General features: G+C 40.4%; 1 protein-coding gene across 2 annotated transcripts; it reads right to left on the bottom strand.

Annotated features, from left to right (window-relative positions):
* Positions 1-26,895: 26,895 nt before the first annotated feature.
* FSHR (follicle stimulating hormone receptor) lies at positions 26,896-191,577 on the bottom strand. Of its 2 annotated transcripts, XM_068564188.1 has the most exons (10): positions 191,426-191,577; positions 118,779-118,850; positions 76,929-77,003; positions 74,389-74,463; positions 51,026-51,097; positions 49,740-49,817; positions 44,325-44,393; positions 44,141-44,215; positions 32,390-32,575; positions 26,896-28,129 (listed from the first exon to the last, which is right to left on the bottom strand). In XM_068564188.1, the coding sequence occupies exons 1-10, from the start codon at positions 191,575-191,577 to the stop codon at positions 26,896-26,898; spliced, it is 2,088 nt and encodes a 695-aa protein (XP_068420289.1). The 2 variants fall into 2 exon arrangements, with proteins under 2 accessions (XP_068420289.1, XP_068420290.1); XM_068564189.1 differs by lacking the exon at positions 49,740-49,817.
* Between the last annotated feature and the right edge of the window lie 96,781 nt (positions 191,578-288,358).

Below are 288,358 nucleotides of genomic sequence, written 5' to 3' on the forward strand. Positions count from 1 at the left end.
AAACCTATGGGGTGCAGCAAAAGCAGTTCTAAGAGGGAAGTTGATAGCAATACAAGCCTACCTCAAGAAACAAGAAAAATCTCTAATAAACAATCTAACCTTACATCTAAAGGAACTAGAGAAAGAAGAACAAACAAAACCCAAAATTAGTAGAAGGAAAGAAATCATAAAGATGAGAGCAGAAATAAATGAAATAGAAATAAAGAAAGCAATAGCAAAGATCAACAAAACTAAAAGCTGGTTCTTTGAGAAGATAAACAAAATTGATAAACCTTTAGCCAGCCTCATCAAGAAAAAGAGGGAGAGGATTCAAATCAATAAAATTAGAAATGAAAAAGGAGAAGTTACAACGGACACTGCAGAAATACAGAGCATCCTAAGAGACTACTACAGGCAACTCTATGCCAATAAAATGGACAGCCTGGAAGAAATGGACAAATTCTTAGAAACGTATAACCTTCCAAGACTGAACCAGGAAGAAATAGAAAATATGAACAGACCAATCACAGGTAATGAAATTTAACCTGTGATTAAAAATCTTCCAACAAACAAAAGTCCAGGACCAGATGGCTTCACAGGTGAATTTTATCAAACATTTAGAGAAGAGCTAATACCCATCCTTCTCAAACTCTTCCAAAAAATTGCAGAGGAAGGAACACTCCCAAATTCATTCTACGAGGCCACCATCACCCTGATAACAAAACCAGCCAAAGATACTACAAAAAAAGAACATTACCAACGAATATCACTGATGAATATAGATGCAAAAGTCCTCAACAAAATACTAGCCAACAGAATCCAACAACACATTAAAAGGATCATACACCATGATCAAGTGGGATTTATCCCAGGGATGCAAGGGTCCTTCAATATATGCAAATCAATGTGATACACCATATTAACAAATTGAAGAATAAAAACCATATGATCATCTCAATAGATGCAGAAAAAGCTTTTGACAAAATTCAACACCCGTTTATGATAAAAACTCTCCAGAAAGTAGGCATAGAGGGAACCTACCTCAACATAAGAGAGGCCAAATACGACAAACCCACAGCAAACATCATTCTCAATGGTGAAAAATTGAAAGCATTTCCTCTAAGATCAGGAAAAAGACAAGGATGTCCACTCTCACCACTATTATTCAACATAGTTTTGGAAGTCCTAGCCATGGCAGTCAGAGAAGAAAAAGAAATAAAAGGAATACAAATTGGAAAAGAAGAAGTAAAACTGTCACTGTTTGCAGATGACATGATACTATACATAGAGAATCCTAAAGATGCTACCAGAAAACTCCTAGAGCTAATCAATGAATTTGGTAAAGTAGCAGGATACAAAATCAATGCACAGAAATCTCTTGCATTCCTATGCATTAATGATGAAAAATCTGAAAGAGAAATTAAGGAAACACTCCCATTTACCATTGTAAAAAAAGAATAAAATACCTAGGAATAAACCTACCTACGGAGACAAAAGACCTGTATACAGAAAACAATAAGACACTGATGAAAGAAATTAAAGTTGATACAAACAGATGGAGAGATATACCATGTTCTTGGATTGGAAGAATCAACATTGTGAAAATGGCTATACTACCCAATGCAATCTACAGATTCAATGCAATCCCTGTCAAACTACCAATGGCCTTTTTCACAGAACTGGAACAAAAAATTTCACAATTTATATGGAAACACAAAAGACCCTGAATAGCCAAAGCAATCTTGAAAAAAGAAAATGGAGCTGGAGGAATCAGGCTCCCAGACTTCAGACTATACTACAAAGCTACAGTAATCAAGACAGTATAGTACTGGCACAGAAACAGAAATATAGATGAATGGAACAGGATAGAAAGCCCAGGGATCAACCCACACACCTATGGTCAACTAATCTATGACATAGGAGGCAAGGATATACAGTGGAGAAAAGACAGCCTCTTCAGTAAGTGGTGCTGGGAAAACTGGACAGCTACATGTAAAAGAATGAAATTAGAACACTCCCTAACACCATACACAAAAATAAACTCAAAATGGATTAAAGACCTAAATGTAAGGCCAAACAGTATAAAACTCTTAGAGGAAAACATAGGCAGAACACTCTATGACATAAATCACAGCAAGATCCTTTTTGACCCACCTCGTAGAGAAATGGAAATAAAAACAAAAATAAACAAATGGGACCTAATGAAACTTCAAAGCTTTTGCACAGCAAAGGAAACTACAAACAAGACGAAAAGACAACCCTCAGAATGGGAGAAAATATTTGCAAACGAATCAATGGACAAAGGATTACTCTACAAAATATATCAACAGCTCATGCAACTCAATATTACAGAAACAACGCAATCAAAAAATGGGCAGAAGACCTAAGTAGACATTTCTCCAAAGAAGATATACAGATTACCAACAAACACATGAAAGGGTGCTCAACATCACTAACCATTAGAGAAATGCAAATCAAAACTACAATGAGGTATCACCTCACACTGGTCAGAATGGCCATCATCAAAAAATCTACAAACAATAAATGCTGGAGAGGATGTGGAGAAAAGGGAACCCTCTTGCACTGTTGGTGGGAATGTAAATTGATACAGCCACTATGGAGAACAGTATGGAGGTTCCTTAAAAAACTAAAAATAGAGTGACCATTTGACCCAGCAATCCCACTACTAGGCATATACCCTGAGAAAACCATAATTCAAAAAGAGTCATGTACCACAATGTTCATTGCAGCTCTATGTACAATAGCTAGGACATGGAAGCAAGCTAAGTGTCCATCAACAGACAAATGGATAAAGAAGATGTGGCACATATATACAATGGCATATTACTCAGCCATAAAAAGAAATGAAATTGAGTTATTTGTAGTGAAGTGAATGGACCTAGAGTCTGTCATACAGAGTGAAGTAAGTCAGAAAGAGAAAAACAAATACCATATGCTAACACATATATATGGAATCTAAAAAAAAAAAAAAAGTTGTGAAGAACCTAGGGGCAGGGCAGGAATAAAGACACAGACATAGAGAATGAACTTGACGACAGGGGGATGGGGAAGGGTAAGCTGGGACGAAGTGAGAGAGTGGCATGTACATATATACACTATCAAATGTAAAATAGACAGCTAGTGGGAAGCAGCCACATAGCACAGGGAGATCAGCTCGGTGCTTTGTGACCACCTAGAGGGATGGGATAGGGACGGTGGGAGGGAGACGCAAGAGGGAGGAGCTATGGGGATATATGTGTATGTAAAGCTGATTCACTTTGTTATACAGCAGAAACTAACACAGCATTGTAAAGTAATTATACTCCAGTAAAGATGTTAAAAAATAAATATGCTAAAAAAAAAAAAATACAGTGCCGCAGAGAGGAGGCTTGTGCCAAATTGCCACTGTTTCTGTCCCCTGTCCGAGTTCCATTCACTTGGGACCTCTCTAGATTTTGACTATTAACTGGTTCCCGGCTAAGGCAGTGGCTGGTGACTACTGATGATATTACCTCTCTCAGAAAAAATTGTGTCACAATAGCAGAGGCTTGGGCATAAACACACTGCCCTGATGCTAAGGAATCAGTGGGGCCTTTCACAGGCTCTTTCTTTCCTACTGGCTCAAACCAAGCTCTGTGAATGGAAAACCTACACCCTCTCTCCCCCACATACACATACAGATACTGCTCTACTGACAGAAGCTCCTTGCAACTGTATGATAAGCTTCCTAATAAATGCTCTTAATAAATGCACGCCCACCCACTCCATTCCCCAGTCACACTTAAACTTCAGCTCAAGTGGCTCCCTCTTTCTCTGGACTTCCATTTCATCAGAGAATGAATTAGTCACTCCAATAGCAAACCTGATGAGTGAGCTATCCCTAGAATCCAACACTGTTAAAACATTGAGCAGATTATGTCACTTCTCTGCCTAAAACCCTTCAAAGCCTTCCCATTTCCAATGGAATAAAAGCTCCTTAACCTGTGCTCGGGGCCTTGCCTGCTGTGCGCTGCCCACTTCTCCATTCTCCTCTCCTATAGGCTCCTGTTTGCAATGGCACCTTTCAATTCCAGGAACTGAAAGCTGGTCCTGTCTCAGGGATTTTACACACAGTATTCCTCTGCTGGGAGCACTGTTCCCTTTTCATTTGACTAGTCTCTTACATTGCAGCTCAAATGTCACTTCCTCAGAATAGCTGTCTATAGCAGATTCTAAATTAAGCTGCTTTTGTTAGGCTACATAACACAGTCTTGTTTGTGTTTTTGCTGATTTAATATTTTTCTCTCCACGTAGACAGTCAGCTCCACGAAGAGAAGGACCACAATTCATTACTAAATACCTAAGCCTACCATCATGATCATACCTGGCACATGAAGTGCACCCAATAAATATTGGCTAAATATGTTTTCCTAGTTGTTTCTTATCTATCTATCTATCTATCTATCTATCTATCTATCTATCTATCTATCTATCTCTAATTTTTCCTCTCTCCCCATCATGCAAACTCTTGAGGACCAAGATTTCTGCTTCTCCTGTTTCTACCACAGCACCTAGTACAGGGTCCAGTCAATAACTGTTCACCTGAAGCACAGTTTTCAATACATACAGAAGGGACCTTGGGGAATCATGCCTTCATGAGAGGCTATTTCTTTAATTTTATAGTTTTCTTATATAGGATATAATGTAGTTTTTAAAAATAGACTTTATTTTTTAGGGCAGTTTTTTCGAGCAGCTACATCACAGCAAAACTGAGCAGAAAGTACAGAGAGTTTCCCCATATACCCCCTGACTCTGCACATACATAGCCTTTCATACCATCAACACCTCCCATCAGAGAGGTACACTTGTTACAATGGGTGAACCTGCACTGACACATCATTATCACTCAAAGGCTGTAGTTTGTGTTAGGGTTCATTCTTGGTGTTATAATTCCATGGGTTTGGACTAACGTATAATGACACGTATCCACCATTACAGTATCATACAAGATAGTTTCGCCACCCTAAAAATCCTCTGTGCTCTGCCTATTCATTGCTCCCTACCCCGTAGGCCCCTGAAAACCACTGATCTTTATGGTCCCCGTAGTTTTGCCTTCTCCAGAGCATCATATAATTGGAATCAAATAGTATGTGGCCTTATCAGATCGGCTTCTTTCACTTAGTTGCATTTAAGGTTCTTAATATAGGTTTTTTTTTTTTTAAGCTATAATAGTATTTAACTCGATGTATGTTTCATGGTCCCTGCACCTCTAGATGAAAAAGTGGTCCGTGGTCAGTTAGGTTGGAAAGCCTGAGTACCCTCTCTTTCTTAGGGAGGGTCAAGTTCACATTGCATTATTAGCATTGCTAACCCACTGTTTGCCTCAGAGACTTTTCCAGTGAGAGCTATTAATTCTTTGCCACGGGATGTGGACCGTGAAACCTTTTTGGAACCCAGTCCCTTGTCTTACTCCCTCTTCTTCTGTTTTGGTTCCTCCTCAGAGACAGTGGCTCATTATATTCTCTTTAACTCTTCTGGTGGAAATAATACCAGAAAGTACTTCATAAAGCAATATTTTAGCAGTACCACATGTTCTGTGTCCACCTGTTGCTGTGGTAACAACAAAAACAGCCAGACACTAGATAACACAAACCAGCAGGCAGAACTAAATTTTCTTTTAATAAATTCATGGTTGCCTTGGGAAACCTGGGCACGTTGATGATATGTTAATTTAAGTTCTTGGAAGAATTGTGATATGACTAAAGGCAGAGTCAGTGGCTGAAAGTTTCTATCCATATAGCATGGTCAAGGTCATTTGAGTACATGTCAAGCAAGCTAATGTCAGAAACTGGCTAACATCTGCCAATTTTGTGCAAGTATGACAATGTATTGACATTTCTGTTCAAGTTTGATAACTGGTTTATTCCCCCTCTGTTATCTAAAGTTGGGACTCTTATGTCAGGTATTGGCAGTTGCCCCAGTGGATATTCTATTGTGTCACACCCCTGAGTACATCTTTTTCCTTCTCTCTGCAATACCCTTCCCCATCTCAACTGAAAAACTCTCATCTCTCAAGACCCAACCTAAGTTGTCTTTTTTTGGTGAGGCTTTGCTTGACTCCTAACCATCCTCTTCCCACAGAACTTTGAGTTTTGTTATAACTCTCACCTCTCTCACTGTTTCACAAAAATTCTTGTCATGCTAGACTGTGAATTTCTTGAGGATAGTCACAATGTCATATTTCTCTACCCCAGAAACCAGTCCCATGTCTGGCAAGTAATAAGCATTCTAAAGCATTCTGTAATAAATGTTTGTTAAACGAAAGAAAGAATAAATGAATAAATCAATCACTCAAGTATATAAGGCCTTAAAAATCAGAAGTTAATACTGAGGATATGAACAAACGCAAATCTTGTTGGTTGCTTTTTAGGCTTAATTAGCATCGGTTGATGGGATAATACCTTTTAGTAAGGACAATAAACATAATTTAGACTTTCAGGTTTCCAACTAAATGATCAAAACAGGCACACAATACTAACTTTGCCTCCAAGTAACAAAAGTTGTTCGTTTCACACTTTTTGCTATGGCAAAGCACATGTACAATTTTTTGCCTAATTAACTCTCAAAAGTTTAGAAGTTGTTTCTTAATTTATGAAAGTGATTTTAAAGTTAAGCAAGAGTTTAACATTTAGGGAAACAATTGGCTTTTGCTTTTCCGCTTTTTGCCATCAACTATGCAAAAATTGGAATTTCTCTGAGTTTCATTACAGGTCACCTATAAAAGGTAGAGCAGAATAACTAAGAAACTAAAGGTTCAAGATGATGATGGAGATTTTGTCCTGTTGAATCAAGGAGACAAGGATGAGAATGTTGAAGTTTTTCTTTGTGCCTTTCCTCATTTCTTATATTTGTTTGTTTTCTCTTTCTCGACAGTAACAAATAAAACCCATCAGAGCAAGTCTCCTATCTCATTTGGTCCCTGCTCTATTCCCAGTGCCTGGTAAATGCCTAGTATGTGATAGGTTCTCAGCAAATATACATAGAACAAATAATAGTTGAAAAATTGTGGTCAGAGTGGAAGGGAATGAGAGCCTGAATCAGAGTAGTGGCCTTGGGGAGAGAAGGGAGAAAGGGATGGTGAGAGATCAATGCAGATACAGACCTGACTGCCCCTGGAGATGGTTAGATGAGAGTGCATTGGGAAAAGAAGGAGTTAAAGGGGCAGCAAAGTATGGAGACTGATGGATTGAAATGGTGAATAAAGGGAAGTGGAGTTGGAGGGGAAGTTGCTGCTCTCTGATTTAGGCATGTTGAGTTTGAAATTCCAGTGGGGAGCTATCCAGTAGGCAGTTAAAAATGTGACACTAGAGCTTAAAAGAAAAGTCAGGAATGGAGATATCGACATGATAGTTGAAGTCACACATGTGATGGATTGTCAGGATAAAGTGAAAAGAATAAAAGGAGTCCCAAGCTAGATCTTTGGGGGATAGATCCATAGCTTCAGAGGCATGGTGGGGGGGGGGTACTAAAACTAGAGGTGTGATCCGAGAGGTGTGCATATCATCAAGAGAGTATATAGGTCAAGGAATTAAAGGTAGAGAGTTTGAGGAAGAGCCCTTGGTCAAGGGTGCTAAAAGCTGCAGAGAAGCTCATGTTTAGGACCTAAAAAAGATGACAGCATTTAGCACTTAAAAATATTTGTTTAATAGGAAGACAGCGGATTCTATGAAATAGTGAATGGTGTGCAAAAGCAGGCTTGCTAGAGGACTGTTCAATACTTACCTAACATATTCATGTTATTTTTTTAAGCCTATAGCATGTGTTCAAAAAATACTTGATGTTTGAGCGTAGAATCAGAATTCATGTTATTTTTAGAAGTAGCTTGTTTTGCTTGAGTAGTGCTTGCTCAATTTTCAGGAAGTTGCTAAGATGGTTTGAGGTCCTTTAGTGAAGTAGAGCACTTATCCTGAGCTTACCCCGAGTTGTGGTCATCTATAATGATCTGCCATGTGGTTCGTATCTAGTCTTCTCTTGATGCTTCTTTGCATGTCAAGCTCTAGGCTAAGAACAGTCCACTGGCAGGGTAGATCATTACCTATACATGAGTCTAAGTGTATTGACTTAGTAAATGCCTAAATCTTAAAATAATTGAAAAATTACTCTGTTTTATATAGTTAAAAATTCCTTATTTCCTCTGTAAATTATTTCTGTATGTTTGATGGAAATAATGGCGGGGTGAGAGGTGGGCGTGGGAAGAGGGCAAAAGGGGTGCAAAGATCTGCTAAGATGTGCTGTGTAGCCTGTAGTTAGTAGCTCTTACCACTAGATGGTGACCTTGCATTGGTCTGGAGATTGCCTGTTAACAAAGGGTGGCAGAAAGTCAACTGCAGGGGGTTGAAACCCACCACGGTGAAATAGAGAAGCTTTTTTGAGGTTGTGAAATAAAATGGTTGATGAGATTTGAAGTAATAAAAGTCGAGAAATACCATTGTCCTCCCAACTCTGCACAGGCTATGATGCATTGAGAATACTTGAGCATCTGGTTAAAAACCTACAGTGTTGGGCGATGGGGAGAAGACTGTTTTAAGAAGTACAAAAGCTGCATTCTAGTTCACCCGTTGCCACTTGCTTGTGGTATATTTGGCAAGTTGTTTTACTTCTAGGAGCCTCAGCTGCTTCATCTGTAAAATGGGAGATGATGATACCTAACTTGTCAGAGGCTGGGCCAGTTTTCCCCAAGACCTTCTCCTGCTTTATCAGTGAAGGGAAAAAGAGGTTGAGGTTCAGTGTCTCTTTGAAAGGAGAAGGAAGGGACTAAAGAATCTTGGTTGGTCATTATCTACTTTTCTCAATTTTTAACTTTCTATTTTTGGTCAGGTGGATGGAGTCTTAGTAGATATTTCTCTCATTGGGAGAACCATATGTATGAGTTCTGGCTACAGGTTGGGAACAGAGAAGGAAATAAAGGCAAAGGCTGAGAGGGGAAAACATTCTGTAATGGTGTTGTGGGTGTGTGTGGGTGTGTGTGTGTGTGTGTGTCTGTCTGTGTCTGCCTGCGTGTGGGTCTACTTAGGTCTTGAACCAGAGGAGGAGAAATCAGAAATGCTCATTATCGCTGGGAATTGTATTGTTATTGACCTGTAATGATGGTCTCGTGTCCCTGTTTTACAGTAGAGGGACTTGGGGGAAGTCTTGTAATGTTCAATGTGTTAAAGATTTACTTTCAATCTCACCATTAATATAATTCATAATGACAGCATTTTTATTTCATGCTTATTCAAAGGGCTTTGTATGAGGAACACTTTAACTGTTTATCCAGAAGTGATTTGGCTTTTAAATTGATATTATTTCATTAGGTGAAAATAACGTCTCTAGCAGGGCAAATTCCCAGGAGTCTCAAGTCATGGCCGCCTTTCTCAGTTTTCCATGGGATACTGTGCAGATACTGAGTTGACTTTGGCAGAATAAGGGAGCTTGATTCTGTCCTCTGTAATCCAGAATTTCTGTAATTGAGCCATGGGAGTGTCTTGCTCAACCTCAGAGTAATTAGTGTTTACCCAGAATTCATTGAAGGAACCAGATTGTAGCCTTTCTGATATGAGAACCCATGAAACCCTGAAGGACTCTTTGTCCCAGCCATTGTTCATATTTTTTCATTGGAACAGAATAAATAAAATTAGAATAGATGAGTATTTGATATCAGAGAGGGAAAGGAACAGAGAGCTATGAAAATTTGAAAAGATATGTTAAAAGTAAAGGTGAATTAAATGAGGTCACAGACTATGCCCTATAGGATATATTTCTGTGAGTGTGTATTCATTCCTCTCAGGAGTTATTGCCTTTGGGCAATCGTTGAAAGTAGTCAAATGTTCTCTCTCTAGTGCCCTTGGTGAGCTTTGATTAAATTAAATTGATTCTAAAGTTCTCTCTTTGGTTTGAGGATGGTCAGGAAAGTTGTGCAGCCTGAGCTGGGAGCTGGCATGTAATCTAGCTCTGTACTCAGTCATCAATACCTTTGTCTTAGTGCATTTTTAAAAAATTTCTCTTGACAAAGTTTTTATTGTATAGCCTAAATAAACCTGGGGTCCCTTATCACTCAGTATTTGCATGGTGTTGGCTTTCTTCTCTGAACCCAACAATGGAGATATCACAGGAAAAAAAGATGGGTGGATCTCAGCCATTTTCATTAACTAATGCAAAAACTGTGAGAACCCCAGGGAGATGAATGTTTTGTTGCCAGACTGGAGAGGAGGAAGGCCAGGGACATCTGAGGGATTGGCTGGCAGAGACTTTGAGTGTGTCCTTTCTCTTCCCCACATTACTCTGCTGATGCATTTCCTGCCTTCTTTGTGGACGGGAAAGCAGTGGCACTAGGCAGAAGTGGCAGGGTAGTGCCAGGGCAACCCCAGAGCCAAAGTGAGAAGCCAGTAGCCACAATACCTGTGTGCCCCCTGAGCACTCCCTTATCGTGCCTTCTCCTTCCATCCTGTGGGCTAGGCAGTGATACGAGAGACTATCTGTGCTTATAAGAACATGCCTGGTGATGAGATGTCCCCTAGGCCGGGTTGGTGGTGGTGGTCAGAAAATGACTGAATTCAGACTGCAAACTTTGAGAAATTTTTCCTTGAAGATCATCTTCCTTTAACTCACTTGGAAAACAAGCCAAGCCTAAGCTTTTACATCTCTCTCAGGTATTAGCAAAACAGTTGATAGTCCTAAAGGAATAAAAGATGAGCTTTTAAGGAAAAATGGTGAGATATGTGAGGAGTAAATGTTCTATGAAGAAATTTAACAAAGAAGATAAACCAGAGGAAATAGAATGAACAATAATTTAAAAATTAAGCATAGTAATTATCCTTAGAGATAAAGGAGACTATTGAAAAAAATAAAGCAAGGAGAAGCAAATAGGAAGAGAAACCAGTTGGAAATATTGGGTACCTAAATATAATTGTTGAAACAAAGAACTCAGTGGATGGGCTGCACATGGGAATGGATACAGCCAAAGAACACTTTAGTAGGCGGAAATACTGGAATGAGGAGTTTTCTCAGAATGCATTGGAAAAGGATGAAGAGATGGCAGTTTGATAGAGATGAAGGATTGAAGTAGAAGTGGAAATTTGCATCAACAGAATCACAGAAGATCCTGAACTGACAGGACGCAGTGTGTGGAAGAGGAGAGGTGACCTCACACAGAAACATTCCACAGTGACAGTAAAGAATATAAAGAAAAAGAGAAAATTCTGCAAGATTTCAAAAATAGAAAAGCACATTACCCAAAAGGAGCAAGAGAATCAGATTATGATCAGACTTTGTATGATTATACTTATATACCTTGTATGACCATATGTATAATCAGCAGCTACACCAGATATGGGAAAGCAGTGAATTAATATCTTCACAATGTTGAAGAAAAGACAATAAAACTAGAGTTTTATAATGAGCAAAATTATTATTTAAATGTGAGGTTGGAATACAGATATTTGGGGCATACATTTTCTCATAGTAATTACTACCAAGGGTTTACTTTGAAAGAAGTGAAGGATGTATTCCAGCTAGAAATGAAGTGAATCTGGGAGGAAGCAGTTAAATCCAGGAAGAAAGGTAAATAAGTAATGAACAAACACAGAATACACATCAGTTTGAGTAAAAAAGATTACTTAAAAAAATTGGCCATGAAACTAAGCCACAAAGGATTTATCATTAAATTCTAAAGAATCAACTTCATTCAGACCAGTTCACCAATACGAAGAAATAGTTCAGCAGTAATTAAAAGCAACTTATGTGTTTATTGGTGTTTTTAAAAGAATGGTGCAGTGATCATTTTTGTACGTCTTTTTGTGCATAAGGATAAGACTTTTCCTTGGAACATATTCTAGAAGTCAAAATTCTAAGTTTCATGATATGTGCATCTTTACTTGATACAGCCAAGTTGATTTCTAAAGTTCCATGAATCTCTACCTGTGAACTAAAGCTGGGAATTGCATTGAATTTATACAGTCATTTGGGGGGAGGGGATAATATCTTTACAATATTAAAAGTTCACATTGGTGAACATTATTTTATCTTCACTTAGGTCTATTCTCAATAAGTTTTATAATTTTCTTTGTGAAAGTCTTACACTTCTTTTCTTATATTTACTCCTTTGCTTTTTTATAGGTTTCATTGCTATCATGAGGGTTTTTTTTTCCCCCTCCTCTGCTATGTTTTCTTTTTTTTTTTTTTAATTTTTATTTATTTATTTATGGCTGTGTTGGGTCTTCGTTTCTCTGCGAGGGCTTTCTCTAGTTGCGGCGAGCGGGGGCCACTCTTCATCGCGGTGCGCAGGCCTCTCACTATCGCGGCCTCTCTTGTTGCAGAGCACAGGCTCCAGACGCGCAGGCTCAGCAATTGTGGCTCACAGGCCCACTTGCTCCGCGGCATGTGGGATCTTCCCAGACCAGGGCTCGAACCCGTGTCCCCTGCATTGGCAGGCAGATTCTCAACCACTGCACCACCAGGGAAGCCCTGCTATGTTTTCTGATTGCTACTACAGGAACACTATCAGACTTCTTTTGTGGATTGTCAAAAAATTGAGGTATAATTTACACACAATAAAATGTACAGATCTTAAGGGTTCAGTTTGGTAGGTTTGATAATTGCTTACATCTGTGTAACCACCACACAAACCGTAGGCTATGTCCATCACCATAGAATGTTCCCCTTTCCAGTCAAGGCCTCATCCCAAGACAATCACTTTGGACTTCTGTCACCACAGGTTAGTCTTGCCTGTTCTTGAACTTTATAAAAATGGAATCATACAGTATTTACTCCTTTGTGCCTGGCTTCATTCATTTCACGTAATGTTTTTGAGATTTACCAGTGTGCGGTATGTATCAGTAGTTTATTCATTTTTATTGCTGAATAATATTCCATTGTTTAAATATACCAAAGTTTATATATCCATTCACCTTTTGATGGACATTTGGGTTTGGAAACGTTTTTGGTTTTACGAATAAGGGTGCTATGTACATATCTTTTTTTGAAGTATTTTAAACGAATTTGTGTAAATATCTAAGAATGGAGTTGTTGGGGCAGATGGTAGATGTGTTTGTCATCCTCTTATTTCTTAGATTATCTTTTTATTGTTCATTTGTAGTTTTTAATGTACAATCCTTTGTCAGATATATATTTTGAGAGTATTTTTTTCTCAGCCTTTGGCTTGCGTTTTAATTTTCTTAATGTGTCTTAATTTTGATCAAATCCAAATGATCATTTTTTTTTAATAATTAGCACTTTTAGGGTTCTAAGAAATCTTGGCTGACTTTTAAGGTCATGAAGATAATTTTCTATGTTTTATTTAAAAGCTTTATAGTTTTAGCTTTTACAAGCTAAAAGTTATATTGCCATTTTTATTTTGTTGTGTTTCCATTAAGTGATTATCCTTTTATTTTAAGCATACATTTTTTTTCTTTTTGTGGCAAAATATTTTATTGCTGCCATCCCCACGGTGGACCACTGGGGGTTATGAGGATTGAAATTGCTAAGCATACATTGTTTACTAAATTTTTTTCTCCATCTGAAGTTATTTTCTTTCTTTCCTTATCCAAAACATAAGGAGTTAATAATCTATACAGTTTGAACTTCTTGATATTGATTTTTAAGCAATGAAAAAACAGTTGTTCTTAAAAGACTCAATAGTGGATGACATTGACTCATATATGTTGTTTCTGTGCTTACCACTACTTCTTATACCCCCTATTTCCCTGTGGATTTACTTCTTCTCACGGGTTTAAGGTGGTCAACTCTCACAGTCATTGTAGTCTGGAAAGTCTGCTTTGCCCTCATACTTGAGCAATGTTGGCAGAAAGAGTACAGAGTTGTGCATTTTGAAGCTATAGCCGAGTTTTACTAAGTATTGATTTCTGTTGATAATCCTGCCTTCCTGGTTGGTCCTCTGTGACTGACTCTCCCACTAGGGCCCATGCTGGGCTCTCGCTGTCTTCTGGGCTGTGCCCTGGCAATGGAGGAGTCTGAGTCATGTGACATGGACTGGGTTGTTCTTCAACACTCCTTCATTTCCTTCCAGCTGTTTCTTCTCAAGGATGTCTTGAGTTTGCATAACTCACTGAGGACGTATGAAGGCCTTGAGTTTGGTTAATTCACTCTCTCCAAAGTTCTCATGCTGCCCATCTGGCTGCTCAATAAGCTCTCATTTTACATGCATCTACCCTGTCTCCCCAGCACCCTGACTCTCCTTCCTCTATCAGACAAGCCCTTGTGTGCCCTGTTCTCTAAGAGTAAAGCAGTAAGAGGCAGCAGGAGCTCAGTTAATTAAATCGCTCTGAGTTAGACACTTTTCCCAAGAAACTTTTACATTTCAACTGGGCCAACATTCATGATGTTTGGGTGGTTTTCAACGTTCTTTCATGCATTCTAAATCATACATTCTTTCCAGAAATAGGATATTTCCCCTTATTTATAGTTGCAGAAACTGAGACTCCTAGACAGAAATTGAGAATCCTAGTGACTTCCTTAAGGTCACAAAACCAGTGAAAGGTTTAAACTTCAAACTAGGTCTTTGGGCATGTTGTTCCTTGCTCTTTCCACCATAATGCATCTGATTGATAGGGTGGGGATTTCAGGTATTGCAGAACACTGGTAGGGATGGGACTCTGGATTTGGTGGGGGAGAGGGTGGTGGTGATGAGGGAAAGAGGCGAGTAAGCTTTACTTTCCTTCAGATCACATCATGTGGGGGACACTCCCACCACACATGCAGCCTGCAGATCATAGTGTCCTAACTAATTATCCATAATCAGCAAAGCATACACTAATAATTTTCTTATGATCCTTCATCTTTGGTCATGCATGGATACAGGCACAGATCTCCTTTTTATTCTGTTGAGGGTGAGAAGCATTTTATGAATTCTGCAACATCTTAGGAAAAGACTCCGAGAGTCAGTGGCAATGGTAAGGTTTGCAAATATTTGCTAGACCTAGAGTTAGTTGTTGAACATGTGGAATGAAAGTGGGCTGTCACATAAACTGCAGAGGCACACTGGAGGGATGGAAGGGGTCATGGAAAGAGCTGTGCTTTGCAACTGGACAGATCCTTTATCATCCTGTCTCAGCATACATCCCCTTCCCAGATCCTCCTGATTATATCCCTCTGTTCATTTATGTATAGCACTGTACCTATCTGTCTTTGTGTTGCTTCTTTCTTGACTTAGTTGTTCATTATCTGCCTTCCCTGGCAGAAGGCGATCTTCATCTGGGCAGTGGCCACCTTGGCTATTGTGTTTATGTCTGTATCCAGGGAGTCTGGCATAATACCCATCACATACTAGGAGCTCAATAACCATTGAAGGAACGGAAAGAGGGAGGGAGGAAGGGAGGGATGAATCAATCCTGGCTCTGCCACTTGCCAGCCATGTAATGTTGGATAACTTTTTTCCCTTTTCCTCCCAGCTTTATTGAGATAAAATTGACATTATAAATTTAAGGTATACAACGTAATGATTTGGTATATGTATTTATTGAGAAATGATTACCATACTGTTTTAATTACTATAGCTTTGTAATATAGATTGAAATCAGGAAGTGTGATGCCTCCACCTTTGTTCTTTCTCAGGATTGCTTTGACTATTCATGGTTTTTTGTGGTTCCATATGAATTTTAAGATTTTTTTTTTTCTATTTCTGTAAAAAAATGCTATTGGAATCTTGATAGAGATTGCATTGAATCTATAGATGGCTTTGGGTAGTGTGGAAATTTTAACAATGTTAATTCTAATCCATGAACAATCTTTCTGTTTGTGTCTTCAGTTTTTTTCATACCTGTCTTACAGTTTTCTTTGTACAGATCATTCACCTCCTTGGTTAAATTTATTCCTAAGTATTCTATTGTTTTTGATGCTATTGTAAATGGGATTGTTTTCTTTTTCAGATAATATATTGTTAGTATATAGAAGTGCACCTGATTTTTGTATGTTGATTTTTGTATCTTGTAGTTTCACTGAATTCACTGATTAGATCTAACAGGCTTTTGGTGGAGTCTTTAGGATTTTCTATATACAAAATCATGTCATCTGCACACAGAGATAATTTTACTTCCTGTTTTCCAGTTCTGAATCCTTTTATTTCTTTTTCTTGCCTGATTTCTCTGGCTTAAGACTTCCAGTACATGTTGAATGGAAGTGTTGAGAGTAGGCACTCTTGTCTTGTTCCTTATCTTAGAGGAAAAGCTTTCAACCTTTCACCATTGAGTATGATGTTAGCTGTGGGCTTGTCATATATAACCTTTATTATGTTGACGTATGTTCCTTCTATACTCAATTTGTTGAGCATTTTTATCATGAATGGATGTTCAGTTCTGTTAAATGCATCTATTGAGATGATCATGAGTTTTATTCTTCAATCTATTCATATTATGTACTACATTTATTGATTTATGTATGTTGAACCATCCTTGCATCCCAGGGATGAGTACCACTTGATCATGGTATATGATCCTTTTAATATGCTGTTGAATTCAGTTTGTTAGAATTTTACTAAGAATTTTTGCATCTACATTCATAAAGGATATTAGAATTTTACTAAGAATTTTTGCATCTACATTCATAAAGGATATTGGTCTTTAGTTTTTGTTTCTTGTAGTGTCACTATCTGGCTTTGTATCAGACTAATGCTGGCCTCATAAGATGAGTTTGGGAGTGTTCAGCTTTTTGGAAGAGTTTGAGAAGTATGGTAATGATTCTTCTTTAAACGTTTGGTATAATTCACCAGTAAAACCATCTGGTTCTGGGCTTCTCTTTGTTGAGATGTTTTTGATTACTGATTCAATCTTCTTATTGGTCTGTTCAGATTTTTTATTTCATCATGATTCAGTCTGGTGGTTGTATGTTTTTAGTAATTTAATCTATTTCTTCTGGGTTGTCCTATTTGTTGATGTATAATTGTTCATAATAGTCTCATTTCCTTTGTCTTTCTGTGGTATCAATTGTAATGTCTCCTCTTTCAGTTGTAATTTTATTTATTTGGGTCCTCTTTTTTTTTTTTTTTTTTTTGGTTGCTTAGTCTAGCTAAAGGTTTGTCAATTTTCAAAGAGCCAACTTTTAGTTTTGTTTATCTTTTCTATTATTTTCCTGTTCTGTCTTTCACTTATCTGCTCTGGTCTTTAGTTCCTTCCTTCTGCTAACTTTGGGTTAGTTCTTCCTTTTTCAGTTCCTTGAGGTATAAAGTTAGGTTGTTTGAGAGCTTTCTTTTTTCATAATGTAGGCATTTATCACTATAAACTTTCCTTTCGTAACTGCTTTTGCTGCATCTCATAAGTGTTGGTATGTTGAATTTCCATTTTCATTTGCCTCAAGATATTTCTTTATTTCCCTTTTGATTTCTTCTTTAATCCATTGGATGTTCAGGAGCATTTTTGTTTAACTTCAATGTATTTGTGAACTTTCTAGCTTTTCTCCTGTTACTGATTTCTAGTTTCATACAATTGTGGTCAGCAAATATATTTGATAAAATTTCTATCTTGAATTTGTTGCAACTTTTTTTGTGGATTGATTTTACGCTTGATCTGCCCTCACAGATGTGAGACCTCAGGCTCTCACAGGCCACAGAGTGATTGTAGGCAAAGGAAGTAGTAGGGATGCTGAAAACCTTCCTTCCCTTTGCCGAGATTCCCATTACACCCCATCCCTCCATTACTACGTGGAAGCTGTTGTGATTGTAGTTTGTATATTAAAGAATTTTTGTATTAAAATACTTGTCTAAAAGTAAAAAATATTTTATCTAGGGGGAAAAAAAGCCTTGAAAACCTTCAGTAGTTTTCTCAGTAGTAGGGATGGGGGACATCAGTCCATCTCCATTTCTTCATGCAGACCCATCATTAACATCTGCAGTATTCAGGTAAGGGTGCCAATGGAGGTATTGGCCCCTAGCTCCTCCCTTCTCCTCCCATCCTGATTCCATCCAGCCTGGGGTCACCCCAGCCTGTGCCTCTGAGCTCCATCAACACCCTGTGAACTGTGATCCTCAGGCCTTGTGGTATGCACACTGGGGGTGTGGTTCACCAATTTGGGCAGGAGGTTTGGGGGCCCTAAGTATCAGCACATTCAGTGTAGGCTTGGGTGGTCATGTTCCCTTGACCTTGTGGACTCCTAGACTCCTTGGCTGTGGGTGGGGCCTGACTGCAGGAGGCCAGAGTGGTGTCCAGGGCAGGGACCTAGTTGCCCAGATCTAAGGACACTTCTGTCCTCATATTGCTTTGTTGTGAAATGACTGATTGTGGCAAAGAAAAGGGCCCAGGCCATAGAATGGTCTTATTCTCTTTAAACAATGGCTCTTTTAGGGATGAACAAAAATACACTTAAAGTAAAGATTATTCCCTTCTTGAGGAAATAATTTAGTTTTCAAATTCCTTCTTAACTACCGCGGCCCACAGCCAAGTTTGGCCCATGAGTTAGGGCTCTCCTGGGTTAGAGTACACTTCATGGACTTCATTGTTTTTCCTTCTGGCTTTTGCTGAGCTCAGCTGCCTGCCAGTCAGGGGGGTCCTGTGCTTGGGGTCAGGAGGAGAAATGTTGTACAGGGAATTACTAAAAATCCTACTTGAGTGCTGGGCTTTGCTTTGTGATTCTATTTTCCTTGTTCATTGGATTAAATTCACACCATCAAGGCTTCACTGTGACCTGTGAACACCAGCTGTGAGAGAACGTGGTCGCTGGTTAGCTGTTGGTCCGGTCCTGCCGCAGGAAGTGTCTGATTTAGGCTACTGCCCTTCATTTCATGCTGAGACTGGTGTTTCCAATATCTCTACTTTTAAGTAATTCTAGGAAGGGGAGAGCAGGAGACTGGAATTCTAGTCTTACTCTGCCTTCCCTTAGTATGTCCAAACCTCTGAATGGTGATTTCTTCTTTTTATAACAAAAGAATACTTCCTACCTCACAGAAATGTTTTGAGGATCTAATGAGCCAATGAAAGTCAATGTCTTCTAGAATGTGTAAAACTTACTGAAATTTAAGAGAGTATTATCACTGTGATGTGAACCATTTATCATCTCCTTTACAAAATGACAGCTCTGCAGGAGAGCAGCTTTGTAGCAGGGAGGATGGAGAGACAGTAGTGGAGGATGTAAAGTGTGGGCTGGGGAAACCAGAAGGATGGGGGCCCAAGGAGGATGAGGTGGAGCAAGCTGTTAAAGGAAATGAAAGTGGCTGAATTCAAGATCTCCTAGTGTTCAAGGAAGGCTAGGCCAGGCCATCCACGCACAACAGCTCAATAAATACTTACTACAACCTTTCCAGTACTTTTCTGCCACTTCACCTTCACCTTTTCAGGAGTAAATCTATCACAATGACCTGGCTCCCTGTATTTTTTGTCCTTGTCCCTCACTACTCTCTCCCACCCCCTTTTCTCTGCTCCAGCCACACTGACCTTATTTTTCTAAAACTCAACGAGCTTATCCTAGCTGGAGGGCTTTTGTGCTTGCTCTTCCCTCTGCCTGGACTAACCTTCCCTCAATATTCACATGTCTCACTTTCCACTTCCTTCCTGTTTTTAGTCAAAAGTCACCTTTTCAGGGAGGCCTTTAATTATTCCCTGACAGTTTATATCATATCCTGCTTCCTTGATTGGTGCTTTGTCCTGGGCACTTACCACTGTCCAGCATTCAGTACATTTTACTTATTTAGCTTGTATGCCCTCTGTTCCCTCTCCTAGAATGTAAACTCCATGAGGGCAGAATTTTTGTTTGATTATTTACCACTGTTCTTCCAGTGACTGGAAAATTCTGGCTTACACTAGGCACTCAGTAAATATTCTTTGAATGAATGAATGAATGAATGGAAAACAACTGTGTGGGCTTCTTCAGAGTTTTTGACTTCTGGAGGTAGCCACCAGTGATGTAATTTATCCCAACAGCAAATATTTACACAATTCCAAATGCTAACCATTATGTCTTTTGATTAGATTCCCTCCCACAAGTAAATTGGCTCTTGAATTTTGATCTAAAGCTGTTCACTGAAATACATAGCAAACTAAGCTGCCTTAAGCACTCCAGACGTCCTAGGAAAGAGGGATTAACACACCAGCCTGACTGATCCACAGCCAATGTTCTGTTAGCTTAAGGTGGATGGGGCTCTTCCAGGGCTGTTTCCTGGAAGCAGTACCTTGGACTGTGGCATTGGGGAGCCTGGGCTGGAAGCAGCTCATGCTATATTTGGAATAAATGGAGAGGAGAATTTTGTCAGGATTTCTGCAGGGATGTGGCCTATGAAGGATTCCCATCACTTTGTAGACAGAGACAGTGTATTCTTATTGGTATTTTTCAAGTTTTCTTCCTTCCTCTCCTTCCTTCTCTTCCTCTTCCTCTCCCCCACCTAAAGGAAAACAGAAACATATAACCCCATTTGGTAGATTGATTTTTGGGAGACAGGAACCCTGTGGTACAGCTTATGCTGTTTATGAAACAATTTAAAACCTTCTTTACCCAAGCCTCATCTTTATGCACCTCATTAATGCATGGAAGTTTAAATGACCCTAGCTAATGATACATGGGGGGAAAATTGCCTGAAAGTTCTCTAAATGCAGAGCCAAAAATGCTCTTTGCATCTTATTATGTGGAAAATATCACTAAAAAGAAGATGATTTTTATGATATTCTCTTTTTGTATTTGTTTATGAAGAATGCGTCAAGATTCAAGGAACCCTGTGTTGTAAAGAAAATAGAAGAAAAGGAAGCAAGAGCACACAAATAGTGCTCTTACAGACTTTGGGATTTAGTGCATTTTTGAGACTTTCCTATCCCAGAACAGAACACTCAGAGGCTGTGGGTAATGCTATTGGAGAGAATAGAATATTATGAAGACCTGGGGTCCTGAAGAAGATCAAGCTGTCCTTATACTGATGTCTGAAGTGAGGAGGCCTTGAAGACCTTCAGCAATATTTTTCCATTACTAATCCTTTAAACCAGGCCTTGGGGATCCAGATCAGGCTACATAGAGCCCTGGGAAGTCTAAACACCATGGCGTGACTAGTGGGCCTTTCTACTGGGATCTAAGACTGAGGCCATTCAGTGTTTTGAGTTGAGGAAGTCTAAACACCATGGTATGACTAGTGAGCCTTTCTACTGGGATCTAAGACTGAGGCCATTCAGTGTTTTGAGTTGAACACTTTGCAACAAGTTGAAAGCGTTTTAAACCCGAGATGGGCAAGTTCTAGCCCAAAGAGACACAGTCTGGGCGTGGCTCCCTTCCACAGTGCTCCTTTGTTTAACTTGTCCTGCCCTTTTCTCTCTCCTCCTCCTCATGTCTTCCTTCTTCCTACCCTAGTGCGTTTCTTTTCTTTTCTTTTTTTTTTTTTTAAAGGGATGTCTTTCTTTTTTCTTCTTTATTTATTTTTATTTATGGCTGTGCTGGGTCTTCATTTCTGTGTGAGGGCTTTCTCCAGTTGCGGCAAGTGGGGGCCACTCTTCATCGCGGTGCGCGGGCCTCTCACTATCGCGGCCTCTCTTGTTGCGGAGCACAGGCTCCAGACGCGCAGGCTCAGTAGTTGTGGCTCACGGGCGTAGTTGCTCTGCGGCATGTGGGATCTTCCCAGACCGGGGCTCGAACCCGTGTCCCCTGCATTGGCAGGCAGACTCTCAACCACTGCACCACCAGGGAAGCCCTAGTGCGTTTCTTTTGTTACTTTTTTTTCTTTAATCTATTCTCCTTTTTCTTTTCTACATCTTGCCTCAAACAGGGCATCTCTTGGGCAATGTCTGACTCTAGCGGTTGCTTTCAGATCTGAGAAACTTTTAAAGTTTGTTCCAGGGAGGAGTAGAAGAGACTAACGTGGGGAGGAGGAGCGGGACTCGGGGGAGGGAGAGAGGAGAGAGGGATGAGGACACAGAATGTGAGGGGTCAATGTGCCATACGCATCTGACCTTGAGCCTCACGGTCTTCATCCCACGGGAGGGGATCTGAATTGACTCAGGGTGGAGGATGAGATTGCCATCATTCCTCCCGCTGTAGCTCCTCCTCTGCCGCCCTGGCTGGCAGAGCCATCCTGCTGCCCTAGAGGCTAAATATGGCAGAGCTTCCTTGTCCCACCTCCCTTACAGCCAGGCTAGTAATCTTCAGGAATGGGTAGGAAGGAATGTTTGCTGAGGGTCTTTGGGGAGAAATTTTCTCCCCTTGAAAAGAAAGGTGCATGGAGGAAAGACCTCTCTTCTTTGTTTCTGGATTTGTTCATGCCTACCTGTGGTGTCTGGAACTGCTACAGCAACCTTGCTACCATGAGGGAAGCGTGGCCGAACACTCCAAGGATGGCGGGGCAAAAACATGGATAGGTCCTAGGTCCTTGAGACCATTAAGCTGCCCATCTAAGTCTGGAGCATCTTATATAATTGGCCTCATTACTTAAGGTATTTTTAGTTGGAATTTCTGCTGCTTGCAGCTGAATGAATACATTTTGATGAGAACCAGAAAGCATGACCTCATGGTTGGGCTTTATTTTGTGCTGACTTTTAGTTAGTTTCTTTAATGTTATATATTAAACAGACACAACTTTCTATGTATTTGTCCTCTTTATCTAATGCTCTCTTCCCTCTCTATCTGGATTGCTATCCAGAATCGGAAACTTCATTCTTTGCTTGTCTCTATAAATTTTCCTAATAAAATGAAATACTTCATAAACCCAAAGCTTGCAGCTATCACACTAGAATAAAAAAATCAGTTTCAGTGATGTTCTTTTGATTTTCTCATGAATGCTAAATGATGCTGGCCTAAATAAGGCAGAGTATCACTTCTGGTATGATCTGTTATATCTTGCTGATGCAAGCACAAGAAGGGCTTTTCCTCTTGTTTTATTCCGCCCTCCGTGTATCCCTTCCAGAAACAGGGTCTGAAGAGTACCTTATATTTAACACATGGAGCCCTGTGGTGAAATACAGTCTCCAGTGCCATTACCCCTCCTCCCATTATTGCTTCTGAATGTGGCAAGATAAAAATTGTTTATTACTCTGTGTACCCAGTTCATCATTTCACTCTGTTCCCTAAGAGCTTCTGGATTTACTCATTCAGTTTCTTTGCTCTGACCCCTCCAAGGAGGATCCTGTACTGTCTGATAGCTTCTTGGGATTCAGTGAAGGAGAATCGGGAGGAAGGGGGCGTTGAGGAGAAAGGTGATATGAGAGGCTGGCCAGGATGGGACTGAAGGAGTTTATGGTGGGTTAAAGTTTGAGGAAAGATACATGGGAGCAGGTCCAGGTTGAGGTTGGGGGGTGGGAGGTAAACATGCAGGGCTGGCATTCACCCAGTTTGTATCAGGATGGCCCAATGGATTGCTCACAGTCAGGGTTCATTCTGAGATCAGTACCTGGGTTGTGCCAGTTGTTAATACTTTGAATATCACCTCTGGAGACGTGTACTTTAAGAAATCTCTGGGAGATATTGGCCTTCTTTATGATGTTCAGGATTATAAATAAAAGTTTTAGAAGAAGAACAATTTGGGATAACATTTTGACATTTCTTTTGGTTGTGTTTCTTTTCTTTTTATTTTTTTTTCTTTTTCTGTTCCTTTTCCTTCCCCTTTCCCCCTTCCCCATCCCCCTTTCTCCATTTTCCCTTCCCTCTTTCCCCTTTCCCCCTTCCTTTTTCTTTTATTTTCCTGGGTCACCACTTACACTGAAGCATCACTCTGGGAGGTGCAGACTAGAGGTGTTACCTGTATAGTTACTGTTTAGGGGGAAGAGTAACTGATACACTGGACTCCAGTTGTTTTTCATTCAAATACAGGAAACAGAGAAAGTGTTTTTCCCTTAGGACTTGTCTGAAGGGTTTAGAAACACTGAATTTAGCTACCTATAAATATATTTGCTTACTTGAGAAAAGTCTTCTCTCTTACCAGGAAGTGTAGTGACAGAGTAATGCAACAAAAGTCTTCTGAGCTTCTCTTGGTGTAAGTTTATCTTTGAACATATTCTTGACTCTCAGAACCACTGTCTGTTAAACCACTGGCTCATCAACAGCTATGTTATGAAATAATTAACACTGTATCCTGTTTTTCGTTTAACTGCTACTTGCTTTTGAGTCCAAATTCAGAAATATATTCCCTCTGGCCACAAACAAGGAAGAAAAATGATTGCACACGGAGTTGGGAGAGCCCAACAGTGCGGCAGTGTGGCCTGGGGACCTGGGGAGGAAAAAGCTAAATGAAAATGCTTCATTTTCACATAGCTCTAGACCTGTGCTCTCCAATAGACATATAACATGAGCCACAAACATGATCCACTTAGGTAATTTTATTTTATTCATTTATTTATTTATTTTCACTGGAGTATAATTGCTTTACAATGGTGTGTTAGTTTCTGCTTTATAACAAAGTGAGTCAGCTATACATATACATACATCCCCATATCTCCTCTCTCTTGCGTCTCCCTCCCACCCCCCCATCCCACCCCTCTAGGTGGTCACAAAACACCAAGCTGATCTCCCTGTGCTATGCGGCTGCTTCCCACTAGCTATCTATTTTACATTTGGTAGTATATATAAGTCCATGCCACTCTCTCACTTCATCCCAGCGTACCTTTCCCCATCCCCATGTCCTCAAGTCCATTCTCTAGGTCTGCGTCTTTATTCCTGTCCTGCCCATAGGTTCTTCATAACCTTTTTTTTTTTTTTAGATTCCATATATATGTGTTAGCATACGGTATTTGTTTTTCTCTTTCTGGCTTACTTCACTCTGTATGACAGACTCTAGGTCCATCCACCTCACTACAAATAACTCAGTTTCGTTTCTTTTTATGGCTGAGTAATATTCCATTGTATATATGTGCCACATCTTCTTTATCCATTCAGTATGGAGGTTCCTTAAAAAACTAAAAATAGAACTACCCTACGACCCAGCAATCCCACTACTGGGCACTTAGGTAATTTTAAATATTCTAGTAGCCTCATTAAAAGATATTAAAAAAATAGATGAAATTAATTTTTAAATATATTTGTCTCAGTATGTCCAAAATAATATTGTTCCAAGATGTAATCAATATCAAAATTTTTGAGATGCTGTAATTCTTTTTTCTTTGCACTAAGTATTTGAAAGCCAGTGTGTCTTTTACTTATAGCGTGTCTCAGTTCAGCCTTGCCAGATTTCAAGTGCTCAATAGCCACATGTGGCTAATGGCTACTGTACTGACCAGCTCAGCTCTGTACTATTTCTACGATACTTATTCCATTTTTCACTAATGCTCATAGTAGATCAAGATGGTGCCAGGTCACATCAGCAGAGATGATTGCTTTTTCTTCAGCCCTCTAAGGACTCCCCTGTTAATGCATTTGGGACCAACTTTTGAAATGGGGCAAGAGAAGGAAGGATTGGCTTTGACATGGAAAGAGGATACTCTCCGAGGAGACTCGGAGCTTTGTGGGCTGGTCATGGTACAGTGCTTGATGGGGATTTGTGGTTGGTATCTATGATCCAGATTATCCAGATGGAGTCAAAAGTGAAAATAGATAGGGGAAGTATAGTTATTTATCAGGAGTAATATGATGTGATGGAATGAGTTCTAGATCATGGTCGGGAGAACTAGTCACTACTCCAGGCATTGATCTGGGAGGAAAGAAGTAAACTGACATTCAACAAGCCTATTACAGCATCAGGCACTTTACACCCATTTTCTTTTCCAATTCTTATAGTAAGCCCAATAGTTAGATATTATAATCAACTCCCATTTACAGAGGAAGACACTGAGCCTAGGGAGGAGGAGTCCTGGCTTATCATGGAGTAAGAATAAAATCTCAGCTCCGATTCCAAAGCTGCTATGTTTTTAGCATAATCCATGTGCACTCCATATAGGTTGTATCTTCTATCAGGGTTTGACTGAAGAAGCAAAAGCAGTCATGCATGCATGTAGGTATATATGGGGTAAATATTTGTTACAGGGAATTAGCTTACATGATTGTGGGGATTGGTTAAGTGGTCTCTGTAAGGATGTTGTCTCTACATCTGATGCTAGAGCTTGAAGTCCATAGGGCAGACAGTCATAAAGGGAAGATCATGAGCATGATTGAAGCCAAGCCACGAGCATGAGACGGAACCCCACAAGGCCAAACTGAGCTCCATTTCTGTTATTGTGGCTTCTGACCTTGGTGATAAAAGTGTTCTGCAGAAGTTTGGGTTCTTCATCATGGAGCTAAACACATATACTTGGCTTAGGAGGCAGAGAACCTGAAGAAGATTTCAGGGGATGGTGGAGCCATTGCAGGCCAGCTGTTGCATCACAGCAGTGAGCTGAACCAGCAGATGAGCAACAAAGTGTGAGTGAGAAAATGGCTGCAGCTTCCCTTCCACCCTCCTATTTTCCTGAGAACCATCCCTGTGGCCCACATGGGAAACATATAAGAAAGGGAATTCTGGCAAGTGTAGTTCAGCCTACTCAAGTTGACACATTACAAAGCCATCACATTGGTGCTTAATAGATATTCGTTGAGTGAATGAATGAATGAATGAATGAACATTGTGCTGCCTCTCTTGGAAGTTCCCTGGGAGTCAGAACATTTAATTTTGGCTCTGCCTCTTGTAAGCCAAGCAATTTTGAACAAGTCACTTAACCCTTTGAGTCTTGGTTTCCTCATCTATAAAACTCCAAGGATAATTCCTGTTCTACCTGTTTAATAGGACTTTTATAGGGATCGACTGAGATGACCTGAACAAAAGCACTTTGAACATTTATAAAGGATAAAACAAATGTGATGTAGCATTACATTATTTTAATTATTAATGTTGTTATTAATACTTCAGCTTCCTAATGAATCACATGGAGTTAATAGTTTCTGACTAATTTACCTTATGGATGTGCCAGGAAGATTAAATTAGATGAAGTGCGTAGAAGTGCTCTATCAGCTATGCCATGGCATATTCTTCAAAGACAAGACTTAATTGTCATTCAACACTCAGAAACATCTGCACAGTGTGTTTTAGTTCTGGGCTAAATGGCTTAGGGGGATAAGTGTGTAATTGGAACCATTGGTAACCCTGGGAGCTGGAGGGCAGTGGCCATTCCTTGGATGAAAGTTGTGGGCAGTGGATGAGGTTTCTGTCCTATAGGTCTGGGCTTGCATTTCATAGCAGCCAAACTTGCTCAGCAGAATGAAGAAATCCCTGCGGAAGTTCTTGGTGAAGATGGCATAGAGGAAGGGGTTGGCACAGGAGTTGATGGGGTAGAACAGGACCAGGAGGATCTTTGACTTGGACACAGTGATGAGGGGCACCTTGAGGGAGGCAGAGATGGCAAAGAAGGAGATGGGCGCCATGCAGAGGAAGTCGGTGAAGATGAGCATGGCCATGCGCTTGGCGATCTTGGTGTCACTAGAGGAGGACGTAATGTTGGGGTTTCTCACCGTGAGGTAGATGTGAGTGTAGCAGCCACAGATGACCACAAAGGCCAGGACATTGAGCACAAGGAGGGACATAACATACAGTTGTGACAAGGGGCTGTCAATATCCACAGGCAGGCAGATGCTCACCTTCACGTAGCTGCTGATGCCAAAGATGGGAAAGAGGGCGACTGCAAAAGCAAAGATCCAGCCCACCAGCATGACGCTGGTAGCATGGCGGAGCTGTACTTTGCGTTCTAGCTGCATGGCATGGGTGATGGTGTGCCATCTTTCCAGCGTGATGGCTGTCAGAGTGTAGACTGAGAGCTCACTGGCAAAGACAGTGAAAAAGCCGGCAGCATCACAGCCTGCTCCAGTTTGCCAGTCAATGGCGTAGTTGTGGTACTGGCTCTTGGTGTGGATATCAACTGATGCTATGAGCAGCAGGTAGATTCCAATGCAGAGGTCGGCAAAGGCCAAATTGCACATAAGGAACCGGGGGACTGTGAGTTTGTATTGGCTGGTGATCAGGACCACGAGCACTAGGGTGTTCCCAGTGATGGCCAGGATGCTGATGAACCATATCAAGACTCTGAGGATATCATACCCCATGATATCTTCACATGGATTGAATGCATCTGGCTCGGGGGAGCAAGTCACGTCCACCACTTCATTGCATACGTCATAGTCAAATTCACTGTACATCATGTCAAATCCTTTGGCGTAGCTGGACTCATCGTCTTCTGCCAAAGAGACTCTCTGACCCCTAGCCTGAGTCGTATCATCAACTTCTTGCCTTAAGATAGATTTGTTGCAAATTGGATGAAGGTCAGAGCTAGAAAAATACAAAAAGGAATAGAGTCAGTATGTTGGATCCAGAATGGCAGATATATCACTGTCTTTACACGGGGTAGAGAATGGGGTTTCTTCCTGAGAGTTTTTTTTTTTTTTTTTTTTCTTCTAACAATTTGTTTGCCCTTGAGGCTAAACTCAAGGGTTAATGCTGCTTACTGTAAATGAACGGAACAACTCGTGCATATATTCCTAGAGTTGGATGGCCCAGTGGGGAAACCATCTGGCCACAACCTGAATGTGGAGAGGAAGGGGCCTGGGACTAGCTAAGCTTTGCTGTTAAGTGCAAATAATTTACAGACCTGATATCAACTCTACCCTCACCCTTCCGCATCTCCATTCAGCTCTCTCTTCATATGCTGAGTAGGGTATACCCCCTTTCCTCTACTCTAAACTCCAGTCCTGGAAGCTCTGGACTGTTCTCTGACTCAAATAAGAGTTTCTTTTATCTACATCAATTAGGAGGTCAGAGTCTGTAGTTGGTTCCCAGCCAGCCCTGTCCCTGGCTCTTTGGTACTCAGGCTACCAGGAGGTCTGCTAATTTGCCTGAAATGTTACTGAGGGGCCTATTCTTTATTATTTCACTCCCCAGGGGCCACAACAAGCCTCAGGCATGTATTCGTCTGCAGGGTAATCCTGGCTCTCTCACATTAAGTAGTTTGCTAGTGAGTGCCCAGAAGGGCAAATGCAGGTGCAAGGGGGCCTAATTTATTCCAAGATTGTAGCTCATTCCCTGAGGAACTGGCTCTTCTTGGGCTCACATTTCTGTCTTAGCTTTCCCTTTAAACCCCAATGTACAAGAGGCCTCATCAACACGATAGAGGCACTTCCAGAAGGGATTTGAATGAAAGCCAGATGATAAATATTCTATCCAGACAAGCGGATAGTGCCTGTAGAGCCAGAGGATAATAATTCTGTTTTGAAGCAAAAGCTTAAGGAATGGGAATGTTTCACATTGGGTCTTCTTTTGGATGGAAATGCATGTGTACACACACACACACAGTCCATTCCCTTCCTCCCTCCCTGAGGGGCAAGCTCACAGCAATGGTAAGTTACTGCATTTCTCTTGGGCCTTAACATAATCTCTTGAGTGAGCGGGCAGGTGAGTGTTAAAGCTCTTCAAAGACCCCCCTCCCCAATAAGACGGATAGAGTGACTGGGGCGTGGAGGAGGTAAAGATTCCATTAGGTACTAAAGGATGAGGGCTGGCCAAGTGTGCCAGCAGACACGGACTGAACTTTTCCGCATCAACCTCTAGGAGAAGGGGCTGTTAGTGAGAACCCTCTCCTTTCTTTCGCCTCCAGAAAATGAACTGAATTTCCAGAAAGTCATTTTCCCTTGGATCAAGGGACTCTTTTTTTTTTTTTTCCTCCTGGATGATGTGTCATTTGTTGTTTTAGAGACTGATAGAGCTTCTCACATCAGTCACAGTTTACACTAAGGAGGTTAAACAGTTAACATACGTGTAATTGAAAATGTGCAGAAAATCTTTTGGTTTAGTCAGAGATCTTACAAGAAAGGTGAGGCAAGTTCAGAGATGGGCAAAGAGGGGACAAGAGAATCACTTTGTTTCTTATTCTAACTCCCAACTCCTAAACCCTGTCATTGGTTTAGCGGCAGCCCAGTTCTAGGAACAGGAAGTAAGTAACCTGGTGCCAACAGACTGTGATTCGGTTCACTGAAACGGATCCGACTAACCATCTAGACGGACACAGCCTTCACTTCCCGGGACTTATGTTGGCTTCGGTGAAGATGCTTATTTTTGATACTGCTACGAACATATTTTAAATATAGATGCTTCCCTTTCCTGAAACAGAAGTGACCCAATGACATGAGTGGGGGAAAGGTAAACAATGTATGTCTCTTAGAGAAGAATAGAAAGAAAAATGGAAGCAGGGAAAATAAAGTCATGCCTCTGCAGTACCTCGGCAAAGTATTATAAAGAGTTGGGAATTCAGTTTGGGGTGAGGTTAAAAAGTAGTACTCTTGGATGCCAATAAATCAATGAACAGATACTTGGGAAATGCATGGCAGAGTGGCCGAGAGCCTGAGCTTTGGAGACAGACAGACAGACCAGAGATTTTGGATCTGAGTTTGTTTGGTGTTTGTCAAGTTATTTACTGTCTCTGAGCCTCAGTTTCTGCCTTTGTGAGAAGGGAATAAAAATGGTGTTTTTACCTTTGTGAAAATTAAATGAGATAAAGCTGCAAAGTATTACAGTGCCTGGCAGTGAGTACTTGACAGGTATCAGCAATATGAAGAGAGAGGATGTGGTTACTTACTGAGTTCATGTCGAGGTCTAGGCCCTATGTGAGTACTTAATGAATATGCCACAGTGCATCAGTTTAAAATCTAGCCGGGAAGAAAAGGCCTAAATACAATACATAAAAAAACTAGGGCAAAATATCAATGCAAGCTGAGTATGGACATAACTGGTTAAATGACAGATGAGGGGCATGGTTCATAAGGTCTTTCCATGAAAGTCCACGAGGTCCATTGGCCAAAATGTCACAGTTACAAGGGCCTAACCTTTACACTTCAGGCATTATTTCCAAACAGGGATTGGAGGAACAATTTCATCACACAACTTTAAACTCAAATTTCATTACCTAACCACACCTACAGTTGTCTTCTGAATAGCAGAACCATATTGTTTTGGGTTTGTGAATTTGTTAAACGTAAAGACTAAACACCATTGCTATTTTTGTCACTCCGTTTTGGCATGTCTTCCTAGAAGAGGCGTGGGCCTCTCCTTCGCCGTACCTGACAAGCCCTGTTGTAAGTTACAATAGGGACCTAGAGAGGGTGAGAGCCCGGTGGTCTGGAGGGATCAGGGAAGCCTTCACGTCACGGTACAATGTAAGGCAGACGCGGAGATTTCTAGTCGGGAGAGCCCTGAGGCCACATCTACACTACGAAGGGGGGTCTAAGCAACAGAGAAAGAGGATATGTTTCTCTGGTGTGCGGGCGCTGAGGCCGACAGCGCATGATGGACAGCTCCTTCAGTGGTCTTAACGTCCTCTGAGAGTTCTCCTGCGGGGTATTTAGTTCCAGGGTTTTGGCAGTGAAATGGGTATCTTTCTTGCCCTGGCTGGAGTATCTCTTCCTGGAATATAAAAGAGGTGGGCCTTGCTGCCTTAGCCCAAGCCCTTAAGAATTCTAGTCATTAGGAAGAAATCCCCTGGCCCTTGAGCTAATCTGTGAGGAGTGTCTGATTCTGGAGAGTTCCCCAATGATGCATGCTAATTCTGAAGAGCAGCCCCTTTTCTGCAGATCCTTTAAATGGGTCTGAGTGTGGACTGCTAGTTAATTTAGGGTGTGTACTGTTTGGTTGTTTCACTTTGCTTTACAGTAGGGGACACGTCTGCATGTTAAGGTTGAATAATAGAGACTGCGTTAAGCAGTGAAAGAGTATCCCAGAAGCTATATTCGTGCTGGGCTGCTGTACAAGAGTGGGAATGAGGCGTCATCTGATTGAGTGCCACTGTGTGGTGTGAATCTTATCAGTGAGTTTACGAGAGGTAGAAAGCTTTGAGAACTCCTGATACCCAATAAACTATATCTCCAGTGGATCCTTTAAATACCTGAACATGTAATCTCTAAAGGAGTCCCTCTCCACTCTCTCCAGAACCTCAACTTTTTAACCAGTTACCCACTAGGACTTGGCTCTGTTTGGATTACCCTCTGTAATCTGGGGTTCCTGGAACCTGAGCAGCCTGGAAAGCCAGCGTGAACAGATGTCACAGTCTTAGTCCTGCCTCTGAGGTGCTAAGCTCCGAAGATGGGTTAGCGAGGTTTCCAGTTGCTGGGATGTGTTGCGGGCGTGTGCGTCAGTCTCTGCTATGGCATTTATGCTTCTCCCTTCCAAGGCTGACTTTGATGGTCCCTGGCACACTTATGGGGTGCAGAGTTTGGAACTCGAAGGATAAATCCATGTCGGGACAAAGGGAAAAGGGAACAAGTATTTATTAAGCATCAGCTGCGAGTCAGGCTTGCTTGGTGTTTTTCATGTTAGCTCATTTAATATTTGGTAGGTAGCCTACCATGTGGGTAGCCCTCTCCTGTGAGCCCATTTTCAGAGAGAACACTAAAGCTTTGATCTAGACTATGCCTAAGGGATTTCATCGTGGACGCCTCTGCCAGGGGATCCTCTTCATGCCACACAGGTGTAGAAGTTGTGGACCAAGGTCTGCGTTGGAGAAATGCCCGAGTGGGGCTCAGGGGCGGACACGAGAAGACTCACATCTGCCGCCTCCAGTTGGCAAAGATGCAGCAGTGGCTGGGGTAGGTGAGGCTGGCCTCCATGATTGTGACAAAAGCTTCCAGACTGGGGAGCTTTTTTAGGTTGTAAGTTGACTTGGCCCGCAGCTTCTTAAGATTTCCTAAGCCATAGCTAGGCAGGGAATGGATCCTGGTTCTTGAAATATCTCTGTAAGGAGAAAAGGTAAACATAACCTGATTACTGTGGGCCTAACATTTTCTGCTTTGTTAGCCATCAACATAGCAGCCACAGTAGTGATACTTTTACATGGGTGAGGAGGGAGACTCCAATTCATCCAGCACGCCTTGGTCAGATCAATATTTGGCTAAAGGGACGTTTGGCCCCTATATTTGTGGTAGGAGGACATAGATAACATGCCACTCTGTGTCCTGGATGTACTTGCGTCCTGGCTGATCTGGGGCTTAAATGTATCTCTTTCCCCTTCCACAGTCTATCTATAGAATAGATACCCACGAATTTACATAGGACCGAGGAAGTGAGATCATTTCCTCCTCACCATAAAACTAGATGTAAAAATATATCCAGTGAGCTGGGGTGGCATCTGTGGCCATATTTCAGAAAAGGATGCAAAGAGAACACACCATAAGGGGAAAAGGTATCAGTGGGCAACACAGGTACCCTCAGCACAAAGTCAAAGTGGCAGTAGAGAGTGGTGGTGGTGAGCGTGGCATCCACAGCCAGACTTGCCTCCTCGTGTACCCTGCCCCTCTATCTATTAGACTGGTGACCTTGGTCAAGTTATCTCACTTCTCCATGTGTCAGTTTCCTCAGCTATAAAACAGGAATAATAATCGTACCTACCTCAGAGGGTTGTTGTGAGAATTAAATGAGCTAAAGTACATAGAGAACTTCCTGACCAACAGACAGCACTTGATGACTGGCAGCTGTTATCAGAAAACATCTCACACACACACATACACACACACACACCCACACACGCAGTTGTTCTTGCTTTGTCGGAGAGTCTCTGCCTTGGTGAATCAGGAGGTCTATGTGGAAACCAGTGTAAATGGTCATTTTAACGAGGTCTCTGTCACTGGAGGGTTCCAGAGTCCCATCCTTTCTGGCAGCAACACCAGTAACATGGGCCATTTTCTGGCAGCACCGTTGGCAGCTGAAACCCTCAAAACAACCTGACCAGTGGGGTGGGAGTGAAGAGATTTAAATGGCATCGGCTTAGACCCGTTGGGGCCAGAAGGTTGGCCGTAAATGAGTGCTTCTGATGGGAGTGGTAGCAAGTGATGACCAGGATGGATTCATTTCAAGCATCCTTGGATATACTTGGTGAAGGAGAATCTTCTAATGTCTGTATTTCCTGTCAGTCAAAGCATTGGGCACTAGGACCAATGAAACTTGGGGGTGTGAATATATGTCTGCTACCCCATATGTTCTCCCAGTCTGGCGAAAATTACTTTCTCAAAGCCTTGTTTTCATTGTGTCATTCATTCTCTTGCTCAAAAGTTTATAATGCTTCCTGTTGTTCAATGAAACCTACTCGTAGCTGCTGCCCTTTCCCAATCAAACTTCTTATATTAGTTGTCCATACTTGAGGTCACCATTTCCTCATTTCCCAATCCAACTCAGTTTCTTCCCAGTCCCTAGAGAAACAGTACACCCTAAGGTAACTATGATGACCAGCACATCATATCCAGCGCTTTGTACTTCATTAGAAGTTCTAACCTTAGTTCTTCATTGGAAGTTCCTCTTAGTTCTAACCTTCTTGATTTCTCAATTACATTTCACCCGTAAAACACTCCTCCTTCCTGAGACAGTCTTTTTCTTGGCATCACATTCTTTTCAATTTCTTCTGACATCTACTTTGACTTATTTCTGATTTTTTTCTTTCTCCTTTATCTATTGGAGTCCCTCTAAACTCAGGCCCCTTTCTGACTGTACATAATCTTCCCAGGTGATCTTACCCACTTCCTTGGTTTCAGATACCAGGTATATGCTGATGGCTTCCCAATGTACATCCCAGCTCAGATACTACTTCTGAACTCCAAGCCCATAATCCAATGGATAATCCATTGTCCATCAGATCCCACCCTTTTGATAACTTGCAAATATCAAAACTGAATTTACCATCTTCCTTGTAAATATGTTCGTCCTTTTGCTTTTCTCATCTTAGCAAATGACTCCTCCATCTCCCCCTGTTGTTCAGGATAGAAGCCTGGGGGTCATCCTTGACCCCTCCCCCTCCCTCCCTCGGACTCAGTTTTCTTCTCACAAGCCTAACTTTTACATTTGTTTCAAATCGGTCCACTTTTTTTGCCACAGCTTTAGTCTAAGTCACCATAATCTCTGCCTAGAGAGAAAGGCAACAGTCTCATAACTGTTCTTCTCATGACCATTGTATTAAGGGTCTTCAGAGAAACAGAACCAATAGGATATATAGAGGTATATAAGAGGAGATTTATTATGGAATTTGGCTCATGTGATTTCGGAGGCCGAGAAGTCTCATGATATGCCATCTACAGACCGGAGAACCGGGGAAGTTTGTGGTATAATTCAGTCAGAGACAAAGGCCTGAGAACCAGGACAGCCACTGGTTTAAGTCTCAGAGTCTGAAGGCCCAAGAACCAGGACCCCTGATGCACAAGGCCAGGAGAAGATGGATGTTCCAGCTCAGGAAGAAAAGAAGCACATTTGCCCTTCCTCTGCCTTTTTGTTCTTTTAGGGCCCTCAACTGATTAGATGATGCCCACCCACACGGGGAGGATGAATCTTCTTTACTCAGTCTATTGATTCCAATGCTAATCTCTTCTGAAAACACTCTCATAGGCACACTCAGAAATACTATTTTACCAGCTATCTGGGCATCCCATGGCCCAGTCAACTTGACACATAAAATTAATCATCGTGGCCATCTAGCTCTCTCTCTAACGCAATCTTTACACTGCAGATTGGGTGATATTTTAAAAATGCCAATTAATTGTGACTTCCTGCTTATAACTAGTCAATTGTTCCCCATTACACTTCCAATGAAGTACAAAGCACTGGACATGATGTGCTGGTCTTGCCTCACTTCTCTCACATCCGTTCTGTGCCCTTTTCTGTGTTCTGCTCTGTATTGCAGGAGAGGTGGCCTCCAAGGGTTCCATTTCGCAGGTACCACCTTGTCAATCAACTTTCAGTTGGGTTCAGCAAATGGCACTGGTGGGACGGGAGGGGGGGGCGGAAGGGTGAACATAGGCATTTCTCATCTCTTCTTTACCTCAGGCAGCAGCTCCTCTGTGATTCCAGCTGTCATCAAACAGATCTGCTGAGGATCCAGCAGCTACCAGTCGTCCCAGTTCCCACATCCTCACTGGGTGCTCAAGTCCTAGGACTAGTAGCAATAATCTCAGGGCTGCTAAAGCCCTGCTTGATATTTAGACAAATTTACATGATCAGAGTTAAGGATTACCATTTCTGTAAAACCTATGTATATTTTACTTCGTTCCCCTCCTTGTTAGATGCCAAATAGATCAAATTTGTCAATGCTATTGTTCAGATACTTCGGTGTGCTTGCTGATTTTTTCGCTTGCTTGTTCTATCACTCCTGAGAAAAGTGCACTAAAATCTCCGACTATGATTTTGGATTGGTATACTACTACTTTAAGTTTTCTCAATTTTTGCTTTACATATTTTTGAGGATAATTTTTTAGGTACATATAAATATAGAATTTTTACATCTTCCTGGTGACTTTCTTTATATCTAGTTATATTTGTCTCCTGACTCTTTGGATGTTTCTTTGCTGGTTCCTTCCTGAACTCCAACTTTTAGGCCCATGGGCTCAGAGCCTAGCCTTCTTTTCTCCATTTTCACTTACCCTGTAGGTGAACTCCTCTAGTCTTACGACTTAAACACCATTTATATGCTGATGTTCTCCCCCGCTCCCAATTTTTATCTGGAGGCTGCTTTTCTCTCCTAAATTCCAGACTCATATTTCAGCTACCTTCTTATAATCTCTACTTGGATGTCGAATAAGAAGGTGAAGCTTTAGATATTAAAAATTGAGCTCCTGATATTTCCCCAAAACCTGCTCTACTTACAGCCTTTCCAGTTGTTCATGCAAAAACTTGGAAGTCATCCTTGACTCCTCTTTCTCTCACACCCCACATGCAAACCCTCAGCAAAATAACTTGGCTTTACCTTCCACATAGATCTGGAATTTAACTACTTCTTGCAACATTCATTGCTATCATCATGAGGTAAAAGTTCTTGGTGTTCCAAGGTCTCTTTTCTAGTTCTTGCTTACGTATCCTAATTCTTCATAGCTGGGGTCCCTGGAGATAAGTGTCTGATCCATGAACCTTTGTCCTTGTGATGAGTCTTCGCTCTCTGCTGCTGAAAGATCCAGCTGTCCTGGCCTGTTCTCCACTTAGCCTTTCCATTGCTCCAGAGCTTCTCAACTTTATTCTCTGCCCTAAAAAAATCTTTCTAGTTTCTCTCTTCAGGCAATTGCTCCTCTGACCAGTTCTGCTGTTGATACTCTGGTCCCGGTGACCAAGTTCTTGTTTTGCCTGGTCTATGGGGTCTTCTTTTTTCCCCTCAAATATGGAAGGGAGCAAAGATTGCCTGTTTTGTCTAAAACAGTTCAAGGCTTCCTCCAAGGAATGAGTTGAAGGTATAAACAAAGTGCTTCAGGAATAATTTAAACCAGGGCAATCATTTATTACCTGCCATCAACATTTTTCATATTTCTAAAATCAAGTGATACAGAACAGAAGACTATTTTTTCTTAGTTATGCCTTCCCCCCTTGATTTTAAAATATACAAAAATCACAGTAATTGAATATTTCCAAAAATAAACAGATTTTTGTATTCTGTGCAATGCCATGGTATTCTCTCATTGACTCTGTAGTCGATTAAAGATGACTGTAAATTCTTTATACTCTTCCATAGAGGGTCTGTTTGCCCTTCCCTTGAATCCAGGCTGAACTGTGAGGTCTTTGGCCTATAGTAGAGTATGATGAAAGTGTTGCTGTACAAGTTCTGGACCTTGCCTTTCAGAGCACAGATAGCTTCTAAATTGGTCTTATAGAGCCCTAAGCTGTAGTGAAAGAACTCTGATGCCCTGAGAATGCCATGCTGGAAAAAGTCTAAGCCATGCACAGAGGGTTCTGGAGGACGAGATGCCGTGTGTGTGTGTGTGTGTGTGTATGTGTGTGTCTGTGTGTCTGTAGAGAGGTACCAAGGAGCACAGATGCACCAGATATATGAGTGAAGGGGACAGCTTGGAGTAGACCCCCCAGACCCAGCCACCTGAGCTGACATCACATGGATCAGAGACAAGCCACCCAAACTTCTAAAACATAAAACTGTGGGGAAAATGGAATGACTGTTTTAAGCCACTGAGTTTAAGGATAGCTTTTATGCAGAAATAGAGTACCCAAACAGACTCGCATTGAAGTCTCTGAGATTCTATCATCCCCATCATTTTTAACAGCTGTAGATGTATTTTTCCTTGAATGCCATTAAGAGTGCAATAGCACTATAGTCTGTATACTTTCTGCCTCTCTCACTTACCATCTTTTGCTTTATACACTAGCTCTTTGTATTTGCATTTTCTCTCTCCTGGAGGGCAGAGGGCTCCTTGCATTCTCAGCAGTGCCTTTCACATAGTAAGCACCCAGAAAATTGTTGCTTTGTTCAAAGATAGGCTGGGGAATGGCACTGATGGAGGATTGGGAAAGGAACTAGATAGATCACCCCAGCCAGCTGTGATGTCTTCTGACCTCTAGCACTTACAGAGACTCTAGTACCTTGTATTATCTCTTCTGTTGTTTCATACTATTCAGCTTTTCATGTATATTTGTTTTGTCTCCTCAGCCAGGTTTCAGATGCTCTGAGAGCAGGGATTACTAAGATACTTTTGTGTTCTACATGGTATTAATATTTGGCACAGAGCTGGGTTCATGAAATCTCAGTGGATACTTGTCTGATTAGCAGAGATGCCTCAGCATCATAAAAAAAATGAGAAGTTGAAGCAAGTCTTACAGAAGAGCAATTCTAAAGGGAGAAAGATGCAAGGCAGACTGAGAGGAAATCTGGATTTAAAGGGGGCTCAGCAAAACGGTGCTTCTGCAGCAGGCAATTATATGTGACTGAGAGTATCAAAGGAATCAAGGAAGAGAGCATCCTTGTGCAAGGTTTACAAGGAGATAGACACAGATTGAAGAATAAATAGACTAATGCGTGTGTGGGTTGACCTGCATGCAATCCAGTGACTAGGTATTGGATGGGGAAGCCTGCTCGGGAAGCGATGGTGCCTTTTTGTCTGCTGAGTGTTCTGGAGTTAGCTTGTATTTCGGGTTCCTCCTCATCACAGCTGCAAAATATGTGAGCTGCTGTCATTTTCACTAGGTGGCTTTGCTTCTGGGGGACTATGGCATCTTGTCAGTGTCCTGGGATCCCGAGCTTCCGCTGGTGGATATTGAAAGGAGGGAGTGGTTGGTAGGAGAGAGATGCAGAGTCATTTAGAGTTTGGTAAAGCAAAAGTCTTTAGCAGAAGTGGTTCCTGGGTGATAGGGAAATAAAAGTGTTTGTAGAAGTGTTTACTTCAAGCTTACTGCATACTTGCTGGGGTGAGCAAACATGGAAACTATCATAAGACTTCCATATTTTGGACTGGCAGAAAAATGTTTCTCTGGTATCTCCACGGATTAAGAAAAGTCCATAGACATTTATATCAGCAGGGGAAGGGGTAATCATGGGCTGGTGTTTTTAATCCTTGTCTTTCAGGCTGGTCTCATGCCGACAGCCTTTCTTTTTAAGGTGCCACTTTGGTTAACATTTCAGCACATGCTACATTCTGGCTGGTTTTGAGAATTTAAATCCTGAAACGTAGTACCAACAGGAGACTCATAAGACAATGGCTGAAGAGATTTAGTAATCCTGAACTGTTTCAACCTTGTTAGGATTCTTGATTTTGAGATACAAAGTAGAAAGGGAAACAGCAGTCAGTAATAAGACACTGAGTCAGGAGAGTTAAACTGTGCTCTGTGCCCCATTTAATAAAGTGTGTTATAGCCAGTGCCACAAATTTGATTTGAACAATTTCTATTTTTCCCAGCAAAGATATTGTTACAAAGATATTGTAACATCTTTGTTACAAAGATATTGTTACAAAGGTCAATCATTTCCGTAAGTGAGAGCACATTTCTGGTGTATACTACACTGACAGATGGCTAGAAGACCTCTCTTTCATGATCCCAGGCGGAATAAAAAGGCAATTTGCTATCTATAGGACTGTGGGTACACTGGTAGTGGAAGAGAATCATTCTTATACAAACACCTCAGTGTTTGAATCTGAACTATCAAATGAATCTGAGCTATAGCCAAATCAATTTGATAAACCATCAGAATATGATTGTACTGGCTTCAGCCTGCAAAGGCAATGCATTAAATTTTCCCCACAGGAAATGTTTTCCCAAGGAAACAGCAATTGCTTGATTGCTTAAAAAAAAAGAAAAAGAAAGAAAGAAGGAAGGAAAGGAAGGAAGGAAGGAAAAGAAAACTTGAGCGAGTTCAGAATATCAGGTGAAAACTCAGATGGCTACTGATGTTCAAGGTCAAGACTCACGAGGGGGAAGTCAGGATGCTAGACTGCTCCTCGGAAACTCAATGGAGCTTGTCTGTGTGCCCCTAGCTTTCTCTGCATCTATTTCTCTTTGCAGTGGAACATCTTATCCTTGCACCCTCAGGTGTTCAGAGGCTCCCTGTTTTGCACTCAACTAAAATTTTTGCCTTCAGGAAAGGAGTTATGTTTGGTTTGGGTGCCCTCCCCTTAACTCTTTTAGAATTCCTTGCATATATCTACTGGGGATAAAACACTGAGCCTGTTGGGGAGGGAGATTCACCACAGTTAGCTCTTGGAGGAGATATTCTGGAGACCCGGCCGGGCTTCCCCGTTCCCAGCACTGGTTCTAGGGCAGTGATTCTTAGTGTGCTTTCTGTACCAGCAACGTCAGCTTCACCTGCAAAGTTGTTAGAGGTGCAGGTTCTCAGGCCCACCCCTGACCTGCTGAATCAAAAATTCTGGGGGTGGGGATCAGCCATCTAGGGTTTTAAAGCATGCCGGGTGATTCTGATGCAAGGTCAGATTTAGAACCATGGTTTGAGGGCAGCTGAGGACCACTCACCGCTGAGGTGGCCTATAGCCGAGTTCTGCTCTGGGATTTGCCCTCGCCTGACTCGCCCAAGACTTGGCTCCTCCTCAGGGCCAGTCTGCACCCAATGACTGTTGATGAAAAGGCCCGGCCCCTTGCCTTAATTCAGTCAATTTTGAAGGGCCGTCTTACGCCAGAGCTCCCCATAGGATTAGCGGAAGCTTCTGTTGCAAATGAATTGTAGTTCAACTTCCCTGTTAGCCTGATTCTGCGTCCATCAAGCACCCCCCCCCACCCCCCCCCCCGCCAGACTCCAAGAGCACTCTCCAGTAAACCTTTTGCATGCAAATATCCGCATCACAGTCTGATTTTCTGGGAGGGGAATCTGACCCAAGCCACGGTCACAGCCCTAACCTGAGCTGCAACTACTGTGGGCTGAGTGGTCTACACACACTCCTTCTCCAACCCATGAACCCACAGCACCAGCGTGGGCTGGTCCTCTGCACACACTAAACAGGCAGCTCTCAGGCCAGGGTTTAGCGGGGGCTGGCGCATCAGGTTGCAGAAGTAGGCGATGGGATAGGCCCTAGAGTCCCAGGTTAGCAGCCAGAGAGGCTGGTAAGACATCTGCGGGCTAACCTGAAAGCCCCCCAAAAAGGAGGCTTGTTGTTAAGCTGATCAACCCTCTTGCCCCTAAGGGGAGGAGAAGGAGACCAGCAGTTACAGGCTGGGCTTTCGGCCAGGATATTGCACGTATATCCTCATGCATTGAAATGAAAAGATGTAGGAATGTATTATCACTCTCTACCTTTTTAAGTCATGGCAAGTGCTTCATAATTCCTTTGAATTTTCTATAAATTTTATTCACTGTTTCTGTGGTAAAAGGGTGGAAAATGGGCCTGTAACTCGAGGACCCTGCAGAACTGCTGGTGATCACGGCATCCCTTCTTGCTGGCATTCATGGCAGGGCTGGCTGTGGGTTCATGTTTGTGTTTTCCACTGAACACTGATCAGACACACTGCACAGTGCCTCAGCCTGGGACCTGCTTGTCAACTGCAGAGGACGTTCTTTTGTGCTGTGTGTGTGTGTGTGTGTGTGTGTCACTTACTGGTGTTCTTGGGCTCAGGGGTCCGGCATTTATAGTTATCTTCCCCCCTATTTTAGTTCACAGTTAATTTTAGGGGCCCTTTTAGATGTTTGATTGGACATGTTTATGTACTTTTGGTGACATGGTATGTTGGGACTACATGGCATGTAAGGCAAGAGACCTAGTTTCTGGTTTAAGCTCTGCCACTTAATGGCGGCGGTGTGATCGTTAGCAGGTCACTTCGCATTTCTGTCTCTGGCTTCCTCAGCTGGGTAATGAGCTAGTTGGGGATCCTGTCCAACTTGAGTGTTCTCAGTAGCAGACCGTGGTTAAGGTGCTGTGATTTTATAGTGTACCTGGTACAGGTCACATATGAAAGCCTACCCCATCACAGGTATGTTCTTACATAACAGATAGAGGTGCCTATTTAGGCACATTCAAAACCCTCAGGACTGTTAGCTAAGTGAAATTGACACACTGCTATTCTGCTGGTCAAAGGCATCAAAAGCACTTTCTCTAAGTCTGTTTGTCTCCCAGGTGCACTAAGAATAAGAAACATTGACTAAGCATTACAAGTTCTGAAGACTCTGTATATTGGAACGCAGGGACTCTATGCCTGGCGCTTCCCGTTTGTTACACCCGTGTCCTACTTGGTGCCTCATAGGGCACATCATGACCTGATATATTAAGTTGCATATTTAGTTCTATTGTCTGACTCCCCCTTAGACAAATGTAAGCTTTCTGTGAGGAAAAATTTTGTTCCTTGCACTATATACAGTGCATAGCACATGGCTGGTGCCTAACATCTATCTGTGAGTGAATCAATGAGTGAATATATAAATATAAATATATATATACACACACACATATATAATATTATTAAGCTTCAAACAGTATTAGGAAATAGGTATTATTGTTTCTGCCATTTTTTAGGTGAGGAAACCGAGGTTTAGAGAGGTGAAAGAACTGGTTTTAAACCTAGGTAGTCTGCTCTGGCATCTGTGCTTTAATCACGTGGACACTCCCTTCGTTTGTATATATTGCCTATCTGAAACCAGGCATTCTGGAATAATCTTTGAACTTCTTCAAAGAGACAGAGTCCCGTATAAGGTCACAACATATCCTTTTTCACCAGTAATAACCATTTATGGAGTTTCTGCTCTACCATACAGGATCTCATTCCAGAGATGCATGGGTTCCAGCCTGAAGGAGAATACAGTCGCCCCTTGGTGTCTGTTGGGGATTGGTTCCAGGACCCACCGCAGATACCAAAATCCACGGATGCCCAAGTTTCATAGCCCTGTCCTCCTTATCCATGATTCCACATCGAGGATTCAACCAACCACAGATAGTATATATTTATTGAAAAATATCCACATGTAAGTGGACTCACGCAGTTCAAACCTGTGTTGTTCAGGGGTCAACTAGATAAGCTCTTTGGTGAAAATGAAGTGATGTTGATAGATGGTATGTAGATAGGTAGATAATATATATACTGACTGCCAAGTAAGAGGTGCTGGCTAGTGGCTCCCAAATGCCCCAGCTGGCCTTAGGCAGGCTATATGAGGATCATCTAGCAAACCTTTACATCTAGTCACATGTTTATTTCTTTGCTCACTATTTCTTCTTGCATCTGACTCCTTCCTTCCAGATTCCTTTCTTATTCCTACAGTACATTTGTCAATAGATGTAGTGGGTCTTGCTTGGAGCCTAGGAAAACACATTTTTAAAAAGCTCTTGCAGATTTGGGCCCCTGCAACCATGAAGACTATGGGAATCACAGGAGGAGGCATTCACTGTTGGCCGAGATTGTCAGGGAAGAGGTGGGTGACCCTTGTGGAAGGGCAGGGGCTGATGAGAAGAGAATAGGGGAAAGTCACTCTTGGGGGGAGAAATGGAGATGAGGAAGCAATAATAGGAGGAGAGGTGCTGATGCAAGGCTGTGAGGCACTGGATGCATCCCAAGAGATCTGGAATCGAGACAGAGAGGATCCAAAAATAAATGTGTGTGTATATCTCACTGGTTTGAGGGAAACTCCTGGACATTGAGAGTGAGGAAGGAGAACTGTGCTTTCCCTTTCAGGGAAGAGATGTACAGCAGAGTGGTTAAGAGTGTACTATGAGTTAGACCAGTTTGGTGTGGAATCTGTGCTCTAAAATTTCTGTGACGTTGGATGAATTGACCCCTCCAGGGAAGCCCGTTTTTTCTTCTCTAAAATGGAACTAATAGCTCCTACCACAGAGGTTATTGTAAGGATTAAATTAGAAAATTCATCTTAAGTTTTTAAAACACTGGCTGGGACTTGGTAAGTGCTCATTAAATGTTAGTTGTTGTTGTTATTGTTGCGACTTTACTGAAATTTAGAATGTGGATCAGCCCTAAATTGTCCGATAAATCTTTGCAGATGACACAAATCAGATTTGATCTTAATTGCCAGCCCTGCGTTATAAGCTTCCCTGAATTGGAGAAAGTTGACTTCTAACATAAGATGCTGATCTCTTGCACACGGAAGTGGGGGAAGCTACTCACAGAATGACTGGTCCAGAGGCTCCCTGGAAAACATCCTTAGGCAATTCTTCCAAATTATTGTTATCACTTAGATTCCTGGGGATGGAGTTGAGGAAAGAAGAAGGGAAACACAAAGCCGTGTAAACATTACTGTTGTAAGAGCCGTTCCTCTAAATGGCCTGGAAGAATAGTCAGGGCTACTTACAGCTCATCTAGTTGGGTTCCATTGAATGCACCGTTGTGTATTTGTTGAATCCCATTCTTACTCAGCCATCTGAAATAAAAGACCCATTAAAAAACCAATACTGTCGGATGCAAACAATACATGGGTTTCATAATTGGAAGCACTGGGGCAGGGTCAGACAGCGCAGGTCAGTGGCATAAATAAAGTACCACGCTTAAAGCTTGGGGATGGGGTGGAAGGGAGACTGATTTATCACTGTATAACCTTTTGTAACACTGGAAGTTTGCATTATGTGCATGTATTACTTATTCAGAGAAATAAATGAAATTTAATTTTGAGAAGGCACACTTAGGCATAGCAGCCTGGATCCCATAAGGTCTTTGCACACATCAGCTGTGTGCAGAGGCAATGCCATGGGGAGAGCAGACCAAGATCTGTCCCGTCCTGAAGGACAGAAATCATACAGTTATCGAACAAGTGTTTATAAGACGGAGAAAGAACATATTGTATCACCTTTCTCTAGGGCCTTAAGCCTCTCACTCATGCTCATTCACAGCAGCAGGCCTGGCTGTCATCAGAAAGTGATCTAATTAAGCTGTCAGACAACCTGCACATCTCCCGTGACCTACAGGGACTTGGTTATTGGAGGTTTGTGGAGGTGACTCTGGGTTAAGCCAGAAAGGAAGAGAAATCAGTGATAGAGACTGTGGGCCGTGGCGGGGTGAGGTGGTGTGAGTGGGTGCGGGGGGAGGCTCTGGGGGAGGGGTGCTGGATGTGGAACTGTCATCCTGATTGTGCCAAGAAGATCAGTGAGCAGGTTTGCCTGGACAGGGGAGCCCAAGGACACCTTGGGCTGACAGCTCTGCATTGCTGTGCCCCTACGTGGATCTGAAAACAAAAGCAGAAATCCAAGGTCGGGAGAGCTTAGCCTGAAGAGCCTCTGATCCGTTGCTCTTGATTTGCTGTCCGGTCCTTTCCCTTGTCGGGCTCAGTAGGTGTACAAATCACACTGTTCCAAAAGCTGACCCAGAGAAGTTTCCGTGTGTTCAGGACATCGATGGTTTCCAGTGCTGCAATGGGTAGCTCAACACGCTTAAAACCACAGGAGGACAACTGCGTGTGTTTTTCTTCCTCCTGAAAGCCAGTTAGCTGAAAATCCACACAGGAGCAATGCAAGTCTTTCAAAACATTAGCAACCAATTGGTGGCTTCCGATGGCCAAGAAGTGTCTGTGCATCCCAAGTCCTGCCTGCCCCACGCCTACCCAAGTGTCCCCAGCACATCCAGCCTCCTGACTGATTTGTCAGCCTATTCCCGGGGTGGGGGGGGGGGGTGTGACAGTCGCTGGAGCAGCTGCCCCTAACCTGTGGGAGGTGGATCCTGGGGGTTTTGGATCAAACAAAGCGGTCAGCAAACTTTTTCTATAGGAGGCCCAATAATAAATTTTAGGTTCTGTGCGGCTAAGAGGCAAAATGAGAGTATTATTGCTACATAGGTACTTTATATAGGTACTTATAAAACAATTGCCACAAAATTTTTATTGACCACACTTAAAGTATAATAGTAATAATTGAGCACAATATTTTTTTGTAGTATAGGTCTACTATTGAAAAGAATGAATTTTTTTCTTTTGTTGGGGGTAACGTTTTGCTTCATTTAGGTTTAGTGTTTGTGTTCCCTACCATCGAAATCTTCACTTATAAAAGCTAGTCCTAGATCAGGGACCAGATTTGCCCCATTGGGTGTAGTTGGCTGACCCTTAATCCAACAAAAGCAGTGTGCAAATCCATATGCGCTCTACCTATCTTTTTTTCTATAGACTAGATAATTAACATTTTCTGCATGTATATGTCATGCAAATAGATGTTGCTATGATTAAATAAAGTGCAGACTAATTTAAAAGAATTATTGTATTTAAAGTAGCCCTTTGTCTTTATGGATTTTCTTAATTAATAGATGCCATCACATGGGGAGCGAGTGGCATTTTTTGACGTCAACAACAGATCAGCACACAAAAAACATATTATGTAGAGAATTCTTGCCCTGGGTTTACATTAGGCTGTAAGACTCTCAAACTACTACCAGAGAAGCTGATATTTATCACCTATATACCTAGTTTCTTAAGAGAGGTAGTGCTGGTTTTAAAACCCACCTCATGATGATGGTGACGACAAACAGGGCAGAGCGTCAGCTAAGGAATAACTGAATCATGCTTTCCTCAGTCTTTTTGTTTTGTCCCTTCCCTAGTGTGTTCACTCAGTGTAGGCTCAGAAGGCTCCAGAAGCAGAGTCTGCCCTCATCCTAAAGAATGAAGGTGCTGGGGGACCTGGCCCATGAAATCTCCTTGAGGGGCAGGCAAGTGAGATGGAAGCCAGTTGAGGAAGGGAGGAAACGCACAGGAAGTGAGCAGTTCCTGTGGCCGGGCTGTGCCGGGAGATGGCACACATGTAACCTCATTTTATCTCTTCTGAATTAGTCCATTCTGCTGGTCGGCCATAGCTAGGTACTTCCCTGTTCAGAGTTTCTGGTTGCAGGGCAGAGTAGGGGTGACTGCTAGCCGAGTGTCTGATAATCCTTCATTGTTGGGCTGTTTTTTAAAATAACATGTATTTATATATATAGAACAGGGCTTCACGATTTTGAAAGATGCCAATGTATAGAAAGCTTTTCCAGTCATCAGAGCCGTTTTGCCAGGCTTTTTAAATTTTTCCTGAGTACCCTTGGATGTCCCTAGGAGGAGAAAGTGCCCCTGCATCCAGACATAGCGCCAGGACTAGGAACAACTGGAGACTTAAATTGTGATGAGTGTGGATCTTCTGATTCTGTTATCTATGGATTAAAGGCCATCTGAGGTTAAAAAAAAAAGAAAAGAAAAAGATGCTTTTCTCACAAATGTGAATTTATCCTTTAGAGACATGTCTGAGAAGTGCTGACTCTTAAGAAAGCTGTCCTCGCTAGGAGAGTATGCTCTCAATTCTGGGGAACCACACGGTATCTGTGGACAGGAGTCAGTGAAGAGTGGCTATGATCTCTATGCTTCGTTTGTAGTTTTGGGCTTGTGGGACTCTCTCCAAAGTTCTTATTTCCTCAAATTCTTTTCCTCCACTTGGGAAATGTTAAGACTAGGCAGATCAGGACAGATTGCCTTCTGTCTTATGTTCTGGACAAAAAGGATGTGTGTCCGTATGCAAAACTGTGAGAACGTTATTAGTACAAACGGACTTTTTTAAAAAATTGAGATAATTGACATCTAACATTATATTAATTTCAGGTTACTACTTATATATTTTCTATAAAAATACTCTGTGAGTTCCCTGGTGGTCTAGTGTCAGGACTCTGTGCTTTCACTGCCGAGGCCTGGGTTCAATCCCAGGTCAGGGAACTAAGATCTCACAAGCCGTGTGCCATGGCCAAAAAAAAAAACTCTGTTAATAAACTTGCCACATTAACTAATTTTGAATCACTATATTTAAAAATGACACATATGTTTAGAGCAACATTTAAAGAAGCACAAGCATCCAGGTACAACTGATTACATTTATTACTAATCTCCTCCCTCCATTATGTAGCCAAGGAGTCCTTTTGCTGCAACACACCAGGCCGGTATTACTCAGGTACTCACTATTTTCCAAAAGTTCCTTTTTAGCTTTTTTTCTTTTTTTTTTAACCTCCTTGGCCTTGAAGATTCTGTTTCCTCTGCTCGTCCTTTGCCAATGCTGTGGCTAAATCCCACTTGTCTTTTTTTTTCTTTTTTAATTTATTTATGTATTTTTGGCTGTGTTGGGTCTTTGTTTCTGGCGAGGGCTTTCTCTAGTTGCGGCGAGCGGCGCCACTCTTCATCACGGTGCACGGGCCTGTCACTATCGCGGCCTCTCTTGTTGCGGAGCACGGGCTCCAGACGCGCAGGCTCAGTAGTTGTGGCTCACGGGCCTAGTTGCTCCGCGGCATGTGGGATCTTCCCAGACCAGGGCTCGAACCCGTGTCCCCTGCACTGGCAGGCAGATTCTCAACCACTGCGCCACCAGGGAAGCCCCCCCACTCGTCTTTTAAGGGCCATCTTCGACCCAACATCCTTTCTTAGCCACCTTCCTTCCCTCATTGAACTCTTCCTTTAAGCCTTGCATCAAATCACATTATACCTTCTTTATGCTTAGAACAATTGCTTTTATTTTGCACATATTTCATGCTGCTTTTTTCTTTTGCTTTCCCTTTCTCTCATACTTCTCACACCCCATCAACTCTTTCCAACACACACACACACACACACACACACACACACACACACACACACACAGATTCCAAATATCATGAGTGTATTAAGTGAAAGGATTAGGTATTACCTACAGTTTTGTCCTACTACTATGTACTCTGAATACAGGCCTTTGATTTTATTTTTTCATTCATACATCCTATTTCTCTGCTAATCTCTTTCAAACATTTTCTGTTGTTCTCTGTAATAAATTTACATCAAATACTGTGCTTAGCTTTATTCTTCAATATGTTCTCATTTCTGCCTACTATTTCTCTCTGACCCCCTCCGCAACCTTGCTCCTTTTTTTTGCTTTTTTTGTTTTTTTGGTATAGATGGGTCTCTAAATCGTATTGTTGTTTTGAAAAAGACTAAAATTCTTTCTGGACTAGAACTTACCTTTTGTACATGTCAGCATATTGAAACACATGTATATTTTTAAAAGAACACAACAATTTGTGAAATATAAAGAGAAAATACTTTTCTTACAGATGTAATTGCAATTACCAGTTCCCCAAATGTCATTCTATGCATCTAACTTCCATGGATCCCACAAACACTTGGGTAACCCCTAGCGCCCTATTTCCTGGCCATCTCGGGAAGTGGGTAAACTGCCACACAGGCTACTGGCACAAACAATTAGAAGGTAGTCCATTAACAATGCAGAGTGCATTTAAAAACTTTCCCAAAAGTCAGGGAGATTAACTCAAGCTCATTAAAAAACGTGATTGTTCCAAGAAAATGAGAAGTCATCTTATATGCTCAGCGTGGGGCTGAACAGAAGCTGCTTGGCATGGTTATGAGGGACTATCCATGTCTTCTTGATTCAGACTCCTTCTTGGTCTTTTTCTTTGGGCAACAAAAGCCTTGCCAGGCAATAACTAGCTTTATTGATGTGTGAGTTATTCTGGCCCTCAGAACAGATGTTGCATCACAGGAGACCATCATTCAAAGAGCAATTTTAAATACTTGAATTGCACCACAGAATCATAAATTATTAACATGTCTCCATGTTGTGATTTGGAAATGTAAAGATGGGAAATGAGAGAAAAACACAGAACCAGAGAGAAACTGGAATGGTGAAATGCCAAAGTTACCCAAACAAAAAAAAGAGCATACCATTATGAGAAAGAAATCATTACATGAAAAACCAAATGTTCCTCCATTGGAGTTTTTTCCTTTACTTACAGAATCATACTTTCAAAACTTAGCCCCACGAAAGAATTTCTTTCAACTGTGTGGATGTTTATATTATCTTGAATGTCTCTAGAAGAAAGTACAGACAAATTAGGTATTTATGTCAGCTCCACTCCATGTCACCTCCCCACAAGTAGTCTACTTGGCATGGTGTAGTCTTTAGCTGAGGTAATGTTTGAATAGCTATTGTTCTGAAGGATGATGAGTTCAGTGTTTGGGAAGTGAATGGCATCTCATTTACCTTTAGTATATCAGTTCTTCTTAACAATGGAATTGCAGACATGCAGTCTCTTCCCTCTCTGAAAGTTTTCTTAGCTAATTCAACTGTGTTGAGGTTCTAACAGACTCATTTATTATCCTTGCCTCCACAGTTGGTACCTGATCAATAGGACAAAGTCACTTAAGCTGACCTTTCATCTCCATACCAAACTTCTCCATTCACCTTACTTGGGCCTTCATCTTCCTCCATCTCAATCCCCTTCTCAAAGCTAGTTTCCTTCCTCTGTTCTCCTTGGGTCACAGAAGTGTTTATCATTGGTTTTTCTCCTCCTGACTGAAAGGATGAAGAAAGTCTCAGTTTTCTGTTTGTTCCCCTCATCCTCTGGAACTTCCCTGTTGGGTCTGATCTAACATGTAAATGTAAAAGGAGTAAATTGCTTGGAACAATTTGAGAAATGGGGGATATTCTCTAGTTTTCCCTCTCCCTCCCTCTCTCCTTCCTTCCTTAGCTCATTGCATCTCTTCCCTACCTCTTCCTTTTGGGTCTGTCCAGATTCTTACAATTTCACTATTGAAAATAAACTTGCTATTATACATTGCCTTTTCTCTTGCTCTTTCAAAATACAGATACATTTCTCTTGCTCTTTCAAAATACATCATCATTAACACTTCAGTGTGAGTTTGTCAGGTGGTTTCTTTATGCTTAGGGCAGCATGGGAATTCTGGAGGGAAGAGGAGAGGATGGTGGAAGACAAAGGGGAGTTACAGGAGGGAGGTACGTAAGGTACTAAATAGTGAAGAAAGGGGAGACTTCCTGATTTGCTACAAGCTGGCTCTGTTGACAACTGTCTTACCGAGGAGCCTGCTGACTTTCTCCAAACTGAGATTAGCTGGTCTTAAGGTAAAACCGAGGACACTTGCTGTTTGCCTTCCTACCTCTGCTCACCCAGAGCAACATGTTTGGAGGATGTAGACTACACAATGCATATTACAGGCCCAGAGGCTGTTGGGCAGGACAGCTGTAGAGTAAAGTGTTGGTAACCGCTCTTCAAACTTACAGTAAAACCTTTTGGAGAGATTGAATCTTGTGAACAGCTGGCAAGTGCTTAATACCTGTGTTGGATATTAACCTAGAAAGAGACAAACTGAGAGTGAGTGAAAAATGAAGCTGGCTATTTTAACAATTGCTAGAGTCTGAGCTTTCCAAATACAAAATATCAATTTTGAGCTTTTGGAAAAACCTACCAGAAAATCCCATAATACACCTGAATCATGCTAATGTTTTCTATTTTAAGGCTCTAACCAGGGTCTAGGAAGCTACTGATACCTTAGAGAAAGGAAACTTACACTTCAGGCACAAAGATGTGCTAGTATGCCACAAGGCACACCTTTTTTTCTTTTTTTTTTTTTAGAAAGATAAATTAACATGATCCAAAAGCAACTTGCAACTAGACAACAGAATTTTCCTAGATCATCCCCTGTTTCCAATCTCCACATACTCTTTGAAGAACTGCCTCTTCTCCAAGTGATTCTGTTGAGATTAGGGCATGAGTTCCATATCCTTTGACCCCAGAGTATGTATGTGACCTAAGCTGGGCCCACCAGACTCTCTCCTGGGAAGAAGTTGAAGGTGGGTTATAGCTGAGTCCACTGATACCATCACTCTCAAGAGATAGTCCACATATTTCTACAGCTGAGATTTCCAGAGCTATATTGGATCATTCCCAAGGCCTGTGTGTCTTGACCTGGGTTCCCCAGGAAGCAGAGCCTGAGATAAAGGCTGGCTTGCAGTTAGTATATTTGATAATATGAGTTCAGAGAGTTTGGGACAGGTGGAATGAAACAGAGATGGAAGAAAGATCATCAGTACAAGAATGAGTTATTGTACTGTATTGAGTTGTCCACCACTACTAGTGACTGGTCTTTAATGCCAAGGACTTGACTTAGGAGATTTTCAAAATGGGTATCAGAACTATTGCTCTGAATGGGGGAAAAGGGGAGGCATTTATCCACAGACTACTATTTCCTGTTGGTGGAAGGTATCCCCATGGTGTTAACTCCACTCTGACTTGCACACTTGTGGGTACCCAGCGAGTTCCTACTGGGCATCACTCACAGTGGTGTAGAAGAAGCCCCAGGACTAGAAATGAGAGATATGCAAGGCCAGAGTAGCTGCTATACAGTTGAAATTAAGCTGCATTAAGCTGGTTGAAATTTGGGTGGAACTGGCTTCCACAGCAGTGGTGAAAAAGATTTTCAAGTTGCCCCATGAGAGTTGTCTGACACACTGTTCTTCAGCATCTCCCGGGCTCCTGTGGGTTACTCAGGATCCTTCCAGTTCCTTCCCACTCCCATTTCCCTTTTCTCTGTGTGCCTTACCTAAGACAAAGTTGGTCTTGGTTGCCTGCAAGCTGAGGAACCTTCACTGGTGCACTCATCATTGTGAAAGGTCGTGTGTCTTTTGGGTTTATGATTCTAGAGTAGACTTTAGTGTCTTGTTCTCTGCTTCTGTCTTCAGAAAGCCAGTGCATTCTCCCTACAGGTTCCCTGTAATGGTTCTCAGATGTTTTGCTGCTTCTTGGTTCCCAGTGATCCACACAGAACCCATCTTGGTCAATTCTTCCTTTGAGTATTTCAACAGCCCTTGAGATGGTCTCCCTTTGTTTTTCATTTGTGGGAAAGAGCTGTTAACATGCTTTTGTTAAGAATTTGTTGTGTTATTTACTTTAAAAATTTTCACACTGAAAAATAAATTGTTTTGTGTAGAGACCTGAGTGAACACAAGCATATACAGCTATTTAAATACTGGCACACTCAAGATACAGCCAAGTTCCAGAACCCTCCAAGTTATGTTGTGTTGCCCTTTGTAGTTACCTCTCCTTCTACTTCCTATTCCTACCAACCAATGATCAGTTTCTATTTCTATAATTTTGCCTTTTCCAAAATGTCATATCAGTGCAACCATATGTTATGGAACTTCTTTCATACAGTATAATGTATTTGAGATTCTTCCATGTTATTGTATGTATCAGTAGTTCACTGTTGTTGTTTTTATTAATATTTATTTATTTAATTTATTTAGGCTGCTCTGGGTCTTAGTTGTGGCATGCGTGTGGGATATAGTTCCCCGACCAGGGATCGAACCTGGGCCCGCTGCATTGGAAGCGTGGTATCTTACCCGGTGGACCACCAGGGAAGTCCCAGTAGTTCGCTGTTTTTTATTGCAGATTAGTCTTCCATTGTATGGATATACCACAGTTTGTTTATTCATTCGTAGGTTGAAGGACACATAGGTTGTTTCCAGTTTTTGTGATTATAAAAAAGCTGCTTTAAACATTTGTGTATAGTGTGTGTGTGTGTGTGTGTGTGTGTGTGTGTGTGTCTGGGTGAGAGAGGGAGAGACAGAGAGACAGAGACAGAGACTGAGACTGACAGAGGGAGGGAGGGAGGGAACATTTCTACTTTTCTTGGGTAAATACCTATGAGTGGGATTACTGGGTCGATGGTAAGTGTATGTTTAACTTTATTAGAAACTGCCAAACTGTTTTCCAAAGTGGCTGTACCATTTTGCACTCTCACTAGCAATGTATGAGAGTTCTAGTGGCTCAACATCCTTTGGTTATTTTAAAAAGTATATTCTTTGAATATAAAAGTAATACATATGTATTGTGAAACTTATGGAAAATATGGAAACATCTACAGCAGACAGTAAAAATCACTTCTAGTTTCACTACCCAGAGATAGCTTCTGTTAACATTTCAAGTTTGAAGTTTCTAACCAAAACAAATAACTTTCATGATTGCTCTCCATCACCTCTGAGATTCTACTCAGAGAAGTTCCAACAGAAACATTGCCATAACTAAATATCTGCTAGCTTGACACAAACTTATTCTACATTTTTTATATAATCATATCCAGCCTTCTACTATTTTTAGATCTCTTCTCATGGGTCTATGCAGTATTCTTTTAATGAGACATCAAAGCAAGGACCATACTTAATATTCTTTGACAATCTATACTACTGGTGCAGATTGGGAATACAGTATGTGCTCATAAAATATTAGGTTAATTGGTTGTTGGTTCTAAAACATTTCTTGCTTCTGTCACCAAGAATGTATTAAAACCCTTATTCAGTTAATTTACTTGTCAGGTATCACGGCTACTTGGAGTAATTAATCTTAAACAGAGGCAAGGAGGTCTGGAGGCCAGGAATCAGGAGAATGTACATGCCAGCTCTGGCATGAACTAGACGCAAGCCATTTCATCTTTCCAGACTGGAAAGGATGTGGAGTGTGTGAATATCAAGGTAGATATTATATCAGACACCGCTGAGCCCTGCTTCACATCCTCTTGCTCCATCTTTTACTCTAGTGGTTACCACAGCAACCAGCTACATACGGATTTAACTTAGCAGACACTGACCCTCAGTTGTACTGGGTATCTCTCATTCTGTATCCTCGGCTCCTCTACCACCTCTGAGTGGGACGCTTATAGGAATCTGCTCAACTATTTTGAGGCATGGGGCAGATTGGGAGGTACAAGGGAGTTAGCACCCCATAGGGCAACTCTTCTAGTGGTGAACTCTTCCACTCCTTGGGTGAACAACTCTTAATGTATTCTAAATGACAGCTTAGATGGGCTCTAGCGTAATTGGGCCTTGATTTCCTGGTGGCAGTCAGCCGATAATACATTCTTGAGTTGCCTTTCCCTCATTCCTTCTTTTCTTCTTAGTCATCTTCTCTCTTTTTTCCAGTTTGAATGTAAAATAAAATACTCACTTGTTAAGTCCCTGCTCAGACATATTTTGGATCACCTAGACTAAGACAGATACTAACTTGTACTGCATTTCACATTTTACATAGACTCACTGACGGTTGCCATTTGCCTTTGCTCCAAATCTGTCTCCACTTGCAGCCCAGCCTTGTTTCTCTTCCTTCTTTTACAGTAAAGTCTCTACAAGAGTTGTCTGTGTATGCTATCTTCATTTTCTCATGTTCTGTTCCTCTTTAATTCGTTGAGGATGCTCCAATTTGTTTTCATTCTATCCTCTCCACTGAAACTACTTTTGTCATGCCCCAAATCTACCAACCCATAAACAATGAATGTAATGAACAATTTAAATTCTCATTTTTTAGACCTTTCAGGAGAATTCAGTACTCTCTGCCAGTCTCTCTCTTCTAATAGTTTCTGTCCAATCACACTTTTCTGTTATTCCACCTCTTTCTTTGTTACTCCTTTTAAGTTTTTAAGCCCCCTCCTCTAGACGTACTCAGAGCCTTCTGCCTTTTTTCTCTATAGTCTTGCTGGGAAGGTCTCATTTCCCATGGCTTCAAGTAGTATCAATATGATGACGACTCCTAGATTTATACTTGACTTCTGACCTCTCTAGTTTATCCTAATTAAAGTTTACTTCACATACCCTCTTCTGAATGTCTCATTGACATAGCAAACTGAACTAGTTCCCCCCATCACTTTCACAGAACTGCTCCTTCTCAATTCTTCCTCATAAACAGCACTCCCATCTATCAATTATTTGTTAGAAATGTGACATTAAACTTGGCTTCGTCACCCTCATTCCCCAACATCCAGTCCATCTCAACATCCTCTTAGATTCCATTTCCATACAATTTCTTCCATCTCGACTGACACCATTCTAGAACAAGCCACCATCACCTTTCCTCTAGATTTCTGTGATAGTCTCCTCCTTTCCACACATTTATTTATTTATTTATTTTTAATTTATGGCTATGTTGGGTCTTCGTTTCTGTGCGAGGGCTTTCACTAGTTGTGGCAAGTGGGGGCCGCTCTTCATCGCTGTGTGCGGGCCTCTCACTATCGCGGCCTCTCTTGTTGCGGAGCACAGGCTCCAGACACGCAGGCTCAGTAATTGTGGCTCACGGGCCCAGCCGCTCCGCGGCATGTGGGATCCTCCCAGACCAGGGCTCGAACCCGTGTTCCCTGCATTAGCAGGCAGATTCTCAACCACTGCGCCACCAGGGAAGCCCCTTTCCACACATTTAATCTTGTCCTTTTCAAACCCATTCTCCATACAGCACACAGAGCATTCTTTTAAAAAACGTAAATAAGATGGCATTAGTCCTCTGCTTTTCTTTAGTTGTTTCCTATAGTAAAATTTATACTCCTTCCTACTTACACTTGAACCCTCAACTCATGCCATTCACCCAATTCATTTCAGCACCAGTGGCTTTCCGTCAATTCTTCAGATGCGCTAAGTTCTTCCCTGTTTCCAGGCATTTGCACATGCTCTATCTGGAGGGCTCACCACCCACACTTCACCTGGCCAACCTCAACTTATCCTTCAGGGTTCAGTTACAAATGTCATTTCTTCAGAGAAGAGCTCCCTGATTGCCCATCTAAATTAAGGTTCCGATTTATTCCCAGTATAATCATATTCCTTTTTAGCGCTTTTCCCTTATTAGCACTCATCAAGATTCTCAACTGTATATTATCTTGTGTTCTTGTGTCTGTTCAACGTCTGTCTCTTCAACCAGATTGTGAACGACATGATGATGGAAATCATGTTTCTTCTGAAAACTCAATGCTTTCACAGCGGTTGGTGCATGTAAAATGCTTGATGTGTATCAGGCCAGGCAGTGTGTTATGTGCTGTCAAGAGATGAGCACAAAAAAGGGATCATTCACTAGCTGTGTTCATCACACCTAACTGATTTGACATTATATGGATAACAACTTGGCTCTCTTTCTCTTAGTGAATGAGTAAGAATTTTATATAATTGAAGGAGGGAAGAATTTATGATTGTCAATGAGAAGGGTACAAGTACATTATTTAATATCAGTAGTATAAGCTCCCAAAGCCACTATACTTGTGGGACATCTATAAGTGTCTATAGATGCACACTGAAATTTTTGGTCTTTATAGAAAAGAAAACACGGCAAAAATGGCTAAGATTATTCCAGTAGTTCTGAGTTTAAGGCACTTAAAAAGACCTAGTGACCATCTAGTGAGATGGATTATTGGTGATAACTCTATAGCTGAAACTCTCCACAACCCCAAGGTAACTCAGGAAATGGAGTTCGGATGAACACTTAGTCTTCAATTCATTTTTCCCCTTTGATCAATAAATTCATGTCTGATGGAGGCTGGAAGTGGGTAATCAGCTAGGAGCTCTATGTCTCAATGGGTTTGCTTTGGTCGGATGACTGTTTGCTGTGAAATTATTTTGATTCACTCAACCGCAGTTTATCTTCAAGAACAGGTAAAGGCCTGAGGGCCAAATGTCAGCAAATTTAAGTTCTGCAAATGGATCTTCTAAAGAAAGATAACTGGCTTACAGTCCTCTCTAGTCAACAGCCGGCTTTACATTCTGAGCTGGTGTTAACACCTTTCATGCCTAACTGTCGCCAATCTTGAGGTTACAGTGATGAAAATGGGTGCTTCGCCTGACAGGATGAACTTAGTGAGGTCCCTTCAATTGATGGGAACCAGTCCCACTATGTCCTGCCCCCTAACTAGATAATATACTTGCTTTCATGAACAGTTGACCCCAAAGCTCTAAGGCTCATTGTCCTAAACATCATTAGTGCTTTCATGAATCTTCAACAGTGCTGGTAGGTTGTGTTTTCTTAAATTTATAGTGTATGTGTGCTCACTTGTTTTGCATTGGGCTGTACATCTTCTCTTCATACAACCTACACCCCATCCAAGAGAGGACACCAAAGACCATGCCCAAACCACCAAAGACCCATGTCTTCAGGGTTTGCAGGTGAATTGAGGAGTTAAGACTAGTATAGTGGAAATACTCAGACAGGTCTAGTGCTAAAATCTATGTTACTGACTGTGAGTGTCTTAAGAGTTCAGGGAAGGGGAGAGCAATATGGGTTGGATTAGTCAAACCAGATTTCTGAGAGAATATAAAGCTTACTGGCCTGAACTAGGGAAGTGAGCGTGTGTAGCTTAGACCACAGGAGGTTTGTAGGAGGTGGGACACAGAGGAAAAGAGGATGGAAAGGGAAGGAGGAGGCAGTATCTCAAGAACCTTTAAGACCAGGTAAAGAAGTGTGGACTTGATGCCTAAGTGTTTAGAAGCCACTCTGAGGTGCTGTAATGGGAAGTAAGAAGACTTGGGGACTCCCTGAGCAGAGGTGGCCCATATTTTCACCATCCCATAACCCTGACTTCACAGTAGTGGTCAGGACAAACCAATGGGTAGTTATTGAGAACCTACTGCATAACCCACTGAACTGAGAAAAGTCAGGTAGAACAGCACATCACTCTCCATCACACATGCTAACCAAGAATGCAATTCTTTATCTCTATTCCACTCAGAATCCACTGTGGCAAGGAATGCTGAATTCTGAGACGGTGAGAACCAGTTTTCTTTTAGTTTGTGAGCTGAGGCAGAAACAGATTCCATACCATGGCCTTAATGGCCCACTGAGATATTTTAGGCAAATTTGATTTAAGAGTGGGATGCTGCCAGTTGTATGTCTAGGTTAGGGGTTTATTATTTTTGCCAAAGCACATTTCCTAGAAACCAAGACTGAGGGTTTGAACTTGAACTCCTTTTTCCATCTTCTAATTGGTTTCTCGTGATATAAGCTTTGTTTGCACCTAATTTAAGTCTTTGTCTTCCTTATTTTTTTACATTTTTAATTACATTTTTCTGTCTCTTAGATAAAATGTACTTCTTCCTCCTGACCACTCTGGGAGAAGTTAGTTATCCAATGATACATAAGAAGGAGAAGAGTGGACTACACTTAATATAGGAGAAGCCACCTTACCTTTTGAGGCTCACTGATATTGAGTTTTCTATTAACTGTAGATCCTTATTGACTGGGAATTTGCATCTCTACATACACCATTAGAAAAGATGCTAACATATACTTTCCAAATCATTAAATAAAGATTTGATTAGGTGGAAAATCATGTAAACTTGGAGTTAGATGGGAGTGTGTGTAATAAGCTGTAGTCCAATGAAAAGGGCCTTAGACTTAAGATGAGGGACCCTGGATTTAAGTGCTTTCTCTCTCACTAGTTGGATGGTGCTGAGCAGTTCACTTACCTTTTCAGAGCCTCGGTTTCTCTTTTCTGTAAAATGATCTTGGGTAAGGAATTACCTGAGACAGTGGGAGAGCCTTGTTTCCTGCCTCCCCAGTCTCATGTCTTCAAAGCTGGAAATATTTAACTCACATTCAGATCAAACTTGCCTCAGTCTCCATGGAAACCAGACTCCTTAGCAATCAGGGCAATGAGCCCGAAGGCAGGATTTTGAAGATCTCAGCCTTATTAGCCTGGCTGCAGATTCTGTTTTGACCTAATATTCTGGTTAAACAGTCGGGCTCTGGTCCTATTCTCAGATAGGACGAGTAGCATAGCTTTAAACTAGCAGCTCTGTTGCTAGAGGATCTGGGTTCAAGTCCTGGCTGTACCACTTTTTAAGCTGTACGGCCTTAAGGAGTTAGTTGAAGTCTCTAGGACTCAGATCCTTTATCTTTTACCCGGGGAAGTAAGATTTACCTAACAGGAAACCTTAGCACTGTGTCCAGGCACTGTTATTGGTCATGATTCAGTCACATTCCATTGCTATAAGTGAGACCTTGTCTGATTTCCTGGTTTCCCTAGAACCTGGGCCATGCCTTGCTTTCCCCCAGTTCTCTTGGGCACTGAGATGCTGTTTCTGTGTCTGGGTCCTTGTTGTCCTTGTGGGACCTCCATGATGCCTGGGCAGGCTGGTCTGTTATCTGCTGCCGGAGGCTCTGTGTGCCCTGTTGCAACCACTGGAAGCCGCAGCTGAATTTCCCAGATTCCTCCTGCCCCCGTTCTCTAATTTCCTCCTCCTTCTTTGGACAAACCTGCCTGGATAAACCTTCTTGCCTGTCTGATTCTGTTTAGTGCCGGGGTCCTGATCATACTGTTACCTAGAGGCTTGTTGGTCATCTCGAGGAAAATTACTACAAGGAGTTGACAAAATGGAAGATGACTTACAAATTAAAAGAAAATACAAGTGTTCCAATTGGCTGAGTTTTTCTGTGATGACAAATGACTATCAGAAATAATGTTACAAAGCAGATATTTTCAAATTAGACATTTGATTTATCTCTTTAAGGGAAAGGTGATGTATTAATAATGAGGAAGAATACAACAGCATTTCAAAGGGAAACGTTTGGGGAAAAATGGAAATTAATTTATTGCTGAAAATGATGCATGTCATCAGTTATGAAAACTCTCATATTGCATATTTTAAAAACAAGGATATGCAATTTTCTAACTTATTTATATTTTTTTCACTGGGTTTTGAACACTTTGATTAGAAACATAAAAATACAACATCTTTCAGGTTTGTAAGAACATCTGATTGGCATTAGGGAAGAAAATTTACTAGCTGAATGTCATAAAAATATTTGCATGAAAGAGTAGGATTGAACATGGAGTCTGGGTGACTCAGAGTACAGCTATAGGCTGCTCTTCCATTAGACCTGTTTGTTTTAGTGAGGTTTTGTTCTCAGCTTTGACAGCCATTGAAATCTATTATTGAAATGACCTGTGAATTGCTTTTCTGAGTGTTAAACTAAGGATTAAAAAATAATGAAACACATCCTATGGTATTGCTTTCTCTAAAATACTGTTATTGTAATTAGTGAGAGCAAACTAGGCTTATTGTGCCATATAAAATGGTATATAATAAGGCAAGGTGTACATGTAAAACATATAATTTATTCACCTTTATTTCATACTTTAAAATATCATTTTTGTGTATATTTTGTAATGCACACAAACATTAATACTGCATTATATATGTATCTACTTTATAAATAAACTGATTTTGGGATATAGGTTTTTTGTTGTTGTTTTTTGGTGTTTTTTTAGCTGATGGGGTGAAGAATCAAGGCCGTATTGTTCACTATGTAGGATGTTTTGATTGGGAAGAGAAGCCTGTGATTCTGAAGAGCTTCCAGGTGGAAATAGTAATAGGTTTGTGCTGTGTTGCTTGGGCAAGTAGGTATAGGATTAATAATAATCATGGTCAACATTTATTGAACACTTCCTATGTACCAGGTACCACACCAAGCACTTAACATTGATTATTTTATTTATTCCTCTCCTCTACCTTAGGAGATGGGTATCATTACCATCCTCATATCAGAGTGGAGGAGGCTTAGCCGAGAGGTCCAGTCACTTTCACAAAGCCGCACATAAGCGGGCAGAGCTAGAGGTTGAATCCGCATCTTTCTGACTCTAAAGTTTGTGCTCCTACCGTGATCAGACAGAAGAATGAATTGTACCGCAAAGCACTTGGTTCCCTACCTCTGGAAATGTGTCTGTGTGGCTAGGTTTCTTCATGAGGGGTGTGATATTGTTATTTATGATACAAAATATATATTTGGTCTCCATTCCCCTTCCTGGCATAGACCTTCTGGGTGGGGAGCATGGTGGGCTTGGAGAAGGCATGGAAGCTCTGAATCCTTTCCCCATACCTTGCCCTGTGCATGTCTTCCATTTGGCTGTTCCTAAGTTGTATCCTTTTATAATAAGCTGGTAATCTAGTAAGCAAAATGTTTCCCTGAGTTCTGTGAGCCTCTCTAGCAAATTAACCAAACTCAAAGCGGGGTCATTGGAACCTCCAATCTATAGCTGTCTGGTCAGGATCACAGGTGACAACCTGGACTTACAGTTGGTGCCTGAAGGGGGACAGTCTTGTAGGACTGAGCCTTAAATCTGTGGGAGCTAATGCTGTATCCAGGTAGATAGTGTCACAATTGAGTTGAATTGTAGGGCACCCAGCTGGTGTCTGAGAATTGCTTGGATGTGTGAGGGGAAACCCCACACATTGGAACTGGGTGTAGAATTGGAAAGGGGAGTTGAACTCTGTGACCTCTAAGGTGACTTCCAACTTAGAAACTTTGAGCATTTCTCCATAAGTGCTGTTTCCAAAGGTTATACATGCTTTGCTTACAAATGAAAGGCCACAGTCATCAAATAAGTCTAGGAAGTACTGGATTAATAAGGTTAAACAGTTTCTTTCCTGCAGGATTCTCAGAGCCTTTACCACAATATTACTCATTGTAAATGCCCAAGAGGAGGAAGTAGTGTGCTGGCTTTCCCCAAACATATTGACCCTGGATTCTTCCTTTATTGTACAGTATCTCCTGAGTTTGGTGTTTCCTAGTTCAACCTTGGAAGCCCTGCTAGAAGCTAGAGTATTTATGCTGATTTATGCTAATTCTCCAAAAATGCTGTTACCATTTAGGACCTGGTTGGCAAACTCTCTCTTAGACAGAGTGTTCTATTAGTCAGCCCCCTGTATTCCTCCACCATGATATAAATCAGAAAGTTTACAGAACCACATTGGTGAAAAGGCATACTCTGTCAAATGAACTTTGATCCAATTTCTCCCGGCATTTCAGGCATTTTAGGATGGGCCCCTTTAGGGTACAACCTAAAGAGGGAAGGTAAGAGACTCTGAATAACTCCCCTGCAGCTGTACAGGGTCTATCAGTCACAGGATCAGATTCCTTCTCCTAGCCCAACAATTAACCTCTCTACTACACACCCTGTCTGGGTAAGAAGAAATCATGTTCTCTGATGGCAAAATGAATCAAAGGAGGACTAAACTGAAGAGAAATCTTTGACAAAATGGGCCTGAATGTAGAAAAAAATAAAGTTTGTGTTGGGTTACTGAGCAGCTCTCACTTTGTTGTTATTTGTCCTTTCAATCTGGAGCCTGCTATACGATGCCTTCGTGGCTAGGGCAGGTCTCAGTGTAACAGGATGTCAGAGTCGGAGTTTTTCCTGAGATGCCGAGGTATGAGACATGCTATAGTCCAGGTTTCTAGAAACCAGTTACACAACTCTTAACCTCTCGTGCGCAGTGGGCATGAAAACAGTGTAGGAACCTTGTGAGAAGGGTTCCTGGAGACGCCTGAGAATCTGCCCTTCCCAGCCCCCCACCCTGGGGAAGGGTGGGAGCTGCTGTTGTGTCACTTAGGTTGAGAGAAGGACTTTAAGAAAACCGCGTGGCAACTTTCATCACTGTCTCCTCCTGCTTGGGGACACAGTGACCAGTGTCTGACTTGGGCCCGGGTGAGAGGCTGCCTAAAGTGTCAATAGACCAGAGGACTGGTATTTGGGAAGTAACTGAAGTCCTAGGAACTGATTACACAGGTCACAGTTCTGACCCAGACTTCTAGGAAGAAAAGACTGGAAAATCGCTTTATCTTATATTTGTGTAGCTCAAGTGACTGACAGAGTTATTTCATATTACCTCATCTGACTTTACTGTGAGTTTCTAAGGTGAATATAATTATGATTCCCATCTTACAGATAAGGGAGGCAACACTCATAGAGGGTAAATGAATCACCCAAATTTCTAAGCTCAAACCAGAAAGAATCATAGTTAATACTTTCCAATTACCTTACCACATGTAAGGCACCATCATACAGGTCTTGCCTGTACAGAGTCACTTATTCCTGCCCACAACTCCATGAAGAAGATACTATTATTAGCTGCATTTTCTAGATAAGGAAACTGAGGCTTAGAGAGTTTCAGTTAACTTGTTTGCTAGCAAGTGGAAGAAATGGGATCGGAACCTGGGCCCTCGGGCTCCCATGCCTCTTGGTGATCTTCTTTCCATGATACCACATTGGCCACATAAGGACTTTTAAAACTTAAAGATCTCTCCAAGTTAGATTCACTGCTAACAGAGTGTTGCTAAGAGGTAATCTTTTGGGACCTTCTGGGATGCCGATGTACGAATAACTTTAATCAGACTACCAATCTGTGGCAAGCAGTTACTTTTAAATTACATAGGGGAGTTGCAAAAGAGTTAATATTTTAAACAGTTTGCACACCCTTCCCCACAACTCATTTCAAGCATTAATTATTTAGAAAGCTATTTCTTAGGTACACTTCAACATAGCTGCGTAGATGATCACAAGTTCCAAACAGCAAACAGGAATCAGGTGTCACTCTTGCGCTCAGAACACTGGGTACGTTGACATTGGCTTCACCCACACTCCGCACCTTCCCAGCCGCGGAGCCCCGGAAAGCGGGGAGAACCGGGATGGAGTCAGACACTTCTGGCCTCAGATCTCAGTTCTGCCAACTACAGGATCTCTGAGTTTCAAATTCCTCATTTATAAGTTGGGCAAAATACACACCTCACTGTTTTGGAAGGTTGGAAGATGAGTTGTGAGAACAAAATACCTAGTTTAGGGTCTGCCATCTAGCAGATGTTCAGTTAGTATCAGTTTCCCTGTCTCTCCTGCTCCAAGATCCTTTCTTAATCCCATTTTGGGAATTAGGGCAATTCATTCAGCATCTCTGAACCTCAAGTTTCCCATCTGTGAAATGGAACCATCAGCAAATGTCTCAGAGGGCTTTTGTAAGACTATGTAAATTAACATAAAGTGAAAGTGCTTTCTGACTTGTGATTTCTGTGTCCCAACCCATATCCGCCAGCAGTGCCCTGTCCAATCAGCAGTGCTTGCACTTGTTTGCCATTTTGAACTTTCAAAGCGTCCCCGCACCCTGACTCATCTTCTCCCTTCCTTTCTCTTCCTTACACCTTTTGAAGGAGATGGGGCTGCCCTTTCCTCTCCATCTTACATGAGGCCCGGAGAGGTCTCGTTACTTGCTTACACAAGCTGGACCACGGCTGGAGCCTAAGCATGCGGCTCTCCCGTAAAGAGAAGAGCTTTTCCTTGGTGTCCAGGCAGCTCCTGTGGTTTGGCCCTTGTCCAGAGAGACTGTGCTGGGTGAGCTTTGTGAGGGAGGCTGCCTAATTTTATCTTTGAATCCCAACTGGTGGGAGAGGAGCTCAGCCCCTCTTGAACTAGACATTATTTGTGGGGTGTTTGCTGTGGGTGACCTCATGATTAAACCGCAGCAGAACATTTTTGTAATGTCTGCTGGGGATGAAAATATTCTTCCTTAGACCATTTGTCACTGCACTGTTCACACTCTGTAATGCCCCAAGATATTTCTCTAAAAACAGCAGCTGCTTCCCTTCCACTACCCAAACAGAAAGATTCAAATCCAGGCCCACATTTTCATTAAGGACCTACTGTGTGCAGACCCTTCTGTAGAAGCTCAGAGATGAGCTAGATGCAGCCTTTGCTCTGGACTGGAGGTCAGTTGAGTCAGGTGATGCCCTCTCCTGCCACTTCACTGCTCCCCAGTCTTGAGCCAGCTGATCTGGCTGGCCGAGGAGCCCCCTGGAATGCCTTCCTCCTATAGCCATGCCCACGGGAAGACAGCATCTTCCCAGATGGACAGGCCAAGGGTTTGGGAGCAGCGGGGCCATTTGGCTAGAAGATGCCTGTGTTCTTGGCTTACAACCTAAGAGCACACACTGTGAAAGATAAAGCAGATGAGATGAATGAGGGCAGCAAGGAACGAATGGGTCCCTCAACAAGCATGACAGAGTGAGGCGAGAACCAGGTGCACAAGAGGTCTGGCGTGAGAGATCACAGCCAGTGTTCTCTAAAAAGAGAAATAAATAGCTGAACGCCTTTTTTTGTGCCACGCACTGGGGGTATGGCCGTGAAGACAGCCTGGTCCCCATCCTGGAGGAGCACACAATCTGGTAACCAGAGTTGACTGCATGATGCCCTCCCTCTCTCACTGTCCTGCCCACCCCCTGTTGCCCACGGTGATGCCCAACCTCCTCTGGCCCATCTCTGCTTCCAGGGGCTGCCCCATCCCTACAGAGACGGTAGCTGACAGTTCTTGTGTTAGCTCCAGTATCTTAATATGTGGCCTCTCCCAGGGATAACTGCAAATCTAAAAGGGTCAGAAAGGACCCAAATACCCTTGAAACCTTCCTATATTGAGGCTGCAGTGGTGGAAGAAGAGACAGCAGTTTATTTTCCACGGAGGTGGGGCTTCACTTGATGCCCTTCAGATTCTCGCCAGCTAAGCTGTCTCTCCTTCTGCCTGTGCCTGGGGCCAGCCCTGCCAGGGATTTGCCCTCCCAGGCCAGCTCCAATGGCTGCTGGGTGTTGTCTGCCTCTTAAGCCTGATGCCACATCCAGTACCTCTCAGGCTCCACTAAGGCTGCCTGTGCTCATTTGTAAGGGGCCGAAGTGGCAGAGCTCATTCCGTGAGTCCCCTTTAGCTTAAGAAGCAGAGCTTCTGCTGTGCTTTATTTAAGAGTAATTTACAGCTGGTTTAAGTGTTTGATGCCTCTGAAGGATCTCAGCATTTAAAGGGTCTCCTTGAATCCTGGGGAAGAGGAGCCTGATCTGGGAAGTAGAGTGGTCTGCAGGAGGCCGGATTTTCCTGTCTTATAGAGGGACTTTCTCCTTCCCTACAGGGCCCTTTGTGCTGGATCTGAATATGCTGAACTCAGGACAAGACAGTCACTCTGGGATCCCCAGATTTGTGAAGAACACAATTTAGACACCAAGCACCTGAGGGCTAGAAGAGATCTAAGAGGATGTAGAGTCCCTTTTCCTCTTTCATTAGCCTCTTGAAGCATATTTTATGATTTCCATTTTGTAGATGAAGAAACCGAGACTTGAAGAGATCAGCCCATCACTGTCTGGGGGGAAGTGGAGGTGATATTAGCAATGAGGAAGAGGGCAGGGCTGAGCTTCATGCACATAATCGGAGACTTGTTTCTCTCTGAACCCTCACTAGGCTTGTCTTTACATCTGATTTCTGGTGATGACAGAGACAGGTCTTATTTCAGAATTAACGAGGGGAGGATATACCTACCTCATAAGAGGTATATCCTGTGAAAATATAATCCAGAGACTGCAAGTGGCTGGAGTAGGTGGTCACCTACATGCTATTTGAGTGGATCCTGTTGGACTTTCTTTCCCTCTCAGAAGCCCCACGTCTGGGAGTCTATCATGATCAATTCTTGGGTTTCACATTGCCTTTTCCAGACTCCTTTTTAAAAATATACCACTTCCCTTGGGAAGAAGAATATCAAGATCTGAACATACTGATGTGAATTGATAGATGCAGTAATTGTCTTGCTGATGGAGAAGGCCTGAACGTCTTGGTGGAGAAAGCACTGAACAGGTCAGAGGATTGAGGAGCGGAGGTTAGCAGCATGAAAATGCCACCGTTGTTACAAGCAGACCCCAAGACAAGAGGAAGCTCTTGCTCTCCTGGGGCTGACATGCTCGGGCTGAAATCTCATGCTGAACTTCAGTGTTCCACAAGGAAAATCTGGCTCTCTTTTCCTGGAGTTGACAATGGCAGGCAAAGTTGGCTCTGCTAGACAGATTACTGATAAAAGAAGCAATTGTATAATTTCCATTGTGCCCAGACATCCTTGTAGTCATGACAACATCCTTAGACATTTACAACACTGACAGCCAGGGAGATGGCTAATAATTTCTTCCCAATACTCTCAGCCACTGTGTAAGATGACTTCTGGCCCAGACTGAATTCTTGATGAGTGCTGTCTGCAGGGTGATTCTGTGTGGGAGTCACTAGGGGGAAGGGAGGCTTTGGGGGTTACTAGAGGTGAGTGGGCAAAAATCACTGCATTCACTTGGGTCGTCCGACCTAGAGGGAAATCATATGCCAGTGGTTCAGTTTTGGAAATGTGTCCCCCATTGAACCATGCCTTTCTATTCCTCCAGGTGCCACCATTACTGTACTCCTGCATTATGGCAGCTGGCCCTTAGCAGGTCTCCCTTGAGTATAGTCTATACCCTGTTACCTGTCAATCTACAGTCCAAATCATTGTCATCCTGTCACTCTGCTGCTTAAGAAGCTCTTTTTCTAAAAAAAAAATTGAAGTATAGTTGATTTAGTAAATGTTGTGTTAGTTTCAGGTGTACAGCAAAGTGATTCAGTTATACACATATGTATCTATTCTTTTTCAAATTCTTTTCCCTTATAGGTCATTACAAAATATTGAGTATAGTTCCCTGTGCTATACAGTAGGTCCTTGTTGGTAAGACTCTCTTATAGCTTATTCTCTGCTACTAAACTCCTTGCTTAAATTTAGTTTTCCAATCTCACCAAACCCAGTCCATCCTGATATAGTCAAACTCCTTCTCAATGTACACCTTCTTTTTATTGAGACTCAGTATCTCGTCATCCTCTGCCTATTCCATGGCCCTTTTATGTTCTATGCATTTACTCACCTCTTTCTTTCACAGATAAATTCCTTCTTTTCTGTCTTTCTAAATTTTATTCATCCCCCAAGTTGCAGCTAAATTCTCCCTACCTCGAAAGAAGCTTTCCTTGACTAGTCCAGACCAAGGCATTGGATCAGTCCTCTTATCTATGGCCAATGCCACACAGCTTGAAGGATGTATTATATTCAGGGGTTAATGAATGATAGTCTTTTCTCCCCAAAAGACTGAGCTCCTTGTTTTGGGAGCTCTCCGTAGATGGCTCTTCTATCTCTCACAAGGCCATCCCCTCTATCCTTTCTCGACCACCCTTTTTAAACCGTCACTCTACTTTCCCCGCTTTATTTTTCTTCATATCACTATCACCACCTGACATTATACAACATCATTTGTCTCTTCAATTAGAATGTAAGTTCCATAAGGGCAGAGGCTTCATGTGTCTTGTCATCTTTTGTACACCCAAGAAACATCACAGTAAAGCCTGGGATATAGTATGGCCTCAATAAATGATTGGCTGAATGAATGAGTCCTTACTGACTGGCTACTTCACATCCAAAATGATGGAGGAGAAATGGGAAGGCACCGATCCTTTCTACTGTGCGCATGGCTGCAGTAACTTTGAAAAATGAACCCTAGCATGGCTCTTTCCCCACCACTACAGAGAACCAAATGTTGCTGAACATCAAAAGTATCGGAACGGTCCACAGGGACATTGCACATTCCTGTCCGAAGAGCTCTGTGACCAGGGAGTACAGGCATGGATGGCCAGCTGGCTTCTGTAATTGCTTATACTTTTACTGCCATGCTTACTCCTTGGATTGTTGTGAGGTTCAAATGCAGTGAAGTATGATAAAAAGAGTTAAATTGTAAATCAACGTAAAAATAGGAAGCATTATCCAACCAGTTGGTTGATGGGGATGGCATGAGGTATTGTGGACCACTAGTGTTGAAAATGAGCAAAAGGAGGGGTTAGGATTATGCAGGATTATGTAATTTCTCTTGTTTGGAGGGACCTTTCTGGATTTGTCAGGAGTTTGGTAAGAAGGATGCCTTTTTCTTTTGAGAAACGCAAATGATATATTTTCATGTTTGAATGCTGATCAGTGGGTTCTGTCCAAAAGAAACAGGGGCTTCAAAACCTTAGAAATATTGGAAGGGGAAAGAGATACCACCACCACCAACACATCATCATCGTCGTCATCAAATTAATCCTTACAAGACTCTCAGAGATAGGTATTCTTTTTTCTTTCTTTCTTTCTTTTTCATTTTTTTTGCAGAGGAGAGAACTGAGATACATAGAGATGCAGTCCCTTACACAGGCTCCCTTAGCTAGTAAATGATAGCGTCAGGAATTCAATAAGAATTGCTAACATTTGTTGAGAATTTTTAAAATGTCAGTCATTCTTTTCAGTACTTCATTTAATACAATGCAAAGATGCAGGCAATGTTATTCCTCATTTATAGAAAGGAAAACTGAAACCTAGAGAAGTTAAGCCAGTTACCCAACGTCACACAGCTAAGAAGGGCAGGAACCGAGACCTGAGCCCAGCCAGATGGCCCTGGAGCCTCTGTGCTTCCTTGTTATTCTGTGCCGCCTCCTGAATCCCTGCCCTCTGTCCCTTTTGCCATGTGATGCCCAACCAATGGCTTAACTTTTAAAACCAAAGAAGCTACTTTCATCACTCCTACCAAAACAAATGAAAGAGAGGAATGCAGAAAAGCGAGAGAGGGACTTAGGGGGAGGGGTGGGGGAAGAAACAGCCAGAACTGCTGAGGGAGTCCCAATGAAGACTCTGCTGGAATCATCCCTGGCTGGAGAAAGCAGATGGCGTGGCTGCCACGAACAGCCCCCTAAGAAGCTCTAAGAGTCCCCCACGTGAGAGGAAGATAGATGTCAGTTGAGGGTGCGGGCACACCCAGCTGTGTGAAGGGTTTGCTAAGATGGAATTACGGTTTATTGAGTAGCAAAGAGCAACATCCAGCTGCCTAAGAACTACGCTGACAGGATGCAAAGGCAAGAGAATATTGTGTAAACCTTATTTACAGATCAATAGATAATCTTTCATACACAAAAGGTCAGCTCCAGGAAGGCAGAGTGGTAAAGAAAGAAATACTGCTTGCAAATACAATATTGACTTGAAAAACTCCACCCAGATGAATCCTTTGATGTATATTCTTCTGGTCAAAGTACATTTCTTTATTCATGAGGTTTTTTTTTTTTCCTCCCACTAACCATTTCAGGTTCCTCAGTGAAGGATGAAGGGAATAATGAAGAACGCTGATTTCTAGTTGTCTTGAATTTGTGCCATCAAATGATCAGCATGAAATGGAATCAAGGCTGAGAAGTTCAGAATAACATTTCTAAGTGTGTGTGTGTACGCAGCGCTTAGGCTTCTCAAGTCAAATGACAACTCACCCCTACCCCCTGTAATTTCCTGCTCTGCTGGCTGTGGTGATAAACATTTAACCTGGTTTAAGGAAATAAACAACTACTCCATCCTACCGGTCCCCTCTGGATTCCTTCATCCATTTTGTGTTTCTCCTTTGCCTTGAAGCAAGTAGTTCATCATTCCCAAGAATATCTGAAACCGTTGCCACCCACCTCTACCTGGCTGCTGGATTGTGAAGCTGTTCATGACCGCTGCTCAGACACAAATAAGAATGGAAAAAGAAGGAAGCTTAACTGGGCTTTTTTTTTCCACGGAATCATCTTTTAGGTTAGAGGACCGACTCTGAATTTAGGTGATTCCTCTTAGCAGTTTGGAAAACACTTCAAAGGACCACGGTCTGAGAAACCTGAATAGATGTCTTGCTGGTAGAGTGTTTTTGGAGTGCAAAGTTGCTCTAGTTCCCAGGGTCAGCCTGTGCTGCATCCCGGGAGGAGTGTGCAGCTGGGAAAAGTCCACCCTGGGCAATAAGTCCAAAGGCTTAAGATGGACGGCTCTTCGTCCCAACTTCCTGATGGAGACCAGCATGGCAGTGGATGTGAAAGGACTTCGTACTCTGTAGGATTATGTAAGTATATATATTTTTCAGAGCCAGGGAGGAGGATCATTTAACAGTGACACAATTCCTCTAAACCGCTTACAAGTTCTTTTCTTTCTCCAGTTAGAAAGCATGTTTCAGATACTCTGAGAATGATAACCTCCTCTTAGGAACAGATGTGGCTGGAAGTGGTCACCTCCAGCTTTGTCTGGACTTGATGGGGGAGCCAGGTGTGCCTGAGGATTACTGAACACCTCAAAATGAGAAAAGGACACAAAGGGGAGGCTGGACTTGATGACAGATGACAGATTTCCAGAGTCAAAGTCGGAGCTTTGTCCCCTCTGTTCTGCCAGAGTTCCCCCTTCAGTCCAGGGCTGTGCCTTCCATGCCCACATCCTCCCAAGTTCCTCCCCAGCCCTCATCCCCTAGAGGGAGGGCTGAGGGTCCTTATTAATAAGAACAAATGGTGCTGGCCACAAGGTGCAGGCTAATAATAGGGTCAAATGCTGGAGCTCTTGATTTCAAACTTTGCAACGATTCCCTATCCCTTGGTCACCTGCTCCCAGCCCCCCATTCTCAGACCTGCTGTTATCATCATAGCTATGGAATGTGTGAGTGAGGGGGTCCCTTTCTTCTTGAATCTCTCCTCTGCAGGAGCGCTTCTCATGAGCCACATGTGACAGTTTGTGAATAGGGGTGTCCCTTTGCATGTCCTAATGTGCTTTTGTTCTGCTATTGAAGGCTCTGTGGCCACCCCTATTCCACTCAGACTTTTTCTAAGAGGAAGGGGAGAGGAGGAGGAAGGGAAGGATGGCCATTGGGAGGGAAAGAAGAAAAGAAGAAGGGATGAAGGAAACCACCTGGGTAATAGGTAGTTTTAATAATTTTATGTTTATATAGTTCTTTATGGTTTATACACTAAAAATAACTTGCAAAATGTTTCTACAGGCATAATCTTATTTAGTTTTTACAACCACCCAATTTACAGATAGGGAGGCTTAGAGAAGGTAATGGTTATCTAGCTAATGAATAAATAACAGCATCCCATCTGGAATCCAGTCCTTCTGACATCATATATAGTTTTTTCTTTTTCTTTTCTATACTGCTCCATTAAATGTAAACGCATGTCCCAAAGTCCTTTTTTTTTTTTTTTTTTTTTTTTTTTAACTCATGCCAAACACTCTGGGTGAAAGCTGAAGGTCTTAGTGGCCACCATAACTCTGTGTTAAACCCTTATTGGACTTTTTCTGAGAGTGGACTTGTAGACTTTGACTGGTTGGCCAGAGAGAGTATCCTACAAATACTTAGTACATTTATTAATGTTTTTGAGCAGTTTGTAGTTTACAGTATATTTTCACATGTAAACCTCACTTGAGAGTCCTATAAGCTATGCACCTCTCAGAAATCCAGTGATTGGCCCAAGAGTAAATGGTGGCGTCAGGATGAGGTCCCAGATTTTTTTTTTTTTTAATCCTAAGGCCCATGCCTTTTCTGTTACCTCAGATTTCCTCCACTGCTATGTACCTAACCCAGGTTAGATTCCGCAGAGAGTATAGCAAAGTCCATCTAGAGAGCCACGGCTCCTGAGTCAGTCATAACCCTGACCTCTGAGCATGAGTGGCTACATAATTTGTGAGGTGCAGTGCAAAATGAAAATGCAGGGCTCCTCATTCAAAGCTGTTTAAGTGTTTCAAGATGGCGACAGCAGATTATTATACCTGGGGCGAGGCCCTCTGAGTGTGGGTGCCTTTTGAGCATGGAGCCCCGTGAGACTGCCCTGGTTGCGTGCCAGTGAAGCTGGTCCTGCCTCTGACATGAACTCAGGAGTGCAAGACCTTGTTTCTCTCTCAGATCCTTTCTGGGGCTCCTATCAGACAGCAGAAGTTCCAGGTCATAGGGACTTTGTTCTGTTGAATCTTTTATTCCCTCAGTCAGCCTCCATTCAGTGAGCTAAACCACAATGGCCCCGTGTTCCTTATTTTACTTGCTAACTCCAGGTCTCCTGGATCAAAAGTTAGGGACAGAGTCATAATATCACTAGTAGCTAATCTTTATTGCGCATTTACTATGATGTCACAGGAACTGTGCAAAACTTTTTACATGCTTTAAATTGATTGCAAAGATGGCCTCAATTCCCTATCCTTCCCTGTATCCACACACCTTGGCTTGTGACTTTGCAGCTTTTTCCATCAAGCAGTGGAGTCTGGTTCTCCACCTCTTGAACCTCGGCTGGTCCCATGAATTGCTTTGGCTAATAAAATTCAACAGAAGAAATGGTGTGCGAATTCCGGGTTTAGGTCTCAAGAGGCTTGCAAGCTTACTCTCTCTCTTGGAACCCCAGGACAGCCATGTGAACAAGCCTGTGTGAGTTGGCTAGAAACGAACACCGCTTGGTGGAGAGCTGTCATCCCAAACCGAGACCACCCAGAGCGGCCAGCACCCACTTCACCTGCCAACTAACCTCAAATACATGAGTGAGCTTAGCTGCGGTCAGGCCAACAGAGTCCAGCTCCACAGAACCATTCCACTGATCAACTCACAGACAGGTAAAAATGATACATTGTTGTTGCTTAAAAACTGTCTTTTGGGAGTAAGTGGTTATGCGTTATTATAATGTTAATAGATAACAGACACACATCCATCATGATTTCCATTCTCCTGACAAGGAAACAGGCTTTAAGAGGTTAAATTCTTGCCTGTGATCCGTAGCTCATAAATGGGTCCAGAAAGTTTGACTCCATAGGTCAAATTCTTATCTGTTATTTTGTGGGGCCCCATCACAGCACTCAGGGCTCTGACAAGCCCTCAGCTAATCTGAAAGCTGTTTGAGTGGAAGGAGCAGTGTTTTTGCAAATGGAGGCAGGCCCAAGGGATAAAGCTCAAACACCAGGAATCTCTCTGCTGATAAAAATACCATGTCTATTATTAACCAAAACTTTTAATGTAAAACACTGTAATCTATCATAGAAAAAAATGCTTAAATGCAGAACAAGAGAGACGATGTCTTTGAGGTCAAGGTCACAAGCTAATAAATGCTAGCGGAAATTTTGGCTGTATCTCATTAACACTAAATTATGACTGAGTTCTGCAAGAGGTCCTTGTGACAATCCCATTAATGCAAATGGCATTCCTTATGATGTCTGTTTTTGTAAATGAAAACAAAATGCAATTATGTCAGTGGAATTCACTCATTAAACTAAACTAAAATCCACCAGCAAGTGTCTCCCCACTTCCACTTCTGCCCCACATTTTTGATTAAAAGCAGTTGTTCCCCAGAGTTGCAAATGGATATTTTGCTAAAATATGAGTGCACAATTTGATCATGGAGCGGGCACCAGAATACAGGAGTTCTTACAGATATCGGAGGTTGGGAAGGTTCTGGAAGGCATCAGGGTCGATGTATAGCAGGTTGTTGGCCTTTTCAATTCTACTGTAAAAGAGGAAAGAACATGCACGTGACCTCAACAGTAAGGAATGCTATGGTGTTTTTCACATTATGCAAAGAGTATGTTAATGTCATTCACCCATCCATCCATCTATTCATCCAGCCATCGTTTCAACAAAAATTGAGCATACATGCGGTGTCTTTTACTATACTAAACTGTGCAAACAAAATATTAACCCTGTCCCATGTAACTCTCACCACTGAAGTCTTCCTGGAACGTATTCATCAGAGACAAACAAAGCGCTGACTGGGTGAGTCATTTTCACTGAGCACAGTTGAGTCTTGAACCAGTAAGGATCTCCCAGGGTCTGAGGAGGCTAAGGGGGTAGGGACAAGACTAATGGGGGAAACGAGCTTTTGTCTGGTTGGGAGACAAGAGAGAAGGGCATGGAAAACAACAAAAGAGGGTGGGAAGGAAAAAGGCTGAAGAGCCAAAGGAGATTAGAGAAAAGGAGAGTGAAGGGGCAAAGGAAAACAAAGACGGGGGTGGGGGGGGGCGGGGGGGGGACCAGTGGGCGTCTCTGGCTTTCACTGTGCAGCCCCAGCAGACAGCAGCTGGGAATGTGCCAGTGAGTCCCCTCACGCTGCAAACTGAGGCTGCTCTCTCACAGCTCATGGGAGGTGATGGCTTCTGCCCCAGGTTGACCTGCACTGTGTCCTGATCTGGACACAGTGCAGGTCTGGAGGTGGGCATGTTCACATTTGGATTCCGACAGAGAGAGGCTGCCTTTTCCCCATCTTGCTAGATCAATGTATATTTGCAGAGATGCTCTGTGTTAATTACTTCCTCCCTGTTTCATTAGCTTTAATGTTGCAGTAACCTGTAGCTACCCAGATCCAAGTACCAGGTAATTAATCATTTTAAGTACAGTCAGTGCTACATGGGGGTGAGCACCTCTCCATGCAGGGAAGAGATGAAAGAGCCATCCCATTAGCTCCACTGCCCGTTGAACAGCATAGAGGGACGCCTGCTTGACCTTGCCCAGAGGGCCAGCTGCCCTTTGGTTCACTTCTCTGATATTCTCTGTGGGTTCTGAGACCCTGGTCAGATCTCTTTTCCCAACTAGGGTAAGGAAAGGCCAAGCAGAGTGAGAAGGAAGGAAGGAGCAGGGGGGCGATGAGGGGAGGGAGGCAAGGCGTCAGTTGCAGAGGCTTAATGACAACGAGGAAGAATGAGAGTGGGAGGCGGAGTGAGTAGAAGAAAAGGGAAGGAGGTCTGCCAAAATGGACAGACTGTCATTCCTAAACAAATTCATATGGATGTATGTATGCATATATGAATTATGCATGCGTGTGTGGGTATGTATATATGCTTGACAAGCGCTAAAAAGTTTTCAAAAAGATACGAAACAGTCAGGAGATTTATGTTCAAGTCCTTATCCTGCTGCGGATTTGTCTGGGTGACCAGACAAGCCTCACAACTTCTCTCTGTCTTTCGTTCCTCACCTGTAAAATTAGGAAAGTGGGTCACTGGCTTTCCTAACTGTGCTCCATGAGAATTTTGTGAGATATTAATCAATGCTTCACAGAGAAACCGTTCCAGTGACATTAGCTGAGAAACTCTTAATACGATATCCTTCTTGGAGATTCCAAGTGTATATTCGCATATTACAGGCTCTGAGTTTTCCCATAGTAAGTGCATCTGTCCAACTTAACCTTATTTGACCATAGACTTTTTTTCCTTTTTTGGAGCACTTAATAATTTTCCAAGTGTTTAATGATTCACAGAATATACTTTGGAAAATTTTGCACCAGATTGTCTGTGAAGTCTCTTCTGGCTTTGATAACCTATGGTAATTAGAGACTGGTATGAAACAGAGGTGGATCTGTGTGAGTACTGGCATGTATGTAAAACTAGAATGTCAACAAGAGGAAGTAAATTTGGTTGGAGTAGTAAAGAGGCCAAGGATTGTTATGATCTTACTGTATGCTGGTTGATGTGTTAGATCTATTTAACATTTATCATCTCATTTATTCATCACAGTGATCCTGTGAGGCATGCAATTTTATTATTCTCACTTAGAGATAAGAAAACTAAGTCTTAGCATGATTTTGTACCTTGGCCAAGGTTTCATGGTGCGTATATGGAGTCAAACTAAGACTGCCCATCTTCAGCTACGTCATGGGGGATTTATTTTGGGCTTTGACTGTGGAATAAATTTGAATGAGAGGATGAGGTGGACGTACTTGCAGTCACAGAGCTAGATTCTTGAGTCTACTACGCAAGAAATTCTGGGAGGGAAGAAGCAGGGTAAGACCAAGCTCTGGAATGGGACCTGGATCACCAGGCAGAGACACATGACAGTGCCTTTCGGACTGACTTTGACATCTTAAAATGAAATTCTAGGGGTCTGAGGGCAGAGCAGAGCCAGGGCCTCCCAGGAATATAAGTGAACTTTAAAGCTATGGCCGAGAACAGCCATGAGCAAACCCCACAGGTTCTTGCTTACATTTCATGTAGTTTGGGCAGGTTGGAGAACACATTTGCCTCTATCACTTCCAAGACATCATTCTGCGAGATCTCTCTGCAAAGAAAGAAATATAATTCAAGTCCGTTCAGTCACACTCCAGATGTGGATTTAGAGCTCAGCGTAGAGCCTTGTGCCTACAATGATTCATGAGACACACAAAACTCTGTTGCTGCTCACAAAGAAGTCAGCTGTAATGATGAGGCAAAGCTAACAAATAAGATGGTAATACTTACAGAACAATGAGAGAATAAACCCAAGGCAATGATTCAGGTCAGAGGTTATTCAGTCTACAAATGTAGCAACTGAGGCCCAGAGAGGGAAAGAGACTTGATTAAAGATATTTAGGGACTATGCGGGATGAGAACAAACTTTAAATTCCCTAGACCAGGGGTCAGCAAACTTCTTCTACAGGACCGGGCAGTAAATTTTTTTTTCTTTTTTGGCTTTGTGGATCATTTGGTCTCTGTTGCAACCACTCAGTTGATATTGTTGTGTAAAAGTGGTCATGGATATCATGTAAATCAATGAGCATGCCTCTTTTCGAGTAAAACTTTATTCATAAAAACAGGCGGCAGGCTGGATTTTGTGTCATGGGCCGTAGTAGTTCAGTGACCCTGCCTTAGACCATGGAGGCAAGTTCTTCATTCTGCTAATCTGGCTTTGGGAGATGAGAACCTCAGTTCAGTCTCATTTAAAGAAACATTCATGCCATTACCCAAGCGGCGGTTGTTATTCCAAGACCTTTGGCATTAATGTTGTCTTGGCCTAAAATCCCCAGAAAAGATCCTTCAGATCCCAGCTTATTTCCTCCTGGAGTAATCTGAGGGGAGTAGAGGATGAAGTCCCCTCTGCAGAAGCCCAGAGCTTATGAGGAGAGAAGGGTGGCTTAATCAGTTAATGTTTATGAAGGGGCTCAAAGGTGAAACACGATATTATTAGGCCTCCTGAGGAAGACTCTCATGCAGTTTCAACGTGGCAGCTGAGAGAGTCTCAGAAAATCTCACGGGCAGCGTGCATTCAAATTGGCTGAGGTAAAGCGCTGTCTGCTGGCCTGGGATTTAGCTGAGAAGCTCTAGAAAGGCTCTTGATCAAGGGAAAGGCCTGGAGGGCAGGGCAGGGCAGGGAGAGGGCCTGTTGAGGGAGGAGATGTATGATTGTGAATTCGGTCAGCTCAGGGAGGGGAGCTGGCAACATCCGGGGCCTGTCAACTCAGAGGTTGGCAGGGTCGTTTCTCACACTCCCCCATGAGTGCGGAGACATTTTGTGAGAGAAAAGCACCTCTTATTCTAGGGTAGCTTCCTTCGTGATTCATTTGGTAAGGTGAATTGGTCTTCACAGTTTTCATAGTTGAACATAGATGAGGGTGGTGTGTACATGTGTGTATTTAATAGGACATGTTGGCCATTGGGCATTTATTTTGCTCCTCCGTCCTTCACGTGGAAAGAGTACTGGGAGGTGCAGAAATGAGAAGGAGTAGGAAAGGAGTGGTAGACCTTGAAAAATGAGACATTTATTTGAACACTTAAAGGAGTCAAGTGAAAGAGCTGCACAGGTAGGAAATAAGCATGGAGGAAAGCACTAGATGACAGAGAGTTTAAATGCAAATAGGCCCATATTGTCCAAAAGCTATTTCCAGGTTCACTTACAGGTCCTGGTAGGTTTGGTCGCCCCCTTGCGGTAATATCTCAGCCTAATACTGCCTAAAAGGTGGGCATTTCGCCTTAACTGAATTCATGTACCAAGCGTTCCCTTATATGGATTTTTTTTTTTTTTTTTTTGCCAAAGAGAACTAAAAATGATTAAAACAAACTAGCCAAGAAACACTTCTAAATTAATTATTTCAGAAGGCAGTTCATATTTTATGGCCTCAGCTTCAAGGACAGGAGAGGGTACTGGGGTTGGATGGAGGCCGAGGGAACCTTTGGCTGGAGGAGGCCTGGGGGGAGGTGAACAGCGTGCAGTGGTGGAAACAAACCTCACTGGAAAATTCAGGGATCTTTCTCCAGTTCAACCCAGTTCTGCTTCTAGTTATTTCTACTGTCATTGACTAGGTATCTACTGTTTACCAGCCACTCTACATACATTGTCTCCGATCCCTTTAGCATGCCTGTGAAGTCAGTATTTTAATCTCCATGTTAATAAGCAGCGCCATCTGTATGCAGAACCAGCTGTGGCTGGCTGCCGGGCTGGAACACTTTCTTCTACATGCCCTGCCTCCCAGGGCCACGCTGGGCCTAATATTTCCACTGCTGTATATTTACTCAAAAGAAATAAAAATGCATGCCCTCCCCAAGACTTGTACACAGATGTCCATAGCAACTTTATTTGTAATAGCCCCAAACTGGGACCAACCCAATGGATGAACTGTGGAATATCCATACAGTGGGATATTACTCATCCATAAAGTGGAACAAACTGCCGATCCAACAGAGTTGAATCTTTAAAAAATTATGCTGAGTGAAAGAATGCAGACAGGAAAGAAAGCATACCGTCTGATTCCATTTATCTGAGGGTCTAGAAGAAGAAAAACTAATATGCAATGATAGAAATCAGAGTAATTGTCACCTGGGGCCTGGGATGGAGGTTGCTGGCAGGGAAGAGGCAGAGAGAGCTTTCTGGGATGATGGAAATGTTCTATATCAAGATTGGGGAGGTCGGAACATGAGTTTGTCTAACTTATTGAACTTTTTGGTTTTTTTTAAGTTATTTATTTTTGGCTGCATTGGGTCTTTGTTGCTGTGTACGGGCTTTCTCTAGTTGCGGCCAGCTTGGCTACTCTTCATTGCGGTGCGTGGGCTTCTCGTCACGGAGCACAGGCTCAAGGCGCGTGGGCTCAGTAGTTGTGACGCACGGGCTTAGTTGCTCCGCGGCATGTGGGATCTTCCCGGAGCAGGGCTCGAACCCGTGTCCCCTGCATTGGCAGGCGGATTCTTAACCACTGTGCCACCAGGGAAGTCCTAACTTATTGAACTTTAAAATGAATGCATATATTTTATTGTATATGAAACATACCTTAATACAGTTATTTAAACAGTGTCTTTCATTCAAAGGAAGGAGAGTAAATTCCGTTTTGTTTGTGTTTTGAGAACTCTGAATTAAGAGAACTAATGGAAGAATGTTGGTTATATTGTCTGGCCAGAAGGTGGTGTTCAAATCCTAGCTCTATCCTGGAGATTCTAGATAAGGTTCCTTCCCCTCCTGGCTGTTCTCCCCGCAACCTCCCATTCCCTCTCCACAATCTATAAAGTGCATAGCTGAACTAGGTCAGAGGATCAGAGTTTCTCAACTCTGGATGCACGTTAGAATCTTCTGGTGGACCTTTAAAAAACTTCCGAAGCCTGGGTTCACGTCGGAGAGTCGGATTTATTTAGCCTGGGGTGAAACTCTGGTGTTATTTTATTCATTTATTTTTTGCCCTTTAATTCTCCAAGCAGTGGTGATTCTAATGTGCATGAAGGATTGAGAACTACTGGTCTAGATGATATTAAGGTCCCTTTTAGATCTATGCTTTCTGTCTTAAATAAAGTTTGCTTCAGGAGCAAGGCCAAATTTCCCTGGGCTGCTAAGACAATAAACTGGAGCAATAAGGTTCTTGGAGCCCAAGAGGAAATAAAAATGAGACAAAATAGTAGCAAGAGAAACCTGGAGATAGAACATGGAAGCAGGCGTAAAATAGAGGAGGTACTAGTTAGGTCTGGTTTTTCATACGTATGAAAATTTAATCAGAAAGTCAACATTTTAAATGTTAAGTCTGTAACAAGAGGTATTGTGGAAAATATGTAAAAACACCTTACATTTGGTTAGTATTGATAATTGACGAAGTTTTTTTTTTTTTTTTCCATGCATAGCTTCTCTTCATTTTCAGTGTACTTATGTAAATTAGAGTTAGTGCAGCCAGTACTAACTGCAGTGAGGTCAACAGAGGTAACCTGGCTTGGTTAAGATAATATGCAACTGTGAGGATCACCCAACTGGTCTTGGAAAGGAGCACGTGGAATCTTTACATCCGAAGAATTTACACAGTTAAGAAACCTTTCTCTAAAGATTCAATTTAGACTTTTCTTTACGATTGTGACAAGTCACAGCAACTGGCATAATTCGGGGTATGATAGTGCTTGCTTAGAGTCAACAGGCAAAGTGTTTATGAAAGAGGAGAGTTCTAGGGATGGGATAGATCAGTGGCTCTCAGAGTGTGGTCTGGTGGTCTCTGTGGTCAAAACTATTTTCATAATCATGCTAAAATATAATTTTTTCACTCATTCTATGAGCATACAGTGGAGCCCAGGAGCTAGTTGATGTGTGGATGCAGAAGTAGATACAAGAATCCATCTGTCTTCTATTAAACAAGATGTTAAAATGTTTTGAAAATATGTAAAAAACTATGGTACTCTTCTCCCTAATATTTTTTTGAACATGGTTATTTTGCATAACAAATGTTATTTATGTTATTATGTAGAGATTTATTATTGTTTTAAGATGGACTAGCAAAATATTTCCCAGTTTGAATTTCTAGAATCGTAAGTGTCAGTAATTATAAGCCACATAAGAAAATCTGTTCAGTGTCTTTAATAACTTTTAAGATGTAAAGAGATCCTGAGCCCAGAAAGTCTGGGAACTGTCCAATGTAGGCATTGAATGCTGTCCTTTTTGGGTGAGGGATCCTGATTCTGTGGAAAGCTTATTTCCAGAGATGAGGCTCTCATCTCAGACGATGCTTCTCAGTTGTTCATGCATCTATGAATCACCTGGGGATCGTGTTGAAATGCAGATTCTCAATGGGAAGATCTTGAGTGGGGTCTGAGGTTCTGCCTTTTTAATGCCTCAGGGTGATAGGGATGGTGCTAGTCTTGAGATCACACTTTGGATTGCAAGGTTCTTTAGAAGAATGGTAGTAACACCCTAACAGGCCTTTCTCCCCAACACACAGCCAGTGGTGTGTAGGAAAAGCAAGAGGAGGAGTGGAGTGAAGTACTTGATTTTAAAAACCCTTTATCCCCTCTGGAAACCCTTCCCTTACTCTCTTATTGAAGTTTTTCTGTCCTCTAGATTCTCACAAGACTTCTTTCATTTCTCAGTTAAAACAATTACCATGTTGTTTTGTCATTGCTATTTTTTTGGGGGGTGGTGCTCATTGTCTAATTTCCTAACCTGACTTTGAGTTCCTGGGTGGTATCTTATCCATCTGTCTTTCTATCTCTGGCATCTAGTGGTACGTTGGCATGTGATAGGTACTCAATAAATGCTTAGTGGGTGGATGTGTAGATGGAGAAAAAGTAGTCTTCAGGTCCAGAAACAGCATCTGAAAAGCTGCAAAGGAGATGAAGTTTGTCTTCTGTAGTCTTTCACCCCCCTTTCTGTAGCCAACATGCCCAAGTATGGTATGTGACGGCCAAGCCTAGCTTGTCTGTGAGTTAGAGTTTTGTCCCAAGGATCTTTCTACATTTAATACACAGCATGCAAGGGACACATACATGGATTTGGTCTATGTATGGATGACTAATAGAGTCTGGATGCTTTTAGCTCTACCCCTACGGGTCATAGCATTTCCCAGCTCCTCTCTGGCTCACAGATGAGGTCCTTGAATTGACAAAACACCCATAGAGGAGAAAACGGGAGAGATGACTGGTGTGCCTGTAGGAGTTCTTGAAGCATTTGATTGGGTGTTAGATCTCTTCTGTGCATGGAATTCCACGTTTCTTTGAAGGAAGAGGAGATGTGCTTGCATGAGGTGCTGGAGGTTATCAGGACGTTCCCTCTGGAGTGAGTTTCAGAGCCACAGTCAAATTCTACTCCAGATTTGCATTGTTCTGGCCAATGAAGTGGTATTCATATACAAGTACACTTGGGGGTGGGGGTCGGGTCAGTAGGAGGGACTTTAGGGAGAGAATGAGCATGTAGCATTCAGCTGGGTCCAGCATGAAATGTCAACCTATCCTAGAGTGATATTCATTTGTCCACCATTTCACCTGACACTCATTTGCCAAATGCTGGGACTGTTTCATTCAGAGCAGAGATCCTACAGGTTTGTAGGATTAGGAAAAACTGAAGAACTGTTACCAGCAATTCAGGACCTCCCTAGAGTTTCAACGACATCTAAGAATTGGAGAGCAGGATGTAATAAGAAATCAAACACTCACAGAAACATCGTCTTTGCTTTTTTTCTGATATAGGAGATATTCTCCAACCAGGTTTCCCCCGTTTTTTCCCTCCTCCCCTGACCTTCCATAGCGCATTTTCCTTCAGTAAATCTGACATATCCCTCCCTAACTGGGCATTCAACTGCATTAAAATCTTTTTAATACTCACTGAATCAGATTTCTTTCTTTTGTCTTTAATAATCTCAGACTAAATTTTGTTGACTGCTTCTCTCCCCTGAGTCCCCTGTGGGACCCCCCTCACACACTCTGTCATAGCCCTCACAGACCGCGCTGGGTTTGCGTTCTGGTTTGTCTCCTTCACCAGGTAAAGAACTCCTGGAGGACGGTGACATTGCCTTTCATCTTAGTATTTCTGCTCCCAGCCAAGTGTTTGCTGAATGAGTGAATTATCTTTGAAAGATTATAAAAGATTTTCCACCTTTGCTCTTGCACAATAAAGCTGTGTTCTTGAAAATTTGCAGTAAACAGAGTATTTGCAAATCAAAATGTGTACTAACACAAGAAGGAAGCTTCTGGTTTTGCAGAGCCTAGGAGTGAATTTTTAAAAGAGTGAAGAACTAATCCAACCAATGTTCAACAAGTTTTGATTAAGCAGCTTTTGTATTTCAGGTACTAGGCTTCGCGTTGGGGCTCTAAAGATGAATAAAATGGGTTCTGGGTTTTATCAATTGTCTTTAACTCAGCGAGTTTGGTATTCTAGGCTTTCCTTAACTGGGTACTATCTTTATTTGATGGTCTACATCTGAGTTATTAGAAAAAATAAAATGGATTGTTGATATGTTGCATTTAAATATAACTACAGATATATAAATAATATACTTTCATATATAGTATATATAATACATAATTATATATGTATTATACATTGTGTTATATACATGATTATATATTATACACACACATAAGTGTGTGTGTGTATATATATATAATATATGTTATATATAATATATATATTATGTATATATATATATGTATTTCTACCATATGTCTACTCCCTTAATTCTTCTGGAAATATGCCAAATAACTTAAGTAAATACAGAACAGGGTGGGTGAAAATGTCCATGAAAATACATTCCAGTAAATTTCATAAATCTCTCCAAACATATACTCCCACCCTTATTTAGAATTCCCTTAAGATCAGATCTGGAGACTTTACAATAGAGACCTGAGTTTGAATCCTGCCTCCATTTCTTACTAGCTGTACAACTGTGGCAAGTTACAGCAGAGTCTCTCTGAGCTTCAGTTTCCTTGTCTGTAAAATGGGAATAATTGCTACATCACAAGGATGTCAAAGGTATTAAATAAGATGGTATGTGTGAAAGCACAACGCTTCTCACGTGGTAAACTCAAATATCGCTGTGCCTGCCTCCGTCTCTCTGTGGAGTTTAGGACTGAAGTCCTCTGCATCTGGGAAATACTGGGCTCGCTGATCACTGAACTGGGGAAAACGGTGTGAGCAAGTGTTCTAGGAATGCTTCTCTTAATCCTGCCTACACATCATATAAATTCTTAAGCCAGGCCATGGCATTATCCCAAACACCATCCTGAGTCTTAACCACAGTGAGACCTGCCATCTGGTCTGTTGGCCAACAAAGGAAATCAGGCAGAGCACGTAGGTGCCCCAACAAGCATGTCTCCACCACTGAAGTCCTAATCTAAAAAGGAAGCTGGTCCCTTTGGGAGAGGGTCAGTACAGAGTGTGGGACATGTTGTCAGGGTGGGGTAAGGACATTGCCAATAGGCTCCTCTCACTTCCCCAGGTGGCAGCAGGTAGGTGCCTTCCTTTCCTGACATGTCCCATCTGCTTCCTTCTCCCTGGGCAAAGTGCGTCTCTGCTAAAGATGCTCTAAAGATGTCCCCAAATGAAACCGAAATTAAAGCACCCTCAGTGACTCGAATTCAACTCCTTCACTTTTAAATTCATCAACAACAAACTTGTGTCCATTTTTAGTTTTGTCTTAATTTAAAATGTTAAGTAATAATCTATATTTTGGAATATTTCCCTTGCTTTGCTCAGCAGATGAGGAAAGGAACTAAAACTCACAGACATAATAGCTAACGTTTATTATGCACTTCTTATGTGCCAAGCAATTTTTCTGCACTTTACATTTGTTAAATTGCTTAATCCTCACAACAGCCCTTTGAGGGAAGTACCATCCTTGACCCCTTTACAGAAGAGGAAAATGAGGCATACAGAGGTTAAGTAATTTCCCCAGTGCCACAGAGCCAGTGAGTGAAGTCGACCTAGGGTATGAACTCACCATTCATGGGGCCTCAAAACGATGGCAGAAATCAGATAGGCCATATTTCCAGTGACCCGGAAAACTATTTCCACTTCAGAAGATCTTGTTGTTATCGTTTTAATTTCCAATAGAGTATAAAATTTTGGCTCAGCAATACGCCTATAAAACAACTAAATACTGCCCCCTTCCTCCATGCTGCATGGTACTTGAGTTCTGACGAGGCAAAATATGTCAACATGCAAATTCACCTTCTACAGATAAATCAAAGTCCCAAGCAGTGACTCATAGGGTAAGTGCTTTTTTAGGGCATTCTCTATGCAAGGGCAAAACATGTAAGACAATAAAAAGCAGTGCCCCTGCCTTCCAAGAGTCTGCACTTTAGTTGGGTAGAAGCAACATGCATGGGAAGTTGGGCGTGCAAAGTCAGTAGAAGTGGAAGAAAATATGAGAGGCATGTCCAACACAGAGCAGGGTAGACAGTGGGCATTCAACACCTTTTATTTTCCCTCTCACACCCTCGCTAAATGTCAGCATTTCTCAAGCTCTGTCTTAGTATCCCTTTAGATTTCCCTGTTAGAACCTCTCTGTTGATGCCTCACATGTCATCAGAACAAGTTTCCCTCTTAGACTAGAGACCCATGTCTGCAATGGCCAAAGCCATGTTCTGCTACATGTTCTGCATACCCTTGATGGACAACTAGTCTGGAGCAGGCTTACTATTTTCCTCTCCCAATTCTCCACCACATCCCCCCACCCAGGCGCAACCCCAGACACCAGCTGCATTGTCATTCCTATTGGTTCATTGGACCAACCCAAGCTTTAAATCTTGGGGTCATCTCTGACTCCTTTTCAACATTTAACAGATTCTAAATCTTCTCAATTACTTTTTTTTTTTTTTAGTATTTCTTGCAAATATCCCTTCATTTCCCAACATCATTATCATAATTATGGCTCTTTGCAATTTCCGCTGGACCAGCGGTTCTTAACAGTCATGTGATGACTCAGGATTTGGGTCTGATGTGGGTCGTGAATCACATTTTTTCAAACAAATTAAATGTCCCAATGGCCAATGATTTACTCAAAAATTTGGAGTAGATTCAAGGATGTGTGTGTGTGTGTGTGTGTGTGTATATATATATATATATATATATATATTTTTTTTTTTTTTTTTTTAACAAGAAAGTGGAGTGGCTAGTGGGGAAAAGAGTGGAGTAGAAAGTGAGGATCTGAGGCTTCCCTGGTGGCGCAGTGGTTAAGAATCCGCCTGCCAATGCAGGGGACACAGGTTCAAGCCCTGGTCCGGGAAGATCCCACACTGTGGAGCAACTAAGCCCGTGCACCACAACTACTGAGCCTGCACTCTAGAGCCTGCAGGCCATAACTACTGAGCCCGCACTGCCACAACTACTGAAGCCTGTGCGCCTAGAGCCCATGCTCTGCAACAAGAGAAGCCACTGCAATGAGAAGCCCGCGCACCACAACGAAGAGTAGCCCCCGCTCGCTGCAACTAGAGAAAAGCCCGCGTGCAGCAACGAAGACCCAATGCAGCCAAAGATTAAAAAAAAAAAAAAAAAGTGAAGGCCTGGAGTTTACTCTGCCTGGATACAGGAGTGTAGCGAATATTTATGCTTGGGAGCCATGAGTAGGGAAGGTAAAATGAATTAAAAGAGGATGATAAAAAGGGAAGGAGGGAGAAAGAGCAGCGGTAAAGGGAAAGAGGTTTTCTGGAGGTAGAATGACATTAGAAGTTAGAAAAGGTAGATAATTTCTTTATTACTCCGTATTCCTGTCAGAAATTATTTAAACAGGAATTCATTAAATTCTAAGTGATGGGAGATAAGGGGTTGGGCAGGTAAAAAGCGAGGGGACGTTGATTGGGTCACTTGGCTTCAGTGCGGGCTGCCAGCTTTAGCAGAGGACAAAGAAGGGGAGGTGGGAAGGCTGGAGGGGGTCTCTGACCCACAAGGATGGGTAAATTGTCTGCAGGTTCGGGACCCCGGCAAGTTTGAGCTGTGTAACTCAAGGCTGCAGGAATAATGATGACGGTGATAATTAACCTTTATTAGACAGTTACTGTGAGGCGGGCATAGTGCTAAATGTTCTACATGGGTAATCTCACTAATGGCCTTGTCTTATCTGCTGACTTGTGTGTCTTAGTTCATATGCACGTGTTAGTGGCAGCATGAACCTGGAAGCCAGATAGGCCTGGATTCAAATTCTAGCTTTATCATTGCCTAGTTGTGTGACCTTAGCTAACCTCCATGAGGTTTATTTCAATGGGGGTAATTATAGCTACCTTTTAGGGTTTTATGAGAATTATGGATATAACATATGGCACGGAAGAGGTTTCTAGCTGCCCACCACAGTCTATTTCCCCCTCTTATTTCTGGGGGCACAGCTCGACTATGTTTCCTGGCAATCTTGCTGTTAGGTATAGCCTTGAGGGGTGAAGGCTTCTCCCAAGGAATGGGAGCGGAAGTGACGCGTGCTGTGCCAGGCTTGCGTGTAACCCCTCTCCTGTGCTCCTCTGTGCTCTGTCTCCCATCCAACCTGGCTGTAGGTGCCGGGACAACCTTGGGGGCCAGGATTGAAAAGGGAGAAGCTGCTGGTAGCTCGGGGTCCTAAATCAAGTGCTGGGGAGCAGCGCCCGGACTGCTAGGTGAGAAAGAAAGAAACTTGTTCTTAAGGTCCCTGACATTGTGGCGTTTGTGGTTGCCATCTAACCACTCTGATACCTAAGGTAGGAGTCTGGCATCCAGCATCCTGTCTGTATTTGCTCAACAAATGCTCCTCCCATCAGGGCAGGGATGAGTTTTGCATCTACCGTCTGCTGAAAAATGGGTATATACAGTAGGTGTTGAGTACATTTTTGTTGGCTGGCTAGTTAGGAGTCATGTAGAAGTGTCGCTTGGCCAAACTGGGAGGAAACAAACAACAACCAAAAAAATCCCTCCTCAAAACTGTCTATCTGTGACCTCGTTTAGCCAGAGACCTCTGTTCCTTGGTGACACAGTATTTACTCCCTGTGATTGAATTGCTCGGCCTCTTGCGGGGAACACACCAGCTGGCTTCTCCTTATTGAATTATGGGCCCTTGGCTTTTTTTTCTCTCTTTTTCACTTATTTCGTGAAAAAAACATGCCAGAAAGAACAACTTTTTAACAATGGGGACTACTAAATCCATTAGCACACAGACCCTGGGAGGGTGCTCAGGTTAAGAAATTTGAACCCTCAGCTCTGTAATCTCCAGCAACGCGGAGCTGCATGAGGTGAGGTCTCCCCAGTGGGCAAAAGCAAGTCCTTCATCACTTTGGCAAATCACAGGAGCTCCCTGAGATCCATTTTCCTCTGTAAGATGTTGCTAAGGCCCTCTGTCCCTCAGTACATTTTATACTCGATCCTTTGTAGTTGGCAGGGCTATTGAAGATCACATGAATAATGCATGTCACGCCGGAAGAAAAAAGCACATAGTGTTATGCAAAGGTCATGCTGCTTACCGTTGTTTTTATTACTTCACTGGAGTCAGGAGACCTCAGTTCTAGTCCTGACTCTGCCACTAATTAACCACTTTCCTTGAGTCAAATCAGTTACCTTCTCTGGGCCTTTGTTCCTCATCTATAAAACAACACTGTTGATCCAGATGATCTCGTGGGTCCCTTCTAGCCCTAAAATGCAGTGATTTTAATTATATCTATGATTCTGTTATTAAAAGGCAGCCAACCACATTGTTGGCAGTCCTCCATGACAGCCAGCTTCCATTTCTAAAAAGCCGGGCTGAGGGCAAGGGAGCCATGAAGCATCCTGATTAAGGAACTGCACCTGTTCCCTTACGAGCAGGTCTGTGGGCAGACCCAGGAGGGAGCAACAGGAGGGTAGCCCCCAAGGGCCATCCTTTCTGAGCCCTGCACAAGGTGAGAAAGTGCCCTCGCCTGAGCCATCAGACTCCGGAAGACAGTGTTTGTTTTATGGTCAGCTTAAAGAGGGCTTCATTGATCTTCCTGTGAGCCAGTGTTGATTTCTTCCTTGTCATACATCCCGAGCCTCTTTACCAAAGAAACTCAAATCTGTGTGTGTGTGAGGGGTGGGGGGGGCAGGGAGGCAGTTATCGTGGGCTTTTCTGTCCACTTGTGTCACCCAGCAGCCCCTCAAAAGCTTCCTTAGTTATTTTCTCTGGGCTCTCTCGTGCCTTTCTGCTACCCTTGCCACACTTGTAACGTAATCCGCCCTTCCCCAGCTGGCTTTCATCCTCCTTCCAGCCTCTGTTTTCACTCTGCAATTCATAATTACTCTCGCCTTTATGCCCCTCCATTTTCCACCTCATTAATTCTTATTCTCGGCACAAGAGCGTCTCCTTTATGGGCTGCAGTGAAGGAACTACAAGGAACTCACATTTGGCTGCTTCTGAATTTGAGTCGCTTTGATTGTCTTGTTTTCCTCTTTGGAATTGCTTGAGTCTAGTGCCCTCATAAGCACCCTGCATGCAAAGCTGTTATCCGTCCTGCCCTTTGCTACCTTTTCTGAATTTCTTTGAATTTAGAAATTCAGGGGCCTAATTTCATCAACCCCATATTTAATTGATTTTATATCCGTTTCTGAGCAGTAGTTTTCCCTGTCCCATCTCAAATGGTAGTTGAAGGCCCTACTCCAGGGCCTCCTTTGCCTCACGATGGTCCTGAAAGTGTCCCTATTTTTACAGCAAAGAGACCTGTATGGTCAGAAAAAAGAAAGGAAGTTTTTAAAAAGAGCTTGCTATTTTATGAAACTTTGCCGTGCCTGGAGAAATATGTGGTCATTCTAGAAAGCGAGGAGGCAAGTGGATTCTTTTCCAAGCTGAATCTTCGGTTCAGTTGGTTAAGGACACCCAAGATGTTGGGAATCATCAGCCTAGCTCAGTATATGTCCAGGCCTCTTCCGTGCCTTGGAAACCTTTGTTTAAACAAAAGCTTAGAGAGTAGCAAAACAAATAATGATGGAATTGTTCCTGTTAAGGTCTAGGGCGTTGGCTGTGTGGGGCAGAAGAAGACAACCCAGATCTCCTTCCTCACTCCAGCAGCTTCTGAGGGGGCACTTCGTTCTCCTACGCGTGTGTGTAATTTAATTGTGAAATATGCATTTGTCCTGTACCAAGATAATTTCAAGTAACGAAGATCCTTTTAGGAAGACATCTTTTAGGAAAAGTTTTTTAATCTTATTTTTGTAATGCCACTGAAATGAGAATTTCACTGTATCAGAAAAGGAAGGAAAGGACTTCAGTGGTTATCTTCTGAACTTACTTTCTTGTACATGCCTCCTCTCCCCTTTTCTCAAACAGATAAAATAACAAAGGCACAAGAAGCTGTAATTACATGGGTAGTTAATAATTGTGCTGGTCTAGGCTGAGATGTTCTTTACCTATGATGATAAGAGCGCATTTTCATTCATCCAGTCAAATTCCGTTATATGGGTGTCCTTGCTGGAGCTGTAGAAACAATGTCAAGGCTAACGGAGTTCCAGGAGAGGGGCTATCTGTATTATGAGCCAGACAGCAGAGCTAGCACTGTAGACCCATACAAGTACTTGTAGACCCATTCAAGCTGTGTGAAGCTGGCAAAGTTACTTAACCTCTCTGAGCCTCAGTTTCCTCATATCTGAAATGAGGACAGTGGTATTTATCTTGCAAAACTTTGTGAGGATTAAATATTAAATAATTACATGTTAAGTATTTAAAGCTTAATAAGTGTTAAAAGAAATGATATTTATTATCATTGTTGTTATTTTTCTCTCAAGTCTAGTCTAGTGACTATAGATCCCTTAGGGTCAAGGACTTGGTTGTATTCATAGCTTGTCACCTGTGCCTCTAGCAGGTACTCCAGAAATGTGTGCTGAATGGACAGATGACATTTGCAGCCTTTGAAGTCCTTTGCTTTGTATTGATTCAACATGTATTTTTACCCTCACATTTGAGTAGTTGAGCAGGAAGGAAACCCATTCCAATTTTAAGGCGCAATCTTTAAAGTTTTCTCCAAGGACACCTTCCCTAATGCTGCAGAATTAAGACATTTGCCTTCCTCTGAGCTTCCCTCCTGCACTCCTTGTGTCTTTGTCATAGTGGGACTAACAGTCACGTTAGCTGTGCTTATGCCTGTAGGCCCCTGAGGGCTGGAACTGTGGCCCCTGTCAAACTTTCAATAGCGCTAGGCCCAGGCGTCATACCCAGCAGGCTTTCAAATGTATTGAGTTGGAGGGAACAGGTATTATACAGTGCTTTAGTATATTGGGCACCAAATCTTAAATTCCTTTGCAGACCTCTTCTTCAGACATATTCAAAAGAATACAATTCCTGCCTTCAAGGAACTTTTAATGCGACAGGAAATTGCACTGTTGTCTTCTCCATGGTGACTGATTTTCAAGGCTTCCTGTTCAACAAGTGATTGTTGATTGACTAAATTAATGAGAGAAGCAAAAGCTGTTATCTTGTTTATCAGTGAAGAATGATTAAGCACAGAAAGGTTAGGTGATTTACCTCAGTCCACACAGCAAGTTAAAGAGAAGTAAAACCTGGGTCTGCCAACTCCCACGCTGATGTTCTTTCAAGCACACAATGCAACATCCCAGATCTCATACCTAATTTTAAGCTATGAATAGCCACCTCCTTCTTGCTTGCCCACGATACATTTTCTTTCTTTTTTTCTAAAAAAATGTAAATATTTGGAGGAAAAGAAAAACATTCTGACCAAATGTGCCTTTGGTAGAAATTCTGGTGCCAATTTATTACATCAAATCCGGATTTCGATTTCAGAATCCATTTGAATATATTCATTTCACAATTTGTATATCTAATTATGTTTTCCTCTGTCACCAACCACAAGCAATTTCCCTCCATTTAGGATCGTTGTGTCTTTAAATCTAAGACCTAAGACACAAGAATTACCATAGCAACTTGCTTTCCTGTTAGACTGCAATTGCTGACAATCAATATGATTAGACAAGGTCAGTGACAGAGTAAGCCCCACAGTGTTTAAAGAGAGCTGAGGAAGGGCAGGGACAATGAGGAAATGAGAAAATGATTGGAAAAATCTCTCCCCAGGGTTGAGTATGAGCTCTTTATTGCTTGCTGCTTGTATAACCTAAAGCGATGTCTCATAGTAGCAACAGTTTCCAACCTTCCAGCAAGAACTGGGGGAGGCTGAGAGATGTTTAGTTGTTTTGGTTTCCCTTTTTACTGGTCCCCAAACACTTTACAAAACTAAAGACTGAGAATCACCGGCTTGAAAGTGAGGATAAATAGTAGCTGGAGTGGGGGGGAGTTAACGAAGAGGCAAACCAGGGCAGCTGTTTTCAGCCCAGAGAGGGAACGAGGGTGTTTGTGAGGAAATGGGATGGTCCACAGCCAAGTTTGCCTGGAGTGGGGCTCTGCGAGCTGGGGTGGCTCCAGGCATCATGGGAAGTGTCGCTGGCCTCGAACCCTGCATCATTTAAGCCCCTTTCCGTGGCTTCCTCTCCCCCTCTTCCTGTACTGATCTCTGCTTTAAAGAAGAAAATCTCATTCATACCAAAGTGTCAGCATCTGGTAACTGATTACAATTTGATTGCAGGGGAGAGGATTGCATTTTAATAGGCAGCAAAGCTTAAGCAAAACAGTCATTATGACTGTTAGGCACAAAGGAGCAGATAGCAGAAGTACTTTTGGCCACTTTCTGGAGCTCCTCAAAATCACATCTGTGACCTACCAAGATTTCATAGCAGGCTGGTTTAAAATGAAGTCCTCACTCACTTAAGGGAAAGATGAAATGAGGTGATTGTTCTAGTGGCTGAATTGTAGACACTTCTCAGACACCAGGCAACACCATAGAAAGCAAATGCAAACCCACACACCCTGGGAGCATTTGTGTGGAGGAGACGAGACCCGGCTTCTGGAGGGCTCGCATGTTTGCTATCCAGCAGGAGAGCCTAGAGTGACTAACTTCCTGCCTGATCCTCCCCGCCTCCCTCTCCCCTTCCCGAGCTATTCTCTGCCTGAGGACTGAGAGGAAGGAAGCCAGTTCTAACATGGGAAGGATGAAAGCTGGAGCCCTTGGAAGGCGGTGTGAGGTCAAGCCTTGGGTTATCAGTTATCGCCTGACCCCTAAGAAACCCTGAGTCGTTAAGGAAAGCCAACCTGTTAATCCTGTGGTTTGAGAGAGACTCCCAAATCTGTCTCCTCTAGCAGAGAGTCTCTGTGGTACTTGAAGCAAAGCAAGGTAGTGGGTGCAGGATCCACAGCTGGCGTCTAGTTTTAGTTTTCCACTTGCTTATCAGTAGTGTGACCTGGGACGAGACTCTTTACTCTGCAAATCTCATGTGTAAAGTGAATAAACAACTCTTGTATCTACTTCATATAATCCAAATCAAAATTAAGTGATGCCTGTGAAAGCATTTGGCAAACTGTAAAGCATTTAAACACATGAGCACATTTTTGGAACGATTACAATGATTACTCTCAGTACTGTTATGACTGTTATCTTTCTTTGAGCAGACCCCCACTCCCTGCCCCATTCTGTACTCCTTTTCCTCATTTCCATTATGCTTTTCCTCCAGACACCAGTTTTTGAGATAAAACTCAGAACCAACTGGATAAATTCACCCCAAGAACTGTTACTGTAGACCCAACATTTCTCTCCTCCAGAGAAATAGATAGAGGGGTTGGAGAGAGGGTGACATTTCACATATAAAATGCTGTTGGGAGGTAGAATTTAGGCATTAAGGATGAGTCAGGGAAGGTGTTTTATTTAAAAATTGTATTTTGTGGAGGTGACCCCTGCCAATGCCTCTCGCGTAATGCTGCAGGTGGTGCTGCTTCCTCTACCGACCCAGGTGGCTACCCGCTGTCCCATTTGACATGTTTGTGTCTTTAAGCACCAGTGCTGGTTTTTATAGGCTTTATACTTTGTACAAAGTGTTGCTCTTTTAGAACATGGGATGACTATGTTACGGATAAACTATTCTGATTTGCTGCTGGGAAGACACATCACGGAGAATTGCAGGAGAGGGGAGAGAGCAGAAATCCTAACGAGGTCCTGAGGAAGTCCTTGTGTGCGACGTTCCCCTGTAGGCATAGTTTTCTCAAGTGCTTTATTTGATTTCACACTGCCTTTCATTTTCAAAGGGTCTTTACTAGGCACGGAAGGGAACAAGGACAGTGAACATTTGATATACATTAACATCATGCCCATCTACGGAGCAAAGCTGTGGGGTGTAACTCTTTGGCAGTATCCTCTTCCCTGCCTTTCACCAGGAAAGCGTTTTGGGTCTCAGAGGAGTTCAGGGTGACACCTATATTGGTTTGAATCATGCCTTCACCCCTCCTGTGCCAAGTGGCATTTAAGGCTATGAATCCACCCTGATTCCTAGTCTTCTATCAAAACTTATCCCCCTGTGAGTTTATCGTATTATGGAACTCTAGAACTACAGAATAAATCCTGGTAAGAGGAGAGACCCAAGAGATCATTTGTTTCCAACTCTCTTATGAATCGAAGACCGCAAGAGGGTGACTGTTTCCTAGCTGCTCAAGACTTGCGTGGGTGCTGGTACTTTATATTTCCAGGCATCAGTTTTGCATTTTTATGAAGGACTGCAATCTTCGAACCATGAGTAAGATGAGAGTTCCAAGCACACTAGCAGTCCAGTAGGAGAGAGATTTGAGAAAACAGTGCATTTTAAATACATCTTATAGATCACAAGATGTATAACTTGATGCCATCTGCTTGAGGTGACTATCACCAGCAATTTCAAACGTGTAGCTTTCATTTTAAAAGTTGAACAACACTTGTCTCCCTTTCATTCTCTCTGTCCGTCATCCATAATCAATTTGTGGACAGGTAGATATAGATACTATATATACTAGATTCTAACAAAAAGAAAGGTTACCACATGTTTTAGATTATCTGCTATGGACATTAACCAACGTCTTTAGCCATGATTATTTATATTACATGGACAATCAACAGGGTTAATTGTTGTCATGAGGGAAACAGTGCTTGACATCTTGCTGCTCCAGAAAGTTATTTTCTTTCTCTTTGGGGATCTAAACTTTATTCCCACCAAGACGGAATTTGTTATCTTTGATCTCTGTTTCATCATCTTCAGTCATCCTTTATGTTCATTGTCTGTTTGCATATTTACTATCCACCCTTCACTTAAACATTGTACCATGTTGAAGCTGTGAATGTCCCCCAAAGGTTTATTCAAAAAGGCTTGCACAGAGTCTCCTCCTAAGTATTCTTGCTGCCAGCCATCAGTTCCACATTATTTTACTTTGATACCTCAGCTTCTCAAAAGCCTGCTTGAACATTGGAACTTCAGATTCTATTACGATTCTGGGAGTCTAAATATGATTCTCACGGCTGCTTGTCCCAAAACACAAATGCCTCATAACTATAACGACTTGGAGCTAGTGGGAAGGGAAGGCTGGGACAGGCTTGGTACTGGAGAAGGATGGTAGCAACCTGAAAGTCATGATTAGAAGGGGAGCAACCATTTGCCATATACTCTTCTGTCTAACCTTTGGATCAACTTGTCTTCTCTCTCTTTGCAGGTGGTGCCCATCTATAAACTGGTAAAGCCAGTTTAATGCCCTGTGCTAGACAGGGTAAGGGTTAGGAGTCAGAAGAACTGTTCTCTACCTACTTTTCCTATTAACTAGCTATTGGCCCATGGGCTAATAACTTAAATGGGGTATGCCTGTTCCTGTGATTTATGTGAAGATGATAATACCTATTTCATCCCTTTTCTAGGATGGTGTGAGGATCAGCTTAGCAACATGTGCTAAATGGATAAATGAACAATAGGTAGGAAAGTGCTTTGAATGGTTAAATATATTTTCGAAAGGCAAAGTATATAACTAATGCAGGCATAATGTTACCTAGCTTTGGAGTTGCTATGGTAATATGATTGCCCAGTTTGTGATTGGACTCACTCAGTTATCGTTCTCAGATCTATTATCCCAACCGCACCTTCTCATCCCATAGTTTTAAGATATTTTTCTGTTCTTTGTTTTGGATTCTCAGCTATTCTCACATGTGAATGACAAGATTTAGCTTGTTCAGTTTCTGTTGCTGAATACATCCTTTGATGTTTAGATATTATTTATATGGGAGCTTTGACTTCACAAGTGTGTGTGTGTGTGTGTGTGTGTGTGTGTGTATGAGAAAAGTTGCCTTTGGTGTCCTCAGCACCTTGTTTCTACAACTTCTTCCCTCTTTCTATCATTCCTTCTTCCTCGAGATGCTCAGTACCATCAGGGAGCCCCAGTTTGTCAAGGTAGAAGGTAATCTAAACTGTATCTTCCACTAAGATGTTGGTTACCTCCTTCTGACATCTTCCTATTTTCAAAGGAGAGCCAGGGGAAGGTGATTTACTACCATAAAGCATGCAACAGCGATGTTGGGAGTTTGGGCTAATATGGAGGTCTGGGATGAGGGTCTCTCTACCTCCAGGCACATAGAAATACTGGGTAAAAAGGTCAAACAGCCAATTAAGAAACTATGTAAGTAACACTGTCCTCAACCTGGTCAGAATGGTTAAGTGTACATTGAAGCCAAAGGGCAAAGAAAAAATTATAATTAGGTTAATGGCTGGGTCTTGGAGCTTCACAACCTGCTTGGGAAGATGAGCCCAAATTGCAGATATGTCTTCGTCTGAGAGGAGCTAGAACTGACCTACCTGCATAAAGTCAAGAATCAGGAAAGGCTGCACATTAGAGAAATGGAGCACTCTAGAATTCCATTAAGTGACTAGGGAAGACCTCAAAGAAGCAGCTGGGGTGGAAATAGTCAACTGCAAGTATTTATAATAGCAGGTCAGTGTCACATGACTACATTGGATGAGAATTTACAGTGACTTCAAGCCAAAAAAATTACTAGAAAAGTCATCCCAAACTGGAGAAAATGAGAATGCTCAATAGCAGCAAATGAGAAACTGTTAAGATGTTTCCATACTAGCGCACGGGACTCCCACTGACCACACCTCGTCATTCCTAAGATGCATGGGCTGAGTGTAAATGTTCCAAATCATACAAGGAAATAGCACGTGAGAGAGAATAACTATACCTCCTTGATTGGGGATTAAAATAAGATTGAAAGAGATTTAAAATTAAATATTTTTAAATTCTCAGATAAAGGAAGATACAGAAATCACAAGATAAAACAGGATAGTGTGAAAAAGGACAGACTTGAGAAAATAATTAATGAAAAATATTGATGTAAGAACATACAGTCAGGTAATTAAAAACTTAATTGGATTTATTAATGGACTAGATATAATGAAAAACAAAATGAATGAATTGGAAAGTAGGTAAGGCAAATCATACATAATATAGTATAAGATTTTCCAGTATAGATCTAGTAGGAGATCCAGAAGGAGAGAAGAAAGAATAAAAAAGAGGGTAGAGATAATAATAAAAGCTTTTCCAGAGTTGAGGAAAGACTGCCTTAGTTTGAGGAAACCACTAAGTCACAAGCATAAAAAATAAAAACAAATCTACACTCAATAGTGAAAGTATAAGCAAAGGGAAAGAAGATCTTAAAAGCCATCAGAGAGGGGCTTCCCTGGTGGCACAGTGGCTGGGAGTCTGCCTGCCAATGCGGGGAACACGGGTTCGAGCCCTGGTCTGGGAAGATCCCACATGCCGCGGAGCAACTAGGCCCGTGAGCCACAACTACTGAGCCTGCGCGTCTGGAGCCTGTGCTCCGCAACAAGAGAGGCCGCGATAGTGAGAGGCCCGCGCACCGCGATGAAGAGTGGCCCCCGCTTGCCGCAACTAGAGAAAGCCCTCGCACAGAAGCGAAGACCCAACACAGCCAAAAAATAAATAAATTAATTAATTAATTTAAAAAAAAGTCAACGTTAAAAGCTATCAGAGAGGAAAGACAGACTACCAAAAACTAGACTGACAGCACACTTCACATAAGCAACAGTACATACTAGAAGATAATAGAGTTACTTGCTGAGTGAAATTCTGGTCGACCCAGGTTTATAAATTCACCTAGATTATTATTAATAGTTCAGTAGGGGGCAGGGGTGACATTTTCAAATACACAAAGACTGAAGAAAGCTTACTACTCATACATGGACAATTTGATTTTGTTTTTCACAATTAAGATAGGACTTTTTTATGATTAAAACAGTACATTCTTGCTGTAGAAAAAATGAACAATGCAGAAAGTTATAAAGAACAATTATATTATGAAGAACAATTTTCGTCAACAGGAAGGAAATTGAACCCAGAAGAAACAAGTAGAGTTTAAGAGCAAAATTCCTGGCAAAATGATAGTAATATTGATCAATTATTCAATTTAAGTGGTGCTAATTTGGGGCTATTTAAAAACTAGATAGAACTAAAGTGCTGGACAGAAATGACATGGAAAATTGCAAGGGGAAATGCTGTGTTCAGCTAAAACAAAGTGATGTTGATAAATTTGGGGGGTTGATAAATACGTTTTAAAATGATAAAATAACTATAAAATAGAACATAACTTCTAGAATAGAAGAGAGGAAAAAAATAGAGACCAAAGAAATTGTAATGGTGACATTTCAAGCACTAACAGGAAAGGTTTTATTATTGGATGTGTATATGTGTATATATGTGCGTATGTGCTGGATGCCAAAGGTCCTCTGATAGCTCACAAATCTACTTCCATGAAGCCCTACGCATATCCTAATTGTAAATCTGAAACAAATTTTAACACATGCATAGGCTCAGAATGGCAGTTTTTCCACAGTACTCTGCTGTAGCAAGTACAATTGCACATGTTGCTGCAGCCAACTGATTCTTTATCTCTGAGAAACCGGGCTGCAGGTGCCGCTAGGGGCCCTTTTACATCCTTGTTTTCTGGTCAGTTTCCAAGGGAGTCCAAGGTCTCCTTTTTTCTTGTGTAGCCAGGCTTGTTTTCTAGAGAGCTGCCATCTTTTACACTGATTTCCGTCTAATGATATTCACCATCCATTGACAATAAAGATAACATATCCCTTTTAGAGAGATCTCTATCTACAGTGCTTTCCAGGTTCAGCCTTCATGGAGGTGGGCACAGGGCAACACACACACATACGCACACACACACACACACACGATGATCTACTCTCTCATCTTCTTTCCAAAATGATTAACAAAGTACTTTTCTTGCGTATGTGACTCTTCAGTGTTTTTCTCCTGCATTCTGCAAGCCTTTTCATTCAAACTAGAGGTGACATGTTCCCTGTAGGCTCCTACTTTTTCCCAAGCTGGTATCTGATCTCTTCCACTTATCATAGTCATAGATGAGTTCTAATTTTCTTGAATTAGGGATTCTTACCCCTGTCTTTTAACACTTTAACATCCATCAGTTTCCTCTAAAACATTTTGTCAACATACAATTACGTGAGAAAAGGAGGTTACAAAAGAGCATGCATAATATCTCATTTTAATTTAAAAAAATGTGTGTCAGCAGAGAAAAAATTGTGAAAGGCTGCTCACCAATGTATTAACATTGGGTACGTATGTTATTGTAGAATTACGTGGAATCATCATTCTTTCTGCAGTTTGTTTTTTCTATAGCAAGCATGTATTACTTTTATAATCATAAAAAAAATCTTATCTTAATTGTGAAAACCAAAACCATTGCATCAGGGACAGCATTCCTTGTTCCACAACTTGGGAGAGTCTATGGGTTGACAAAGGCAGGCGGGCAGTACGGAAGTATGCAGTGCCTTGTGAAATAATATACATTGTGGTTTGGGGAGCTACCTGAAAAAAAAAAAGTTATTGCCTACTTTGTTTTTCCTATTCAATTGCAGTTAGGTTTATCCTAGGAATAGGCTCACAGACGTGTTGCAGAGGTGGCCACAAACATATTATGGCATGGTAAGACCAATGTGCAATTCGAGTATCTTGTGAATTACTGGACCACAGACCAGGGAGTAAGTCTTAGAAGAGGCACTCCTGATCCCCTTACCCTGCTCTAATTTTTCTCCACCCGCCACTACTCCAAACTTATCATCTCTATATGTTACTCGATCTCTTTAAAAACAGTTTATTGTTCATTTTCTGTCTCTTACTCCAAGAATCTAAAATCCAGGGCAAGGGCAAGGATCTCTGCCTTGGTCAGTGTTGTCTCTCTAGTGTCTAGCACACAGTAGGTGCTCAGTAAGTATATGTGGAAGGAAGGAATACATGTTAAATGGTTATGTACATGGAGAGAGGAGTGGTACCCCTGAAGGCAGGGGAACAGCATGAGTAGAGATGAGAAGGCAAGAAAGGAGATAGCATGGATATGGGGCCATGAGGAGCCTGACCTGGCCGGCAGGGAGGGCCCTTCGAGGTAAGTGTTAGCTAAGTTGGATGGCTGGGCTGGGGAGAAATGATTAAAGGGACTTGAAAATAAAACAGGAGAGAATCAAAATAAGGAGCGGGCACACTCTGGGCATGTACTGAGAGTAATGCAGTATTTTCTAACATGGCATTAAGTCAGGGCTCTGGCATTGACGCAGAGGAAATGGTTTCTCACTCTGATTTACTGTAAAGGGAAAATGGACACTGGTACGAAATTTGGAATAGGAGTGGGCTAGATTGTTTCTTTTATTGTCTGTCTGTGATAATATTACCCGAGTCAAACATTCAGGGTTTAAAGGCTTTGAATTCGGAATCATTTTCAGTTCAAACCACCTGACAATGGCAGACAGCTATGCTTGTACAGAAACAGAACACTTAAGGAGATACAGACCTTTTTTAGGCTCCTCTGAAACTCTAATTAAATGGAATGGATCTGTGCCTCGTGCTTAGCTCTGGTTTTTTTTCATACAGTGCATTCTAGAGGCACATTGTGAATATGTATTTGAACATTTTGGCGGTGCTCATTTGTGATAAGTATGGATAGAAATGGAATTCACTCAGTATAAAAATGTTTACATGCTACAGTGAACACGCCTCTGCTGTTTCTGAAAAGAGACAGCATGCCTTTTTGCTTAGTCCAGCTTCTGAGGGTGGCATGTCAGGGAGCTCCTCCGACCATGCAGAAATCTCGAGTTATACTAGAAAATGGAATTTGCAGTTAGGATGGGCAGAACCGAGACCGTGTCTCCTTTCCAGAAATGTGCATATCTCTTATAAGATTTCCAAGCTGCATGAAGAATTATTTCAGTCCTCATATTATCTTTGATTTATGGCCCTAGGGGATTTTATATTTAAAATATTACTGGATTATTCTAAAGAAGACCCAAGATAGGGGCTGCTGGGAAACAATGCAATGGAATATTCTAGAATTGAATAGGAGTCTGGTCTGAGGAGTTCTAGACCAGGAAATGTATTTTTTCCTTGAGACTACCCCCTGACATCCTTGCCTGAAGGGAAGGGAATAGACTCTCACAGCCTAGGAGGGAGCTTCCTTCCTCCCTCATCATGGAACACTTACTTTTAAGAAGTGAGGAGGGAGAAATGGTGCAATGATAGTGGCTTAAAGTACCTTCACCACCCTCCCACCACGTACATAGCAATTCATCTTGGAAATGTTTCCAGAGACATGGGCAAGGCAAGGGCACATTCTTCCATATCATATTTTATACTGTAGAATCTAGAACTGGTGCTTTTGAAACTTTACCTTCCCAAATTTTACCCAGTGACATGGGTCTGGGGCATTTAAGTCGTGACTTTAAAGGTGATCATCTACTCTTGCGTTTAAGAATTATTTGGAGTGAGAATCAGGAGAGATTAGATGTTGATGGGGAGTGAAGACATTCTGAATGCTGAAGAAGGGATGATAGAACAAGAACAGAGAAACACTGAACCTGAAAATAGGATTGTCAGAGCAGTGTGTGGTAAGTCTCACAAGGGGACTGTGGCAATCTGACAAAAGTTGGTGGTCAAAATTTATCACTGCTCTTGACAAAGAGCAGAAAAATTCATTGCCATCCACATTTTCTCCTCTATATAGGATGGCTACAGAACCCACACATATGTTTGTTGCTGTATCTTTTGAAGTCTTCAAAGGCGTGGTTTTGCTTTTAATCATACATTAGTGAATGTTGGAACAGCAATTTCTTTTTTTTAAATAGCTCTAAATGTGGCATCTTAAGTTCTAAAGAGCCAAATACATTTCTAGGGTTGGTCATCCCTAGACTCCTGGGGCAGGAGCAGGAAAAGGAACAGGTTTGGACTAAAAAGACAGAGTTAATGAGGAAGGACTGAGGAAGTGGCATATTTAGTTCAGTCAGATCCTACCATTTGCGTTGTTCAAATAGAGGATTGCCAAGAGGCAGCGACCAGCTATAGTATTACATCACCCATGAACTCACTGATCAGACAGAGCCTGTTTTTTATCTTGACACTGACAACAGTTTATGGAAAAAAAGCAGAATATAGCAGCTCTTAGAGCATTTTTAAAAGCACACCAAGACCTTCTCATATTTCTGCAATGGAGACAACTAGGCTTGGGAATAGTGAGCATTCACTTGGCTTTCTCCAGAGGAGATCAGGAAAACTCTTGCGTTTGGGCAGGAGCAGAATATTTCCCTTTCTGACTCCCTTGCTGCCTAAGTTTGGGGAGCACTGAGGAATTTTAGGGACAGCCTAAGGGACATCTGTCTATGGAGAGCTGGCCTTCTTAACAACAGTTCCCCCAAATCAATGAGACTAAACAGTTTTAGATGTAATTTGAGTCTGTCTATTGTACACCGACCATTACACATCTGGATATTGATGGACAATCTCCTAGCATCCTGACTACAGTCATGGGCGGGGCATTAAAAGAGTCAGTATCCTGGTGAATTCAGATACAGTTATCCCAGTGCGTGAATCTTCTTTTCTTCTACTCCTGTTTGAACTTTCTGAGCTCAGTGGGAGCCCTTTGTGCATAATGTGATCAAAAGACAAGGACTGTGGGAGCCTGCAGACCTCTTTAGGGAGACCTCAGATCCCCATTATGACTTTGAATTTGTTTCATGAGTATCTGCCACTCAGAACACTTTGCCCTCTCTCCTTTTTTTTTCTTTTTTTTAATAAGCTTTGCCATCCTTCTTATTTCTTTTTTTTTTTAAATTTTATTTTTGCCTGCATTGGGTCTCTGTTGCTGCACGCGGGCTTTTCTCTAGTTGCGGCGAGCAGGGGCTACTCTTCGTTGCGGTGCGCGGGCTTCTCATTGTGGTGGCTTCTCTTGTTGTGGAGCACAGGCTCTAGGTGCGCAGGCTTCAGTAGTTGTGGTACACGGGCTCAGTAGTTGTGACACACGGGCCTAGTTGCTCTGCGGCATGTGGGATCTTCCCGGACCAGGGCTCGAATCCGTGTCCCCTGCATTGGTAGGTGGATTCTTAAGCACTGTGCCACGAGGGAAGCCCTGCCCTCTCTCCTTTGATTATGGAAATCTCCACAAAACCTATTTTGGCTTCTCTGCAGCACACTGATCTAACTCCCATCTCTTCAAACTGCTTTCAGCACCCAAGATCTGGACAGCAACATTTAGAGGTTGCTTCTGTTCTGGTTTGTGACCTGTTTCACATGAATTCCTTTTATTTCTATAACTACATCACAAACTTCTTAGGAGCTAGAACCAAATCCTATATTCTCTTTCAGCTTCTAATATGGAAGACTGACTGAAAGATGAATGGATAGATTGATAAGAGGAGCTTAGGAACTTCTAATAAGAATGAATCTGAGAGTTTGTGAAGTGCTCTTTCTGATTGTACAAAGTCATAAGCAGGTGGGGGAGATTCACATTTCCAGTTGGTGAGGATCACCTAGTCTGTTTATTACCATTCCCTTCAGAAACCCTCTCACCCTCCCACCTTCCCTCATTCCTTTTATACAGCACACTGAAAATTGGAGGCATAACCTTGTTCAAGAATCTGCAAAACAGGAACATGGTAATGAACTCTTGTTGCTGCTATAAACTTGATGAATGGCTTGTGGCGGAAGGGCATTAAATGGCAATCTCAGTCCAGTGATTAGCTCTGTGGCATTCTTCCTTTGGAACTCATGCAGAACAGCATAACTTTCATTCCGCTCCAGGTGTCCTGTGAGCTTCGTTGATTGTGCCAGGAATGTTTCTTGGCCTTGGCTGGAAGGGTAAGGAACAAAGAAGGTCTCTTTGTTTCTTTCCAGCATTCCCACTGCCTTCCTCCATCTCTCTTTCCCCAACCCATATCACTCACGACTCTAGCTGTACTTGATCTTGAATGAAACATGTGCTACCTTGACCTGCACTTTCCCTCTGACCTGTGTCCACTTCAGACTGCAAGGACATAAATGCCTGTATTCAGTCTCCTACTTTTTGCCTGAGATATACATATCCTTCTGCCACAAGGAGTGCTGAGGCTCAATTTGCCCAGATGAGCCATACAATGGGTTTGCTCCTGAAATAGTTGTAAGTGAATTGCAATTTTCAGTGTCCAGCAGTGTTTCCAGAGTACCGGTAGAGGGACATTCAGAAACTGAGACAATACTTTCATGAGTGACTAATTATACTAAAAAAATGAGGACAGTTTTTACTATTAAGTGTGATCTGACAATGACAAAGAAAATAAGAAAACTTTTTCCCATTACATATCATTTGGTTATAGCAATGGAGCACATGTTTATGCATTTGTTCTGTGTTTTTCTTTAATTGATTCATGTGTATTTTATCGACAACTACACTAGAGCAGGGATTGTGGTCCATTTCTCTTGAATCCTCCACCATACACCTCCTTACACAGGACTAGTATTTTTTTAGGTCTTGTTACTCCTTCTGGACCGTGGACTATCAGTGTTGGCATCACCTGGGAGCTGGTTAGCACTGCAGAATCTCGGGTCCCACCCAGACCTCCTTAGTCAGACTCTCCATATGAGTTAGATCCCCAGGTGATTTGTATACACATTAAGATTTGAGATGCCGTGATGTAGGAGACACTTAGTAGAAAGTCATAAAATGCTCACTGCATTTAACTAAAAGAAAAATCCTTTCTTGCAGAGATGAAATTCTGTATCTTGGCTAGGAAGTTCTGGTTGAATCTACATGTTACTAGAATGTTAATTCCAAGGAGAGACAAAGGGGAGTAGGCAAAAACAGGAAGAAGAAAAGCCAATAAATATAGCTGACTTAGGAAATTTCCATTAAAAAATGATGTTTTGATGAAATAGCATGGGCCAGTTTTTAATAATGGACCCACCCTATTAGAGCATTTCGTCTTTGGCATGAAAAAGGCCAGTTTTGTGCTTGGATTTTCACTTCTTGAACCAGACATCCATCCATTCTTAGGGCGTCTTTTTTTTTCCCCCCCCACTGCCAAGTGCTCAAGACTGAGTGGAAAGTATGAGAAATGCTGAGCACCTGTATATAAAGTTTATGTACTTGGCAGAAATATAAGGGTTACTTTTTTCTTCTGACTTGGACACTCTGTTACTATCCTACACTGATATGACGGTAAGACTCTCAAGACGTAATTTCTCTTTATTAATGAGAGACAGCATTGCAAAAAGCAAAGCATTATATGGAGAAAACGCACGGCGTGTGGCATGTGAGAAATCCCACCTCTATCACTTCGTAGGTGTTGATCTCAGACCAGTCACCAAACTTCTCTGAATTTCATTTCCTCACCTGTGAGATGGGCTCAAATTCTTGCCCCAGCTGCCACTGAAGGGTTGGTGTGTGAGATTAAATGAGCTAATAGGTGGATGAGGCAGTTTTGAAGTTGTAAAATAGGAAACCGATGCAAAGCTATTCAAACTACTACTACGAATAAAATGGACGAGGACTCTATGACTCCTACTTCACTCCATTAGAGAACAAGATTATCACCGTCCTGTATCGTTTATTATCTGGACGACTTTTGTTGCATTCATAGATATTACAGAATAATAGATTACTTTGTGAACATGGGAGTCAGAAAGCCTGGTTTTCAGGTTTCAGCATCCCAGCCCTACCCTTTATTAGATGTGTGACATTGGGCAAGTCACCTAACCCCTTTGACATCAGTCTTCTTGCTGTAAAATTGGGATGATGAGGTTATGATAATTAAATAAGAAAGTGCATGTAAAGTGGCTATCTCAGTTTCTGGCAAAATAATCACTCAACAAATGACAGCCGATTGTTGCTGTTCTCCTTGAGAACTCCTGGAGAGCAGGGACTTTGTATCTTCATCTTTATTGCCCAGAACATCTAGCAGTGACTGGCACATAAGCTTCGTCAAATCATTCCTCATCTAATTAATGTATTTTGTGACTCAAGAAGAATTTGTGGAATTCTTGGCTGATGGATGGATTATGCTTCTCTGAGTTTGCCTGATCTCTCTCAAGGTTGCTCACAAATAGAATAGACCAAACACAACTGCACATACACTAGTCAGAGGAGGTGTCCCCAGCTTGAGGAAGCATATTAGCTCTACAGGCCTCATCCTCACAGGTGTTCAGGGAGTGATGAAAGTCACAATCATTTACCATTTACTCTGTGAACCCTGATAAATCACTTGATGGATTAGCTGGTGTCATCCATCAGGCTGCACTTGTCTTGAGTACTTGACTGAAGCCTATAAATCTCTTCTCTTTAAAAAGCTCCAGCCAGTGATTTCTGATTTGGCCTCATTTCCTTGAAGTTAGTGAAGAACTTACCCTTGATGCAGGATTTTTTGTTGTTGTTATTGTTATGGAACTTGGTGCTGCAGTAAACCACCATCCCTTTTCCCCCCAAAGCAACTGTCTGCTTTACTAAATGGAAAGTCACATCTTAAGTGTTTTATCTGATTGGACTGAGAAGTTATATGTGCATATGAAGAGAAGCAGGGAAGGCGATATAAGGGAAAGTATAAGGGGGCACATTTTAAACAAATAAATGAAGACTGGAACCCCAAATTTTTAACATTCAGTAAAGGAAAAACAAAACGAAACAGACACCAGCCTGAGTTCTCCACCTGGTGTCAGACCGTGAGGGGGCCCGTTCTCAGTAGATGGAATCTTGAAGGCACTAATGTCTGTGATTACAGGAAGCTCATCTTTCCCTCAAATTTCTGCTCATGTACACATGGACTTTGCAGTCCAATCAAGTAAGTCAGTCTAGATATGTTTCTTCAGGTATTAAAGCGAACCTCCTTAAGCACATGTGCCACATTGACTAAAATCCCGCCATTAGCAATTCAGTCCTTTGGGAGTGGCATTACCCACTTCATGGCTTTTTAAAAAGGCAAATTGTCTTGGAGTATCTAATTCAGAACTCCTTGGAATTTCAATGCCATTACATTATTCAGATGTTGTTATCGTTACCGGGAAAGAAGAATGAAGAACAAGATAAAAAAAATATTGAGAGCCTGATTTGGGGAAGAGGTTCTGAAAAGTTGGGAAAGGACCCCAGGGGCAGAGATGACAAATTCACAAACTTTGCCTGCCATTATCTTTCCAGTGTGCCCAGTCCCATGCTACGTGCTTTGGAGAGGAATATGAGAAGAGAGAAAGGCAAAATCTGTAATCAGTATGTCGTTGAGCTGAGACACCATGAATGGGAAGCAGAGCACATGTGCTCTCTTTATAATTCATACCTTGCATTTGTATGCACTTTTTAACTTTTCAAAGCATGCTTACGTCCAAGCACAAATTACATGTTTGTGAAACACTTGGCATCAACAAATGCTATCTCTGTGCCCAGACTCTCTCAGAATCTCAGACCCACTGGGGTGGTTAACTTCCACTTTATTCATTTAGGCTCCTCTGGCATTTGTCCCTCAATCTTCTGCTTTTTCTCTCTGCCTGTTTAACCTCTGGAATGGTTTGAACTGTAAAACCCCATTTCTGATCATTCACTTTCTGTGTAGGCTAGCCAGAGTGGATCTGAGCACCACAGAAGAGGTCTCTGAAGTATAAGATTCAGGTAGTTTGTTACGGGTGGTGGGCAGGCAGGTGGGTGTGTAGCCTATTTGAGTCTTTTACTGTTCAAGGCATCTTATTAAGTCATAAACAGCCCAGATGGATGTGGTTGTGATAGGCATGGGCTAAACGAGGAAATAAAAATAAATAGTTTGTGCATCGATCGGAGCTTGTGTTTAGATTGCATCTTTTTATTTTAATACTACTCTATTAGAAAAAAAAATCTAGCAAGAGTCTGTAGGGCAGAGCCACGAGGCTATTTTTCACTTGAGTATTATGCTGCCTTAATTGTATCTTCTCTGAGTAGACACAAACAATGAGTTACTGGCAGAGAGAACAAAAAGGCCAGTTCATTTTCTGGTATATCGGTGAGCCCTGACAAACATAACACATTTGAAGGTCTTTCCCACAGCTTGCCTTGTCAAGAAAGGTCAGAAGGGCAAGCAGAAGTCTTAAAAGAAAGAGAAGATGACGTTGCTTGGCTGTTGATTAAAAAATGGAAGGAGATTGTACTTGATGGCAAGCCAAAAAAGCCTGGCTTGAGTAAACTCTGTGAAGTCTTGCCACCTGTAAGCTTTAGCTGCTGAATTAAAGGCACCGAGCAGAGGTCACCAGGACCATGAATGCCTTAGAGCATCAAGTAGCCAAGAGGCTGGAGGATCCTAGAGATGGAAGAGGTTAATGAGGGCATATCTGTGCTTTCCCAAGCAAGGGAGCATCTACAACATACATACTATACATACATACTGTAAGCTTGCTAGTTCACAGTGCGGGCTATGGACTGAGTGTTGGTGTCTCTCCCCCCATCACCCCAAATTCATATGTTTAAGCCCTAATTCCCAGTGTGGTGGAATTTGGAGATGGGGACTTTGGAAAATAATTGGATAAGGTCATGGAGGTGGAGCTCTCATGATGGGATTGGTGCCCACATAAGGGGATAAAGAGACCAGAGCTCTCTCTTAACCATGTGGAGATACAGAGAAAAGGCAGGGAGTGGGTTCTCACTAGAACCTGACCACACTGGCACTCTAATCTTGGACTTCTAATCTTGGACTCTTAGAACTGTGAGATTTAAATGTCTGTTGCTTAAGCCACCCAATCCAGTATTTTATTACAGCAGCCTGAGCTGATTAAGTCAATGGGGCTCTCTTCTGTATTCTTTCAGTATTCCCTTTTTTGGAATCTCTTCCAGCAAAGGAAACCCTCACTACCTTCATGAATAAAACAGAAGGGACTGAGATGTGGACAGTTATAATGAATATAAGATTGAAGGCATCCATAAAATTACTAGATCTCAGGAACTCTGTTTCCTTTATCAGAATCCTCCCCACCATGCACACATAGAAAGAAATTGAAGTGAAAACAAACAAGCGAAAAAACAAAACAAAACCAAGCATATAAATGCAAAGCTAATAAATTATTCTCTTTTCTGATCTGGGCAGCTATTAGATATTGTAGAGTTTATTTTGAGGACCCACCTAGAAACAGTTGAAAATAAGGAGACTTAATGGAAATACTAAAACCACATCAACCCAAAAAGTGACAAGAAAATGGCTTCTTGTGTTCTTGGTTGAAGCCGTAAATACAACAAAAATACTTATTTTCAGAATATTTATGGAGAACAGGAAATGAGATAAGGACTTTCACCTTCTAGACACTAACTCATGTTTGACCTGGGTCAATAATGACAACTTAATTGGCCCAACTTTTACATTTCCCAACTGCTGACTAAGTTAATTTGCAACTTAACAGGCAGCCTGGTTTGCAAAGCCTTGAACTAAAGCCAGTCTCAGCAGGATCTTTACCCAGAAATGAGTTGGCACACTGAAACTTGAAGGTGAAAAAAATACTCCAAGAAGAGGTTTCCTCTCCTCTATGACTGTCCTAGAAGAGGTTTCCTCTCCTCTATGACTGTCTCCTCTATGACTCTAGGTTCTGGTTTATGGCAATTCCAAGTGCTTAGGCACAGAAATCCTCTCTTCTAATTTTAAATGACATCAAAGGAAGCTTTCACAGCCTTAATCCTCCCCTTTGTCGCTTTTTACTTTAGTAGAATGATTCTGGAAAATGGTAGGTGCCAGCAAAAAGGAAGCCTTGTGTAGCCGAAAGAACCAGATTACCAGATTACCTTGGGTTCAAATCCTAGCTTCCCTGCAAAAGAACTCTCTGATGCTAGTTGATTGCTTACCTTTTCTGAATGTCAGTATCCCTGTCTATAAAGTGCAGATTAACTGAAATGTATTTAAAACACCTGGCCCCAAATAGGTGCTGAAAAATTGTTGATTTTAGACAACCAGCTTTATTTACTGAAGTGTAATTTAACAAATAATACTATTCACTCATTTTAACTCTTCGAGGAGTTTTTACAAATTCATATATTTTGTAACAACCATCACAATCAAGTTATAGAACATCTCCATGAGCCTTAAAATTTCCTTTGCACCCCTTCCTAGACAATCCCCACCATCACCCTTGGCCCAACAAGTACTGATGTGCTTCCTGTCACAATAGATTAGATATTCTTTCTTCAAGTTTCATATAAATAGAATTATTTGGTGTATGGTATATTCTTTTGTGTTTCACTTCTTTGCCTTAGACTTGAGACTCATCCATGTTGTTGTGTTAGTAGTTTATTCCCTTTTATTACTTATTTTATTATTTATTATTTTATTTATTTTATTTATTACTTATTCATACTCTGTTGTATGAATAGAACATAATTTTGTTTACCCAGTGACCTGGTGATGAGTACTTGGATTGTTTTTAGTTTGGAGTTATTATGAATAAATCTGTTATGAACATTCTTGAACAAGTCTTTGTGTGGACATATGTTTTCATTTCTCTTGGATAAATACTTTATAAGGAACTGTCAAACTCTTTCCCAAAGGGGTTGTACTATTTTGCAGTCTCACCAGATACATATGAGAGTTCCAGTCACTCCGCAGTTTCACCAATGCCTATATTGTCAGTCTTTAATTCTAGCTCTTCTAGTGGGTATGGGTATGTAATGGTATTTCTTTAAGGTTTTAAAATTCATTTCTGTAATGGCCACTAATGTTGAATATCTTTTCATGTGCTTAGTGTCCATTTGTGTATCTTTGGGAAGTATCCATTCAGATCTTTTGCCTATTTTCAATTGGATTGTTTATCCTCTTATTTTTCACTTTTAAGAGTTCTTTATGTATTCTTAATCCAAGTCCCTTTTCAGAAGCATGTTTTGGAAATATTTTTCTCCCCGCCTGTGGCTTGGTTTTTCACTTTCCTGATAGCTGTTCTTTTGAAGCGCAGAGATTTTATTTTCACTTCATCAAAATAAAATCTGATCTTATGCTTTGTGTGTCCTATTTAAGAAATCTTTGCCTATCCCAAGATTGTGAAGATTTTCTCCTATATTTTCTTCTAGATGTTTTAAAGTTTTAGCTTTTACATTTAAGTCTATGATCTGTTTAGAGGTGGATTTTGTATATGACATGAGGTAAGGGTTGAGGTTTATTTTTTTTTTCCCATGTGAATACCGAGTTGATTCAGCACCGTTTGTGGAAAAAAAGTGTTCTTTCCTTATTGTAACCAACTCTTTCAAGATACAGAGGATGAGGGGACATTTCCCAACTCATTTTATAGCACCAGTATAACAAAACAAAACAGAGCAATTATAAGAAAAGAAATATACAAACTAACACCTCTACAAATATAGACACAAAAATTCTTAACAAAATATTAGTAAAGCAAAATCTGTGTGTGCAAGTGAACTTTAACAAATCCAAGTCAGATAGTTAGTTGCTCAAAATAACCCAGGTAATTTCCATCACGCTCACTATGACACTCAAACTTTTCCCCATGGCCTATAAGGTTCTCCATGACCTTACCCCAGCTTCTTCTATGACCTCATCTCCTACCACCTCCCCTCTGTTTATTCTCCTTCAACCACACCATGTAGTTACACTATACATGTTGTGGTGAATACTCTTTCTACAAATTGGATTCAGACTTAAATATCATCCACTCAGTAGCTTTCACCTGTGACCGTATATTAGAATCATCAAGGGAGTTTTATAAAATGATCAATCCTTGGCCCTACCCTAGACAAATAGAATGAAAAATCCCTGGAAATGACAGTCAAGCTTGTGCATTATTTTTTAAAATAATTTTTTAGAAGTTCCCCAGAGAATTCTAAAGTACAACCTGAACCTCATTATCACTTTTTTTTTTTGCCCTGGGATTCAGATCCCCTCTTCCCATTCAGAGGTCCAGCCACTCCAACACTGGCCTTCAGTTTTTTTTCAGGAGCCTGTACAATCATCAGCCTTTCCTTCTTGCTTTATTTCAGTAAGTGGGACTCAAGCCTTCTTTGCCCATTAACTCTCAGAATCACAGATGGTCAGAGTAGGAACAGACCTGAGGAAATGTTAGGGAGGCAAAGCAGATTGGAACCCAAATTTTCTAGCACCGGTGCCATTAGTATTTTAGTTACCTGACTTATTTCCTTTCCCTTTATCTGTGCTGAGTGAGCCCGAAGAACTGAGAATTGGAGGATATTCAGCTTTTTTAGTGTGCTTGCAACCGTTTTCATTCAATAAATCTCTTCCTCTAAAAGTCCCTCTGTTAACTTTTCTTCCCCCAGTGATCTGGGGGTGGAGGGTGGAGTGTCAGACTAGTATTCTCATTTTTATATGTGAATAAATCACTTGATTATACTTTTTGTCCTTATGTTATCATGAATATTTCAGATGAATTTTATATGGTTCATATTTATGGTTTGGGAGCTACTTCACATTTTGGCTCATTGCCGTCTCATCTGCATATACCATATCTTAGCTGATGTTGATTGGTCTCATTTGCATATTCATCATGCTCCTATTTTCAAAGATATTTTATTATACACTGGCTTTTCTTCCCCCTCCAGTGTTACAATAGCACGTAGATGTGTTTTTAAATTGTACTCATTTCCATACATAATTTTTCTGGTTACCATAAATCACCACATTGTCACCTCCTCCCCTCCACCCTATTTAGTGTAGTCTTCACACTTTATACCAAGCTGATATATGACTCCAAAATAATTAAAGATAAGGTAAACAGTTTACAGTGCACTTTGCAAAGTCACTTCACACTGCAGAGATTTTAATGATTTCCTTTTCCCCCAGTCAGTCCCAAAGCAGTGAAGAGTCAGGAGGTTTGAGATAGTGATGCTGAGGAAAGCTAAGGTGTGACAGTGATCATTTCATTTCTATTGGAGAAGCTCCTGCTCCACTTCTACCAAAAGACTCCGTTCCCTCTTGACTTCTTATAGAAGCAGAGGTGGGTGGGTTAAGCTGGATTAATGAAAGATGGATTAGCATGGATTGGGGCAGAGTTACTGGATTCTTTCAATTATTCTAACAGGAGGAAGGGGGAAGAATCAAACGTAGCAAATCCCCAGCTACCCAGGTCAAAAAGCCCTCTCTCTTCTGGATGAGAAGAGGACTAATTTTCTTTTTAGACATTCATTGTTTGCCCAACTACCACCATCTAGTCTCCACTTTTTTTTTTTTTTTTTTTTCCAGCAGTGGCCTCAGTTTTTGTTTGTGGATCTCCCTCCCCCATTCCAAATCCATGTGGTTGGGGTAGGTTTTCTCACCTCTAGGTATGGAGCCCGTTACCCAGGCCACAGCCAATTTGAACATCACATTCTCTTAGCTGCAGTGGTTGGTCCAGGGATGGTTGTGTGGTCTAAGCAAGTCAGACTTAAATCTTAAGACTTTTGTGGAATTGAGCAAGAAAAAGGGCAGCACATTCCCCCGAATAGAACCTGAGATGATGTTTGAAGGCAGGACTGCTACTGCTTTCTTGCCACCAAGGGTGGGGCTCAGGGCTGGAATGAACATAGTGAAGGGAGACCAGAGAGAGGGGGAGAGGCCAAGTCCTAAGGACCTTGAACCTGAATAGAGCTGTTTCTAAAGCCATTCCTTCTCACTGACCATCAAGTTAAATGAGCCGTTAAACTCCCTTCTTTTCTTCAGCCTGTTTGAGGTTTATTTTGTTTTGCCCTCACACAACAGAAAGAGTCCGAACAAATACAATGTTTGTATCACTTATTTTGCACATATTGTCCTGTACATTTTTGTCCTGGGTTTGATTTTAAACTATAGCCATGTAAGTGCCTAGATCAGAGTAGAGTCTCAGCCAGTGTTTGTATGTCTGTTAACTCCTCCATCAGTTATTATCATTCCTACGACTTAGTATTTTCTTGTTATATCTGGGTATCTTCTCTCTCCAACTACTTATATTTGTTCATTTTTATTTGTGCATTTATCAGATATTTATTGTAAGTACCCTGACTCTGTGTGAGACACCATGGATCCAATAATGAGTAAAAGCAATCATGTCCTTGTGCTCATGGGACTTACAGTCCAATAGGGGAGTTAGAGATTAATTCAAGTAATACATAAGTAAGTGTAAGAGTGTTAAAATGATATTCACCACCTAGAGTCTAGTGGTGATATGAGAGTGTATTATATTAGTAGGAGGTTTTGTCCTAGTTGGGGAGGTCAGGGGGAGCGTTCCTGGGCAAGTGATCCTGGTGTCAGGGTCTGAAGAATGAGGAGGAACTGACTAAATTAAGAGGGCAGAGTGGAAAGGAAGTTCTAGTCAGAAGGAACAAGCAAGGCCCATGGTGGGCTGCATAACATGGTACCTTTTATGAACTGAAGAAGGGCCAGTAGAGCAAAGGAGAAAATGTGAGCAGTCTAGTTTCTTTTTTATGTTAAGAGCAGCAGTAAGGTATGGAGAGAGAGAGAGAGAGAGAGAGAGAGATAGAGAGAGAGAGAGAGAGCGTGCATGTGTACCAGGTGTTGAAGGTGACATGATTAGGTATGAATTTAGAAAATGTCACTCTGGTTGCTGTGTAGAGAATGGATGAGGGCGAGGGGAGAGCATGCTGGTGGATGGGGAGGCACAAGTAGAAGACTGGTGCAGTTTTCCAGGACAAGACAATGGTAGCTGGAGAAGGAGACGAGTGGATAGATTAGAGGTGAAGCCAGGAGATAAAACAGCAGGACTTGGTGTTGTACTTAATACAAAGTTAAGTTACACTCTGACCTTGCTCTGAAAGAACAATCTAAGGATCTGGAAAAACGTGTAAACTCCAAATGCAATCTGATAAACATGCTATTGCTACTACAAGCACGAGATTATGGTTTGGAAGCACTGGGAGAGTTCTGGAAAGGCTGTATGCGGGTTAGGGGGTAAACATTTGCTCTGCCTCTTGGGGGAAAAGCAGGCTTCTACCAAGTGGAATTTTAGGCAGAAGGACAGCATCTATATAAGACCAGTGTGAAAGTATATTTGTTCACTTGTTCATTTATACCTTCACCTGCACCTATTTTTTGGTCTACATGCCAGGCATTGTCCAAAGAACCAACCATCACATTCTAAATAAGCAATACGCTGTCTGGTAATGGTAGTGCTTGGGAAATGGCAAATCTTCCTACCTCGCAAAAGAGTGGGGTACACTGTGTATGGTGGGAGATAATGAGCTTTGATTTCTGTGTCAGAGACTTAAGACTGAAACCTATAGCAGTGATGGTCCCTAGAGGGACCCAAAGTCCCTGCAAGGGACTTTGAGCAGAGCAGGTCTGGAAACAGAGTGGTGGGAGATTGGAGCTGGGACAGGCAGAGCAGCCTCATGCAGTAGGCTACGCAAGGGACTTTAAACCTCATAGCTGCAGAGTAAGATGAGGACAGGGTTCCAGAGATATTTTTGAGGGAGTCAATAGAACTGGAAGAGCACCTGCACAGAAGAAAGAGAGAAGGCACATGAGTCAAGGGAGACTGAATTTTCTTGCTTGGGAATCTGGGCAGATGGTGATGTTATTCACTGGGCAATATGGGAAGATGAGAAATTTAAGGGTAAAGATAATGAGTTTGTCTGGATATGCTGAATTTGAGGCACTTGTGGTTCACTTAAGGGTAGATATTGAGGAATCCCTCCATTTCAAAACAAGAATTATGGCCTCAGAAGAGAGGTGGGGTTTGCAGATGAAGGTTTAGGAGCCCTGGTAGTAAGATATAATTGATAAATAATAATGAGGATGTGACTATGAAAAAAGAAAATGGCCAAAACTGGCACCCTGGAATATCTGAACTTTTGAGGGGCAACTGAGGAAAAAGAAAAGGGACAGAACTGGTTATGGAGTAGTCTGGAAGGTTCAGAGGACAGGCAGGAGGATGTGGTGTCAATGAAGTTAAAAGGGGAAAGAGTATTGAGAAGGATGGCATGAACGGTCAGTGTAATCAAAAGCTACCTATCGGTTAAATACTAAGAGGACAAAGTAGAAGTCATTAGTTCTGACAGTTTTGGTATTGTTGGGACCTTTGATAGAGTAATTTAATAGTGTTAGAGAATCTGTGGTTGAATAGCAAGAGGACAGGCTGAGGAGTAATTGAATGGAAAAGGATAGAGAGGCAGTGAATACGGGCTGCTTTTTCAAAAGAGTGGCAGTGATGGGGAAGAGAGAGGATGGTAGCAGAGAAGGAAAGCAGGATTTATCCAGAAAGCTTTCTCCCCTTCTTTTTAATAAGGATATGTGAAACCAGGCCACATGTGCAGAATGAGTGAAAGGGATTTTGTGATTTGTGAAGAGGGAGATATTGAAGAGGAAGCCAATATTTATTAAGTTCAGAAAACTGGTTAAAAACTGGAGGAAGAACATACATGAAGAACATAAATGTGGAAAGGAGATGAGAACTTATCAGTGACCAAGAATAGGAGGTGAGACAATGGATGAAGGTGAGCATAGGGACTGAAGGGTACAAATAGTCTGTTCAGAGTTCAGTTCAGTACTGGGTTCTCTGCTCTGGAATGTTTTGGAAATCTTAGGACATAAAAAGTATTGAAAACATAAGATTAATTTTTCTGGCATCTGTGGCAGTGCAGGCTGACTAATAAAGGCATGAACTAGAAATGGACAACCTGTGTCTGAGGAAGTTGAGTTTCTGAACCAGCTGTTCTGTCTCTGGGATTATTGCTATGTCAGCTCAGATCAACCATCTATCGCCAAAGGAAGGTCTCATGGTAGCCTGAGTACCCAATGAGAGGTCAATCACATTTGCTGGATTGAATTTATTAAGGTGAATTCTTTGTGATACCTGGGATTCCTGTCTTTAGAATTATTTCTATGTAATTACAGAACTTTTGGGGGCGGCGGGGGGGGGAGGCGAGACCTATCCAGTAGTCACCTAGTCTCTGTTAATTCCCGGCAGGGCAATGGCTGATCCATCCAGGAATACACCTTGAGTCAAAAGCTCTCCAACTCTGTTCCTTCCCTGTTTTCCTTGGTGAGCTCTGCTCAGATGAGTGCCCCATCTCCCAGTTCCTATGCGTGTTGACTGTCTTCAAGAACTGTAAACATTGAAGACTCAGGTCTTAAACTGGGCTCTCATCCAACTGGGAAATGCTTGCGCAGAGAAATTAGAGATCACATAAGCTACCTCCCCCTTTAAAATCTCCTCCCTTAATACACAGATGAGGAAGCCAAGGTTCTGAGAGATAAGGTGATTTATTCAAGGTTACACAGTAAGTTTATATTAAAATCAACACTCAGACCCAGGATTCTGACCAACCTCGTCTAAGCAGTTGGCATAACTGCTCAAACACATTGCCACTCTCTCTGCTTTGTGTTTCTTGCATTAATGGATTTCTTTCTCGCTTCCTCAGACCTGGGAAAGTGTTCTTTTTAAAAGTGCGGTGAAAGAACCAAGACAAAAATTGAATGACTTAAAGAAGGAGAAGCTTATATAACTGGGGGTGGGCGTTGCTTTATTCTTATAATGAAAAAAACCATTCTCTTCTGTGTAATCCATCTATCTGTTGGTGTACTCACTGTCATTAAGTTCTGGATTCTGGCTGTGGTGAAAAACACTTTTCCCATGCCTAAAAGCCTAGGGGATGGGATCAAGGACCTTCAAAGGCAGGGTGGGTTACCTTAAGCACGAAAGAATTTGCTGTTTTTTTCTTACTCTACCCTACTTTGAGAAAAGCCTATTTTGGGAAACCCCTACGTTACACTAGCCCAGTAAAAAGCAAGTGTTTACGTTAACAAAGTCTTCTCTTTTCAAAGGAAATCGCCCTCAGTGCTCTAAACTTTCCCAATACTTTTGAATGTTTATGTATCACTTACCACTTGTCAGCATGGCTTAGGAACAAGAAGTCCAGAAAATCTCTAGAGCACAAATGTTAGGCCCTGCTGTCAATTAAAAATTAATCAGAGAGTTAATAATAATTAACTCTATTAATAGTTAATTAATAGAGAGTATCTCTTGAATTCAAAAGAATGGATGTCAGCAGAGAAAATAGGCTTTGATTTATAAAACTTCCACTCACAGGTACTTTGGGAGCAACACCTTATACCAAAAAAGTGAGAATTGCTTGGATTGACCTTATGCTTATTTCAGTGGCCACATGCTGAAAGATCCCACACTACTGTTTAGGAACTGTGGTAAGGAAATACAGTGGGACAAGGTGCAAACCCTTCGCTTAGTGTGTTATTCTGGTTCCTAAGCACAGAGAATCATGCTAGATGTGGTCTGAGGTTGCTGCCCATAGCCCATTTGGAGCATTCACACACTGCTCAGGTACATACATTTTCTCCAGGTCCCCAAATCCCGAAAATGCTCCTTTTGGGATGACTTGAAGCTTGGTGAGAACAAACCTCCTGAAAAGAGAGTGGACATAAAATATCACAACCTATCCATTCATTGATAAGTCATTGAGTGCCTAATGCATAATAGCAGATAACAGCCAAAATATACCGAGTGCTTGCCATTTGGTAGTGCTTATGATTGCTTCTCCATGATCTCTTTTCACCCACACCACAAAGCAGTGATGTTGGCAGTATTGTTATCCCCATTTTGTATAAGAGGAAACTGAGGTTTAGAGAGGTTAGAACACTTACCCAGGGTCACATGGCTAATATGTGGCAGAGCTAGGATATGAACCTTCTTGTCACCACTACTCCATTTGACTCCTATAGCCCTGTGAGGCCCCTTCTCTTTCTCTATTCCAACTCCCAATACCTCTTCCCTATTATCCTTCTTAGCTGACCTTGCTTCTTACTTCAGAGAAAATGAAACCAGTAGAAGAGAACTTCCTCATGCTCTCACATGGCTCCCAGCCATCTTCCTACCTGTACCTGGGCTTTATACACCTTGCCTTCCCTCCTGTTACCATGGGTGAGCTGTCCAGGGTCCTGATTAAAAACAGTCCCTCCAACCCATGCCGTATCTCTTTCCTTGTCTTGTAGTGAAGGTAACCACTACAGCAATTCCGCCCTTTCTTTCATACATTTCCTTCACCTACTTTTGCTTCTTTATTGGATCCTGCCCATCAGTATACAAACATGCCTTAATTTCTCCCATCTAAGAAAAGTCTTAACCTCAGCCACCTTCAGCTTTTGCCATTTTCTTCTGCTTGAAATATTTGTCTCACACCTGCCTCAAAATTCCTTCCAATGGCTCCTCATCTCAGTCAGGAAAAAAACCCTATTGTATTGTGCTGACCAAAAGGTTCATTCGGTTTTTTCTGTAAGGTGGCTCTAGTAACACTTAGTTGTCTTTAACTTCATTCGAAACAATTTTATTAGATTGTATGTGACAGCTGTCATATCAGCGTGCATTGAAAAAAAGTCTTATCAAAATTGGTGAATTTTTGTGTGGCCATTTTGATATTGAAGATGGAAGAAGAAAGCAACATTTTCAACATATTATGCATTATTATTTCAAGAAAGGTAAAAATGGGACCGAAGTGCAAAAAAAAAGATTTGTGCAGTGTATGGAGAAGGTGCTGTGACTGAACGAACGTGTCAAAGTGGTTTGTAAAGTTTTGTGCTGGAGATTTCTCGCTGGACAATGCTCCACGGTCGGGTAAACCAGTTGAAGTTGATAGCGATCAAATCGAGACATTAACTGAGAACAGTCAATGTTATACCATGAGGGAGATAGCCGATATACTCAAAATACCCAAATCAAGCCTTGAAAATCATTTGCACCAGCATGGTTATGTTAATCACTTTGCTGTCTGGGTTCCACATAAGTTAAGCGAAAAAAACCCTTCTTGACCATATTTCTGCATGCGATTCTCTACTTAAACATAACAAAAACATTCCGTTTTTAAAACAAATTGTGACTGGCGATGAAAAGTGGATACTGTACAATAATGTGGAACAGAAGAGATCGTGGAGCAAGCGAAATGAACCACCAAAAACCGCATCAAGGCCAGTCTTCAAAGAAGGTAATGTTGTGTATATGGTGGGATTGGAAGGGAGTCCTCTATTATGAGCTCCTTCCGGAAAACCAAACAATTAATTTCAACAACTACTGCTCCCAGTTAGACCACCTGAAAAGCATCAGGAATTAGTCAACAGAAAATGCATAATCTTCCATCAGGATAATGCAAGACTGCACATTTATTTGATGACCAGGCAAAAACTGTTACGGCTTGGCTGGGAAGTTGATTCATCTGCTGTATTCACCAGACATTGCATCTTGGGATTTCCATTTATTTCGGCCTTTACAAAATTCTCTTAATGGAAAAATTTCAATTCCCTGGAAGACTGTAAAAGGCACCTGGAACAGTTCTTTGCCCAAAAAGATAAAAAGTTTTGGGAAGATGGAATTATGAAGTTGCCTGAAAAATGGCAGAAGGTAGTGGAACAAAAGGATGAATACATTGTTCAATAAAGTTCTTGGTGAAAACGAAAAGTGTGTGTTTTATTTTTACTTAAAAATTGAAGTCACTTTTTGGCCAACCCAATATATAACGGCCTGCAGGACCCTATAGGATCTTCCCACTCTCCCTTCCCGTATATCCTCTAACCTCAATTTTGACAGCTCCCACCATTGCTTATCTCATTCTCTTCACAGTAATCTCTTGCTATTCTTTGTACATGCCAGGTTCCTTCTTGCCTAATATTTCTGCATTTGCAATTCTGTCTTCCTGGAGCATTCCTCTCTCAGATATCCTTCTTGCTTGCTCTTTCATCCAGCTGCTTGTTCAAATGTCACTTTCTCAGTGAGGCTTTCCCTAACCACCCTATTTAAAATGACAATTTTCCCAACTTAGTCCCTTAACGCCTTTCTTCATAGTTCTTCTGACATGTTATACCTTATATTTATTTATCTATTTATGTATTCATATATTTATTTTTCTTTTACCCATAACTAGAATGCAAGCTCTGTGAAAGCAGGAATTTTTGTCTGATTTGTCTACTGTTGTATACCAAATGCCTAGAACAGTGGCTGGTACATGACACATATTCAGAAAAACATTTCTTGAATGGCTATTGAAGTGTGAGAGTTCAAGGCTTGAGGGTAGAATTACAAGTGACTCTTTGGGAATCTCTACAGTGGGAATACTATTTCTTCCTCTGCCTTTCCTCCCTCCCACTTTCTCTTACTTTGCAATTGGTTAATAGGGAGTTGGTTTTCTTTCCACTTTAATCCTTCCTTCTGCAAGGCAGTCTTTCAGTAGGAATTCAGTACTGTGGACTTGGATAGTTTCACAAACTTTCATTGCTTTAGTCTCCTGTTATTTATTGGTATTAGTGAAATACCCATTTCATATAAAGTTATTGTTCAGGCAAACAGTTCTTTTCTTCCACTTTGTTTGTTTGCCTTTGGCCACCATGTGCACCAGCTCCATGGTGAGGAATCATGAGAGAGAATCCTGTGTGCTTTTCTCACTCTGGAGGAGTTTATATACATGGGAAGGCAAAAACAGAAGCCTTGGAATCACCAGAAAACAGATGTGGGATACAGTTGATGTAATAACTATAGATGTTATACAGGAATGAAGTGTGAAAGATCCCAAAGTACATAAATATATAAGAGGAAGATTGGAAGGAGTGGGTGAATTTGAGCCTGGGTCTCAAAACTATCAGATCATACTAAAAGCATAGTCTCTGTGAAACTATTGGATCTAATTTAGGATTGAGTGTAATGGTTCTAGGACAGTATCAACTTCTAGAACACTCATCTGAAAAGAATCAAGGTCAGTTCATAGTCTCTTAATGTACTCAATCTTAGTTAACATAGACAAGTTCCTTTTGTTCCTATTTATCACAAGACAGAAGAATGATGAAAACAAATTCGTAAAAGCAAATAATAAAATTGCTTTAAACTACTCAATCAGTCTAAAATTTCAAGGGAGTTGAAATATTAAGGTAAATATTAGTTAATAAGATGTGCAAAGAGTAGAATCTTGGATAATTGACTCTATTTAATAACAAGTCAACTAGATCTTTTTGGTTCAACTCTAGTAGCAGGCACATTTTCTAAAAATGTCAATGTCTGTGCCTGTATTAAATGGTTCAAACTAATTAATATAATTAAATCTTTTTTGAAGATTGAAAGTCTTGACTTCCATTTCCTGCAATGCTATAAATTAGATAACCTGAAGATATTTCCACTAAAGATCACCCAGACGTCGTCTATAAAACATAACCACTATTGTTTTAATTGCATAGCTGAGCTTATTAGAAAATATAAGAAATTCCTAGGGTCCTACAGTAGAACAGCTGAATACCAGATGGAACCTTGAGTTGTGAATGTAAACAGAATTCTAAGAGGGTAAATTGAAGTCAGTGTATTTTGGGGGGGCAGAAGGGAGGAGTGGGGAGAGGATTGTCTGGACTTGGTAGACAAGGAATTTGTGTTTTGATGCCAAACTGGTACATGAGATGAAACATGGATGATGGAATGCAAAGATCTGTTTCTGTGTGTCATTTGTCTGTCTACCTAGCTACCTGCCTACCTAACTATCTATCACATGTGCATTCTAGAAAGAAAGATACAGAAAATGGAGAACAGGCAACTTTCAATGAAATAACATGTGGATAATTTCCAGAAATTATGAAAGACATAAATCCTCAGATTCAGAAATCTCAACAAGTTCCAGGAAGGATAACAAATCCACTGCTGGATACCTATGAATTAAAACTGTAGAGCCAAAAAAGAAAATATTTTAAATGCAAACAGAGAAAAAAAGACATATTATCTTCAAAGAAAAAACAATTAGAAAACTTCGTAAAAATATCTTCCAAATTATTAGAGAAAATAACTGCCAGTTTAGAATCCTATGCCCAGAAATAATCATTCAAATGTGAGGATAAATAAAAACACTTTTAGACAAATTTAATTAGCCATTAACAAAGTTTTAGCAAAAGAATTCCCTTAGAAAATAAGATAATTTAATCCAGTAGGAAGTCTCCAAAAATAAGAAGGAATAGTGAACAAAGAAATTAATGCTCCTTATTGAATAGGTTGGTTTTTCATAATGGTTGGAAAATTCACCTATTTAAAAAGGAACACTAAAAAAATGTTGACCAAGAAGTGGGTCACAAAGGAAAGCAAATTGTTATCAAACAAATCATTTTCTTTGACAATGATGCATTTGAATTACTTAGAAGTCAGTAATAAGAGGTAATTATCCCCCCTGCCCCGCCACATGTACACACGCATTTGGAGAGCCAAAACAAAACCAAATCAAACAAACAAAACACTCTTTTAAATCATACATGGGTCAAAGGAGCAATTACATTAATAATTGGAAATTATTTGGACTTGAACCATGATGAAAATGCAACATATCAAACTTATGAGATGCAGCTAAACTGCTTCTTATAGAGAAATTTGTAGCTTTAAATTATTATACCAGAAAAAGAGGCAAAAAAGATGGAAAATTAATGAGCTAACACAGGAAAGTAATGAAAGAACAACAGAATTGTGGAAACAGAAAACTATAAAGACAATATTTATTCCATTTCTGGCTAGAACTTAAAATGCAAACTCAAAAGAAGTTTAATAAAAAAAAATGGTAAAATGAGGGGCTGTTGATAGAGATGTTTTGAGAAGATAAACACTCATCTAGACATTACAACTTGATATATAGAGTTTGAGTTTTAATTTTTCATTTTAGAAATAAAGCAAATGAGAGTCTAACAAGATTAACTTTAAACACATTGTGAAATTTGTTTGCCTTGAGAGAAGAAACCTAGAGAGAGTAGAGAGAAAAAAATAATAAAGATAAGAGTAGAAATACATTAGAGAGGATCAATAAAATCAAAAGCTAACTCTTTGGAAAGATTAATAGACTAACAAGAAATCTGTACATATCAACCAAGGGGAAAAAAAATCCAATAAAGCAATGAGAGACATGAAAAATGGCACTTAACTACAAATAAAACATGTTTTAAATCAGAGAGCCCTAAGAACAATTTTATAACATTAGATTTTAAAAAATCAGACAGTATGGATAATTTTCCTAGAAGTATATACTTACTAAAACTGACTCATGAAGATATAGAAAACTGAACAGATCTATAATGATCAACAAATTGGATTGGTAGTTTAAAACCTATTCACCAAAAACAAGGTCAGCGTCATATGATTTTAGAAGTAAATTCTACCCCTTTAAAGTGATGAAAAATCTCAGTCTTTTACAAACTATTCCAGAGACTAGCAAAAGATGGAATGTTCTTCAACCCATTGAATGTGGCTGGTGTAACACCAGTAATAAAATAGACAGGGACAATAAAAGAATGGAAAGATTTAGACCAATCTCACTTATTAATGTAAATGGAAAAAATCTGAAATAGCGTAGTGACAGTATATATCCAAACGGAGGCTAAACAAATAATATACCATTATCATTTGGGTTTGTCCCAGATTTCAAGGGTTGCTAAATATTAGATAACTCTATTAAAGGAAATTTCCACATTAAGAAATTAAAAGTGAAAAATCACATGATTTTATTAATAGGCATAGAAAATATATTTGATAAAAACCCAAAACATTTTGACAAACGAGAAAAGGGAGGAATATTATTAATCTGATAAGGGGTAAAATCTATCAACCACTACAATAAATGTCATACTCAGTGGTGAAATATTAGACACATTCCATTTAAAGTTAGGAATGAGGCAAGGATGTCTACTATTATACCTTCCATTCAGTATTGTGCTAGGTGCCCTAGCCTATACAGTAAGATTAAAAAAAAGATATTCAACATTATTGATGAAAAACTGTCATTATCTATAGATAACATGATTGTCTATACAAACAAACTCTAACCTAAGAGATCAGTAGTAGAACTAATAAGGAAGTCTGGTAAGGTAGGTGGCTATGTAATTAATTTTCATTCTTATATTATTTTAAAGTACATCAATATCAATGGCTAAAAACTTATAAAATATAAGAAATTAATCTAAAAAAAGATTTAGGGATTTATGGAGAACAATCAAATACTGAATTGAAAAACATTAAAAAATAAAAACCCTGAAATAGCACATTTAAGGGAAGTCTCAATATTGTGAAGATATCAGTTTTAATCCACATTAATGTAGAAATTAAATTCAAGACCCATCCAAGACACAGTAGTTCCTTTGCTTTTGTTTCTTTTGGTATGTGTGTATGGAAATGCACCAGTTGGTTAATATTCATATGGAAGAGCAGTTTTGAGGAGTAGCCAAAATAATTTTGAAGAAGTAAAACAAGATTGGGAGAATCGGCATGCTAGGCAATATGATTTTTATAAAGCTATAGTGATTAAAATGCTGTGGTTCTGGCAGAGATTAAATAGACCAGTGGGAGAGAAAACGAGTACAGAAATAGACCATTAAACAAAAGAAAACGACAAATGACAGAGTAGCATTAAAAATGCATGGAGGAAGATATGGATTAATCAATAAGGGATGCTGAAACTATTGATTATCCTTGTGGATAAAAATAACACCTTTGCTTATTACCATATTAAAATCTCAACTCCAGGTTTATTAAAAATCTAAATGGGAAAAATCAACACTTTAAAATTTTTAAATAAAATATAACATTCTATTGAGGAGACTTTCTTTAAAGAGGACACAAAAACTGCACACCAAAATTGAAAAGCTGATAGATTTGACAACAATAAACTTAAAATTTCTCTAAAACAAAGATATATTGTAGGTTGGGGAAAGATATTTGCAACATATACAACTAACAAGGGTTAGCATCCAGAATACAAAGAACTTTACAAAATAATGAGAAAAATACAAACAACCCAGTAGAAAGATAGGCAAAAGATATGAACAGGCAGTTCATATAAGAGAAAATGCAAATGGCCAATAAACGTATGCAAAGATACTCAACTTCACTAGTAATCAAGAAAATGCAAATTTAAGCAATTATTAGGTACCTTTAAACACCATCATATTGGCAAACATTAAAAGGAAAACCTCACAATAACAGTGCTGGTGAGGCAGTGGAACAATAGGACATTTTCTACACCCTTGATGGAAGGGTAATTTTCTACAAGCACTTTCAGTAGCCATTTGGCAAAATGTATTAAAGTCAAAGAAACAAATGCCTTTGAATCCAGTTACTCTATGTCTCCTGGCCACATGTGCACCTGGAGACGGGTAAAAGATTAACCACTGTAACATCATTTGTAATCGTAGAAAACTGGAGACAAATGCTCACAAACAAGGGGATGAATAAATATTAATAAACTATGATATATTGACACAATGCCAAATTATAAAGCAGTGAAAAGGAACAAATTGACTGGCGCTACATACAACAATCTGGATAAATTCCTAAAGCATAATGTTGAGAAAAAAAAAAGAAAGCAGTCAATTATATGCACAATATGTGCAGCATGATATGATTTTCATAGAGGTTAACAACATACAAAATAAAACAGTGTATTGTTTTGTATGAATCATGTTTTTTCATTCCATATTTTTGATGTTTTGACATCTTGGGGTTTGCTGACTCTGGAGGGACTACTCCTCCTAGGGCTAACTCCTAGAGATAGCAAACAACTGGCCTGAGAGTGTGCCTTTCTTATGCAAACCAACTAATCCATACCCCCAAGCACCTCCTTTAAGGGGCCCTTACACTCTGGGCCACCATTCCTCTGTCCTAATCACCCCAGGGAAGCTCCTACACCACAGAATCCACTGAAATTATTTAGACTAGCCAATCCTATACCTGTTTACCCTGTTTCACCCGTTTTTATTTCCCTTGGAAGCCGCAATAAAGTGTTTTCCCCCAGCTCCCTCTGCCTCATGATCAACCCTGGTGCTTCCCCATGTGTCCCCTTCTCCTGGGAGCTGTGAGAATAACAAACTATCTTTTCAATGGCAGTTTTCTCCTAATCTTTTGGCCTCACCATACTCAAATAGTAATAGGACCTATATTGCAAAACATGTTTAGAGATGCATACATATCTATCAAAAGGAAAATTCTGAGAATCACAACGCCAAAATCAGCATAGTGTTTACCTCTGTGACGAGAAGAAAAGGAGTGAAACACAACTACCTCTAAAATGTTTTGTATTTTTTAAAAAGATCTAAACCATTTTGACCAAACGTTAAGCTTTGGCAAAGCTGAGCTGTGCTTTATGAGCGTTTATGATACCATTCTCTATGCTTCATACTTGAAATATTTCATAATTAGTTTTTCAAGATTGAAATTCTCACCAGGCCATATCCCAAGCATCATTTATTTATCTGTTTGTGTTTAAACAGGGAGAGCTATTTAAAAGTATCATCATATCCTTCATGTCAGATGGCAACTTTACTTCACTCTGTAAGGGGGCATGAAATGCCTGAATGATTTCTATAAAGATGCACAATTCATCAAGATGGCTCTGAAAAGAAAATTTTCTTCACTGTATTGCAAGTTACTTAATGTCTCTTCCATGATAAATGGGGTGAGTGGGGTTTATTTTTATTTTTTTCTTTCCTGAAATGGAGAAGCTTTAGGATTCCCTTGAACTCTGTTTCTGTTAGAAGCAATCCATATCTTGGGCAGTCCATTCACCCTTGGCCAAATTTAATTCCTCTTTGTGGATTAAAGGAGAATAGTTTAAAAGATCCCTTAAAAAGCTTTCTGGCAGCCTGGAAAACAGCCAATATTCTTTTTGAGGAAGCTGCCTTTTTATGATGGCCCAAGTTTAAATGACACTGGGCTCTGTGTTCTTTGAATTTCACACAAGTTTAAAAAATTAAAGTGAGAACAGCTTGGCCCAGGATATACAAAAAGAAATTGATCATCATCCTGACCTCAAAATGCCAGGAGTTTTTGCGCTTCACACTCTTTAGGTCAAACTGCTACCCTAATTAACTTTCTGGGAATGCGTCCAGGAAAACTATCCAAGGGGGTGGATTGAACTAAATGAGGAAATCATCCAGAAAAAAAGAGAGTTTAAATAACTTGATTTGGCTCTTTACCATGACCCAGGAGATAACTACCCCACTGTCAAAGTCATTTAGGCACCTAATTGGTTGTATTTCTCATGTTGTTACACATGAGTCTTGAAGCCAGTGGGGCAGCCAATTGTAGGAAGGAAAAGGTGGGAAGGTAGGAAGAGGTGGCTTCCTTATATAACTGGACTTTAAGTTTTTTTTAAAGAAAAAAAAACTTCACATTTTGGCATAAGTCTTAACTGCCTAGATGTGGGGGTGCTTTGTAACGTGTAATGTGAGGTGCTCTGTAAAACACAGAGAAATTGGTTCAACTAGCATTAGCCCTTCATCCACCTTCCGGCTGTGTATGAAAATGCCAACGATTCATTGGGGGTTGCAAAGCCTCCCATGGGGGTTTCTTGGGATAGAGGTGTCAGTGTTCTTTGTATCCTTCTTCCATGGTGTGGAGGAGACTCTTGTCCTTAACCTTAAACCAAATGTGAGAGGTATTAGGAGAACTAATTAAAGGGGTTGTCACTCATTTCCTGTAAATCTGGAAGATACAGAGCCTGGCTTACGACTAAAGTCTGACCTCTGAAGGTGAGAAGTGGCCAGCTGCTTTGGGAGAGGGCTGCAGTTCCACAGACAAAGGTGTGGGTTTCCCAGAAGCCAGACCTATACCCAGCTGAAGGGAGCTGGATTCTCATCCTCAAAAAAATGGACTTGCCTGCATAGTGACCAGACCCCAAAAGAAAACCTGTCTGGAGCTTCTACTCCCGGAAGCCAGTGAGAGGAAGGAACTGCTCTCCCAGAACCACAGATGGAGGTCATAAGAATTAGCCTTTGAATATCTGCCACACGCAGAGGGGTCCAAAGCCAGGTGGCCACTGTGCCATCAGTGTTGGATCCACTTCCTTTCCCTCCAGTCTCTCTACCTCCTAGGCCCAAGCCAGGCAAGGCCAGAAACAACAGCAAGTTGGGGAGGAGTTAATAAGGAAGAGAGAAGAAACACCCCCTTCCTCACCAGTTACAGGTTTCTGAGTCTGAAGTGGGCCCAAGCAGTGGAATAGGGAGGTTTTAAATAGGATGAAAGAGTGGACCTTTAATAATAGTCAACACTAGACTTTCATGACATTTATGAGACTGGAACAGCTATGGCACCTGCCCCGAATTTCATCTGGGATGGGGGAAAATGAGTCAACAGAGTAGGGTTTGCCTGGCAGTGGTAGTAAAGAAGAGAGCTACTTCTGGTTGTACCCTGTTGAATCCATCTTGATCAATATGTTATGATTTCTGAGTTGGTGAAAACCTTCTCCAAGTCTTCCTCTGTAGAACTTTATCTGTGAGAGAAAAAGTATTATGAACTTAAATGGGAGAAGGAATGGAAAGCATTCTTATTCTTATTTCCTCCCCTGTTATTTAGCTCTTATTCCCTGGGCTGTCAATGAGCAGTTTAGGACAGAGAGGGTAATTTGGCTTTTCCTTTTGGTGTGGTTTGACATAGAAGAAACATTTGCAAGTCAGAGCCCCAGCCACGGGGATTATCTACATAATAGCAGAATGGCTGGCTAAAGGAAGGGAAATGATTGCCCAGATGTTCAGTTTCCATTGACCTTCTATTCAGTTAAAGTTCCAGATAATCTGTCTCATGTAGACACTGCCACATGCCATTGTGTCAACTCACGATACCATGATGTTTTCTTTAGGAGAGAAAGTTTATGGTTGTAGGATAGAAACTCATGAGGCGGGCGCCTCTCCAAACCCAGCTCCCATGACACCTTGCTGTCCCCTGGGTCTCCAGGATTTCCCCTCATCAACCTTCCTGGAGTGGTGATTCTTCACTTTTATCATCTTCCAGTGAACAGGGATTTCTAATAGCTCTTTTGAATCTGCTTTCCTTTATATTCCACTATGTCCCCTTATCTCAACATCTGTGCTGGGCTGATAAAGGGGATGTTGGCTCTCCTGCTAACTGTATATCATCGCTGACTTTATCTCCTCCTTTGTATAACCTTTACATCAAGGTGGTGGAGACTTTTTTTTTTCCTGTCTCCCCCCTCCCTTGTTTGCACTGAGTGGCCCTGGAATTATTCTCGACACCATGTTTTATCACCTGTTCACTTTCATTTTATCAGCTGTGCACTTTCGTCGTCTTACCTGAATCTGATGCCTGATTTGTAACTCATTTATATGAAAGCTCGGGATGAAGAAGCAACATGGTGAAGAGAAAAGACCCCTAGGGTAAAAAATTAGAAATCTGGGTTCCATTCTGGCTCTGCTACAAAGTATGCAAATAACTGAGAAAAGTCAGGTCCAATCTGTAAAGTGAGGGGGATGGACCCGATGATCTCTAAAGCCCTAGAAGATAGATTTTACACTGTGGTTGTGTAGTGGAATCCTCCTCAAATGCTCTCCCATTTCAGTCACATTCTGTTTAAAGCAAAAGAAATCATTTTACATTAAGTGCTCAACACAGAATGAAGCCCATCATAGGGGATTACTGAATAATAGCTAGCCCTCCTTTTTCTCTAGTCAAGGTTAAAATCACTTGAGCCTGCCCTTTCCTTCCCATCCCTCTGCCACCACTCAGGCCAGACCCTCATCCCCTCATGTCTGCAGCCTTGGCTGTGACCTACTAACAGGATTTCCTCCTCTGGTCTCTACTGTCTAGTCTGTCTCATCTAAGACCAGAGTGCTCCTTCTAACACTGCTTGCCTCAACACTCTCCTACTTAAAAGCAAGACAAAACAAAAGAAAAAAAGCCAACAAAGATTAATGACACATAAAGCCCCTTCAATTGCTTGCCAGTACCTCTAGGAATCTTAACTCATTTGTCATCCATTTGAGGCACTCCACAGTCTGCCTCCACTCCTTTTCAGGGAAATGTTCTACTACTTCCTACATAGAAACTCTAGCCAGGGCCTCACCATTAATACATGGCTTGTGCTGTATATGTACTAAAATGCCATGGGTGTATGTCCAGTCTCCCTAAGTATATGGAATGGTCTCATAGAGCAGGAACCGTGCCACTTGTCTGTATTCCAAAGGGCCTCATCTCATCAGTGCTTTGTGTGTTTCAAATATTAATGCATAGTAGTAGATGGGGGGATAATGTATATAATGGCAATAGCTCTAAGTTTTAGGCATATGAGCATCTCATACTCTAAATCACAGAATTTTTTGCCCTTTAAAGTTATTCCAACCACACCAATCAGTTTTGTTCAAAACAATACCTAGAACATACATGAATGATAAAAAAAGAATCTAGCTTTCTACGAATTTAATACAGACTTGGTGAAGAATATAGAAAGGGTTTCTTAGGATATGGGAGAGCAGTTGGTAGAAAGTAAAAACTGCAAGCTATTGGCCCATGAACTGAATCCAGCTCCAGACATGTTTTGTTCAGCCCACACAGTATTTTAAAGAAATTTGAATTGGTTGCCAGCACTTCAAATTATGAAAGTTCATCTAAAATTGCAGATCTGTGGCCTCTCTTGAAGACTTAGAATATCTAGCAACACTGGGCTACATTCCCACATAACTGCAATTGGCTACAGTTGAGTGATGGCTGACACAGCATAAGCTACTGGGTTGGTCAGATTCCTTGCTGGCTTGTTTTTCTGTCTTGTGCCCTACGACTTTGTGTTTGGGATTTCTGATACTTGAAAAGCTGGTCTGAATGGGTTTGAACCTTTTAGATCCCAGTGGTTCTCAACCTTGGGTGTGTATGAGAATCACTTGGGGTTGTTTTTGTTGCTGTTGTTTTCTACATAATTATAAATGCCTGAGCCCCACCTGTGGGCGGGTGGTGCAGTCAGGAATCCTTATTTTAAAAGCTCGCTAGGTGATTCTCATGCACTGTGAAGATTAGGCACACCTGCTTTGGAGGGACAGCACGAAGAACCAGCGGCAAGCTGCCTTGATCAGTAGTTAGGGGGTTGGCATGATGGGGAAGGTGTTAACAAAGCTAACTCCCCAAGTCTAACTCCAAGTCTAACTCCCCTCAGTACATGGTTGAGGGGTAATCTAAGCAGTTCCTTATAATCTAGGAGCAGTAGGAAACCCTAAATTAGACATCACCATGATTCACTGGAATAACAGCACAGACAGGACATGTGCACGTCCCCTTGGAGATGTCCTTCTTCAGTCAATGGAGCTTAAGTTTTTGGCTGGGGCTGGATCAGGGTGGAGAGGACTTGAGCTCAGAGGGTGTATAGTGCTATGAATAAGAGTCATGTATTTCACAGTAAAGAAGGAGGGCATTGAATGGAAGTGAGACAGCAAGCCAGAGAGAGGAGTCCAAGGGACAGGACCAGAGGCAGATTTTTGAAAGTCAGAGAAAGTCCATTTGTTCTTTTGACAAATATTTATTGTGTTCCTACTTATATGTCTGACACTGTTCTAGGCCCTGATGACATAGTGGTAACAAAGACAAAGTGTCTTCTCTAATGAGTTTATATTCTAGACAGAGAAGTAAGGAACGAGAAATAATTTGAGAAAAAAAGCAGGTACAGTCATGGGGCAATTACTTGGAATGAAAGGAAGGTGAGTCATGTATAAATTACAGCTATAAAGAAGAAACAGTTCTTTAAAAATTACATCCTATGGATGGATGGAGAGAGAGAGAGGAGGGAGGCAGGGAAGGAGGGGGTGGGAGAGAGAGATCGAATGAGCTACCGTACACAGTTATTCATTTACAGATTATTTATTGATCAACTACTAATGACACACTTTATCTAAAGTTCTGGGAAAAGCAATGGTTAGCAAGATACATTTCTTGCCCTACCAATTTTAATTCTATTATGATATACATATATATAAATATAATCTAATAATTATAGTACAGCGTGTATGGTGATGATGACAATGGGCATTTTTAGCACTTGCTGTGTCAGGCACTGTGCTAAATATTTCATTTACATGACTTCCCTGGTGGTGCAGTGGTTAAGAATCCACCTGCCAATGCAGGGGTCATGGGTTCAAACCCTGGTCTGGGAAGATCCCACATGCCACGGAGCAACTAAGCCCGTGTGCCACAACTACTGAGCCTGCGCTCTAGAACCTGCGAACCACAACTACTGAGCCTGTGTGACACAACTACTGAAGCCCGCATGCCTAGAGCCTATGCTCTGCAACAGTAGAAGCCACTGCAGTGAGAAGCCCGCGCACCGCAAGGAAGAGTAGCCGCTGCTCGCTGCAACTAGAGAAAGCCTGTGTGCAGCAACAAAGACCCAACACAGCCCAAAATAATAAATAAATAAATAAATAAATAAATAAGTGGATTAGTCCACAGCATGGACTATTTCATTTGCATTATCTAATATAATCCTCAAAACCCCCTTATGAAGTAAGTAACTATATTTGTATCTATTTATAGATGAGAGCTTTGAGTTAAGAGTGGTGTAGTAAGTTGATCAAGGACACAGTGGCAGATCTGATTTTCAAAGTCAAGTCTGGCCCCCAAAGCCCATGCTCACATATGTATATGTGAATTCATATATACATGAGAGGGATAAGAGATTGGGGCCAGGGCTGGTAAGATTTTAATGGGAGCAAGTGGGATGAAAGAGAACAAAGCAGATCTGGAGCTTAGATGTTTTTTTAAAAAGCAGTACCAGGTAAATTAATTCAAAGGGGGGACTGCAGTCATTTGAGATTGTGCTGGGAATTTGGGAAAACACAAAGATGGGTCAAGAAGGTGAAAGGAGAGATCTTATTAGAAATTCCTCTGAAGGCCAGTCTTACTAAATTAATTCAGAATTGGATTTTTGTTACTCTAGATTCTGGGTCTTGGTCTGGATAGAATTCAGGGCTGCCCTTACTCTGTTGGAGTGAATAAACAGAATTCCACTTTAATGACTCACCAGGCTCTCAGGCAGCATCTGATAAAATGGCAAATATATTATGCCTCTAAAGCAGTTCTTTCGGTCCCCTTGGTTAATGTCAACCTGGTTTAACTGTGACTTTTATTGACAACATTTAGCTCAAGAGGGAATAATGAAAGGCGACTGTCACATAAAGGTCAGTTTGGGGCAACTTCTGCTCAGATATAGGAGGATTAACTAGGGATAAACTTCCTTCTGGAATCTATGGGCTCTGCCTAACTGTGACAATCACTGAGAATGAAACCACAAGAACAGCACCAAAAAAACTCATCACTGCTCCATGAACCAAAGATAAATTTAAGTCTTTCATAATGTACTTAAAACTAATTTCCGTTTTCTATTTGGGAGTTTCACACATTTAATCAGAAAGCATATGCGTTGAATAATTATCTTTTACTGACTCTGTAAAATGCAAATGTCGAATGTTCAAATGAACTCTGTTAGAGACAAGAACAAATGCGTAAAACTATTTAAAATAGATTCAGAGAAAAGCGAACAAGACATTGCTCAGAATGCAACCCTGGATCCAAAATCACTCCTCAGATGATAAAAATGTAATTTATTACAGGATTTTGAAGTATGCTGTATTTAATCTTTAAGGTAATAATGTGGTGATATCTATACCTAGTCCTTAAGACCAACATGTATTTTGACAGAAAAAGATTCCCTGAAAAATTTAATTTCCTCTGTGAGGATAAGAAGAAAGCATTATTTAGCATTGTTTCTTTTGAATATGGACCAGAGATTTTACTGGAAATCAAGATAAATACCTCTGCTTTGCATCAGAAGAACATTAAATATTAAGCACACATTATGCTTCTCTAGATACTAACTGCTAGCACAGAGCAGATCCTGAATAAATAGTTCCTGCATTGTAATAGAGGCAAAGCATTATTTGTCTATACTACTTAACTGGTAGAAATAAATAGCAATGGCCAGTAGAAACACAAGGACTCTATACTTCATTAAAAATATTGCAATCTATAAATGATAATTTCTAGATTAACTGTGTGTGACAAAGTAACAGCTTTGCAACAATGATGTAATAGTATTGGTACCTTGCATTTAACAAAGAGGGTCATGTCTCCAATTTTTTGAGCATGGGATGTATTTCGTTTTACTCTCGGAATGAAATCTCTTATCTTGGCTCTTGACATTTCCTATTTTGAAAACACCCATTGATCTAAGAAATGAATGTTCCTGTTAAACGAGGCCTTTGTACTAACTGAAGACTAAAACATGGTGGTGAAGAGCTGGGTCATTGCTGGTGGGATGCACTCTCCACCAGACTTTTCTAATTCTAAGCTGTGCAAAGCACATGGATCCTAGCTTGTGGGGACACTGACCACTGACTGGTAAGGGGCTTAGCCTTGGCTGAGAGGAAGAAAAAATGGGGGAAGTGAACTAACGTTTGGTGAAGACTTGCTATGTGCAGCCATTGTTCAAGGCTGTTTACCACGTGCTCTTACTTTTTAGTTCTCACTGCAGCGTAACAAAGTAAATTCGTTTTTTTCAAACTAACATACAGTTTGAGTGTATGTGTACAATTCTAAGAGTTTTAACACATGAGTAGATTCATATAACGCTCACCACCACAATCAGGATACAGAACAGTTCCATCCATCTCCCCAAAACTCACTGTGCTGCCCCCTTAAAGTCACACTGATTCCCACCTCTCCCCACCCCTCCCCCACAAGTCTTAAGCCCTGGTAACCACTGATCTGTGTTCTGTTGCTGTATTTTTGCCTTTCTCAAATATTATATAAATGGTGCGACCCAGTATATTACCTTTTGAGACTGGCTTTTTTCCAATCAGTACTCTTCAGTTAAGTTTGTCTTATATATCAATTGTTTGTTTTTGTTGCTGAGTAGTATTTCATTGTATGTATATACTACAATTTGTTTACTTATTCACTTGTTGAAGGACATTTGGGTTGTTTCCATTTTTGAGCGATTAGGACTAGAGCTACTATAAACACTGATGTGCAGGGTTTTGTATGAATATACATTTTCACTTTTCTAGGATCAATACCTAGGAGTGAAATTACTGGGTTATATGGTAAATGTAAATTTAACTGTATAAGAAACTGCCAAGTTATTTTGCAGAACAGCTTTACCATTTTGCAGTCTCACTAGTTATATGTGACAGTTCCAGGTGCGCTGCATTCTTGTCAGCATTTGGTAGTATCAGTTTTGTTTTTATTTTAGCTGTTCTATGAGCTGTGCAGTTTTATCACATTGAGATTTTAATTACTTCCTTAATGGCCACTGAGGTTGAGCATCTCTTTATGTGCATCTCTTTATCTCTTTATAGCTTCTTTGGTGAAGTGTCCGTTCATATCTTTACCCTGACTTTTTTTTGTTGTTTCCTTTCTGCTGAGTTCTAAGAGTTTTCCTTTTTTAAAACATAATCTGGATACATGTTCCTTCTTAGATATGTGATTTACAAATATTTTCTCCCACTCTGTAGTTTGTCTTTCATTCTCCTGATAGTATGTTACACAGAACAAAAGTTTTTAATTTTCATAAAGTCCAATTTATCAGTTGTTTCTTTTATGGGTAGTGCTTTTAATGTTATATCTAAAAACTCTTTGCCTAACTCCAGGTCATAGAGATTTTCTCCAATATGTTCTAAGAATTTTATAATTTTATATTTTACATTTAGATTTATGATCCATTTTGGGTTTGGGGTTAATTTTTGTATAAGGGGTGAGGTTTAGGTCAAGCTTCTTTTTTTGCATATGTTCCAACACTATTTGTTTAAAAAGACTATCCTTTTGCCATTGAATCACTTTTGCACTTAAATCAATCAGCCATAATTGTGTGGGTTTATTATTGGACTCTCTATTCTGTTACATTGATCTGTGTCTATACCTTTGCCAATGCCATATTTTCTTGATTATTGTAGTTTTATAGTAAGTCTTGAAATTTCATAATGTGAATTCTCTTTATTCTTTTTTAGAATTGTTTTAGCTATTTTAATTCCTTTGCCTTTCCATGTAAATTTTAAACTCAACTAATCTGTATTTATAAAAAACCTGCTGGGATTTTGAATGAAATTGTGTTAACCTACAGATCAGTTTGGGGAGAATTGACATCTTAACTATATTACTTTTTCCAATTATGAACACAACAGAGTATATCTCTTTTATTTAGGTCTTCTTTGGTTTCTTTCATCAGCATTTTGTAGCTATCAGGATACAGATCCTTTATTTTATAGGGTTTATAACGAAGAATTTCATTTTTTTTTAGTGATTGTCAATGGTATTGGATTTTATTTTTGTTTTCTAATTGTTGTTCATTGTTAATTTAAAAGTAAAAATGATTTTTACTTGTTGCATCCTGCAGCTTTCCTAAACTCACTTATTACTTCTGGGACCATTTTTTTGAGATTGCATGGACTTTCTATATAGACAATCATATCATCTATTAATAGAAACAGTTTTATTTCTTATTTTCCAATCTGAATGCCTTTTATTTATCTTTCTTGCCATATTGCACTGGGAAGGTTTCCAGTACTATGTTAAAGGGAAGTGGTGAGAGTGGACATTCTTGCTTTATTCCTGATCTCAGTGGACATTCTTGCCTGTCACCTCTCATGATTAAGTATGATATTAGTGGTAGCTATTTTTCTTGATGCTCTTTATCAAGTAGGAAGTTACCTTCTATTCCAGGTTTGCTGAGTGTTTTACCATGAGTGGATATTGAATTATTTTCAAATGCTTTTTCTACATTAATTGATATAATCTTGTTGTTTTTGTTCTTTAGTCTTTTCAGTCTGTAGGTTGCATTGTTTGATTTTCAAATATTAAAAGTCTTGCATTCTTGGGATAAACCCTACTTGGTCATTGTGTGTGATTCTTATTATATGTTGCCGGTTTTGATTTGCTTATAGGTTGTTGAAGATTTATCATCTGTGTTCATGGGGGGTATTAGTCCTTAGTTTTCTTCTGTTGCACTATCTCTGTCTAGTTTTGATATCAGAGTAATGCTGGCCTCATAAAATGAGTTTGGAAATGTCAATTAGATCCACTTGGCTGGTAATGTTCATTCTTCTAGATCCGTACTGATGTTATACCTACTTGTTCTTTTCATTACTGAGAAAGGAATGTTAAAGCGTCCAAATATAGCTGTAGATTTGTCCATTTCTCATTTCAGTTGTATCAATTTTTGCTTCATATATTTTGAAGCAATGTTGTTGGGTGCATACATATTTAAAATTATTAAGTCTTCTTGACCCTTTTGTCATTATGTAATGTGTCTTTCTATTCTTAGTAGTTTTCTTTGCTCTGAAGTCTACTATTTCTTTGCTCTGATGTTTGATATTAATGTAGCCACTCCTACTTTGTTTTGATCAGTGTTTGCATGATATATCTTTATTCATCCTTTATTTTCAACCTTCCTATAACATTATATTTAAAGTAGATTTCTTTTAGTGTATAGTTTAATGTCTTTATTTTAATTGGGGTGCTTAAGTTATTTACACATAAGGTAAATTATTAATATGTTTAGACTTAGGTCTATCATTTTCTAATTTGTTTGTTTCTTCTATTTTTTTTTACTCTGTTACCCCTTTCCTTCCTTCTTTTGGATTATTTCAATTTTTTTCAAATTTTGTTTAACCATATTTCTTTATATAAATTATTAAGTGGTTGCTCTAGGGATTAAAATATTCACACTTAAAATTTCAGAATCCACTTAGAATTTATATTTTATGATTTCAAGATGAATGTAGAAACCTTACCATCATATAGCCCTTTTAACCTTCTTTCATGTTGTACTTGTCATACGCATTTCATCTACATATATTGAAAAACCTATCAGATAAAGTTATAATTTTTTCTTTTTAGTTTGTTATATTTATCTACATATTTCAGATATTTTATTATTTATATTATATGTGTCTCTCTATATTATATATATTATTTAATATATACTATTAACTGTTAATGTTCTAAGTTTACTTTTGGAACAATTTTCCTTCAAACTGAAGAAGTTTCTTCAGAATTTCTTTTAGGGCAGTTTTGCTAGCAACAAATTCTCTTGGATTTCTTTCTTTTGATAATGTTTTATTTTATCTCTATTCTTTAAGGCTATTTTCATAGGACATGGAATTCTGGGTTTTTCTTTTAGAACTTTAAAATGTTTTTCCATGAATGAAAAGAAAAACACAACATACTAAAGCTTATGGGCTACCAACAAATTAGATAACCTAGGTTAAATGGACAAGTTCCTAGGAAGACACAAACTACCAAAACCTACTAAAGAATAAACAGAAAATCTGAATAGATATAATAAATCAAGACTCTGAATTAGTAAGCAAAAAAACTTTTCACAGAGAAAAGCCCAGGACAAGATGTCCTCACTGGTGAATTCTGTCAACTGTTTAAAGAAGAATTAACCCCTTTTTCACAAAATTCAAAAATTCAAATCCTTCACAAAATTTTCTAAAATATAGAAGATGAATGAGTAGTTTCTAATCTCATGTCTTATTCCATGAGACAAGTATTACTGTAATACCAAAATCAAAGACATCACAAGAAAATAAAATTACATACCAATAACCCTTATGAATACAGATGCAAAAATCCTCAACAAAATATAAGCAAACCAAATCCAATAACATATAAAAAAGATTGTACACCATGATCAAGTGGAATTTATGCCAGGAATACATGGTGGTTTAACGTGCAAAAATGAATATGTTACATTGTAATAATAGGATAGAGGATAAAAATGATATTATCACCCCAAGAAGTGCAGAAAAAGCATTTGACAAAATCCAGCACTGAACAAACTAGGAACAAAAGCACACTTCCTCGAGCTGATAAAAGGCATCTATGAATACCTCACAGCTAACAACATACTTAATGGTGTAAGACTGAAAACTTATCACCAAGATCAGGAACAAGACAAAGATGTCCACTCACAATTTCAGTTTAATAATACTGGAGGTTCTAGCCAGAACAATTGAGTAAGAAAAATAAATAAAAGGCCTCCGGATTGAAAAAGAAGTAAAACTATCTCTTTTCACAGATGACATGATCTGTGAAAATTGATAGTTATAATACAGAAAATTCTGTATCATAGTTCAGTTGTGATACAGAAAATTCTAAGGAATCCACAAAAAATATTAGAGCTGATAAACAAGTTCATCAAGGTTGCAGAAAAATCAATTGTATTTTTATACAGTTGCAATCAACAATTCAAAAACAGAAGGAAGAAAACAATTCCATTTACAATAGCATGAAAAACAATAAAATACTTAGAAATAAACTTAATAAAAACAGTGTTAAATTTCTACTCTGAAAACTGCAAAATATTGTTGAAAGAAATTAAAGAAGACCTAAATAAATGGAAAGACATCCTGTTTTATGGAATGGAAGACTGAATTACTATTGATATGAAAATACTCTCCAAATTAATCTACAGGTTCAAAGCAATACCTATCTAAATCTCAGCTGTCTTTTCTTTTTTTAAACAGAAATTAACAAGCTGATTCTAGAATCCACATGATAATTCAAGGGACTCAGAATAGCCAAAATAATCATGAAAAAGAACAAAGTTGGAGGACTTACACTTTCTGATTTAAAAAGTAACTACAACACTACAGTAAGCAAGTTCATGTGGTACTGGCAAAAGGATAAAAATATAGATTAATGAAACAGAACTGAGAGGCCAGAAATAAGCCCATAGATTTTTGGGCAATTGATTTTTCACAAGGCATTTTAATGGGAGGAAGAACAGTCTTTTCAACGAATGGCATTGACACAACTGAATAGCCATATGCAAAAGAAGGGAATTGAACCACTACCGCACACCGTATACAAAAGTAACTCAAAATGGATCAAAGATCTAAATGTAAGAGTGAAAACTTTAAAAGTCTCAGAAGTAAATCCCTGTGTCCTTAGATTAGTTCATTCCTTATTAAATATGATACCAAAAGCAAAAGTGACAAAAGAAAAATAAAGTTGTAATTCATCAAAAATAAAAATGTTTGTGCTTTAAAGGACACTATCAAGAAAGTGAAAAGTTATCCCACAGATAGGGAAAAAATATTTGTAGATCATATATATGATAAGGGTCTTGTATCCAGAATATATATATATATATATATAATTCAACAATAAGACAAATAATCCAATTTAAAAATAGGCAAGGGATTTGAATAGATATTTCTTCAATAAAGATATACAAATGGCCAATAAGTGTGTGAAAAGGTACTCTACATCTTTAGTCATTAGGGAAATGCAAATTGAAGCCACACTGAGATGCCACTTCACATCCACTAGATCACTGTAATAAAAAAGATGGAAAATAACAAGTGTTGATGAGGATGAGGAGACATTAGAATATTCTTACTTTGCTAGTGCAAATGTATAGTGATGTAGGTGCTTAGAAAGAATTGCTTTGATGGTTCTTCAAAAAGTTTGTAGAGTTCTCGTATAATCCATCAATTCCATTCCTATGTATCAATATATACCCAAGAGAATGGAAAACATATATCTACAAAAAAACAAGTACATGAATGTTCATAGCAACATTATTCGTAATAGTCAAAAGTGGAAACAACACAAATGTCCATCAATGGATGAATGGATAAATAAAATGTGGTATATCCACACAATGGAATGCTACTTGGCTATAAAAAGGAATGAAGTACTGATAGATGATATAACACAGTTGAACTTTGAAAACATTATGCTAAGTAAAAGAGCAGACATAATAGGCCACATATTGTATGATTAGTTTACATGAACTGCCTGTAGTAAGCAAATATATAGAGGCAAAAAGTATTTTGGTGTTTTCCAAGGGATGGACGGAGAAGGAGATAGGGTGATTACTAATGCGTATGGAGTTTCTTTTTGTGATGAAAATATTCTGGAATTATATAGTGGGGATGGTTGTAAAACCTAGTGAATATACTAAAAATAACTGAATTGTTCAGTTTAAAAGAGTGAATTTTATGGTATGTGAATATCTCAATACAGCAGAATAATAATAACAATAATACTAATACTAATAACTGTTGCACTTCTTTCTGGCTTCCATATTTTCTGATGAGAAATCCATAATCATTTGAATTGTTGTTCCCTTATATGAAACGTTGTTTTTCTGCTTTCAGTAAATTTTTTTTAAAGCATTACTTTTTTTTAATCGCTTTTATTTTAAAAAATTTATTTATTTAATTTATTTATTTCCTTTATTTTTTTGGCTGCATCGGATCTTAGTTGTGGGATTTTCGTTGAGGCATGTGGGATCTTTTGTTGCAGCATGGGCTCTTCATTGTGGCCCGCAGGCTTCTCTCTAGTTGTGGCACGCAGGCTTCTCTTCTCTCTAGTTGTGGCTCGTGGGCTTCTCTCTAGTTATAGTGTGTGGATTTTCTCTCTCTAGCTGTGGCGCGTAGGCTCTGTAGTTTGTGGCACTCGGGCTCTCTTGTTGAGGTGCGCAAGCTCAGTAGTTGTGGTGCGAGGGCTTAGTTGCCCCGCGGCATGTGGGATCCTAGTTCCCTGACCAGGGATCGAACCCGCATCCCCTGCATTGGAAGGCGGATTCTTTACCGCTGGACCACCAGGGAAGTCCCCAGTAAATTTTCTTTTTCTGTAGTTTTCATCAGTTAAATTATATTATTCTAGACATGGATTTCTTTGAGTCTATCCTGTTTGAGATTTGCTAAATTTCTTGAATCTATAGGTTTATGTGTTTTACCAAAATTGAGAAGTTTTCAGCTAGTTTTTCCATTCTATTTTCTCCTTCAGCTGCTTTTGCCTCTCCTCCTGGAACTCAGATAATACAAATAATAGACCTTATGATACTGACCCACAGGTTCCTGAGACTCTGTTCATTTCTCTTCTATCTTTCTTTTCTCTGTTTTTCAGGTTGGATAATTCCTCCTGATCTATGTTTAAGCTCTTGACCAGGATCTTGGATTTAGTAGAAAATGGATGAACTTTTGGATAATTTGGAATTGTAGTGGCTATTTGGAGGAATCTTTCACTTAGATAAGATAGTCTACCTTAGGGGAAACCTTAAAAAGAGAGGATTCCTAACCTCTCAGAGACAATAGAATGCATTCTTTGATTGGTATGCAGAAAAATGACTCCAAAAATAGCTTCTCTGAGTCCTTGCGGCATCTAAATAAAAAATATTTGGTAAAAACTTTAGCCATCTTAGCAGGTAACTAACTTATTCTGTCTCCTAGGAACACAATTTGGATCCAGCTTTTCTTTTGAGTTTTGTGTTATTGTACCTGATACATGCTTAAAATTTTTAAATGAAAGCTGTAAGATCTCTGTTTGCGTCTGTCTATATGTTTATGTACATCTATGTATGTATGTATGTATATTATGTATATGTGATATTGTTTAAAGGCTCTATTTAATTGGTTTAAAAAATAAGCCAATTAAGTATTCCTAAATTAGGTATTATATAAAGTATTCCTAAAACTCTCAGAAATATAGAGGCTAACCCGAAGGTTTTCCAAGCTCACACGATCTAGGATAATATTCAATAAATAAAAGCTAGTTTAAGTTTGTTGGTTTAGTTAAAACAGGCATGTCCTCAGAGTTGGCAATATAAAATATAATTCAAACATACTGCTTTTTCTACCTAGATTTACTAGTCAAATAAGCTCATGCTATCTCTATGTTACAAAATTTGTCAGCAAGAAAAATAACTAAAGATGATGGTTAGCTGTTTAACATCTAATCCAAGCCTACTTGTTTAGAAAAACAAGTAATTTAAATAAATGTAAATAAGATAAAAGTTTATACTAAATTAAGTTAAATTAAATGATGGATATTCATTGAATATAGGTCATTTCTATACTAAAACATTAATAGCTAAACATAAATTTAGCTACCGTTGGCTTGTTAATTTTTACAGATGAAAAATATCTGGGTCTATTTATAAGTATGTCTTTTGCCACATTAAAAAATTATACTATGAAAATATGTGTTAAAAATTATAAATTTTTATAATTATGTATTCATAAATTTGCTAATCTACTACAAGATGCTGATATATGACACAGTTCCTAATTGCCTGCTTCCTAGTTTTCACTAGAAAATATAGGTTGCTAATAGTTAAATTTTATGATCAATATGTAAAAATAAAACTACTAGAAACAGTTCAGAGTGAAGGGAAACAGCTTTGTATACGAAGTATGGCAGGAAAAGGGGATGTGTTTTTAAATGAACAGCATGCAAGGAATATAGGATGTGTTTTTTTTAAAGAAAAAAGGGAGTAATTTTGTCCTAAAGTAAAATGCCTGGTTGTTCCAGAATGAAAAAGAAAAAAAGAAATAGGACAAGATATAAATGGATATAGAAAGTTGCAGAAGCTTTGTGGAAAGGAAATTATTTGTTGTGAGATCAAGGCTAACAAATTAAATGGATTTATTTATAAGTTTTTAAAATGTGCTCCATAATGTACTGATTTAAAAAAAACCTAGAGTTTAATTTTCTCTCTGTTAAAATGAGAAAATTTCTTAAATTATTGGTCTGCTCTTAATAAGAGATTGTAAAAGATTTTCTTTTTGTGATCTGCCTAGGAAACAAAGATCCTTTGTCTTATCAAAATAATTTCCTGTGCACATAGTCTTTATCAGGTCTTTGATTATTTAGAAAAACTGAGTCTTTTCACTGTTAAAAGAGTTGAGGTTTTTTGTTTTTTTTTTAACAGTTACGTGATTTTCTGTATTTGCTTTTGAAATCTTTTAATTGTCACTGTGGTTGAATGATTAAGTTTTGTTTCACAGTGGCCTATGATCCTGTTTGATCAAGTGTTTTAAATCTTTTGACATTTTTGACAGACTTCCCCAAATCAATTCTGAATGAAGTCTTTTTTTCGGTTTTTCCAGAGGGTCCTTGGAAGATCTCAGAAGATTTGGTCTCTCTTCTTAGAAAAAGAGAAATATTAAATTAATAGGCTTATTTGATATATTCAATTACATTGGAAACATTGTCAAATAAAAGTGATGATTAACCTTCTTTAGGTTATATATGCATGGGTATATATTACTAATGTTTCCAAAACTATACAAAATTCTGTTAGATTTGTCAATGTCCTTACTGTCTATATAATCAGTCATAATTCCAGTTTTTTCTTAAAATATTGTATAGCACAAAAATTACCAAATTCCTTTGTCAATTGCATTATAATGAACTCTCACCGGATCTTTAACAGTGGCCATTTTAATTATAGTTACTCTTTTACTTTCATGCTTTCCTGAAAGCTTTTGCAAGCAGCTATGATATAAAATTGCAAGAGATTAATGGGAAGGACCCTGAAAAGTACTCTAGACAACAGGTTTCTGATAATTTTAAGATCATAACACTGACCTAGGTAGGGAAAAACCAATGGATTCTTAAAACTGCTAACCAAGCAAAACAAGAATTAGTTACATGGAACTGAATGAACTTATGGAAGTGATTACAATTTTTATGACTTTGTTTGAAACATTACTGGTTCTTCAATGTTTTGTTTTCTAGTTGTAAAGAACCTGTGCCCCATCCCTCCCCCCACCAATCTCAATCTCTCTCTCTCTCCCTTTCTCTCGGCTATCCATAACTTATACCTGTTTGGTAAAGTATACTTTCATAAGCAAAATAAAACACTTATCTTTTTCTCCTTACCTGATCCCTCCAGAATACTCTTATTGAGTATTCTCATTTTCATGGCAATATAGGTATTTAGATAAGTTCAATAAGAATTTGTATTCCTTATAACAAGATACAATTGGGCAAGTCCTTAACTTAGCTTCTTAGCCTAAAGAGACTTGTAAAGATATAATCTTAAATTCCTTATCACTAGACAGTTTTAAAGAACTAAGGTTGACTTTATGGAGCCAGTAAAGCCCCTTGGATATTAATAAAGCTTCGGCTGGAATATCATATTTGAGAATATTACATAGACTCACTATTCTTGCTGCACTATGTAAATAATCAGGCCAACTGTAATGAGACTGGACTTGTTTACAGACAAATGAGTCTTACCGTGATTGTCTTTGATAAAAATGAGATGACTACAGAAAAGAAGAGAATAGTAAAAAATAGAGAAGAATAGTAGAAAACTATAAGTGCTCTTGTTATCAGATTCTAGTTGTGTTCATTGTCTTTGAGGTTTTGTTATCTACCTGTAAACTTCAGAGAAATCACAAGAGATCATGTATGTACAACCTTCTGTGTGGTTGTACTTCTCTGTGGGCCACTCAGAGAGTTCAACAGAATACCCAGTGACATCATCAAGGACATTCAAACTGCAAACCAGAAAAATCCATCCGATTGGAACTGCCATTCCCATTCTACTATCTAAAGATGCTTTGAGCTCAAATCTAGAAAATTTCTTGACTGGCTGCTCTCTAGACTTGGAAACAGAGTTTATAATTTGCTTCAACTATTAAGCTTTATTTTTCTTTTGTTTCTATAGGAATCCCTCATAAAATACCCGATTCCTTACACCAATAGAGTTCTAACCCAGGTGGAAGCTCGCCTGCAAAACTACCTCCTGAAATGAAACATCCCCCTGCTCTAAATAATTATGATGTGGTTCAGTAATATAAAGCACTAATACAATATTCAAAGGCTTATTTCCACCAAGTCTAAAAAGCTTTCTGTGATCTGCATTCAAAAGAAGACAATATGTCCCATACACTAGAACATGGAGTCTTTAATTTATTGAAAAAGTCACTGATGAAAGACTGCATTTAAACCTCCTTAAAAGAGACCTTATCTGCTTATCTACAATTACAACAAGAATCTATAAATTTTTTAGCCAGAATTGTATTTGACAGTTGCATACCCTTAGACCATTTACTGGCTGAATGAGAAAGAATATATGTTATTGCTAATATGTCATGTTGTGTCTATGTAAATAACTCAGGAAAAAAATGGAAACTTAATTACACGTTATCCAAAAAACACAGATTGGCTTTGAAAAGTAAAACTTGAATCTGGGGACTTCCCTGGTGGCGCAGTGGTTAAGAATCCGCCTGCCAATGCAGGGGACATGGGTTCAATCCCTGATCCAGGAAGAGCCCACATGCTGCGGAGCAACTAAGCCTGTGTGCCATAACTACTGAGCCCACATGCTGCAACTACTGAAGCCTGTGCTCCTAGAGCCCGTGCTCCGCAATAAGAGAAGCCACCACAATGAGAAGCCCACGTACTGCAACGAAGAGTAGCCCCTGCTTGCCGCAACTAGAGAAAGCCTACCCACAGAACGAAAACCCAACCCGCGGCCAAAAATAAATAAATTTATTAAAAAAAAAAAAACACTTGAACTGATTATAACTTCTTTGATTGTTTTAGTTGGTTAAATCTTAGTTCCTAGGAATATTTGGTCTGGGGAGTTTTTCAATACTTGGCTTATTATTCTATGCATAGTCATGATATTAACCTCCCAAGTGCATTGTGTCCTCTTCGAGGGTTTTAACTGCCTTTCGGCAGCCACTCACACTTCAAATGAAATCCATCAGGATTAGACAGCTTGAAGGACTCAGTCATCTGACTGCCCATGTCTATGATGCCTGTGCAACTATTGGAAACAGTGACTATATGACCATCTGTCCCAGCAACTATATTAACAGTGGTACTGAGAGTAATGCTGTACTATTTGGTCACACCCTCAGCTTGCAGAAAGAATGACCAAAAGGGAAGAATTATTAAAATTTAAAAAATGGAGACCAGGGTTGAAGATCCCTCAGGCAGACAAAACCAGTTAAGCCACATAAGTGAAGCCATCTTGCATATTTCATGAATATAAGCAAAATTTAATTTAGGCTATTTCTTGCAAATGCCTCTGATAATCATAAATGAAACTCAACGACGTCTTCCTAAAATGATATGTGATAATAACTTTTAACCTCCCCTGTCGTCTGGAGACCTCCATTATAATAACCAATCACTGTAAAAGTCCTCATTTTTACTTTACAAGCCACCCTGTAACATAACATCCTGCTTCTGAGAGTCAATACCAGTTTCAGGTTTGCAGTATCCCAGTTCGTGAACAGTTTGTTTCTTGCTCAATAAAATATTCATATCAAGTAAAGATCTCTGAATTTTCTTTTGACAATAGAAAAGGTCATTATCTAAGCAAACCCTCACATGGAAGAAAATTAAGAGTAGGTTTAATCTTTACAAAGTGCTGACTTTGGGCCCAATGACCTCTTGGAGCAAGGGGTGGTCCTAGAAGCTGGCCAACTGCTTTCCTCCAGAGTCCCAGCAGGCTGATCAGATGAACAGGCCCACCATTTCGTCAGCCACTGCCATTTCCTTCCCACTGACAGAGAATTGCTGTGCATTGAGTAGGAGCGGGTGGTGCTGTGGAGAGGCCACCTGAGCCAGAATTCTTTGTGAAGGAGAAAAATGCTGAAAACATGGAGGGAACTCTGCTTGGTCAGGGTTCAAAACAGTCCTCCATGGAAAGTTGCTTTGAGAGCCATTCTGCTTCCATTCTCTTTCACATCCATCAAAGCTTTTCTTTTACGTAGAAAAAAAGGAAACGTTTAAGCAAGAGAAAACGTTTCGTTCAGTCTTGTCTTTGCATTCTTTGCAAGCTGTAACCTTGACAGAAGCAAGTTGATTAGCAGAGTTAATAAGGGAAAAATAGTTTGCAGAAAGGCATCGTGTTCTAGAGGGTATGTGGCATCGTGTGAGAAGGGGACTGGAGAATGCCACGAACGTGAGGAGGACGGGAGTTGCTTCAGTGGGTCTTTCTTTTGGTTCCTGTCTACCTCTGACTGTTGTCCTCAAAGGAGCAGGGTAGAGAGAAGGGAGCAGTCACCCCATCCCACCCAGACAGTCCAGCGTGTCCAGCGGGTCCAGCTGTGCTTGGCCCCAAGGTACAGGTGGTGGGGGAAGATGGAGCACATTGGTGGTGGAGAGGAGACCAGCCTTCCAAAACTACTTGGGGCGTGTGGAGGGTGAGAAGCGTTTGGCACTGGGACTCCAGAATTAAAGTTTAGTGAATCCAGGTAACAGAAATATCTGTTCTGAGTAGAAAACCCCACAGATTCGAAGACTTTGGGGAAAAGGGCTTAAGCCATCAATCCTGGACAGGGCAAGGGCGGGGGATGAGGGTTTGGGGCCAATCATACTTTGTTCTTCTCGAAGAAACATAACACAGAGCATGAAGATTGTGTGTATTTTCACCAATGTAGTCTGGTTTATGTGAATATCAGGAATGGCCTTGAAAAGCTAAAGCCAGCCTGTATTGCAAGAGCAGGGTGGTGTCCTCTTTGCCTTTGTGTCCTGGGGGAGGGCTGTTGGTATTTATAACCTCAATCATGTTGCATTGGAAAGCTCCCCTCCTTCACTTTCTCCACCACCTGCAGCCACCCCGTTACTCCTGAGACCGGATGCCTTATTTCCTAAGTTCAGTGAAAGGGCTGTGGTCCCAAGAAAGCCCACTTGAGGTCACCTCATGCATTAGAAGGCCAGACACCTCCCCTTTTGTGCTTGAAAAACAGAAATTGACAATTAAACTTCAAAAGTTAGGAGGCTGAGAAAAAATAAACAGAAAAGATTTAAATGAGGAAAACAAAGTTTCTGCTTTCTCAGAAAGATCAGCCTCTACAAGCCGACTCTCAACAATGTGCCTGTTGGTTCCCACCCCCCAAACGCTCCTTCTCAGTCTCAACACTGATACATTCAGTCTTTTGGGACAAAGCACCTCTGTCCTCGTGAGCTGCACTCCCCTGCCAGCCAGCTGGGAGCTGCCGGACCCAAGGCCACCAGGCGGACAAACAAAGCTCTTCGAGGAGGTTCGTCTGGATGTACTGACCTCGATTCACTGTGGGGGTCTGGTTGGTTTCGTCTGCTTCCAAGTGGAAATGGGAGTTGAAGAACACTGATTCAGAAGTGGTTCATGGCAAGCTGAGGGTTCTCCTCCCCACAGCCATCAGCAAGCTAGAATTTACCCAGAGAGTGAACTGTGTGGCCTTAAGCAAATCTCTTGGAACTGCTCCAGATCTCAGTTTTCTCCCCTGTAAAATGGGCATATCACCATCTGCTCTGCCTTCTGACCAGGTTATTAGGAAGGCCAAATGAAGGAATATTTGGTAACTATTAAATACCATACAGGTGTTTTTAGAGACACCTTCCTAGTGTGATTTCAGGAGTGTGAAGCTAAGGCTCTCTACCTGCCCACCTCTTCTTCCTTAGCCTTAAGGCCTGAAATAGCTTGAAAAGGAAGCAAGTCTTCATGTTTACTAATAAGATGCCAGCTAACATGCAGTTACTCCAGGGAGGCGATGTGCAGTGATACACTTAGGCCTCCGGATGAGTGAGTGCATCAGAGGTGCAGAGCCAGGTGTGATAGGAGGAGGGACAGAGAGAACTCTTACAGTTGGAATGTGGGTGCATAGGGAAGGATGAAGATGAGGAAGACAAGATTCCTGGGATAAACCTTATTTTACAGTTTGGCTGGGGACTGATTCAGCCATTCAGGACTTTTCTTCAGAGATACAGATTGAAATTATTAAGGAAGAAGAAAGATATATTTCATCCCATCTGGTTCTTTAGGAGGTTTGATGCCGTGGAAAGCAGCATTTTATTAAACTTTACCAAACCCCAGACCCATGGGCATGGAGGAACATTCTTTTTTTTTAATTATTTAATTATTTATTTATTTATTTATTTATTTATTTATTTATTTATTTATTTATGTCTGTGTTGGGTCCTCGTTTCTGTGCGAGGGCTTTCTCTAGTTGTGGCAAGCGGGGGCCACTCTTCATCGCGGTGCGCTGGCCTCTCACCATCACGACCTCTCTTGTTGCGGAGCACAGGCTCCAGACGCGCAGGCTCAGTAGTTGTGGCTCACGGGCCTAGTGGCTCCGCGGCATGTGGGATCTTCCCAGACCAGGGCTCGAACCCGTGTCCCCTGCATTGGCAGGCAGATTCTCAACCACTGCGCCACCAGGGAAGCCCGAGCAATATTCTTGACACCAAATCTATGCCCCTGGCCATTACCCACATTTCGCTTATTAGGATTTGCCCAGACAACCTCAGTGTAGTTTATTTCCTGAGACATTTCTTGCCTGATGATCTAACCTCTCCTCTAATCCAAAGCTTCCTAACCCATGTGCCACATCACACTGGTGGGCTACAAGGACGCTATACGTGTGCAAACACTTTCAGCCCCCTGGGCAGCTGTGTTGGACCAGGATAGCCTCTCACCTTAGGCAGTCCTGGAACCATCCCTTTATTGCCTAAGTCTGTGTGCCATGATGTGAACAAAGTTGGAAAGCATTGCTCTAGTCTACATTCTACAACATCTAAAGAAAACGTTCTCAATGTAAATCCTACCCCATCATTTCCTTTCAGTGACGCCTTATTACCCATAGAATAAAGTTGAGACTCTTTAGCAGGAAAGTTGTGAATGAGCCCTGAGTGATCTGGCTCCTGCTTTTCCTCCCAGTTCTGCATTCTGGTCACCGCAAGCTGCCTGCTGTTTCCTGAATGCATCATGCTACTCTTCTCTCTGCTTTTTGCACATGCTGTTTCCTCTGCTTAAAATGGCCTTCCTTTTTAGTTCTCATGGGGATTTCTTCCCTTCCTTTAAAATTCGTCTCCACTATCACTTCCTCTGGGCAGGTGTCTCTGGTCTCTGACCTCCTTAGGCTCTGCTAAGCCTTTATTTGGAAGCGCTCATGTGGCCTTGCACATACCATCTTACAGCGTTTATCTTACCGCTGTGATCATTTGTGGACCTATTTTACTCCATTATAGTTAGCCCCAGGAGGATAGGCTCTGTGTTTCATTTATCTTGAGACTTGAAAATAATAGGTGTTTAACAATTAATTATTGGAGAATAATTGATCCATCTATAATGTTACAAAAGAAACTATTTGATTTTCAGATGAAAGCTGATTGACAGTATTAAATCACAAAATTCTTATTAGTGATCACTAATTTTATTGGAAATGTACTATGTGACAAGCACACAGTGTGGAGAGTTTTATGCGCCTACTTTGTAGTCCTACAGTGTAAAAACAACTATCTCCAATTTTCCAGGTGAGGAAAATGAGGCTGAGAGAGATTAGGTGACTTTGCCAAGTTCACCAAATTATTTAGCAGCAAAGATATGTTTCATTCAAGGCATTTCTGCCTTCAGAGATGGAGTTCTTTCTTCTCTCCCACTGCGGCTTTGAAATGCACATTGGGATATATGTTGAGTACACATTCCTTACCTGGACAGTTCAGTACCTGTCAATACCTAAGTGTGTTTGCTTCCAAGTCTCACATGCATTTTGCTTCCCTCACCCCTTGCTCTGCTCTATTTGGCTAAACCCAGACTAGAACTTTGGCACCTTTGGATCTGGTCATAAAGCGGGCAAAGGGCTGAGGAGGCTCATTAAGTGTTGACTACATCCCATCTGTAATTTCTCCTGCCGAGAATCTATTGTGTAGAAGCTTAAGCATAAGGGTTTTCAGAAATCAAAGTGGAACAGAGCGAGGCAAACTGTAGAGGGAGGGTAAGGAGACCTGCACGGCTACTTTCGGGTGTGCTAATGGGAACACTGAGCCTGGGCTTGCACGGAGGGAAAAATCATGACCTAAAGGTAAAGGTACCTGTCATAGTGAGAATGATGATGAGGGGATATACACCAGAGATAGTTAAGAGAGTCAAAAGCCAGATGCCTTGTGTGGGGAGGGGGTTTAAATGGGAAATTTCTGTACCTTCCTGTCAATTTTGTTAGAAACCTGAAACTGCCAAAAAAAAAAAAAAAAAAGGTCTTGAAAAAAAGAACACTCAGTGTTAGGTAGACGTTTTTGGCAACACTTTTGTTTCAGATATATATATGTATATAGAAACATATATATATATATATATATATATATATACACGCATATATATATATACACACATATGTGTGTGTATTTGTTGGATTGTGATGTAAAATGTATTTTTTAGGTCAGAAAAGTTTGCAAGCCACTGTAGTTGTTATACTTGCAACTAAAAGCTCAAATTAACCTCAGAAAAAGTTAAATGCTTAAATAGATGCAGGACATTGAAAAGCCATTGATACATTTACTCTGAACATTTATAACCTAATATGTGCCAGGTGGGTAACAAAAGGACAGTTAGGACCAAAGGGACAATTAGGACAGTCGGGGGAAGGGGGCAAGTCTAGTTTTGTATATGTAGACCAGACATACTGAGAGCCGGTCAAATAAAGAGAAAACCACCAGCCACAGAAAGTTTCTTGCACCTGACACAATCCTACACAGCTCAGTATCACTTCTTCTGAGAAGGCCTCTCTAATCCCTTAGAAATTAAGGGCTTTCTTCTTCCCACCATCATGATGGGGATATGGGAAGCCATTCTGCCACATTAGGAAAATGAAACTAAAATTTCAAATTAGGAAAAGGATAAAATATCATCCAGTAAAAAAAAAAAAAAATTAAGATGTTTCTACTTCTCCTAGGAAATCAGGACAAATCTGTTCAGGTGAGACCAGAGATAAGGAGTAAGGAAAAGAAGCTGTCTAGGATAAGGGCAGTGGGCTACATAGGTGGCAAATCATGCAGGAGTGCCTGAGAGGCAGGCCAGGACAGTTGCAGTAGGAGAATGCCAAGAAGAGTGCATTTGGGAGCAGAATTTGCATGTTGCAAACCGAGTCATTCAAGAATTCTCATGTTTACATGTGGTCTACACCCTTTATATTTAATACAGCATTACTCTAACAACAGCCAACATTACCTTGGTGCCTACTCCCTGCAAAGCATGGTTCTAAGTGTTTTACCTTTATAATCCATCTAATCCTTTCAGTAACCCATGAGGTAGGGACAATCTCCACCCTCATTTTATAGGCGAGAAAACTGAGCACAAAGCAGATACCTTTTTGGAAGTAGCAGACTCAAGACTTGAACACAGGCGGTCTGCCCCTAACGCTGATCCTTAACCACGTAATATACTGCCTCGGCTCGTTAAATTCTTCAGTGTAAATTTCTGTGATGAGTATTTGTCTTGTAAATCATTTATTTCCAGGCAAGTATATGACATTCGTCAATATTCCATAAAAGTAAATTAGCTGGCACAATTCAAGGAAAACGGAATGGGAGAAGGTTTAACATTTGTCACCCTCACTAGGTTGTCAGTCTCTTGAGGATCAAGGGTCCTCCCTTGATCTCCCTTATAACAGGTGGTTTAGATCTTCACACAAAGCAGGTGATCATAAACACCTTTCAATCAGTTCTCCCCTCCCAGCAATTTAAGTTCTGTACAGTTTCCAGCCAAACCAGGGTTTGTCAGAATCACCAGGCCCGCCTCCTTGCGCTACCCTCCCATGGCCTGGAGTGGTTGCCAGGAAATGGCTGCCCAGCCAGGAACAATATTTCCAGGCCCCTGCATCCTGGTGGGGCTGTATGGAATTCTGGAAATGGAATTGAGCGAAAGATCTACCCAGCCAGAATTTACTGGAAGGAGAAATAAATTTTTGTCATGCTAAGCCACTGTGATTTGGGGAGGTTGCGTGTTAATAGCAGTTGAGCCTACCCTTATGAAGACACGGTGATTTCTTTAACTAAAAAAAAAAGAAGGAAATGGGATTCCGAGTCTGCATCACATATGGCTTTTGGCCATGTAGCTTGACTGGAGGCAGAAGCCCCCGGGGACTTGTTTTTGTCCAGATTAGTTATTTGTCGCTGTCTTGTCCTTATCCAATCATTAGAACACAGGAACACCCCTGTTCTGAGTGTCAGAGAGAATGGCAGCCCCAGGACGCTTCTCTGACAAAGGGCTATTGTATAATCAACCATTATGTCATCCCTTCGCAGTGCCTGCTCTGCCTCCTGTTCTTTTTTGGCCAGCCCTGTGAAGAAAACAGGTGAGGGGAATTTTTGTTTTAATCCACTGACCATTGTTCTCCCCGGGTGTTTTGCCTTTAAAATGCCTTTGGTCTTCGAATGCAGACTGATCATGGTTTTTGCTGAAAGAATCATCATCTTGCTGCTCAGCTGGTCACTTTGTCTCTCTGTCTGGCAGCGGCAAGTATTATTATTAGACAATTTCTCTTCCCTCTCAGGGGAAAGAGCAGACGGTGACAAACACACTTTTTCTGGTGGCTTTTGTGTCTGAACCCTCCACGCAGTGGAGGAGGAGGCAGCCACTGCCCAGGGTGGCAGGTTTATTGATCGAGATCGTCAGCAGAGAGGCCTCTCCCAACACAGTCTGGCAGCTGGCACTCCCCACGACTCCTCAGCAAGCATCCATTACGGGCTTGCACAGAAGTCCCCAGGAGCCGTAACAGGAGAGCTGGCAGGGAAATTCTCCGTATTCTGTACACACGCCCACTGAGCTCGGCTTCTGCAACATGTCTTTTTTTTTTTCTTCTTAGTAATTATGTCCTACACTTGAACAGTACATTGTCTTTACAAAGTGAGTCCGCCTGGCTCGCCCCATGGGATTCTCACATCCTGGTGAAGTAAGGGGCGCAGGTTCTATTACTCCCAATTTATAGAGGAGGAAACGAAGGATAAAGCAATTTACTTAGGGTAACACAGCTTCTGAGTGCTAGGGATCCAGGGAGGAGACTCTCTTACACATTCTCTTCACTTCATGGTGTCACTTCTCATAGAAAATGAGCTGAAGCCTTGGGTGGTGTGTGAGCCTGCTTCCACTGGAGCCCTCAAGTCCAGCAAAGACAAAAATCCCCTGCTAATCGTTACGTTGCCGCTCACAAAACTACAAATCCGCACGCCCAAGGTACTTCAGGATAATGTGTATGTATTGTAGTAAGGAGGCAAAGTTGGGTAAGAGAAAATGTCACTTTTTTCCAATAAAATACAGATGAAAATATGTGTAATTAATAATAGTCTGGGCTTTTCTTTAAAATAATATAGTAGAGGATGATTTGGGGGGAGTGGGGAGACCTAGATGAAACAAGGTTGGCCATTTATTGATAATTGTTGAAGCTGAGTCTTAGGGACGTTGGAGTTATTATGTTACTTTCTGCACAGGTTTGAATATTTAAATATTTTCAAAACAAAATGCTAAACATATAAAGATGCACTGATAGGGTAGAGAAGCCCCTGTCTTTGGAATCTGTAAGTAGAAGTAGCAGACCCCTTGGTGAGCATATGCAAGAGAGCACCAGGTGAGGGGACCCCCGCCCAAAACCACTAGAAGCAAAGGCTGTCTGCCACTGTGTTTTTATTTTGGGGAGAGAAACTTCCCAATAGTAACTAAGTAAAGGAGATGGTAAATCCTTCTTGCTCCTAACAGCTTTTGTTATTGTGAACTATGCTTTATTTAGGTTTTCGAGTTGCACCAAGTGTTTGGATGAACTGGTGGTCGTGCTGTGTGTTTGAAAGCTGCATTAATGCCAAATAGGCCATTAGGGATCCAGCCCTGAGAACTTTTATTCCTGAGACAAATCCCAAATGCCCTGTTGGGAGAAAGCAATTGGAGAGGAAGAGAAAAGCCCCGAAAAGCCCCCAGGAATGTGAGAGGAGAAGAAGAGGGGAGGGTTGGTAGACCACGTTCGAACAGCAGGAAGGAGGGAGGCGGGACGGCACTCTGGGAGCTGTGATGTAAGAGGTGGGGATGGATGCGTTGCGGGCAGGTTGCCCTTCATCACCAGCCTTAGCTACCGGTGACCTTGAGGGGATGCCACTGCCTCCAGGCCTGTGAGGCTGGAAGCTCCCAGAGCCAGTTCTGCCTGACAGGGCTAAGCCATTTTAACACATTGCTTATTCTGCTGGCAAGGCACGGGTTAGAAATCTGTAGATGGCCTTTCTATGGCTCTGTGCAAGTCTGGAAGGCCCAAGGTGGGGGGCTGTTGGGGAGAGAAGAGGCTGAGCCCTGAGAAGTTTACATTCTGAGCTCCTCTGAGTCCTTGTCTCCTCGGTGCCGGAATTTTTTTTTTTTTTTTGTCTGCATACATATAGAATTTTATTATGTGGTTGCATTGCACTGGAAAAACATCACCAAAATAAGACATAGCCTGTGGACATTCATATCATTATCCGTCAGGTTATGCTGGTTTATTACTGACACATAACATAACACATAAAGGACTTCTCTCCAGAAAACTATGTCAGTGCCGGAATTTAAAAGGATGATTATTTGTGAAAACAGTTCATCCAGCTGCATTCCCACCTTATGTTCTGGGAAGCTGCGGATTCACACAGACAGGGAGAGAGCTGATGTTAACTCAGCAGGTTAGGAGACGAGATTGAAATCGAAAACAATTCAAGCTTTTTAAAAATCTGTTTTCCTTTTGCCTAAATGTATTTTTTCCCCCTTTAACTAGAGGATAACTAACTAGGGCCTGTGAGAACATGAGTTTGTTCATTTGGTCCACTCCCAGCCCCAGCAACTTGTTTTAATTGAACTGAGTAGTTTCATTAGAGACATGGCTGCTGGTTTCCTGTATTGACAGTGACATTTTGTGGGAGGTGGTTTCTGAACTAAACCTGTGCAGAAGAGGACCCCAGGGCACACTGAGGAAGGCCTCGGAGCTCAGGTACACAGGTCCCGACACAGGTGCCAGACTTACTGGCAGTAAATTCTGCCTTTCCCTTGATTACATGCAAAGCGCCCTTAATGTTTTACACCCATTAATCTCCTGTCATTCTCAAGTGACCTGGGAGTGGTCTCAGTGAGCCTTTTACTCCCATTTAGAAGATAGAATAATTAAGGCTTAGAGCTGTGGCAGAGTTAGTTAAGAGCTCATTTCCCCAGATCCCGGGTCATGGCAGCAAAGCATGCTGCCTGCCATTCCAGTCAGCAGGGCCGTTACACCCTCATGCCTCTCTTGCTGCAGACTTGCTTTCCAGCAAATCCATCTTTTTACCTCCCTTCTTGGTTACCAGAGGGTGACCCAGAGACCACTGTGCAAACGAATAACTTTGGAACCCTAGCGTCACCCCATTGCCAGTACAACCACCTGCACTTATGGAGGCTTTGTGGAGTCTCACGTCACAGGGCTGAGTGTTACCTAAATGCTAAACATGGTGATTGAAGAACAATCAATTCTGCATCCTGGGGAGCCTCTGTGGACTCATACGTTCATTCTAGACCAAGACAATATTGTCTTAATGCATCGCTTTGACATAATGTGTCAGAACCAGCCTGCTCTATTTTCCTTTGTTTATAAACCACAGTCTTGCCTTTGGGGAAGCGCTTCAGAGAAAAAAAAGAATCAACAAGCAGGTTTGCACATTAGCTTGGAGTCCCATGTTTAAACTTTGGTTCCAACACTTAACAGCTGTGTGACCTAGGGTAAATGAGTTACTGTTTCTGAGTCTCGGTTGCCACAACTCTAAACAATAAAAAGAGTACTTAAAGGGGACAATATTTGTGAAGATGTCTTGGAAAGGGTAATAAAGATGAGAGCAACAATCATAATACTTTTATATTATTGAAGAAGTAAGAAGTTGGGATGGTTTTTCACTCTGCCTTGGGGAAGCTGAGATGCCCTGAATTCCAATCAAAGCAGAAATCTTGTAGTGGGGAGGGAGCATTAAAAGCATACTAGGCTGAGAGCTGAATGCTGTTACAATGATCAAACAAGCCTTCGATTGTGGTAAAAACAATATGACACAAAGGAATAAGGATCCTTTGAAAGATATACAGATATACAGAAAAAGTATCGTTATCTAATGCTAAAACACAAAGGACTAAAATTTGATTTAAGTCATTTGGTGGACAGATTTGTTCGGCCTTCTTCCTGCTCTTAAAGAATGATCCAATGGAAGCCCAGTTCTAGGTGCAGGAGGTACATGGGAAGCAGACGGCCCCCTCCAACCACAGAGTGGTGAGCGGAGAGCACCTGGCTTACAGGAAGAAGGGCAGATGGAAAAAAGAATTGGCCACAGCATGGCCCTTCACGGGGCCCAACCAGAACCTCTGGAGGGATGAGAGCAGAGAGAGATTATTGCAGCCAGATGCACCTCCTGAACACCTCCAGACATGTTTTGAACACCAACTCTGAACCCAGCATTTTATACATGGGAGACATGCCAATCACCAGTGATATTTATCATTATCTCACACCAAGTTCAAAGAGGTAGATCATTCATTCACTCAGCATGTATTTATTGAGCATCTTCTATGTGCCAGGCAGTGTTCCAGGTTAGTGGAAGGAGGGAAGAACCGGGTTGACAATGGTCCCGGTTTGTGTGGACTGTGAAATCCAAAGGATGCGATGATTGTAATTTGAGGTAAGTGCTGGGGTGAAAACAAAGATGGGGCTGTCGCTGTGAAGATGAGAGGAAAATGACAAGGAAAAGCTTCTCTTGATGAGGACTCATTTTGGGGAATTGTTGGTAACAGCTGGGACTTGAAACTAGGGGGCCACGTGCATTCCAGTAGGACACACCGCTAAAGACACAACCCCCTTAAATCATGCTGTCTTATATCATGAAAAGGGAAACAAAACCATTCTGTCAGGATCTCCTGCCCTCCTTGCATCTTTAGTAAGAGCTGGCTTTTAGCACTGAGGTTTCCGCACTCGCTCTGTTGATTTACGGAAGGCCTGGTTTATGTCAGTCATGGTGCCAACTTCATGGGCTAAGACAGTGAATAAGGTACAGTTGTCGCTCTCAAGGACCCAATCGAGAGGTTAGAGAGAAAAGTGATTTGGTGTGATATGTGCAATGACACAGGTGCAGGGGTGGTTCTAGGACCCCCGAAAAAGGGGCAGCTCATGGAGCCTGTGGGATCTTGAAGACTTCTGAGAGGAGGTGAATCTGTACCAAATCCTGTAGGTGTATTTGTATTAAAATAAAATAGGTAATCAGAACAGGGGAGGGAGGGACAAGACTATTTTGGTAGGGGGAGCTTCTTGTTCTGAGACTTGCAAGGAAGAGGAAACTTGGCGTTTTCCAGGAACTGCAGGAAAATCATCGTGGGTAGAGGAGAAGAGTGAGGAATGTGTAAGAACTGAGTCTGTATGTGAGCAAGCATCAAGTCAGGAAGGCTCTTGCTGAGCTGTATTGGGGAATTTAGGGAATACAGGGAGCCCGGAGAGGGTTTAAGCAGGGGTGTGAAATGATCAGACTTGAGTTTCGGAAGTCCCCTCTGCTGCTCTGTGGCGATGGGTGGGAGGGATGAGATTGAGGCAGCACACCATGATGAGTTCGAAGGCTCTAGCAAACACATGGCTCAGAAGCGACCTGGTGAGGTTAAGGGCATGGCTTTAGCATTAGACGGATCAGGGTCTCAGTCTTTGCTATGCTATTCATATGCTATGTATCCTTTAAACATGAGTTTTCCTCTCTGTAAAATGAGGATAAAAATAGTGCTTCCTAATAAGCATGTTGTGAAGATTAACTGAGGTGTTGTGAATGCACGTAAAGTTCTTAGCACAGGACCTAACACGTGGTAGTTGGAAAAGCAAGCTAGAATTTTTTCATAACCTCCAATTATGTCACCAATAGCTTTTCATGTGACCCCATTTTGCTACCATACGTCTTAGAGTAATGTTCTTAGTTCAAGATTCTGGCCTCCTTCCCCAGTATCTGCTTTGTTGACTTCAATTAGAAGCCAAAAAGCAAACAAAGGAACTCTGCCCTATTGTATTTCTGTCTGAGACTGATAAGGATGGAAGCATTTTCAGTCCAACTAGCTCTAGGAGTAAGGAAAACACATGAGAAAGGAGAGCTTGGGGAGAGGAGGGGTTCTTTTCTCTTTTCATCTACTGCTAGGTAAACATGGCCCTGGTGCTTTGTGAACGCCCAACTGGTGTTAGCTAGGATTGTTATTGTTGGCTTGGTCAGAGTTTGGAGGCTGCCGGCCCACAATCGGGCCAAGAAAAAGGTTCACAGGAGAGATCTACTTCTGTTTTAGATTAAAAATCACTGAGGGCAACTCTGGCATAGGCAGCTTCTATGTTTAATACTCACCCTTCCAGGCTACCAGGATGATTTTTCCAAATCAAAGCAACCCCTTCTATCGCCACTACACACACCCCTTTGCATCTCTGGTCTGTCATTGGTGTCATTGAAGGAACTCCTCTATTGAATGGGACGCACCTGCTAACACCTTTCATTTGATTTGGCTTTCTCTGGCTCTACTGAGTATCTGCATACTAATAGTTCACTGATGACCAAGTAGAAGCAAAGAAAAATTAGTTTATACGTGGATAATCATTTTACCATTTGCTTCTCTGGAATTCAATCTGAACCACACAAACTAGCAGCTGCTCCTGTTTACCTGTGCTGAGGACTAATCAGAGTTCTAAAGAGTAGAGTTTTATTCCAGATAACTGGGGCATCTGGAAGCACTGGGCAATGCAACTGAAGAGGAAGAAAAAAGGTTTAGTGATATTGAGAACTTGATAAATGTGTACCAATGAGTTAGACTGAGTATACCACCGAGGAGATGACGTACGTCATCTTCGCTCTCATTCTGTTCTGCACATTTCTTTGCATATGTGCCCCTATGGCCACCTTCACTGTTTATTTTGCTTGACCATTCTTAGAAGTGAATTATTTCATCTCAACTTTTCTCCTGATCCCATGTTATCATTTTTATTGACTACTCCCATGGACTCTGTTTTGTATCACAGCAATACTCACCCATTACAGCAAAGAGAGAAAAAAAAAAAAAAACCCAGTGCAAAGGAAAGGTATGGGATTATTTTAGGAAACTATGAAGTGGCACCGCAACTTAATCACTTAGCAATATTGCTGAGCCTTTCACTAAGAACTAGGGTGACATACAGATGTATGGGATCCAGATGATTTTAACATTTAGAGATTTGGAAGTGTTTGAATTTAGTTGATGAGTAGATGTGGCCAGTAGCTTTGGGGCATCTCTTTAAAAATGCTGATTTGATGGATGATTGAGTGAGAAGAGGATGCCCCTAGGAACCTGATTGGTGTGTGGAATGCCTGGAAGCAGTCAGCTCAGGGAAAACTCACGAAGACCTTTAACCTCTCCCAAGAATGTGGACGGTGTTTGAGCACCCTGAAGGGAGGGGCTCTAGGTGGAAGTTGAGGGAACTTTTTCCACGGGAGGGGTGAGGAGTGGAGGGGCAGTGGAGGAGTTGGGGGAGATGGAGACAGGCTTAGGGTGTGTCAAGGACAGTGGCCAACACAGGAGGCTTTGGTTCACGGCCGGCTGAATGGGACGTAGTGAAGTAAGAGTTCTCTCTTCTCAGTCCAACTAATGAGCTAGTGCCCACGAGAGAAGGTGGATCCTCACCCCCATGGCTCTCATCGTGGCAGCAGTGGGACTGGAGAGGCGTCATATGGAGTGACTTCATGGGCAGTGGACATCGGCAAGTTGGCCAGAACCAGAGGACCACATCTGACCACATGTGATCCTCCCCCAGAATTTGCCAGTGTATCTCAGGGACACTTTACAGGCGAAGTGAAAGCTGACTTTATAAAGGGAGTGAGGGAGTTGGGCAAGAAATAAGATACTTTATAATTTACTGTTACTACAATATGATTTGTTTCTACTATGCTGGTGGAATTTGAGGAAATTTAGGTTATGTATATTGGGAAATGTTCCATAAGCAAATAATGCATAATTTGGCCAAACATTCAGATAAGAAGCATCCTCTGGTTTTGGTTTTGGTTTTTTATTTTTATTTTTTTTATTGTTTTGTTTTTATTTTGGTTTTTTTGTTTGTTTGTTTTTTGTTTTTTCATTCTCATCAGCTTCTTTTTTTCTGGTAAGTTTCATGCTGAAAGCCTAAATCATTTCCTTAATGTTCCTTTCTAACCCATCAATTCTACCTACCTCACACCTGCACCGTTTCCTCCCTTTTTTCCAATGGCACATTTAAAATCACTGGCTTGGTTTGTTTTGTTTGACCAAATCTGTTAGCACTGAATTATCTTCCCAGATTCTTGTGCAAATATTATGTAAACATTTATAATAGATTGCCACTGAAATCCCAGGCAACACACATTGCCCTTGGGCACTCTCCCTTTGCAGCTGTTATGATTGTAAGAGATGATTTTCAACATCAAAAAAGTGGACAGAAGTAAAAAGTGAGCAAAGAGCCCAGACTCCGGGCTTAAAGCTGTGTGAGCCGGAATGTTGCGCAACCTCTCTGAGTCTCAGTTTCCCCATCTTCAAACTGGGTCTAATGATACTCTCTACATCCTGGGGTCACTGTGAGGATTAAATGAGAGAACGTGATCACAGCACACAGCTGCAGCAACACATACAGAGGCTCAGTGAAGAAGGAAACCCTTACAACGCTGTGCTCTAGGTGTAGAATTTCATCTTCTAAGTCAGGATGATAGTGGAATCCCTTGTGAATCAAAACTGGGGGGAAATGTACTGTGGCCCCTGAAGATGATACTAAAGAATTCTGGTTTCTGTCCTTGGACCAGGTGGCCTTTTGTGGTTACCTGACACTTCAACATAAGTCAGCAGGGAACCTGGCACTTTGAATTATATAGATGCAGTGATGTAACATTATGTCCTTGAAAAAGCTAGAGAGTTTGGTGGGGTTCAGTAGCACTCAGTAGAATTCTAGCAATTTTTAGAATCAAGAGGTCTGTGCTATAGTTGAAATAAGATGGACTAGGAGGCAGACACACTTTCTGGGGTCAAATCTTGGCTCAGTGATGCACCAGTCACACCATGGACAAATCTTATAGCCTTCCTGGGCCTCGCTCTCTTGTGTACCAAGAGGCTTTAATGCCAGCTGTCTCACGAGGTTGTTTTGGGCTAATCACAGTTGCTGACGTATAGTAGGTGCTGGGTAAATCTTGGTTTCCTTTCCATTGTGCTTCCGCCTTCTAAGTTCTACACCAACATTATGCTCAGTATACATTAATTGAGTATTAGAATATGAGAGCAAAATGCATTGCAATGTTCCAGGAAGACACTGGTGAATCTGGGTTTTTCTTCTTTGCCTAATAAATTAGCAGGAATTAGAAATCCTTTTGAGACTTCCAGACAGCGAGTAATTATGAACCAAATTATTCTACTTTGTTTGCATGGTCATCCTTTGAAGGAAGAATTGCTAAAGTATTGGACAAGTTGTTTTGGTGAAGTTCTTGTGTGTTGTGGTATATAGGTGGTACTGTTTATTGAACAGCATCTATGTGACAGACACTGGACTGAGTAATTTACATAACCTACCTTTGGTCTTCACAGCAACCTTGGATTCAGATTCTGCTTTCGTTTCAAAGTGTATACTTTTGGGCAAATCATTTAACCTCTCTGACCCTCAGTTTCCTCATCAGTACAAAATAATAACCTCTGTATTACTGCTATAATCTGAATGTTTGTGTCCCCTAAATTGGCATGCTAAAATTCTAACCCCCCAAGGTGATGGTATTAGGAGGTAGGGCCTTTGTAAGGTGATTAGGTCATGAGGGTGGAGCCCTTATGAATGAGATCAATGCCTTTATAAAAGAGGCCCCAGAGAGACACCTTGCCCCTTCTACTATGCGAGGATGCAGTGAGAAGGTGCTATGAACCAAAAAGTAGGTTCCCATCATACACTGAATCTGCCAGCACCTTGAACTTTGTCTTTCTAGCCTCCAGAACTGTGAGAAATAAATTTCTGTTGTTTGTTAAGTCAACAAGTCTATGGTATTTTGTTAGCAGCCCAAATGGACAGAAATACTTGCACATTGTGAGAATCAAATGAGATAATGCCTGTCAAAGTGCTTTGCAAACTGTCAAATACTCTGTAAATGTTAGCTATTGTTATGAATTAAAGGAACCATTAGGAACAGAAATCTGGGCTATTTTGATGTCTCTAAAAGCCGTAGCCCTGTGCATCACTATAGTTGAGAACAGTGCAGGAAGGGACTAATCTTTCGGGAGGTATCTACTATATTCTAGATATTCAGTGAGGGCTTTTGCATACACGTTCCTGGAGTTCTGGGTATCGGTGGTAGACTCCTCAATAACTTCCTTTGCCTTCAAGTTGTCATTCCAAGTGCCTCAGTGCATATGAAAAATGCAGCTCAGGGGCAGAGCTACATGCATAGCTATCTAAACGTCAACATCCAAGTCCGTCACAGGAAGACTGAGGACCACCACATCAAAATCCCCAACTCTTTCATTCTTAATAACAGAGGTCTTTTTTCCTTAAGAAAAATATCCATGAGGTAACATCTCTTCTCTGCCTCATCCTTTCGTGATCTGTGTCTTCAGGACAAAAATGAGCCCACTTTTTCTTGAACGGGATGCTTTTCCAGTTATTTATTTATTTATTTGAGAAAATCGTCATCCAAAGCACTTCAATCAAATCTCCTTTTGTATTTCTCCTCCCCGATGCCTGCTCAGCCAGGCGACATGCATGCCACTTCAAATTGCTCCTAACTAAAGAATCAGAACACTTGCTGCAGCTTGTTTTCTTTTATCCATTTCTTGGTGCTTTCAAAATCCTGGCACTGATGGCGTGAAAGGTGAACTTTTTTGTTCCTCAGCTTTGGGATAAAATATGCTTTGCCTAAAGCACACTCTGAGCATTTTCCTTTGTACCTTCGAGATGGAAAGAAAGAGCTGGAAACAGACTGACAGACCTACGTGTGCATGTTCTTGGCTGACAAATGAATGAGCTGGTGCCTTTCTGATGTTGCTGACAGAACTGCCATCCTCCTAATGGAGGGGTGGGGGAAGGCCCTGCCTTTCTCTAGGAATGGGGCCACAGAGTGACTACAGGCTTGTGAAACAGCAAGCCAGCCTCCATGGTTACGACAGTTGGGCTTGTCTTTGACTGTCTCTTGTTCTCAACCCTCATTACCACAAAATCTGATTGCTTGTTCCTTGGAAAATTTTCTTGGATCCACCCTTTCTTCTCCATTTCTACTTTTATTCTGGTCCAGAGTCTTGTCCACCTCATGACCGAATAACTGTAATGGCCTCTGTTCTGGTCTCCATTTCACCAGTTTCTCTCTTTTCCAGTTTGTCTTGAACACTTACTTTCAAGCCAAGGCTCCAAAAACATGACTTCACACTCCTGCTCCCAGGCCTACAATGGCTTTCTGTTGCCTGCTCAATTGAACCTACAATCCTCTGCCTCACTTTCAAGGTCCCTCCTGGTGAAGAGGTCTCACTGCTGCTGAAGATCAAGGTCCAAAATCTTGGGTGCCATTCTTGGTTTTTCCAAATTCTGGCTCTGGGTCTTTGGGAAGGTCACCTCACCCCTCTGGAATCTCAACTTCGACATTTATAAAGTGAAGGATGTAGACAGAGCTGGCGGCCCAGGGGACATGGCAGAGTCCAGAAAATCTCTCCTGCGCCTCTGTGTCAAATGGGGACTGTACAAGAACATCTTTTGGAATCTTTGCAAGAAATGGAATAGGTATTCATACCACTCCTAATGGAATTGTCTACAATGGAAGCTGGAAAGATGACAAGGGTGGAAGGTGAAGGGCAATATACTGATATCCAAGGACTAGAATGGTGTGGTCACTTTCATTTCACAGCTGCTCCAGGCCTGAGACTAAAGCTCCACATGTAGATATTCTGCATTAAAGTTTTCATGTGGTAATTGCAGCTTTTAGTTGTAAGGAAAACACCTAAATCTGTCCTCTGAAATAACTTCCTACACTACCTATATATTATAATTTTGCCAATAAAACCATCACTCACTTAGAAAATAAATAAATAAAATGAAAGGATGTAGTAGCTATGTTGGGGTCTATCTGCCTAGCCCACTATAATCCTTTTCTCTAAGAACTGTAGTATTTCTCTCTCCTCATTTCCCTCAGTGCCTTCCTCCTTCCCTCTCTCCCTTCTTCCCTCCCTTCCTCCTTTTATCTCTGTTTTGATTTGAGATAGAAACATTCAGGGCATGAGGAATTTAAGTGACTTACTTACTTGAGTCATATAAACTCTATGTTCTATATATATGAACATAGAGTTTATTACATAATAAATATATTTATTATATTCATATGTATGAATAAAGTATATATTCTATACTTTATGTCCATAAAGTCTGTTTTAAAAGGAATCATGCCCTCCAAGCAAGGTTCAGATGTCAGGGAGCTCCACCCAGAGTTGCTTTCTGGGGGAGGGGGCGGGGAGGGAGAGGGGAGATTGAGTAGAAGCGCCAGGACTTTGCCAAGGGGCAGGACAAAACGAAGAGTGTTGATGATAAGATGAGCAGATGCAGCAGTTTTCTTCAGAGGAGAGAGGGTCCTGCCTGAACCATCACTAAAAAAAGAGGGTACATGGTTTACGTCCGTAGCCAGAGGGAACTTGCTTAGCTATTAGGAGGCATTTAAAAAAGCTAATCCTGAGGTATAATGTAATTATTCAGAAGCTCTTTTTTTTTTTTTTTAAGTGTAAGTTTTTAGTGTAACATTCTAAGAGCTAGGGACAGGCATAAGTTTAGCCTGGGCAGCATCAGAAAACAAGAATGTAATTAAATATCCAAATCACAATCTGCAGACTATGGAATTATTTTTAAGAAGATAAAGGTCTGTTTTCTTTAAGGTTACATCTGTCTCATATTCGTTACTGTGCCTCCCCTCCACCCCAGCCTTCACCTCTTTAAGGAATTTTAAGGCCATCCACTGCCTCAAATTTCCAGGGCTCTTGGTTTTAAATATTGGACTTAGGAAAGGAAAGCCAGGAATTATCACACACATACACACCCACTGAAATGGCCCTCACTCCTGGGTTGTGCCACTTGCTGTAGTGATGAGGATAAAATGTCAGTTGCTAACAGACCTAAAGCCTAGGAAACTGTGGATGGCTGATGAGCTCTGTTAACCTCTGCTCCTCCTCCTCCCGGGGCAGGGTCTACAGGGCAAGCTGTCAATAAAAAGACACCTGGTCCTTTAGCTTTTCCCTGCTGCCACTTAATCATGACAAGCCTGACGAAAGAGGCTGGCAAAAAATGCAGGACTTTCACTGCACAGGTGAGGTTCCTAGAATCACATATGACAAAGCTGTCGGGGTCTCTGGAAGTGGCAGGCTGGGAAGGACAGTGACCGTGTCATGAAGCTGGTGTGATTCTTAAAGGGTTGAATGATTTCAGTCAGAGTTCATTCTCAGGGCTCAAATTTTCCTTCTGTTCAGTGGGGAGGGAAGCGACTTCAGGGATTCTCGTGTTTAGTTCTGTGACTTTATAGGAGAGTAAACTGAGGCCCTTAGATGTTAGATGATTTTCCTAGGTTGAATAAGAAGGTGCTCTTGGGATTAGAACCAGATCCCGGGTCTTCTCACGCCTAGTCCTGGGATCCTTCCCCCATGCTGTTTGGCCTCCTTGCCCTGTGATACACCTGTCATAAGGTGGAACGACAGGGTTTCAGAGATGGCCAGCAGGCCTGCCCCACAGGGAGGCATCCATCCTTTCTCTCTGCTTCCTGAACTCACCAGAAAAATTGTCGACTTCCATCAAGGTGCCAGAGACATGGGGAGGGACCAAGGATGGGTTTGCACAAACTTGTGGAAGCCAAGGGACTCTGAAGAGCTGGGATCTTCAGAACTAGAATTCAGTAATTAGAATCATGTGTGTGGTTCTGATTCTCTAGGGTGATTAGAACACCTCTATGTGCAGGGCTCAGTGGAGGCACTCAGTCACGCCTCACGGATGGGAGCAGAAAATTCAGCAGTGGACAGGCCTTTTGGTGCACACAGGTCAGGGAGATAACGCCATGTCAGTATTCCCGGTCATTCTGGAAGTATGAACATGGTGTCCAGCACTAACTAGGGCCTCTGTGTCCCAAGATATTAATTGAACATTTTCAACGTTATGGGGCTATGTTTTGGATTTTAAAGGATAGATAAATATAAATATGAGATTATGTATTATTTTTAAAAACCTTTTATTTTATGACATTCCCAGAAATTAGAACCCTGACATACCTACCCTGTGTACAATATGGTTCAGCAGATCCTACCAGGGTCAAACTTCAGGAAGTCCAAGAGATGTGAAATCTGGATGTCTTAAAAATGTTTACATTAAGGAGATTGGAACAGGCTTATAATTGCACATCCTCAAGAGCGGAAAAAATTCCTCCTTTCTGCTGTTTCTCCATTTCCTTAAATTGTTGTCGTTATCCTTTCTTAAAATTTTTATTTAAGCTGTGGTTATAAACTCTTTTTCTTCCCTGCCCATGATGTCTTGCAATGGTTAACAGCAGTGTCTTGGGGTCTTGCTTCCTGAGTCCAGATCCTGGATGTGCCCCTTGGGCAAATTACTTAATTGCTTGATGCCTAGTTGCTTTATCTGAAAGTGTGGGTAATAGTGGGGCTTGCCCCAAGGGGTTGCTATGAGGAGTAAAAAAGGTGATACAGTGAGACACTTAGAGCTGTGCCTGTCATTCTACTTACACAGTACACATAAGCCCAATTATTTGTCTTTACTGTTATTATGTCTGGAGTCTCTGCCCTGCTCCCATTTTGCTATCTGTCCTTGGGAAATCACTTAACCTCTGGTCCTCAGCAGCTAGGAGGGCCTGGACTCCCTGATCATTCCAAGTTCTGGCCCTGATTAGCTAGTGAATGGCACATCCTGACCTTTCTTCTCCTTTCATGATAGCTACTCTGTCAGTGCAGAGAAGTCCAATTCAATTCATTTCAATCCAATCCAGTTCAATTTAACTCATCAGTTCAACTCAGTGCAAGCCATTCATTTCATTTATTCAGAAATATCTCTTGTCTAAGACATGCATGATACTTGCCAGACCTAAGACAGGGGCATGGGCATCCTTGTTTTTGAGGGTCTTACAAATCTAAATGCTTTCTGTAGACATCACATCTTTCTAAGTAGAAAGAAAATGAGACAGACTCTATCCCTTTAGGGGTTTAAAGGAGTTTAAACTTCGGTGAAAACAAGATGGTGGTTGTCGGCTGTCTGTCGAAGGGTTCACACAACAGCAGAAAAAACAAAGTCCCAATTATGATTCGAGGAAGGATTTTGTATTTAGTCAAAAGGAATTGATTTCCCCTGGAGTGTCACTTACACCATAATGATTATTGGAAGGGAGACAACTTAAGAGTGATGCAAAAACAAAAGTAGATGGTAGTATATATATGTCAATGCTACTCTCTCAGTTTGTCCCAGTTTACCTTTCCCCCTCCCCATGTCCTCAAGTCCATTATCTACGTCTGCGTCTTTATTCCTGTCCTGCCCCTAGGTTCAAATGTAAAATAGATAGCTAGTGGGAAGCAGCTGCATAGCACAGGGAGATCAGCTCGGTGCTTTGTGACCGCCTAGAGGGGTGGGATAGGGAGGGTGGGAGGGAGACACAAGAGGGAGGAGATATGGGGATATATGTATACGTATAGCGGATTCACTTTGTTATACAGCAGAAACTAACACACCATTCCAAAGCAATTATACTCCAATGAAGATGTAAAAAAAAAAAAAAAAAAAAAGTAGCTGGGCTGCCATCAGTAGCTGATCTTGACTGCTCACCTTGAAAGCAGAGTTAGAAAAATACAATAGATGGGGAGACAGAATATTTGGAACATTTTCTTGATATTTATTGTTTTATGCTCACTTATTCATTCATTTTTTCCCTTTCTTTTGAAAACAATTGGGTTGGGGATCAACAAACAAAATGGCTAATTTCAGGTTAATTCTAGGAAAAGTTATCTAGATCTAATTGGTGTCTATTTGCTTACTGTGTGAAAGAGTAAATTAGCCCAATGTTTAAGTAAGTTTTTCTGAAGGAATTATTTATTTCAGAAACATATGGTTTTAGATCCAAAGCTCTCCTAGGCGTAATATGACCTCAGCTATTACCTACTCCAGGCAATTGAAATCAATAATTGAGTAAAAAACCGATTCTATTTGAAAAGACTTCTAGTGACTTAAGTAATTTGTATTCCTTAACTGCAAAATCAGGCTGGGTCTAGTCTGTTCTGCATTCAGTCAAAGAGATTTGTAAAGCCATTTAACACATTCCACTAAATTTCTCTGAATCATGCCTTGGTTCTTTCTACCCAAACCTCCACTAATTATTAAAACAGAACATTTTTTTGTTTTTCCCTGCTAGATAATCTTTCTTGAATTTGGAGATCTGGAATGGAAATGCTCCAATTTCCCCCCACTCTCACCCAAGTGCTGTGCTTGGCACATTTTGAGAAATGAAATTGATAATTCAGAAACAATACTATTTCTTTCAGGAGAAAAAGGTATTTCTTTGATTTGCTGCTGTTGGACTAGCTCTCCAGATGTTCTTTCTACCTACTAAGCATCTTCCCTCACTGTTACATATTTAATTTTTTTTTTTTTTTTTATATCCAGCACGTCTCACCTCTTCAAGGAAGTACACTTGTTTGTTTATTGCAAGCGTGGGTACCTCTCCCTTCAAGGAACTTCCACAGTAGTCAAATTTTGTCCTGCATTCCCTGTCCTTATTGTGTTATCACATGATCACTTGAAAAGCCTTGTTCTCTTTTTCTATGTCTCTGTGTGTGTCTACTCTCTTCAGCTACATTAAAAGGGTCATATGTCAGGGCTGCAAAATTGGTTCTTATATCCCAGCAAATGGCTGTACACACAGTAAATATTCAATAAAAGTGTGATGCGTGTAGTAGCAGGTCGTGGATGATGTACCACTTTGTTTAGGGTCTCAGTGATTTTTCGGAGAAGATGCTGAACTCAAGATTTTGATATTACTTTTGGCTTGTTTTCCATTTGGTACAACTGCATGCTCCCTGTTGCTGAAATTACTTCAGTCAAATGGTCAGGACTGTCAATACACAGGGAGAAGGTCATTTTGTCTCTAGCCTGCTCAGGAGAAAAGAAATCTGTTTTTCTCTTTTGATCTAATAAACTAGAGCAACCCTGGAAACCATCCTTTCAGATATGATTCCATTTCCACTTGTTTTGCTCACCATATCACAATGTTTAAGAAACTGTTATGCCTGCCAAAAGAGCAGTTAGTGGCCTTATTTGATAGGTGATAGAGCCATTACTATTCACCAGACCAACATTTAGGACATGTGTACTGAATTATTTAAAACTAATAATGCACATGAAAAACATTAAAGTAAAAATGGGATGAAAAACTTCATTGTGAAAATATTTATTTATTCCTGGCTTGCCCAACTGTTCTCCTTTGTTCAAGGGCACACCAAGAACTTCAGAGATGATCATCCTGGGTACCTGACTGCTTTTCTGCTTTCAGCCACCACCAGCTCCCCCTTTGCTTTGCTTGATCAAGAACATAGTGGTGTGATTGATTTTCAGCATGACTGTGTGAGGAGCTCAGCCTACCAGCTCTGTAGTGAACCTGGTAAAAATTATAAAAACAAAGCAAAACGACCAAAGAAGAAAGAAAACTGTTCAGAGCCTCTGGAAATGGTCCTAAGGGCAAAGAGCAAAGGAGGAAACATCTGTTCAAGAAAATCTATGAAAATCTAGTTAAAAAAAGGCAAGAGTGTGTTACTTAAATCAAAACTACGGCCTCCCTCTCCCCTCCCACCTCAGAGAAGTGGAGACTGTACTCCAGAATGCAAGAAGTCAAGAACACAGGGTTTCCTCTCCTCCCAGCTTCCAGGTGGAGGGCTTTCTTCCAGGAGAAGCAGGACTTCAGCATTTCTCATTCTGCCTCCAGCTGCTTGTTGCTGAGGCTGCATTCTGGGCAAGTGTGGTTGGGTAGTGGGGGCTCCTTTCTTTTTACCAAGGCACACTTGTGCACCAGAGGCTCTATCTTGGGTATGGCCTGCTGAGAATATTAGAGATCCAAAACTCTTGCCAGGGCTCATGAGGTGGTGGTTCCAAGCCAAAAGAATCAAGCCAAGAACATCTCAGGTTGTTACTCTACCTTCCTTCAAGTGTTTAACTCCTGGAATGAGAGTCTCAGAGAGAAGTTTGCCTTTGAATCCGCTCCTGGCTCCAGAGCCCTGGCTGAGATTTTGCCTGAAGTGAGAAGCAGACCGTGAAATGCGTATCTGGTATTCTCTTCCCAAGGGAACTGATTTCGTTTGCAACAGAGGATGGAGAAGTTTAAGCCCGAGAGCACTCTCAAGAACAGCAAAGGTATGGTAAAGGCAATTGGGATATTCATGGATCTAATAGATATATAACGTAGGGCAATTAGTTTGCAGGAGAGAACCGGGGGGATAAGACAGCTGGAAGGAGTCCCCCTGGGGTCAGAATGGATATCAAACATTGACCCCGTAAACGATTTATTTGAAGGAGCCACAATTTGACTGGATTAGTTTATAGAGGAATTTATGCTCTGGGAATTGTTGAAAGTAGTAGCATAGTCTGCCTGCAGGTAGTAAAGTTTAACATCTGGTTGTGGTCAGGGGAAGAATGGAAGAGAGCCCTGCCAATACCTTGTCTTCCCAGGGTGACTGTGGGCATATTCAAAGCTGTGCCTTCTTGAGAATCAACATCAAAGGCTTTCACTAAAATAATCTAGCTAGTAGTCACTAAACAAACAAACAAACAAACAGCACTAATAAGTCATGGAGGTGGAACCAGTACCCAGAATGCTACACTAGATTGTCTGAAATGTTGTTTCCAGAAAAAAAGAAAGAAAAAAAGAAAAAGAAAAAACAAACCAAAAATCAAAGGGATACAGAGAAACAGGAAAATAAAGCAGGCAACAGAAACTGCCTGTGAGAATAACCAGATGTCAGATCTAACAGAAAAATATTTGAACAAAGTCATTATGAATATGTTCACAGAAGTAAAGAAAAGCATGATTAAAGAAATAGAGGAAGATATGTTGGCAATATTGCATTGAATAGAGAATATAAATAAAGAGATAGCAATTATTTTAAAAAATAAAATGAAATTTAAAAAAATCATGAGTGTCTCAGATCACAGTAGATTTGAACGTGCAGAAGAAAGAAATAGAAAAATTGAAAATAAACCAATAGTGATTATGCAAGCCAAAAACAGAAAAAAAGAATGAAGAAAAATGAAGAGAACCTCAGAGAAATATGGGACAAAATTGAGCACACCAATATGTGCATAATGGAAGTATCGGGGAGAGGAGAAAGAAAAAGGAGGAAAAAAAATTTGGAAAATTAATAGCTGAAAACCTCCTAGATTTATTGAAAACATCTAGTAAGCTCAATATTATTCCAGTAGAATATACACAAAGAGACCCATAAACAGACACAATATAGTAAAAATGCTGAAAATCAAAGACAAGGAGAAAATCTTGAAAGCAGCAAGAGACAAATGACTTATTACTTACAAGGGACCCTCAACATGGTTAACAGCTCACTTCTCATCAGAAACAATGGAGGCCAGAAGTGGAGCTGGGATAACATATTTATAGTGTTCAAAGAAAAAAAAACCCTGTTAACCAAGAACATTATAACCAGAAACCCCATGTTTCAAAAATGAAGGCAAAATAAAGGTTTTCCAAGGTAAATGAAAGCTTAGAGAATTTGTTGCTATTAGACCTGCCTTATAAGAAATGTTAAAGGAAGTTTTTCAGCCTGAAACAAGTGACCCCTGATAGTAATTCAAATCCACACAAACAAAAAGCATTGGTAAAGGTAATTATGTAATTATAAAAGACTCTATAACTGCAATTTTTTTTCTTTTCTTCTCTTAATTGTTAGGGAGTAGAGCTATATAGGGGTAACATATTCCACACCATACAGCTTGCACTCTCTCTCTCTCTCTCTCTCTCTCTTTCTTTCTCATTAACCTAGCTGATTCTGATAAGATGTATATGATAAACCTTAGAGCAACCACTAGAAAAACAAAATCTCAAAAATATAGTAAAAAGTCATTAAAAAATTTAAAAGCTACATTAGAAAATATTCATTTGATGTGAAAGAAAGTAGTAACTGAGGAATAGAGGAGGAAAAAAGACATGAGACATATAGAAAACAAAAAGTCAGATGTAAATAAAACCAAAGTCAGATGAAAACAAAAATGGCGAATGTAAATCCACCTATATCAGTAATAACATTAAATGTGAATGGATCAAACAATCCAGTCAAAAGACAGAGATTATCAAACTAGAGTAAAAATATGATCTAGCCATATATTTTCTAAAGGACACACATTAAATTCAAAGGCACAAATAGATTCAAACTAAAAGGATTGAAATAGTATATACATCATGCAAATAGCAGCCACAGGAAATCTGGAGTAGCTATACAAATACCAGCTATACTAATACCAGTCACGGGAAATCTGGAGTAGCTATACTAATACAAGAAAAAAGAGACTTTAAAACAAAACGTTACTAGATATAAAGAGGAGTATTTTATGAGGATAACAGTTTCTATCTATCAGGAAGATATAACAGTTAAAAACATATACACACCTAATAACAGAGCACCAATATACGTGAAGCAAGAACTGACAGAAATTAAGAAATAGGTTATTTAACAATAAAAGTTGAAGACTTCAATACCCTGCTTTCAATAATAGAACAACTAGACAGAAGATCAACAAATATATAGGTGACTTGAACAATGCTATAAACCAACTAGGTCTAACAGACATGTGTAGAACCCTCAACCCAACAACAAGAGATTATACAGTCTTCTCAAGTGCACATGGAACATTCTCCATATAACCAAGACAGTTTGGTACTAATACAAGGATAGATATATAGATCAATGGAACAGAATTTAGAGTCCAGAAATAAATTCACATCTCTATGGTCAACTAATTTTCAACAAAGGTGCCAAGACTATTCAGTAGGGGAAAAATAGTCCTTTCAACAAATGGTGCTGGGACAACTGGATAGCCACATGCAAAAAATGATGTTGGACAATTACCTGACATCACATACAAAAATTAACTCAAAATGGATCAAAGACCAACATGTAAGATCTAAAACTTTAAGTCTCAGAAGAAAACATAGAAATAAATTTTCGTGACCTTGGATTTGGCAAGGAATTCTTGGATATGAAACCAAAAACAAATATCACAACAACAAAAAATACACTGGATTTTATCAATATTAAAAAGCTTTGTGCTTCAAAGGACACCACCAAGAAGGTGAAAAGACAACCCACAGAATGGGACAAAATATTTACAGATCATACATCTGATAAGGGACTTGTATCTAGAATGTACCACGAATTCTCTCAACTCAGTAATAAAAAGATATTGTTAAAATGACCATACTACTCAAGGCAATCTACAGATTTAATGTAATCCCTATCAAAATACCAATGTCATTTTGTACAGAAGTAGAACAAATAAGTTAAAAATTTGTATGGAAACACAGAAGACTCCAAATAGCCAAAACAATCTTGAGAAAGAGAACAGAGATGAAGGAATCATGTGCCCTGACTTCAGACTATACTACAAAGCTACAGTAATCAAAACAGTATGATACTGGCACAAAAACAGACACATAGATCAATGGAACAGAATAGAGTCCAGAAATAAACCAACAAACTTGTGGCCAATTACTCTTCGACAAAGGCGTCAAGAATATACAATGGAGAAAAGACAATCTCTTCAGTAAGTGGTGCTGGGAAAACTGGACAGCTACATGTAAAACAATGAAATTAGAACATTCTCTAACACCATATCCAGAAATAAACTCAAAACAGATTAAAGACCTAAATATAGGAGCAGAAACCATAAGACTCCTAGAGGAAAACATAGAACACTCTGTGATATACATCATAGCAATATTTTTTTTGGATCTGTCTCTTAAAGCAAAGAACATAAAAGCAAAAATGAACAAATGGGACCTAATTAAACTTGAAAGCTTTTGCACAACAAAGGAAACCATTGACAACATGAAAAGACAACCTACTGAATGGGAGAAAATATTTGCAAATGATATGACTGATAGGGGTTAATATGGGAAATATGTAATCAGCTCATACAACTCAACTTCAAAAAAAGCCCCAAAAACCCATCTGATTAAAAATTGGGCAGAAGTAGTGAATAGACATTTTTCCAAAGAGGACAAGCAGATGGGCAACAGGCACATGAAAAAATGCTCAACATTGCTAATCATCAGGGAAATGCAAATCAAAACCAGAATGAGATATCACCTCACACCTGTCAGAATGGCTATCATCCAAAAGAACCCAAATAACAAATGTTGGCAAGGATGTGGAGAAAAGGGAACCCTTATACATTACTGGTGGGAATGTATATTGGTGGGGCTGCTGTAGAAAACAGGATGGAGGTTTCTCAGAAAACTAAAAATAGAACTACCATAGGACTCAGCAATTCCATTCCTGGATATATATCTGCAGAAAACAAAAACTCTAATTTGAAAAGATACATGCACCCCAATGTTCATAGCAGCATTATTTACAATTGCCAAGAAATGGAAGCAAGCTAAGTATCCATCAACAGATGAAAGGATAAAGAAGATATGGTATACATATACAATGGAATACTACTCAACCATAAAATAGAATGTAATTTGGCATTTGCAGCAACATGTATGGACCTACAGAGTATTATGCTTAGTAAAATAAGTCAGACAGAGAAAGACAAATACTGTATGATACCACTTATATGTGGAATCTAAAAAATAAAACAAACTAGTGAATATAACAAAAAAGAAACAGACTCACAGATATAGAGAGCAGACTATATGTTACAAGTGGAGAGAGGGAAGGGGAGAAGGGCAATATTGGGGTAGGAGACTTAAGAAGTACAAACTAGTGTATTATGTATAAAATAAGTTACAAGAATATATTGTACAACACAGGAATATAGCCAATATTTTATAATAACTATAAATGGAGTACAATCTTTAAAAATTGTGAATCACTGTATTGCATACCTGTAACATATAATATTGTACATTAACTATACTTCAATTTTTAAAAAAGACAACCCAATTAAAAATTGGATAATGCATCTGAATAGATACTCAATAGAGAAGAGATACGGATGACCAATAAGTATATGAAAAGCTTGACATCATTACTCATCAGGGAAATGCAAGTCAAAACCACGGTGAGATACCACTTGATACTCACTAGGATGGCTAGAATCAAAAAGTCAGATAACAACAAGTGTTGATGAGGATGTGGAGAAATGAGCAACTTCACTCCCTGTTTATGGGCCTGTAAAATGGTTCAACCACTTTGGAAAATAGTTTTCCAAAGGATTAAAAATAGAGTTATCATATCTCACCTATTCCATTCCTAGGTTTATACTAAAAGAAATAAAAACAGATGTCCACACAAAAACTTATATATAAATGTTTAAAGCAAACATTGTTAATAGCCAAAAGGTGAATAATCCAATGTCTATCAGCAGATGAATGGATAAACAAAATGTGTTTTATCTAAACAAAGGAATATTTTTGACCATAAAAAGAATGGAGTATAGATACCTGTTACAACTTGAATAAACCTTGGAAGTATGCTAAGTGAAAGAAGCTAGTCACAAAGATCTCGTATAATTCCATTCATATGAAAGTCCAGAATAGAGAAATCTGTAAAGACAAAGTAGATTAGTGGTTTCCTAGGGCTGGGTGGAACATGGGTAGGCAGAGGAGTGATAGCTAAAGGGTTAGGTGATAAAAATGTTTTAAAATTGATTATGATGATGGTTGAACATATCTGTGAATATACAAAATACCATTGAAATATAAACTTTAAATAAGTAAATTGTATGCTATGTGTTATGTCTCAAGAAAGCTGTTTTTGAAAAGCAAGCAAAGGTAAAAAGAAAATAATGGTAGAATTCTAATGCTCATACCTCCTTGGGTGTGAGGGGATAAGAAGTGGATGTGCTGGGGGGTTGTCTGTTCTTTGCGGGAGTAGAGAGGAATGTTTTACCACTAAGCCTGGCACAGTACCTTGGAAATAGAGGATTTAAAGTTTGTGGCTTTGGAAACAGTAGATAGAGAATACCTTTAATTACCCATAGGCCCTTAGACAAATCATTTTACTGGGCTTCATTTGTCATTCCTAAAACAAGTAAGGGGAAGGAGGAAGTGTATACTCTCTTAAGTTCATCTAGCAAAAAACTGTCTGATTTGGGACTTCCCTGATGGTCCAGTGGTTAGGATTCCTTTCTTCCACTGCAGGGGGCATGGGTTCGATCCCTGGCTGGGGAACTGGGATCCCATGTGCCGCATGGCAAAAAAAAAAAAAAAAAAAAATTCTCTGATTTGAAGAACAGGGCAGGTTTGCACAGGGGAAGACCTGGCCTACATAGAATTTTAAAATATGTGTCTGTCATATATTTTGGGTTGTATATACTACCTTTCTCAACCCTTCCATTTCCATGGGTATCTATGGAGACCTGTTCACCAAAGCATATTCTTGGTTAATTACATCTCATTAAATCAGAGTTTCCTAGTGAGTTTTGTGCAACAGTTATAAGTGATATAAGATTGGGACACCTCTGAAACCCTTTTACATGTTAGGTCCATTGTTAATCTCTAAGATGGGGATATAGCATACAGCATTTTCCAAACCTATTTGATTATGTTAGACCTTTTAAACATTTACTTTTTCTAGAGTGTCTTATGAAACTCAGGTTGTGAAGAATGCACTTTGAAAAATGCTAAAGGGCCATTTTAAAAGCTTAAAATATTTCTCCTCCAAGAGGATTTTGTATTTCAACTGCAGAGTCTTAGAAATTAGGGAAATCTTTAAGGCTCCAAGGATTAATTAATTAATGGTGGCTTTGTGGCAAGTAGCAGGGGAGATATTTGAGGGCAACTGAGCTAACTTGGTGCCTCTCAAATCATGTCACATAAAGAGCTATGGGTTGGTTGGAGCAGCCTTGCTCCAGACTTCAAATCCTATCCAAAATGAGAAAACAGAGGTAGATTTCCCCAGATCTAGAAAGAAATCTTGCAAGAGTCTATGAGTTCGCAGTAGACCAATAAGGATTTTTTTCTTTTGGAATTCTGTGGAACTTTTCAAACATCATCACGATTCATCTAATTGTAGGTGGACCATTTAGGGAGTACTGTCTGCAGAGACCTCCAAACCCCCATCAGCACTCCATGTTCACATGGCAGTCACTTCTGCTAGGCCTCTCCACCTGCTGAAGATCAGCTACTTAACCTGCTGAGGGTTAATTATGAATGGGGAGCCATCTTCACTGGAAATGTGTAAAAGGCAGCAAAGCTGGAACCAGTTCTGCCAACTACCTCCTCTATAGGCTTGCATATCATTCAAACAGCTCCTCAGCATTATTACACAGCTTCTGGTTATTTTGCAACTTATCACTGAAAATGGCCAGTGACATCTACTTTTCAGTCCTCCTATTTATTTGTGATCCTGCTCATTCATTTTCTCTGTCCTCCTTATTGAGTAGTTACTGAGTACCCAATGCTGCTGACAGCAGGAGAGGGGTGCAGTGCTAGCCCTCAGAGAGCTTTACTGTATTTGAGAGGCAAGATAATATGTAAAATTGGTATTATAGATAACTCCAGCACCGTGCATATTTAAGCTCAGATGATGAGTTTAGATGGTTTTTCTTTAGGGATTGAGTTCAGAGGACAGGGAGGTCTTCTTTCTCTTTTTTCTTGGTTAGTACAAAGATTGGACATTTTCTAATCAGGTATATCAGGAATCTCAATTTCAATCCTGACATTCAGAATGGATTGATTTCATTTTTCTTATTTCCTAAAATGGGAACAGTAATAGCTACAGTGCAAGACTGTTGGGTGAGATACTATAAGAGGCATACAGCATGATGATATAGTAGGATTAATAGGTGTTTGTTACATTCAGTCTCTCCTTCTAGTTCTTATTTGTTGAAGGGGCCTTTCATTTATTCATTCAATTCATGTAGGTATTGAGCATCTACTCTGTACCAGGAGCTATTCTGCATGTGCGAATCCTTGCCATCATGAAGCTTTAGTTCTGGTTTCTAGCGGTGGTGAGGGGGAATAGATAAACAAATAAAAACATTCAAATTGCAGCGAGTTTATGGAAGAAAGTGGTCATAAGCTAGTGCAAGGTAGGGATGCTACTATAGTGGACTGGTCAAGGACCACTCTAAGTGGTTGGAATTTGGGTGGAGACGGAAGAGGAGAGAGAAGAACATTCTAGACAGAAAGAAAAGCAAGTGAAAGATTGAAGGTAGTGAGAACCTTGTGTGTTTGGAGATCAGAAAAGGGTCCAGGGTGGCTGGAGCATAGTGGCAATGGGCAAGTGATGCATGATATGCACTATGCCTATGGAAAGGCAGGCAGAGGTCAGATCACAGAGTACCTTGTAGCCATAACAAAGCATGTAAGCGCCCCAAAGTAAGAGATTTTGTTTGTTTTGCCCAGTGCTGGATCTCTGACACCTAGACTAGTGCTGTTATAATAGGTAGTCATGAACGTGGATTGAATAAATTTTATTCTAAGTGAATTCTAAGTAATTGCATGCCATCTTCTTTGTCAGAGTCTCTCTAGATGCTGTGTGGGGAATGGATTTAAGTGGAACTAGGGGATAGAAGCATTGGAGACACTTGTAGTGGGTGAGAGAGGTGGTGGTTTGAGCTGGGGTGGTGATAAGGAAGGTGAGAAGTGGCGATATTTGAGGTGTATTGTAGGGGTCTAGTCCCCAGCACTTGGATTGGATTTGATGGTGAGGAGTTGGTGATATGTGCATTAATTCAGATGATGAAGCCTGGGAGAGGATATTCTGAGGAATTGAGGGGAGGGTGATTAAGTGTACTATTTTCTGCTTGCTGGTTTTGAGATGCCAGCAAGAGATCCAGTGACAATGTCAAGGTTTCAGATGGGTATTACTTGTCTGGGGATCAATGAAGAGGTCAGACATGACACATGGATTTTGAATGTAGGTGGCATTTAAAGCCACGGGACTGATGAGATCACTGTAGCGAGAGTACAGATTCATGAGAAAAGAGGGTCCAGAGGAAGTCTGGGGAACTCCAACATTTAGAGACTGGGTAGCAGAGAAGACGAAGGTCTGGTGTGAGATGTAAGAGGAAAACTAGTATGGTGTCACAGAAGCTGGAGGTCAAGAGAGAAAAGTGTTTCATGCAGGAGGATGGTCTCCTGTGAGGCATGTTCCTGAGAAACAGGTAACATGTAGGTGGGGAAGTGCCCTTGAATCTGATATCTGAATGGTGCGCCTTCCTCTTATATTCAAACTTTTATTTGAAAAGTAATATAAACATACACAGTGTAAAACATACTTAAAATATTTAAGAGAAGTTTATTGGTACCTGTGACAAGATAACTTTTAGTGGAACGATGGGCAGAGAGTCAGATTGAGTGGGTTGAATAATGAATGGGGATTCCTGGGAAGAGAAGGCAGAGTAAACAAATAACTAAATAACCGTTGGTTTCCTCTTAAAACCCCACTGAGAAGACAGTAAGGGGAATTTTTTTTCTTTCTTTTAAAGCCATAAAGACAGAGGAACAAGAGCAATAGAATTTTAGGGTTATAAAGAACATGGATGAATGTGGTTCTTGTAGTAGTACAGCCAGGGTATCCTGGAGCTGGTTAGAAATGTAGAATCTCAGACCCCTCCCGAGACTTACTGAGTCGGAATCTGCATTTTCCCAGTATATTCCTCTGATGTGCTTGCACATTAAAGTTTGAGGATCGCTGACTTGGCAGACGCTAGAGAATGGAATCCTAAACCAATGTGATTTACACTGCACAATCCCTAAAACACTCAGGAATTGGAGGCACTGGTGTCCCCAGAAGCGGAACTGGGGACGGTGAATAAGGTTGAGGTGGCCAAAATAAAGAGGGTTGGTGGAAAGTTTGTTTAAGAAACAGCCACACTACCCACTTGGTATAGTCAGGCCCGTGCTCCTCCCCACCTGAGAAAAACACCAAAGATTTACTCTTTAAAGAGAGTAGAATAGAGAGTTTCTGAACTGGAGATCGCAGAGACCACTTATGGCTGCCGGATGCTGAGACCCCCAGCCCTTTTCCCCAGTCACCAGAATGCTGGCAGTAGGGCTTCACGCTCCAGGTAGGAGGAGCTTGGAAGAATCTTCTCCAGCGACTTTGTCCAGCCCAAGAGGCAAGACCTAGATATTGACACAGTGATTCCCTGACTCAGTGGCCCAGCCCCTCCTTTTATTTATACTTCTGTGGCTCTTGTTTTGTTTCTTCTTAACCTATAGCTCTGCTTCCAGAGCTACTTTGTAATTTCCCTATCTGGTTATCATAACTGTTTGTTCTCTTTCCTCTTGTCTGTAATATTTGTTTGGGGGAATCAGATGCCATTCTAAGACTGTATGTTCTTATTGAAGGAGCTCAGCCGATTTTCACAATCAGGGGCCTGATAAACAATTTTGCTACTGTGTGCAGGATTCCAGATGACCACTTTGCTGTTCACCATAAATCTCATATTTGCTTTCATTGCCTTTCCAGTTTGTTTTCTAAATTAAGAGAGTGTTTCTTGTTGTATTTTCTGCTGCACCCGCCCCCTCCCCCCCAATATATTTACTTACGGAAAGTCTACACTGCTTACCCATAAAAGAAACACCAATTAAATGAAGAAAGAAACACCATAAAGAAACACCAATTAAATTCCTTCCTGCCCTGAGCAGAAATTGGCCGTGGTGGGCATATGGCAGTGGCAAGGGTTTGGGGCTGACTGTTGATACTTGCTCAGGCTGTGATCTGATGATGGAGAGTGATCATTTTTTTTTTGCATTCAATTTCTTTTTCTAGTCTAAACATAGCCATGCAAAAATAGTTTGAAATTTAGAAGAAAGAGAAATTGCTTATAAATTCAAGAACACTCAAGAATTTCTTATTAGTGGCCTGCTTATGCCAAGGTAGACATTTTTAAGGTATATCATTTTCAGAAGAGACATCTGGGCTTTGTTAAGACTAACTCTGTGTGATTACCAGATTAGATGACGTTCAGCTGCTCTGACGGGAAGCCGTCATACACTATCCATTGACACGTAAACTCCTTTTACCCACTGTCTCCCCAATATCCACTTAATAGTATTCACGGGCACAAGCAGCTTTGGGAAATTATGAGGGTAGCAAAGAAAACAGTGCAGCCTAAGCTTCCACTTTTGGTGCTGTTTTCCACCTTCTGTACCCTTCTCCTCTATCCCAACTCAAAGGACCCAGACCCTTGTATTTGCCCAATTTGAAAATTTCTAGTCAAACTTAAATATTTGGACATCTGCCAGTTAAGCCTTACCATAAATTTGCTGGTGTTCGTTTGTCGTTCTATTTTATTTGAGGGCTGTGTTTTCCTTGTAAAATAAAGATAGGAGTTTCTGACCTTTTAAAAAAATAAGGTGTCTGGAAGTGGCCCTGCACAGCTCCTGAAATCAACCCTAAGTGGTCAAAAGAGCAAATCTATTGTAGATGGGACAGGCAGACACCCATCTTCGCATCCATTTTTTTCCGGCATCAGGGAGGCAGACGTCTCCTCATTGCCCTTCATTAGGCATCTGTTTCTTGCAGCTCTCACAATCTATGATTTCAGATTGTACAAGGCAACTTGCAATTAATTGTCAAATGAGTGGTTTTGACAGTGACCATTCTGGGTTCTGAGGGGGATTTTTATTGTTGTGGGTAAAAGTGAGGAAAAGCATTATTGTCGTTTCTTGTTTGATACTCTTCTCATTTAGCAACTCCATGAGAACAGGCCCCATGCCTCCCCTATTGATTCTTTTCTCCCAAGTGTCCAGTATAGTGCCTTGCACAAATATAATCAATAAATATTTGATGTCGAAAGAAAACTTCATGAAAAATGAGCATCTTTACCTGGTCTCAAAAGCTGACTATATTAGAGTAGGATTCATTTCAGGTTGGAGAAAATAATAGTATTTAGGTAGGGGAATATAAGGTATGTTTGGGAGCTGGGGATTAGGAAATAGTCCATAGAGCAAAGCGTAGAAAGGCTAGAAGATGAGAGAGAAGACAGGAGAGTTAATTTGAGGACAAAATATGGAGGAACTTGATGTCAAACTTATGGCTTTGGACTTTTGTCCTGAATCTGGGCATTGGAGCCCACAGAGGAATTAAACCAGAGCAGAGGGTTGGGAGGGGAGAAGGCTGAAGGCACAGAGGCTGATTCAGAAGCTGTTACCCTGAGCTGATGAGTGAAGCACAAGTACAGGCACCCTGTCTTCTAGGGATGTGATCCTATCTTCCGAACCAAAACTTAGTAGACTTTCTTAGAAGGGACAAGATATTTTATCCTGGGGCCACTCCTGAAATCTAATGCTCAAGGCTCTGGCTCTTCTTTTATTTTTTTCAATGCCCTTCTATTCCAGGAGGTTCTGTATGAAATGTTCCATGACCTCCAATCAGCCTTTGTTTATCTAGTTACAAAGTCATTTTTGCAGCTGGGATCCCTCACAAAGCCTTTGTTTAAAACCCCAAACTGAAAGTAACCATAGAGAGGTGTCTGTGGGGAGGTTTTCCATGTTGCATTTATAAATAACAGAACTTAACAGAACTGTCTATTAAGCCTAAGAACCACCACCCCCCTTCAAAATCCCACAACTGACATACAGAAATTTAGGAATTACATACATGTTGGACTCTGGAGGCCTAGAAAATGCCTATTGGTTTTGGGAAGTTTGATGCCTGAAGATGTTTGTAAAATCGAAGCATTTTAAAATTGAAAGAAACTTCAGCACTGTTTTACTTCTACCTTTCACCAGTCTACTGATGAATTTTCTGTCCCATATCCTCAATTGATCTCTCTTTCATTGAAACAGCTGAACTTTTAGGGTTCCTATTTCTTAGAGGTTTTCATCAATCTTAGCATTAAGGATATACAAAAGTTGGCTCATGCTGTATGTTTTCCAGATTTGTGATAACAGGATTCTGTGATGGCTGTGTGTTGGCTCTTGCTGAAAAGAGAGCCAACTCTGGGAGAGGGTATGAAAGAGAGTAGACACTAGCCACTCCTGAGACTAAAAATATAATTGACCTCAGGTCTATGGCAAGAGTTTGGTTGCTTTACTCAAAAAACGTTTTTGAACATCCCTTGAAGACTTTCAGATCAGTTGCCATATTCCATATGAAAGAACAAGGTAATGACATGTTCAGGTCAGAGACCTAAACCATGCTCAGAGATACTTCAGGGAGAGGTCAGATTAAGAAGAAACATCCAAGTCTCATGATAATCATCAGATCCTAAGCAATTAAAAATAATTACTCTCTTTCCTAGGTGACCTTATGGGATATATAAGCTAGAATCTAGTCTAAATAAAGCTAAATTGGAGAGTTTAAATCTAACAGCTTAAAAAAAATAGTCCAATCAACTACAGTGACTGGATAACCCAATTAGTGGTTTTGGAGAAGGATAATCAAACGTTAAATGAATTTTCCATTTGCTGCCAAGATTTCCTGCTTCTGAAGCTTAGGCTTCTTTGGCAGAAGACTTGGGTGAGGAAGGACAGCACTGACCTTTAGGTAAACAAGGGGATTTTATCATCACCAAGTAGTGCAGTTCTACACTATCAAACCCTTACTTTTCAATAGCTGAAATGACTCTGTAAATTATATCTCTTAGCCAATTCTCAGAGTAGAGTTCATCTTCTACTTTAAAGAATTTATTTCCCCTGCAATATAATTTTTACTTTTCCCCTTTCAAGTTACTGCATTCTATAGCTGTTCCTTTTTCTGATTCCTCTGCAGGAAATATAAACCTTCCTTACCCCAGTCCAATTAAATTCCAAATGTTGGACATAGACATACCATTTCTCACTAAAGTAGGTGCAGGGTTTTGTTTTGAGAGGAAAGATTATGTACGCATTAGCATGAAAACTGTGCTGTTTGTTTCTTTCAAAGAAATATCTAAACAAGACAGTAAGAGTCTGCAGATATGGGCACCCAGAGCAATCTGCACAGTGGGGTGTTTGGTTTTAATATCCAGGCAGACTACAATAATCAAAGCACATCTGGGAAACACAAGAAAGCTAACATTCAGGGTTTGGAATTTGACCTTAATTGGCAAAAATTATATTTCTTTGAACATTTTTTGTCTGGTTTAAAGTGATTTTGTTTAGGTAATTTCACTCATCCTTTTAGTATTCTTTTTAGAAATAGAGAGGCAGGTATTATTAAGTCAAGAGAACTGAGTGGCATGCCTAAAATATAGAATATTCAGCTTTTAACTTAGTAGACTTTGTTTCTAGTTTATGTATCTCTCTTTCTGAATAAATTAATGGATTCCAGAATGATATACAGGCATTTTTTTAAAACAAACACAAAAAAAAGCGAAGAAAACAAGGAAACTATCAAATCCTATAGTAGTTCACTGCAGGGAGAGCAATAATCATCTTTTATAAGAATCTTTTCTTCGATACTGAGGAGCGGAGCAAATAAATAGATGCAATTCCCCCTTATTTATTGTACCATTTGTTCTACATGTAATTGAGGCCCCAGAACCTACATTGCATTGAGCCGGGCACAATAAGGAGTACAAAGGAAATTTTCACTTCAGTTGCGGAAATAAGATACATATGAAAAATTAAGGGCAAAGCAAAATTATAAAATGAACTGCACCGGGATTCAGATTAAATGAAAATGTAATGGTCAGGGAAGCAACCTTTGAGTAAGCTTATGATAAGTAGGTTGGATTTCAAGAGACAAAGAAGAAATTGAAGATTACATAAGCAAGTGTGAACTTGAGAGCAAGTCTTTATCAGCCTGGCGGAGTAGATGGCTCCTGTCGGTGAAAGGTGAGAGGTAAAGTCAGAAAGATGAGCCACGGAATGATTTTGAACTGGGGAATCATAACATGGTGGCCGTGGTGTTTTATGGAGAAACCTAGAATGACGGTGTTCAGGCTGGTTTGGAGAAGAGAGAGATTGGTAGCAAGGAGGTAGATTAGGACATAATTATTTAATCCAGGCTTTAGATGTTCAGATCCCAAACAAAGATGATGGCAATGAAAAAAAAGAATTACTTATTGTAGCAGTATGAAGGGAGTTTGTAAAACTGATTAGATGTGGGCAATTGGAAACATGAAACCTACATGATGAGGTGAATTGAATTATCAATATTCAACAAATGAAGAAGTCAACTGTGGCTTTAGTAGTTTTGTAATCCATCCCTTTCTACACCTCTGAAAGAGTAACACCTAGTTCTGTTGTGGCTTTAGTCTATAGTTCAGAATCATCTCCTTCATGAGGACACATGGTGGTCTTAAATAGTTGCTTTTCAGCCATAAAGCAATGAAAATCAGCCAAAGGTCCATCTTTAGCTGTTATTGAGCACTGAATTGGGAGTCAGGGGATCTGGGCTGCAGTGCAGACTTTACAGGGGATCTGTACTGGTGGCTGGGGTTGGATAGACCAACTTCGAACCAGCCTTTCTCAAACTGTTCTCAGAATATTAATCCTGGAAGACACTCTTAAAGAAAAAATTCCACAGTTGAAATTGTTTGCAAGCATCAAAAAATCTGTTTTCCTCTTGGAGATCACAGAACCTTATTGGCATAGCAAAAGGCTTTCCTTTTGGCTCGTAATACTGATACATCCCTCCGAACGAAGGACCTACTAAGGAAAGAATAAACTAGTTCCTAGCTAAACAATAATCTGTGGTTATGGGATATGGCTAGTGATCTAAACCAAAACAACAAAACAAGGAATATATAGCAAAGGAAGAAAATAAAAGGGAAAAATATAATTAGATAATTAGAAGTAAGTGCTGGTCAATTGAGATGGCAATGAGATACAGGAACTTGCTGTGAGGAGAGGGGTCAACACAGGCAGCCTATAATATAATCTCAGTACAGACCTCCCTTTGCCAAGAACGGCCATCAGTGGAGTCTTTTCTTCTAGTATTGTGGTCATCTGACCCTGCTGGAGAAAAAGATATCTGTATCCACACAGTCACTTAGACTTAAAATTTCAAGTTTTGAATGGGTGTTCACATTCTTCTTAGAAATTCTAACTCCAGGAAGAATTAAGCAAGATGAAAGGGTCCTTTCTAGATTCATTGACTGCCTCCAGGTAAAGCTGAGTTTCTAAGTTAAGTCTGAAATCAAAAATCCTTTGCCCATGGTCAGGATGAAACCTGCTGCTTGAGTTCTTGGAAAATATTGAAAGCCTAAAGGAACACATTTTCTTACTCAGAAAGTAAGTGCACGGAGAGGGAGTGCTCCAGCCACTGGGAGGAGGAGGAGATTATTCTTGAATCAGTGGGTTGCTATAAACTATCTCAGAGTTATGAAGAGCTTTACATCAATTTTTCAAAGCATTCTCATTCCTATTGATTCATTTGATCATCCTGAATGCCCTCTGTGGTGTTTTTTTCTCTAGTATTTTACAGATGACGATAGCAACAATAATCCCCCCCTCCCCTGCCACTTGCGAGGCATTGTGCTGGATGTTTTAATACACCATTTAATCCTCACAGCAACTCTGAAAAAGGTACACATTGCAATTTCCATGATACAGCCAAGAGCCCACATGATAGAACAAAAAGCAGTGTCATAGTCTGGGTTAGAACCCAGGTCTCTTGCGATCTGGAGTCCACACTCTTCCATCTCTGACTTGTCATAATCAATTAAAGGCCCACCTGTGAATATGACCTGAGAATTCCCTCCATTCCTGACCCTGCTCACCTAGTTGAGTACTTTATTCACAGTGCTATGTTGTCTCAGGCTGCCTAAACCCTACTGAAGCCAGAAATATTTAGCCACTCTCAGCTATAGTCTAAATCAGAAGTGGGCATTCCACAGACTGCGGCTCACATCTGGCTACTCCCTGTTATTCTATGCAGAATGAAAAAAATTCTCTCTTCTAGTAAAGAGATACCAGAAAGCAGACAGCCTAGCACAGAAGGGAGTTTTGGATAGAGGAGTATCACCCTAAAATTAAGTCTTGTTAGAGGCTGTCTGCTTTAGCTACTGGTTGGCACTGCTTGGCCCATGGGGAAACACTGAAAAAAGAGAAGGGCCAGGAGAGGTAGAAATTGTGTGTGTGTGTAGGGGGGCTGTATCATTTAGCGTTCACGACCATCTGACTAAGCAGGTCGTATTAAACCCTCTAGAAGTTAGGAACCTGAGGCTCAAAAGAGGTTAAGTAATTGTTCAAAGTCGCTTAGGAACGAGTGACTTCTTATAGGAGCTCAGGTACACCCACTTTCTCCTGTGTTTATGATCATCTAACAAAGCAGACTGTGCATAGGTGCGTTCTTCCTTATAATCAGGAGTAGCTGTCCATCTGAGGCGGTTCAGCCAAAACACGGAGTTGGTCACTTATTTTCCCTGCCGCTGCAGCTGCCTTTGGGTAGGAATGGAGGGCTTGTGATGCCAAGGGAAAAAGGAGCAAACAGAACCAAGTCAGTCTTGCGGCCATTTGTCCCTGAATGAAAATCTGAAGTGCAACACCATCGTGTTTGAGTGTAGATATGGTAATTGGTAAATAAAAAGATGACCACCTTCGGCAGTAACATAAGAGTCATGCATAGCTTTGGGGAACCAAGATTAAAACAGGGTTCCAGAATAGCAGCTTCTGTTTAAAATCCTTGGGATAAAACCACTGAGGATATCTACAATCTCTCAGCCACCACTTGCCAGTTCTCGGGGGAAATATCAATAGTAATTGGACAATTAAACAGTCCTGCCTTCCTCTTGCTCTAATGCAGTAGACATGAGACTTTACGGGAAGAACAGTGGGCTGTGAGTCAAAAGGCCTGCTTTCTAGTTTTGGCTCTGCCTCAACTCATTGTGAGAGTTTGGGCAATTCTCTTTACTCTCCAGACCCCAGATTCCTCAATTGCAAAATAAAGAGATAGAGTGAAATGATGTCTAAGATCTTGTCCAATTCTTAGAGTCTGTCTACTTCCTATTAAAACAGTTCAGTAAAAATCTAAAGTTGGGAATCACATTTTCCCAGGGGTATGAAAGATTATCCTGTCTCTCTCCATCCCTCTCTGCCTCCTTTTTTCTTTTCTTTCTTCCTTTTTTCACACCCCTTTCCTCCCGTACAATTCCTTTTTCCCCAGGAAGCAGAGTCTCAGTTCAGGGATTACTTGCTGGTGCCTCCAAAGCAGCAGTGACTCTTGCCTTCTTGAATTCAGTGTCCTCAGGAAACACACTGCGCTTTCCACTTAAATCGAAGGCATCTTTCTCCCTCCAATCCTAACTCTTCTAGCTTTCTGATTTTTCTTAGTTTTATTTTTCTGGTTTCACCAAAGAGTCTATGGCATCCAAGAGCAAAAGTGTTGAAAACAACGAAAAACTCTTCCTTTTGCTTTTGGATTTGGGTCTCCGTGCTGCCCTTCGCCGACAATTCTGAGACAAAGTCTCACTACGATCCTTAGAGAACCGCAGGGCAGGAGTGTTGGGCCGGGGGAGTTTGTTTGATTTAAGCCTTTGGTCAGGGCAGAAATATTTTAGCTCAACAGTTATCAGTCCAATGTGAAAATAATAATAGCACGCAACACACAAATACCGGCCACGCTGTCGTTCCCGCTGTCTCTGATACTCACAGTTCAACCGCATTCCTGGGGATGTCGGAGGGAATCTCTGTCACCTTGCTCTCCTGGCAGAGGAAAACCCTGTTAGAGCAGTGACAGATCCGATGATGACATCCTGAGCCCAAGCTCAGGAATGTGAGCAAGGCCACCAGGAGCAAGGCCATGTTTATTTATCCATCCACCTGCTTTCTTCCTGCATCTGCAGAGAAAAACCTACACAGGTTTCCGAGGCTTCCCACTGAGCCCTTGTGAGAAGAGATCTGCCTTGGGAGCTGGTAGGGTCACGTGACCCACCCAGGGATGCTTTCCCCCCCCCACCCTTCAGTCATTTCCAGACAAATAGCAAAATTCCTGTGTGCTAGCGTTGATTTTAGGGGAAGCAAGCTAAGTTACTCCCTTATCTTTCTTGATTGAGTTTATTACACCCTGACCCAAGGAAGAGAGCAAATAGAACCTTGATGCATGTCTGGAATAGTTTATATTAATTTGACTGTAGAAATGTCCTTCCTGGTCACTATTTTTTTCTCAAACCAGTGACATGGCTGGTCACTGACTTTGACTTTCTCCAAAAGAGACACAATCTGGAATGTGAAACATCACTAAGAGTGTCACTGGGTGAAGGGCAGGGACCTGTTTCCAGTCTTGGTCTCAACGTCTTCCTCCAGTGCACTTGACATAAAACCAGAACTTCTGGGTTGTTCTCATTGATCCTCTTCCTTGCTGGAATTACTAACCAAAAATGGTGTTGCTCAGAAGACAGGCAGTGGGTTAGTGAGCCCCAGGCAGATCGTGTTAGGTAGAAGGCACTTCTGAGAGGGGAGTCCACAGAGATAACTGACTCATCTGAGTGACCTACGGGATGGGCTGTGTTTTCAGGGGGGTTTAGTAGATGCCAGCTGTCCACTCTCTATGACATATCCTTTCTGGCTTCTCTCATTTCCGGGCTCTGAAGATTGCCTTTGCCTTTTGGAAGCTGGCACAAATGAATTTATTTAATCTATGCTTTTAACTCAGTTTTAAATGTTCTCTGTAGGTGACGATTGTGGCGCTTTTGTTGACACTCGCCATCAAGGAGATGGCGAGGATCTGAGGAACGTTTGGCCACACTGTCAGTAAAGGGGCCTTCAACTTTCAACTCCAGAACCTATGAAGTTTAAAAGGCAGAATATTCTCTAAGATCCTGCCTAAAGCTTATTACTTGCTAAAATTAGTTTCAACACTATCTTTAAGTAATTAGTTGCATAAAATTGAGTTATGTGAAAATGCTAAGCAGTATATATTGATACCACTCCTTTCTTCCTCTCCACTACCTCGTCAAGGAATAATGACATATGATGAATGGATTAAATAATCATTAAGGGAAAAACAGAAGCAAGTGACTTTTAGGGTGAAGTTGTTCCCTGGCTTCTTCTGGGAGCAACTGATTCATTCTAACTCCAGGACTGAAAGATCAAGGCAGTATCTATATAGACTCTATATGCCAGCAGTTTTGGCTAACATGAACAGTTAAATTATTTCATTCACCAATTGATGCATGGAGTCATAGTCTTTCAGATGTGGAAGGGTCTTAATTCAATAAATTAAATAAGGCTTAAGTTTACTTTAAAATATCCACATTGATTTAAAGGGGTTGACTTACCTCTGTTTGAATAACTCCACTGACCAAAAAACTCATTACCAGTTGAACTTCTCACCCATACACCTACCCCACAAATCCCCACTGAGATGTTGGAGAGCTCTAGTTATAACTAAATTAGTCCTCATATAATGAGCGGAAATTTTTTTTAACTGAGATTTTGATTTTAAAACTATGTCCTCTTCACAATTGACAGATGACACGTATAACGTAAATGTAAATTATTAAGCAAAATAATAAAACAGTTGTAGACTGAAGAAATAGATGCCAACAACATTGCATCTATGTAGTTGTTTCTCCTTTATCCCTCTCATGTTCCTATGCCTAGAAGTGACCCTTAATCTGAATTTTGTGTTTATTATTCCTTTGTTTTTTAAAATTAATTTTATTACCAAAGTATGCATCTCCAAACAGTATATTGCTTAATTTTGCTTGTTTTTGAGTTTTATACAAATTGTATTACTCTTAACTAGTTTTTGTTACTTGCTATTTTACACTATGACATTTTAAAGGACCATCCGTATTTCTATATGTACCTGTAGTTTGTAAAATTTCACTACTGTGTAATATTCCATTATATAAATATACTACTATTTATGTTTTCATTCTCCTGTGATCTTTCTTTATTCTGAGGCCATAAAAATATTCTCCTATGTTTTCTTCTAAAACATTTATCATTTTACTCTGCACATTTAAGTCTTTAATTTATTAGGTATTAATATTTATGTGTGGTATGTGTCGGGAACTCAATTTCGGTTTTATTCAATGGCATATGGTTTTTATCCACATGGATAAACAATTTTCCCAGAACCACTTTTTGAATAGACCCTCCTTTTTTTCTCTCATTTGTAAAATTATCACATCTCAAGTAACTACTATTTTGCATAGGTTTGCATTTAAGCTCTTTTATATATAGCCCATCGTCCTTTTTACATGCACCAATGCTATACTGTCTTAATTACTAGAACTTTAAAATCGTCTTGACATGTGGTAAGGAAATTTCTTCTTTTCTAATTTCTTCCTTCCTCCTTCTTCCCTATCCCTCTCCTTCCCTCCTTCTTCCCTCTCCTTCCCTCCCCCTCTCCCTCCCTCATTCTCTCTTCCTTCTCCCTGTCTCTTTCTCTCTCTCTCTCTTCCTTTCTTTTTCTTCTCTGGTTGAGATACCCAGTGCAATGATGAGTAGAAATTATGATGAGCATTCTTGTCATGTTCCTGATTTTAGAGAAAATGTTTTCTAATTTTTCACCTTTAAAATGATATTTGTTATAGGCTTTTGATGCCTACTAGGTTAGATATCAGGTTAAAGATTGTAGAAAAGTTTTCTAAGAATTTTTTTATTACCATGAATAGAAATGAATATCACCAAATGCCTTTTCTGCATTTGTTTCACCCCTAAGCTATTAATTTGCTGAGTTACAATGATAATTTTATACTATAAAACTCCTCATATTCCTAGGATTAACAGACTTGGTTATGACTTACTGTTATTTCATACGCCGAGAGATTTGACTTCCTAGTATTTTATTTAGAATTTTGGCATCTGTGTTCATAAGCAATTTGTAATTTAGTAATGAGTAATGTAATTTCTAATTTTCCTTTCTCTTGTTGTCCTTATATGGTTTGGTATCACGGGTGTATTTACCTCACAGACTGAGTAGGGCCATAATCCCTCTTATTTTGCTCTTAGGAAAAAACTGTTTCAGATTAGAATAATCTATTCCTTGAAAGTATGGATTTACTTGCCTGTAAACCATCCAAGCCTGGTCTTATGGTGTGTGTGTGTGTGTGTGAAGATTTAAAAATATTCGTTCAACTTCTTTAATTGTTATTGGGCTATTCAAGCTTCCTATTTCTTAAATTTTACACTGTAAGTTTTCTAGGAATATTCCATTTCATTCAAGTTTTTTAATGTATTGTGATCAAGGTTTTTAGTATTCTCTTTTTAAATCTTTTAAAAACTATTCCTAGTGTTCTTTATTTCTGTCCATTTTCTTCGTATTAGCCAACCTTGCCAAATTTTTTTCTATTTAATTGTCCTCTCATGGACTGACTTCTGCCTTTGCCAATCATATTCTATCTTTATTTTTCTTTTCCACAATTTTTCCCATTGTTTTCTCATCTGTTTTCTTTTTCTCTGTTTTTTTTTTTTTAACCTCTTATTTGGATGTCAGTTCATTCGTTTTTCAGCCCTTCCTCCTTTCTAATATATATATGTATACTTACATATAAGTGTATATATATACACACATACTTAATCTGTAAATTTCCCTGTAGTCTTTGCCTTAGCTCTATCCCATAAGTATTGATGGATAAATTTTTCATTATAGCTAAGTCCTAAGTATTTCTCAATTTTCCATTATGATTTCTTCTTTAACTCCCAGATAATTGAGATGTACAGTTTTGAAATCTACAAAATACAGATATTTAAATTTACCTCTTTGTTATTGACCTCTAATTTAAATTGCGTAATGGTCAGAGGATGTGCTATTGATTTTTCCCCCAAATATGTTGATATGTGTTTTATGGCTTAGTACAATTAATTTTTGTAAATATTCAATGTGAGCTTGAGAAGGATTGGCATTCTCTATTTACTTGTGACAGGCTCTATATTTGTCCCATAAATCCAATATATTATTATTTTCCTAAAATTGTCTATATATCAATATTTACTAACATTTTAAGTTTTAATTAAACTAATGAGGGGATTTCTGTTGAAATTTCACATGATCAGAATGACACAAGTTGTCCCTATATTTTTCTTCACATATAAATGATACTTGGGGCATACACATTTAGAATGGAATATATACATGGTGAATTAAACCTTCTCTAATTTTGTAGCATCTTACTGTACACATAGTATTGTCTTTTATCTTAAAATCTATTTGTCCAATATTAACATAGAGATACCACCTTTTCATTTGCTAAATATTTTTCTAGTATAATTTTTTCTTCCTTTGTGCTTTCAACCTTTCTGTGCCTTTATGTTTTAGGCATGTCTTTTATAACCACTGGTAGAATTTTATAACCACTTAGCTGAATTTTTTGTTTTAATACATTCTTACAATCTCTTTTAACAGATGACCTTAATAATTTACATTTATTCTGATTATTGATCCATATGGATGCTTTTTTTCTGCCATGCAGCTTGCTTTCTACTTTGTTCTAATTTTACATGCTCCATTTTTTTCCCTTTTTTGTCTTTTATTTGTTGAATTTTGTGTATTTGTCTCTTTTATTGCTTTGTTTTGTTTTCTTATTCTATTCCATCTACCATTTTGGATGTTATAGACTCTCCTTATTAATTTTAATGGTTACTCTGAAATTTTTACCTCATACTTTAACTTATACCTTTTATTTAAAAAGTTTAATTTTATCAGTATTTAAAATCCCTTCCTGAAAGATGCATGGACTTTAAATTTTTAAGCCTACTCACTGGCTAGATAAAACGTATTTTTTTGCTGTCCAATATTTTAGTTCTGTCATTATTATATATCTTCATTATTTTATATGTTCAATATTTGCTTAGATTCTCTGCCACTTTGGACATGTTACTGGATCTCCAAGGAGTTTGTATTCTCATTTGCCTTTGTCAATACTGCATTGGAAAGCTTTGAGAAGCTTTGCTTATGACCAAATATAATCTCTTTCCAAAGATAAGCCTCAAAATAATGGAAGACAGCTATTTTCAGGGAAATGCTGGTAAATGTTTAACAATCAGCTTTCCAGGGAAAAAAAGTCCTTGTTTATAGTGTTTGTTAACTTCCACAGTGTAAATTCTCCTGCCATAGCTTATATCAAGCTACCAATGTGATGTCAACATTGCTAAATTCCTCAACATTTGTCTATCTGCTCTTATGAGTTGGTAAGAGCTGGTTCTAGCACATCACTGGCTATTTTGTACTTCTTGAATCATCTTTTTACTTGTTTAGATGACCCCCGATTCCTTCAAGCCATTCCTTACCTGACGTAGCTTTGAGTGTGCGATAGTTTATCTGGATCTTCACTTTAGAATAATCTCCAACATGGGTTGCTGTATCTCAGGGGCCGAAGCCTAAAGTGTTGTTTGGGGTTGTTTAACATCATCATGAGTGCTGTGAGCTTTATGAGAGTCTGGCTGGATGGGAAGTGTTGTAGGGTGTGAATATATAGACATACTCTCAGAAGCAGCTATTTGGATTTGCAGACTTCTCAAATGAAGAAAGTGGCTACTCTTACCATGACCGGAGAATTGGGCATAGCAATTGTGGCAGCAATGTTTGGCTCTGATATTGGATACTGAAGGGAAAAACCCTTCTCTAACATAAAAGGGAATCTAATACGTGGAAAATGAGGCTCTAAATGAGCTTACCAGGAGATTAGTGGTGTTAAACCTGAATTAAATGCCTTATTACTGAGTGTTTAGTCCTAAAAAATTATGTGGGATACAGATCTTTTTCTGCCCCTGTATATCTCCCACCAAACCCTCATCATTCTTTTTATCCTGTCATCAGCTTCCCTTGTCTTTTCTTTTACTTATTCTATTTTGAGAAGAGCTTTCTTTTGAGGTCATTTGCCAGTTCTTCCTTGCATCAGAGGACACCTTGTATTCGGCAGTGCCATCAGGTTGCTCAGACTTCCCTGTAGATTTCTGAGAGATTAAGAACAATGCAAGCATCAGGTGACGATGATTATGATTTTGGTTGTTGTCTTAAGAATGTGTTCTTGGGAATCTATCTCTTAGGAAATCAGGGTCCCTTTTAGCTTCCTGATTTCATAAGTTAAAGTTTGTCAGATCACAAAGATCATGAATCTCAGGGATGAGGTAGCCTGTCTGCACCATTGGAGTACAGGACTAAATGCAGTTTCTTCTGGCGGCTTTTATTCTGTGGACTCTGATGGTCTCACACAACTATGTGCAATTCTTCACCCAGGAAAGTTTGTCACAGGTTGGAAATTTGAAGTGGCTTATAAATCTGAAAAATTAATTTCCAAACCAATTTTCTTTTCATTTCACGGTAGTCATGTAAAGATAGGGTCTCTGGGGTCACTGGGAGAACATCTGTGTGTCTGCTGATTGGGCAGAAAGCTGTCCTATTGATGGAGATAACTTCTGTTGCAATCTATTGGTCATGCCAAGTCACAAGGCTAGATCAGATTCAAGGGCTGGGAAACAGACTCCCCCTCGGTGAGAGGAACACAAAGGCACATGGCAAAGTGACGTGCACACAGGGGGAAATAATTGCAGCCACTTCTGCCAATATTTACTGCAGGTATCTAAGCATTTAGAGAGGACGTCATTGTTTATGCTAGGTAATTTTTGCTTCTTCTTTTCTTAATGTTTTCTAAAGTACCAGTTAGGCCAACTAATAGAGATACTGACGATGATAATGTTGAAGATTCATTTTCAGCCTTTAGTAGTTTGTTCAATTATCAACTAAGCGTGTTGCTACCCCAAGAAAGACAATAATGTAAGCTGGTCATTGTAACACTATGATGTTTTAAAATGACCAAAGATATTTATTTTCCATTCAGAAATTTGTATTTGGTAGGTTTGTATTTATTTAAAAAAACTAAATTCCTTTTCTCCTTTTATACATTGTTATACTGTAATTTCAGTTGTTCGTGTGAATCTAATGTAGACTTGCTATAATATTAGTGGCCTTAGTGAAGTATACTATAAGACTTATGACAGGAATAAAAATTCCTTGTGATATGAGAAGAGCATAAAGGCATCGTTTGTGAATATGCAGTAAAACATGATAATCTTTGGACACTAAATCAAGTAGCAGCCTTGAATCCACTTTATTATCAATATTATAATCTTAATTACAGTTCCTATTATACTTATATTTTTATACATTAAGCTTTATTTATAGACATTTTACTGTTCTATCATATAATTTCTAATAACAATTAGATGGGATTATGTAAACCTGGTAGGGCATTACATAGGAGCCTAGCACACCAGCCCCACCAGTCATACCTGTCACATGTTTTCATATTGAGACAGACAGTCATTTAGGCCATAATGTTAATGAACCCTCTTGGGTTGAGCAGTGCACGACCTGTACAGCTGCACCTGACAGTCCTACACCAGGGAATCAGGATGGGTGCCAGTGATTAGTGCTTGACCCGGTGACGGTAAGTTTATTGGACAGTAGCAGTGGAGGCTGAGGAGAAGCACTTTGACAAAGTACTCAGAGTGCTGGGGTGGTGGTCCAGAGGAGCATCCTTTAGGACATCACACAGCTGATCATCTGCATTACCTATTCCTAAGGTCAACAAAGGAAGAAGCAGTGCACTGGAGTTGGGAGACCTGGGCTCTGTCCATAACTCTGTCACTCCTGTGGCATCCCTGGAGATTTTTAATCATCTGCAAGTTAGTTTCTTCTCCTCCAGCATGTGAGTGTAAACACTTAACCTACAGGGCTGTTGTGAAGACAGCCTGGGATTCACATGTGAAAGCACTGTGACAGAGCCTGGTGTCAGTGTGTGCTATTCTCCTTGTGGCTGTTGTGATGAAAAGGAAAGGTAAACAGCTCATTACTGGAGGAGAGAATCTTTTTCATGACGATTTTCCATTTGGTTTATGTGGTGAGGTGGTAGGCGAACAACCTTGGCCGCATGATCGTTTAACCCTGTGTGCCCCTGACCTTGTCCGAGCCAGTCATCACCATTACTCCAGGGGCAACACCGACCTTCACGGACCCTTGTCTCCCCTTCTTGGACCCTTTCTCCCACTCAGGACTTGGGGAGTTCAAGGCCAATGTGTTGTGGGCAGAGAGATGATGTAGCCTCCCAACGTGTCCTTGACTGATTGGGTAACAAACGAAGTATACGGTCAAAACAAAAATGTTACAATGAAGACTAATGATAGGTGAAGGGGAGGCCTGTTTGTAAGCCTGATGACCAATTGGTGCTGCTTTTGAACAAACAAAGTGGATTTTGAAGTTCTTGCATTAGTTTAATTTCTCATAGACCTGGAATGTCTCAGCCTCTTTTAAAAACACAATGGGGAGAATGCAAATCACATCTTAGTCATTGCAAATGATCTTTGGGCCAGTGTTTTGACCCCCAACATTTCTAGGCTTCAGAGTAAGTTGAAATCGAAAGGGAGCACACTTGGGAATTGGGGTGCACTGATATAAGGGTCAGATGCATCGTATGTTCCGACACCAGGCAGGGGCTGGTGGGAAGCAGGGTAGTGACTGCATCTAGTCACTGGTTTGATCCTGGGAAGTTTCATAAAAAATTCAAGGTCAATGAATATTTTCAGGAATGCTTGTAGTGACGCCATTATTAATATAAATCTACACCTGGTATCTTCCAAAAATTTAGCCCTAGGAATTGGTGTGTACCAAAGTCTAGGATCCTGCCCCTTGCCTCGAGGAGCTTAAACGTTTGGTTATGACAACATGACTATACAACATATGATGTTCTTTACTTCACAGGAATATAACCAAGAATTAAAGTATTGCCTTATACCTGATTACAAACTATGTAGGCTGCAGTGCTCCAGGAAACACTGATTTTGAACTGAGTCTCCATAGCTGTGAAGATAAATAGTTTTGGCAGTTTTCTGACTTAGCTGTTTCCTGCACCCACTTAGACCTCTCCACCAAACCCCCAGTTAAACAAAATATTTTAAATATGAATACATACATATATATATATATATATATATATATATATATATATATATATATATATGCAGTATATAGACATATTCAAAAGAACGGCATGGCAGAGTAGGGTCACTGTTTATGAAAGCATGAGTGTCAGTTGCCAGCAACACAGCATTGCAGGCTAAAAACCCAGGGTCTATTTTCTGTTTCTATTCTTTGGAATGAAGAAAAGTAATACCGACATTCCATTATTTATGGACATGGTTAAAGAAAAGAGAAGCAGTGAAATTTCACTGCTTTCAGAGGATAGTTTATTTTGATTCCACATAGGGCCCTGGGCCTTTGCCTCACAATGATGTCCCCTTCCCTGTCGATACCTCAGGCAACCCTGGTGCTGTGATGTCTCAGTGCCCTCTAGGGCAAGGGAAAGAGCTGGCAGAACCTAGCCATCAGTATTCACTGGGCTTGGGAGGCAACTGGTTAATTGATCAGGAACGTATGGGAGGCCTGCTTTGTGTCTTGCACTCTGGAACCTTGGGTGCTGTGAGCAAAGCTGAGGTAGAAAATGGAGACTCTGTTCTCAAGGGATTGCTGATGCACAGGATTGACGGGAGCCGGGCCTATAAAAATAGGGTCCCATGTATATAAGACGTGCAGAATGCAGAACACAGCTTCTGTTTATTTTGTGCTAACTTTGCACTAGACCCCAGGCTAAATACTTGCATAATCTCTGATCCTTCTACCAACGCTACAAGGCAGCTCTGATTATTCTCATTTTGTGGATGGAAAAACTGAGGCTTAGAAAGGTTAAGTGTATCTGCCCTGGGTCACACAGCTGGTAATTGGTAAGCCTAGAATTGGAATATGAATGGTATCCCTCTGAAGTCAGAGCACCTCTGCTTAGGTGCAGCACGGCCTTGGAAAGCAAGGCAGCCTGGGAGGGGGCACCGGAAGCAGCAGGCTGGCGATGGTTGGCAGGCAGGCTGACTGACACAGTGACTTCTGCTGGGCTGTGCTCAGCCATGTTCCAGGGAAGAGGAACCCCTCCCTCTGTTGTTCCTTGGTGACCCTGGAAGGCAGTGGACCCTCATTTGTTTCTGCGGGATAGTCCTGCTGAATCATTCCAACCACGTTGTGGCCAACTTACCTACTACCTTAATGTTCTATTTTTATTTTTGTGGCTCTCAGCTGGAAATAGCTCAGCTTTAATGGCAGCTTTTAGAGTGAGGTTTTGAAAGAAACCATTTAATTTATCATGTAAACTAGGACAATTTTGAGAGTGAAAGGGAAATCTGTTAGTAATTATGCCAGGGCTATCCTGGGCACCCAAGGCTATGATCACCCTACCGATATTGGATCAAAGGATGTAGCTACCATGGAAATAAGATCTACATTATTCAGACAAGAACATCTTTAGAATAGGGAGCAGCCAGATGGAAGTAAGCTTCTTCTACTACAGCAGTGTTATCTTCTGTCTGATGTTAGGGCATGAAGTAGGACCACTTAAGTCCCTCAACCTTCACCCACCTTGGCAAGGCCAAGGCAGCTCTGATTTACCATGTCAGCATGACATTGTTATGTGGAGACCTCTTGCTTACTGCCAAACTTAATGAATCTGGACTGTTCTAACTTACAGGAGTTAAAGAACTTCTTATTCTTGAAGATCTTTGAACATTTTTGCTTAAAATTTATAAATTGGACTGTAACAAGGCATGCTGGGGTTTCCCTTAATAGGTCAGCTAACCAAAGGCATTGCAAGAATCTGGAAAATATCACATATTGCTGGTCTGGGACTCCAAAAGAGGGGAGAGGAGGAGTGGAGAGGAGGAGAGGGAGGGAAGAAAGGAGGAAGGAAGAGAGGGAGGACGGACTAGATGGCTTTAAGCCAAAAAAATCCAGGAACGTCTTGTGACAGTGGACTTCTAGCCTAGGATCCTGCTCTTTTCAATCCCTGACCCTCTTGTCATTTGTTCTCTTTGGGCTGACAAATGGGTGTTGATTCGTGACAGCATCATTGATCCAATGACATGTTGTCTTGTATCATGTCTGATAATAAAGCAACGTAAAAATGCTTCTAGGCTTAACTTGACAGTATCCATTTAGATGGTAGCTTCTAGTTCTAAATCTTTCCGAGAATGACAGAAAATTCCCTTTGTCTAAAACATGAGTGTTTTTCATCACTAATACCCCAAATAATGCTTGGTCTGAGACCAGGCTCCTCAATAATTTCCATCAAACGACTCCTAATGGGAGGAGAGGTGGGTTTCCAAAGAGATCCTCAATAAAGTCAACATTGCTTTGAGCCTCTTATTTTATATTATAAATGTATGCAAATATTACATTCTATTTTACAATATATCCATGTTTGCTGTAGAATTTGTCAAAATGTCTTTAGTAAGAGTTATATGCAAAGAAGATGTGCCATTTTTATTCTGCAGTTTCACATTATCCCTGACATAAGACCACATCCTCCATTTTCAGAATGAGGGAATAAAACCTCCCCACAACACTGACAGTAGGGAGGAGTTGATTATTTTTGGAGTCAGAGATCTAGAGTTTTGCTTCTGAAAGTCAAATAGAAACCTGGACATATTAATTTTATTTCAAAACTTTTTTTCCTCCAAATTCTTCAGAAGATCAGAAATATAGTACCAGATAAACAAGTGATTCTGACCATGTTATTGCACACAATATTGACCTGCAAGGAGCCAGGGAGAGGAAACAAGGAGAGAAATATCATAACACGGTTTTGGTACCAAGCAAATAAAACCCTTAGTGACTCTTTTCTCCCACATGGCTCCATCTCCCTAAACAGTTCATTGGTTTTTATCAGAAGGGTAATTTATAATTTGGAATTTCAGGGTACAGTAGGATTAAAATAAAGTCACAAAATTCAGACTCAACTCTGAATTTTCCCTTCTCTCTCTTTTTTTTTTGATGGAGATGTGTTTGTCCTTCCCTGAGGGAAGGACAGATGAGTATGAACTTTGGTATTCTTGGAGGAGACTTAAAAAATAGATTTACTTTCAAATTCTTTTGATGTTCTGATAAGAACATAATTAACCTCAGGAGAAATCTGTCGGCATAATATAGTCCTTCCCTATACATTACTGTCAGTATCCTAAATACTGAAAACAGAAAACAAAAAATGAATGACCTCCTTAAAACCAAAACAAAGCAATAAAACTGAAGATGTTGATAACATTAAAGGAAAAAAGCCAATTTGATTTTAGAAACCATTTCCCCATTTTCTCTACATTTTAAGTACATATGTTGATATAGATAATCAAATTTATCTTCCACAGTAGAGTCCTTCTATATTTATTTAGTCACTAGAATTCAGTCTTATCACATGAGAGATTTGATCCCGAGAATGCCTAATACCATTCCCACCATCTACTCTGAGAACGGTTGAACACAAATGCCTTCTCAGCTACATTAGTGCCCTTCATTCATTGTCCAGACCTCTGCTGAGTTTCTCTTAGGCCCCGTGCTTGATGCTGAATCGTTGAAAATGGATTGAAACATACTACCTGTCTTCTGATATCATAGTCCAGAGTAGAGACAGACAGGTAAGGTGTGCTGGACCATGTGAGGTCAACTCGGCCAAATCTGGAAACTATGTTTCCCAGGAAAACCTTGCCTGACCCCTTTTCCAAAAGAAAAAATCCTTACATGTGGTTTGGCCATTAGAAATGAAGCCAAATCCATTGCTCTCAGGTCTTTGTGGTCAACTACAGCCATGGACAGAGGCATAGGTACCTGGTGGGCTCCAGCCGTTCTCTCTTCCATTCCTCATCCAGCTTGTCTTCATGCAGTGGCTCCAGGCCCACCACCAGGTTCTTGGCTGGTGACCCATCAAGCCTACAGCTGTGCAGAGGCAACTTCTTCCCCAGAGGGAGGCAGTTTCCAAAGACTTCCCTCTGAGCTCTCTTTTTGTGGTCCCACTTTGGTGGCTTCTTGGATTTGTCTTTGAGCTGCCACCCCTTTGCTCCATGGAGCCTGGCTAATGACTTTTTCTGACCCTCCGACTTCCCCTTCCAGATCATCTCTTCCCCACCTCCTGACTTATTTGTATACAGTCTAACTCCTATAATAAAGCCTTTATTTCCATGTTACTTATAGTGGCCCTGTTTTCCTGTCTGAATATTATTCAAACCACTATGAGAGGATGCTATAATAAAGGCAAGTGGTGGGCACAAAGGAAGATCAGAAAGGAGTGGTGTCTCACACAGATTGGCAGTGCTGCAGGCATGGTCAGGGGAGGTTACCTGGAGGTGGGGCTGGACGGGCAAAGAAGGGAAGGGCACTCCATACATAGAGATGGCATGAACATTTTGGAGCTGCAGATAATTCTGGATCATATGATACACGTTGAGAGGTGTAGTGGGAGATAAATTTGGAGAGGTTAGGCAGGAGCCAGATTATAAAATCATTTTGTGCCTGGCCAAGGAGTCTGTGTTTGTGGATAATGGGGAACCTTGGAGTGTTTTTAAACAAGGAAAACTTCGGGGAGATTTACTTTGGAAAATTTCTCTGGCAGTTGTATAGAAGCTGAATTGGAGAGAAGCAAGACTAAAGGCAAGAGGACCAAGGAGACAATTGCATCAGAACAAAGTAAAACAAAAATGTAATAAAACAACCTGGGCTCACTGATGCAGAGGAAGAGGGACCAGAGAGAAAGAGGGAACATCATATAATGGGCTGAAGGAAGAAATTTGTGAAAGAAGCTGATGAGGAAGGGTCAGAGAGGTTGTAGGATAATAAGAATGGGAGCAAACTGAGGGGAGGACGTTAAGAGAGGAAAGTGGTCAACATTGCAAAGAAATTGGAAGGACAGGAAATTGCCCATTCTTTTTTTTTAACCAAGTATATGTTATTGGTAACCATAAGGTGGAGTAGTTCCAGTTATATTTGTATTATTATTCTTTCACTAGCTTTCTGGACACAGAATCTCTGGAGAAAATTGCATTATGCGTATAGTGAACTTCGGCAATGAAGGGAAGAAAGCAGTCTTAGCCCCAGTGATCAGCTAATTTCCCTGGTTCACAGAGCCCAGCTTATCCACAAATAAGAGAAAATGTGCTGATCAAGGTCTTAGAAGCCACTTCCCCCCACTATCCCTCAAGAGAAGTCAATTCTGATTCTTATACGTAGTAGGCCATTTCAAACCTGTCAATAACTCGGATGATGACGAGAGAGAGGTGGGAAGTGAGATAGCTTTTACTAAATCTGACGCTTGCTTTGTTTTTGCCTCTTCAGTCAGAAAACACATTTTTAGATTTCTCTGAGTCATCATCTTTCTTCGCGAGACAAACTGCATTGGGTGATTCTCCATCAGTCTCTGCTGTAGCCCAGGTGACCCGAGGAGGAAGTTAAAGCCACTTCGCCATGTTGATAGGAAAAGCCCACAGAGGCTGAAACCCAGAGTACAATCTTCCTCTTCCTTATTAGCAGAGGAAGTTAATTATATGTTACTGTCTTTGCTTCTTTTTGGCATTCAGTTCACAGAGATTCATTTTTTCCTCTGCTTTCTCCTGATGTTTTAAAAAAAAAAATGCTGTTTCTTTCTTTTGGTAAATCTATTCATTTACTTTATAAGGAGTGGGATGAACCGCAGTCCCCACGGAGCAATTCCTACCTTCCAGGGGCTGTGACTGAGGAGCCACTGCTCTAGGTTAGCGAGGGCTTGTTACAGAGAAGGAACATTTCGAGACATCATATCCTTTCCTTTTATACAAATAGATTACAAACCTGGAAATGACATTTCATACTTTGAGCTCCTATTGTTAAAAGGCAACCCTCCCAAACTGCCTATCACCCCCTCACGCTCCCAACATACACACACAGATGACCACCCACTAGATTTTAAGAACCTTGAAGGCTGAGGCCATGCTTTGTTTACCTTTGTAATGTATATCAACAATATATCTCTTCAAGTCTGAGATATTACCTTTGTAATATATATCAACAATATATCTCCTCAAGTCTGAGATATTCTCATTTAAATAATACCACTTAAGGAATGCTAATTATTAATCTTACTTTAGAACAGTTATCTAAATCTTTAGGGGCCCGGTCTGCCTTACAACGAATGCAATCAAAAATAGGCAAACTTCAGCCTACGCCATCTGCATTCACATTTGTGGGGAAACCATGGTTTTCTCTGAGAACAATTGTTGGCATTGACATCTGCATTTTCTATGTGTAACTGAAGGGTCTATCCTGTTGATTTCTCCCAAACCAAGGATGTCTGTTTCAAAAGATTCTAACGATACCCAAATAGAAGTTTTCCCATTAAAATAAAAGGAAAACATTTAAAGTTTGTCTTTATGGGTACCCTATTACATGAGTATTTGTTGAATTAATAAATGAATTTTAGGGAATCCCCTGGCGGTCTGGTGGTTAGGACTCAGCGTTTTCACTGCTGTGAGGCTGGGTTCAATCCCTGGTCAGGGAACTAAGATCTCGCAAGCAACATGGCATGGCCAAAAAAAAAAAAGGGGGGGGGGGATTTTAAAGTCCTATCATATTAAAAAAAAATTACCTTTAATAATTGCATCTCAAACCAATGGCAAAGAGAGTAAGTGGCAGTGGCCAGAGAAGTTAACCTAAAATTCTGCATCATTAGGAGTACTGTTATTGTTGTTGTTGTTGCTATTTGTAAAATAAGAGGTTCCAGTATTATATCTTAATACAAATGCATACTGGCTCCTTTTAAAATAATTTATTTTATTGAAGTATAGTTGATTCACAGTGCTGTGTTAATTTCTACTGTACAGCAAACTGATTCATTTATACATATATATAAATTCTTTTCCATTATGGTTTATCACAGGATATTGAATATAGTTCCCTGTGCTCTATGGTAGGATCTTGTTGTTTATCCATTCTGTATATAATAGTTTGCATCTGCCAACCCCAAACTCCCTATCCATCCCTCCCCTCCCCCTCCATAATGGCTCTTGATTCTTCCTTTGTTCTTGTGTACCCTCCTCCCTCTCTAGTCGTATGAATAATGTGGAGGTCCCCTGCTGCTGCAAAGTGGGCAGGTCTATTAGTCAGATGAGCTCGTGTGTTTTAATGAGAACAGCATGAACCCAGAGCCCAGGAATCATGGGTTCACATTCTGGATCTGGATTCTTCCTTCAATGATGTCAGACCAGTCAATTCTTTCTGCTACAATTTCTTCATCAATCTAAAGAGGGTGATGAGGCTTCTCTCCCTACAAGGAAAAGCATAACAAGTCCATGCAGGGCTCAGGGCCATTGCTTTCCTTACTGATGTGCCTCTCCTGGGGAAACCTGGGCGCTGGGAAACAGGAGTTTCTTTGTCTGAGGGTGGGGCATATAGAAACAGGAATGTGGGGCTGGGTTTAGGGTCCAGTAGAAAGGTGACTCTAGGAGCAGGTTTCTGTTTTTTTGGTTCTTTTTTTGGCTGGACTGGGGCTTCATTGCTGCGCGCGGGCTTTCTCTGGTTGCGGCAAGCAGAGGGCTACTGTTCGTTGCGGTGCGCGGGCTTCTCATTGCGGTGGCTTCTCTTGTTGCGGAGCATGGGCTCTAGGTGCACGGGCTTCAGTAGTTGCAGCACACGGGCTCAGTAGTTGTGGTGCACGGGCTTAGTTGCTCCGCGGCATGTGGGAGCTTCCCGGACCAGGGCTTGAACCTGTGTCCCCTGCATTGGCAGGCGGATTCTTAACCACTGCGCCACCAGGGAAGTCCCATAGCAGAGAATTCTTCAAGGAGCTGCGCCCCTCTCTGTGCACTGAATGCTGGGAAATCAGCAGCCTTGGTCCATGTTTCTCAAACTGGAACGCATGGGCAAATGTCTCAGAAAAGAAGTTTTAAAAGTCGGTGTGGCATTTCAAAGATAATCTAATAAATTAACAGGCATACTCTGAATTATTTTAACATCATTCATTCCAAGAACTGCCACATAATATCCATGTGGACATTTGCATTTGTTTTTAGAAATTTCATTTTGACTAAGTGAAGATCAAATGACTTCAGAGATTGATGCACTAATAAAAGTATCACAGGAAGAAATGTAGTGGGAGAACTGAGCCATCAGAGAGTGCAAGGGCCTATATGCACATCACACTCAAAACAGGATACCCCTGGGCAGCCCTCCCCCTGATTACACAGATAGCCACCACAGAACCCATCATTGAACAAGCCGTACCATCCGTACTCATTCACTTTAAGCATGGCCGGACACAGGAAATGAGACCTGCTTCTGGCGATCAGGGTTTATTCAATGAAACTGTCAGTAACGCTGCAATCATAACCCTCTTTTCAAGTAAACAAGACACCATTACAGAGTTATCAAATGACACTTAATTAAAATTGACACTTGAAGATTGTTCGTTGGCGGCTTTTTGGAAACATGTGAGGTCTATTTATTGTGAACCAGCAAGCAAAGCCTTGAAATAATTAATAACATACTTACGCTAACAGGCATTATCTGATTTACTGAAGCCAAAATGCATGCAAAAAATGTATTAAATGCAGAACCTGACCTGAGGCTCATCTTTCTCCTATTAAAACCCACACTGACAATCTAGTTTCAGCAGAACAACATCCTTCATCACACTGAATTAATGTTTTTAATTGGAATGTTATGGGTCTTATAGTTTAGTTATTAAATATTTCTAATATATATGTTTGGGTTTTGTTTCATTATTTTAGAATGAGTTGAGAGCTAATTTTATATTCACATTTTAATAACATTGTAATAAAAGTAATTTAAGTCAATACTGGAAGTGCGCCAGATTTTTATTTTTCTTTAAAGGGGTCTGTGCATCCTTCAAATTTAGGAGACATTGTTATAGGGGTTAAGAGCATAGCATTCATCATCAGGGAGACCTGCGTTCAAATCTATGCTCTGTTGCTTAAAAACAGGAAACTTGAGCATGTTATTGAACTGAATTGTGCTTCATTTTCCTGATTTAATAAAAAGGTATAATAATAATACTTCATCATGGGGTTATTGTGAGGAATAAACAAAATGATAGCTTCCCAGTATATGATCTTGGGCACGCAGTAAGTGCTTAGAAAAAGTTAGCCATTATCATCATCGTTATTATTTTTTAAATTTTGGTCTGAGGGACCCAAGGGATGGCAGAGGAGTCAAGTAGATAAGAATTGCTGTAGCAGTAGCTGCTAGGAGCCATTGCTGTCAACAAGAGCAACGTCTTTTAAGGAGTGCTGGGCTGGAGCACCCTCAGTAACTCCCAGAGGGAGTAGTTCTCCCCCAAGTAGCAGCCTGGTACAACCACTATCTCTGGGAGCAGCCGAAGCTGTCAGTCTGGTGAGACCTTATTACCCGGAGGTCCCACCCTCTCTAACAGCCCTAAAGCGTGGGTCACCTCTGAGGAAGAAAACCATGGTTCAGTCCCTGTTGTTGCTTTGACTGTTGCTTCCAGAACTTTCTTGATGTGCTCAGCATGGCTGCCTGCCCTGTGCTCTCACAGTCACCCCTAGCATGTGACTCATTACATAGTTTTCCTGGTCTCGGTTCTTGATTTTGTTCAGATTATGTCTGTTGTGGCCATTCACGGGACATCCAGCCTCACCTATTGTGTTGTCTGGGACCTCTGTGGCTGTCATCCTCTGTGGGTTCCGTCAAATCCTAATCAGGGAAACCAGAGACTTTCTGTGGGCGTGAGATGGCTGGTGGGAGCATTTCATAGTGTCAGTTATCTTCTCCCATTGTTCTCTTTTCGTGCCTGGAGGTTTGTTGAAATATACCTATGAGTCCAAGACCTAACAGCAATCCTGATTAGATCATCCAGTGGGGTCCTCCAACTTTAACTCCCCCTGCAGTTTTTGGATCACGAGTTTTTCAGATTTGGTCCAGATGCCTCAGAGCTACTGTCCTGCAAAGCAGGAAGGCGGGGTAGACATCAATGGCTTAAGCCGACCTGGAGAGAAAGGAGGCAGAAACCTGTAAGGATTATGGAGGAGAAGAAAATAGGTGGGCTGTTTCAGGCTTGCAGAGCACGCAGAATGTTCACTGTATGATGATTTTTTAAAAATCATTTGCAAAGCTGGTTGAACTCCCATAGAAAGCCAGCCTGATTCCTTATCACACGATCTACAGCAAGATTTGCTGATCCGGACACCTGGCTAGAGTTGCATTAGCATGTAGCACACATACCCCTCTCTTCCCAAACCCACAAACCCCTCCGGACAGCATTTTTTCCTCCTCCTTCTTTTTCCTAGAGCATCTCAAAGCCTTCTGTGATCCCAGAGAGCATGAATTATTCACTGTATGTAGCATCAGGCTTCAAAGCATACTTTTTAAAAAGTAAATCTGCCTAAACCATCCAAGGCTTTGCCTCTGCCTTCACTGTCATTAACTGGATGGCCATCTTTAGAATCATTACCCATCTTCCTTCCTGCCATCTTGTTGTTGGCTTGGTTCCCCTTCCTACCTCCCTCCACCTTTATAAGTAACACAGGAGCTCATCCTATCTTGCCTCAGGCATGTCCTGCTCAAGGGTGTGGTTTACACATATAGCCATGATCCATGTAAATGTCATCATTTTCATTTTAAAGGGCTTCATGATCACAAGTGGAAGTATATAATATCTCTCTCACACAGTGTCAGCCCAGCTGCAAATTTTACTCACTGAGGTAATGACCACCTACCTGCATGTCTTTAGCATTTATTAAGATTTAGGAAGCACCCACAGCTTAGGTTTGCTTTCTGGCACTGCCATTAATTAAATGTATGAGCTTCCTTCGGTCAATCATGTAAGTTTCTGAGTCCCAGTTTCTTCATCTGCAAAAGAGGATCTAGCAACAAGGTGAAAGTTAAAGACTGGATGTGTACCCAGCATCTAGCATAAAGAAAATTCTTAAATAGTGGTGTCAGTAATTTATTTAATCAGTGGTGATTTGTTATGCATAATCTAGGTTCATGACATCTTAACCCCTGGCTCCAGCAGTTATAGCCGGTCCAGACATCACATGTTAGGAGCTCAGGCTCTGAGATTTATCAGATTTGAGTTCAAATCCTGTCTTGGCTACTTGACCATGTGACTTTGGGCAATTTATTTCATCTGTGAGTCGTTTCATCTCTTTAAGCTTTATTTCCTCATGTGTGAAATGGGGACCATAAAAGTGCCAACCCCGTTGTTTTTGTGATAATCAAATAAGATATTGGATATAAAGTTTTTAGTCCAGTGCTTGACACTTGACAAATATTTGTTTTTAAACTGCAACTTAAATACATTAACTCTGGCCATGCCGTCCTTTCTCCACAGCTATAGAGAAACATTGAAAAATGTGTGAAGGGGAGGAGGGAAATGGCCATAGGCAAAGTGATCTGGTGTTTTCCAGACCAATCTCTTTATTTGTTTCCCCTCATTTTATTATGAAGAATTTAATACATACAAAATAATAAATATACCATATGTGAGATGTGAATCAGAATACTAATAGGGCCACTTATGAAGACACCATGAGGAATGAAAATTTACCTAAACCTTTGAAATTACCGTGAATTCTCCTGATTCCATTTCCCTGCCTTCCCTCAGAGGTAGCTACTATCTTTGACTGTTTGTTTGTTTTTATTCCTTTATTTTCCTTTATAATGTTACCACATATGTATGTATCTCGAAACAACATATTGTCTAGTTTTGCTTTCTTTGGGACTTTATGAAAATGATATTATACTGTATACATTCCCATGAAACTTGCTTTTCTCATTCAGCATTTGTTTCTAAGATTCGTTCATAGTGTTTGTGGCTGCTGTTCATTCATTTTTATTGCCGCATAGTATTCCATTATCTGAGCAGTCTAACTAAATTAGCCGTTCTCTTGTTAATGAGTATTTGGACTGTTTCCATGTTTTTGCTGTTGAGAACAAGGCTGCCACCGACACAAACATTGCCGTACATGTTTGCCGTGACTCCCTAAGTTATGCTGTCCAATATGGCAGGCACTATCCACTTGGCTATTGAGCACACGAAATGCGGCTAGTCTGAGTTGATATATGCCCTAAGATTTAGTAGAAAAATGTAAAATATCTAGTTAACATTTTTTATATTAGTTTCATGTTGAACTGATATATTGTGTTAAATAAAATATACTAAATCTATTGTTAAGAGTAAGTTTACCTTTTTTGAAAACTATTTTTAACGTGGCTATTGGAAAAAATTATATTATATATGTGGCTTGCATTAAATTTCCGTTGCACAGTGCTGCTATAGGGTATAATTTGGGTATTCTTAGGAGTGGAACTTCTGGGTCAGAGGGTTACGCTCATCAGCTTTACAAGATGATGTCAATTGTACTTCCAAGTGGTTACGCTAATTTGAATTTCCATCCTATGTGTACGATCCTTCATTGCTCCACATTTTTGTCGTAATTGGTATTGTCAGATTTTAAAATGTTTGTCAGATTGGTGATTGTAAATCACATTTCATTCTCTTATTTTGATTACTCTGATTACTATTTTGTGTGACTATTTCCGCCACCTATTTATTAGTCATTTGTTTTTCTTCTTCTGGGAAATGCTTGTCAATATCTTTTGAAGATTCTTATGTGGGGTTGTTTGCCTTTTTCTTGTTGAGTTTTTGAAGGCATTTAAAAATATAATCCTTGTTCTATTCTTTCTCACAGGCTATGGCTTGTATTTTTAGTTTCTTCCTGGAATCTTTTGATAAATGAAAATTCTTAATGTAGTCATTAAAATTTTTTAAATCTATTAAAATATTTTCATTTTATGGTCAGCTCTTTTTTCTCTACCCAGAAATCATAGAATCGTATTTCAAAATGGTGTCTTTTACATCTAAGTCTTCAATCCAGTAGGTATTGATTTGTGTATGTAATGTGACCTTGGAGATAGAATTTTAATTTTTCCTTATGGATAACCAATTTTCCTAGCATCATTTATTAAACAGTTTCTCATTTCCCCACATCCACCAATATAAGCAAATTACATACATGTAACACTATTTCTGGATTCTCTTTTCTGTTCTATTGTATTTGTCTATCATTGAGCTGATTCTCATTATTTTATTGCACCTTTATGATGAATCTTTTTCTCTGGTTGAGTAAGGCCTCCCTTTCTTATGAGTGTTGGCTCTTCTTGGCTTTTGGTCTATTATATAGATTTTAGAATCAGCAGATTCAACAATCAGAAATTGTTGAATTTCTTTTAAAAACTTCTTGGGCTTTTGATAATATTGTGTTCAAACTATAGGTAAACTTAGGGATAACTTATATGTGTTCATGATATTTAGTCTTCCAATCCGAGATCATTGTATATCATTGACCTCAAAGATCATTTATTTAGTTCTTTAATGACTTTAAATCAAGTTCTATAATTTCCTTCTACAAATGATTTTCACATCATTTGTTAATTGTATTTTTAGGTAAAATGCATATGTTATATTACTGTTGTTAATATGCAGAGCATTTTCTCATTGTTTCTATTGTATAGAAATACAATTAATTATATATCAATCTTTTATCTAATTATATTTCAAAACTCTTATAAGTACTAACATTTTGTCTGTAGACTGCTTTTTGTTTTCACTGTAGACAATTATATAATAATTCTTGAATAATAAGATTTTGTGTCTTCTATGCCAATCCTTATACATTGGACATTTTATTCTTACTTACTAAGATCATTAAGACCTTCAATACAATGCTTAATAGAATATATTGACTAGTGAGCACCCTTACCTTACCTTTTATTTTTAAAAGACAGTTCCAGTATTTGAATATCCAGTGGATCATGGCTGTAGATTTTTAGTGGGCACCTTTAATCAAGTTAAGAGATATTCAGTCTTCTACTAGTTTGCTGGAAACACTTATTATAAATTGAATGTTATTAAGTACTCGTCTGCACCCTTAATGTGATCACTTGATTTTCCTCTTTTAATGCTAGTATGGTAAATACCCTAATAAATTTTCTAAGGCAATATTAGTCTTGCATCCCTGTGATAAATCCAACTTGATCATTATACGGTTTCATTTTTAAAACACTGCTGAATGTAATTTGCTGTTACTGTTTAAGACTTTTATACCTATATCCAGTCCTTATCCTGCTTAACCTATCAACTGCATTTGATGCCCTTGGTCACTCTGGGTTTCTTCCTTTAAGTCTGATCACTCCTCAGTCAACATTGTTAGCTCCTCCTTAGTTTCCTAACTCACAGTGTGGGTTGACCCCCAAACTCAATCCTTGGACCTCTTCCCTTTTCTGTCTACACTCACCCTCTTGGTGATCTCATCTAGTCTCATGGCTTTAAAAACCATCCATATACTGATGACTGTCAAGTGTTTAGCTCTAGCCTGTACCACTCCTCTGAACTCCAGACTCGTGTCTAACTGCCTATACGATATCTCTCCTGGATGTCTACTCGACGTCTAAAGGTTGATGTGTCTAAATCTGAGCTTCTATCCCTCCCACTGCTCTCCCCTTTAGGAAATGGCAATTCCATCCTTCCAGGTGTTCAGACCAAACACCTTGGCATCTTGCTTGACTCTAATACTCTGCATCCAATCTGTCAGCACGTCGCCTAGGCTTTCCCTCAGAATGAATCCAGAAACTGGCCATTTCTCACCATTTTTATAACTACCACCAAGATCCAAGCCACCGTGATTTCTCACTTAGTTATTATAGTAACCTCCTAAGTTGTTGTTTTGTCCCTTCAGTGTATTCACAACATAATAGAGTGTTATTATTAAAATACAGATCAGATCAAATCCTCTTCCAATATTGTCCTTTCTCATTCATAGTAAAATCGAACATTTCTTACAATAGCTATGAAGCCCTACCCTGTCTGGCATCCCTTATCTCTCTGGCCTGATCTCCTACTACTCTCCCTCAGGTTTATTCTGCTCTAGGCTCCAGCCACACTGGTCCATCTTATTGGAACAATATAGGTAGACGTCAGCTTCAGGCCTTTTTCACTTCCTGTCCCATCTGCCTGGAATGTTTTCCCTTCAGAGACCACATTGTTCCCTCCATCACCTCCTGGTCTTTACTCAAATGTTTCTTTCTCAGTGAGGTTTGCCATGGCCCACCTCCCTATGATTGATACTCTAATCCCCCTCTACTCTCTTGCCTCACTTGCAGTTTTATTTTTTTCTCCTTATTATTTATCATTCTCTAATATACTATATACTTTATTTACTTATTTAACGTCTGTCTTCTTTCAGGAGAATATAAGCTCCATGAGGTGGTGCTCTTTGTTAACATTTGTGAATAATCCATGTGTGCCTGAAAATCAAGTGTTAGGCACAACATTCTTCACATATTCATTATTGAAGCTTAGGAATAGTAATATGCAAATCTTTATGCTTGCTGATTTTTGTTCTGCTTGATCTGTGAATCACTAAGAAAGGATTTAATACCTCCCACAGAGTGGTAGGTTTGCCATTTTCCCTCATAGTTGTTTCAGTTTTGTTCTACATATTTCAAGATATCTTGGGGCAATACAAATTTAGAATTATTACATCACCCAGGAAAACCGAACCTTTTCTCACTGTGGTAGGAACTTCTTTAACTCTGGTCTTATATATGTATAAAGCCTATTTTGACTGGAATTATACAGATGTACTAAATACCAGATATCTTTGGTTAATGTTTGCTGAGTATGTTTATTTCATCTCTTTATCCTCGATATTTCTCTGTCTTTCTGTGTGAGGCTTCCTTCATCTAAAGGGCATATATTGCTTGATTTCTTTGCAATCAAGTCTGACAGCTCATGCCATTTCCCCAGAGAGCTCAGTCCATCCTCGTTTACTGTAATTTCTGAAATATTTTGATTTATTTTTATCAGCTTATTTTTAAGCTTTCCATCTGTCCCACTCTTCCTGTCTCGGATTTTCCTCCTCTCTTGGTTTCTTCTGAATTAATTGAGCCCCACTGCCCCAATTCCATTATCTACCCTCTTTAAAACTATCTGGAAGATATATATTCTACTTCTGTTTTTCATTTTTAAAAATTTAACATCCACACTTCATACACTTAAGTCTAAATTTAATGGAGTTTTACTCTCTTTCAAAACTTTAAAGCCCTAGAATAATTTTCTATTTTTCATAAGATGTATGAATAGGAAGGATCCATGGACTGTGTGATAGATACAAAGGGATGAGAAGTCCCCCTCAGCTCGCTGGCTCGCTTGCTTGCTTTCCTATATTTTTCTGTAGAGAATTTATTATCCTCTGACTTTATCTGTTTGTTTATTGCCTGCTTTTCTATACTGACATGCAAATTTCATGGAGACAAGAATTTTTGACTGTTTTATTCACTCTTACCTACCTAGTGGGTCAGATAGTTCCTGCTTATAGTAAGTGCTCACCAAATATTGTTGAATGAACAAATGCTACAATTGCAAACACACACTCCAAACTTACACGATATGATTGCTTAGCTTTTTAATGTTCTTATTTGTTTTTAACCTCACTAGCTATTTTTATTTTAAAAATAATATTTATTTCATTATTTTTAATTATTTTTCTTATTTTGTAGAAGAATTGTTTGTTTAGTTTAATCTACATGCCTAGCATTTTATTTACCCACTGTTTGTTCTTAGGGTCACCTTCCTTTTGTCTTCAGTAGCATCCTTTATAAGCTTTAGTGTAGGTCTGTAGGTTGCAAACTCTTTCATTTACTATTTATAGGAGTATTTTTATTTCATTCTTGTTATTAAAAGATAATTTTTAATGGGATACAAATGTAAGTTTGAGATGGGACACAAATGACAGTTCTCTCACAATATGAAAATGTTGGAAGATACTCTTCCTCAACTTCCTGGCTTTTATTTTCCCCATCAAAAAGTTAGGTGTCAATCTAAATATTGCTCTTGGTATGTAGTCTATCTGTTCTCTGCAGTCTGTAGTTACACTTAAGAACTTCTCTTTACCTTTAGTGTAATTTGATTGCACTCTACCTAAGAATGGATTTTTTAGTATTACTCTTCTTGGGGTTGAATGACTTCCTGGATTTGAGGGTTCATGTCTTTCCCAGAGTTTGGGAAATTCTGGACACTATCTCTCTTTCTCTTTTTTTTTTTTAAAGATTTATTTATTTATTATTATTATTTTTTAAATTTTTGAACATTTATTATGTGCTAGGTATGGTTCATAGCATTTTGAACACATTAACTCTTTTTTTTTAGCATCTTTATTGGAGTATAATTGCTTTACAATGGTGTGTTAGTTTCTGCTTTATAACCAAGTGAATCAGCTATACATATACATATATCCCCATATCTCCTCCCTCTTGCGTCTCTCTCCCACCCTCCCTATCCCACCCCTCTAGGTGATCACAAGACAGGAATAAAGATGCAGACGTAGAAAATGGACTTGAGGACACGGGGAGGGGGAAGGGTAAGCTGGGACGAAGTGAGAGAGTGGCATGGACATATATACACTACCACATGTAAAATAGATAGCTAGTGGGAAGCAGCCACATAGCACAGGGAGATCAGCTCGATTTATTTATTATTAATTTATTTATTTTATTTATTTTTGGCTGTGTCAGGTCTTAGTTGGGGCACGTGAGATCTTCGTTGAGGCATGCAGGATCTTTTGTTGTGGTGCATGGGTTTCTCTCTAGTTGTGGCGTGGGGGTTTTCTCTTCTTTAGTTGTGGCTTGCAGAGTGGGGGGCTGGGCTCTGTAGTTTGTGGCACGCAGGCTCTGTAGTTGAGGCGCTCAAGCTCAGTATTTGTGGCGTGCGGGCTTAGTTGCTCCACAACATGTGGGATCTTAGTTCCCTGACCAGGGATCGAACCCACGTCCTCTGCATTGCAAGGCGATTCTTTACCACTGGACCACCAGAGAAGTCCCTGGACACTATCTCTTCAAATATTATCCATTCCCCATTTTCTCTTTTATTTCCTTCCACCGCTGTACTTAGATATGTGTTGCTCCTTTCCCCATGTTCTTAACCTCTCTTTCCTATTTTCAGTCTTTTTGTCTCTCTGTGCTTCATCCTGTTCGGTTTCATCATATCTACCTTCCAGTTACTTAGCCTCTCTTTAAACATGTCTCTTTCAATGTTTAACTGTTCAGTTGTATTTTTTATTTCTGTGACCATATTCTTCAATTCTAAAAGTTCTAGCTGAACCTTTATCAAACTAGTTTGTTCTTTTTTTTTTTTTTATAGTTTGTTCATTTTTGATAGTCTCCTGCTATTTATTCTTATTTTTATTTTGTATGTCTGATTTCTTTTATTTGTATGTCCACTCACTTTCACTGTCTGTTAGAGCGTAAGAGGCCTATGCTGAGGTGTGTTCCTCCTAAGGGATGTACTTTTGATTCTTCAGGCATCTAAGGGCATTACTACGGAACCAGGTCCACTTTAAATTAAAATGGTAAGGTTGTGGTTTTTTTCAATTGAAAAAAAAAGTGTAAATTCAGACCCAAACTCATGTGAATCTCAGGGGGTCAAGAGCAAAGGGCATCCTTGTTTTTTGACTCTACTGGGTAACTTCTCTTCTGATCCACCACATATACCCCTTCCTGAGCCCTTACTTGGTGTGGGATGATCAATGATCCAGTGCCCTGTGATGCACATGTATAGGCTTAGTTAACCTTCCCCCTCATCGGCTGATGCTTTGGCCCAGATGGATTCCTGGATGTGTCTTGGGTATGTAACAGCTATAGTGCTGGTTTATCTCCCCAGACTCACATTCTCATTTTTTTCTGAAGTTAGAGGAATTCATTTACTTTATTCTAGTTTTATTTGTTAATTTATAAAGGTCCTTTAAAAATATTTTGGCTAACATTTTTAGATTTTCTGTAACAGTGTGTTGTAGGATTTCTGTTACGTTGTTGGAAACAAAACTGTGGAACAATCTTTCTTTTTTTTTTTATTTTATTTTATTTTATTTATTTATTTATGGCTGTGTTGTGTCTTCGTTTCTGTGCGAGGGCTTTCTCTAGTTGCGGCAAGTGGGGGCCACTCTTCATCGCGGTGCACAGGCCTCTCACTGTCGCGGCCTCTCTTGTTGCGGAGCACAGGCTCCAGATGCGCAGGCTCAGTAATTGTGGCTCACGGGCCTAGTTGCTCCGCGGCATGTGGGATCTTCCCAGACCAGGGCTCGAACCTGTGTCCCCTGCATTGGCAGGCGGATTCTCAACCACTGCGCCACCAGGGAAGCCCCGGAACAATCTTTCTTGATAGTATTTCCCAGAAACTAATTACCATCTACCGAGGCAGGGGAAGAGCAAGATAAATAGCCTTATCCATGTGCTCTGTGATCATGAGATCAGGGAGACCGGACTAGATTGTTGGCATCTTCCCTCAGTTCTGTGACTTTGTCTCTGTTGTACCTTGAATCACTTCTCTGTTCTCTTCTACAGATCCCAACAAATCTCAGCTCCTGTACAATGCACCCCTCTGTGGCTCAGCATGGGGTATGATGTAGCATCTGGAGTCAAACAATGACCCTTACAATTCTTGTTGATTTAAAAGCTTACTATATTATAATGTTACAGCAGCCAATACTATGGGAGACTAACAGAGATGGTTGTTTTCTCTCCCCAGTTCAGGAGCTGTATTATTTATTTCGTGGCAACTCACCTGTGTGTGGCTGAGTTCTTGCTTTATTCATGCAAATATAGCCTGGCAGGGAGTGTACCACAAGCCTGTAAAGGTTGTTGCAAAATCCATAACTTATTGCTCCATAATGGCTATTCTGAAGTTTATGCTTTTTATCCTCTTCCTCTGTCTTACCATTAGAAGAAGCTTCTGTGAAGTTGTAGGGTTTTAGCAAAGTTTTGGATAAGCACTTCCACTGGGAACTCTGGTCATCATACCCTTTCTGTCTAGGGTCCAGCTTGTTGAAGTGATTAGAATGAGGTTAATACTCACCAGAGGGCCATCGTGGTTGATCTGGCCATTTACCACAGTCACAAAAGTAGCCAATATATCAGAAAAAGTGGCCAGAGAGGCCACTCAGTGGTTCGCTGAGTCACAGAGCGTCTCAGCATTGAGATGGATATTTTGGCAGTGGATATCCTGGCTCCTGGGGACAGAAGAACAGAAGAGAGAGTATTCTCCTATCCTGGCTTCCTTGCCTTGCTTTCATGTGTACTTGTGCATCTTCTGCCCCAGTCGTCTGGTGCCAGAATGTTCCAGTGGGAAGAGATCCCAGAAGCCATCATGAGTTTCATGTTTCCCTTTTATTTAAGAAAATTCTGCTACACAGAAAATAAAAGAAACAAATATACAAGGTAGAGATAAGACTAATCATAGACAGTAGGTAAGCAAGTAGCTTGTGAGTCACAGTGAGAACTCATAAAGAGTAAGTTAGTAACCTGTGAGGCACAGTAGAACTAGCTAGAATGAATGGAACATTTGTACCAGATGAACTCCTGCAATGTGGGGTTTTTCCCTATCTTCTACTCAAATTTTGACACTCACCTTCAAAAGCTACTCTAATGTACCTTATTGTGCTTACAGAGGACTTAGTTCCTTTATAGGTTCCTCTCCTATTTTTCCTGAAGATAAACTTCCTCACATTCACCAGGGTGGTCTACTCACTGTTTGTGCCTCCTTTGTCCCTACTTCCTCATCCCCTCATGCTGGGGTACAGCACGTGTGTTTGGAGCCTTCTAAAGCTGTGGGGTCTCATTTCTCTAGTTCCACTGTAGAGCCAACCAAATGCATCCACCACACCTTATGACCCAATACAGCCTCCAAATGGCCTTCTGACATGTGGCCTCAGAGGTTAGAGAAATGGGTGATGGCAGCTTTTTAACTAGGGTTAACTCTCTTGCTTGCCTTACTCATATACCGTGGGGGCCATCTGAGCCAGGAAGATTACCCAGAAGTGCCAGTCTATAGTCCTTCCGATTCAAAAGACAGATTATATACTTGCCTTTGTTTGCTCATATTTTAGTCTTCCAAATAGAATACTGGCAGGAAGTCGCTCTTAGTAAGAAAAGGTCATTACTTCTCTTCTTCATTTGCTAGCTCCCAGATGGTTAGTTTAAAACGCACTGTCATTGCTCTTCCTTCTCTGTCTCAGCAGTAAGGAATTTGGGATATGAGTCTTTAAGTTCAGATAAATAGGAAACTGGGAGCTCCATAAAGCTGAACATGTCAGATGTTAAGGTTTTGGACGTTGGGTATACGTGTCTGTTCATGCCTGCTCTGTCCAGCTCAGCAAAGAATTGTGGGCCTTTGGTGAGGGGCTGGGCTGCACTCATGCTCTCTTTTCTGGGGAATGTGCTCCCACTATATTCTGTGATCCTGGTGGGGCTTCCTATCAGAGCACCTAGCCTCACCAGCCATTGGGATGGACATGTGATCAAGACCAGCAATTTCCCTATCTTTTCTTGTAGTATTCATAGTGCCTGGTTGAACTGGAGAGAGAAGGGAGCCCTGCCTCTGAGTTCATGAACTAGGAAAAGTATGAGCTGAGATTTAATGCTCCTGCCTTAGGGGGAATCATTGTCTGTAGCAGGAGAGAATAAAATCTGAGACAGTTAGAACTGAGAGAAGATCATGTCAGTGTCAACTCCTTGTTTTAGTTCTCAGTGGTACCAGAGCTGCCCTTGTCTTCTTAGCTGTACTCGTTTCTATGAGCCCATTCAGTTAAAGGGGACAATAAGCCCCTTTTGGTGTAAGCTAGTTTGTGTTCAGTTTCTTTTACGTATGTAGAGATTTCTGAGAAAACAGACATCAGTCATTGGAAGTGGAGCATTACAAATATCAGGCACCAGAATTCAGAACTGGTTGATTTCAGGTAGAGTGTGGTTAGAAAGGTTGCTTTCAACTGGGCTGGGGAAATGGAATTATTGTTATGTAATCTCATGGACGATGTAATTATTGTTATGTAATGCTTTCTTGTCACCTCTTGAGTCATAGATCAATTGTACATACCGAGAGAGCTTTTAAGAACTTGGAACTGAGGTAGGGATGGTAGAAGGTATTGGCTTCCTCTTATAGTCATCAAGGGGTTCTGATAAGGGAAAAGTCTTATTACCAGCTGACATGACTAAAACTACAAAAGAAACAGAATTCAGTATTGGTACAATAAGTCCTTTCCATCTGCTAACAGCATCCTTCTTGGTCCTGTTCAAGTTCCACCTCCTGCACAGGTCTTCCCCAACTACTCCAGCCCACTCATTTTCAGTTCTTCATGCATTTACTCTGTGAATATTTATTTAGCGCCTTCTGAGTGCCAGAAGTTGGGCAAGGTGCCAGACATTTCTACTGATCCTACTGTTTCCAGGACATGATTTGTTAATAGTGCGGTTTATTTATTGATTTAAAGTTGTCATTTAACACCATAACTCAGAACCCTAAACCTATGGCAGTTCAACAAGGGAGTTCCAGTCGTGTGATTTTCCCCAGGGAGGCACCACAAAAAGCAAGAGCATATTCAGCAACATTAATTGAGGGCCCATATGCAAATTTTACATGACTTCTGCCTTTGGGGAGTTCATAGATTCCTGGGAACAGTGTTAAGTCAACACGTTGGGATCATTCTAGATTATCAAGAAAACCAGCTGCTGGATTTCCCTTTACAGGGATTATATTTTCATTCTTTCCTAAAATCAAATCAGGCCAAAAGAAACTATGATATATTCTGAACACTTGGACAAAATGCCAGCGCTACAAAATCACCTTGTGAAGAAGATGAAACTTTTTACTGTTGAATAAAGTTCCTTCAGGGGGGTTGGTATTCATATCTCCCTGCTACACATTTCCTGTTTCTCTGTGCTCTGAGAATAAGATGATGGGCCATCAACTGTCATCATCAAACGAATTTGTAAGTTTACTATTTCATTTATTCATTCATTTGTTCATTTGTCTGTTCATTAAGTATTTTAAACTCAAGCTATGTAGCAAGTTGTGTACCAGGTGAAGCCAGAGGCAGCGTCAAGCTGAGAGCAAGGTAATTTGAATTACAGACCCTGTTTTGCAACTGAGTGACTGTGTGATCCTTGGCAAGTCATGAAAATGCTCTGTATCTCAAATTCTTTATTTGTGGAATGGGGATTAAAATCTGTACCTCACAATTATAAGATGATCTAGGAGCATAAATGAAATAAATATCCATGAGTCCATACTGATATAAATTAATGGTCAAATAGATAAATAAGGGGAAAGGAGCAAATCAGAGGAATTCAGAAAATACATGTGGAAGGAATTAGGAAAATAGAATCACCTTTAGATAATTGCTGCAGGCAAAATCCCCAGTAAATGCTAAAAACGGTGGATAAAACTTTAAGGAGAAACAGCCTCCAAGTATCACCCCAAAATATTTATCAAATACTGTGGTGGTTTTAACATGTCTACAAATTACTTGATATTCCTCTTCCCAGGAAATGGGGCTAATTTCCCTGTCCTTGAATGTTGGCTGGACTCAGATTCACTTCTAACACCATACTTTGAAAGGAACAAATATCACTTTGCCCTGGCAGACCCCACCTTAGCCGCATGCCCAAGGTTAACATCACCAGTAACAACTATGTTGATATCGGGTACCTCATATGATGCAATGGAAAGGGCACATTGCTTCTTTGGTATATTCCCCCCAAAGCTCATAACCACAGCCTAATCATGAGAAAACACTGGACAAACACAAACTGAGGGATATTCTGCCAACCCCTGGCCAGTGTTCTTCAAATGTGTCACCATCATAAAAAAAAATAAAGAAAAACCTCCAAACTGTCACAGATTGGAAATGTTTAAAGAGACTAAATGCAATGTGGGCTCTTGGAAAGGAAATCAGAAAAAGGATTAATAGATATTAGTGGAAATTTTTGTGAAATATGAATTAAGTTTGCAGTTTAGTTAAGAATATTGCACCAAAATTAATTCCTTAAAGTTTTGACAAATGTAGCTTGGTTATGTAAGATGTTAACACTGGAAGAAGTGAGGTGAAGGAGCTGCATGAGTTCTCTGATCTATCTTTGTGACTTTTCTGAAAATCTATAATTATGTCAAAATCAAGAGTTAAAAAAAAATGCTGTACCACATGATGTTGTTTAAGGGACTCCTGCCAAAATATTTGAAAATCCCTAGAAAAGTGTAAAGTATCATACATAAAATATGACTTTTCTTTTTACTATGGGGGAATAGAAATAGTAGAGAGTGGGAGGGGGGCTGCTGGCTAACCTGAGAGATGAAGGGAAATAGTTTAAGTGGCATTTTTAAAAGATCCAAAACCAGTGTCTAACTCCTGCTTATCAGAACACCAGCTTCAAGGGAGAGGTTTTGTTTTGTTCAGGGCTGTATTCCAAGCCCTAGAACAGTGCCTGGCACAGAGCAAGTGCTCCATAAACATTGTTGAATGAATGAATGCGTGAACGAATGAATGTTGTTCTATATTGGTCATGAAGTGAGGCAGAGTTGGAAAGTGCTGCCAGCAATAAGAAGAGATGATAAACCCCCAAGTAGTGGTTAGGATGTGGGAGAATAATCTGAATCCTTGTCTGTTTGGTGAGGGGTCGGGGGTGAGGGGTGTGGTCAAGGTCAGAGCAAAATGAGGGTTATCAAAAGTAGAGGGACCGTTCGAGGGAGATATCTTGGGAGGACCAGGATTAAAAGCGCCCAGGAGAGCAAGAACAGCCAAGGTGCAGAACCTGAGGTGTGTGACGAGTGTTTCGAGCAGCTCTCGGAGTCCTTAACCTTTTTCACAAATCTAGGACTGCTCCTGACCAAGGTCTCTGTTCCTCTGAATCAGTCAGCCCACTGACCCGGGGCAGGAAGAGCTGGTTGCTTGAACAAAGCCCTCTTGTTACAACTAGACGGGGATATGTATGCCCAGGTATACGACACCCTTAATCCCAGAACAACGAGGACTATGGATTTCTGCCCCTACATTTGGGTTCCAGCTTCTGTATAGAAGCATCTTCCAAACCCATTTGGGGAGAGGTAGAGAGAACACATTTCCCCTGCCTTGGTGAAGTTATCTAGATTGTACAGCCCCCCACGCCCTTCAGAGTTGGGATGTGCAGTCTAGCATAACTAAACACACTGCAGACCTAGGCTGGCAATGTTTTTAATTCTGGGGAACTTTTTCTTTTTTTTAACATCTTTATTGGAGTATAATAGCTTTACAACGGTGTGTTAGTTTCTGCTGTATAACAAAGTGTAATTCTGGGGAACTTTTAAACTGTGTTTTCTAGTTAATAACTGTTTCCTAGGGCTGGGGGTTCGTTCCGCACGCTGGCCATTTCTTAGGCCTCCACCAGCACCCGTGTTTCCTGCTGAAGGAAGCCCTGTCCCCCACAGAGCCCATAATGAGGCCTAAGGAGTGCTGGTCCAGTTAGCCGAGGCCACACCGAGTGCAGAGCTGCCAGCATCTCTTTCTCCACTTATGTAACACAGAAAAATTAGTTCTTTCCTCCCATTCTTCACATTGATTTAATTTTTTCCTAAATTTCCAGGGTTGAGCCCCATAGTGTGGGCTAAGGCCGGCTTCCAGGCTTACGACCATCATTACTGTCGACTTTCAGTTTCCAGCAGAAAGTTAGTTTTTCCCAGAGTTGGTAGCTCAGCTGTTTCATATCATAATGGGGAGGAAAAGTGGCAGGCGGGCTGTCAAACCTGATGCAAATGATATTTTATAAAAAGTGGTTTAAATTGGCTGAAGCTGTTTTTAGACTGATCAGTTAAAAAAGTATGTAGGACATCTTTCTGACTTGCAGAAACAGCTCCCAAGAATTAGATGTTTCATCATACACTTTGGGAGAGGTTTGTAGGTGGGCACAAGCTCATTAAAAAGTAGATGAGGATTTGTTAATGTGGAAATATGTAAATTGGGTTCAGGCTGCCCTCAATTAATTGGAAGGGACTTGTGAGCTAAGTGGGGAAAAAGGGAAAGAGATATTGGAAGAATATACTTGCATGCCCTGGAGAGTTAATCTTTGCTCTTGGTTTCCACTGGGGCTGTTTGAAGAGTTGCAGGAATTCTGCCTGAAGACACCAGAGGCAGGGCTCCTTGGCTCCTAGGGATAACAATTACAGGTTTCCCTTGCCATCTGGAAGTAGATCGTTCCTATGAAACCTTTCTAAACTGAAATGGCATAAAGCAAAGAAATAATTACCTTAGGACACATCTTGCTAACAACTGCACAAAATAGATTGAGATAGAGCACAGATGCTCACAAGACATAGTTCAAAGCCATGGCAGCTTGATGTTGAGTCTAGTTCCCGAGAAAGGAGCTCAGCGGTGCTATTCTTGCTGCTCAGGGTGCCAATGCCTCTATCATGGTTCAGCTCTCAGCAAAACAAATAGTGAATGCTATTTATTTTCACGTTTTGCCTTTTTTTCATGAAAGTGAAAATCCTCTTTGGATTTTAGCAAAAACAGGTACTAATGTAGGTCTTTCGTACAAATAAAATGGTGTAAATCATACTTTTGAAAAGTATGTATCTCTCATGTTCAGCAGGAACAGAAGAGGCTAGTAGTGTTTGATAAAGGGATTTCAGGGGTAGCAGCTAACAACTGGGGGAAGTTAACTTTTCTGAGTTCTGGGAAGATTACAGTCATCCCTTGGTATCTGCCAGGGATTGGTTCCAGGACCCACCATGGATACTAAAATTTGTGGATGTTCAAGTTCCACGGTGGGTTTTCCTTATCTGTGGGTTCCTCATCCACAGATTCAACCAACTGCAGATCATGTACTAGGTTTGCCATCTGTGGTTGGTTGAATTTGCTGATAGGGAACCAACGGATGTGGAACGGTGGAACGTGAGGATACAGAGGGCCGACTGTATATTTATTGAAAAAGATCCATGTAAAGTGGACCCAAACAGTTCAAACCCATGTTGTTCAAGGGTCGCCTATGGTTTCCACTGAGGAACTTTGGAGTCTGTGGTTTATATTGGTATCTGGGCTACCAAATGCCCTTCTTTTCTTTCTTTCTACTCAAACCCTACACTCAGTCATTTTCTGAATTCAGGGCCAGCCTAGACACAGCAAGTATGCTCGCCTCTCTAGAGCCAACTCTGCCAACCCAGGAAATGTGTCTCTTCTCTCTTGTTAAGTCTATGGAATTAGGCTTTTTGAAGCTCATCTCTGGTATAATCTAGATGAGACACACAATACTGAACATACCTAATCACATCTGGCTCAGCACAGAGATGCTGGAAATTTGTGTGAAAATGATGAATATGAGAACGGCTATAATATCTCCCTCCTCCTGCTGGCTATCAAAAATTCTAAGTGAGTTTATTCAGTATCTCTCTGCTTCCTCCCTGGATTCATCCTAGGACTTAGGGGATAACGAGTTGGGGGCGGGGGTGGGGAGGACCAGAGGGAGATAACAAGGAGGTTTTGGGGGGTGGCTTTAGGTGGTTTGGAGGAGAGACCCAAGAGCAGGTGAAATTCACACACTGAAGAAGGAAAGAGACTTTAACAAGCGTTGCTGTTCATTAAAGTCCTTTTCATGGTGTTAGGTGTTAGAGAAAAAAATAAGGTTTGGAGCTGAATTATGTTCATATTATTTCAATGGCATGGACCATGTTTTTTGACTATGATACCATTCTGGTGCCAAACCATGTGGATCACAGCATCGTAAGCATTATATTAGGTTCATCCAGTTGGCCAGTCCACATATACAGCTGGGTCTGTACTCTCTGCCTTCTATGAGATAAGCAGAAATTGTGGTGTGAGCCCTGGAGGAATCTACTTGGGAAGACAAAAGACTGGAAACACATATAGAGATGTTGCTCGTTCACTATGGTGATCACTATGAGGAGAGAGGCTAAATCACGCAAGGACTTCAGTAGCTCCTGTTTCCTGCTGGAGCTGATCTCATCTTTGTTTGGCTTTGCAGTGTATCTAAATGCTGACCTTGGTCTTTCTGCTCTTTCTTCATGGTATAGTTCAGTGCTCTTGTTTGCTTCATTCAGGTTATTCTTCTCTTTACCTTGTGTATCTCCCTCAATTCTGACTCCCTGCCTTTGTTCCAGCTGTCACCCTCACTTGGGGACATCCTTTCTTCTTTTTCTCATCTGTTTGCATCCTAACCATGCTTCAGGAGGTGATGCGAGGTTTTAATGATCTGTGAAACTTTTGGTTCCCAATTTCACCAGAATCTTTCTGTGTTCATTGTACTCCGTTTTTAAGTATTAATTATTTTATGCAGCTTAGTCATAAGATTGAGAAAATTAGAATCAAAATATCAGAGAGTTGGAAGGACGCTTACAGACCATAGGTGACCACCTCCATTCATTTTTTCAGATGATGCAGCTGAGGTTCAGTGACATATTGTTACTGACTTTAGAACATCCACTGGGAATATATGTTAATGTGTACAAGCTGAAAATTGCTATAGAAATAGTTGTTATTCTTGTAGTGGCAGAGTCATGTCTAGGAGCCAAGTTCTCTGACCCCTTCCTCTATCCATTATATGAAGCTGCCTCCACCAAATTGCTACCATCCTCTATAGGCCTTGTCTGCCCAGTTTGAGGTCAGAGATCAAAGTTTGGAGGGAAGCATCATGTGGCAGCTGTCATGTACCAACTGCAATTTTACAAATACCCTGAGAGGTAGTGTATCATACTTACTCTTACGAATGAGGACACTAAACCTCGGAGAGGTTAAAGTGTTTGCCCAAGATCACACAGAAAGCAATAAAGGCAGTATTCAAATGTAGATCTGCCTAACTCAAAAGCTTGTGTGTCTCCTTTCTCTTTCCTCTATATCATGCTCCTTGATGCAGAAATAGATTCCTTTTTCTTTTATTTCCCTCAGCATTTATCCCATCTTTGGCCACAGTATACAATCAGTCACAATGTTCTGCTTCATTGATGGCTAAGTCCTCCACAGGAAGTCTCTATGAACCTTGTCTTTTTCAATGAACAATTTCCAAGTATGATCCATCTCACAAACCTTATTTTCTTTTTTTTTTTTTTTTCTTCTATGTTTCTCTGTAATTTTAACAGGTTCACATTTTATTATTATTATTAGTTAAACATGTATTTATTTGGTTGCTGCAGGCGGGCTCCTTAGTTGAGGCACGCATGTGGGATCTAGTTCCCCGACCAGGGATCGAACCCAGGCCTCCCGCATTGGGAGCCCCGAGTCTTCACCACTGTGCCACCAGGGAAGTCCCAAACCTTATTTTCTAATGGTTCACAATCATTAAAAAAATCCTAGGTTAAAAAGAATTTCATGTGCTTTGGCTCTCTAGAGAAAGATGTGAGAAATTTGGCTGGTGCTTTGAAGTCTTCAGTTAAAAGTCACTCTTGGAGAATAAAGGACAGTTCGTCTTATTTTTCAGTGGGTGAATTCTGCATGATAATTGACAAGAACGAAAATGGGGTCAGGGTCTGTCATAGCCCAAACTGATGTGGAGAGCTGCTCTCCGCTCCAACACAAGATTGTACATGCCGACAACAACTCTTCTGGACAATGCATAGATGCAATGACTTGAATACCTACAGTGGGCTCTGGTCACCTCAAGAGGTTCTCTTTTTTCCAGTGTCAGTAGTTTTCTCTTTGTCTCTCTCAGAAGTTTCTCTTACTGAGCCTGGCCATTTTTTCTTTGGGCCTGCTCAGTTGTCTTCATTAGATGAGATGCCCCACATGACACATTATGCTGAGGTAGCCCTAAAAAAGTATTAATGCCACTGATCTAGGGTAAATTTATTCTTTAAGAGTGCTGTTAGAGGCATAATGTCTTTAATTCCAAAGAGTGAGTATAATTTAGGGTCCTTGGAGGTATGGAAGGCTGGTGAGAAGGTTGTTTTGGCTGAGTATCTATAGATATTAGGTGGGGAAAAGGAAGGAATATATTTTTGTACCTTTCAGACTACCTGTGTATCCATTAAGTACCATGCATCGAAAATGCACCCTAATTTGTAATGAGACAGTAGTGGTTGTGAGATGAAGGGGTAAAGGGAAAAGGTCTAAATTAGGGGACGTTCACCATGAGACCAAAGTTATTTTGAGTTATGACCTTCTCTCTTCTGTCCTAGTTGCAGACCGTACTCTTTGTGGCTATGGCTACATATGCGACTGCCATTTGCCTCATTTGACATCACTGCCGTTGATGTAGCAGAAGCCAAGCATCCATCTGGCCTTCACTCAGCATCCCTTTATTTTCTTTTATTCTTTTCCTGACAGCTACTGGTGAGTGATTTGATCTCAGATCGTAATCTACACACTCAAAAATGACCCTCAGGCATACGCTATACAGAACACGGTAGCCTTCATCCAATTTTGCCTGTCACTACCTATCTCTTTCATCTAATGATGTGAGAGTCTATTTGCCAAACAATTGCAGTTTGGACTGTGGTTTTGAATAATGTCACTGGCAGATGGGTTTATTCAGCCTCTGGGGATGGCATCTCCTGATGGCCCTCTTAATGCCCCAGTGTTTATTCTTTTCACTGCGAAAGTGCTCTCGCATTCATCTGAATTGTCAATTTTCCCAATACCTGTCTTTTAAATAGTAACCATTGTCTCTCTGTGTCCCTTGAGGATAGAAAGGTTAAACAGCAAGTTTTCCGCTTCTATAGCATGCAGCTGCTGAGAGAGGAGTTCTCGACTAGACCACATCTCCATCTAAAGTGGTCTTATACAACCTTGGCTAATTAAAGACAAAGGGATGGTCTGATGGCCAATACATTCTCCTCCTGAAGGTTGGAAGGTTCGTCTGCTTGACATCTGTCACAAACTACTCATTCATGACTACTGTGTTCTCTGTAATGTCTTGGGTGCTGAGGGGCTCTGGAGCAGTTTACTGAGATATTCTTGCCCTTAAGGAATTACAGTCTAATCCACCCATTCAAGAATCTGTGTGGATTATCTATTATGCACGACACATTGTGCCAGGGTATGAAATGAAAAATGTGGGCTGTGTCCTTGAGTGATCACAATACAGTAAGATTAGTTATATTCAAAATACAACGCAATGTCTTATGCGATGAATGGCATAAGGGTATGTTATAACTGTTCAGAGGCAAGGAATATCTAGCTATTTTGCAGGCATGCCACGTTTTTACTGCACAATGCCAAACTCATTTGCTTTTCTGTTTCTTTTCCTACCCTCAATTTTGCTCCTCTTTTTGTCTTCTTCAAATAGTGTCATTCTAGCCAACAGAACTAAAATATCAATCTTTTCCTCCCCTCTCTTCTACCTCCCCTTTCTCGACCAGATGTTGTCAATTCTATACGGTAAATGTTTCACAACACGCCTTCTCTTCATTGTCCCTGCCCTCTTCTCCAAGTGCATTCTCTTTTCATTTGTAATTTGGGTTCTTGCAGTAATTTCTAAGTGATTGATCTGTGTACAGCTGCTTCTTCATCTAATTCATCCTCTACACTGCTGTCAGAGTTACAATTCTGATCTTATTTGACTATTTTATTTTAGTTTTCATAAGAGAAATGTTCAACTATGAAAGTATGACATATGGGGACCTGCATCAGGGGTTAGCAAACATTTTTCCTGTAAAAAGTCAGTAAATATTTTAGGCTTTGTGGACAATATAGTCTTTGTCACAACTATTCAACTTTGCACTGTAGTGCACAAGCAGCCTTAGATAATAAATAAACAAATGGACATTGCTGTGTACCAATAAAACCTTATTTATGGACACTGATATTTGAATTTCATATAATTTACATGGAATAGTATCCTTCATGAGAAGGATACATGAAGTAGTGTCCTTCATAAGAAGGATACATTAAGTAGTATCCTTCTTTTGATTGTTTTTCAACAAGCGAAAAATGGGAAAACCATTCTTAGTGCCTGGGCCACACACACACACACAAAATGGCAGGCCAGATTTGGTCCATTGGCAAAACCCTGGCCTACAGAGTCTGATCCTTCCTTACCTCACTGACATCTCATTACCTCCATTCCTTCACCTTCTCTCCAATCCTTTGTTCCTGCCACAACAGACTACTCACCTATTTCTGTGCATACCATATACTTTCATACTTCTATACCTGTGATTCTTAACCCTGACTGCCACTTGGGCAAGAAGACTCAATACTGGATCCTGGGGAATCTTCTCATATCCTTGAAACCAGCCCAAGGACTTTTGTACTTAGTCTTCCAGAAAGCCATTCTCCTGTGACTATCCAGTGTCATCTCCCAAATATCAGAAATAGTAAAGAACTGAGCTTTTCCCTGGTTTGCGAGGTAACAAATCAGTCGGCCACAATGTCATGGATGCCGGCTTGTTACCTCATCTTGAAGTAGAAGATGTCTTTGGATTTTTGGTTTTCTAATGATCTGTCTGGTTTTGTGGGGGGATTTGAGGAGCTTCAACAACTATGAATGACACCGTTGTAGCCGTCTTCCAGAGTCCTACCATTTCTTTCTCTCACTGTTTTAATCTTACCTAATATGATCATCCATTATTTTTCATTGTCTGCAATTTACACTCAGCCTCAAGACCTTGTTTGGAACATACCTTTTTTTTTTTGTTCCCTCTTCTAGTTTCTAACTCAGATACCTTTCCCAGAATATGGACGTTTTATATAGTGCTATAACATAATTTACAAGGTCTTAATTCACAAAACTCAACACCTTGTGTTAATATTCATTTTATACTTAAACTTTCTTTTTTAAAGAACAAAATAATGCCATTTGCAGCAACATGGATGTAACTAGAGATTATCCTACTAAGTGAAGTAAGTCAGAAAGAGAAAGACAAATACCATGTGATATCACTTATATGTAGAATATGTATTATATGTAGAATCTAAAATATGGCACAAATGAACATATCTACTGAACAGAAACACACTCAGAGACATAGAGAACAAGCTTGGTTGCCGAGGGGAAGGTGGGGAGAGAAAGGGCTGGACTGGGAGTTTGGGGTTGGTGGATGCAAACTATTACATTTAGAATGGATAAGCAACAAGGTCCTACTGCAAGCACAGGGAACTGTATCCAGTCTCCTGGGATAAACCATAATGGAAAAGAATATTTAAAAAGAATGTGTATGTGTGTAAAGCTGAGTCCCTTTGCTGCACAGCAGAGATCGCCACAACATTGTACGTCAACTATACTTCAATACAAAAACAACATAAACTTTCTTTTTTTTAGATATGAATTAAGTAATCTTCTATAATGTGTTTTACGGCCTTTCAATGCAGGCTGAAAAATAGTCTAATAGCAATGACAGAAAAAAAAATGCCAAGTTATAGTTAATGGTGTATATTAGTGTCTTTAGCTCTTTGTAAAGTTAATGAATGACCAAATCACCTTTGAAAGGCAGTTGATACTGAGAAATATCATGGGTTTCTGGCTTCTTATCCAGCTATTGAAACCCATCTTATACACAGAGGCATGTAGATTCTGTCAAGCCTCATTGATGTCTTGATGAAAGTGCTAATATTTATATCATAAAGGTCCCCTTTTCAAACACAAACTGCTACAATTTACTGTTTTTATGTTGTAAAATTTCTGAAAGTATGCTGGATCCAGTGGATCAGCTTACCCATTCTGAGTCAGATGAGACTTTACTAGAAGCATGACCTGTTTGAATACCACATTAGTTCTCTTTGCTGCCATAGAATTTACCACAGACTTAGTAGTTGGTAAATTACTCGGTCAGATGTCTGGATGGGCATGACCGGCTCCTCTGCTGAGCTTCAACAAGACCAAACTCAAGGCAGGAGGCTGCCTGCATCCGTCTTCATGTTTTCCAAGTGGCCCTACACATGGCAGGTTGAGTCCCTCTCCTGATTCCAATGTCTCCGACTTCCCCTCAGACCACTTCTCTCTTGCATCCAGCCAGAGGCAGCTCTCTGCTTCTAAGGGCTCATATGATTAGACTTGGCCACCTCGATAATCCAGAAAAATGTCCCTACTTTAAGATTAGTAATCTTTTTTGGGTTTTTTTGACTTTCTTTTTAATAAATGTATTTATTTTTTGGCTGTTTTGGGTCTTCGTTGCTGCACGCGGGCTTCCTCTAGTTGCGGCAAGCGGGAGCTACTCTTCCTTGCAGTGCGTGGGCTTCTCATTGCGGTGGCTTCTCTTGTTGCGGAGCCCGGGCTCTAGGCGTGCGGGCTTCAGTAGTTGTGGCACATGAGCTCAATAGGTGTGGCTCGCGGGCTCTAGAGCGCAGGCTCAGTAGCTGTGGTGCACAGGCTTAGTTGCTCCGCGGCATGTGGGATCTTCCCGGACCGGGGCTCGAACCCGTATTCCCTGCATTGGCAGGCAGATTCGTAACCACTGCTCCACCAGGGGAGTCCTAGTAATCTTTTTTTATCTTTTTATTTTATATTGGAGTATAGTTGATTAAGACTGTTGTGTTAATTTTAGGTGTACAGCAAAGTGATTCAGTTATACATAGACATGTAGCTATTCTTTTTCAAATTCTTTTCCCATTTAGGTTGTTACATAATATTGAGCAGAGTTCCCTGTGCTATACAGTAGATCGTTGTTGGTTATCTGTTTTAAATATAGCAGTGTGTACATGTCAATCCCAACCTCCCTAACTATCCCTCCCCCCTCCCCTTCCCTGCTGGTAACCATAAATTCATTCTCTAAGTCTGTGAGTCTGTTTCTTAATTACATTTGCAAAGTTTCCCTTTCCATGTAATACACATATTCATAGATTCCAGGGATTAGGACATGGACATCTTTGGAGTACCCTTCTGCTAACTACAAATATTATTATTTTTATTCCTTGGTGGCTGAAAAACATACTAGGTTAACGAGGGTAATCAAAAAATAACATGAAAATTTATTTATTTATCATGGAGCAAGGATTTCCACATTACCTCCTTCATTGTCTCTCCATTTCATACTTCTGTCCTGATATAGAAAAGATAGTTAATAGTTGTAACATTAGGTACCAAGGGTAAGTTTATAGAAACCTTTAGTGGGTCAACGTTAATCTCAAAGGCCAGAGACAACCCTAGAAATATAGTTTTCTTTCAAAACCTCTTCCATCTCTGTTATTATGAGGATGGTATAAGAGAATCCTCAGGCAATTGACAAATTCACTTCTAGCTAACTTAAGGAATAATAATAATAGCTGACATTTATTCTGCCATTAATATTCACTAGGCTATTTGATTAACTCTTCACATACCCTATCATAGTTGACATTCACAACAATTCTGTGAGGTAGAAATGATTTCTGTGGTATACAAAGAGGCATTAAAGTTCAATGATATGCCCAAGGCTTAAAAGTGGTAGAGCCAACATTTTAAAAGCCAGATGCAAAGCCTGTGCTGTTTAGAAAAAATAAGTGCTGTTTTTATTAAAGTTATACATGAGAACATTTTAAAGAGTTATTATACAAGGTTTGTTACCAAAAATAGCAGTCTTCTGCCCACATCATTCCCTTTTTCATCTCCCAAAGACAACTGCTTCCAATGGTTTTATCTGTTTGGTTACCTCCATGGCTCTATATAACATGCTTACACTAGTATCTCTTGAGTTTTCAGTTTTAGTACTTGTCTTTTGACTCTTTCCCTTGGAAAATGAGAATTTAAGTCTCTCATTTGCCTTACCTAACTTCTTTTTTAAAAACCTCCCATTTTCCATCTTGTCATTTTACACACCTCCTGAATTTTTTAATGCATGCTATCGTAGTTTTAATTTCCAGGAGATTTTTTTTTTTATCCAAATGTTGTTTTTGCACAGCACATTGTTCTTATTTCTATGAGGTTATTAATGATCTATTTGTATTTTATTATTTTGTTCTTTTTCTGCCAAGTTTCTTTCTCTATTTGTTTTGGTTTCTGCTCTTCAAGTAGTTTTTTCTCAGTTTTCTGCTGATTCTAGGCTTCCTGCTCGTATTTAAGATAATGGAAGGTCTGTTTGCATAGATTAGTTAATTGTGGGCTTCATTACATGGTGTTATAGTGGGGAATCATCAGTGTTGTATAGACACTTTCTCTAGGCCTGGTTAGATTTCCAAGAGCGACAGCACTCTGAGGTGTTGGTAAGGAAAGAGAGCTGCTGGTGGTAGGGGTCAGGAGTGGGTATCTCAAGATTCTATATGCAGGCTTTCACATTTTCTCCCCTTTCTTGGTATCACATTCCTATTCTTACCAGCGCTTTCTGTCCTCTAGATTGAAGACCCCCTGTTTTTTTCTCAGGAGAATACATCTCTAATCTTGTGATGGAATAGAAATGTTCAGTTAATCAGACAGATGATCTTAGGGTCCAACTGCTCTGTAAACAGACTTTGAACTGATTCTCCCATTTGGAGCCCCATTTTTACCCCCACTTCCAGAGGTGATAGGTGATACCCCTTTCTGAGCCTTTCTTGGGGTTCATGAATCAAGTTGCTTCTCAGCATTCCCTATTTCATTCAAGATGCAGCTTTTGGGGTTTGCCCTTGTGCATCTGCTTCCCGACTTTCTCAATGTTGTTGCTGTTGCCTCCTCTCTTTTCTTTACGAGCTAAACTTCTAAAAAATTGCTTTTCTATCCTTTCAATAGGTCTTGAAAGGGAGCAGGGGTAAACACTTGTGCTCGCTCTGCCATCTGCCGTCTTTCGCTGGCACCCGATCCAACTGCATTATTGATGCAGGCGTGTTGTCCTTTCAGGCTCTACTCCATCGATATTGGCATTCACTTAGGTTGTTCATTCAGATGAACAACTAAGGTTGAAGGGTACGGGCGATACAAAAGGCCCTTTCCTATTCCAGGGCCTCATAGAGTACACTGGTGTGGAGTATGGATTTTCAGATGCAAATATCAACACCCACACTTCCTTCCCAACAACGACCTTCAGAAGCAGCTGCAATGCTACCACTTAGTTCAGCTTAGCAAAGGATCCTACAAGGAGTGTGGAAATTGTGGTTGAGTATTCTCCAGGCTCTTTCAGAAAGAGAGCCAGAGACGAATCTTATTGTGTTCCCTCAAGAAGGAAGAAATACAATTACCTATATAAATCTGAGCATTAAAGCAAGACGTCCAGGTTTTTCTCCTCAGCAGTAACCATGCTATTGACAAGTTACCAGGGATCCTGAAGGCAGATAGGAAATAACTGTTACAATAATAGGTGGCAGACTGTGGTTTAATTGGAAAACCTTGAGTTCCCTTGAATCTGTACTTTTTCTTGAGCTGCTCAGTTGTTTGATAGCTATGCACTAAGTACTAGCTTCAGGCCAGGCAGAGTGTGAGGCTTACGGTGTTGAAACTAAAAAGAGATGTGGGGTGGCACCTGCCACAGTGCTTGGAATATCTTGGTTCTTGGTAAATAGTTGTTAAAGTGAAAATATGGACCTTGCTCTCAAATAGTATGTTCTCTAGACAGGAAGGCAAAGGCATTTTGTAAGAGTGCATAGAAGAAACAAAACTTTACGTAGGTGTGAAAGATAGAGTAACAATCAGGTGAAAATTAATTACTGACCAGTCTCCCTTCCCCTGCATACTTGAAAAACTTGATCAAGTTAAGGCGAAAGTAAGTGATTGCTTGATAAAATGTTGTGCAAAATATTCAAAGCATTAAATATTGTCTGGTGTGACTGAAGATGTCAGGACTGCATATTTGGAATCCCAAACAATTTTGTGAGTGAACAAGGGCAAGGAAAATATTTGGATCTTAGAGCACTTATGTCTAACTTCTACACTTTTTTCTTCTTTTCTCAATGAAATGAGGCTATACATGGGCATCATAGGCTCATAAGTATTGTATATAAGGCATTTCTGAATAAACTGTTTTGACTAGATTAACCAAGTTGTTCAGTCAAAAACCCATTCCTATTATAGGTTTGAGTGGCATTTTAAAATCGAGAATCCCTTAGTTTCATAGATGATGAAATTCATATATTCATCCAGTTATCTTGTCATCATATGAATAGAATGGTAGTCTGGGGCTTAATTTGTAAAACTAATGGAAAACACTCGAGGAATTTTGTACCATGTATTCTTTTGTGATAGGTTTAGTCTTGAAAAATATATGCCATCACTCAAAGGGAAATATTTAAACTGTTTTAATATGTGTGGCAGATATTGTTTACTGGCACATAGCCATATACTCGCCTTTCTACTGGTGGTACATTTCCCGGACCCACTTTGGGCTCAAGGGAGGTTCTGTCAGTGGGAGACCTTCATGGAGGATTAGAGGCAGGAGGGCAGTAGAAGCCATTCTGCTTCTGCTGAAACTTAGGCAGAAGAACCAGCAGTGGTAGCAGTAGGGTCATGGTTCTTGTTCAGGATTCAGTGGTACCAGCAGCAAGTGTAGTCCCTTCAGATCTTGCAAGGGCACTGGCTGCTTCTTGATCTCTGGTCAATATCACCCTCCCCCTTTTGCTGCCCCAGAACTTTCAACACTTTTCTAATTTCTTGCATTAAATCTCTCTATAGGCTATGAAGAGTGGTTTCTCTTTACCTCCCCGGGTACTGGCTGATAAAGAACAGAATTCCTTAAAACTGCAATCAGGATTTTCCTGTGTCTTTTAGTAAAAAGCGTTCTGTAATTTCTAGATATTTACCTGATACTCTGGTTTCTCTATTCTTGCCCTTCTGAGGACATTAGTTTAGTCTTATTTGGAGGTCATAAATGTAACTACATAGATATTAATCCCATGTAATCAAATAGTCTTTAACCTTATCTTATTTTACATGGCATAAATGTACCACACTTTACTCTTCAATTGTATGTTATATATTTAAATGTTTTTGGAAAATGTTCTTGAATTAATTATCTATTGTAGCATAACAAATTCCCTCAAAACTTAGTGGCTTAAAACAACGCTTGTTATCCCGTGGCTTCTGTAGGTCAGGAATCTGGTGTGGCTTAGCAGAGTCATCTGTCTCAGAATCTCTCTAAAGACTATAAGGTATTGACGGGTGTTTTCGCCTCATTTGAAGGCTCAACTAGTGGACGATCTGCTTCCAGCACATGATTGTTGTTTGGATTCAGTTCCTCATGGGCTGTTGGACTGAAGGCCTAAATTCCTCATGGGTTGTCACCTGGAAGCTGCTCTCTGTTCCTTGCCACATGGGTTTCTCAACAGGGGAGCTCACAACATGGTATGATGGCCATCTTGGAGACACAGTCTTTTATAACCTAATCTGGGAAGGGACAGTCCATCACTTTTTCCATTTTCTGTTTGATAGAAGCAAGGCATTGCATCCGGCCCACACCCAAGGGGAGAGGGATCACACAAGCATGTGAATACTGGGAGGTGGGGGTCATTTGGAGTCATTTCAAGAGGTGCCAAACACATTACTTTCCTAAACAAACAGTGCGTTTCTTGATTTCTGTTTCAGTGTTTAGTAAAATATTGATGAAAGTTGGGCTTTTACGTGGTGTAGTCAGCCTAATTATGTGGTTTCAGTGACTGTATACATAAACTTATAAGCAGTAGAAACAGGCAGCCAAACAAATTAACCCACCTCCATTTCACCCTGGGTTATACACTTATTTCTTGAGAATGCAATTAATACATTATTAGTTTTCACTTATAGATTGTGTAAAATCACCCCATAAATGAATCACCTTAGCTACTACCAGTTTATGTGAGAGATTTTCTTTAGTTAAGGAGAACTTTAGGATCTTCAAGTCAACCTCCACTATGGAATCATCTTTTAATGGCCACAGAAATGAAAAACATGCCACCTGCAGACTTTCAGATAAACAGATCCCCATTTCCAGTGGAAATGGAAATGTCTACTTTCAGTGGGATCTTTCAGAATTGCATCATGCTTGCACTTCTGTCTCTTCCCTAAATCCTGATAAATAACGAAGTGCTCTCTTTGGATAGGGGCAGGTGTCTGCTATTAAAGACGCTCACAGGGCAACTCTGTGCTCTCTCTTAGGAGTCGTGCCAGTGCTTTTATCACTTCCAATCTAAAAGGGGCTTAAAGTTGCTTCGTTAAAACCCTCTCTATGAAAAGTCAAAATCCTTCCATAAGTCAGAATGAGATACATCTATATAAAGACTCAGCAGTTACGTTACTTTCCAGGTAGAAAATGTATTGGCTATGCTCCACCATATTACATTGGAAGAAGAAATTTTTTTATATAAATCTCAGATATCAGAGATATGAGCACACAAGTTTTAAACATACACACTGCAATATTTGGTACAAGGCTTTGCCTTGCATGAAGGCAGAGACAGCTTTACCCAAGTGGTGAGATTTTAAGAGCAAGGGACAAACCAACACCTTAAACGAACTCTACTTCCAGTTTAACTATGATGTCAGCTGTTCTCTTATTTAAGAGTTACTGCTATGGATGAATTAATTGTCCCCTTTCCAAATGCAAATGCCTACAGAAGGAAAAAAATGTAAGTAATTTTCAGAACCCAGTAGCTTTGGATAAATTAGTCATATTCTTTCCATAGGAGGGTTCTTGATAGATGGCAGAAGGTGGTGGGAAGAAAGCTGAGTACCTTCCCCAGGCAAGTGGATGGAGAGTGAGGGTCACAGGGCAGTTAGGCCACTGGAAGAACAGATGACAAACTAGATAAAGTGAGAAAATCTCATGAATAAGGCATTTATTTGTGTGTCAGATGTTGTGTATCATATATATACATCCCATAATCCATTCTCACATCTCCCTTCATGGCTAGAAGAGGCAGAGCTGGGATTCAGGTTCAGCTCTGTCTGACACTAAAGACAGTGCTCTTTCATCATACTTTCTCAGAATTATTCTGGAATTTACAGTGGGAAGCCCCAAAAACAGAATTGGCAACTTTGTTTCCTAAGTGTATTTATGGTGAAAGAGAAAATGTGAGAGCCATCCTATGCTAGAATTGAAATGTTTGTTACTGCCTTTAGAGAGATCACATTTGGATCAGTTTCTCTTTCCCATGGAAATTGTTTGTTTGGTTATCTTAAAATTTCTGTCTTGAATGCTCCAGGCCACTTGGCATAGATAGTTTAAGGGAACTGTGAGGGACCGCATTTGCTAATGTGCCTCCTTTCCTTCCTGCAAATGTTGGACCAAACTACATCCTCAGAGACAGAAGCAAACGATAATTGATGGTCATATTAATAACCCTGAAATATCAAGAAAATGTCAAATTGTGTTCAGTGGCCTATATATAATAAGACAAAAATATACATCCTATATTTCAGAAAGATTTTTTTTTTTTTTTGTCTGTATTGGGTCTTCGTTGCTATGTGCGGGCTTTCTCTAGTTCTGGAGAGTGGAGGCTACTCTTCATTGCGGTGCTTGGGCTTCTCATTGTGGTGGCTTCTCTTGCTGCGGAGCACGGACTCTAGGCGTGCGGGCTTCAGTAGTTGCATCACATGGGCTCAGTAGTTGTGGCTCATGGGCTCTAGAGTGCAGGCTCAGTAGTTGTGGTGCACGGACTTAGTTGCTCCGCGGCACGTGGAATCTTCCTGGACCAGGGCTCAAACCCATGTCCCCTGCATTGGCAGGTGGATTCTTAACCACTGCGCCACCAGGGAAGTCCCCAGAAAGATTTCTAATACGTTTATTTTTCTAAATATTGGTGCCTGAATCCATTGATGTCAACTCATTCATTGACCTGTTGCTTAACTTTTAAAAATGCCTAAGAGTTGTTTGGCACGGTTCTTGTCCTCAAGAATTTCTACTCTTGTTCATCCAACAAATATTCATTAAGTACCTACTGGATACTGGGCAGAGGTCTAGAGGCTAGAGATAAAGCAGTGAATGAACTCATATAGAACAAGAAGACAAAAAGACGTTAAAAAGTTGAGGGGGTGGCTACATGTAGTGTACAGACTCCTAAAATTTGACGATTCCACAGAGAAGGGAAGAGTACAGTATTTGGGGAAATTTGCACTTGGCCAAATAGAGGTTGATTTTAATTTCCTGAAGGGTCTAAACTTTAATTTAAAAAGATCTAGCTCCTCTTAAACTTGCTGTCTGGCCCACACGTCCTTCTCCACAGGGAAACTAGCCTGCTGCCGTCCATCCATCTATGCACTCATTCATTCATTTGTTCAGCGATTACCTGAGTGCCTCCTACATGCAGGACAGTGGGTTGGGTCTCGTCAATGTGTATGAACTAAAGGGCAAGCCCTGCCCCTCATGGGAAGATGCATACATTGCAAAGTGCGAGTGAGGAAAATAGCAAAGAGTTATTTGACAGAATGCATATTGAAAGGCCTCTCTTAGGAGATGACATGCATGCTTGAAATCTGATGCATGAGGAAGGGGCAGACCAGTGAAGAAGTGAAAGAAGAGAATTGCGGGCTCAGCATTCAGCTTTCACAGGGACCAACAGCGAGAGTGAGATTAGTATGTTTAAAAATGAAAACAAGACCACTTTGGCAGGTGCATTGGGAGTGAAGGTGGCAGGTTTATAGGGTTGGAGAGGTGGGCAAGAATCAGACTGTCAGTGCCTTGTAAGTCATGGTAAAGAACTTGGGTTTTATTTTAAATGAAAAGGAAGTCACTGATTGGTTTTAAGAAGAGGGTCGTCCAAATTATGTTTATAAATATCTTTTGGCTACTTTGTGGAGAATGGCCTGAAGAAGGAAGAGACTGATGGAAGATGATTAAGAGGCTTTAGTTACAGACCAGGTGAAGACATCACAAGCTTTTCACTTGGCAAAACTGGCAGGTCATAAAAATAGAGTCAGTAATTTTGCCTTCCATTTGTCTGAAGCACTTGCTCTTCTTTGAGATATTGAATCAACTCAATAGTGACAATTGGCTTTTCTCTGGGGAATCACTGACCCAATAAATTTTCAAAGCCAGTGTCCAGTTTAACCCACAGTGGGGTCTTTTTTCCTAGATGTTCAGTAGCCTCTTCTCCTATTCTCCTCCCCCTCTTCTCCCTCCTCCTCCTCCCGCTCCTCCTCCCCCTCTCCCTCCTCCCCCTCCTCCCCCTCCTCCTCCCCCCTCCTCCTCCTCTCCTTCTTTTTCCCCTTCTTCCTCCCCCTCCTATTATAATTATTATTTTCCTAGTCTTCCTTGATTCTTCCAAGCAATATTTGTTATCTCATGGCACACTTATTCTCCCTCATTCCAGCTCAAACAAGAGGCTTCTCACATTCTCAGTCATCCTAGTCAAGTCAAAAGATAGATAATGACCACAGTCCATACTCTGTACAGAGCAGGAGAAGAAATGGTTCTTGTGTGATTAAGGAGATTGTATCATGTTCACAATTAACAATATGCACGTGAAAACAACTTAGTGATGAAAAGTATGATTGCCAAGGGAGGGTGGAGTCAGTGAGAGAAGGAGGCACTTGCTACCGGCTGGAGGAGAGTTGACCTTCACCCGGCTTACAATAATCAGGGTTCAATTCCAGAGCCTGTGAGGGGAGCAAATCCTGCCCTACCTCGTAAGTATCTACCCAGGGAGGGAGAGAGGAATGGATGGCAAGGATGCAAACTCCCTAGACTGTTATTAGTTGGCTTGGATTGCTATAACAAAATACCATAGACTGGGTGGATTAAACAACAGACATTTATCTTTTCACAGTCTTGGATGCTGGAGGTCCAAGATCAGGGTGCCTGCATGATTGGTTTCTGGTGAGGCCTCTCTCCCTAGCTTGCAGATAGCCACACATAGTAGAGAAAGAGAGCAATCTCTCTGGTATCTTTTCTTATAAGGACACTAATCCCGTCAGTAGGGTTCCCACTCATGACCTCATCTACCTCCCATGGGCCTCACTTCCAAATACCATCACATTAGGGATTAGGTCTTCAACATATAAATTTTGGGGGACACAATTCAGTCCATAACAGACTGTTTCAGGCCCTGTTTCAGAATGTTTCAGCCTTTTGTACTTCCTTTTGTAACATGCATAAATATGCATATTTATTATGGTATTATATATCATATGAAATATTATGTACATGTATAATTATTTAATTCATCTCTATCTCTTCCATGAGACTGGACTCTTTAAACACAGTGATTGAGTCCTTTGCTCATTACTTTTTCTCTAACTGTTTAAATGATAGGTGCTTAGTACATACCTGCTTAATGAATGTTTACATTTGAAGTATAATATAAATTCATATTTAAAAACCATTCTGTGATTTACATATTGGGATTCTACATTATTATCTCACTTTTTACAATGGAATACATTGTAATAGATGCTGAGAAAATACATGTCATTCATGCTAAGAAACTTTGAAAGCACTAAATGCCTCTCTATAAGCTCCTCTGTCATTTGCATTATGGGCAAACTGACAGAAATTTATAGTGTTACATAGTACCCTCTGTGGCTTATGTTTGCTAGATTCTCTTATAAAAAATCACTCTCGGTCCTTTGCTCCAGGAAATCTTAGTCAGGAACGCAGGACTCCCTACAATCTGGTTTCAGTCTACCATCTGGGTTTGTCAGCTCTTCTCCTTCAGTCCACTGTCTCCACTGGAGGCTGGTAGATAAACTCTACCACTTTATCTGTTTCAAAAACATGCCCTGCAACTTTGCCCCTGTCATCCTCCTAACCCCACTGATGGCATTCCAAGCTGAGCTTTTCCTAAGGCTTCACATACATAATCCTATTTAATTCTTACAATGATCCTATGAGGTGGGTATTGTTGTTCAAATTTTAGCTGAAGAAGTTTGGGGTCAGAGAAGTGAAGTAACTTGCCTAAAATGGCTAATAAGTGGCAAATCCAAGTCTCTACCCCAAAGTCTGTAATCCCCAATGTGATACCTTCACTTCTGAAAGGATCTATCCATGTCTACCTACATCCTCAAAGCCCAACTTGGGTGGTACTTCCTCTATCAAGTCTTTGCTAAACACTCTAAGTTCAATGAATTGTCCCTTCTTGTAACAAACATACCCATCATTTGTTGAGTGCCTACCATGTACCAGGACTTCTGTTAAGTTCTTTTATGTAAATTATCTTATTTAATACTCTCATTGACCTTATGAAATTAGTATAACGTTATCACAGAAGAGAAGCTAGCTTCAGAGTGATACCGTATTTGTTCAAGGTCACAGGGCTATAATATTTTACAGAAGGGATTCAAACCCAGGTTGTTCTGGCCCCGGAGCCAGGGTTTTTACCTTGTCATAATCTCCCACGTTAGAAGTACCACCTACCTGACCAGGCATGGCTGTTTATGGGATAATGTGCGACTGTGAATAGTATTAATGAAGTCATCCTAATTAGAAATAATGGCATGGAGTGACCAGTACAACACAGATCCGTATAAAAGAGTATAAATTGGATGGCTATATTAGTTTCCTCTTGCTGCTGTAACTGATTACCACAAATTTAGTGGCTTAAAACAACACAAATTTAGAATCTTATGGTTCTGGACATCACAAGTCCTTAAAAGCAAGGTTTGGGCAGTGCTGTGTTTTTTTCTAGAGTCTCTAGCAAAGAATATGTTTCCTTGTCTAGTTTTTACAGGCTGCCTGCATTGCTTGGCTTCTGATTCTATCCTACAACTTCAAAGTCAGCAGTGTTGTATTTTTCAAACTTTTTCCTTCAACCCTTATACCTCTCTCTTAAAAGGACCCATTTGATTACATTGGGTCCCTCTGGATAATCCAAAGTAATCTTTCCATTTCAAAATCTTCCACTTAATCACATCTGGAAAGCACCTTTAGACAGATAAGGTAACATATTTGTGTTCTTGGGATTAGGGCATGAACATTTTGGGGGGGGCATTATTCAGCCTGCCACAGTGACGGTGGTGTACAGGACATTCAGGTCTCAAGGGCTGGGGAGAGGGAGTTGAGGACTGATTGTTCTGATCCAAATTGTCGGTTTTTTTATTTTAAGGAAAAACAGAGAGAAATGGTTAATCCAAAGGAAGAAAGCTCTAATGGTGAGATTTCAGGCATTGCTACCTGCAGCATTTTTTCAAAATTCAAAAGGTAAACAGTTTCCCATCGTACCAACCTAGAACACCAACCTAGGAAAAATTCCCACAGAGACTTCTCAGGAAGTCCTCACTGAGGATAAACATATGATGATCAAACATCATCTTTGTGAAACTCTTCGATCCTGTTGGAGTGCTACGAGTGGAGACGTGGTCAGACAGCAGGGCAGGGTCTGCCTAGAGGCCCTGCCATGGAGATGACCACACCTGTTTTCTAGGTGATGGAGAGATGGCATCCGAGTACCTGACCTACTTGTCTAAGTTTTCATTGCAAATGAGTTGAAGGGTTGGAACTAAATCTGTGGTTGCTTGAAACTCAGTCTGGTTCCCCTTTTCATTCTGAAATTGAGGGTTGTTTTTAAAGGCAGTGGAGAGAAAAGGGGTGTCAGCTGGGAAAGAACAGAATAGACTGCTGAAGGCCAGCAGCTCAGAGCGGCATGTCAGTGGAGCACTGGATCTCTTTCCATGCTTCACTTCTAAATAGGGCCCTACTTTCCATTTTTCTCCTCTTGGTTCCTTTGCCCTGTTTAAGACAACATCAGGGTCTATGGTGGTGGCCCATGGTGTGGGTGCTTGATACAGGAAAGGCTGGAGGTGATGGAGGAGTATAGGCAGTGCTTTTTCTTTCACCTCCAATTCTGTTCCCATTGCTCAAGTGACTTAGAAGTTAAATGGTTAAAGAGGGCAACAGTTGTTGCAGTCGCAGAAAATGTTTCAGGTTGTTATATGTTTCCTGGTATCTATATTTCCATGTGAATAATACCTTTGAAAACTGGATTCTATTAACTTGACGTTACTCTTCCCCTCCTGATTCTGCAGCAGAGGCAAAATTCTTCAGCATGGGCAAAATGCAGAATGCTGAGTTTTTTTAAAAACACTTTATTGAGGTATTATTGAGATATAAAAAGCTGCACATATTTAATGTATACAACTTGATGAATTTTGGAATAAGATACACCAGTGGTCCCCAACCTTTTTGGAACCAGGGACGGGTTTCGTGGGAGACAATTTTTCCGCGGGTGGAGGGGGCGGGGATGGTTCAGGAGGTAATGAGATGGGGAGCGGCAGATGAAGCTTTGATTGCTCGCCGCTCACCTCCTGCTGTGCAACCTGGTTCCTAACAGGCCGCAGACCGGTAGCGGTCCGTGGCCTGGGGGTTGGGGACCCCTGAGATACACCCATGAAACCATCACCATCACCATCATCAAGTCCATGAACATATTTATCACCTCCCCAAATTTCCTCCCATCTCTATTGTTATTATTATTATTATTATAAGAGTTAACATAAGATCTACCTTCTTAGCAAATTTTAAGTATACAGTACAGTATTGTTAGCTATAGGTGTTATGCTATATAACAGATATCCAGAACTTATTTATCTTATATAACTAAATGCTAAAAATTTTGAGGCTATTAGATCAAGCCCTCAGAACAAAGATATAGATGTAACTCTAGCCTTTTGCAAATAGATATACAAATAGTAAGAGAAATAGATCGCAGGCATTTGCAGAGTTACCTGAAGGAAATAAATCTCTTTACTGAGAGAATTTTAACATCGTTAATTTCAACTAAGGATGTATTCTTTGAGTTGGGTATCTGTTTATTGCATTTAAGATCTTGGTGTACATAATTTGGTGAACTCAGTTAAGACAACACTTTTTGAGTAATGTTGGCTTCACAAGATGTATTGGAGTCTCAAGATGCTACATATTAAACTCTGGGGAAAAAAACGTGAAGCTACAGCATAAGATTTGCCTCAGCTGGTACAGTTTCTTCTTTGTCTATTTACCTCATCCAAGCTGACACCGGTTCTCCTGCTCATTCACATGGACGTGTTAGAGCAGACATGCTCCCCATTTTAAGGAAATTTGCTTTTAAAAGAGTCTGAAGTGAATGATACATTCTACTGTAACTAATACAGAACTGCAGGTAAAAGTGGAGAAGATATTTGGGAAAAAGGGGATTTTCTTCCTACAAATAACCACTGCATTTTATACACTGTTTATATTGATTTTAAATCTCCTTTACCACCAAAAGGAATTTAAATGCTCATTTCTCTCTCGCTGTGATATCTAAGTATTTTTTTCCCTAATGCTTCCATCTCTGGAATGCATACAAATCTGTTAACGGTTGACTTGGGAATGTGCATCCAAAAGGTTGATCAGCTATCATTTCCCAGTGCCAGGGCCAGGGCTGAATCAGCAGCATGACAACCTACAAGCAGCTGGAACATCTGGAACAACATCAGAGGTGTAAAGGGAACGATTTCTCATGGCCAGATCTCAGACTAATTCAAACAAAACAAATTCAATCTGATGATAAATTCACTTTGGCTCTTGCTCTTGTGTTGGAAGCATCAAGTCCTTACCAGGACAACCAGTATGGCTGAAAGGAGAAAGTTAAAACAGCAATTAGATGGTACTAATGTGGCTCCAATATAATCCCTCCCCTGGTTTCAGGTCTTTGCCTGCCAGGGCTCTTGGCCACCATCCCAGGGCTTAATTGCATTTTGCAAGTAGCCATAGTACAATTGCCACTGTATCTCCCTAGCTAATTTCAGACACAGTCCTCATGGCCAATTCACTAAAAAGGAACTGAAATACCTCTGACAGAAAAATGAAAGTATTTTCTAGTTTAAAGACTGACTCAATTAAGGGAATAGTTGGTTCTGAGAGAGAAAGAATAGGGGGCAAAATAGATGAACAAATCATACCCTTGAACTCTAGAATTCTCTTTCAGTAAAACACGATGGAGTAATGGTTAATAAGATTTGAGACATTGCTACTGTTTAAATTTTATATACATTTTCAAGTGGAGTGGATTTTAATTGGAATTTGGCCTTATGGTGATTGAGGGGCAGTGGAGCTTAGTAGAATGGGTACTGGTCTGATTCTGGAGACCACTGGCTCTAGGCCAGGTGAACTTCATTTTAGTCTCGCCTAGGCTAGTTGCTAAATATATAAACTTGGAGAGGCCACTTGGAAATTTAATATCTCCATTTTCTCATCAACATATTGAGGATAAAAAAATTTTTCCCTTATCTAATTTTCAGGATTGATTGTTAAAATACTTGGAAATTTACAAAATGATGAGTTTAAGGTCTTATATTAAAATCTACCTAGGAAATATTTCTAGTAAAAATAAATAGATGTTTGTCAACTACAGTCATCTATAAAATTGTAAGGAAGGCTGGAGGAAAATTTTTTAAAAAGTATGAGTTTTAAGGAAGATGAACAAAAAGCAGCCACAAAATGAGCACATGGGAAATATTACCTCCTAGAGCTAATTCTAATGAGAAGAGACAAACTCCATTTTTCCATTAGGCTACAGTGCAGTGGGAATGGAGCTGCTGGACCACCAGTTGACACCTATGAGCACTTACAGGGCACTTAACACTATGCTGGCCATTGTGGGAATTAGAACACTCCAGTCTCTTTTCTTAAGGGGCTCATAATCTAGCTGAAGAAACAAGACCCAGATATTATGCCACTGGACAAGAAAATATGTACTTATAAATTGTTCAGTACACATTTAAAGGTCAGTAAAAGTTGAGGTCCTAGAAAAGAAAAAAAAATAAAAGAACAGAACAGTTTAAAGAGGCTTCATGGAGGAGACAGGATTTGAGTAGGGACTGAAAGATTGTTAGGATTTGAAAATAGAAAATAGGAAAAAGTTTAGCTATTTCAGGAGAGGGGAACATACTGAATAAAAGTGTAGAGGAGGGAATAAAGATGATGAAAAGAGAGGCAGCTTTGTTAATTAAAGTATGATTTATAAACCTTGTTTATAGCTCCTACATACGTATGCGGGTATGGCAAAGTTTCTCACCAAAAAGGCATCATACATTTAATACCCATACCAAACAGGAAGTCATGTAATTTATAAACGTCTGAATCTTCCTGAAAGATGACAGAGACCCTAGACAAACAAGGTTCACCTGAAAAAGGTGAAAATACTTCAAGTACAAAAGAACAGATGAAAATAAAAAGACCAAATTTAATAAGGGCCAGAATCAGGTGTCAAAAGTCGAGTTAGAGAATCGAGTTCAAAATCAGAGAGATGAGGTCAAACAAGAGCAGAATCTCTAGAGAGGGCTCAGAAAAGAGGGCGCTGAACCTTTGCCTCCAAGACCAGCTGGTCATCAAGGCTTCCTTTTATGAGCTAACAGAAGACATTCAAGAGTCTGATTCAGAGTCCTGGGGGTTGAGGAATGGACGGGAGGCCATTTAGATCAATGCAATGACAGCTTTCAATTATCAAATTCTACTTTGCAGTCCTGTTCCCTTAAGATCCTAGTCATAGGAAAAAAGCTGATGCTTACTAAGGCACAGAACCTGAAAGAGGCTTTAAATAGGTCTTCTTGTTTTATTTTAGTTGAATTATTAATACCAATAAGTTTGGAGGAATCTCTGGGAAGATTTGACTTTATAGGCTGGAAGAAAAAATAATTAAGGTCAATTATATTTTGAAACATCAAATTTTGATTTCCAATAATTATAGGGCAATGTTCATCCTATACTACCTGAGATAACAAGAGAGACTTAGGGAGGTAAAATTGAATTTTCGAAGTACTGTGCTTTGAATATGTCTACAGGGTAGTCTCATGTAGATTTACTAATTCTCTCTGCAGCTTTCTCCAGAGAGACCAGCATTCCTACATGGAGTATCAATGCCCACTTTTGCAGAGGTAATGCTTATAGTGCCTGTGGTATTCTTATAGCAACCTCAGCCCAAAGAGCAGGCTTGGCAGAAGCAAAAAAGGGAACACAATGAGAATAGTTGTTACAAAGCCCATTCACTTTATTAAACTTTATTAATAAGTTTAGTGAAGTCAGCTCAGAGTCTATTAATTAGATTCTTGCATAATATTGATTTAATGATCTGGATTTAGTTAATCTGGCTAACCTTTTCTTCCTGGTACTTTTGGTTCTGTTTTAGCTCATCAGTAAAAAAAAAAAAAAAACCAAAAAACAAAGAATAGAAGTTATGAGCCATCAACACAATCAATTGAATTAGCATGTGAAAAAATCTAGATGCTTACTGCATAGCTTAAACCAAAATAAATGCCAGATGGACTGAAATTTTAAACATAAATAACAGAAGCCTGAGAGAACTAGAAGAAATAAGTGAATAATTATACTTGGTAAAGGAGAATTGCCTAGGCATAGTCCCCAAAACAAAGCTCATAAGGGAAAATATTGTTAGATTTGATAACATAAAATTTTTAAATTTGGTAAAGCAAATAAATCAATAACCCCAAATTAAAAGGCAAATCACAGTCTGCAAAAGCATTTATAATACATTTGACAGATAAAGGATTAATTTCCTTAAGGAAATCTTATAGGTCAGTAAGAGAAGACAATCCCAATGGAAAAAAATGAAATAATAAACATAAGAATGTGTGTCATCACTAGTGATGAAATAAATCTAATGTAACTAACAATAAAAAAAACACCGAGCTCGTAAAAGAAAAATACCCAGTGTTGATAAGGATCTGGGGGAAAGATAATCCCATACACTGAAATAACAATGGTTAAATTTTATTTAATACATGTTATATGTATCAGATCCCATTTTATATTTTTATGTAAATTTTCACATTTAATCTTCAGAACAACTGTATGAAATAGATAACATTATTTTGCCTATTTTTTAGATGTGGAAATTAAGACCTAGAGGGGTTCAGTAAGTTGCCAATTACCAGAGGTTATTAAGCTAAGATTTGAACCTGGAGTCTACCTCAGAGGCCCATAGTCTTACTCATCACTGTGAGGTTATCTCTGTTTAAGAGGGATATAAATTGATAATGACTTTCTGGAAGACAATCTGGCAAAAACCAATTCAATTGCAAAAGTTGTTAAACTGTTCATATCCTTTTACCCAAGAATTCTTCGTTTAAAAATACAGTAAAAATAGTGAGAAGAATGCAAAATTATACGTGCAATGATATTTATTAGAGTATGGTCCACAATAAGAAGATAATGCAAATAGCAAAGATATAGGAAATGGCAGTGCAACTTTAAGGGACATCTATAGTGGAATGTTATGCATATATTACAAAAGATGACATAAAAATATAATGAGGGTCAGGGAAATATGCTTCATTTGAGTTCAAAAAGCCTAGTACAACAGCTCCTGTATTCAATGTGTTGCCAAGTCGAATTACAAGCTCTTCTCTGGTAATAATATACTTTTTATTATAAACATTTAGAGAGCCCTCTATGTACTGAGTATTTATGACCAAATATCTTTGTTGTCATGGAGCTTACATTCTAGTGGGGGAGACAGACTATAAACAAGAATAAAAGAGGAAAATAGCATATCAGAGGGCAAAGAGAAAAAAATAAAGCATATGCAATGTTGGCAGGAGGGTGACAATTGAAATTTAGGTGGAGTGACCAGGAAAGACCTCACAGAGAATATGGCTTTTTATCAAACAACACTTATCCCATGAGGAAATTGAAATAGAGAGTAAAGAAGTCATTTCGCTGAGGTCTAGCACCTAGTTAGTACAAGAGGCAAATGCGAGCACCCTGATTCCACTCTGCTATAAATAAAAACAGAGTTGTATTTATAATTATTAATAGTAATTATTTATGCGTGGTAAGATTTGTTGTTTTTTTTTTTATGTTGATTTTTTTTTGAAAACCACCGTGTTTGCTGGTGTATAAGACACATGGTGTCTTTTTTTTTTTTAACATCTTTATTGGAGTATAATTGCTTTACAATGGTGTGTTAGTTTCTGCTTTATAACAAAGTGAATCAGCTATACATATACATATATCCCCACATCTCCTCCCTCTTGCCTCTTCCTCCCACCCTCCCTATCCCACCACTCTAGGTGGTCACAAAGCACCGAGCTGATCTTCCTGTGCTATGTGGCTGCTTCCCACTAGCTATCAGTTTTACATTTGGTAGTGTATATATGTCCATGCCACTCTCTCACTTCGTCCCAGCCTACCCTTCTCACTCCCTGTGTCCTCAAGTCCATTCTCTATGTCTGCATCTTTATTCCTGTCGTGCCCCTAGGTTCTTCAGAACCTTTTTTTTTTTTTTTGGTTCCATATATATGTGTTAGCATATGGTATTTGTTTTTCTCTTTCTGACTTACTTCACTCTGTATGACAGACTATAGGTCCATCCACCTCACTACCAATAACTCAATTTCGTTTCCTTTTATGGCTGAGTAATATTCCACTGTATGTATGTGCCACATCTTCTTTATCCATTCATCTGTCAATGGACACTTAGGTTGCGTCCATGTCCTGGCTATTGTAAATAGAGCTGCAATGAACATTGTGGTACATGACTCTTTTTGAATTATGGTTTTCTCAGGGTACATGCCCAGTAGTGGGATTGCTGGGTCATACGGTAGTTCTATTTTTAGTTTTTTAAGGAACCTCCATACTGTTCTCCATAGTGGCTGTATCAATTTACATTCCCATCAACAGTGCAAGAGGGTTCCCTTTTCTCCACACCCTCTCCAGCATTTATTGTTTGTAGATTTTTTGATGATGGCCGTTCTGACTGGTGTGAGGTGATACCTCATTGTAGTTTTGATTTGCATTTCTCTAATGATTAGTGATGTTGAGCATCCTTTCATGTGTTTGTTGGCAATCTGTATATCTTCTTTGGAGAAATGTCTATTTAGGTCTTCTGCCCATTTTTGGATTGGATTGTTTGTTTTTTTGTTATTGAGCTGCGTGAGCTGCTTGTAAATTTTGGAGATTAGCCCTTTGTCAGTTGCTTCGTTTGCAAATATTTTCTCCCATTCTGAGGGTTGTCTTTTCATCTTGTTTATGGTTTCCTTTGCTGTGAAAAAGCTTTGAAGTTTCATTAGGTCCCATTTGTTTATTTTTGTTTTTATTTCCATTTCTCTAGGAGGTGAGTCAAAAAGGATCTTGCTGTGATATATGTCATAGAGTGTTCTGCCTATGTTTTCCTCTAAGAGTTGTATAGAGTCTGGCCTTACATTTAGGTCTTTAATCCATTTTGAGTTTATTTTTGTGTATGGTGTTAAGGAGTGCTCTAATTTCATTCTTTTACATGTAGCCATCCAGTTTTACCAGCACCACTTATTGAAGAGGCTATCTTTTCTCCATTGTAGATTCTTGCCTCCTTTATCAAAAATAAGGTGACCATATGTGCATGGGTTTATCTCTGGGCTTTCTATCCTGTTCCATTGATCTGTATTTCTGTTTTTATGCCAGTACCATACTGTCTTGATTACTGTAGCTTTGTAGTATAGTATAAAGGAGGCTGATTCCTCCAGCTCCATTTTTCTTTCTCAAGATTGCTTTGGCTATTCGGGGTCTTTGGTGTTTCCATACAAATTGTGAAATTTTTCGTTCTAGTTCTGTGAAAAATGCCAGTGGTATTTTGATAGGGATTGAACTGAATCTGTAGGTTGCTTTGGGTAGTATAGTCATTTTCACAATATTGATTCTTCCAATTCAAGAACATGGTATATCTCTCCATCTGTTTGTTTCATCTTTAATTTCTTTCATAACTGTCTTATAGTATTCTGCATACAGGTCTTTTGTCTCCTTAGGTAGGTTTATTCCTAGGTATTTGATTCTTTTTGTTGCAGTGGTAAATGGGAGTGTTTCCTTATTTCTCTTTCAGATTTTTCATCATTAGTGTATAGGAATGCAAGAGATTTCTGTGCATTAATTTTGTATCTTGCTACTTTACCAAATTCATTAATTAGCTCTAGTAGTTTTCTGGTAGCATCCTTAGGATTCTTTATGTTTGCTATCATGTCATCTGCAAACAGTGACAGCTTTACTTCTTCTTTTCCAATTTGGATTCCTTTCATTTCTTTTTCTTCTGTGGTTGCTGTGGCTAAAACTTCCAAAACGATGTTGAAAAATAGTGGTGAGGGTGCACAACCTTGTCTTTTTCCTGATCTTAGAGGAAATGGTTTCACTTTTTCACCATTGAGAACAATGTTGGCTGTGGGTTTGTCATATATGGCCTTTATTATGTTCAGGTAAGTTCCCTCTGTGCCTACTTTCTGGATGGTTTTTATCATAAATGGGTGTTGAATTTTGTCAAAAGCTTTTCCTGCATCTATTGAGATGATCATATGGTTTTTCTTCTTCAATTTGTTAATATGGTTTATCACATTGATTTGCGTATATTGAAGAATCCTTGCATTCCTGGGATAAACCCCACTTGATCATGGTGTATGAACCTTTTAATGTGCTGTTGGATTGTGTTTGCTAGAATTTTGTTGAGGATTTTTGCATCTATGTTCATCAGTGATATTCTCTTTCTTTGTGACATCTTTTTCTGGTTTTGGTATCAGGGTGATGGTGGCCTCATAGAATGAGTTTGGGAGTGTTCCTCCCTCTGCTGTATTTTGGAAGAGTTTGAGAAGGATAGGTGTTAACTCTTCTCTGAATGTTTGATAGAATTTGCCTGTGAAGCCATCTGGTCCTGGACTTTTGTTTGTTGGAAGATTTTTAATGACAGTCTCAATTTCAGTGCCTGTGATTGCTCTGTTTATATTTTCTATTTCTTCCTGGTTCAGTCTCAGAAGGTTGTGCTTTTCTAAGAATTTGTCCATTTCTTCCAGGTTGTCCATTTTATTGGCATATAATTGCTTGTAGTAATCTCTCATGATCCTTTATGTTTCTGCAGTGTCAGTTGTTACTTTCCTTTCTCATTTCTAATTCTATTGATCTGAGTCTTCTCCCTCTTTTTCTTGATGAGTCAGGCTAATGGTTTATCAATTTTGTTTATCTTCTCAAAGAACCAGGTTTTAGTTTTATTGATCTTTGCTATCGTTTCCTTCATTTCTTTTTCATTTATTTCTGATCTGATCTTTATGATTTCTTTCCTTTTGCTAACTTTGGGATTTTTTTGTTCTTGTTTCTCTAATTGCTTTAAGTGTAAGGTTGGGTTGTTTATTTGAGATGTTTCTTGTTTCTTGAGGTAGGATTATATTGCTATAAACTTCCCTCTTAGAACTGCTTTTGCTGCATCCCATAGGTTTTGGGTTGTCGTGTTTTCTTTGTTGTTTGTTTCTAGGTATTTTTTGATTGCCTCTTTGATTTCTTCAGTGATCTCTTGGTTATTTAGTAGTGTATTGTTTAGCCTCCATGTGTTTGTATTTTTTACAGATTATTTCCTGTAATTGATATCTAGTCTCATAGCATTGTGGTCGGGAAAGATACTCGATACAATTTCAATTTTCTTAAATTTACCAAGGCTTGATTTTTGACCCAAGATATGATCTATCTTGGAGAATGTTCCATGAGCACTTGAGAAGAAAGTATATTCTGTTGTTTTTGGATGGAATGTCCTATAAATATCAATTAAGTCCATCTTGTTAATGTATCATTTAAAGCTTGTGTTTCCTTACTTATTTTCATCTTGGATGATCTGTCCACTGGTGAAAGTGAGGTGTTAAAGTCCCCTACTATGATTTTGTTACTGTTGATTTCCCCTTTTATGGATGTTAGCATTTGCCTTTTGTATTGAAGTGCTCCTGTGTTGGGTGCATAAATACTTACAATTGTTATATATTCTTCTTGGATTGATCCCTTGATCATTATGTATTGTTCTTCTTTTTCTCTTGTAATAGTCTTTATTTTAAAGCCTATTTTGTCTCATATTAGAATTGCTACTCCAGCTTTCTTTTGATTTCCATTTGCATGGACTATCTTTTTCCATCCCCTCACTTTCAGTCTGTCTGTGTCCCTCGGTCTGAAGTGGGTCTCTTGTAGACAGCCTATATACGGATTTTGTTTTTGTATCCATTCAGCCAGTCCATGTCTTCTGGTTGGAGCATTTTATCCATTTACATCTAAGGTAGTTATCATTATGTATGTTCCTATTACCATTCTCTTAATTGTTTTGGGTTTGTTATTATAGGTCTTTTCCTTCTCTTGTGTTTCCTGCCTAGAGAAGTTCCTTTAGAATTTGTTGTGAAGCTGGGTTTTTGGTGCTGATTTCTCTTAACTTTTGCTTGTCTGTAAAGGTTTTAATTTCTCTGTCAAATCTGAATGAGATCCTTGCTGGGTAGAGTAATCTTGGTTCTAGGTTTTTTCCTTTCATCACTTTAAGTATGTCCTGCCACTCCCTTCTGGCTTGCAGAGTTTCTGCTGAAAGATCAGCTGTTAACCTTATGGGGATTCCCTTATGTGTTATTTGTTGTTTTTCCCTTGCTGCTTTTAATGTTTTTTCTTTGTATGTAGTTTTTGATAGTTTGATTAATATGTGTCTTGGCGTGTTTCTCCTTGGATTTATCCTGTATGAGACTCTCTGTGCTTCCTGGGCTTGATTGACTATTTCCTTTCCCATAATAGGGAAGTTTTCAACTATAATCTCTTCAAATGTTTTCTCAGTCCCTTTCTTTTTCTCTTCTTCTTCTGGGACCCCTATAATTCGAATGTTGGTGTGTTTAATGTTGTCCCAGAGGTCTCTGAGACTGTCATCAATTCTTTGCATTCTTTTTTCTTTATTCTGCTCTGTGGTAGTTATTTCCACTATTCTATCTTCCAGGTCACTTATCCATTCTTCTGCCTCAGTTATTCTGCTATTGATTCCTTCTAGAGGATTTTAAATTTCATTTATTGTGTTGTTCATCACTGTTTGTTTGCTCTTTAGTTCTTCTAAGTCTTTGTTAAACGTTTCTTGTATTTTCTCCATTCTATTTCCAAGATTTTGGATCATCTTCACTATCATTACTCTGAATTCTTTTTCAGGTAGACTGCCTATTTCCTCTTCATTTTTTTGGTCTGGTGGGTTTTTACCTTGCTTCTTCATCTGCTGTGTGTTGCTCTGCCTTCTTATTTTGCTTAACTTACTGTGTTTGGGGTCTCCTTTTCACAAGCTGCAGGTTCATAGTTCCCGTTGTTTTTGTTGTCTGCCCCCAGTGGGTAAGGTTGGTTCAGTGGGTTGTGTAGGCTTCCTGGTGGAGGGCACTGATGCCTGTGTTCTGGTGGATGAGGCTGGATCTTCTCTTTCTGGTTGGCAGGCCTGCATCTGGTGGTGTATTTTGGGGTGTCTGTGAACTTATTATGATTTTAGGCAGCCTCTGTGCTAATGGATGGGGTTGTGTTCCTGTCTTGATAGTTGTTTGGCATAGGGTGTCCAGCACTGTAGCTTTCTGGTCGTTGAGTGGAGCTGGGTCTTTGCGTTCAGATGGAGATCTCAGGGAGAGCTTTTGCTGTTTGATATTACATGGAGCCGGGAGGTCTCTGATGAACCAATATCCTGAACTCGGCTCTCCCGCCTCAGAGGCACAGGCCAGACACTTGGCTGGAGCACCAAGACCCTGGCAGCCACACGGCTCAGAAGAAAAGGGAGAAAAAAAGAAGGAAAGAATGAAAGAAAAATATATAAAATAAAATAAAGTTATTGAAATAAAAAATTTTAATAATTATTAAAAATAAAAAAAGTAAAAAAAAAAGGACAGACAGAACCCTAGGACAAATGCTAAAAGCAAAGCTATACAGACAAAGTCACACAAAGAAGCATACACATACACACTCACAAAAAGAGAAAAGGGAAAAAATATATTTGTATAAAAAAAAAAAGGAAGAGAGCAACCCAATCAATAAACAAATCTACCAATGATAATAAACTCTAATTACTAAACTAAGGTAAACATAAAATCAGAAACAAATTAGATGCAGAAAGCAAACTTCAAGTCTACAGTTGCTCCTGAAGTCCACCACCTCAATTTGGGATGATTCGTTGTCTATTCAGGTATTCCACAGATGCAGGGTACATCAAGTTGATTGTGGAGATTTAATCCACTGCTCCTGAGGCTGCTGGGAGAAATTTCCCTTTGTCTTCTTTGTTCTCACAGCTCCTGGGGTTCAGCTTTGGATTTGGCCCCGCCTCCACGTGTAGGTCGCCTGAGGGCGTCTGTTCCCCGCCCAGACAGGACAGGGTTAAAGGAGCAGCTGAATCGGGGGTTCTGGCTCACTCAGGCCGGGGGGAGTGAGAGGTATAGAATGCAGGGTGAGCCTGCAGCGGCAGAGGCCGGCGTGACATTGCAACAGCCTGAGGCGTGCCGTGCGTTCTCCCGGGGAAGTTGTCCCTGGATTACGGGACCCTGGCGGTGGCGGGCCGCACAGGCTCCCAGGAGGGGAGGTGTGGATAGTGACCTGTGCTTGCACACAGGCTTCTTGGTGGCTGCAGCAGCAGCCTTAGCATCTCATGCCCGTCTCTGGGGTCCGTGCTGATAGCTGCAGCTCGTGCCCGTCTCTGGAACTCGTTTAGGTGGTGCTCTTAATCCCCTCTCTTCACGCACCCCAAAACAATGGTCTCTTGCCTCTTAGGCAGTTCCAGACTTTTTCCCGGACTCCCTCCTGGCTAACTGTGGCACACCAGCCCCCTTCAGACTGTGTTCACGCAGCCAACCCCAGTCCTCTCCCTGGGATCCGACCTCCGAAGCCCGAGCCTCAGCTCCCAGCCCCCGCCCGCCCCGGCGGGTGAGCAGACAAGCCTTTCGGGCTGGTGAGTGCTGGTCGGCACCGATCCTCCATGCGGGAATCTCTCTGCTTTGCCCTCCACACCCCTGTTGCTGCGCTCTCCTCCATGGCTCTGAAGCTTCCCTCCTGCCACCCCCTGTCTCTGCCAGTGGAGGGGCTTCCTAGTGTGTGGAAACTTTTCCTCCTTCACAGCTCCCTCCCACTGGTGCAGGTCCTGTCCCTATACTATTGTCTCTGTTTTTCCTTTTTTCTTTTGCCCTACCCAGGTACGTGGGGAGTTTCTTGCCTTTTGGGAAGTCTGAGGTCTTTTGCCAGCTTTCAGTAGGTGTTCTGTAGGAGTTGTTCCACATGTAGATGTATTTCTGATGTATTTGTAGGGAGGAAGGTGATCTCTAGGTCTTACTTCTCTGCCATCTTGAAGGTCTCTCCACATGGTATCTTTTAGTGCTGATTTGTCTGGCTGTAATAGTGGTGAAGACGTAGAAGAGTAGCATATTAGAAATCTCAAAACAATTTTTGAATGGTTTTCAGGGCCCACTAGACCAACTCATTTCTCTGGCTTCTACCGTAGTTGCTGTGCTTCAGTTAAACACTCCGATTCTCATCAGGATAACCTTTATCTCCCCGATATGGGGTCTCCAAAATGGCTTCTCCTCTGGCCCATCTGTATGAAGGCACCACCATTATCCAAGCCACTGGCTGTCTCCTTCTTTTACTTCCTACTCCTCTGACCCCACATTCAGTTAATGGCCAAATCTAATAGATTTTTACATCATAATTTTCTTACATATGCCCTCTTATTTCCATTGTCATAGCCATAGCACCAATTTAGGGTTTAATACTCTCCCTCTCCAGGAGACCAACTCTAGGATAATAGCTGGCTTTAACCAAACCCCATCAGGTCACTCCCCTGATCATACACTTTCAGTGGTCACCACGGTTCCTATTAACGTACATGCAAATTCCTTAACCTGCTATTCATGGTTAAAAGGGAAGGACATTTCCCATCTTATGTTTTAATCCCAACTGTACATATTTCTAGTCCAGCCATGACAGGGATAGTAATGCCCACCAAATAACCTACTTTCCCCTACATTTTTCAGCTCTTTGCAGTTAGGCAAGACATATGGCTAGTTTTGGTTAATTGGCTGTGAGCAGAAAAGACATGTGTTACTTCTGTGCCAGAATGTAGAAGAAGAGGTGGGAGTTCTACATGTGTCTTTATTCTCTGGAAGCAACAGATGAAGCTGCATATTTCAGATCATACAGCTACAAAATGGTAACATCTGAATCCCCACTGATCTTTGATGGATATACAGTGTGAGCAAGAAATAAACCTTTGATGTGTTGGTGTGTTGTTATGTTGAGCTCCTAATTTGTTGTCATAATCTAGCCCATCTCAATTAATACATCAACCATAGTGGGTGAACTCACCAATTCCTGCCCCACTTTGTGCTTTCCCATATCCTTACATTTGCCTTGGCTTGTCTCTCCATTGGGAACTTTTCTTGAATCAATTCCTTCATCCCATCATCACATTACTCGTTTAAATTTTACTCATCCTTCCAGAATCATCACAAATGCCAACCTGCCTTGGTCCTTCTCCTTATTTGCCCAGTCAGATGTAATTTATCTTTCTTCTAATCATAAAGAAACTTGGTAGTTACCGTTTTGATTGCTCTTCACAAATTCTGTCTTGTATTGTAGTTATTGGTATACTTATTTTTCCTCTCAGTTAGAATAGCAGGCCCTTCTGAAGGTCTGAATCATATGTATGTGTCTAACCTTCACAGCCTCTTATATCTAATAGTTTTCTGAAAAAACTATTTGTGAAACTGAGTTGAAGACTCATAAGTGTACACTATAATTTTCAAAATCTCTACCATAATGGCTAAAAGAAAATGTGATTTGGGTGTTTGGGGAACTAACTTTCATATAATGATTTTTTAAGCAAATTCCGTTAGTTTCCTGTTTCTCTTCTATATCCATCATTAAATGGTGAACTTCTTTGCACTTTTGTCCTCTCAAGACCAATGTCTCAAGGGCATTGCTTGGTACAAAATTAAGTGCTAGATAACATGTCAGTGAAGAAGGAAAGATTCAGTACATAAAATATTACTGTATTAAAAATTGAGTTAGCTAATATTTAATTGCATACAAGACCTCTAGACCTGGAAAGAGCCATTGACATATAAGATGAGAGAGTTTTAAAGCTAATAGGGATAAGGGAAATGAAAACTAAATTTTGAAGGTGTTACATTTTGAAAAAGATTCTCATATATAGTGTATCATCACTTGATTGTTATAATCACTCTCTGAAGTAGGCAGGTATCATCCCCACTTTAGACATGAAGAAACTAAATCCCAGAAAGTTTAAGTGACTTGTGCAAGGTCAACAGTTGGTTTAAAAGTAGAGTTTTCAGACATCCTAATTCCTGGTCCACTGCTCTTTATTCTGTATATTATTGCCTTTCCTTATCTAAGTTCAGGACAAGGAACATCTTAGTATCATCTTTATGCTTGTGTAATGTGTTATTTTGGCAGCATCAAGTAGATAAGTAGCTGAAGAAGGCACATGCTCACACATGCACACACACACACACACATACATAATTATACATGCCTCCTCCAGTCTAGGCTAAAATAGAATTAATCCTGTGTTCGTTGTTGGTGAATGCTGAATCCTTCCATATCGGTGTCTGTGTTTAAGAATAAGGCAGTATACACACTCTGTAATTGAATGTCAGGAAATATGAAAATATATTGTTTTATTGCTACTGTTCATTGATTTACGGAAGTGATTTATCGTCGATGGACATGCAGTACAACAAATCACTTTGCTGACACTATCAGCTGCCTTAACTAGGTTGTCAGTTCACGACATTAAAGGTAATGGATGGTGATTATTTTACAGTAATGGGTTTAATCAGTGCTTTGAATGACTTTAGCAGTCATGTCAGAGTAGAGCCAGACTCATTCATCAAGGCAGCATTTTGTTTACCAACATCATCTATAAGTCATTTGATTGTTGACAATCATCAGCAAATACCTCTCAGGCACAGTTTTATCAGCTATGGAAATCTGCACAGCTGCAGCCTGCTAAGTCACTCCGTGGGGCTGTCTGAGCAGACACAGGTGGGGAGGGATGCCCTTGCCGTAAGCCCCTAGAATGGAGGCTCCCGCCAACTGGGCTTCCAGTCTTCTCTCCATTCCCATGGATTGGATTCTTTCGTTTCCATCTCTTCAACCCCCTGATTTCACAGGGCCTTTAGTCACCCAGAAAGATTTCAGAAAGACCTAGACGGTAGGAAGATGAGAAGCATGTGATCTTATGGCTTGAATCAGCTCAACACAGCTAAACACATGGTCTTGGCTCTGTTGCTTGTAACTAGTCACGGTGGGAGTCACAGTGGCAGTAAATCTACTACTGAGGTTCAGATGTGTCTGGGCAGGTTTGGTGACCCAATGGGGTAGATGTACCAAGTACCTAATTTTGTAAGAGATTGTAGGGCTTCTGATAGTAAAGCTCAACATAAAGCTAGGACCTTTTTTGACCCTTTGAGAATTTCATATTTCTCGCCAGAAAAAATTACATAATACCACATTTATATATATAATTTTAGTGAGTTTGCAAACTCTGTGAAGCCTCGCCATAAAGTAGAGTGGTTAGGATCTTGGATTCTGGAGGCAGCCACACTTGGCTAGAATATCTGCTCTGCCCGTTAGCAGTTATAAGCCTTTGCACAAGTGACTAAACATCTTTTGGTTTCATCTATAAATAGGAGTTGACAATATTACCTTTGTCATGGGGTGGTTGTGAATATGAAATGCATTCATGTGGGTAAAGTGGTTAGCACCATGCCCTACACAGAGTAAATTTTCAAAGAGTGTTGGTTCTTATTTTTGTTATTGTGTTTTACTTATGAATTCAGTTTCAGAGGCCACGTCCTAATGGATAGGAGAATCAGAAAGCCGAATTAAAGTAGAAACAAAAATTGTCTGAATTCATTACTGTGTTTTTGCCCTGCTCCTCTACTCAATTTTAGATGCAACCCCAGCGAGAGACACAAGGGAGGAAAACAGGAGCCATAAGTAAGAAATTGAAAGAAAGAGTTGTTCTGAAATTTGGGAGCAGGATGCTCTACAAGTTGCATTACCTTGGTTTTCTGTGTAACAGGATATACTACAGAACACATACCTTTGGCACCTTATAGGTCCCAGGGCATCAGTGGGGGTACAGTGCCCAGGGGGAGGCAGCGGTGCTGGATGGGAGATGGCAGATCATTAGGAGTGCCAGCAAGAATGCTCAGCGGAAGCAGCAGTGGGAACTGGCAGATGCCATAGTAGCTGGAGGCACCATGGACCCAGAAGTACTTGGAACATGACTTAGTAATTCAAAGAGTGGCCAACAGAGTGCAAAGAAGAACAGAGAAACCATGCAGTGGCTGAAAGAACAGTTTGATTCTGAGCATATGTGGGATGTTCCCTAAGGGCTGCCAGAAATTATTTGGGGAAGCATACATCACAAGAAGTTAGAGACCCTAAAACTGGCAGGGTGGGGACAAGAGCCAGAGAAGCACTGGTCCACCATACTTAGCAACATGTCTTTCTTTGGCAGAGCCATTTCTCCTCTCCTGGCCTCATTTTTCTCCTCCATAAGCTGAGAGTGTTAGTCAGGATATGTAGACTCCAGTGGACAAGAAATAGGTAGAGATATATCAGATCGTCTAAGAGACTGGAGCCTAACATATATAGTTGGGGCTTTCAAGGAATCTTATCAGAATTTATGTTTGAGATTTGGTAGATGTTGAATAGGATGGAGGTGGGAGGTTAGGATGGATAGGGTGTGTGTGTGTGTGTGTGTGTGTTAGGGTTGACAGAAGGCATATTTAAACTCCACATGTTATTATGATTGATATTTTTAGGTCAGGCCATCTCTGATTTCCTTTCAGGTCCATGATACTAAAAAATTTTGCTGCATTAATTGACTTCTTATAATCATCTTTAGTTTCCTTTTATAAATCTATTCTTATTTTTAGACTGGTCTAAGCATCCCTGGTCATGGAGGGAGTAAGGCCTTCTAAGTCAGATACTATAGGAGAGACATTTGATAAGGATGGTACTCTCAGGTAGTCTAAGGAATGAATACAAATATAATAATAATAGTAACATTCATTGAGTGCTTGCAATGTGGTAAACACTGTTCAAAGTGCTTTTCATGCATTATCTCATTTAATCTCACAACAAGCTTATGAGGTAGGTTTGGTCATAGATTAAAAGAAATGCAAGCACATAGAAGTAAAAGAACTTGCCTAAGATCACTCAGCTAAAAAGTGGTAGAACCAGGCTTTGAACCCAAGCATCTGATTCCAGGGCTGTTGACCCCTGTTCTACACTGCATGGGTATGACTAATGCATAGAGTGAATTAATGCACAGTTAGTGGGGAAAATGACTCTCAGAGTCATTTTCTCAGACTCTCAATTAGACACTCCTCTCAGACCACAATTAGCATGTAGGTGGGTAAGGAGCCTCTCCCGTACTTTCACTGAATGGATGACAAACTTGCTTTTCTCCTAATGTTTGAAATAACTTAAGACATGACACAACTTCTTAGCATGTTATATTTGCACTAATAATACCCTCTTTGGTGCTGAAGGGAAGCAGAATGTGGGGCAGGCTGGCTAGGGAATCACAAAGGGACCATAGCAGACATCTGAGCCTGGAGCCCAGAAGACACCTTTTGTCTGCCTCGAAACTCAACTGGGGACAGGCTACACTCTTGAAACCTGGCAAACTCCTTTTTGGTTTGGATGAGCAGTCTTCTCTCTATACACATCTCATGGAAAGAGGATCATGTCAAGGAAGGAGAGACCACTGAGCGTCACCACCAGGATGTTGAGATCCCCACCATGTTCCTGTGGCAGCACCAGGGGACAAGTGTGGACAATGAACCCCAAAGGAGTGGCAGAGAAGAAGGAAGGGAGGGAGGAATAAAAGAAAAGGAAAAAGGAAAGAAAAGCTCCTAAAATCCTACTTTGGATGCCAGTGGAAGAAAGTGATGATGAGCCTCTTTCCAAAACAAATTTCCTTTATTTAATAGCGTGGACTTTATTAGAGAAACATTTTTTCACCCCATTTGTCACTGCAGAAAGCTAGGAAATATTCAGATTTAAACAACTGGTGTAAAAAAGAGGAGACTATAAAGGAAACTTTTATTGCTTTTGAAATAACCCCATTTCCTCGTATCTCCATGATGCAATAAGAGCTATCTGCCTCCACTCAGGCTGCAGGAAATATAAACATGTAAGTCTTCTCTCTGCCAAAATCATCTTCTCTCATCTCCGGATGACAGAAAAGACACTCAGGAAGTGGGTAGTGGGGAAGGCAAGAGGGTCTTCAAAATGAGTTTGTTCAATTTGTGATGAGTGAAAGCTACAGAGATATTTCTTCATTTACTAAAATGCCTTCTCGCTAAATGCCCTTCACAGATCTCCAAAACGCGGGCACACCTGCTCAAACACCAGAATTTTCCACTTGTAAGGAGCTTCCCTTACCAAGAAGTAGTGTCACAGCTCAGGAGAAATGACAAGTGCTCATAAGCAGGAAATCTATACCCCTTTTTCTCCTGCTGCAAGGCGAAGGATGGAAGGTGGAATCGCTCTTTACCTTTGAAAACCCAAAGGCTCAACTAATTGAAATTTGAAGGCACGTAAATAATCAAAGTTTCACATAGATTTCAAACATTAATTGAGGGCCTGTACAAACATAAGATAAGCCATTAAATGGTAATGCAAAACAGAATATAACCAGGTGATCAAATAAACTGTACAAGAGGAGATATCAGTGTGGGCTGAGCTAGTTAGGTAAGTTAGGTGAGGCTTCAGATCACAGTGGTCCTTGAGGAAATGATAGACTACAAAGAGTTGAGGACAATTAGAAGACAGAAAGCACATTAGCAGGGCTTTAGAGATGGGAGCATTATCGAAAAGCGGGGTGACCCTCGTGAGTATAACTCGATTTGGCTATAGGTATGTGTGTATTTAAATCACTGTCTGAAAGCATGCTAATATTACCATAATTTTCGATGAATAACACCTGACTCATATGTAATTTTCAACACTTCCAAACTAAATGGATGGGTGACATCTAGCAAAGTTGTGAAAAAATAGCAATGTCAGTGTGGCAGATTTCCTTCCAGAAGAATGAAGGCGAGAAGGAAGATAGTGTCTTGAAGTGGTGCTTTTGCTTTGCAATGTGTATCATTCAGCTCTGTTAACGGTTCAACCAATTCTATATTGTTGAGAAATATCCACAGATAATTTTATTCACACTAATTTTGAATCTTTAATAGAAATCATGCATCCTATATATGCTCATTGTAGGAAAAATTTTAAAATGTAGATTAAAAAATAAAGAAAAAGTTCTTATAACCTCACTGTTGCTTATAGAGATAAATTAATATTTGGGGATGTCCCCTTCAGACTGTGTATATGAGATATGTGTGTTAGAAAGTGATTATAACGTGCATACAATTTTGGTAGGTTATATGTACTATGACTCCCAATGAATCATTCCTCCATGTACACACATGCCTTCGTTTAGTCCCCTCCCGCACTGACTTTGGGATTAGCCCTGTGACTGTCACTGGGCAATGGGACATCAGAAAGCATAATCCAAGTAGAAGCTAAGCCTCGTTAAGGATAAAAGACCACCTTTATAGATAGGTCAGTCCAGTCATCCTAGATGTCCCAGATAAGCCAGGCCCCTGGTGAGCCTCTAGCTGCACTGCCTAGCACTCCTGCATCAGTGATCCCAGAAGAATCCAGCAGAAAGGCTCCTTAGCCAACCAAAAGATTATAAGATGTGCTATAGTTATTTTAAGCCATTAAGTATTGAGGTATAACAGATGCAGTATTTTAAAACTCATTTTTCATTTAATATACTGTGAGCAATTTCTTACGTTCTTAAATAGAACTCAAGAACTCTATTTTTAAACCATTTCATCACATTCCATTACAGCGTGGACCATAACCTGTTTAGCTAATGCCTTACAGTTTGACATGCTTACATTTAGTTTTTAATGTTCAGTTGGTGACTCCGTAATGCCACTGCCACTCTATGTGGTTCAGGGAATGTAAGCTTATTTTAAGACAAGTTTATGTATCACTACATTCTAAACTGTTTGAGAACAGTAGCCATGAGTCAATCAGCCTTTTTTCCCCTAAGCCTTTGCACTGTGCATGGCAAATAGCGCTCCAAATATTTCTTGAATAAAAAAGAATAAATAAATGTTTGAAAAATAGCAGTTAATAGCCTATAAATTTCAATAGTGTGTCATATCCAGGCAAAAGGTAATGGGGAACTCTTGGTATTGGTGGTCTCTCTTCTTCTACCTTGCACTTTTATGCTGTCCAGAAGCACTGAGAAATGAATGTTCCCAATGAATTCAGTGTTGCCACATCAAAATTTATTATTCCCATGTCCTATTCTCTCATTGTCCTGCTTAGAGTGGAGGTGACAACTAGCTAAGCTGATGAACTAATTTGTACAAAACTGATAGTTTACCATGTTTAGCAAACCCAAAGATATGTATGTTCATAAAGAAATAGTTTGTATTTCCTCAAATCATACAACATTACACGTATTCTGATCTTTATGACAAGAAAATACTTCGAGGCAATGTGCTGTTTTAGGGATTTTGTTTCTTTGGTTCCCTCTGTAAATAAGGATAATTCAGAGATGGCCATGACGTATTTTTCAAGAAATTACCACCCTTCATTCAGGCTAATCCAATATTCAATTTAGGTTTGAATTGAAATGTTTTAGAAAGGTAAAATAATCAAGATAACAAGTTCTTTTTCGCATTAACCTCTAGGACAACTTGTGTATTTTGTTTCCTTTGGATAAAGGGAAGTACATTGTAATCTTCATTTTTAATTAGGTTTTAAAGTATATTTAATCCCCAGGTTAAAGCAGCATATTATTCATGTTTAACAGAGAAAATGAACAACCTTAAGAATGTCAGTTTCAGATTGAAGCTATTTGGATAACACTGTCTAGGAGACACCAAAACTTTAAAAGACATTCTTGTAGTTTCAGGCTTTGACCCAGAAAACTCTTTTCCTTTACCGCTTTTCATGGTTAACCATTTTTGAATACCCACTCATTTTACTTCACTTTCCCCATCATAGCATTCTCTGTCTTTGGCAGGCAAGGGAAAGAGAATCAACATTCCTTGAGCACAGCCTGTGGTCCCATGAAATAGACACTATTATTCACATTTTATAGCTAACAAAATTGACACTCAGATGACTACAAAGGACACTGGTTTATAGAGCTGACACTCAGATCTCTCTAGATCCAAAGCATGCTGTTTCTGAAACTGAACGATCAGAGGGCCTAGATTCTAGTCATGGTTCCTGCAATACTTCTGAGGTCTTGAGCAAATTACATGAGCCTCGATCTCCTTATTAGCAAAAACTTTCTACTTTTCTATTCAGAGGGATAGCATTGCTTTTCCTACCTATCTCATAGGGTTGATGTGATAACAGTTGGGAATATGTTTTAAAAACCGAAATATCTCATAGAAATATATTGCCTTAAGCCCCACAGTATGAATGAGTTTAAGTGATATGATGCGGCCCACATATGGTACATGAGCATCTTGGCCATCCCCATGAGTGAGAAAGAGTAGGGCTCTTTAAAGTGTCCCTTTGAACTGGGCCTCCCGGTCCTCCTTTTCATGATGACTCGCTGATTTTCTTTTCTTCCTGCCTCAAAGCAGTCTTTGGGATTTTTTAAAAAAAACTATGTAACAGGGCTGAGATCTACTCAGTAAGAACAGCTTTTGAAGGGAGAAAAAGTGACAGCCATAGAGAAGCAGTGTCTTAGGAACACATATTTTGAATCTGGTGAGAGAAGAACTGAGATGAATTGGATGCCTTCTAAAGGAAGTGAGAACTTGCTTTTAGTCAGTGATTGCCATGACTGACTTCTGCGTTCGTGTTTAGTGCATCAACACCCCCTCTATTGTCCTCTAAACTCTTAGGTACCTTCCCTTTTCTTTCATAACTTTTGTTTCTCTGCAACAGTTTTCCTCCTGTTTTCTCATTCTCTAAAATATTTTTTGTGTGTGTGCCAAGAATTGGACACTAAATGATGAGGAACATGGTGGCGATCATTTTACATTATGGTTGGCCAGTTTATTTTTAGTGGACCTTTAACCTTCCCACCTGCAAAATGGGCATATGATATTTTCTCAGGTCTCTTCATTCTGAGTATTGATGGAAAAGTTTGGGGTTCCTCAGAATCACACTGATTGCCTGCAGTATCTTTTTGTGATGACAAATGTTAGTTCAATAATTCAGCACTTTTTTTCCCTCCAAAGGCAGTATGCACTTAGTAAAATAATGTAATGTTTCTATTAGGTTGAACTGTATGAGATGGCTGTATTTGTAGGGAAAAATGGTCAATTACCAGCAATTTCATATCGTTTAGTCTAGTATCTCAAATGATTGTGTTTCTACATACATGTTTACCTTTTAATATGTGGACCAAACCATATCCATCCTGCTTCCCTAGAAAGAAATGATATCCTTATGGGTTCTTATTAATAGATATTGTGAAGTAATAAAGTTTTCCTCTTCTGCAATCTAGTGTGATTATTCATCCGACGATACAGCTCAGGAGTTTGATACAGATGATACAGTCGTGAGGAAATACTGTTATCGCTGTTTTGCAGGTGGACATGTTTGTGCCATTTCGGTGCTCTGGAAAACAGAAAATTGTGCAGACCATCCTTACAAATGAAGAGGAGGAGATAGGGAAAGCGGGGATTAGGTTGTGGCCTGGGCCAGGTAGCCCTGGGGGAAGGGGTACTGGGAGGGTCCCAAAGCCTTTTCTCTAGGAAATCACTTTGTTTTGGGAATGAGCTTCTGACTGTTAGAAGATATGCCCAGAGAGTAGGGAAGCCCAAAGTCTGGGAATTACAGGGTCTTTGCCTCCAAATCCTACTTTACCACTTACTCCAAGTAGTGTCTTTATTCTCATGATGAAAACAGAATTTGGTCATTTATTTAACTGTGATTTGTAATCTCCACATTTAAAGTTTATAAAGTATATGGTTTTTTCATTAATTACATTTCTTTCTATAAATCTGTTCTCAAAATTCATGTTAGAGGACAGTATTACAATGCCTAGTGGGGTAGATATTTCTAGATATGTCAGTGAACCATGCCAAGAATAGTAGACTCCTGAAGTCGTGGGCTAGTTCCAGAGTGACAGCTATAACTTCAGTCAGGGCGGCAGCAATTGACCCCAGTCAGTCATTCCATTCCATTAATGTAGTGTAGGAATTCACTACATTTTACAAAGCAAGGAGCTTGGGCGGCAATTAGATATGGAAGATGTGAACACTACATTTTACATTTTTTTCTCAGTTGATGTTGCTTTGAATACCATTGCACAGTTTTCACTCATAGACACTGCCTGCATAGCATTAACGGTTATACAAATGATATCAAACATTTGTTGAGCACTTTTTACATGGCGGATTCTCTACTAAAAGATTAATATGCTTATCTCACTTAATCCTTACAAAATTCTTGCGTGCCAGGTACTGTTAGTACTCTCACTTGCAGATGGAGAAATCTAAAATTAAGAGGTTGATTAACAAGCCCCAGATCACAGAATTAGGAAGGGCAGAAACAAGAGAAGTTACGATTTGTTCAACAGCAAAGGCAGGTTTGTTTATGACCTGTAGGTTATAGCACTCTGATGAGCTTATAAAAGGACAGAAGGAAGAATCCGGCCAGCCACTTAAATGACTTCTCCTAGAGGGATGAGATAAGTGCAGATAAAGCGCACTAAGAGAGTGAAATAGCCAAGTAGTCTTAGCGTCTATACACAGGAATAAAGCTCTGCATTCCCATAACCATATTATCAGGTAGTCTGCTTCATTTCTTCCAAATTGACTGCCCATTAATCTCCTAGTGACCCTTTGTTCTTCCATTTAGAAACCTGAAGTATTTATTTCTAAGTGAAATAAAACGGAGATCTACACAAACCTTCATGCTCTTTCTCTTAAAGTTCGAAACACTGACATTAAAACGTAAATATTCCACTGGCCTTCACTGGCCTAATATTTCTTCTCTTACATTGATTTTGCTCACCTTGGAGATGAAATTTGAAAATAGATTAAATAATTTCAGAACCTATGTTACTATGGGGACCCAGGATGGACCGCGTGAGATTTCTTCCCTTTATATCTTGATACTGAGTCGTTTGCTTATTTGTCCCTGTCTTTTACAGAAGCTCACCATGTGATAAGAGTGATAACATGTGGGGAGAAGTGTTATTCCAGACACACTGGGGGAAATGCACTTTGGAACTGGCCTCTGTCGGCTTCTGAGAGCGTCAGGTGTGAATAATTCGGTGGCTCATATTCAAAGGCTAATGAAGTCTGGGATGGTTTGAAGCTTGATAACCACACTGTGCTATTTATTTATGAATGTGGCCCCAAAGCATATTCTCAGGTCTTGTTTCTTTTCTATCCATTCCTCATCCCTAGGTGATGTCAAGCAGCTTCAGTTTTTAATGATGATTCCTGAATTTGCATCCCCATCAAGAACTCTTTCCTGAACTCCACACTTGAAACTCAAATGCCTTCTTAAACTAGCACTGCCAGATAAAATACAGGATGCTCCGTTAAATTTGCATTTCAGATACAGAACGAATAATCTTTTAGCATAGGTAAATACAATATTTGGGACATGGTTATATTTAAAATTATTCACTGTGTATCTGAAATTCAAATTTAACTGGACATCTGCATTTTACTTGCTAAATTAGATAACCCTACTCCTCAACCCAACACCTCTGTTTAGATAGCTAAGAAATGCTCCAAGCTTCTCATTTCCCAAGAGAAACTCCCAAGTTTACTCACCTAAACTCTCTTAGTCTTTTCCAAATCAGTGAATGACCACTCCATTCTTCTGATTTCTCAGGCCAAACCCTTTGACTCTTCTCTTTTTTGCATTCCTACATTGAATCCAGTTGTAAATGATGCTGATTCTACCTTTATTATCTGCCCACACATATGACTACCATTACCTTGTTCATTGCTACTATCTTGGACCAAGTCACAATCGTCATCTCTTGGACTTTTGAAATAGCCACTTTGTTTTCGCCCCTATAGTCCCTTTTCTACACTTGCTTGGTTGATTCTTTTAAAGCATAAGTCAGAGCATGTCAGAAAACTCTAATTTTGAGTAAAAGCCAGAGTCCTTGAAATTGTCCATAAAGCCCTGTGTGCCCAGCTGCCCTCCCACTGCCATAACATCTTCTTCCTCATCCCCAAACACTCCTCCTCTCACTTGCTTTGTGCCATGCTGGCCTCTTCACTGTTCCACAAACACACCAAGCAAACTTGACCTCAGAGCCTTTGTACTTGTAATCCCTTTTGCCTGGAAGTTTCCTTGCCCCATGTGTGCATGGCTTGCTCCCTCACTGCGTCCTTCAGGCTTTCAAATGTTGTCCTGTGTAAGACGCTTTCTCCACCCCTCTTCCACCCTCCAGCACTCAACGTTCCATTTGCGTTGTTTAATTTTTCTCCGTTGAATTGTTTACCACCTGACATGTGCTTATTTGCTTATTTGGTCGTTGTCTGTTGATCCACATAGAACGTAAGCTCAGTGAGAGCAGGGACCTCTAGCCCCAGGACTTAGGACAGTACCTGGCTCTGTGAAAATCTGGTGAACAAGGGAATGAAATCACCAATCATTTTGCAGTAATAAGGTGAAGAAAAAACTCACAGAAGAAAAAAGGGTCTGTGAATTGGGATATGCACGTTTGTTTATAGGGAGACACATGTGAGCACGTAGGAGTTACCATCTTTGTGTATATGTGAGGCTCTCATAATCTTAGTATGCTTAAGTGACAAGGATGCCAAAAGACATACCTTTCCTTCTCTGTTCTTGTCTCTGTTGTTACCAGTAATCTATTTATGTCTTTGTCGAATGCTTTGTGTGCGTATAATCAGAGTTTATTTCTTTGCTTACATTATTTGAAGAGACTAGGGACTTTATTTCCTTAATATTTGGGGTAATGCTTCCCTGCATCATATATTAGCAGTGATAACTGTTTATCCAGGCCATCCCTCTTTCTCCTGGCATCTGCATGATTTCTTTTAACCACATTCCCATTATCCTCTAATTATGTAAAATTATGTTATATTAAGTATAATTTCTGCTGGTAGCCACAGGGTGGCATTCATGTTCTTTGCTATCACTTTAATGACTGATAGATTACAAGGTCACTTTGAGTAGATAAGTAGCCTATAGATCCTTTCCAGTGAGGTTCACATTCTGATTTTTCATATTAACACTTGTAAATTGCAGAACTTATTATGCTTTCCCACCTGCACCTCATTTTGCTTCCAGCACCTCTGGTCTCCTCCTGCAGGAATCCAGGATAACTCTATCAGGTGGCCTTGTTTCAATATTCAACTCAGTCAGAGTACCTAATGAAAGCCAGCCGCTGACACCGCCTTGGTATTCACTTCAACTCAGGCATCATGGGAAGATTTGCCAGCAGCATTTAGCACAGGGCTCTGACTGGATGTTGGCTGGTAAATACTCATCTGAATAACAAGTAGGATCATTCACCCCAACAGGTTTACGCTCATCTAGGTGGATTCTCCAGACTAGTCCTTGAGGCAGTAAAACCACCTCTTTAATATTTAAACATGACTTTGATTATTAAAGGAAAACACACACAGAGAAATGGTTACATGAGGAATTTCAGCTCTAATGTAACATCTGAACTGGGTTTCAAGATGCAGAGCTTAGCCCTTCTTCCCTCCTAATCTGACACTAGAGCCAGGCATTCATTCATTCATTCATTCATTCTTTCTTTTAGATAACTCAACTCCATTTAACTCAATTCCATAAACCTGAGTTTATCTATCATGGTATATTTTATCACATTCATATCTCAGGTATTAGTTTTCTCATTTTATAAGTGAGGAAAGTGAGGATCAGCAAAATTAACAGTGAGTTGAAGACAACACTGAAAATAAATCACAGAGGTGATACAGATACAGAGAATTTTGATTGATAGATTAATAGTAATAGTACTTGTGTCACCCCCACAGGTGTTCTGGGGCTGACACAGGTGCTGCTTATTACCTCCAGGTCCCTCGAGCCTGAAAGGCCTCCATTCTCTCACCATCTCACATAGGATTATCATAACAGTGGCTTTTGTTTAGCATTTCTGACTTTGACCTCTTCTCCATATAACCTATATTACTTTTCCCTTCCGGAGTCATCTTCCTGAAACTATGATGTCATTTATTTCTTACTCAGGAAAGTGGGATCTCATCAAAAACTCAACTTATTTTTACCTCCCATCAACCCTTTAAAATTAATTCACTGAAAATTTCTTTCTCCCCCTCTGATCAAACACCTTAGAGACCTCCATGAATTTTCCAGTGACTTCTAGGTAATAGAAAGCCCTATGGTTTCCTTAAGCCACAAATATAAACTCAATACAGAAAGCAGGATGTCCAATCTGATATATTAAGCGAGACTTTAATCTTCATTTAATGGCAAGATTTCTCCCCTTCACCTGCAGCTGAGGCTTGCTGCCTTCAAGGAGCAGAATGCAATCAGATCCATTCTTTTTGCTTGCTCACCTGTTCTCCTACCTGCTAGATGCTGTTCCTTTTTGGGATTAGAGTGCATGTAAAGAAGAAAAGTAGCGGAACAAACAGTTCTTATTTGACTAGTATAATTAGAGGACAGCTTTGCCTTCCTGATGCCTGTAAGATGTATGAAGTGTCTTTCTTATGACATGTGTGGATTCTTCAGAGGCTCCCTGGCTGGGTCCTCAGACTGAGCTCCTTTCATTTGGGAATTCCACTTCACATATACCCTCTGTTGGAAGTTCATGGTCCCCGGAAGCAACCCTTTGGATTCAGGATCACTTTCAAAATGATCTTAAGCTTGTATGCTTACCAGAGTTTCCATATCTAGTCCCCTGCATTCTTGCATCTTTGACCGTCACTGAGAGTAGTTACTTCCCAGATAAAGCATTTACTCTGCTACTGTGTGACGTTTTAGCTGGCCTCTCATCTTTGGATTCTTTCAGATTAAGTCAGCACTGTTCTTCTGTGTTCTAGAACTGTTTCTCAAACTCTCAGACTAGTCTTATAAATCCTTTCTCTGGGCTTGAGAGAATCCACACTTCCATTGCATTTCTCTCAGTACCTTTTTGTCTTCCTTCTAGACCAGCTGTCTCACTGGCTTTCTGAAACCTATTTTGAAAAGTCTGCATCTTCGTCACCTCACTTTTGTATTTAATATCTATTATTTGGGGCTTCAAAGTTAGGTCTCATTATATAAATTTCAAAAATATTATTTAGATTCCAGTCTTTGGAACTAGTAGACTAAGTAGTTCAGACTAATCCCACTGAGGATAAAACATAGACCAATTTTTGCTTTTTAATTTGCTGGAAGGCCTTGAGGAACTAATAAGTGTGTGAGAAATTATTATAACAGCATCTTGAAGATCCCAGTATCTGGGGTCCACTTTTGCCCAAGAGACATTTGCTAATCAAAGACACATCTAGGAAGTGGAATAGCCCTTTTGACAGCTTAGAAGGGCCAGCAGAACAGATCTAAATTTTAGAAGTTTCCCTGAAAATCTTCTGAAGAGCTGCACCCTAGGTGAAAGGATTAACTTGTAAATCAGCTATTGCACTGACTGCAGAGTTTTGAATCCTCTCAGTAATTCGGGAATTCTCAGACCTTATAGTTGTATTAAGGCGATTCCTGATTGTAGTTCTCACAGGTACTTGGATGAAACAAAGCAAAATTCCCTAACAAGGAAATTAACATCGTTCTAGGACCCAATGAATTCCAAAAATATTTTTTAAAAATACAATATCTTGCGCAGAATCAAAGAACCAGGTGTATGCAGATAAGAAAATGTAAATGAGAAATAGTAGAAACATCAAAGATAGAAAATAGGCCCACAAGGGCTTCAGATACTGGAATTTAAAACAATTTAACCTCTCATCTTCAAAAAGACAAAAGACAAGATACAAAATATTGGCAGAAAACGTGACCCTCTAAAAAGTGACACAACAGATTTAAAAAGGAACTAATATAAATTCTGAGATTGAAAATGCAATAAACAAAATTACAAACTCAATGAAATTGTTAAACAGCATATTAGACATAGATGAAGAGAAAAGTAGTGGCCTGAAATGTAGGTTGGAGGAAAATATCTGTAACAATGCACAGAGAGACCAAAGAATTGAAAATATAGGAAAATGGGCAAGACAAGGATGACACAGTAAAATCCAAGATATACTTATGATGGAGAGAAGGGAACGGACAATCACATATTTGAAGTGTTAATGCCCAAGAATCTTCCAAAAGTGATGAAAGACTGCAATCCATGGATTGAAGAAGTCCAACAAAACCATAGCAAAGTAAATAAAAACAAATCAATACCTAGACAAATCACAGTGAAATCACAGAAAACAAAAAGAAAGATCATTTTAGAAATAAATGGAAGATGGGAAAAGAGATAATCTTTAAAGGCGCAGTATGGAGACTGAAAGCTGATTTCTCAAAAGCATTATAACTTTTGAAAAATTAGAAGAAGGCAATGAAACAATATCTTTAGTGTGCTGAAAAACACCAATTGGCAACCTAAAATTTTAGCCCATTGGAATATCCTTCAATAATAAAAGTGGCCATGACAAGTAAGTGCAACATTTGATCCTGGATTGATTCTGCATCACAAAAGATAATGCTCTGAAGGATATTATTGACACCATCAGAAATCTTCGAGTATATACATTACATAATTGCCAATCAATGTATGATCCATGGATCAGTCACATTAATCTCACCTGGGAGCTTATTAAACATGGATAGTCATTGACATCACAAACCTACTGATTTAGATTCACATTTTAGCAAAATCCCCAGATGATTTGAACGCACACTGAAGTTTGAGGAGCACTGTATTAGTTAACTGTATTTTATTCATGTTAAATTTCCTGAATTTGATAATATGTCAGATAATGTGATATATCAGAAAGTGTCTTTGTTCTCCTGCAATGTATACTGAAGTATTTAGGGCTGAGGGGTCATGATGTTTGCAATTTAATCTGAAGATCTGAAGTGCTTCTTTAAAATGATGAATGCCAATAAGAAGTAACCATACATAGTGACAATAAGAAATAAATAAATAAATGAAACTACTGTGAGGGAGAGTGCAAAGTATGTGGTAAAGCATTTATAAGTAGTGAATCTAGGTGAAGAGACAAGTGTTTATTGTACTATGCTTGCAATTTGGAATAATCCGTTTGGAAAATTTTTCTGTTAGGGTTGAAAATACATATAATCTATATTCCAACAATTCTACTACTAGATATGTATCCAAGAAAAATGTGTGTGCATGTCTACTAAGAGATACATAGAAGAATATTCAGAGTAGTATTGTTTGCAGTGATCCACAAGCGGAAACACTAAAATTTCTACCAAGAATAGAATGAATAAATTATGACATAAACACACAATAGAATACTACATAGCAATAGAAATAAATCAACTACTGCTACAGACAACAATATTCATGACACTCACAAATACAATATTGAATGAAAAAAAACAGAACTAAAAGAATGCATGCTTTATAATTCTATTTTAGTTAACAGATGGATGATTAAGCGATAAAAGTATAAATAAAAGTAACTTATTGTACAGGTCAAGATAGTGGTTATCTGTAGGAGGGAGGGAGATGGTTGGGGTTTGGAAGGAGATTGTTTAAGATTTATGTGCTGGTACGAGTCTGTCTAGACTTTGAACTTGGGGTGTTTCCATGGATATTTGATTTATTGTAATTCGCTGAGCTGAATATTTATGTGTTGTGTTCTTTCTGTATATGTGTTTTATTTCAGGACAAAAAAAAAAAAGAGGTTGGAAAAAATGATTACTCTTGTTGCTGTTTGGAAAATGGATTTGAAGAGGTAAGAACGGAAACAGGGTGGTAGGGGGGACTTGCCATAATCTATGTGATAGATGGTGATGGTATAGAAATAGAGCTAAGTGGATGGATTCCAGACATGGTTAGGAGACAGACTTAATAATACTCATTAATGGAATCTATGTGTAGACTAAGTCCTATTCCCTCCAAAAAGGAGGTATGAAGAATAGCATCTCAGTTTTGGACTAACTATACAACTGATGGGGCCACTGACTGAGATGGAGAAGAACAAGGAAGGAACAATCTAGAAGGAAGAAATCATGAGTTTATTTTTGGAGTATACAGAGAGAAGACAATGGAGACCAGAACTGAATCTCAGGGCACTCTGGAGAATGTGGTATCATGGAAGGAAAGGAGAAGTGTTTTAAGAAGGAGGGATTAGTCAAGCAAGATTAAGACAGAGAAGTGACTTTTGAATTTGACAAGATGAAGATTATTAGTCATTGTTGCAAGAGCAGTTTTGGTGGAGAGGTAGATAGAGGGATGTGAGCCTGTTTGAAGTTAGTCAAAGCGGCAATGGGAGTGAGGATGTCTGGAAACAAAAATTAACAACTCTTAAGATATTTTGTTGTGAAGCTTAACAAGATAAATAGTGTAGTGGCTAGACAGAGACATGAGGGTCAAAAATGATTTTTTAATAAGGAAGAAAGAAGGGTCCATTTCTAGGCTGATGACAGTAAATTCGACGAAAGGAAAATGATGAAGCAGAAGAAAGATGGAATACTTCCAGGCACGCGGTCCTTGAGTAGAAAAGAGGTTATGGGTATTACTGAGCATCCATTGCGTGGCAGGCGTTGCTCAAGGAACATGCGTATTCAGCGTAAAAATTCATTTTCTGCCCTCAAGGACAGCACGGAGCAGGGGTGGGGTGGGGGGGGTGGGGAGAGAGCTTAATAAACTGGCAATCGCAGCATACTGTGCCATTAATATAAAGAAATGCATGGAATTCGCCAGGAGGCCAGTGCTCCTAGGTAAGTCTTGGAAACACTGAGGACTTTCTCAAAGAAATTACACTTAAGCTTTAAAGGATTCATTTAAATCTTACCAGATGTGGGAGGGATAACATAGTAAAAGTTCTTTTATGAGTTCACCACTGCTAAGCTTCCCAGCATTATCACTTGTCATGGTACCCCTGCCTCTAAACGTGCACATCTGAAGATGCACTCACGTCAGCACACTCATCATTTGCCTACCATGTGATGCTATTTTGTGATGCACACGCTTGCTGGTGTTCTGTGAAATGCTCTTTGCTCCCTAGTGAACTTCTGCAAGACTCACTTTATTTATTTATTTATTTGTTTGTTTGTTTGTTTGTTTGTTTGGTTGTGCCGGGTCTTACTTATTTATTTATTTTTATATATTTTTAAAGATTGTTGGCTGTGTTGGGTCTTCGTTTCTGTGCGAGGGCCTTCTCTAGTTGCGACAAGCGGGGGCCTCTCTTCATCGCGGTGCGCGGGCCTCTCACTATCGCGGCCTCTCCCGTTGCGGAGCACAGGCTCCAGACGCGCAGGCTCTGTAGTTGTGGCTCACGGGCCCAGTCGCTCCGCGGCACGCGGGATCCTCCCAGAGCAGGGCTCGAACCCGTGCCCCCTGCATTGGCAGGCAGATTCTCCACCACTGCGCCACCAGGGAAGCCCAAGACTCACTTCAAAAGCCACTTAATCTCCGATACCCTTCAATACCCTTTCCAGAGAAGATGGAAAGAGGGGACGCCCGGGGCAAAAGGTCCAGTTCTTAACTCTTGCCTCTGTGCTCCTGTGGTACTTTATACGTTCCTCTATAAGGTGATTGTGATTTTTTTTAAGGGAGGGAGTTACCACAGTGGTTAAACGTATGGACTCGGTGCCAGGCTCCCTGGGTCAAGTCGTAGTTCTGCCGTTTACCAGCTGTGTCACCTAGAGCAAGTTCCTTAGCCTCTAGGTGTCCCAGTTTCCTCCTCTCTAAGATGGGAGCAATGAAACTAACCTGCTGGACTTGGAAGTGGGAGACAGCTCAAAAAAGGGGGAAGGTGCAGAGGATGCAGAAGCAAGGGGTGCCCAAGTGAAAATTCCAGACCTTGTGGGCTTGCCTGCAGGTCTGCCCTGCTTCCCCTTGACCTGCCTTGTTCACCTCCCCTGGAGAAGAGGTGAATGAATATACGTGTTAGAGGGAAAATTGCTCCTGGTTTCATGACTGTCTTGGCTGTCAATTTTGTGTGATTCTAGAAAGGAACCTCGTTTTATTTTTTACAACATTTTTTTGTCCTCTGCATTCTCTCTCTTTCTTTATTTTTTTTGAGTGTACTGTCCATTTTGTCAATTTGTTCCCATAGAAACCACTGAAAATTTACAGTTTGTTTAAGCGGGTCTGAGAAGAGGCACAGGTTGTTGTGGGTATGAAATGAGTTTATACTGCAAGACACTTAAGAGCAGCATCCGGCAAGTGAAAAACGCTCCATAATTTTAGCTATTATTACTATGATTGTATATGTTTTTCAACTGTGATGATAAGAATAGCTCTTATTTATATTTATTTTTTGTATCCTGCCACTCTTCCAATGCCCACCAACTTGCCCTGCATGACATGAAGAAACTCAATAAAGGCATATTGGAAGGGATACATGAATGGATTTCCCTCCCCTCTCCCCAGCCGGTTTTATAGCAGGGCTCTTTTCTTGGTGTCTACTTTGGGCTTAGCATACATTTGGGCATAAGGCACTCATGGGATAGTGCTGTTGGAATGATTTTTAAAAGTCTTGGCCTCTAAAGATTTCTAAAATTGCAGGAATATCAGGAGAGACGGTGCATTAAATGCTTAACGCTTTAGTACACTTGCTAACAAAGTCAAAGGTTGCCAGAATGAAAATTTGAGCTCAAAGAGTTGAGTCTCCCTCTTGGTTAAGGGCATCCCTTCTCGCATCTTTCACCCATGGTTAGTCATTTAAGCTTTACTTAAAAGTAGGTAATCAGGAAACTTCTCTCTGGGGAGAATGTGAGCACTGGATGCCAGAGTGGGAATAAGAGAGAACCAAAAAGAGGGGGAAAGGGCAGAGAAGATGGAAAGAGGGGGCACCCAGGACAAAAAGTCCAGATCCTGTGAATTTGCCTGCAGGTCCTGCCCTACTGCCTCTTGCCCAGCCTTGCCCAGTTTCCTTGAAGAAAGAGTCATGTACATGCTGGCGGGGAAATTGGTTCTGACTTTTATCTTTTGAAATCGTTAAGTGTAATGAGAGTGACATGTGTGTGATTTTAAAAAGAAAATTGGTTTTATTTTTTGACGGGGTCCTTTTTGTACTTTGTGGTTCTCTCTCTCTCTCTCTTTTCTTCCAAGTGCCTTGTCCATTTTGCCAATTTGTTTCCATGGACACCATTGACAATTTACAGGTTATTTAAGTGGATTTGAGAAGAGGCAATAGTAATAAATAAAGCTCTGACATGGGCTATAAATAGCAAGAGTGCTCTGGACTGCCCATCTTCCACCTGTCTACTTACTACTTAACGAATCAAGTTTACAATAATAACTTAAAAAGCACTAGACTCTTTTTTTTTTTTTTCTTCCTGGAAGTGAGTGGTAGGAGGGACGAGAAGACTTGTCAATCCCCATCTCTTTGGATATTATAATGGAAGTTATAGCCAATCTAAGGTGAACGGGGCATTCTCAAAGGCATAGATGAATCATCAGGTGGTGTCTGGCCCACACGCAGCTCTTAGCATTTACTTTTCTCAGGGCAGCTAGGGCAAATGCGGCTCCTAAAATGATTGCAAAGGGCAGGGAGGAAGGAGCTTGGCATTTTTGTCCTTTTCACTGATAACGTCCCTTTCACTGAAGGGGGTGGGCGGAGCAAGGAAGAGGTCGTTGCTGAGGGCTACAACAGACAGATGCCGAGAGCAGGAGGCAATTTTTGCATTGCAGGGGACCAGCTCCACAGTATCCAAGACAAGGAGGCAAATCAGGGAGAGCAGGAGGGCTGAGCCCCAGAGGATTGGCCGGCTCAAAAAGAGGGTTTCCTCCATTCAGATAAGTGCACCTCCAGATCCACTTCCAACCTCTGCCCCTCAATAACCATGATGCTTGGATACCATTCCCTGTTACTCAGGTCTCAGTTAGGAGGGAGAATGTAAAAAAGGCTGAGTCACATAAGAAATAAAAGAGGGAGAGGAATAAGGGTGAGGGAAAAGATAGGAATGGAGAGATTTAGAGATACATAGAGAGAATTCAAGACTATGCTGAAGGAGAAAAATAAATCAATAAGTTGTAATGGTCTTTATGAAAAATTAGTGATTGTGCATCTGCCATTTTCCAGCATTCTGCTACGGCACAATCAATTAAAAAGTGAAGGCTAAAATTTCTTCCCTAGAAAATTTATGACAGATGAAGGAAAACTTGAATGTCCAAATAAAGCTTATTTCCCCAGTCCCATGGGTCTTCTCTGTGGCGGGGTGGGGGGGGGGGGAATTTAAAGCTGAAACAGTGGTAGATGGAAAGTCATACTTTGGACAAGGCCAAACAGCCCTAGAGAATGCAGCCACTCTTGTTGCTGTGGATTAGTGCTGGATCAGAATCAATCTAGATGCCAAAATATCCCCTGGTCAAATGCTTTGGAAAATAAAGAAGTTGAAGAAATTAGTTTCCATCTACAATATGCTAATGAGCTAACCAGGTTAGCTTTTGCAATCACCCCTCCTCCCCAGTGCTGAGCCAAATACTTGCTCTAAGGCTTAGTTGAGATATTACTTCTCATCACCAAGAGGTGGCAAAATTGGGGAGCTAATAAGAGGCTGATTACCATGCTACATCTCTTAGAGTTCTTACCAGCTAGATGTTCTAACTGGTTCAGCGTGGAGGAGAGTGGAATCTAGGAAATTCTTGGTCTGACTCTTCTCTATATACACACAGATTAGAATCTCCAGGAAGTATGGTGATGGCACTCTTACAGTTTGGAGTGCTGAAACAGGTACAATTGGATGGAGTGTTTTAAATGACACTAAAATATCCATTCTACTTATTGATTCCAGTAGCCTGAAGTTGCATTGTGATTGTATGAGGTAAGGGGCTGTAAATGAGGTAACAGAACAATAAAAACAAGAACTTGGGACCTTGGTGTACATCAATGACCAGACTAATTAAATAGAAATAAAGGTCTAATGGGGGCCTAAACCTCACTAAGGAGCAAGAGAATCCTCTCAAGAAGGGCTAGTAAAGGTGGGCCATCCCTTCAAGAAACCCAAGGGATAAGCCAAGTGGACCAAATGGATAAAATGTCCAGTGAATGACATATTCTTGTACAAGATGCTAAGAACTTTGTCTGTTGACAGTTTCACCAGCTAGACAGAAGATACGCAAACAGATGAATAGCCAGATAAATATTGCATATAGTAATTATACACCAGCTATAAATAAGGTGAGTTGATGTTTTCTGCCCTCAGGGAAGTACAGTTAAAATTGGGACAGCAATTTTGATGAGAAGGGAAGCAGAACTAAGGGAACTTGAGTTCAGAATTTTAAACAGCCCTGGAGACTGGGTCATCATAATAAAGCATTATACACCACCAAGGAGAATTTCATTTTTCTGGGTCACTCTCATGAGGTTTGCATGCGAAGAAGTCATGGTCCTTTCCTGCCTGTTTGTTTCTAGCGGCAGGATTCCTTGGGCTATGATGTCCATTTGTGTTACAGACTTTAGCCACAGGCAATCTGACCTGGTTGCTTTTTTTCTTTGCTTGAATGCTCCACCGGAGTAATAATAAGATTAGCTCCCAAAAAACCAAACATCTTGACCCCTGTCTTTGCTGAAACTTGTTCTTGAACATTAGAGCAGTGTAAATTCCAAAGCTAAATCCTGTAGTATAGGAAGAAAAAAACCCTAAGTGCACCTCAGAAAGCTATATCTCTGCTAGTGATTTATGTTTTCTGCTTTGTAAGCTGTGATAGAAATATGGTCTTAGATATGAGGATAAAGCTCAATATCCTAGTGTTGGAAATATATATCCCCAGTGCAAACTTTCCCCACGCTGAGTTGCTGTAATTTTGGTTAACTGTTTTTCTTTCTTTTATTCTTGAAAAATCTTTGTTTCCTTTTATTATATGACACTCATAGGGCAACAGTGATTCTAGGAAATGGCTACCCTCCCTCCATTTTAGTAAAAGAAACAAGTAGAGGAAGTGATACCCATTGGTGTGTGCTTTTATCTATTGTGGGTTAGTCCAGACCTTGTGGGTAAGGGCATCTGGGACCCTGGGGCTCATGCTTACACTGTACATTCTTGAGAATTCCTCTGCTGGAGTTCTTTAACATGAAAGTGCTCAGGACACATCTCTACTCAAAGATATTTCCTTGGTTCCTTATCACTCGCTGGTTTGAGTATTTTTAAGTGGGGCATCCAAAGTCCTTCATAATATGGCCCCAACCATGCTCAGCCTTACTGTTCCTCTCTGTTCACGGATCACTCATTCCTAGAACCACATCCAACCTAGCACACTTTCATTTTTTTTCTTGCCTTTGAGCATTCTGCCTTCTCTGCTTGGAATGCCATTGTTGTGATCTCTCTATCATATCCCCTCTCCAAGTCTACTCATTCTCAAAGATCCAGCTTAAAAGTTACCTCTGTGAAGTCCTCCTGAATAACTCTCCTGATACTGATATAGTAAAAGGATCCCTTTACTTGTCTTTTTTCTAACAAACTGGCTCTCTCAAGGTCAGGGATGTTTTCTCATTAACCCCTGTGCCCAGTAACACATACTAAAAGCCTCTCAGGGGATAAAAATGAGGAAATAATGAATAGATATTAGTGAAATATTGGTAAAAAGGAACAACTACATTAAAAAAAAAAATCACATACTATCTTTCTGAATGTGTGCTTCGTATTTTAATTTACACAGTTATACTATGCATATTGATTTTGTTACTGCAAAATCAACCAAAATGTAAATTCAAAAGAAAATCACAAAGCCCAATCTTTTTTGTTAGTCCATGGAAGAACTTCAGATTTACATGATATGGATAATTATTTTGATTACCTATTTTGGTATCATAAGCTACCTTAAAACCTAGAGGCTTTCAACAATTATTTTTAAAATTCTGTGGGTCAGCAATTCAAGAAAGATTTGACTGGTTGGTTGGTCCCTACAGTTGGAGGAGCTCCTCCATGGTAGTTGCTTTGTACATTAGCACTTCTGTGCTTCTTGGTTTCTCTCTCCGTCTCTCCACGTGACGTCTTATCCTCCAGGGCCTCTTACTTGGCCTGGACTCCTCACGTGATGGTCTCTGGGTAGTTACACTTCTTACCTGGTGGCTGCCCTCAGAGGCAGGAAGGGGATGCTTCCAGGCCAGTCAAGAACTATCCCTGGATCTGGCATGAGTCACTTTCTGCATACTCTGTTGATCAAAGCAGTGTCCAACCAGATTCAACGGGGTGAAGAAACGGACACCACCTCTTAATAGGATGTGACAAGATTACATTGCAGAAAAGCATGTGAGATGGAGCATGATTTTGCCACCATCTTTGGGAAATATAATCTGTGATGTAATTAATACACTTTTGACAGATCAGTGCCCACGGGACCTTGTCATAAAAATCAATTAACTAACTCTCTAGAAATGTTCAGTGCCCCACACTGTGATAAGGTTTAATCCAGTGTAAGCTGCTTTTTTCATCTCTCTCTCATAGAGATGAAATCTCATGAGGAAGAGAAGGGAAATCAAGCCTACTGTTCTTCATTTAGATCTTTTGATCACATTTATATTTTATCTAACATACTACAGAATTACAAGCGAGAGAAAGTTCTTATATTGTGAGTACTTATACTTATAGAACTCATTTCCCCAAAAGGTGGCTTTAGGTAAATTTATGGGTAATAGATCCTCCCTGGGTGTAAGAAATAGAAGTGTTAGAGCTGTATCCCTACCCTTTGAGGCTGACAGCATAAAGAGCAAGGTTTTTCAAGCTGTAAGTTGTGATCCTATTAGTGGATCATGAAATCAGTTTAGTAGGTCAGGGCCAGTGGTTAAAAATAAAAAAGGAATTGAATGGAATACAAAGTATCAGTTGCATGTCACATAAAGTATACATAATATACATAAGTATGTATAGGTGAGGTTTTTTTGCATGTGTGTGAGTGTGAATACTGGATTACAATGTAAACTCTATTTCTAACCGGGATCCACAGTCAAATATGTTTCTGAAGCCATTAAAATAGAGTATCTGTGCCCTCTCTTGGTGCCACTTTCAAAGGCAAAACACGGGACTAGACAGACCATCGGTTTGGTTCAGCATGGCATTTCTGATGTTCTTATGAAAGATATTTTGTTTGGGGCCCAGAATGACAAATAGCTCAGAGTCCAATTGAAACATCATTTTCTAAGAGAAGAAATCGCTTTACAGACAGTGTACAGCAAAATAAAATATCTCACCTCCACAGCTTATGCCCTCTGTCACCTATAAAGAGTTTTTACAGAAGACTTTTTTTTCTTTCTTTTCAAACTTACGTTTGGTTGAATAGATTTCCCAAGAGCTCAATTCTTCACCTACGCAATGTTTCTGACCCTTGATGGGCTACAAGATATGGTCCAGGTTAGATCCTGAAGTGCTGAGAAATGCCTAGTTGTACAGTGAGGGCTGCATCTGATTGGACTGCGAAACTTTGGGAAACAGCACAGGTGTGGAGGGTGTGACACAGAGATGTTTTTCAGACTCTGATCTTTCACATGCCACTCAGTCTCCTTTCCCTCTGACAGAATCTTTCCCCACTCCTGTCTCATCCACACCTGTAAAAGCACGATGGTATATTCTAGTGTCAATTTTTGACTTTCCAAATCAAGCGCCTTTAAAATTATAATTCATTATGAGCAGTAAATATAGTTTACAAAAATACTTTTCAAATATACTCTTTCATTTAATATTCAGAACACACTTATGTGCTGGTTATCATAAATATTTTCATTTTAAAGTTGGAGAAGTCACGGCTCAGAGAGGTTGAATTGCTTGTTCAAGGTCATACACATATGTGAAGCAGCAGTCCCAAGACTTGACTTTGACTCCAAATCCTACATTATGCTGCCCTCAGCCAGAGAAAACTGGGTCTGAGCTAGGTCTCTGGACTTGTGCAATGTTCTTGATTTTATTTATTTTTATTTTTTTTCCTGCTATGATTTATTAATGAACTATTTATTAGAAGATGCAATCTTGGAAAGATCTTGATTTTATTTTAAGTTTCTTTCCTAAAGATGCCTTCAGGGTATTTATTCATTTACTGGTCCAGCTCTCAAAATCAGGGGATAGTACAAGTTTTGCCCCACTTCTAAAAGTCCATGTCACTGTAAAAAAATAAAAGTGATGTAAGGGAAAATAGCCAGTCATGGCCAAGGAGAAGTGTTTAATGGAGGCACCTTGTCTGTCTTGGGCTTGTCAGATTTCTTTACCTGTGTTTGGCTCTTGATTTGGGCATGTGGCTATTGAGCCCCCTGAGTATTGGTATATGATTTAAAAAAGGAGACATCATATGACACCTCTGTGTTGTTCTTGAAGATGTACATTCTTTA

This window comes from Eschrichtius robustus, chromosome 15 (genome assembly GCF_028021215.1).
Source record: "Eschrichtius robustus isolate mEscRob2 chromosome 15, mEscRob2.pri, whole genome shotgun sequence".
In the NCBI taxonomy this organism is placed as follows: Eukaryota; Metazoa; Chordata; class Mammalia; order Artiodactyla; family Eschrichtiidae; genus Eschrichtius; species Eschrichtius robustus.

Excerpts from the sequence above, each read along its gene's own strand:
- FSHR (XM_068564188.1), bottom strand. The coding sequence starts at position 191,577 with ATGGCCTTGCTCCTGGTGGCCTTGCTCACATTCCTGAGCTTGGGCTCA. Across the intron at positions 74,464-76,928 it reads CTGCCCAAACTACATGAAAT|TAGAATTGAAAAGGCCAACA; the intron begins GTAAGCAAGAAC and ends CCTCTTTTACAG. Across the intron at positions 32,576-44,140 it reads GCCTCTGGACCAGTCATTCT|AGATATTTCAAGAACCAGGA; the intron begins GTGAGTAGCTTC and ends TTCTCCTTACAG.